General features: G+C 41.0%; 1 protein-coding gene across 1 annotated transcript; it reads right to left on the reverse strand.

Moving 5' to 3' along the window:
* Positions 1-586: 586 nt before the first annotated feature.
* LOC134539625 (paired box protein Pax-5-like) lies at positions 587-124,091 on the reverse strand. The gene is made up of 10 exons (XM_063381808.1): positions 124,037-124,091; positions 89,011-89,176; positions 72,856-73,053; positions 41,302-41,561; positions 13,892-13,902; positions 10,819-10,899; positions 10,097-10,304; positions 4,298-4,552; positions 2,205-2,324; positions 587-777 (listed from the first exon to the last, which is right to left on the reverse strand). Exons 1-10 carry the CDS (start codon positions 124,089-124,091, stop codon positions 587-589), a joined length of 1,545 nt encoding a protein of 514 aa, XP_063237878.1.
* Positions 124,092-288,358: the final 164,267 nt, after the last annotated feature.

Below are 288,358 nucleotides of genomic sequence, written 5' to 3' on the forward strand. Positions count from 1 at the left end.
GCGAGGGGAGACCGTGTCTCAGAGGTGGTCGCTCTTCATGCACGCGCTGCCTGTGGGCGAGGCCGCTGGAGGCGAGTGGAGACCGTGTCTCAGAGGTGGTCGCTCTTCATGCACGCGCTGCCTGTGGGCGAGGCCGCTGGAGGCGAGGGGAGACCGTGTCTCAGAGGTGGTCGCTCTTCATGCACGCGCTGCCTGTGGGCGAGGCCGCTGGAGGCGAGTGGAGACCGTGTCTCAGAGGTGGTCGCTCTTCATGCACGCGCTGCCTGTGGGCGAGGCCGCTGGAGGCGAGGGGAGACCGTGTCTCAGAGGTGGTCGCTCTTCATGCACGCGCTGCCTGTGGGCGAGGCCGCTGGAGGCGAGTGGAGACCGTGTCTCAGAGGTGGTCGCTCTTCATGCACGCGCTGCCTGTGGGCGAGGCCGCTGGAGGCGAGGGGAGACCGTGTCTCAGAGGTGGTCGCTCTTCATGCACGCGCTGCCTGTGGGCGAGGCCGCTGGAGGCGAGTGGAGACCGTGTCTCAGAGGTGGTCGCTCTTCATGCACGCGCTGCCTGTGGGCGAGGCCGCTGGAGGCGAGGGGAGACCGTGTCTCAGAGGTGGTCGCTCTTCATGCACGCGCTGCCTGTGGGCGAGGCCGCACTAGTGCCAGAGTTGGCCCTGGTGGCGGCGAGTGGAGACCTCGCCTCTGCCGACGGCTCTGCAGCTTGCAGGGCGCAACTGCTGCGCTGGAACACACTTTGATTGAGCGACGGGGCTCCGCTGTAGTAGTAGGACGAACCATCTGTAACAAGTGCACATGTCTGGCTTATAAACCTTTCCATTTCATTAATTCCTACCCTCTAAACTTGGAAAATTCCCCATTATCCATTCTCAGTCTACTAGGCAATCAGCAAGCAACCTCTTAAATTTGTTAGCTGATTATGAGAACATTTTTAATATAATTAAGAGTTTATAGATAAATCAAAAAAATTTTTATTCATATTTTATATGTTTTGTAACTATACATGAATATTTCTGTGACATTAATGATGTACTGGAACTTTAAAAATGGTCAAATTTTATTTTTACTGCTTATTTATGAGGAAATGTTTTAAAAATGCTTCAACACTGAATGGAAAGTAACTGAATCTAAACTATGTGTATTATCAGGTTAAGGAAAAAATAACAAAAAAATGTGTTATGAATAAATTATTTTGTATAATAATGTTTTCTCCTTTTTATTGGAATTTACAATAAATCATTTTAAGTATTACTTATTTTAAGAGAAACCTGTGTTACATGTCATAGACATCACTCTGTAAGATATTTTAGTAACAAAAATGGCAATGTACATATATATCCTTTTGTTAGTCTCCGTAGATTTAGTGTTCAAGTCCTAGTGAAGTGGGGTTTTGGCAAGTGATTGTCTGTCCTTTTACTTCAAGTTTCCTTCCTTTTATTCCTTTCTGCTCAATTACCACTTGAAAATTCACTGGTCAATTCAGGAGTATGATATTTTAAGGTGGAAGCTATTAAGCTAACTTGGCTGGATGTCATTTGAAGATGCACCATGCTTATAAAAGCCTATTGGCTAGAAAGTAACTACTAGTTGTGCATCTATCTTGGCTCTTCACGACACACTTAAATGGCTATGGGCACACTGTAAATCAATGCCATCCAAGCAGGGAAACATATTAAGTATTGTGAGTCTCAAGCAGGGAACGTGTTCTGTGCTTCACGCTACCTCGCCCAGCGATTAAAGGCATGTGCTACACATCCAGCAGGAAAAAAAAAAAAAATAAACGTTTGACCGTAAGCGATTAAGAACCTGAGCTGTGGGTAGTAGGGAATTTTCAACACTCAGTTGACTCCATGGTCATCTAAGGGTCGATGACAGCCACAAAAAAAAAAAAAAAAGTGTCCCATTTTATCCCTGCGTGTGCCATTTCAAGAAAGTGATTTTTCAATAGGCAATAAAATGTGTGCTTGTGATGCCCTTGATCGCGGTCTCGGTAAATCAGACTACCGAGGGTAGATTGAAACGGAAATAAACGAAGAGGGATTGAAAGGAGGAGGGAAGAGAAGCATAGAACCACGACCTGGAAGACGACAGCTCGGGGCGTGTGGGTGCTAGCACTGGGAGGTCCGTGGCTGCCAGAAAGGGGGGGGGGGGTGAGGGTGCGGGAGTTAACCAGAACAACTCTTGCGGTATACTCACTGTTTACTTACTGAGCAACCCGCCAGCGCCGTAGCCGTATGTGCCGTACGACGTGGCGTACTGCGTGTAGGGCGAGCTGTACGAGTAGTCGCTGACGGGAACCACTCCTCCGCCGACCGCACTGCCGCCAACTGCGCAACAGAGAAAAAAAAAATTTCCACCTCTCATCTCTGACCCCACAGCGCAATCCGAATCCAAAACCAGAAAGTCAAAAAATGCTGGCCTTTTAAAAGTTTACCCAATCGCAGGGACATGACGAACACCAGAGGATATGCCCACCCAACAACATTTTGAATTTACAATAAATATTTGCAAACCAATTTTTGGTAAAGACATGGAAATGTGTACGCACATCCTCAGGACGCCAACATAGAATATTAGGAACGATGTTTTGTTTTTAATATCAGTTGCTTTCCGACTGAAAGTCCAACTTGTTGATGGGTTTACATTTTGTTCTTGTTGTCGATGTCATGAAACCACCCATAGTTGTTGGTAAGAACAGAAAATAAACACTTGCAAAATAGCTTTAAAATATACATTTGTCTCATTGTGCCTCTTGCTACCTTGTGGGTGAGGCTGTCAGTTCTTGCAGTGTCTTTAATTTTGCTACGGTGGACTTTAATAAGCCCTACAGTAATTTAAACCAATAAAAATCAGCAACTGATTTGTCGAATCACATTCGGACCGCTTAAAAAAAAAGACACAGCACAGCACAAGTGATTGAAACCGTGATACTTTTGGGTCTAACAATGACACTGAAGGTTTATTTAGATTATTACTTAATTTTTGTGCGAATGGATGCAACTATTATCAACTTATCCATAGCAACTGCAAAACAGTTTGTAAGTAAGGTCTGTGCGCATTTTACCTCCATAGGTAGGGTCACTATGAACAAGATTAGTGAAAAAAAACAAGCTCATAATTCAGTAGTTCAGTCGACTGTTCAAGTTTTTTTTATGTACTATGAAAACTAAATATGAGACTTCAACATGGCCTAAAAAGCTGTAACTTAACACATACCGACTGAATACACACATAAATCTGCATTGACCTTTGCTGCAAAGTATCCACAAATAAAATTGCAGGGTCACTGATTAATGACAGTTGTACGACACAATAGGAGAGCAGCGGAGAAAATTCGAGGACTACCGGATCCTCATTTTTGATGATGAAATCATTGCTTTGTTACACAATGAAACGTTGTGTATCTAGTCATGGTTAACTCATATCTACCCACATTCTTTCAAATTTCATCAATGTTGTTTTCCGGCAGATGCTATTTTACGTGACATTTCAACTTGTGAGTAAAATTTTTACTCTTTCCATCACACTATCATATTATGGTGGCTTAAGGTAAATCGTGCTTATTCATGATGTCCCAGAGTTCACATTAGGCAAACATTTTGCTTAACAACATCTCATCCGAAAGTAATCTACATACTTTTTGTTTAAAACTTAAAAGTTGTATTAATATAAAAATTACACTAACCATATATGAGCAAAACAAGTTTGTAATCTATTAAAAAATTAAAGTTTTTGCACATTAATTCATTTTACACTATCTCTAGGCAGAACTATCTAAACACACAATTATTTTATCTACCAAGAAACTAAAAAATACTAAATCTACACACCTCATCAAAAACTATAAATTTAATCATGCACATCCCATGCCGTGCACTCATGCCTAAAGCAATGCTTAAGCAACAACAAAAAAAAAACATGACAAGAACTGATCGAAAATACCAAGACAGCAGCAGTATTTTAGAATTTCGCCCCGAGTATAATATAGATAAGTACATGGGAATCACCGTGGGGGAAGGGAGAGGTGGTTGTTTACCCTGACAGTTTTTATTTTTTGTTTCTGGCGGCGAAACCACTAAACCACAATATGGGCGGCAGTGTTAAATTGATTTTTTTTTGATAAACTGCCACGTAATATTACCCCATTTTTTTCCAATCTCACAACGTGGCGCCGCAGTGAGTTAACATCTGCACGAGAGGCCAGAGGAGGCATGTTTGAGGGGACGCGGATGTTTGTCCGGGCTGACGGTGAGAAGCAGGCCTGGTGGGCAGGAGCGGCCATCTTGCGGGCCGCACGTACCTGCCGAGTAGTGCGCGAAGCCCGGCAGCATGGCGGAGTAGGGCGAGCCCACCACGCTGATGCTGTTGTTGTTGTTGTTGTTGTTGTTGTTGTTGTTGTTGCTGGCGGGCTGCAGCACGGTGAGCGAGCCGGGGTCCGAGGGGGCGCCGCTGGGCGCGGGGTCTGCGGGGAGGGAGAGGGGCAGCCCCGGGGAGGAGCCGGCGTCGCCCACGGTGCTGGCGGTGCTCGTGCTAACACCGGTGTACGCGCTGCTCTCTGGCGGGGGTGCCCGTGCAACACACACACGGCGCCGTCATGCGCGCGTAGCGGCCGAGCTACGAGCTACGAGCTACGAGTCGCAGTCACCATCGCCACACCGCGACTAGTCACTAACTACTGCTATGAAGGGGGTTGTCTGTAAAGTCGCTTTACGGACGATGATTTCACGTGATAACGTCATAAGAAAACATTGAAGAAAACTTGCATACTTTTTTTAATTTTCAGTTTTTGCAAATTTAATTTAAATATAATCACGAACAATTTAATTATAGAAATATACTGAATTCAAATCAATGTCAATAAATAGCTAATTTGAAATTACGAAATTGGACAAATGAATCAATTTTTTTTTTAAATTGCTGCTTTAAAAAAGCCCGCCTTGACCTGTTTGATATTTATAGAAGATTTTTCTCGCACGGTGTTTTGGCCGGTTCTTGCACCGCTCGGCTTCAGGCGGAACGTGACATGCTTTTTCGTGCGCGCAGCCGGCGTTCATCGATTTATTAAGACGTTATCACGTCAAAAATGATTTCCAAATAAATTATATTTTATCATTGTATGGCACCCTACATCTTCCTCCCCCCCGTGAATGAGTTTAAATGAAAACAACTGACTCTCTCCATCCATTTTTGAGCCGAGTACACCCTTGTCATTTGGGTGTATTTTCAAACATTCCCGGATATTTAAATATCCCCAAAACATTCCCTAAACGTTCTGCCACTAGTGATTTTATTTTAATGGCAATGAAACAGCAGTGTGCCTCGAATCAAAATTGTTATTTTTGATATTATATCTAAAATAAATGGGGGCACACTTGACTCGTCGTAACACACAAGGAATGGTGACTGCAACTCAAGGTAACATGCTTGGACATACATCTCAGGTAAGCTATCAAATAAAGCTATCTTCTCATGCAGCACAACTATGTATACTACTGTAAGTAATAAGTTTTAGGAAACACGAAACAGTTACAAACATGCTATAAATCATGACTGCTACCGGTAAACAAACAAACTTCTAAAACTAACACAACATTAAAGATATAGCCTAAATAAATCACATGCACCTATATGCACAAAATAATTGAACATGACTATGGAATGTTTCCCTCCTGAAATCCCTGCCTGTCTTCAAAAAATTTCGTATCATTGTAGCCTAGAGTCAAATGCAAATAATCACAAAATATAGTTATATTTTATATACTTGTTGTAGGTGTCCAAAATGCATTTTCTACACCAAAGAGTTTCCGGCGGCAACAAAAATTTTTGTTATCGAAAACAACATTATTCCCAGCCAGCGGATAGTGAATATTTTTTCATTCATTAGTCTTGATTTATTGTACCTTGTGGACCAATCTAAAGGTAAAATACTCGTAGAATCCATGACATGAGTTCCTATGTTTTCAATAAGTAATTTTTTTTTAAAAGCATATGAACCTGAAGTGCTTAGGGAAACATTTCAGGAACTGTAATTGAAACGCCATGTCATTGTTTTTAAGAGTAATAGTTTCACCCAGTTCCACACATCTGAATTTATACATTATGAACAACATTTATTTCTGATTGTACAATGTTGTGGCACATAGCACTATTTATTTCATTGTAGTTGAGTTTATTATTACAGCTACCATTTCAAGGGACCAATTACTTCAGGAAGTAGGCTATGTGAAACGAGAGTAAACGGGATAAAACTGCCGACAGAAGGTGTTAAGGCGTCGCGACTTGCAGTCCTAGTTCCGGGTTCCCCCGAGAGAGAGCAGCACAGCGCAGCGCCGCGGCGGGAGATGGTTCCTTGTTCCTCCGCCGAGCGGCGCTGCGAGCGCTGGCTCTGGGACCTCTCCCGCTGTTGTGGTTTATGACAGTCATGTTTCATACCCACTCCCCGCAATATGGTTACAGGAATTCTTTGAGCGGCCTTGCCTACGCTAGAGGGGGGGGGGGGTGAGGGGTAAAAGGGCGGGAGTTTTGAGTCACGAGGGGAGGGGATATTGTGGCCCGCTACCAAGTGACATTTCATGCAAATTGCCAGCGCGGTGGGGAAGGAGGATGGGGGGAAAGGGAAAATTTGCATCAGTCAGCCAATGGAGGGACATCCTTTCCGTCGCCCGCCCTACGCACGGCAGAGGGGGGAGGGGAAGATGGGAGGAGGGGAAAGTGCCGGGCTGGGCGAGGCAGTCGGAGGACTCTAAACTCGTTTCGGAGCGCGCCCAGACCGCAATATCGGACCGCGCTCCGCCTCAATTACTGAATTACAAGCGCGCCAAGGAGAGAGGAAATGGAAATCACCGGCTTTGAGGCGAGCGGGCGGCCATTTATGATTAAATGGGCTCTGCGCCTCCTCCAGTCCGACTGTGTGTACACAGCCACCCCTTGCCATGCCAAACAAGTGAGTGTGTGTGTGCGTCGTTTCCCGAACATCTGTTTGAAACCCGAATTATTATCTTTCCCTTTCCCGCATACAATACAACCACTCTCTCTCTATTTCTGTTGCGGTAACTCGTAACCACGTAAAATAGTTTTTTTTAAAGAATAACTTTAATTATGACGTGTAACATCTTAGCTTTCGGTTTGCGGCATTTGGTAGGAGTAGCATGAATCGGAAATGAGTACCACGGTGCTGCCATCTTTGACGGATGGCGTGAACCAAAGTTCACAAAGCCAAAGGGAAACTCTGTATTATTAATAAAAAAAGTATAATATTAATATCTAAGTACTTTTTAGTGAATTTTAACAAGATGGGCAGTATTTCAATTAAATCCCTCGTCGTAAATCAGGTCCAAAGCCGGGGTTTAGTTTTTTTAAAATTATTTTCGCTCTTACAGGAGCCGTTTCATTATATAGTTTAAAATTTAGCTCTACGTAGCTGTTGACGTAGCTGCTTCGGCAACTAATTCCAGCGGCGGGTGCGGAAACTACGTATGATTTGCTGCAAAAAATGTAGTTGAAAACAATTAGCGTATATATTGATCACGCTCGGCATTATTTTAAAGAAACCTACGTTAAATTTCGTTCCCGAGTTTCGTATTGTTATTGTATTCGCAACACGAGAACACATGAATTTGCTCATAACTGAAGTTAGATGTTACACATCATTGGAGAGTAGTGAACGACTCGCTCACATGTTTTTTATTTTCTTCTTTGTTCAATTTATATTTTGTTGGTAGCAAAATAACATAAAAAAAGATAGAAAGTCCCGCCCTATTAGGCATATTTCAGTCAACTCTTTAGCGAACGTGTTCAGTTTGAGGTTAAATTTATTTATTGAAGTCTTACCCATATATGTCAATAATTCCGCATATAAATTTTATTTTTATTATATCTTCAGTTTATTTTGGCCACTCCGTTTGTTACTATAAAAGTTATTAAAATCTGACATAGTTTTAAATAATAATTGCATGGCCACTAATTTATGTAAACTTTCGCACATGTTCTTAACTAAGCTACCGATAAAATTTAAAACAAAAAATTGCTTAAGTACCTAATTAGCTACATTGCAAATTAAGGCCGTATCCACGCAAATAATTTATATAATAGTGTAACATTGTTCATATCAGCTAATTTTGTTCAAACTATACAACGAGCTGTATTTTTATTCATGATACCAGGATTCCTTTGCCCTTCACCCATGTCTCGCAAGTTGCGAACATTTGAAACCCTACACGTAAGAGATGAGCAAAGAAATGATTTTCATAAAACTTACATTTAATTTTACAAAATTAATTTCTCTTTCATTAATTTAAATTAATGGTCTGTGCGCCATAAATAATTAAAGAAAAATGAACGAATTTTTTATACGCCACCATAACTAGAAACCTCCACATCTCTAAAACCAAAGGCAACACTGCAACCAGGATTCCCTCGTTTCATTTCCAACGATGCCTCTTTCCCGTTCAAAGTATAAATTGTACAGGAGCATAAATTAATTTTATACGAATCAAATAAATAGTTTGTGATTCAGCCAAAACAACGTTATTGAACTAATAGGACTGGAATTAAAAATATTTAGTTAAAAAAATTACTTGATTTTAAAGCTTAAAATAGATCTCATAAACGCCATACAGATTTTCACTAACTCACAATAGAAATTTTATCGTTGATATAAATTCACAGGCGTAGCTTTCTGATGTAACAACAATCCAGTGAATAGTGACGATATACATTTCTACTTTGTATATTCTAAACGAGTTTGTTACTGCACTTTATAAATAAATTTTTAAAATAAAAAATTTCGAGGGGTTAAAATTTAGTTTCGGGTTACTTGAAGCAGTACTAAAATAGTTTGTCCAGTTTTCTTTTCGCGTGTGTTTGCTAGACGAATTTATGGTTTTATTTATTCTTTAATATTAAATTTTTTTTGGACGGAAGTGAATATGTATACCTTGATATGGTTTTTCTTTGAGAACACGCATTCAAGATGGGCGGAAGTGGACTTTATTTTGCAAACTTGAAGTGAGCAATAATGGCTGAGTACAAAAACGAGATCCTGATTAGTGTCTGGCTTGGGTCAATTAGATCCCATAAATGGAATATCAGCTGTTGTTTCGAGAAATTAAAAATTAAATAACTTTGAACATCCAGGACGTTACTTTGTGACGATTAAATAAAATTGGTTCGAAGAGATCGCTAATTTTTTTTTGCAGTTTATTGACTAATAAATCAGTTTCTGGTAACAAACATCAACCGTAGAACGACATGATATCACCTTCAACATAAACACAGTTTCACAACCTTTTAGAATGTGCAGATATCATAGACAACAACACACATCGTACAAAGCCTCTCGCTGTGCAACTATAGTTCCAGAACGAGCCGCTTAAAGCATGCTATCGCAACGCCATGCATCAAGCTAAACTAATCAAAGCTACAATACAGTGAAACGGAAACGTTTGCTTCGCTTGCAATCGAGCACTTTTGAGATCTCAGCATCTTGTCACGTATAAAAACAATCTTATGGACGCTGCCACGGGAGTAATAATTGCACATCGAACGGGAGACGCAAACAGCCTTAGGGCATACGAAAAACACAGCAGAGTGAAGCGGTCAGGTTGTGAGGTGAAGGCAGTAGGTAAAAAAAAAATAATATGTATAAAGGTGAGTGAGTCAATGAGGGAACCATGCGTAGAAGAAACCTTTATTATAGTTGCTTCATTGTTTGGACTCCGCTGTCTGGAAAAAAAAGTAGTTCGTTTTGTGCTCGTGCAAACGACGTGAAGTGCAGCTAAGTCGAACTTTGTAAACAGAAGTTCATGAGTCCAGTTCCCAACCACTGATCTGTGTGTGTGCTGCGAGATTTTGTAAAAAAAAAAAAAAAAAAAATCGGGTGTAAAATAATTATAAATAAATATGATTTTCAAACGTATTCGTACTATAACACTACAAAAATAAAGTTATTAACACATAAAATACAATAGGGTGAATAAAAAAAATATATTTGGTAAAACAAATGACGTTGAAATTATTTTACGAAGTATGCTGTGTATTCCAGCAGTCGAGGAGCTCGGGAGAAACCTGGGTGTTCAGTGTAGCTGTGTGTATGTCTCACCCAGCGACGTGCCGATGGGCGGCGTGTAGGCGGGCGCGCTCTGAGCCTGCGCCAGCGAGCCGATGCTGTCGTACAGGTCGGCGGCCGTGGTGCTGGCGGGGAAGCCCGCCTGCGCGTCGTAGTACGGCGAGCCGCCGTTAGCGGCGCTGCTGCCCAGCTCCGACAGCAGCTTGTGCTCGTCCTTGATGCTCCACTTGCCCGACCACAGCTGCAAGCCAACCCCCGCCACGTCAGCAACTTCTCCAGGCGCGTCGAGCGCACTCAGTCAAAACACTCATTACTCCAATTCGTGGAAACAAAACGCAAAATCTGTTTCATGTTTCAATAAATAAATTATATTTTTTTTGTCTATCCTTTAAAAAATGTTTAATTATAAAACGTATTACTAGGGACACCTGTATTTCGCGATTTCATTTCGTGTCAAGGTATTTCACAAAACACTGTAGCTTTTTCTAAGGGTCATGGCAAATTGCGAGGGTGCAGCAGTACGGTGACCACATTCTCATTGGCCCCGTCAAGAGCGGGACGACACCTCTCACCGACCTCAGCCAATAACCACAGGAGAAAAGCTACATTATTTTGTGAAATACCTTGACACGAAATGTATTCGCGAAATACAGGTGTCCTTACGTATTACATATAAATATTTGGTTTTTGATGCGTATCTGAAAACAGAAAGTACTGCGAAAACATGGGAATAAGTTAAGCTCATAGAAACTTACGCTAGAGTAAAGTTGGTCGCCGTTGTATTGTGATCGCTGTCTCTTGATTTCGTCTTCGGGATGACCGTTGATGTCTCGGTTCTCGTCTGCAAGCATAAAAACAACGGCTATTTAGGCAAGTAAAGATACAAGAGTAAACAATGTTTAAATTCCCTTTAAAAAAATAATTTGGACACTTTCAGCGAGGTCTCAGGACAAACAGTTAAAATACATATTTTAACAGTGCATTACAAATTCACTTTGAATCATGAAGAAAACGAACTAAATTAGTTAGGCGTAGTGATTTAATCTACTATCAAGTTAGTTGTAGAACCTGAGCAATTTTTAGTAGAAAATTGTTTTCTAAACCTAACCTAACGTTTTTCACACACTCTAAGCCACTATACGACGTAATTTTGACTGACCGAAAATCGAAAGTCATTTGCAAAATACGGCACAGAGAAAAGCGATGAGCATGATCTATCAACGCAGACAAAAACGATATGCTGTTCTTAAAACAAATTGTGTGTAAATAAAAGTTTTTTTTTTTAACATACATGTGATGGTAAATACTGAGCCCAAGTTGGAGAATTCCCGTATTTCCCAGGTTAGTAAACCTTGTTTTTAATTATGTAAAGTTTTCGTAGATATCTTCCCTGGAAATTAGTTGAGAAAATGAGATGAAATAATGCGTTTCAAAGCAGTTTCAATGTACTTTTTGAGTTTTATCGCTATGCTAATGTTTACACTAAAATAAAATAAAAACACATATGTTTCAGGCCATTTTCTTTTCAGGCACACAGCTTTTGTAATTACTGGTCAAACTAACATGTCACGTGTTTGTAGTCACGGTAGACATTGACATCTGCACTCTATGCTCACTCAAGCGACTGCAGGGGCAAACGTACATTCCGCAATACACGCTCGCTCACCACGTTGCCTAACCACACAGGGCATCACTCGCCTGTGAACCTGCTGTAGACTTCGCACGGTTTGAGTTTTGTGACCACCAGAGGGAGATTAGCGTGGAAGCCAGTCATGCAGCCAAGAGGGTGGTTTGGGTTATAAACCCGCCTCCCCTCAAAACCCATAAAAAAAGTTATTTTGATGAAATAAAAATTTATGTATGTGTCATAATGATTATTAGCATTGGCAACCTAATTTAGTGTGTGTTTTACTTATTTTTATTCATCTTTAAAAAATAAATAGAAAGCAATGATAAAATACAGCAATTATTGTTGAATATATGGATGAAAAATACCCCCTCCTCCCCCTTCTAAATAAAAACTCATTTGCTGAATGTATCACATGATTTTTACCAAAATCACAGAAGAAAAAAAATGATATGTACTTTTACAAAATATTCCTATGGAAATCAGTTGCCAAGAAACAGTTTGTAATACTACAAGAAAGATACCGTAGCTTTGTACAGAACATGGCTATGGTTATTTTCGCATATTTATGAAATAAGTTTTCGATATAATACAGATTACTTCTTACGAAAAGTTTTGCGCATAATAATTTAACTATGGAAAAGTTAGTAGAAATTTCAAAAATTAAATTTATTTGGTTTTACCATGTTTATTTATATGCGCAGTCGATACTGGAATGATGTTCAGGGAACGGTTTACAAATAACTTTAACTATTGCAGGTACTGGGGCAACACAAAGCATAAATACCCGTGTAAGAATTCGAACCCAGTATTACTGCCTACAATATTTTATAGTTATACAGTTTTTCATGTAACTTTACAAATTTTCAAATGTATGTAATTTTACATCAATATTTCTGTTATATTTACAAAAAAAAAATATTTACAGTGTGAGTTAATAAAGTGGGTCATTTTTTTACACGTAAAGCTAACACAATGCCGAAATATCGTGAAAACTGAAGAAAAACTCTACGAATATGTTCAATATTTCGTCGAATAAATCTTGAGCGCTATTGAAGATATATTTTTCTTACGTTGTTTTAACGTTTTGAATTTTTTTTAGTTTTACTACTGAAATAAAAAAAACATTTAAGACAAATATATATAAGTCAGTAATAATAATCTTAATTGAATGTCTAGCTTAAGAGGGAAGATAATTAGTATTCTCCGCGTAATCGAGACGCCTAGTCTGCCGCTGTTGTGAAGTGTCTTTGGACGACCTCCTCGCTCCCAGCCTGCCATTTTAAAACTGAAGAGCCGCTCCCCGCTCGAGGCAGCCGGGAGTGGTTTGGCGGCAATCAGGTGTAGGAGGAGGGGAGGAGGCGGGGGGAGGGAACTGAAATGGCCGCTGTAAAAGACGCAGAGCCGAGGGCAATGGAGGGATGAGAACTGCCTCCGAGAGGGAGGTTATGCCGCGCTGTTCTTACACGCCCTCCCCGCACCCCCCGGAACCGCCAACCACAGCCGAGCTCCTGGCGGCGGGTCTGCGAAACACTCCGCCACCCCTCTCCCCCGAGCAAACAAAGAAGTATCGACTCTCAGACGCGTGCCAAGTTTGCGTTAAGCGAGGGAAGTTCCTTCGCGACGCCAGCGCCTCTGCGGTCAAGTAACGGAACCACGCGGCGATAAAAAGGGAACGGCGAGGAGGAAAGAGGAGGGGGAGAAGACGGCGAGGAAAAAGAGAGAGGAAGAGGAAGCGAAGGGAAATATTTCCTCTTCTCGCCGTCTTTTATCGGGCCGGCGGAGGCGGCGAGCACCAGTGCTGCCAACCAAACCCTCTAGGAGAAGAAATGTTCTTGGTGGGAAAGCCGAGGGATTAAATCAGAAAAAAAGAGAACATGGGGAAGAAAGAAGGAGCTGGAGTGGGAGGGGGGATGTTCCGCCGCTCTTCACCCCTCGGAGACCCAAACAAGAGGCATTGTCGCCGAAGGACATTAGCTGGAGAGCCAGTTCCGAGACTGGAGACGTCTGGTCGCCGGAGAAATATGACGGAACCTCGGACACGCTGCTAACATCTTCCTGGTGTCGGTGACGCCAGGGGGAAAAAAAATACGTATCCTTCCGCCATGCCGGACCTAGCTTTGGAGACGTCCACAACCACCCCTCTTCATCCCCCCATCCTTTAACCACGAGTCCAGTCACTTGTGGAGTTCGAGGATTACATCCTTGTCATCTCGGATCTACACGTTTTTTTTACGTACTTCGTATTTCCAATCATCCATCCGGATTTTGTAGCACCGTAAATAAATTACCTGGCTCTATTTTACTGTCGACTACAGTGCGTTACAGCTAAACAGAACACTTTTCAGTTCTTTCTCAATGTTTCCTTTAAGCCAAAAAAAAAAAAAGCTTTAAATACGTGCACTAACACGCTGCCAGACTATAAAAAGGTAGAATAGTCGGCAGTTGTTGAAGTAAATGGCAATCAACAGACGATTACAAAATGTTCAGTCTAGCTGCAATGCAATATATGTCTTCCTGACTGTCTGTCCGACTTCAATAGGGATTTTATCTTGAAATTAGAATGAGCTAGACAACTGAGATATCTACAGAATATTTTTTGCTTTGAACTCACGTTAAAAGCCGTGTTTAAATTTTCTAGAGTGCATGTAAACCGGGAAACAAAAAAAAATATTACGTGTGCACGTGGGTTTTAAATACTTATCCCGTTAAGTAGAACCTAACTACATTAATGGGGTATTATTTCAGATCAGATATTTGAATACAGCTTTTCTTATGGCTATAAAAGGAAACAGGGATTTTTATTATTTGCAGAACAAAGAAATACTTAAGGCGTCGTGGAGTACTTGCAGCCACGCAATATGATTGACATCGAGGTTTTTCGTTTCGGTTCCCAGAAGATAGAGAATTCTTTAAGGTGAGTATGATTTTAGAGATTTACCGGCAGTCCCTGTCGGTAGATTTCTTGTAAGTTAATTATCTGCTTAGTGAGTTAATAGATTGTTATTGGGTCTTGTGGTCACAACGGCAATTATTTCAATAAACTTTATTTTTGTGGCTGAGTGATTGTCGTATACTCAGTTTAAATGCAATGTCGTGAAATGTTAACGACAAATTTTTAACAGGGTTATTTTATACGAAACTCGGATACGAAATTTGACGTAGAATTCTTTAAAATATTGCCGAGCGTGATAAATATACGAAATGGTGTTTTTAACTGCATTTCTTGACGAGTATCACAAGTTTCCGCACCCGCCAAGTCGATTATCGAATAATACGATTTGCAGGATGAAATTTTAAACTATATAATAAAACGGCTCCATAAAAGCGAAAAATGACCTGAAAAAAATTTCTAAACATCGGCATTAGACCTGATTTTCGACAAGGAATTTTTTTTTAATATTTCCCAGCTTTTTAAAATTCATGAAACAGTTAATATTATAAAGTTACCTTTGTCTTCGTGAACATTGGTTCGCACCATCAGCTAAATATGGCAGTACCGTAGTCGTTACACATTTCCGTTCTTTGACTTCCGTCGCATTCACGAAACTCACGCATAACGAGTGCTATGATCTTACACATTAAAAATGTAAACTTTAAAATAAATATTTTTGTTTTGCGATTTTTTTAAATCTCTGTTTACATGTCATTGTGGCAGTAAATATTTTTATGTATACGGCTTTGAAAAAAAAAAGATTTTGCGTAGCTTTCCCACCGATCATTGCCAAATTAGTTACTCAGGCCACTCATAAAGGCTTATCATAAGGGCTACTGACAAGTTGGAGGGCTGCATCAGGGGTGTGCCGCCCCCTTCATCCAGCTCAGGCCCTATAAATAAAGTCATTAAGGCAGCTAAGTGCAGCATTAAGGGTCCTCACACACCACAGCGCATTAAAACACGCGCAAGATGCACTTTTATACGACCCCCCTCCCCCACCTCCAGTTCCGTCCAGCACTTGCCATTCTGCCGCCGATCAGATAGTTTATTCTCGTCCGACCGCAGGGGAAAAACCGCCCAAGAACGTGTAAAGTGCGTTGCTCAATGTAAAAAAACACACTAGGGTTGTAGTTATAGATTTATAAATAACATTTGGCATGATTTAACTTCAATGAGCTGTTGAATTAATTTGAGTTAACAGTTTAAATTACAACGTAAATCGAAACGAACGATTCAGAATAATAATTTAAAAGATGCGTTTAAATAATTCAGTGCCTGAAATTATTAGCTATTCATAGTTTTTAGATTACATATATGTGCGAAATCAAGAGATCATAAATAAGTAATTTTTTGGGGAATAGTTTTTTTAAGTTCAGTTTTTAAATGACTCAACGGATAATATATCTTCTCAAAACTGTTTCTGACTCGCGTAAAGACCTACCGCAAAAACACCAAAACATCGTCAATATTTCGAATCACTGTACCAGTTAAAAAAATTGTTTTAACAGGATATTATATCTTTTGTCCATGAAGCTAATTGAGAGGTAAGATATTGGACCTCCTTAATAAACAAATCCAAATATAATGTGGAATTTCGGATTTCTGGAGGATTTTATTCAATCGCGTTTTTTATTATTTAACCAATTTGGATAAATGTTGTAAAAAGGTGTCACATACATCCGATTAAATTATGTGTTAAATTTTATTCTTTAAAAAACAAAGTTCTTTAGTGAAAAATTACTGAATTTAATTTATAAAATTAACGTACGAGACGGGCCGCAATATCGATAACAATAACAAGTAAAATACTGAATATGTTTGAAGTTTCAATAAACATTTCGTTGGAATTATTATTTAGTTTAGTTATATAATAAAATTTAATTTCTTCTTACCACTATAAGTTGACGATATTCATAGGTATTTAGATAAGTGCATTTAGACGCATTACGGCAAAACAGAATTCAAACCATCCAGCTAAATATATCTGAAGCTTTTATTATTCAAACATTTTAAAAATTTTATATTTATTTTTAGGTGAAATGGGAAGGTTTGATATTATCTAGGCTGCAAAATACAGCCTAATTTAATGAAACGTGTAAAGTAAAAGTTGGAATATTCGACATTAAAAAGAAAGAAAAAAGTATTTGTTTTACTGTTTAACAAAAATTGAACTAAAATAAAAGGTAAAATAAGTTTTTTTATCAACGTTACAATAATATTTGGGTACACTGAGAATAAATTGGCACATATCATCTTTAATAAAAAATTATCAGCAATATTACCACTTTCATAATTACAACTTTGAATGTTGCTGTTATAGAACTGAAATTTGAACTGACATTTTATTTCAACTATGGTGTTAATTAAGAATGTTCGGAATTGATCGCGTAATTGTTTTTTATAATTTAAAAATTTTATCCCTACCCTAAATTTTCGCAAGCCAAGCCAAAGCCGCAAGTGTGTGTGTGTGTGTGTGTGTGTTGGCGTGCTTGTAGCTTTGTAGCTTCGGTCACTCGTGACTTAAATGCTTCCTTTCCGGAACTTTTGTTTTACATTGTGGGTGAAGAGTAAGTTGGTGAGGGGAAGTGAAGAAAGAGACGGAGAAAAAAAATATGTAGCCCGTGTGGATAAAGGGGGACCCAGTCGGAAGAAAGAGAGACAGAGACAAAAAGCCATTCCCCTTCATGCACACCCTCCCCTTTTCCACACCGTTGAAAAAAAAGGGGGGGGGAGTGGTAGGTTGCTGGCATTTTCAAAAATAGCCTCCCCCTTTCCCCCCACAGCATCCCTCTGGTGTGACTAGCCATATATCCGCCCCACCCCCCCCACCGCTCGGGCGCACTCGATCATCATCATATAATACGCTCAACACGGGTAATCCTATTTCCCCCGCCCCCTTGGCGAGGCGACCCCCCCCTCCCCTACCCACTCGCCTTGTTCCCCCTAGCATACTCGGGACCAGCAACAATCTAATCACAATTTTGCAGCCGGGCGAGGGGCATCAAAATGTCACTGGTCAATTGAAACGCGCTTCCCTCGTGCTCCCCTCTTCACCCACTCAAACCTCCCCCCCACCCCCTCGCCGCTGAAACACACCCGCCGCCAATCCGGCGCTACCGCCTGTTCCGAAAACCTCTCCCCGCGCGCGCAACCGTGCGGGGGTCGTGGGTTTGAGTGTCCGCTCACCTCCACAGACCGGCGTGCGACCACGTGACACGGTTCATGTATTTAAAAATAAAACTGTTCTACTTGCCTGGAACAAAACGGTAAACCGCTCTCAAATCTGTAATTCATAAATTATATATCACATTAATGTAGTTTTTACGGTTTCATTAATAGTAATTTCGTAAAGGAACATATGAATGAAGGTATTTTTGTTTCAAATACACAATGCCTATTTTAAAACAGATATTATTTTTTGCGTTTTAATTACTTATAATTAGAGACTGGAAAAATTCGCGGTTTCAATGGCCTTCAGGATAGACTGCAAATTTCCCTGTACACTCGCCAAATAACGCCAGTTCATTGGCTGCTGACTTGCAAGTCGTCTCAGCTGGTTTGTCTGTGATTCGATCCTTCTTTGGTTGGAGGTTTATAATTGGTTGAGATTCGTCCAGATCAACAGTAAGCCAATAGCAAAATCATCTAATAGGTATATGTATTTGACTTCTAGCTTGTCGCGGAATGAATACGCGAATTTTTCCGGCCTCTACTTATAACTTATAAACTGCCCCTTTTCGTTACAGCACGTTCCGCAAGTCTGCAGTCTCCACGCATCGGCCGGTGATGCTCCCCGGTCATTGGCCCGCACCAGGCGTCTGCAGCGTATCACGGCCCACCTGCACGTCCAGGGGCAGGGGCGGGGGGGGGGGGGGTGGTCAGGAACGAACACCCCCCCTCCCCCGCGCCGGGAATTTCCATATGAATCGCGCCCGCGCGCAACGGGCCGCACCAACAGGCATATGACGCGCCAACAGTTCGACGCAGTTACTGTTTATTAAAAAAAAAAACGATAATAACAGAGCGTGATATACTGCGTGCGCACGTTTCCTGCAATACACCATCGGCCAATACGCACTTCACGCCGATTGTAACTCACGCCGTTTGTTTTCGCGTTGCGGAACGTCACACGCCGATGAAGCGTGCGACAGGAGTTGGTTTATGGACCGCGTCGCGTGACTCGTCTCGGCTTCGACGGAAACTCACGAAGGCACGCTGTGTATGCTTACGGACACCGACGAGAACAACAAGTTGTTCACTAACACTGTCCACAGAACAACAGTTGCAGAAGTTATACAGAGAACAATTGGACGTAGTACTTCTGAGAACTGTCAAAACATTAGAGACAAGTTACACCTGCATTGTTGGATACACCTGCATTTCACGTAAACGTTTCGTGTCAAGATGTTCCTCGCTGTTTTATTACTGTTACGATTAGTGTAATGACGTTTAAAATTACGTAATTTTCCTGTGAACAGTAGATAGAGACCTGAAAAATTTTCATTGTTTTTTTGTCGCCAATCTAAAATCCTCTCGATTGGACGTAAACAAGTCAGCGTGTTATCGCTCATTGGCTGCTTGTCATGTTTTACCTTCTGCCCAGATTGAATACACTGTAAAAATTTTTTGCACTTTTAGAAGGACAGTCCTTGGAAACTCAGTTGCCAACGATATCACTTGTAAAACTGCAAGACGGAGATTTGTAAAATTACAAACGGTACAAGCTCTGCCTTGCAGTTTTACAAGTGATATCGTTGGCAACTGAGTTTCTAAGGATTTTCCTTGTATAAAGTAAACAAGTTTATTTTCCAGAGTATCATTTGTTTTAGATAGTTTTGTTAATATATTATTATTAGAGACCGGAAAAATTCGTGGATTCACTATGTGATGGACTGTAATCCAAATACGTTATACCTTTATGCTGCATAATTGATTGGTTATCTGAAGGAATCTGAGCCAATGAAATCTCTCAACAAAATAAGTATATAATCAAAAGCAGTCCAGTTAACAGGTGTCACGAGTCAGTAGCCAATGAGCAGGTGGAATTGTCCGAGTACATAAGTATAGTGGAGTCTATCCTAAAGGTAATTGAAAACGCAGAAATTTCCAATCCCTATTCAGTATTGTTTTTCTCGATGTTTCAATGACATCTAGGATAGACTCCACGATTCCTTAAGTGCTGTGGTAAATTAAGCCTGCTCATTGGCTACTGACTCGTGACACCTGTTAACTGGAACGCTTTCGATTCAACACTGGCTCAGAGTCCTTCAGATAAACTGTGGCCCAATCACTGAAGCAGCAAAAAAGGTAAAGCATTTGGTTTCTAGTCCATCGCGAAATGAACCAGCTAATTTTCCCTGTCTCAAGTACAGTCTTTCATGGCATGCAAAACTATTCATGAATAAATAAAAATATGTCAAGATTTTTTTTTAATTTTAGTCTTTATCCAGATAATAATGCTAATTTTACAGGTCTATAATGTTCGGGTCAGTCAAAAGCGGAAAAGTACCTCTCACCTACCAAATACAAGATTATAAGAAATCGTGTAGAATACGAACACAAGTCATCGAAGTCTAACAAAGTTAAATTTTCCTCATTTTTCAATATCTCCTTCATCCAGCAACCAATCCAATTATATCCATGCAAACTAAAAATTTCGATTTTTTTTGTTGTTGTTTATTTTGCATTTTTCAAAAGCATTTCCTTTACCACCCTCTTCTTACACGTTCCATTTTACTAGAGGTTTACGTTTAAAAAATCGTTACTTCATTTTCGATCTTATGTTCAGGGCAGCAGCGTTTAAACTCAGTCCTTCTAAAGTACCTGACCTGCTCCGTGCGAATAATATCTGTAAAGCCTTTATCTGCTACCCATACCATATTATAAGCTCGTTTGAATTACAAGTTTCCTCAAACGAGCGGAAATGCTAAATGATAAGTGCCAGCTCTTGTATTGTATCACAGGACATTAAATATTAGGACGAAATGAAATTAATTAAAAAAAATTTGCAGTTTTTAGGACGTTGATTTAACATCAAAACACAGGTTTTTCAAAGAAAGTCACACAAAATTATCTAGTAAACATTTTTTTAAAGAAGGGCGATCAAATTGCGAAAAAGACTTAAAACTATAATTTTTTTCTAAATATTTCATCGACTCTGAGAAAACAATAGATTAGAAATCGAAAGTGCTCGTTACTGAGATCATGTTAGCAGCCACCCTGTCGCAAGGGGTCGCGTATTAGGGATGGAAGGAAAAAACCGGGGCATCCCCAGCGGGGATATTGCGGAAGGAGGAGCGAGGAGCAAGGGGTGGGGGTGGTGGCGTAGAGTAGACCATTGGAAAGGAAGGAAGGGGGGGGGGACGAGGTGGCTGCATCCTGCCAGAGCCCATCACACCATCAGCAGCACCCCACACCCCATGCACACACCCATGGACGCGCCAGCTCTCTCTCTCTCGCGACAGCGCGACACTTGTTGTCGCATTATTTTAATTGGATCTCCCACCCCTCGGGGCGGCACCCCCGCGACACCTACACCCTCGCCCGGCCGGCCACCAGGGGCGCATTGCAATCTATTGAGGCCAGAACATCCCCCCTCCCTGCCCAAGCACACACACTCGCCCTGATTCGGCCGGGATCACGGCTTTGTCCGGACTTAATTATCTGCGCCCCTCCCTGGCTCCCGTCCTTCGGACTGATTGTTCCGACTGTAGCCTTGTACTTATCCTTCATCCCTACACCTGGTCCTCTGGACACCACTGCTGTCGGCCGCTTCCTCCTGCTCGCTCCGCCTTCACTTCATGTCGAACAAGTGAAAACACGTGGGGTTGTTTTATGTCGAAGAAGGGAACACATATTGGGTTGTTTATGTTGAAGAAGGGAACAATGTCTAGTTGTTTTATGTTAAAGAAGGGAACAATTTTTGGTTGTTTAATGTCAAAGAAAGGAACACATGTGAGGTTGTTTTATGTGAAAGAAGGGAACACATATTGGGTTGTTTATGTTGAAGAAGGGAAAAATGTCGAGTTGTTTTATGTCAAAGAAGGGAAAATTTTTGGTTGTTTAATGTCAAAGAAAGGAACACATGTGAGGTTGTTTTATGTGAAAGAAGGGAACACATATTGGGTTGTTTATGTTGAAGAAGGGAAAAATGTCGAGTTGTTTTATGTCAAAGAAGGGAAAATTTTTGGTTGTTTAGTGTCAAAGAAAGGAACACATGTGAGGTTGTTTTATGTGAAAGAAGGGAACACATATTGGGTTGTTTATGTTGAAGAAGGGGAAGCATGTCATGTTGTTTTATGTTGAAGAAGGGAACAATTTTTGGTTGTTTAATGTCAAAGAAAGGAACACATGTGAGGTGGTTTTAATGAAAGAAGGGAACACATATTGGGTTGTTTATGTTGAAGAAGGGAACAATGTCGAGTTGTTTTATGTCAAAGAAGGGAACACATATTGGGTTGTTTATGTGAAAGAAGGGAACACATGTATTGTGGTTTTCTCGGAAGGTTATACTATGGTCCGCCTTCCTAAGGTTATAATTACGTGTTATTGTTATTTGGACAGACGCTAAGGGCGACGCAGGCAGGCGCTCCAAATGTCCCGTAGACAACATAAGCAACATGAACTATGAACTAGATTTTTATCGGTGACAGTGTTATAAGTCACTTATCAATTATCGTGTTGTCACCATAAAACATTTAACTCGAATAGTACACTTTAAAACATGTCTGGTGAAATTCCAAAAAAAAACTGCCTTTGATGGTATGATAAATTAACTACAAAAACAGCGCAGTTATATTTCGAATGCATTTGGATTCAACCTAAAAAATTTAGGAGAGAAACTACATTTGTATGATGAATTTCCCATACCCACAGCATACACAGAACATATTTTTTGTACTTTTACAAAAGATTCCTTTGGAAATCAGATGCCAAGAAATAATTTTTAATACAAGAAATATATTGCAACTTGTACAGTATATTGCTATGGTTATTTTTTTTAAACACACACACACACATACATATATATAAATAAGTTTTTGGAGATAACACCGAGTATTTCTGAATAAAATTGGCTCTTAAGTTTATATTTTAAATGATTTTTCATTCAAGCATAATTATTTAAACCATGGAAAAGATAATCTAATATTAAATAATATGACTTTATTTTGTTTTATAAAGCTTATTAATGTGCGCAGTTAAAACAGGAACAACACAAGGCATAAATGCCCGGGTAAGAATCCGAACCCAGTATTACTGCGAACACTATTTCGTAGTGATACAATTTTTTTCATATAAATGTACAAATGTACAAATATCTGAAATTTTACATCAATATTTTTAATAAATTTACAAAATTATTTACGGAGTAGTTTTACGACTCCCAAAACATGCTTAGGAACTTTATAGAAACATATTTATTAAACGTAGAGAAGTTCATAGTACATATCGACTTTAGCTCAGTTAGAATCCAGTCGTGGTAGTCCTGCCAGAATGCGCGATCAAGCAATACGACAGCAGCCACAGCATCGATCGATGCGGTTAACCGCATACCCGTTTACAGTCTAACCTGGTCTCGCGGTGGACTAATGTACAAGCCGTTTATAACCCAACGCAGCCACGATTGATCACCGTATTCTATCAATCATCACGCGAGTTTTGATGAGATTAATAGTTTGATGCTGAAAAAAAATTCGCGGTTTCAATCACCTCTAGGATAGACTCCACGATCCTGCATGTACTCGGGAAATTACACCTTCTTATTGGCTACTGACTCGTGACACCTGTTAAAAGGGGTCTTTTTGATTCGATACTTGTTGAGGATTTTTTTCATTGGCTCAGAGTCCTTCACATAAACAGTGAAAGATTTTAAGAAACAAAAATGTCGAAGTGCTGATTTTGTACATGTTAGACGACTAGGAATAATGTTTGCAAATTGTCTTTAAAGTCAGTCTCCTGCTAAATTATAAGATTTTTCCTATGCAAGAAACGTACTCTAAGCACGTAAAAGTAGTTTCGTATGACAATTTTTTTTAAAGCCTGACAGCTCAATTTTGCACCAGGTAAACCGACAAAAAGAGCTAGGGTAGTGACAAGCTGGTAAAAAAATATTTATGTAGTTTAAAAATACGCTTGTTACATCAACATTAATATTCTCAGAAGTATGAAAGCGTATTATTTTTTAAAATAACTTACTTCCACTTATTCGAATACTTTTTAAACTGCATGGTATTTAGCTCGAATTATTTTACGAACACTGAAAATCAAATACGGTTCTTATTCGCAAACATGAAATGGCAGTTACTACCCTACACACTGATACGTTGATACGTGGTAAATATCCTATAGATAGAGACCGGAAAAATTCGCAGATTCATTTCGCGATAGTCTGAAATTCATCCACGTATACCTTTAAACTGCTTTTGCTATTGGCTCACTGTTCGCCTGGGCGACTCTGAGCCAATGAGAAACCCTGAACTAAAGAAGTAACCAATCACGGGCAATACCAGATGAGACCACTCACAAGTCAGCAGCCAACGAACTGGCGTTATTTGCCCAAGTATACAGAGGACTGTGTAGACTATCTTGAAGGTCATCGAAACCACGAATTTTTCAGGTCCCTACCTATAGATTTAACAAATGAAGGAAAAATGGATTCACGTTCGAGTGTTAGAGCAATCAATTTCTTTTCCGACAGTTGTTGTTTGACAAGAAAGCACGAGTGTGATGTGCGATAGTACCGGAACTGTGGCGGGCGCGGCGCGATAAGTACCGTGTCTGCGACCACAATCAATGGCTCCGCCCCTTCGCGCGACGCCAGCGCCGATGGGCCGAGACGGCCGCGCGCGGTACTCGCCCGCCTGGCTGGTCGATGCTGCCGGCGCCTCCGTGCGGCCTCCGCGCGATCCGAGTTCGTTGTGGACACTCGCCATTGCTGGAGACCCGTGAAATTTCGCGGATTCATTTCGTGTTATGCTAAAATTCAAACAATTATGCCTTAGTGCTGCTTCTGCCATTGGTTCACTGTTAATCTGGAGGACTGAGGGCCAATTAGACACCCTCGCTCATAGAAGTGTCGAATCACAGGTTACCCAGTCGAGACGACTCACAAGTCAGCAGCCAATGAACAGTTGTGGCATTTGCCCGAGTGTGTAGAGGATATTGGAGTCTATCCTGCAGGTCATTGAATCCGCGAAATTCGCGGGTCTCTAGCCATTGCTAGAGATACGGAAATTTCGCGCATTCATTTAGTCGCAAGTCAGAATGCAAACCTTTACACTCCCGTAATGTGTTCATGATTTGGACACGCAGTTGTTCGGACACGCCTCTCTGCGACCGTGAGCCAACGATGCCCAGCTAGGAGAGGAGTAAAGCGAATCAGGTTGAACCAACTAACAAGGATAAGAATGAGCTCGCTAAGAAACCAGCCAATGGGAAAGCAAGCGTGGGTTGAGCACACCCATGACTTTGAATTCTACCCTGAGGCCGCGAAACTTCCGGGCGTCTAGCCATTGCTGATGTACACTGGTTCTCATAGAATACAATACTGATGTATACCTACCTCCCAAAAGTATGAAAATGTTTTTTGAAAAACATTAGTGAACACAGTATGTCACTGTGTGAGAAGTCGCGTCGCCATATGCCGGGGTGATAGTATCAATAGTAATTTAAGTTATTTTTTAGTACACGTGTTCAAATTCTTTTTTTTCTAAACCCCCCCCCCCCCCAAAAAAAAAAGAAAATTCCTGTGTTTGCCACTGAACACCAGATATATACATAAACGCACATCTAAAAACAAATGTTACCCATGTTATAAAAAAATATTTAAACGTTTTCGGCCTGCACAAAAAGAACCATTCAGTCACGCAACAAACTGTTCGTTAGGAACTATGGAGATATTGTTAAAACTATAATTTTTTTTTTTGGCAATCTTATATATATAAGAAAAATTAATTAAAGCCTGCAAAATTTTCCTATTTTCCTTAGGTCCGCTTGTCAGTCGCAATATGACGGTTGTTCAGAGCCCCGAAAAGACCACGTGACCAAGTAGGGCCCAAAATATTTCCGCGATTTAATTTATTAATTTAAAGGGCTTGTGTACGAGCTAAGAGACAGGCAACGCTCCGAGTGCGAATAAACGAACCAACACTTACAACTCGAGACTTCAGGCGCGGGCGCGTTGCATACGTCTCTATAAATTGTTTTGCACCTTGATCCGGATAGTCTACAATCAAAACTATCGATTGTGAGTAGACGAAGCGTGGCTGCAAAGGAGAGGCGGTAGGGGTGATAGCACGAATTTAATCAATTGATTTAATTTGGATGTATAGTTGATGATAAAACTTACTAGTTAAATTTTTCCATCAAAAGTTGTATGAAAGTACTGAAAGTTCAGTGTTTTGTAAATAAGTATTACAGGTCCATCCTTCGTTGTACGATACCTCCTCTTATCCTGGGCCGCCTCTGGTGTAGACTGTCGCGCGACACGGCTTGCCAGAGTGCACGTGGCTTGACGTTCCAAACTATGCTTGTGGGTATTATCTTTGAAAGATTTGTGCAATGGGAGTGCATGACTTGATGTAAGCTTTTGGACATACCCCATTGCTAAGCACATGTATGTCTGTAGAAGAAAACTAAAAAAATCCCCAAAAGACAAAAGACAACAGCAATTTTTTGCTTAATTTGTGTTTTTGTATTTTGGGTATTTTTTTAGTTTTTTTCTACAGACATACATGTGCTAAGCAATGTCGTATGTCCAAAAGCTTACATCAAGTTATGCTTCAAATGCGCGAGTCGTCCAGAAAGTAGGCACGAACTGGAAACTGCGAGGCAGGAGCGGACCAGTGAGTTCAGTCGAGTAGGCGAGCGTGTTCACAGTTGCTGAGCCGCGATAAGCCAACAATATGCCATCCACGTCCTGCTCTCTCTATCTCCCTCTCTCTCTCTCTCTCTCTATCACCCCCTTCCTCCCCCTTTCTTTCCCATTCGCGCGCAGACAACGCCGTTCGCAAACTTTGGTTTAAAACAGCCGCGACGCAGCTGAGCGGAAAGACGATATTGTGTTCCCGCCGAGCGTCAAAGAGAGTTGGGGGGGAGGTAGGGTGGACGGGGGAAAGGGAAAATAGACATTAAGGGCGAGCGCGACGAGGCCAGCGACGCCGCCCGACGCCCTTATCGACCGCGCCGACTCCCGGGGAGGAATATTAAACAATCGCGCGCGCCGAATGTGCGCAAGGGGCGTGACAAAGAGATTCGCTCAACGGCCTTCAGATGGCAGCACGGGTCGCGACCCCCTTCCCACCCCTCCTCAGCCCTTCTCCCGGGAGAGAACTTTAAAACGTGGCCCCACCTCATTGGTCGCTCCGGGAACTCCCCGCATGACGTCACGGCGCGCGGCGAAATTCGCCGTGTGAGTTCGTGAGTATCAGTGCACTTAGGTTGGCCCACTCACCGGTGCTGTGCAAGGAAAGACACGGAATTGTAATTGTAAATGAGAAAATCATTGATTTGTTATAATGCCATTATATTAATTTTTATAGTTAAACATTTTTCACCTTTAATTACGAAGGACGCTGGTTACAAATCATACAGGGATCTTTGTAAATTTAAGGTTTATCCTAGAAAATTTACGGTATTAAGTTGAACATGAATCAAAAATAATAATCAGCAAAAAGAAACATACTTTTTTCCTCCCGCACACATGTTCACACTGTTGACAACGAAACACTCAACTCGAAGTCGGAATCAGGTGTAGTTTCTACGAAGAGACGGTTATCTGAGATTACAAAGATCACTTCAACTACAGCACTGTACAATTATTACAAACTTGAGTATGATGGAGTTACAACCAATAACAATATGTAATACACGCCACCTAAAAAGTTCATTCTATCAAAGTTAAGCTAGGCAATTATAATATTAGCTGTATTCCAATAAAATAAAATATTGTTAATTTTTATAGTAAATGTATGTTGATATTATAATTTTATTTATTAAATTATTTCCTCTATAAAAATATTACCTAAAATTTTTTTAAATTTTTTTTACATAAAATAGTAACCCGTATAAGAAAAATATAAGAAAAACATTTAAATCTTTTTTAATCAATATATCAACAAATTGAAATAAATATTATAATTTTTTTGTTAGGTCATTAAAGAAAAAAATATAGTGCCAATTAATTTTTACTTTATCATTAATTGTTTACATTAAAGTTTTGTGATCATACTGAGATTTTATGTTATAACTTTTGATTAATTATGCACGTTTTGTGTTCCTAGCGACCTGAAAATGTTGCATTATTTTTCATCAATAGGCTAGACTGCAAATTGCTATGTATTTTAATAACCTTTATAATTGAAAATTGTATTTTTGTTGAACTTGAACATAACTGTGGATTCGACCCTGGTGGCGGACATTGCAGGCATTAAGTATTACAGGCAGTATAGTTATATAAGACGTGCATTTCAGTGATATATAGTGGCTTTTTCTAACCCAGGCTGAGATTTTAGATGCAGTCTGCCTAAATATCACACAAAAGCAATAATTTTTTATTTAACTGGGAACTCAAAATATATCATTTAACTTCTCAATACAGTAAGTGCGAAAATTACATTGTCACATTTGGTAAGATTTTTCCTATTTTTTTTCCCTCGTAACTATGTGGGTACAATGTTTGAATGAATTATGAATGAAGTTGGGTTTGGCGGGGTAGTACTCTTCTCATAAGCGAAGAATCCTTAGAGGACTCTGAAATTCAATATCAGTATCCAGGAAAATTATAACTTAGCAAACAATTGCCGTTACTGTTAGAGCAATACTATCACAGCATTTAAACAAGTTTGTTTAAAACGAAATTCGTGACGACATTCAGATATTTGTTGGAAAAAAAAAATCCTTTTGAAAATGTTTCAATGATGCAAACACTAGTCAAAGTTTTGGGTGTCTAACCTATACGTAACTGAACTGTAAAAATAACGGCTTCACCCGGTTACCTTGTAAGCATACAGACGTTATCTAACTCAACACTGTGCTCAGCACGCAGACATAAGTTTGTAAAAGCGGAATATCCCGCGACCCAAAATGCCGTCGACGAATCTCGACAGAGCCAGGGAACTTGCAGGAAGCATGACGTGGCGAGAATAGTAGTCTGCAGATACTCGTGTACAGGGGTTGAAAAGCTATTCTTCCTCCACTAGCGTCCACCCCCCCCCCCTCTCCCTCCCGGCCGGCGAGGGGTGACATGCGCCGTGCCTTCATAGAGTTGAAAACTTCCCCCCTTTATGCCACCGCTGTTTCCCGCCACACACAACTCCATACAGAGAGGGAGGGAGACACGGGATGACGGAGAAAGAGGGACTCAACCCCCCCAACCCCTCCTTCAACCCACGAAGCGACATGTTGGAAACTGTTCCATAACCTACAGCATGCTCCCCCTCGCCGCGTACATTAACTCCAGGGGCAGACATTGCCTCTCCTACCCTTCTGCAATTTTCTCCCCACCCTTGGAGCTGCCATCATCCCCCTGCCGACCATTCTACCCTACCGCCGACGTCAAACTCGCAGTCATAAAGCCGACTTTACCGGCCCCAAATTCGGGAACAGTTAGTACGCCCCTCCCCTTTTTCGCAGGCGCTGGCATTGTGCCGGGGAGGGGAGGGGGTATAGACAAGGAGAGGGGGTTGGGTTTATCGTCACACAAGCGCATGCGCTCTGGCCGCCCCGCCAACCCCCTGACCCTCCCTCCGCACTCCCCTCCTCATCCCCGTATGGGCCTTTTTTTTTTTTTTTTTTTGAAAACCACTACCTCCCCTCCTGCGCGAAGACCGGGTGAGAAGCGCATCGACCACAGAACACCTGGGACTACAGAAGCCAACACCGCGCGCAGTAGAACACACACCTCTGGATTTGTACATGGACACTCAGTTATTAGAGATATTGTTTACTTTACGGAATAAAATTTTATTTCTTTTAAAATCTAACAACTCGTAGCAGAAAAAATCATATATATATATATATATATATATATATATGTTTAACTGGTAAATGAACCCAAAAAAAGTAAGACCGTTATGGAATATTTTAAATAAATTATCAACTACAGTTACAAAAACTAATTTTAATTCGTTTTTTTAGTATTAAAATGTTCTTTGCAAAACAACGGTTTGTATTTTGTAAAAAAAAAAAAACATTTTTAAAAATTTTTTCCCCCAATGTTTAGTGTCTACGAATGGCTTATTAGAGACAGGAAACACATGTCATAACTAATACATGGTTTATAGGGACATTCAAAATTAATTTGTTATCAATACAAAAACTTGGTGTAGTCTATATGGACATGATATTTTATAGCAGCCACAAAGGATTACAGTTAACCGATATAATATATATTTTTTAATTTTAGCGATGAAAAATTTAATCAGCTTCAAGAACCAAATACTTTGAAACAAAGATAAAAATTTAATTCTTACTATAAAATACTTCGTCAACATAACTAAATACAACAACTAAGTTTATATAGGTCAGTAAATATAGCCCGTGTTTAAAGAAACTAAAACTATTTGTTTTGGCAGAAAATTCTGTCGTATGAACAATAAATGTTTTAATCCATTCAAATTCTTTTGTTTAATCTGTAAAAATGAACATTTTTTGAGACATTCGATTTTTTTTCTCGGTAAAACCTACAAACCTACTTGAGACAAAATATGTTAAATTTATGACGGGTAACTAAGACGAATACATTAGAATAAAAGTGGATGAAATTTGGATATCAACGCAGCAACTCTTAAAAAGCAGACTGTGTTTCATATTCAGTGAGGCGTGAATACCAAATTACGCAAACTCTGTTTTTACAGACTGCCTTATTTTTCAGCGTGAGTGGCGCCATCTCGAGGCCATGAAATATTAAATTGGTAATTTTATGCTCGAAAAAAGAAACAGCGTATCTCGGCAGTCTTTTTGCGCTGCGTGCCAAGGAGGTAGTATTCCAAACAGTTGGTGAGTGATGCCAGTGGTTAAGCCACTCTGGTTAGCAACTTGCTAGAAAAACAATCCGTCGCTGCATAAAAAAAAAAGGCCAATGACAAAATATTTTTTATAATAGTTTGAAAGTAACCCTTTAAGAAGAATCGTAAAAATTAACAACGAGTAGTGAGTATTGCTAAGCAAACACAATTACAAAAAATGAACCAAAAATCATCATTAAACTCAATTTTTTGTACAATATTAATATTGTAAACATTACACTGCTCTCTCGTACAACAGAGAAAACGTGATTAATCAACTGATTTAAAGCAACGGCGATAAAAAAAAAGGGCCACGTACTTTTCGGCAAGAGATTTTTATACCATACGTGTGTGCATTATCAGTTTTTCGTTGTTGGCTGGGTTTGTTTCAAGTACACGTCTATTGTCGGCACACCAATCATTCACTTCAGTCCGGAAACAAACGCCTCCTGAATGGCCCGGCCAAATAGGACAATGGCATCTCTTGCAGACGGCCGCCAATCACAAGTACGGCTATGTCTTATAGAAGTTTTTATGAGTGGTCAACATTTTTTCCTGCGAGTACACGCCCCGGGCGCGGCGGGTGCGTGAGGGGCAGATGCAACCCGCCGCACAGCCGTGCCGGGATGGGTGGCCCGCACGTAGCTCTCAGGGGCAGCAGCATAAGGGCTCGGAGGAACTCCCCATTTGCCGCGCGGGTTTTCCCTGCTCGGAGGCCGATTGTTCTGGCTGCTCCGGCAGCGTGACTCAACAAGTTTCCGGGTAGGTGTCGCAACGCCTTTTGTTTTTCCCACGATCAGGCGCACCCCTTTCCACCGCGACCAACCCCCGGTACCTCGCGCGGGGCCCAACAGATCCATCCACACCCCCCTTCCCCCGCAGCCGACATCCGCACCCGCCACCGCTTTTGTTACGTAAATTAGGAGCCGAGGTGTTGTTTTCGCCCGATTACACAAACCTCCCGTCTCTGTCTCCCTCTTTCTCTTTTGGTCGTCCGCTCTCCCTCCTTTCCATCTTCTTCTGCGGTTTCGGAAATTCGGCACAGGAGAGGGAAACTCGGTGCCCCATGCGTCCGAGATTCAACGCGACCTCCGTGACGCAGTCGCGTGTGAAGGGCGCTGGGTCGAGCCCGGGGCGAGGCAGTCAAGAAAAAAATTTTAAAAATTTTTCCGAAGGCCCTAGTTGGCAACGTGCCCAAGCTTAAAATTTGATGCAAAGGTGGAAGAGTTTTTTTTTTCCTTTGCATGCTGTCCACTCAGACTTATCTGAACACTATTTAACTCAACGTTTTGAAAAAAATAAGTCCCTGGATTTACTGAATATAATTCAGATTAAACATAACCAGGTTTGCAACCTGTCAAGTTGGCATTAAATCAAGAAAAGTAGAAACGCAACTTGAGAGGCAGACACAGGAACCAAAGGACACCTTATTGTTTTTTTTTACGAAAATTATTTTTTTATCGGTTAGTTTTAATATTTGCCCTCGTTAAGGCAAAGATAGTACGTATATATTTATCAGTTATCTTAACATGTGTGTATTGCTATTATTATTACAAATATTAGATCATGCCCATTATTCAATAACAAAGTTTCGCTTGTAATTCGAACTGTCCCAGGGAAATAACAGGGGGGCAAAGCGAACTTCCCCTCCTTTTCCAGTTTTCATTCGAAGGTGTCTGTAGGGCTAGATTGTATTAAAGCTCTGTGGAAGCCCCCTACAATCGGACATACAATAATTTTCGTGTCCCGTATGGATTGTGGATTGTGCTTAGTTGGGATGTGTGGATTCTATGGCATATAAAACATAGTACACCCCTGCAAACTGTGTACCGCGTGTCCTTAGCCTGGTTAGATACCAAACAACAATAACTTCATAGGAGAAACTATTTGTAGTAGCTAATTACTACTAACTTTAGGCATTCCACTACGTTGTATATTGCTAGTCGTTGAAGAGTTATATATTTATTTTAGTTGCAAAATGCTCTGACCCCGTCAGCTACTATTATGTCTACATCACTTTGAAAACAACTGATACACGCAGTGTAATCAAAATATACCTACATAGTAATAAGCAAAAATAATTTATTTTATTAATACAAGATTTAAAACCTAATACTATATCCCCACACTCTCACTATCGCGGTCCATGTCACAGCAAGTTGGCTCTATAAATTGATTTTAACGGCCATTTCTTTCTTGCGGAATTAAAATCATTGTATGCTTTAATCCAGTAATAATTTCAGCCATTCCATGAATTTATAAAAATCTTTTTAACAGTAAAAACATAAATACGTAACAAACAACCAAATATCCAAACGTTTACACTATAGTTAGCTGTACCAAACCATTACATCCAATAACTAACTTACTGCTCTATAATATTTAATAAAGGATGTTATTTATTGAAAGTCTTAACTCACAACCATTTTTACACTTAGTGTTAAAATTTTAAAAAAATGTATAGGACACACTACGTAACTCTTTGTACGTGTAATTCATGTTCAGTTAATTACCGTCAAACGTAGTAGATTTTTGATACGGATGGTGAATCAAAGTAACTAGATTTTGTGTGTTCATTCTTCATACTATATATTTTAACATTAGCTTTAACTTCGGAAAGTGGTAAAAAAAAAATGTTGGTGGTGGTTGTGTGCATTTTTTTCATGTCAATTTTAACGCCCGAGTTATTATCTTCAAAGTTATAAATTGCTGCTATAAAATCAAACTTACACCCTTTTGACTTACTCTTCGGTTGAATTTCGATAAAATTGATAATACATATGAAGTACCTAACACTTTATGAGTTTATTAACTTCCAATTAAGTAGATTCAATGATATTACATTTTCTTTAATGAATAAAACTTGCCCCATTTTCACCCTTTCATGGGTGGAACTTTGTAATCCCGTATATAGGCTACGCCTTTTTTTAAAAATTTTATCCAAATCGATTTGGTAGCAAAGTCGGATTTAGTAAGAAACATTCAAACTCTCAAACTTGTACCTTATAAGAGGTTTCTTATGACATACAGTGTAACCAGCACTGCCGTAGGCTATGTCCAAAAAATTCTTTCTCATTTCAGTAACAATTTAAAGATCTTTTCACATTTATGTTAATCAGGGAGTTGGATAAGAGTGCTTATAATTCTTTAAAAAAATGTGTAAAAAATTAAAGTAATACAAAATATCGGTGGACTTATATTGTTAATTTTCGCTAGGACTTAACGCAAGCATACAACTGTTTTTGAGCATAGATATTATCCATGTATTAATACTAATACAAAAGGCGAAAGTTTGTATGACTGGATGTTTTTTTACACGGTTACTTAGTTACTACCGATTTTGATGAATTTTGGAAAAGAGGCAGCCGATTTTTTAAAATATAAACACATGGTACATTTTATCTCGTTAAAAATACATAGTTTCTTATGAAAAAAGTCATTAAATTTTTATTTACAATGATAGGGCTTGGTGACACATGCCGCAATAGTGGGTGCATATGTTTAAGTAAACATTTGGTTTGCATTATTACATTATTTATTTTGTAACACAAGCGATATTTCAATATAAGTTTATTTCTTAATGCCCTATGTGGTACCCGCTATTGTTTGTTATTCGTAAAAATATTTATTGCAAATTTTTTGTGTCGTATGACAACAGGAATTCAAAAGATTTCGAGGGGTGGCCTTTTTCAACAGTCTAAAACATGCATTTCATTCTGTAATCTATACTAACAATAAAACATTTCAGGGAAAATTTAAAAAAAATATTGTAGAAAACTACCATATATTAGGTATGTACTACCAATATGTATTATGGCTTAAAAATTTTGTCTCTCGCCCTGTTTATTCTAACATCACTTAAAAAGTACTGTTTGGATTTCAATGAAATTTATTTTTTATTTAGACTTTTCACTAACTTAAAAACTTCACTTTATGTCATTTAGAATTTCTGCCTATAATGAGGTGAAAAGTTGGTAATGTGTAACAACAATCAATAATAGCTCCGAAGTTAAATGAAGTTAATGTACATACGAATATTTAACATACAAAAATTACAAACGAGTTTTTAAGCAACAAAACAGACAAAGTTTTATAAGAACAACCGTAGAGTAGTATACGACACAGGAATAATAACATAGACTGACTTAGAAATAGAGAGAGTCCTGTTTTTATGTATGGCCCCGACGTTGACTTATGATTTGCCGATGCGAAAATGTTGAAATCTGTTGAAGTAAATATTGCAAAGTGAGTTTTTTTTTATTCTTTTGAAAGTGACACTACAACAGACATGGGATTTTGTTGACAACAACATTGACGAGAAACATCAAACACTTAAGGTGGTATTCCAAGACGTTCGGGTAAGGTAAGTGAATAAGCACTGCCTTATTGGAATACATCCGTTACCTAGCTCGCAGGCTTTATTTCTATTCCAGAACGTGTCTGAACCGTATTCCAGTAACGTAACAAATCAACAAAGGTTTCAATAAGCTGCGTGAGGCTAGAAACTGGTCCCAACTCATTCCAGCGGACGTTTCGCATCCATCGGTAGAATTATTAATGTAAAAATCCCAGAGATAGATTTTAGATTGTTATTATTTCTTGTTTTGACCATTAAGGTGTACAAAGATGTATTCCAGGATAGCTTCGCTACCATAAAGTTTCAAAACTTTTCGTACGTTCCCGGATATTCACGAAATCTAATATACACGAGTTGATGGCGCCAGACGCGGGTCAGCCATCTGGACGAATTCAACTAAAACGTGAGCTCTGCGCATGCGCGGAATTTCGGCAACAGATATGTAAGTCACGTATAAGACAAAAAAAATAATTTCCCTAGAAATATAGGGGCGGGCCGTGTCCTATCGTGCACTAGGAATACGGTTAGGGTACGGGTGTAGCGTATCCAACACCTGAACCCTTAGCTGCTGGGTTACTACGGGAGTAGGTAGGTAACTGCTCCCCTGATGATGGCGACCGAAACGTCGGTGGCATCTTCGCCTTCGACTACAACCCAGAAGCCAAGCCAACTCCAGACAATGGCCGCGAAAACGTACGATCTTTACTAACCTAGAACATTATTCTTTTTTTTTTGTCTTGGGCTGCCAGGCCCGGTGCATCGAGACACGCCGCACTCGTCATGACGCGCGTGTCTGAGGCCGCGCGGCAACAGCGACGCAGCGCACTCGGAGCAGCTAGAGGAGGGAGGAGGGGGGAGCCGGGGGAGGCACAGAAGGGGTGAGGTCACCCTCCGCTTCCGGCCGACCAGGGGTCACGGTCCACGAACCCGGGCACAATGACACTGCTCGCCAGAAAGGAGTGGTGGGGGGAGGCGCAGTTCTCCGAGAATGTACGACGGTACGAGGCCCCATTTTACCCGGCCCACCCCCCGGGTCGGGACTAAGAGAGGGTGGAAGGCACGTCATCCCCCCCTCCCTGTGCTCCAGGGGCCTTGTCCTCCGACATCGTCATCACAGAAGTGCGCCGACAAGAACAACTCAGCGACGATCTAACGTCACGCATTTGAAAACTGCTCAAGATGTCCGAGTGGTGTCTGTTTACGAAAAGCTTTCGAGTATTAGAAGTTTGATTAAAATAAAATTAATTTAACAAACCTGAATTAACAAAATTATTTTTCACTATATCAATAATAATTAATTAATCAATAATTAATTGGGCAATGAAGAAACAATATATATTACTTAATGTTGAAATACATAATACATAAATAAAAACTGCGCGTATCACTCTTTATTTAAACAATTCTGCCATTTGGAACATGCCAAACCTCTGTGCGACATATGAAATTCATAACAGGTAGCGCTGTCTATGCGGGAAGTGCATGGACTGTCTCAACATCGCTCTCTACCTGCTAGTTGCACAAGGACGTACGCGAGCGCGTAAATTTAAGGCATTCGCAGCTGATTATATGAGATACCTATATATATTTTCTGAAACATTTTCATTCGTTCACTTTCTATCTTATTATTTCGTTTATCCATCTCTCTCTCTTTTTTTTGGCGGGGGACAAATAACCTCACCAATAGTAGAACGAAAACGAGCCTAGCAACATATATAGCATAGTGCTATCTTTATATATATATAATTTGCTAAGTACCTATTCTCTGTCCTTTTCACGTCAGAAAAGTTTCACAAAAATGTTTCACGTTAACCAAATTCGGCCTTGAAAATTTACTCTTATCGCGCCCAAAGGGTTTTCCGAAATCTCTCTTGATAAACGCTGGGACGATTCATTACTATAGGGCTGGGCAAATTAATTTTATTCTAATTCGGTGAGTGGGGAAGGGGGATATTAATCGAACTCTACTTTCCAGACAACAGTACAAAAAGAAGCCAGCGAGTCTTTCAGCACTTGCCAGAGACGCACTTACAATGCGACAACTCTGACACGAAATTTAACGTAGAATTCTTTAAATAACGCCGAGCATGATAAATCTACGCGAAAATTCGTTCTTAGTTTCAGCAACCGCCGCTAGAATTCGTTGCCGGAGCAGCTACGTCGACTACTGAATCATTTGATCAGCGGAGCGAAATTTATTCTGTACAATGAAACGGCTACGATAAAAGCGAAAAAAGACTTGAAGGAAGAAAAAAAAAATACTTTACTTGATTTTCGACAAGGATTTTTTTTTAAAATTACATCCCATTTTGTTCAGATTCATTAAACGGTTAATACTATTAAATGTTTCTCTTGGATTTGTGAAGATTAGTTCGCGCCATGCGCCGCAGATGGCAGCACCGTCCCAGCCTAAGATGTCCATCCAGTTCTGTCCCTGCCCGAACACGCCCGAATATTCACCTTCCGCCATCCTCGGGAGTTGTTTTATTTTTGCGCAGGAAAAATGAATTCAAATATTAAAAGTGTTCGGTTAGGTTAGCTACATTAAAACACTTTAAAACACCATTGACAGTTAGTTAGGTAAGTATAGCTACATTAGAATAAACATATATATATATATATATATATATATATAAATAAATAAATAAACCCGAGGTTGGCCGAAGGTGAATATTCGGGCGTGTTCGGGCAGGGAATTAGAGAATTATTTCATACTTTGCGAACGGTATCAAATCACCATTGACTATTCTACGTGTGTCAGGAAAGATGGTATGTAACTATGCAGTTTGTTTGAGGAACGAAACCAGCAACTTGAGAGCAGTAGGAAAAAAAGATAGTGAACATCTCAGGTGACGAGTGTGTACTAGACATTAAGTTAATTCAGGATTGTCTTGTGTTTAAACTGAAATGATCCGGAACAGCTGATTTTGTTTCCCCCCCCCCCCCCCCCCCCCTTCATCTTAGTGTTGCATGGATATTGGATTAGTGGGAGTTGTCTAAATCGATTTAATTACAGTATGTCTATAAAATGTCGCAATTTCAATGATGTACATATTAGTAGGGACCGGAAAAATTCGCAGATTCAATGACCTCTAGGATAGCCTCCATTATACTCTGCGCTTCTCAAGTAAACACGCGTGTTCAGTGGGTACTAAATTATGAGGGTCGTCTCCACTGGGTAGCTTGTGATTCGACGCTTCTTTGGTCGATAGTCTCTCATTGGTCCAGAGAGCTCCAGTTAAACCGCGAGCCAATAGCAGAACCAGCAGAATTATACACATGTTTGAATTTCAGCCTATCACGAAATGAATCCGCGAATTTTTCTGGTCTCTACATCTTATGCTTCCCCACCGAGAGGCAAGATGTCGCGCGGCGGAGGCAGAGCTACCTCCTTGTGCCAGGGCCGAGGTGGGCCGCGCTGATTGGGGCGCCGGCACAACGGCCGCCTTGTGCCTTTGAGGCCGCTCCGCCGCCGCCGCCGCCGCTCCGCCGCGAGGGGCAGCTGGCACGCACCGCCCCCCGAGACAACCCGGACTCCCCGCCGAGAGCTGCCGCGCGGAGCGAGACCGTGTTCCCGCTACGTACCACGACTAGAGACCGGGAAAATTCGCGGGTTCATTTCGTGTTATGCTGAAATTCAAATAATTATACCTTAGTGCTGCTTCTGTCATTGGTTCACTGTTAATCTGGAGGACTGAGGGGCCAATTAGAGACCCTCGCTCATAGAAGTGTCGAATCACAGGCCACCCAGTCGAGACGACTCACAAGTCAGCAGCCAATGTATAGTTGGCATTTGCCCGAGTGTGTAGAGGATATTGGAGTCTATCCTGAAGTTCATCGAACCCGCGAATTTTTCCGGGTCTCTAACCATGACTACTGTATATATGGGCGGTCAACTTAATAATGATTATTATAGTCTAATATTACTACTAGACGGAATATTTTTAAATATCATATTAGAATGTTTTAATGAATAAATATTATTCTAATACAGTAATATATAGATGATTTTAATAATATTACATTTTTATATATATTTTGGTTTCAAGCCCTTTATTTTATGAAAAACAGTTTGAAATATATATATATATATTTTAAACTATACACTGTACTGGCTATTTATGAACATTCAGGTGTCCGTAATGAAAATATCTAGCCGAAAAAAAAATTCCATAGAGTTCTGTCAAGTCGTCCAAATACTGTTATTGTTTCTATGCTCTCGTCATTCATGGACGATGCGACCTCCCCTCAGTTCACGACCGTGTGACATCAGAAGCTATCAGTTCAAACTACCAAACACACGCGTGAAGATATAGACCGCGAGAGGCCCTACGAATTCAGAGAATAACACTGATGATGACTTTACTTAAGGCACAGGAGATTCTAACTCGTCTAAGTTTATCTGCACACAGCACATGCATATCCTAAAGTCATTATAATGGTACCATGTTAAGTTCTTGGATAATTACTCGGTAATATTTAATGTACCTCGGTTATAATTACCAGCATTTTGTAATTTTTGAGAATGTTCCGTGTTACAAATTAAACCAAATATAAACCTCGAATATACTTAATCTTTAGGAACATCTAGGACATAATTAGTGGATATTATGCCTCACCCTAGGACATCCTATTATTGTGATCATATGAAAGGCCATGTAATGTTCGAAAAAAAATCTGAACGCTCATTAGACTGCAACACAGTATGCCTGCAACAGCTGTTTCTTCTTTGTGATTGGAAGCCGTCTGCAGGAGAAGCCATTGCCTCATTTGCAGGGACCACTTATGACGCTTCTGCACTAAATTATTGTGATTGGTGTGCTGACAGTAGACCTGTACCTGATAAAAACTGGACCAATCAAGAAACACTTACAATATCACAGTCTCGAAATCATTTTTACTTAAACGCTGAATCAATGAAGTGTGGATTTTAAACTGATTTGAAGTAATAAAGAAAATTTTGCAGGTCCCAAAATATAGGTAGAGCCACGATTATTTCCCGTATTCATTGGGTGGAAAAGGAGACTTTAAGCACGTATATATCTGCTTAACGTAGATGATAGGACTACAAATGCTTTTAACGAATCTGAGCTAGTTATAAACAAGAATAACTGCACAATCGTTACTTAATGAAATGTGATATTTAAAGACCGGAAAACTTCGCGCACAAAATAAATGTACCTTTGAGCTGATTTTGCAATTGGCTTACAGTCCTTCCGGACGACACTGGGGCAATGAGAACACCTCAGTCACAGAAGTATCGAATCATGTGCTGACCAGTTCATATGTCTTTGCAAGTCAGCAGCCAATGAACGGGCGGGATTTGCTAGAACACGCAGGTAACTGCGGAGTCTGTACAGGAGGTACTATTTAAACCCGCGACCAATGAGTAAGGACTGGAAAAAATTCGTGTTTTTCGAAGACCTTCAGAATAGTATATATAAACCTCTTTATATTTGGGCCAAATGACGCCGGTTCATTGGTTGCTAACTTGTGAGACGTCTCACGCTGATTTGCATGTGGTTTGATACTACTTTAGTTGAGTATTTCTAGAGACCGGAAAAATTCGCGCTTTCGATGACCTCTAGGATAGACTCCACTAATCCCCAACACACTCAGGCAAATGCCACCTGCTCATTGGCTACTGACTCGTGACACGTGTCAACTGGGACGCTTGCGGTTCGATACTTTTTTGGTTGAAGGTTTTCCATTGGCTCAAAATCCTTCAGATAAACTGTAAGCCAATCGCAGAAGCAATATAAAGGTACAGTTGTTTGGATTCTAGCATATCGTGAAATGAATACGCGAATTTTTCCGGTCTCTAAGTATTTCTCATTGGCCCAGAGTCGGTGAGCCAAAATAAGCAAAAAAGCCGTTTGAAGGCATATGCATTTGAATTTCAGCCTATAGCGGAATGAGTCCGCGAATTTTTCCGGTCTCAACCAATGAGTAGGGACCTGTAAAATTCGCGATTTCAAATCCCTAAAGGATAGACTCCATGATCCTCTATGCACTCGTGCAAATTACGTACCTGCTGATTGGTTACCGACTCGTAACACCTGTTGACTGGAATGATCGTGATTCGCTAATTCTTCTGTTAAAAGATTTTTTCATTGACCCGGAGTCCTTCAGATAAACTGCGGCCCAATCACTGAAGCAAAATAATATCAAAAGTATTTGGACTCTATCCTATCGCGAAATGAATCCGCGAATTTTACAGGTCTCAGCCAGTGAGCCAGGAGGGAGATGATCGTGGCCTTCTGTGCTCGCACGTGAGGGGGCGGGGGGAGGGGAAGGGGCGTCGACGGCTACCTGCGTGGTGCGCGTCTCGCTTCCGCTTGCCGCTGGGGTCGGGCGGCGGCGGGATGCCGAGGATGCCGTTGATGCTGTAGCCGGCGGAGGCCGCTGCGGCGGCGGCGGGCGCGTGCGCGATCACCGACACGGGGCCCGGCGCCGCCCCCGCGCCCGCGCCCGCCCCCGCCTGCTGCTGCTGCTGCTGCTGCTGCTGCTGCTGCTGCTGCTGCTGGTGGTGCACGTGCTTCGCCTTCTCCGCCGCCTTGTTGCGCACGATCCTGCAACACGCGCCGGGGGGTCAGGCCGACCTCCGCAGTCGCCATCTTCAGCAGGCGACCTGCCGCCGCGAACACGTCGGCGGACCCAGAAGCCAAGCAACTTCTCCGGACGTTCATCGGTCTATCTGGCAATACAACAAAATACAATACAACGCTGATAATATAACAAAAAAAAAATACTTTCATGATATATGTTTGGTTACTCTTTGAAACTTAACATTATCGATTGTTAACAATGTCCGTAGGCTTTCACGGCCATTGTCTGAAGTAGCTTGGCTTCTGGGTTGTATAGCCGCGTACTTGGAAAAATAATTCACCGACGTTTCGGTCCACATTACAGTCGCAATCATCAGGGAGCAGTTACCTACTGTTATTGATTGTTGTCATGCGGAAGACTATAGACTGACTTGATGTAAGTTTTTGGACGTCATACGCCATTGCTAAAAACTTTTTCTGTTGAAGAAAAACTAAAAAATAAAAATAAAGAAATATATAAATAAAACCCAAAAAAAAGACAAAAACACAAAATTAAGCAAAAAATTGCTGTTGTCAACAAGGATATAAACACCACAAAATATTCCGTGACAGGAATATGGTCAACAAAACAAAGAAAAACAAAGAAAAAAATGTACTAAGAGAACGAATTTTTTTTATTTATATAATTTAATTTATTTATATATTTCTTTATTTTTATTTTTTAGTTTTTCTTCAACAGAAAAAGTTTTTAGCAATGGCGTATGTCCAAAAACTTACATCAAGTCATGCACTCCCATTGCACAAATATTTCAAAGATAATAGACTATAGACTTTTAAACGTGCTTCAAACTAATACACACATAGATGTATACGTTTCGTCCAATTAATGTGAGTAAAAGTCAGGCATGGATTACTAACGGCACACAAATTTATGGTGAAAATTCTCTACGCAGGTACCTACTAGTTACCGGTAATAAAGTTATTACTCATGTATAGATACCGGAAAAAATTCGCGGAATCATTTCCCGATACACTAGAATCCAAATACGTTTTACATTTTGCTGCTTCAGTGATTGGGCCACAGTTTTTTCGAAAGACACTGAGCCAGTTAAAAAACCCTCGATGGGCAGGGGAGAATCGGTGTTTCCGCGATGATTTTTTTTTATTCGCAACGCTTCCCCCTTCCCCCTGTTTCATTCACGAATAATCATTTTAAATCATGGAAAATACAATCAAAAATTCAACATTTTGACTTTATTTTATTGCAGTATTTTAAGCAGGAAAGCTATTCAGGGAGGTACTGGGGTGACACAAAGCATACATTCCCGGGTAAGAATCCGAACCCAGTATTACTGCGAACACTATTTTAACGTGACAACGTCTAATACATCGATGAACGCCGGCTGCACGCACGAAAAAGTGTCCCGTTACGCACATTGTTCCGTTACGCTGTGTCCCGTTACGCTCATTGTACGCTTGCGTCGCATCTATCTCTCTTCCACTCGATTGTTTATAAAGTTAAGTGAAAGTTAATGTGTTTTCCATTGCTTATTACAACAACAATTTCGGCAATAAAGGTTAATTTATTATTCTTGCATTCTAAAAATCTGATTACTAGTATGATTTTAAGTACCTATTTATTCTTTTATTGTTAAAGTAAAAATTATTCAATTTTAAGTCATAAAATTATGCAATCATTTCATCAACGTTTTGTCATGACGTTGTCACGTTAAACCATCGTCCGTAAACCGACTTTACAGACAACAAATTTTTATTTTATAGTGATAAAATTGGTTTTCACGTAAATGTGCAAATGCACAGATATCTGCGGAACGCGTGAATGCTGGGAAGGGGGGGGGGGAGGTGAACTGCAGTCGGGTGACGTCACCGGGCGCACAGGAAATGGAGGGTCGGCGGCCGGTAGCGGCGACTGCTCTCAGCGCTGCCAAGCGGACCCGCGGCGAAACAAAAGCCGCAGCCCACACCACAATGGGATTGCCGACGGAAAGAGGTTCGCGGCCAGGGCGAAGGGCGGAGGAATTCCGGGCGTCACTGTTGTTTCCCACCGGCGGCAGCTATCACTTCCGGAATTATGACGGCCTGGCAGTGGGAGAGGAGGGGGGGGGGGGATTTTTTTTTTTCAAAAGGTAAAGCGATCAACATGAAGCATTTCACAGAGGAGACTTCTGACAAAACTGCTGTAGCCGCAAATATCAGCGCGGCGTGTCCTCTGGACTGGCGCGCGGTCTTCTCGTGTCGCACAGGACAACTACTGTGAGATTCGAATGGTAAATTAAAAATGTTATGGCTTATTAATAGAGACAGAAAAAATTCGCGGGTTCAATGAACTTCAGGATGGACTCCAATATCCTCTACACACTCGTGCAAATGCCAACTATACTACTATACATTTGCTGCTGACTTGTGAGTCGTCTCGACTGGGTAACCTGTGATTCGACACTTCTATGAGTGAGGGGTCTCTAATTGGCCCTCAGTCCTCCAGATTAACAGTGAACCAATGGCAGAAGCCGCACTAAGGAATAATTATTTGAATTTTAGCATAACACGAAATGAAATCGCGAATTTTTCAGGTCTTTACTTATTAATGAATATAACGGTGTAATGCAAGTCCCTTGACTGTTTCCAAGAATCTTCACCGGATGAAATTTTCTGAAAACAACCGTGTTAGCCATATCCACTCTTCTAAAAAATACAGTTTAAAAAACGGAGCTTTGGGGGACTGAAAACTGTTCTGGTTTCATGGTCGAATTCTTAAGTTTCCCTTTACACGACGAATGTTCAAAAACTATGGAGCGGGTTGAGATAGAGTCACTCAACAGGCAGTAGAGCCGTGCTGAGGAAAGCTGCTACCAGCGGAAAGAAGGGTGGCTTTTTTTAATTTCCCTGATATCCCCGTGAGTGATTTCTGCCCGTGAAAAAAAACCGGGAGGGGGTTGAAGGGGGGGGGGGGGTCAGTGCGCACGTGCGCATCGACACGTGACCGGAAGTTAACAGGTTCTCACCGTGGTGGGAGGGGAGCGGCCTCCCTGAGGTGCGCGGCGGAGGGGCGGAGAGCGAGGGATGTATATCTCGTGGTCACGTGATCAACGGTGTACGGGAGTCGGGAGCCCGCGGGAGACGGGACTCGGAGAACAACGGGACGACCTCTGCAGATCTGGGACTCCGTGACGACGGGCGACGAAGGGAGGACAAGAGGTGGTCCCAGTGCCGGCTCCCCTGAAACTATGGTCTTTTACATTTTAATTAATGTTTCATTCCAGCATAATTATTTTTAACCATTGAAAATATTATTTACTATTCAACAACTTGACTTTATGTGTTGACGTGACAACGTCTAATAAATCGATGAACGCCGGCTGCACGCACGAAAAAGTGTCCCGTAACGCACATGGTCCCGTTACGCTGTGTCACGTTACGCTCATTGTACGCTTGCGCCGCATATATCTCTCTTCCACTCGATTGGCCCATGAATATACTATTATATTAAATATGTTAAGGCGGGCTTTTCAAAACTAGCTTTTAAATTTAGTACTTTAACTAAACTATCATTTCATCAATGTTTTGTTATGACGTTGTCACGTTAAACTATCGTCCGTAAACCGACTTTACAGCCATTTTTTATTATGCTTACGAATGTGCGCAGTTACACTGGAAAGCTCTTAGGGAATGGTTTAATAATAACTTGGAACTATTGGAGGTACTGGGACAACACGAACCATAAATGCCCTGGTCAGACTCCAATCCCAGTATTACAGTGAACAATATTTTGTAGTGATACAGACGTTTTCATGTAAATGTACAAATTTACAGATATCTGTAATTTTATATAAATATATCTGTTCTATTTACGAAAAAAAAAACATTTACAGTGTATAGTATTCACTATACATATTCTTCGCATCAAAGCCACGGAGAGAAATGACTACCTAGAGACACGACAATCTGGGTTATTGTCTGGTGCGGGTTGACTTCACAAACGTGTGTGTCTTCAAGCAATTTGCACGTGTTCATTGGCTCCTGCCACACTTCACCTCATCAACGAGTGTTTCTAATTGGCTTATAGTTCTTCGGGGCGTGCCAAAATCCCGTCAGCCAATCACAAGGGTCATCCAAGTGTATGAAAATTTTCAAACTAGACTATCGTTAAATGATAAAGCGAATGTCTCACATTTCTATCAGACGGTATTTTAAACATTTACAGGAAAATATTAAAATGACATTTCTCCACGTGAGGTACAAGTCAAACAGATTGGATTGTAAGTTACTTTAGTTTAAAGTAACATTGTCTCTAAGGAAACCTTACATAGTCTAACGTCATAAGAAGAGACTCGGAAATTTAGCGAATTAGTTTGGCCTCACAGTAGATCCAAAGTCTTAGGCGTGCTCAACCCAAATTTGCTTTCCAATTGGTTGATTTATTAATGAGAAAATTTTTATCCTTGTTAATTGGCATAACCTGATTCGCTTACTTTTCTCCTAGCTGGGCATCGTTGGCTCTTGGTCGTACAGGGTTGTGTCTAAATAACTGCGCTCAAATCATAAACACATTCTATTATGCGAACTAAATGAATCCGTGAAAATTCCGTTTCTATAGTCATAAGGATATTAACACACACTTAAGTCAACTTGACTTCCAAGATTATAGCTAGTTACGAATCACAATGTCTAGGCGTTGCACCATTGATGCACTATTTCTCATTAACTGGTTTTCATCATAGTTATAACATCTCAAGTTCGCTTCGAAACTACTTTTTTACAGTCACAGCATAAGTTATAACTTTTTATAATATTAGTAAACAAAATACAGTCTCTTGTTTATTAGGCGTGTAACAAATTATAATGCTTACTGTAACAAACTAGAGACTTTCACCGGAAATAAAAATCAAACCCAAAATATGTTAAAACTATTTAGTTTGAGTCTAAATTTAAAATATATTTTATTACAGTAATAATATTGATAAAACTCAAAGAGATAAAAAACTTGGTTGTTGTTATTATGACTTTTGTAAATGTGAATTTATCTGTTTGTTATTGCCACCGTAATGCGTCCTCAGATTCGTATGATTGTGTTAAATAGAGTGTGTGATTGTTTGTCTTTAATGTACAATTTTTATGTTTGATGTGTTTTGTTTGTACGTGTCATTCTGTGGACGGCTTTCAGCCGTCGGACGTCACAGCAAACAAATGCTTGAATAGGAGTGATGCAAAGTGGTTCACGAACCTGGGGGTGTCAAGCGACGGAGGAAGGAAGGGTGGGGGAGGGTGCGGGGGAGGGTTGAAGGGTAGTTTTTTCCCCCGGTCACGCCAGAGGAGACGCACGCGTCGTCTCGCGTTTCGCGGCGCGCGCGCGCGGAAAGTCGCGGCTGGCCATCTCGTTATTTCCCTATTACATTAGCGACGCATCACCCCCCACCCCCTCACGGGCCACGTGACCAGGCCACGTGTCCACCCTCCCCCCCTCTACCCTCGCCCGGTGATTAATAACAATCCTCGCAGCCGCCCCCTTTTTCCAGCTCCGGAGCTCGCGGGGCGCGCGAATTATCCACGCCGACACTTTCCAAATTAATATGGAGATCGGCGGCTCCAATCTTCCTCCTCGTTTCATTTCATCTGGGCTCAAGTCTCTGTCTCGCCCGCCCGGGTTGGCTGTGGTCTGTGTGTGACTTGCAAACAGCTCGCTTGCATTTTTACGTTTCGTCTAAAATTTTCTTCTTCACAACAATTATTTTCTTTTTAATGAAACAATAATATTAATGTAAAATTCTTACCCGAGCATTCAATCTGTGTGATGTCCCAATGCTTCTAATGGTTAGTTATTTGTAAACCTTTCCTTGAATAGTTTTCCAGTATTATATGTGCACATTATTTTTGCATAATAAATTAAAATAAAGCATTAAAATTAGATTATCTTCCTTTTTTGGTTTGAAAAAAATTATTTATGCTTGAATGAAAAATTAATTAAAATTTAAAATTATGCGCAATATTCCGTAAGAAATACTCTGTATTATCTGGAATAATGAACTTCGTGTATGCAAAATAACCATAGTCATGTGATGTGCAAAGTGACAAAGTATTCTTGTAGTGTTACAAACACTTGTTAATGGTTTCCAAAGGAATGTTCTGCACGCTGGTGCCGGGTTGCGGGATGCCGGATTAAACCCCTCCCACGGTATCAGGCTGTGAGCTAGAAAATGCTGAACACCTCCTTCCCTCCCAACAACACCCCCCCCCCCCCCCCAGGAACGGGTACACTGCTCGACATATCCCAGTGGCGTCTGTTTACGAAAACCACTTAATAATGGGCTGAGGGGCGGATGAAGAGATCTGTTTCTGTTATTCGTTTTAAAACTGCGTTTGTGTTAAGGATGGAAATGGCTAAAACACGCGTTTGCTTGATAGATGTTTAGGCATGAAACACACGTTACGAATTCATGAAAGCACTCAAGGGACTTGCATTACTACACCTTCACCTTCATTTTTCCTTTATGTAATGTTATTAGCTGCATCCGTGAATTACTTACTAGCCTGATGGATCCCTCAGCTGAGTGATCCAGTACAAGTGCATCGTAGTGGACGCGGCCAACTTTTATTCGCTTCCGAATCCACACAAGGGATGCATTACCATCCCTACATGCATCCTCTACAATAGTGGTTTCTAGGGATGCGACACTCGCATCCACTGATGCGTCCATCAGCTTCGAAATCGAGTTTTATTTTGCTTGTGTACAATATTACTTTAGTTTCTTTTTGGAATAAGATTTGTTTGAAACGTCATAAGCATAAAAAATATACACAAATAAAAATAATAAAGTTAATAAAAATTACTGAAAAGCGAACCTAACTCTAATTATATGGTGTTCTTAATATTTTGAGATTCAAAACAAAAATTCCTACTTTGATCGCTGAAATGTATAACATTCAAGCTACATTAATTTTTTTTTTTAATTGGTGGTTGTTATTTACGTTTTTTTCTGAACGTTCGTAAATATCACGACGCTAAATGGCTTCGTGCATATTAGTATGGACAACTGCCAACAGGTGGTGCTGGCTGTAAAAGTATTCGTACACTGTGGCTGCATTGTTCTAAGGCATGTAGGGATCAAGCGCGGCTCCAGAGGAAGGGCGCAGGGGGCGATAGCCCCTTTCCGAGCCCAAATTTTACTTCTTATTTTTTTTTGTAGGGGATATTAACGTTAACTTAAATACATTCGTTAATGTGCTGAACTCTTCTTTCAATCATAATTTGTACGAAAATACTAAATGTCAGTATTTGAGACCATGTATTTTGTGAATATCCCAAGGGCAATGTCATCCTCCTGTGTGTGAGAGCCCAGCCCGAGAGGTCTTCCTGGAGCCACCACTGGTAGGTGATGTGTAGAGACATGCAAAATTCGCGGATTCATTTCGCGATAGGCTAGCATCAAAACAACTATACCTTCGTACCGCTTCTGCGATTGGCCTACTATTTATCCGGGGAACCGTGAGCCAATGGGAAACACTAAACCCAAGAAAGTGCCGAATTACGGACAGCGTAGTTGAGACGTCTCACGCGTCAGTAGCCAATGAACAGGTGTCATTTCCGCTAGTATTTAAAGGACTGTGGAGTCTATCCTAGAGGTCAATGAATCCGCGAATTTTGCAGGTCTCTAGTGATGTGTATTCAGATCCCGAGGTTGCGCCGTGCACGACACCAACACAGATACGCCCCCTGGCCGGGCGGGCCCCTTAAGGTGCTGCGGATGCAATTTATAAAGTCCGCAGAGAAAGTTGTGCTCCTGGAAGAATCGCGAGGGGGTCGCGCGGGCGGAACAGCCCCTGGGGGACGCATTACGCCGAGAAGTTCCACAACTGCCTCGGCTGTTCGCTGCGAGGGTGTGTGTTACGGCAAGGGCGCGGGGAATTAGCGTCGAGGGGCGGCTGCAATGGAGGAGGAGGGGGGATAAAATACCTACGCGAGCCACTCCTTGCTCTTGAAGGAGATGTTTCTACCTTGTTTCTATTATCGCCGGGCGTTTGTCGCGTCCCCGGGAGAACGGATGTCCGTGGGCGAGCTGTTTGTCGGCGGTGAGATACGACGCAATTACACCGAAGCAAGAGGACAAAAAAAAAAAAACAGAACGAAGTGACGCGCCGAGATTCGCATGGCACGGTCGACACACTCGCTAATGCGAGAGTATTTCGTCGCAACCTCAGTGGTCACGGAAACGCGAAACAAAGCGTGAAATTAACGCTTTCCTCAGGAAAGTGCGATCCAAAACCAAATAAATTATTACCATGAAACATGAGCGTAAATCTTAGGCCTTCTGTAGTTGAATAGCCTCCACGGGTTAGGGCATCATAAAATATTTTCAAGCATATTACTTATTGTTAGAAACAGAATTTTTTTTTTTACTTAAAATAAAACGTTATTTATGTCAAAAAAATAGTTAAAATTAAATTCAGAGGAGAAATTGTGCATGGAAATTTTTTATGCTCTTGTATTTATAATCAGTGATTAATAACTGGGGAAACATTTGTTTCCTTGCTCTCTTGGCCTTAAAAAAAGAAGAGATTTATGCAACTTACAGACACTCAATGCATAACTTGTGTCGGTTAAGCCCACATGAAAAACCCATGGGGCCGCATATCCCACGTTTTTGCCCACCCCCTACTAATTTCCTTGTGTATCCTTCAAAATAACTCCCCTGATATGAAAAAAAAAATTGTGTTTGGCTGCAACTATTCAAATAGACTATTAAACATTGTTTTGAACCATTCTGTATACTACATGCTTGATAAGTAGACCACTTCGTTGACAGCACGTAGAGTAGGCTTCAAGCTCGTTGAAGTGCAAGGGATGAAGTGACATGCTTCAGTGGCCAATACAGGACTTTTTTTCCAGGGGGTGGGGAAGAAGAGATTTAAAAAAATAAAAAAATAAGTAAAATTTTATTTGTGTGTTCGAAAAACCTTACGTTGAAAACAAGAGTGTTTAGACTGTGAAATATTCAATCTCAACGTGTCACTTTTTGGTTAGCTTGTATTCCAGGCGTTATGGCAACTCACCCTGCATCACTAAAAATAACACACATCCTTAACCGATATATCGATAATTTCTTTACTTCTTTTTTGGGGTGGTGTATATCTCTAAAAATCCCCTCCCCCTTATTTTGCGAACGACCACTGACACTACTAACAGTTTGCGTCAGGACATTTTTATTTGGACGATTTACAGGGGGATACAGTTTCCAGATTTCTGGCTGTGTTTCTATTGATTATTGTTGAATAAAATATTATACTGTAAATATACTGTGAATAATTCTATTACGAACAAACTAATAAGTAGTGACTGGAAAAATTCGCGAGTTCAATGACCTCCAGGATAGACTCCATAATCCTCTGCCTACTTGGACAAACGGCGCCTGTTCAAGTGGGTGCTGAATTTTGAGGCGTCTTAAGTGGGTAACTTGTGACTGGATACTTTTTTTATTGATTGTCTCTAATTGGCCAAGAGTCCTACATATTAACAGTGAACCAATAGCAGAAGCAGCAAAACGGTATAAATGTTTGAATTTTAGCATATCACGAAATGAACCCGCGAATTTTTCCGGTCTCTATTAATAAGGTTACATCAGATTTGAACTAATCTCTTTCGAAATGCTTTCCTTGGCTAGCGACGCGCACACATCCCGATGCTGTACCATGATTGGAAGCCCTTCTGGGAGGCCTTCAGCTGCTCCGGCGTAAACGGGAACGGTGGCAAACCATTTTCCTTTCGGCACGACCCATTTTTCTGGTCTCCGTTTGACAAACAAAACTAAATGTTAAACGCGTCGTTCGAAATCCATGATTAGCTAGATATACGGAAATTTCGCGCTTTCATTTATTCGCAACTTGATGTAAGTTTTTGGACATACGCCATTGCTAAGCTCATGTATGTCTGTAGAAGAAAACTACAAAAAACCCAAAAGACAAAAACACAAATTAAGCAAAAAATCGCTGTTGTCAATAGGATATAAACACCACATAATATTCCATAACAGGAATATGGTCAACAAACAAAAAAAAACGGACTAACAGAACGGAAAAAAAAACCACAAATGATGTCAGCACAAAAATATTGAACCCAAAATAATTCAGCACAACAGTTGAAACGAGACAAAAAAACACGACAAAACGAAACAAACACAATAGTTTTCCTAAACAGAAGAGAACGAAAAAACCCCCACAAATGATGACAGCACAAATATATTGAACCCAAAAAAATTCAGCACAACAGTTGACACGAGAAAAAAACACGACAAAACGAAAAGACGAAACAAACACAATAATTTTCCAAAACTTTCTTTGTTTGTTGACCATATTCCTGTTATGGAATATTATGTGGTGTTTATATCCTATTGACAACATCAATTTTTTTGCTTAATTTGTGTTTTTGTTTTTGTCTTTTGTTTTTTTTTTATAGTTTTTTTCTACAGACATAGGCTACATCAGCTTAGCAATGGCGTATGTCCAAAAAATTACATCAAGTCATGCACTCCCATTGCACAAATCTTTCAAAGATAATATTTATTCGCAAGTTATAATGAAAACCTTCACACTCCCGCACTGTTGTGTTTATGATTGGACCGCAGTTATTTGGACACGCCCCTCTACGACCGTGAAACATAACTTTAAATTATTTGTGCTTTGGGGAAGCGATTCTCGTAACGCTGCTTGTTTCTCTACTCAGTTTTCGTAAAGTATCTGCAATTTATTTATTCGCGTGGAAAATACTTCATTTATGCAATAAACTTTATAAGTATCATTCATGTTTATGTTAGTATGATTGATGAGAGTTAAGTGAATCAGGCAGTGCCTTTTAATGAGATGATAAGAGGTTTACTTTTCTTTTTTAGAAATCAGCCAATAGAAAAACGTGTGGTTACAAGGCCAAACATAAGTCTTTGAATTTAAGCTTGACGTCAAGCGAATTCGAGATATATGAGATACACAACATATATAAGTTAGATTATATCTGGCTACAAAATGTGTTATTGGCAGAGGCAGGTCTTTTTCGCGAAAAGATTTCAAAATTAGCTGAGAGTTGAAACTATGTACGAAGGCAAATAAATAAAACGACTGGAGTGATATTATAAATACGGTTGGTAAATAACTAAATTTAATTAAAATAAAAAAACAAAAAACTCAGCATTCAATATTATTATAAAACGGTATAAAATTAATTATTTCATTCAGTAATAAATATGCTGTTTTATTCTAATTTATTAATTGTGATTATTTACTAAATAACGTATTAATGTATAATTTATAACGCAAATAAATTATATGAAAACATAACCTAACTTATACAATTGAAAATACACTCGAAAATGTTTATAAACACCATTTATATCACTAATATTCGCAATAAATAAATTTGTTTAATGATATAGATCAATATTCAATATCATTCACTAAATTAAAGAGATTAAAAATCACATTTATAATTTTTATTTGTATGCAACTTTTTTTTTTTTTTCATCCCGTGAAAATTTCGTTGCGTGGTGCGCGCGCATCGCTAAAAAAAATTCACTCTCATCTTTTTTTTTTGTTCGATAGCGCGTCTGAAGAAGTATGAGTTCAGTAAGCGGTCGTGGATGAACGATAGCAGTGGGAGGGTCGAGCCGAGCTTCGGAGTCTCGAGCGCCTCCGCCAATAGCGACGGAGCTTCGCCCCGCCGTGAGGGAAGGGAAGAGGGGGAGCGTGAGAGAGGCGCCCGCCCAAGACGCCGCCGACAATGGGCGCGCGGGCTCGAGACAGACGCCTCGCGTCGCTTTGTTCCGCGAGGCGGGCGTCGCTTTCACGACCGGCGCGTCTCTCCCCCCCCCCCCTCCCCCCTTCTCCAGCTACCAGCACACACGCTCACCCGACCAGAAGAAATCTGTTTTGGTTAAGCACGAACTCGCAAAAAAAAATCAGAACATATTTACTAACAATCAACATGTTCTATACTTCCTTTTTTCCCCATCATAATATTTACAAAAGAACCGCCATACGGTTTTCTATTTGTGTACAAAACATGATTTCGTTATTCTAGCATCAGCGAGAAATAAATAGGTTATGTGTTTGCCTGAGCTTATATGTACATATATAAGCACATTTCAAAAAAAAGTTGACTTTACTCACCGTGTGCACAAATTATAATTGAAAAATTAGTCCACTTCGGCTATAATATATTTTATGGAAATTTAATCTTAAAAACACCTGCAACAGTAAACTAAAAAAAGACGTTTTGCTCAAATTTTCCATTACTTGAAGTGATATTCTTAACTTCTTATGTAAAACTTAATAAAATACCAGTTTTATATAATGAAATTCCAAATTATTTTCTGGAACGAGCGGCAATTTGAATGTGGCCGTGCACACAGAGATCATGGCAGACCTTTGGTGGGGGGAAGAGGTGTGGCGTGCGTCAGAATTGCGTCCTCTTACAAAATGTAGGACATTCCCACCCTTCCTAGAAAGGGTGGGAGATTGCACCCCGTGATAGTGTAATTTTCAGGCAGTTTGACTCACTCCGCGGACCTTCATCATGCAATATACTTTTGAATATTGATTACTTGAACCAGGAGTTGTGACGAGTAGCGGTAGGTGTAGCCCTGGAGTAGTGAAGTGTAGCGGTAGGTGTAGCCCAGGAGTAGTGACGAGTAGCGGTAGGTGTGGCCCTGGAGTAGTGACGAGTAGCGGTAGATGTGGCCCAGGAGTTGTGACGAGTAGCGGTAGGTGTAGCCCTGGAGTAGTGACGAGTAGCGGTAGGTGTGGCCCTGGATTAGTGACGAGTAGCGGTAGATGTGGCCCTGGAGTTGTGACGAGTAGCAGTAGGTGTAGCCCTGGAGTAGTGACGAGTAGCGGTAGGTGTGGCCCTGGATTAGTGACGAGTAGCGGTAGATGTGGCCCTGGAGTTGTGACGAGTAGCGGTAGGTATAGCCCTGGAGTAGTGACGAGTAGCGGTAGGTGTGGCCCTGGAGTTGTGACGAGTAGCGGTAGGTGTAGCCCTGGAGTAGTGACGAGTAGCGGTAGGTGTGGCCCTGGAGTAGTGACGAGTAGCGGTAGGTGTAGCCCTGGAGTAGTGACGAGTAGCGGTAAGTGTAGCCCTGGAGTAGTGACAAGTAGTGGTAGGTGTAGCCCAGGAGTTGTGACGAGTAGCGGTAGGTGTGGCCATAGAGTAGTGACGAGTAGCGGTAGGTGTAGCCCTGGAGTAGTGACGAGTAGCGGTAGGTGTAGCCCTGGAGTAGTGACAAGTAGTGGTAGGTGTAGCCCAGGAGTTGTGACGAGTTGCGGTAGGTGTGGCCCTGGAGTAGTGACGAGTAGCGGTAGGTGTAGCTCTGGAGTAGTGACGAGTAGCGGTAGGTGTGGCCCTGGAGTAGTGACGAGTAGCGGTAGGTGTGGCCCTGGAGTAGTGACGAGTAGCGATAGGTGTAGCCCAGGAGTTGTGACGAGTAACGGTAGATGTGGCCCAGGAGTTGTGACGAGTAGCGGTAGGTGTAGCCCTGGAGTAGTGACGAGTAGCGGTAGGTGTGGCCCTGGATTAGTGACGAGTAGCGGTAGATGTGGCCCTGGAGTTGTGACGAGTAGCAGTAGGTGTAGCCCTGGAGTAGTGACGAGTAGCGGTAGGTGTGGCCCTGGATTAGTGCCGAGTAGCGGTAGATGTGGCCCTGGAGTTGTGACGAGTAGCGGTAGGTGTAGCCCTGGAGTAGTGACGAGTAGCGGTAGGTGTGGCCCTGGAGTAGTGACGAGTAGCGGTAGGTGTAGCCCAGGAGTTGTGACGTGTAGCGGTAGGTGTAGCCCAGGAGTTGTGACGAGTAGCGGTAGGTGTGGCCCTGGAGTAGTGACGAGTAGCGGTAGGTGTAGCCCAGGAGTTGTGACGAGTAGCGGTAGGTGTAGCCCAGGAGTAGTGACGAGTAGCGGTAGGTGTAGCCCTGGAGTAGTGACAAGTAGTTGTAGGTGTAGCCCAGGAGTTGTGACGAGTAGCGGTAGGTGTGGCCCTGGAGTAGTGACGAGTAGCGGTAGGTGTAGCCCTGGAGTAGTGACAAGTAGTGGTAGGTGTAGCCCAGGAGTTGTGACGAGTAGCGGTAGGTGTGGCCCTGGAGTAGTGACGAGTAGCGGAAGTTGTAGCCCTGGAGTTGTGACGAGTAGCGGTAGGTGTGGCCCTGGAGTAGTGATGAGTAGCGGTAGGTGTAGCCCTGGAGTAGTGACAAGTAGTGGTAGGTGTAGCCCAGGAGTTGTGACGAGTAGCGGTAGGTGTAGCCCTGGAGTAGTGACGAGTAGCGGTAGGTGTAGCCCAGGAGTTGTGACGAGTAGGGGTAGGTGTAGCCCAGGAGTAGTGACGAGTAGCGGTAGGTGTAGCCCTGGAGTAGTGACAAGTAGTGGTAGGTGTAGCCCAGGAGTTGTGACGAGTAGCGGTAGGTGTGGCCCTGGAGTAGTGACGAGTAGCGGTAGGTGTAGCCCTGGAGTAGTGACAAGTAGTGGTAGGTGTAGCCCAGGAGTTGTGACGAGTAGCGGTAGGTGTGGCCCTGGAGTAGTGACGAGTAGCGGAAGATGTAGCCCTGGAGTTGTGACGAGTAGCGGTAGGTGTGGCCCTGGAGTAGTGACGAGTAGCGGTAGGTGTAGCCCTGGAGTAGTGACGAGTAGCGGAAGGTGTAGCCCAGAAGTTGTGACGAGTAGCGGTAGGTGTGGCCCTGGAGTAGTGACAAGTAGCGGTAGGTGTGGCCCTGGAGTTGTGACGAGTAGCGGTAGGTGTAGCCCTGGAGTAGTGACAAGTAGTGGTAGGTGTAGCCCAGGAGTTGTGACGAGTAGCGGTAGGTGTGGCCCTGGAGTAGTGACAAGTAGCGGTAGGTGTAGCCCTGGAGTTGTGACGAGTAGCGGTAGGTGTGGCCCTGGAGTAGTGACGAGTAGCGGTAGGTGTAGCCCTGGAGTAGTGACGAGTAGCGGAAGGTGTAGCCCAGGAGTTGTGACGAGTAGCGGTAGGTGTGGCCCTGGAGTTGTGACGAGTAGCGGTAGGTGTGGCCCTGGAGTCGCGGCAGAGTCGCAGCAGCTGCCCAGCTGAGCCATCACCTCGCCATTCAGTCGGCCGCTGGGATCCAACCCAGAGCGCTCAAAGACTCCGCGGGGAGTCGGCCCCCGGCCCCACAAAGCCCCCGTCCTTCTCCCCCCCCCCCCCCCATCCTCTCGTGGTACACTCGCGTGCGGTCACTGCGAAACCAATTCCTTAAAGCTTCTGCCACGCGGAGCGCTAGGCTCGCCTCTAGAGCCAGCTGCATTCCAGGCTGTGTTCTCTGTGTTCGCTTCTCGGATATTTCATAAACGTCACTGACTTTGCGCATGCGCAGATAAGAATAAAATATAATCTGTATGAAAGAAACAGGCCTGTACTTTCGCGTTTGATTTCTAATGAAGGTTTGTTACACTCAGTATATTGCTTTAAATAAGTCATATCAACTAAAACGTTCATAGAAGATGTACGTTGTTCATAATTTTGTTTTCGTTCTCATTTGCAACTGCTTCAACAAATGATGAAATTCTTCAAATTCTTTCCTTTTAATTAACTCCAAAGACTCGTCTTTTTTTATGTTTACATACCGTGAGAGCCAGAAGGATATCATAATCGTCAAAATCACCACTTGAAACCAACGGTAATGCGTCTCTCCGACATCGCGAACCGGGCTGATCCGAATGATTTTAACCGCAGGTAAATTCAATTAATTATTTTTTCTAAACATAAAAAATTTATACTAGTGATTAAATTGAAATACAAACTAAATTAAGAAAAAAAAGTTACATTAAAGTTTCACAAATAAAAATGTATCCGTAATTTAAAAAAATGCTACTATTGGTTTATAAATGTTGATTTAATTTCTTACCAAATAAAAACTTTTAAAAAATTCTGCACGAACAGAAAACTATGATTTACACTAAGTGAAATCTATATTAACTATAGTGCATTACACATACTGTGAGAGTATATTGGTCGCTACTACCTAGCTTAACGTATGGTAGTTTTGTCGTTCACTTTAGGTGCGTGCTCCATTTTGCAGCGCGCCGCGAGCGTACACCGGTGAAGTGGCCTTATAAAGGGACAACATCCATCAAATGAGCAATTGATGAAGTGAGCAGGCTCTCCATGCGACCAGGAGGGTTGTTTGGGCGGTACACGGGGCAGAAGGGGGGTGGGGTGAGTTGGGGGTTCGCAGGCAACTGTCGTTGGAGAGGGGAGGGCGTCCCGTCTTTCCAGGTCCACGTCGCGAATGAAAAAAAAAACTGTTTCCGGGAGCGCGCACAGTTTTAGGGATGCATACCCCCTCCCCTGCTCCTACGCAGACAAAACACACGTTCCTCCGCAAATAATGTTTTTTTTTCTCCTAGAATACTTAACTAAAACTTGCAGATTTTTTGATACATTATGTGACTCTAACGAGTCTGTGGCACGATCTTTATTCACTTTTCTTAAAGCATATTAATACAGAGTGCCCATAAAAATATCCCAGTATCAATGGTATATTATAAAAGTTTAATTAGACGATTTACAACACATCATAAATCAAATCGAAGGTAAAATAACCGAGTTGTTCTTACAATGGTTCAATACGTGCAACTTTAGCTATACGGCACACATCCAACCTTAAAGTTCAATTCTTCCCACACTTTGGTTAACAACAAGTCCGGAGTTATGGAAGCAATAGCCTCTTCAGTTCCGTGTATCAACTCTGGCAAACCATTAGGTAGCAGCGGAACGTAGACACGATCTTTTATAAAGCCCCAAAGGAAAAAAAAATCGCTTGGCGTTATGTCAGGTGAACGTGGAGGCCAGCGAAAAAGAGCTCTGTCATCTTGACCATTACGACCAATCCAACTGTACGAGACTTAGACGTTCAACCAGGGGTTCCATCCTGTTGCCAAATAAAGTTTACAGACTAATTCTTAGCGAATTGCAGAACACAAGACGCTTTACGCTGAGGAATCACCATTATGCGTAGGTGGCGCTGCAGGCGAGAAAACAACAAAGCAGCACCCGCGCGTGCTATTATGTAAATTTTTTTGAGTTAGGCTTTAATTGTGACCTTGAACCAAAACTCTACAACGATTACAGTTGATACTGTCAACATTTATAGCTGGGAAATTATTTAATGGACATACTGGACTAGTGTAATTATTGTAACAGTTCTAACCACATAAACATAGCAATCAATTTTTATTTTCTGTGGGAAGGTGAGAAAATTAGTTTTTTTTGTACTAAACAATAACTTACTAAATAAGTTTGTTAAACTAAAGAAATCTGAACTTTCATTAGACTACAGTTTCTTCCTTGCAATTGGCGGCTATAAGCAAGATAAGCAATTGCCTTATTTGGCTTGGCCATTCAGTACGCGTTTGCTTCCGCACACAATAAGGGCTGTGATTTTTTTTATCCGTTTTTGTAACAATCACCGTTTTACTGGCTCCTGTTGGCGAAATAAGATCGTTCCTCATTTAACTCGGCCAATGAGTGAACACATAGTCCTACTGCAACGAGAACGTTCACGGTAAGTAAAATTTTCTTCCAACCAGTAGGTTACAGACAATTTTTGAATATAATATCTTCATGATAAACAAACATCTACAATTTCTCGCAACATGAGTGCCAGGAAGCTGATACATAAAAAAAAAAAATGTCGAGTGTACAACTGTGAAAAAAAAAAACAGCAGGGCCAAAAAGGAAAACAGAAAAAAGAGTAAAGAAAACACAAGGATTGTGAATCTGGGAAAGATCACGGAAGGGTTGGGCGGGCAATGAGCGGTGAAGGAGGGGCTAGAGGGGCTGAGTTTGACACAAATACCCGGCCAGTATCTGTGTAATGGGTTAATCCCATTACGGGAGCATCCCACCCGATCGGCGGGTGAGGGGGAACTCGAAGAAAGGTTTGGGACATGACAGGGATGGGGAAAGTTGCAGCTCTCGAGTTACCACCACATGGACATTATAAGGCCCGCCGTAATCCGATTAACCCCCCTCGCCCCCTCCACTTCCACCCTCTTCACTCCATCGGCAACCCGCTGGTTCTCTGGCCGCTGAGTGCCCGCCTCTACCCCCCCCCCCCCCCTCCTTCTTCAAACCAGCAACCAAACAGACACGGTGCGCCGGTAATTGGCGTGGATGTGTGGCGGGGAGGTTTTGCTTCTATTAAGTTGGCAGTAACAAGGTGAGACGCTGTGGGGAGCCTCTAGGAGCGACTGGTCTCGGGGGAGGGGGAAGGGGGGAGGGGGAAGACAGCGGATAATGAGGAGGAGGGGAGGTCTATGCCGACAAAGATATGCTTCTGGTTGGTTAGCAGGGCAAAATGGCTTATATGTAAGTAGACACATGAAACTTCCGCACCTTTATTGACCTCCAGGATAGACTCCACAGTGCTCTCCAAACTCGCTAAAATGTCATCCGTTCATTGGCTGCTGACTTGTGGGACGACTGACTCGACTGGGTTGTCCGTAATTCGGTACTTTCTTGTTTGATTGTTTCTCATTGGTTCACAGTCCTCGGGATGAAATGTGGGCCAATGGCAGAAGTGTTTCAAAGGTAAACTTGTTTTTTTTTTTTTTAAATTTTATTTTAGCTTATTGCGAAATAAATCCGTGAATTTTTCAGGGCACTACTTATTAGCAAAGACTTGCGAAATATAGTGTTTTTTTTTCTTCCTTGCACCAAGCTAAACGTAACTTCTTTCTACATAATGTATGTAATTTTTTGATGTTTTCTTATTTTCAGAGACCCAGAAATTTTCCGCGGATTCATTTAGTCACCAGTTATGCTGCAAACGTTGCATTGCTTTGAATCACTACAATTTACGTCTAGGGGCCAGTCAGCTACCAGCTAGCAGTCGATAGACCGAACCAAATCACGTATCTCAAAATAAGGACAGGTTCTGCAAAAGGAATTAGCCAATGTTTTAAATTGTACTCTTGAATAGATGACGACGGATGCGTTGAAGTTCAAGCGTGGAGAAGCAAGAGGGACGAATATAACCAAATCTGGATAAAGGTTTGCAGAGATAACTCGTTCTGATATCTATTGAATACAACAATATCACTTAACAACCAGTCATAAGTTTAAGTGAGGTGCATGTCAATTAATAATTAGTAGGCACGTGTGTTGCGTACTTGTGTAATTTATGGATAAAGTAGTCATTATTTCTTTGTTATGATCATTGGAAATCTAACTGATTTGTATTTATGACTTCAGTAGTGTGAGAAAAATCCGGTAGCTTGTACACAGCTTGTACACAGTATTTGTTTTGCAAATGAAATATAAATATTCACGTAAACGTGCATGTAGGTATATAAAAAACACTCTATCACTACAAAAATAGTGTTCGCAATAATTCTGGATTCTGAATTATTACCCTGGGCATTTATGCTTTGTGTTCACCCAGTACCTCCAATAGTAAAGTTCATTTGTTGAACAAAGTTACAATATCTTTTCTTGTAGTATTTCAAACTATTTCTTGGAAAATTTTTTGTAACATAAATTTTGTTTTTCTGTGCACCACCCCTATACACCCAGTTACTATAATACCCCTCTCTTGGTCCCCACAGGAATATAAATATCGTTGGCTTACTATCAAAAGCTCTTAAGTCTAACACAAAAAATTTTACAGGAGAGGAAAAAAAACTTTTTGTTGGGATATAATGGAAAATACAGATAAGCTGTAATAAATAAAAATGACAAAATAAAATCCTACCTAATTATAAAGAATGAAAATACATTTTTTAAACGATTTATTCATTTTTTAAAGACATATAAAGTATTAAACAATAAAATGAAGGAAAGGTAAGACACGGGAGTTTCAATTTGGTCCGATATAGATGTCCTTGGATTCATAATTCGACTTCGGAGGTTTTACAGGTCTGTGTGGCAGTAATTTATGAACCAAAAGTCATCTAAAACACCAAAGTCTCAACATTCTGTTGTCTTAAGGAGGTTGTGATGGTAAGCCGACGATATAGGTATATCTCTGCTTGGTGTCCGGGAGTGGCGGGGCCAGACGAGTGGTCCGTCGGGGGCCGCAGACATCGGCGATGAAGTCATCGACACTGATCGTAGGTTCGATTCTCAATCCCGGGAACGAGTATAACACACCGCACTAAGCTCTCCAGTAAAAAAAAAAAAATAATAATAATTGGTTGTCTGTAAAGTCGGTTTACGGACGATAGTTTAACGTGACAACGTCATAACAAAACATTGATGAAATGATTGCATACTTTTATGAAGAAAATTGAATAATTTTTATTGAATCACCACTATTTTGTATGGATACAAAGAAGGAGTGAAATGAAATCTACAATTTAATTGATAAATTTACTTCTTTTATCAAGTTTAATGTGCCTCGAAAAAAAGCCAAAATCGATGGTTTTTCCAATAGAGTGGAAGAGAGATAGATGCAGCGCAAGAGTACAAAGAGCGTAACGGGACACAGCGTAACGGGACAATGTGCGTAACGGGACACTTTTTTCCGTGCGTGCAGCCGGCGTTCATCGATTTATTAGACGTTGTCACGTCAAAAAAAAAAATCAAGAAGCAGAAAATATATTCTAGAAAAAATTAACTTAAGTTAAAAAAAAAAGTTTTTGATAGTAAGCCGACGATGGGAGTGCGGGACAGCCGACATCGGCGATGAAGTCGTCGAGCGCGCCCAGTCCAGGCGACATGTGGCCGGGGCCCGGCAGGGGGGTGCAGTGGGGGTGGCAGGGGGTGGCAGCAGGGTGCGCGGAGGGCACGGGTTAATGCGCTGGAAGAGGCCGGTGCACCGGGCACCCGCTCCGCCGACGACTCCGCGGCGGGCGACAACCGACCAACGCAACGCCTGCTTCATCAACACCGCGCAAGAACGCGCGAGCGCAAGATGCAAAAAAAAATTTTTTGTTTTCCAGCAACCACACTTCAGAAAACCGGCTATCAACACCATACGTACGTGCACGTATGTACTTTTCGCGAAAAAGACCTCGAGACTAAGCTGAGCTTTGAAACACTATAGCATCGTCTGTGTTCCGTTCATGCACATGTCCACTGTCAGTAGAGACCGGAAAAATTCGCGGATTCATTCCGTGATATGCTAAAATTCAAAGGTTTATACCGTTGTGCTGCTTCTGCTATTGGTTCGCTGTTAATATGTACGACTCTTGGCCAATTAGAGACAATCGATTAAAAAAAAAGTATCCAATCACAAGTTACCCACTTGAGACGCCTCAAAATTCAGCACCCAATGAACAGGCGCCGTTTGTCCAAGTAGGCAGAGGATCATGGAGTCTATCCTGGAGGTCATTGAACTCGCGAATTTTTCCAGTCTCTAACTGTCAGCACACCAGTCACAGCAAACGCGTCCTGAATGGACCGGACAAATAAGGCAAAAGCTCCTCTTGCAGACGGCTGCATAGACATGAAACACCCGGTAAAGATTCTTCAAAGCACCCAAGGGCCATTGCATTACAACTTTATCTTCACTCCTCCGCCATGTAATTTTAAGGTTGCTGCTCAGATCTCATTCAAAGCTGGCCTGTGCACGGCGAGAAGACTGCGCGCCAATCCAGAGCCTTGCGCTTTGAGGCGACACCAAGCTAGAAGCACAAGCGAGACTCGCACTTATCATCTTCCTTAAGCAAGTATGTATAGCCCGTTATAAGCTATGTCATTATTTTATTTTTACGTTTAACATGGTTACACTCGTAGAATTTCTTTGTGGCCGAACTTCAACAAAATGAAAAACAAAATATGCAGTGCATACGTTTTGCATAATTAGCTCGCGAATTTGAATTTTTTACACATTTTTTTAGTATGGAAAAAGAGAACCAGAATTTAATAAATAACAAAAGTTTTGAGTGGTATAGTAAAAATTTCCAGAAAAAAATATTAATTTAATTTAACCTTTTTAATATCAACATTCTGATGATTTTAAAAGGCTGGCTTAAATTAAATATTTTTTTTTCTTTTGGAAAAAAAAAATCCATGTCTCATAATAGCTAGTAAAATTGAATTTAAAACCAAAAAGTTCCAGTTTTACGTTCCATTTCTTTTTCCTTATCCATACTGCACAAAAAAAATTTAAAATTTAATTTACGCAACAGGTATGCTGTAAATATATATAAATATATATATTTTTTGTTCAATTTGTGAAAATAAGCCACTCAAAAAGCCGGGAAGTTTGACCGCGTGGAACGTATGTAAGTATGAAATAGTGACCTGGAACAGGGAAACACACAGCACTTGCGCCGCTGTTGCGCGCGCGAGGCAACAACAGTTGCTCCGGCAGTCCGAGGGAGAGAAAGAAGCTGGCGGCCTGGCCCGAGTTATTTCAACTCATTTCATTTTCCCTTCCCGCGGGTGAATTGCGCCCTTGGGGGTGAAGGGGGGAGCAGGGGTGTCGCCAACCCCCAGAGGGTAGCGTCCAAACCTGGCGGCCCCCCACCCCCCTCTGGCAGCTATGATTCGCCACTCAGCTTCGAGCGCTCGTCCCACCAGCCTCCCCCCCCCCTCACTCCGCGACCGTGCAGGCGGTTCAGTTCGCGCTCCAGCAATCTCCCGCGTAATCAAAACAAATGACGTCCACCCCCCCCCCCCCCCGGGCTGATGCCCTCTCCTCATGTGCTTCCCCGCGGGGGGCCGTGATTCTCTTTATTCACTCTCAGGAAATCTCCACTTGTTCACAGTTCATTATGCCGCAGAAAGGGCGCCGAGGTTAAAATGCTACGACAGCGGCAACAACGGAAAAGAGAGGGGCTATCTATAAATCTAAGTTCTTTTTTTTTTTTTTTAGCCTTCACCGACAGATGAACAGGTGGATTTCGCACAAATTTGATTTAGTATATAGTAGTATAAAAATCACCTCGGAACAAATCACGAAAATCGTCGATGCGTTTTCCCAATCAGCAAATGACCGAGAAAAAGGCCTCAGACATTTTTGACAATTACGTCCATTCTTAAAACGCCAATGCACCAATAATCTAGTCTATGAGATAAAAAAAAGTGATCTTAAAGTAAGGAACGGAACCTTTGCAGCTCCAGTCAGAATTCAACATATCCGGTCCATTTGTGTCTCCTTCGTGCTTGATTATTTTTTTTAGAGTCCCGATTATTTTGCGGAATAATTTGGTAGTATAATTAACTTGAAGCACTTACACATATGCTCAACGTTGATGATTGATTGGCCCACAGAGCTGTTGACACGCCCTAGACGACCCTGAGCCAGTGATAAACAAGGAGAAGAAGTGGTTAACCCAATCACGTGTGACCCGCAAAAAAAGACGTGATTTTGTTATCGACCAATGACTATCATAAAGCTTAGAATTTCATTTCAGTTAATAAGTAGATATGATGAATCATATTGATGATTAATAGGGGCATGCATATTTCGCGAAACGATTCCGAGACTAGCTGAAAGTTAAAACACTGTAGCATCGTCTGTGTTTCGTGATTGGGTGAGTTTATTTCAGGTACATATCGATTGTTACAACACCAATCACTGCTATTCAGCTTGGAAGCAAACACGTCCTGGTGGCTCGGTTAAATAAGGCAAAGACTTATCTCGCAGAAGGTCGCCAATAACAAGGAAGAAACCACTAGCGCGGGTGTACCTTGTTGCAGTCTAATAGGCGCTGAGACTTTTTCGCGAAAAATACCTGCCCCTAATGATTAATTAGAGACCTAAAAATATTCGCTGATTCGTTTCACCTTAGGATAAAGTTCAAACAAGTATAGCTTTGCACCGCTTCTGCGATTGGCCCAAAATGTTATCTGTAGAACCCTCAACCAAGAACAACGAAGTTGAGACGTCTCACAACTCAGCAGCCAATGAACGGGTGACGTTTGCCCGAGCATGCAGAGGAATGTGAAGTCTGCTGTTAAGTATTAGTGCCTTTAGTTCGCTAGCAGCTGTGAGCTTCACTAAGCGGATGGGATTCGCCAAGCAGAAGGCTAGGAAGTTGCCAGACTTTACTGTATGACCGTGTGGCGGATATAGAGAACATACACAAACTCACTGTTTATGTTTTCCATGGCTTAACTCCTATTATTTCCTATTATAAAACTAAGTTTCTTTTTTTTCCACTCCCTTAGGGATGGAATGTCATAATTATATGTAGTCTATGTCTCTCTCCGGCCCATAAACTGTCTATATACAAAATTTCATGTCCAGCCGTTGCTACGTTGCTGCGTGAAATAAGGACAGACAAACACACTTTAGCATTAAAAATATTAGTAAGGATTTTGCATTCTTTATTATTTTTTTCCCCATGACGAACATTGCAAAACTGGAATGGCTTATGTCCGAAAAAATATTGTATTAGTACAACATTTCCCATTGCAAGAATCACTTAGAGAATCTGCCCCTTGGTTGAGTGGCCCACTCACGCACTAAGGCTCTCTCTTTAAGACTTCTGGGACCGGCCCTGGTTGGGTTTCACGGAGGGGCGGTGCTTGGCCAGCGCTCTCGGAGGACGAAAGGAAAAGGTACGGCGCGAAGCGAGAAGGGAAGGGAGACCGGGGGATCGATAAGAAAGAAAGCGAGTTGAAACGCCCTCCCTTACACGACCCTTGCGCTCCGCCACACGCCACTGGTGCGCGCAGACGCCCGGAGAAACCGTCTCTCAGCCTGAAACCGTCCAGCGTCAGAGCTTCTCCGCCTACTCTCAGCCTCACCACAGCAGCTTTAAGTCACTTGGAAAAATAATTACTTCAGCTCAAAACGTATTCAACTTCACCATTCAAAAATCATTCAGCATAATTAAAGGACTTAATACTCTTGGTATAATTAATCTTTACATACCTGGAACTGTCCCCTGTTTATTTTTAGGTAAAAGGACTGATACGACTGTAGGCTGTATTTCTAAATCTTCAGATTTACTTTATTTCTCTAAAATCTCTGAGCCAATGAGAAACCCTCAACCAAGGAAGTGCCAAATCATGGACAACTCAGACGTGACGTTTCACAAGTAAGAAGCCAATGAAAAGATGACATTTACCCGAGCATACACGGGTCAGAGGAGTATATCATAGAGGTCAATGAAAACACAAACTTTTCCCGTCCCTAACAATGATCATTGTAAGAAGACTTGATTATATACAAGCAAATCGAGTCTAGCCTGGAGTGAAATGAATTCTTGGCCAGAGTTGCCAACTACTTCTTGGCTTTTGTGTTGAAGCCACGTCCTTGTAATTTATCAATGGCAATTAACAACTGATACTAGGTGTTTTGGTGCAGTATTTATATTAGAAACGCTCGCAGCTGAGCTGTGATTGAACACCGAGGTCGTCCCTGATTGGAGGATGGTGTAGCCAATCTGGAAGCATCTGCTTGTAGGCGCAACAAGGAATAATTATCCACAGTCAAGCTAGCTGCAACTACAAGACGATGCATCCTGATTGACCGAACCACCCTCCAATTAGAGCCGACCTCAGGAATCAACCAGATGCGATCGGGCATGATATAAATACTGCACCAGGACACGAGGCTTCGGTTGTTAATAGCAGTTTCACCCTTAGGACAGACTCCGCGAGAAACTATCAAATCACATATTCTCATTGGCTGCTGACTCGTGACACCTGCTAACCGGGATGCTTTTTAATAGGTACTTCAATTTTTTTTTTAAGGGTATTTCATCGGCTCAGAGTTCTTCAGCTAAACTGTGGCCCAATCACTAAAGCAGGGAAAAAACAAAAAAGGTAAGCGTATTTGGAATCCAGTCTATCGCGTGAATGAATCCGCGAGTATTTTTTTTATCCGGTCTCAATTGATCGCCCTTGAAGATGGCTGCACACAAGGCACGCCGAAACGTCGGGCACATCACCGGACACGAGGACTTGCACACAACCCGGTAGCAGCGCAGAAGCAGTTACAGACGTCAACGACACGGTGTGAGTAGAGACCGGGAAAAATTCGCGGGTTCAATGAACTTCAGGATGGACTCCAACATCCTCTACACGCTCGGGCAAATGCCAACTATACATTGGCTGCTGACTTTTGAGTCGTCTCGACTGGGTAACCTGTGATTCGACACTTCTATGAGTGAGGGGTCTCTAATTGGCCCCTCAGTCCTCCAGATTAACAGTGAACCAATGGCAGAAGCAGCACTGAGGTGTGATGATTTGAATTTTAGCATAACACGAAATGAACCCGGGAATTTTCCAGGTCTCTAGGTGTGAGGATCCCGTGCGGTCAGCGGCGGCCGAGCCCGGTGATCGGTCAACCAGAGGGGAGGGGACAGGGGACAGGCAGGACTCTCCACAGCTCCGACCTCGTGCCCTTCGCTGCACGGATTACCGCCGCATTCCGCGCCTTCTTTCCCTCCCGCGCTTTTTCCAGGCGGCGTGACGTCAGCGGCTGCGGGGAAGGACTTGGCTCGCCGCCATTTTGTGGTCGCCCCGAGGCGGCGCTCGTGCGGGCGAGGGGTGTTCCGGGGGGGGGGGAAGCCGGCGTCCACCCCGCTTTCCCCCTCCCTTTGTCAGACCGGCGTCTTCTTGTAGCAAAGAGCGAAGAGGGGGAGAGAAGGAAAGGGAGGGAGAGGACGCTACTGGCTGCCACTTCCCGTATACTAAGCGAGGGTGCTGGGCAGACGAAGAACTGAAGAGACAGAGAGAAAGAAAGAAGGGGCAATCCTCAAAGGCGCTCGACTTAGGAATACAGGGTTATTCCCGAGGATCACAAATCTTATGACTTAACAAGCGAGCCTGATTGCAAGCTGCAGCACGTATATACCTACGTACCGCAACTTCCATACCTGCTTGATCCAACTATACAATTTCGCGAGTTTTTCTTCCCTTTTTTCTCCCTCCTAGCCTTGTTTCGTTGAACGACTTGCAAGATTAAATTTAGGCATATGTTACAGCTAGTGATGTCCCGTGCTTCGCTACGGAAAACTGCCGAAAAGAACTTTCTCGCACTGATCATTAAAATTTTCATTAAAATTAATCGAGTTTAGAACATACACTAAACTCACCCCGGTTAAGACTCTTGGGAGTTGATTATCGTAGAATCAGTTCTTAGTGGGTGATAATTTAGCACAAGGAATATACCTGCCAAATTTACAATTTATATGTCTTATATGTAGTTCCAAAAATAATTTCAACCACTGAACTCCCTTACCCACTTTCATTCACCGCACTTTGGGAGACGATTTCATCGAACTCCATTCTTTGTGGATTTCAATGTAACAATAGGAACATACCTGCCAAATTTCCAGTCAGACGTTCTTATAGTTCCAGAGAACTGGCGATGAGTTAGTGAATGGTATTTCGCTTTTATATAATTAGATAAACGTACTAATCAAAACATCTAAAAACAAGCATGTCTAAACATATTAGAGAATATGCAGGGACTTGGAAAATTTTCGGTCTCAGTGACCTCCAGGATAGACTCCACGCTCCTCTGCATACTCGGGCCAAGCTCAACTGTTCATTGGCCGCTGACTTGTGAGCGTCTTTAATTAGCCAAGAGCCCTCCAGATTAGCAATTAACCCATATAAGTTGCAGCAAAACGGTATAATTAGTTGAATTTAAGCATATTGCGAAATGAATCCGCGAAATGTTTTCGGTCTCTAAGAATACATTATAAACAGAGACCGAACAAATACGCTGATTTAATTCACGATTGACTAGAATCCAAATATGTTTACCCTTTTTGCTGATTCAGTGATTGGTCCACAGTCTGGAGGATTATGAGTAAATTGAAAAATCCCAAGAAAAGAAGTATCGAATCAAAATAATCCCAGTTAAAAGGTGTCACAAGCCAGTAGCCAATGACCAGGTGTATTTTAACCAAGTTCATAGAGAACTGTGATGTCTATCGTAGAGATCACCGAAACCACGTCCCTAATTATAACACATGCTGAGAACAAGCCAAATTCGAGCCTTCTGCTAGCTTTCATAAAGCAATTCTCTGCCTCAATCGTCAAATCAAAGTTGGAGCTTGACTCAAGCTTGCCCACGGCAAGCTTAATTAAAGCCAATGACAATTATTATGCTTCAAGCTTGCATGCTAGGTGGAAAATATTTAACTTAGTTTTTGTTATGTCCGAATGTGTTGGCATTTCAAGAACGAGTAGCTGGGAGGGAGGTTTGAAAAGCGCGGTTTCACCCGTCGATACTGAATCGCCGGCTTCCTTGATCGCTATCTGGCTGTGTGTGTGTGTTTGTACAGCGGGCTGCCCTGGTTCGAGACGTTTTGCGGCACGAACTGCAGGTATAACTTTCAACTTTCCTGGCGCCGCTTTCCCGAACCTGCCCGCGAGAGAGAAACGCCCAAGCGAACGCTGCGCCCACACAGAGAACCACGACTCATTCGTAGGAATTGGAACCATTTGCATTATCTTTGACCTCTAGGATAGACTCCGCAGCCCCGTGTATGCTCGGGAAAATGCCATCTGTTCGTCTGAATTTATATAGGCAGGTTGAGTCCATCATGCAGTGAAAAATAATCCGCAAAGTAAACGTGGCTCTATCAAGTAATTGTTAGAGACCTGAAAAATTCGCGGGTTCATTTCGTGTTATGCTAAAATTCAAATAATTATACCTTAGTGCGGCTTCTGCCATTGGTTAACTGTTAATCTGGAGGACTGAGGGCCAATTAGAGACCCTCACTCATAGAAGTGTCGAATCACAGGTTACCCAGTCGAGACGACTCACAAGTCAGCAGCCAATGTATAGTTGGCATTTGCCCGAGAGTGTAGAGGATATTGGAGTCAATCCTGAAGTTCACTGAACCCGCGAATTTTTCTGGTCTCTAGTAATTGTTTAGGGTCACACAAATTAATCGTAACCTACTTTGGACGAATCATCAAACGAAAAAAAAAAACAGCAGATATGTGCGTTCTTCAAGTCTGCTTTGCCACCCAGTGAATCCGCAAATTTATCTTGCCTTCTAGTGATTGCACTTCCAGGACAAAAAAAAATTATAACAGGAAGAAAATGGATTAATTTAAAGGGCCACCGAATATCCCCGTTTCTCATGCGACGAACAATCAGGGATGACAGTCCGAGGGTTATATCCCTCTGCCATCGCCCCTTTCCCCAGAGGACCGCTCCATTAAGTGCGAGTGTCCCCCAGCGGTGCTCTAGTGCCTGCTGACAAGTGATTACGATTATTAAAACGAGGGGCGGGCGGTGTACCCCCTCAGGGAGCCTTACTCACGCACTAATTCCTCCCACCCTCCCCCCCGACGCAATGTCCTCAATGGCCAGCTAACCTGCTCCCTTGCGCCCTTTCCCGCTCGCACACATGTTGAGCTGATGTGCGATATCGTCATCAAGCTAAAGGAAGTGTCTCTTCAAAAGTCAACAAGGAGTGCTACAGTGTTAGGACATACCTTTCAACTACACGCATCTTTTCCTTTGCGACTGGCTAGTGCAAACCATTCGTTCTAACGTAATAGCTAGAAACTTGCAAAATTCGCGGATTCATTCGGTGATAGGCTAGAATTAAAACACATATACCTCTTAGATAATTTTGCTATTGGCTTACTGTTCATCTGGACGAATCTCAGCCAGTTATAAACCATCAACCAAAGAAGGATCGAATCACAGACAAACCAGCTGAGACGACTTACAAGTCGGCAGCCAATGAACTTGCGTTATTTGTCCGAGTGTACAGGGGTATGTGCAGTCTATCCTGAAGGCCATCGAAACCACGAATTTTGCACGTCTTTAGTAATATCTAGTGAAAACAAAGTTTAACATCTATGAAATATAAAAATACATAACATATTTAAAACAATATTTAGAGCTTGTTGTTCCTAAAACGACTCTAACAAAATTTTGGAACTACATGCGGTTAAAAAAAAAAGTGTGTTCAATGGTTTAAAAAAATCAATACTCCAAACTCAGGATGACTCAGCTAATGATGAGGACAAGCTTCAAAGGAACGTATCCAGAAAAACTTAGGAATAGCCTGCTGCGGGTAAATTCGTAAACTTGTTTGGATTCTAAAGAAGTCTTCCCCTCAAAAATTTAGAAACGTGTCTTCAATTTAAAAAGCTTATTTATTGAGACCGGAAAAATTCGCGAATTCATTTGGCGATAGGCTAAAATACAAATAGTTATGCCTCAGTGCTGCCTCTGCTATTGGCTGACAACTCACCTGGATGACTCTGGGCCAATGAGAAACACCCAAACCAACGCTTTATCGAATCACAGGCTGCCACGTTGGGGCGTCTCACCAGACAGCAACCAATGGGTGGGTGACATTTGACCGAGAGTACGTATAACTAGAGACCTGTAAAATTCGCGATTTCAAATCCCTAAAGGATAGACTCCATGATCTTCTATGCACTCGTACAAATTACATCTGCTGATTGGTTACCGACTCGTAATACCTGTTGACTGGAATGATCGTGGTTCACTAATTCTTCTGTTAAAAGATTTTTCATTGGCCCAGAGTCCTTCAGATAAACTGTGGCCCGATCACTGAAGCAAAATAATGTCAAAAGTATTTGGATTCTATCCTATTGCGAAATGAATCCTCGAATTTTACAGGTCTCTACGTATAACTATGGAGTTCATCCTGCAGGTCATTGAACCCGCGAATTTTTCCGATCCCTAGTTAGAGGGGATGCAGGGGGAGGGGGCGGCACCGAAAAATTCGCGGATTCAATGACCTCTAGGATAGCCTCCATTATCCTCTGCACTTCTCAAGTAAACACGCGTGTTCATTGGGTACTAAATTGTGAGGCGTCTCCACTGGGTAGCTTGTGATTCGACGCTTCTTTGGTCGATAGTCTCTCATTGGCCCAGAGAGCTCCAGTTAAACAGCGAGCCAATATCAGAACCAGCAGAACTGTACACATGTTTGAATTTCAGCCTATCACGAAATGAATCCGCGAATTTTGGAGGTCTCTGTTTATATTGCATCCTGTCCGGGTTTTGGTTTAATAGTTTCCACGCTTTTCAGACGTCATAGGTAGGGGCATGCAGATCTCGCGAAAAGATCTGAACACTTATTAGACTGCAACAAGGTATACCCGCAAATGTGGTTTCTTCCTTGTGATTGGCGGCCGTCTGTGAGAGAAGTCGTTGCCTTATTTGACCGAGCCACTCAGGACGCGTTTACTTCCGCACTGAATCACTCTGATTGGTGTTGTTACAATCGATATGTACCTGGGAGAAACTCACCCAATCACGAAACACAGACGTTGCTACAGTGTTTTGACTTTCATCTAGTCCCGAAATCTTTTCGCGAAATCAGCATGCCCCTAGTCACAGGCGACCGCGTACACCCTGACTCGTGGTCGGAGCACCTCGAGGGCAGGGGAGGGGAGGGGACCGACCTGTTGATGGAGGAGACGCTGGGCACGTTGTCCTGCGAGCAGATGCCCTCGGCTAGCAGCCGGTCGCGGATCTCCCACGCGAACATGGTGGGGTTCTCGCGCTTGTAGTTGGCGATGGCGTCCACCACCAGCGGCGTGGCCACCTTGGGCTTGCTGCCGCCGATCACGCCCGCCTTGAAGCTGCCCGTCTCGTAGTACCTGCCGGCAGCGCGCGCAATCCGTCATCCCTCCACACTGCACAGCTCCCCATCAAGTACTTACAATATATACCATTAGTATTACTAACTCTATTCAGAATAAATACATTTAGTAGGGACACCTGTATTTCGCGAATACATTTCGTGTCGAGGTATTTCACAAAATACTGTAGCTTTTCTCCTGTGGTTATTGGCTGAGGTCGGGGAGAGGTGTCGTCCCGCTCTTGACGGGGCCAATGAGAATGTGATCACCGTACTGCTGCACCCTCGCAATTTGCCATGACTCTTAGAAAAAAGCTACAGTGTTTTGTGAAATACCTTGACACGAAATGTATTCGCGAAATACAGGTGTCCCTAAATATATGCAATTAGTATAGACCTGCAAAATTCGCGGTTTAGATGGCCTTCAGGATGGACTGCACATACCCCTGTACACTCGGGGCAAATAGCGCAAGTCGATTGGCTGCCGACTTGTAAGTCGTCTCATCTGGTTTGTCTGTGATTCAATCCTTCTTTGGTTGAGGGTTTATATAACTGGTTGAGATTCTTCCAGATGAACAGTAAGCCAATAGCAAAATTATCTAAGAGGTATATGTGTTTTAATTCTAGCCTATCACCGAATGAATCCGCGAATTTTGGAGGTCTCTAACAATTAGTATTCCTAACTTTATTTAGAATAAATAAAGTTTGTTTGGAACAAATTATTACACTAAATTAGACGTAGGCTTCTTGGGTTTGTGAAGTGTCAAGATGCTTATTTATGAATAGGCCTTTACAAGACAAATTCTGAATATTTTCCAACTTCTGTGAGTAAATTGCTCTTTTAAGTATCGCAAATATATTTTAAAAAAATATTCTATAATACGATAAGATTATTTTGTGCTTATTTCTTTTATTTGCCTTCACTCCACAAGCGTGTTTATATTTTACCTAATGTCTTTCGTTCAGTGTATTAATGTAATTAAAGTAATTAACTAATTATGTAACTGGTCATTTTACATGGTCCAAGAAAAAATTGTTCGGACTTGATATAATGTTATGAATTATCTGTATAGTAAGTAAGTTATTTTAAAAAAATGTTAAAAAAAACTATATATTTATCGCAAACGTAATAATATTTAATATAGAGACGTAATCAATTTTCAGTTCCCCTCAACTAATGCAATTTCCCCTCCACCTAAAGATTGTTTCAAATGTTTAGCAATTTAGAAAACCAAGCTCTGGACGTAAATTGATTTAATATAATTTCTTGGAAATACGCCATTGCAATTTTGCACTGTTTTTTCATGGAGAAAAAAAATGCATGCACGCAACATAAGAACTATACACATAATATAAAATGAAAACATAAACCCAAAGTAAACACATTAATCAGTTTTATTAATTTGGGCAATTTCGAGTTTTGAAATGCGGGGGACGGGATGCTGGGGCTAGGACCACCTCGGACGGTCGAGGCCGCGGGCTGCCTTGGCGCGGGGGGGGGGGGGGGGGCGGTGGTTCGGCGCCCCTCCTTTGTGGAGGGGCCCGCGAGCGGGAATGCTGTCTAATTGCGTCGTGACGAGCCTTGGCCACGCTCAAACAAAACCGTTGCCTCCCCCCCCCCACTTTCCTTCTTCCTTCCCCCCTTATTCTCTCTCTCTCTCTCTCTCGCACACACACTCGCGGGCCGAGCTAATTGGTGGACCGCCTGCCCTCTCCGCCGGTAGCCCACAGGGCTCGGGGCACAGAAAAACCCTAGAACACAGAAGTCGAAATGGATCGGCGAGAATGTTGGATTTTCTGTGTGTACATTGAACGACCTCGGTTCATTTTTTGACAACAGCTGAATTCACACCGAGATTCAACCAAATCAACCAGCTTGATTATCCGACCAAGTATCACGCAACAGCAAGATCTTCAACTGACAGACAGTCCGAAAACTCAACTGGAGATAACCCACGCCATATTTAAGATATTTCTTACGACCACAAGAATTAGAATAAGAAGAAGCTCCATTTGTTTTTTGTAGATTATGTGGAATCTATATTATTCGATACCCTGTGTACATTCGGTTTTATGTCACCTATTCGTGTATAAGTTCAAAATTTGTGAGTCTCCAGTGGGTTATCGTGACCCACGGCACTTCTCTAGAAGCAGGTTTTTGTTATTTGTACCGATTATTACACAGGTGATTGGACTTCAGATGTCGCGAAAAACGAATCCTCAAATTTATAAGGTCTCTCTCGATTAAAAAATTTGAGTGAGTCTTTCAGGACTCGGTTAACGAGCAAATTCAATTTCCTCCTGTTGCAAGAACTCTTAAAATACAAAATTCGGACAAGATATTTAACGTATAATTCTTTAATATAGTGCTGGGCGTGATTTATATACGCAAACTGTGTTTTCAACTAAATTTCTGGAAGCGAATCACACGTAGTTTCCGCACCCGCCGCTAGAATTCGCTACCGGAGCAGCTACGTCGACCTATCGATCATTCCATCTGTAGACCTAAATTTTAAACTATAAAATGAAACAGCTCCTGAAGTTCATTGAACCCGCGAATTTTTCCGGTCTCTGGTTAGTACTATAAAGTTTCACCTTTGGCTTTGCGAACTTTAGTTGGTGCAATTCGCCGCAGACGGCAGCACCGTGCCCCGCCGAAGCTGAGATGTCACACATGAAGCACGGCCAGTTGGCACGGAGGGCTGTGTAGTCTAGTGAAAGGGTCGTTGACTCGAGGAATCACCAGATCGCTACCGCCGCGTGTCGCGGTACCCGCTGGGTACATCTCCTCCGACCAGAGATACCCATCTCGGGCGGTCTCTTTTCATCTCCGCGGACGGTTACACGTTTGCGCCAGCAAACCTCCTCGGCGGTCTCCAGGAGTACCTGGCGGATTCGTATCGAGACCTCGCGGGCTGTTGACCGGCGGTTGCTTGGTCGCTTTGTTCTTCCGCAGATCCGCACAGTAGTGCATTGCATTCACTGCACTTACAACATAGGCAATTAAATATTTTAAAATATAGGTACGCGTTTTTTTTTTTGGATGATACGTGTTCGGAAATAACCCTCACTATTTCCATTTTTTTTGCGGGGGAAAAATAAAAGGGAAATATATATTTCTTTGAAAACAGGCGGACTGGGCTGGTCGATGGCGAAAAAGAAGCAGAAGAAGAAGAAAGAAAAAATTAAATCGCGTTGTTGCTGATAACCATAGTCCATTGTGTGTAGCGCGGGGGCCAGAAGGTTTCTGGCGGTCTAATGCGGCTGTTTGAACTCGTGGGCCCTAGGGAGCAGCACTGTGCAACAGCCACCACCTTCCCCCCCTCCACACAGTTCCACCCCATAGCAGGGTCTTTGTTATGAAAATACACCCCCCCCTTTTCCATCCTCCTCCGCAACTACACAACCCGCGCGCGCGCCATTTGACGATCTACGGCGCGACGCGCACTCCCCCCGGTTGTAATAGCATTTGCGAAGTTGTGACGTCGAAGCGCGCCGGGCAGGGGGGCGGAGGGGGCGGGGGAGGGTCCTCCAGGGAGACGTGGAGGGTCGTGCCGGCGGATAGGGTTATGTACCGCCGGGTGAAGGAGTGGCGGGAGCAGGGGGGGGGGAAGGTTTTATTGGTCGCATCGGCGTAACTCGAGCCCAGCGCGCGAGCCGCGGGACACCACGATGGGCGCGGGGGGTCGGAAGGTGTGTGCTTGCTGCACGTATATTTTTAAACCCCGGCCCTCTGACCCCCATCCCCCCCCAAATCCCCCGTGACGTCACCATTGTTTCCGCGCGTCCCCCGATGGATGGGCAATGGCAGGTCGCTTCCCGACAACCTCGACCCGTTTGGTGGGAGGGGGAGAGGGGGGGGAGGGAATCGTATTACCATCCCCGCGCTTTGATCTGTCGCTGTCCGGCGGCGTGATGTTGGCGTGGATGATGGCATGTGTGTGTGTGTGTGGGGGGGGGGGGGGGGGAACCCGGTGTGGCCTTTGTGTCCCTGCGTGCGATTGGCCGGTTGCATTATTAAAAGAGCCCTGGAGGGGGGGGGTGGGTTATGATCGCCAGGGACAGACACCTCTCTCGGGTGACGGACGCCTGTCCCGAACACAGACGAACGGGCAAACGCGAAACTGATAAAAGCAGTAGGTACCAAAATTTATACGTGTCGTCCTGCCACTGTTTTTTTTTCTTCTGTCAACATCAGGCGAACTTGACATATCGCGTGACGCGTTGAAAGTGACAGTTGGGAAATGGGCACAATATAGCTGATCAAGTTTTTTTTTTCCAGCTACGATGCAAATTTAAAATTACCAGTGATTGCAACTGCGATGATAGTCATAACCATTGACCTTCCAAGGAAGTCTACTTCAATGAGATATTCTCTAATCCATGGCTCGCCGCATAAGCTGACGAAATATCTTCTTCTCGGTCTATACATAAATCATACAAAAATTTTACCTTGTACTTTTAATAAAGTTTTCTTTGAAAAACAGTTGCCAAGAAATACTTTGTAATATTACAAGAAATATATTTTATGACTATGTATGGCTATTTATGCACACATGAAATACGTTTTTCGAGATAATACTGAGTGTTTACTACGAAAATGGGCACATAATTATATATTTTAATTAGTTTCAATCAAACATATATTAAATCAATGAAAAAAAATTAAATATTAAAAAGTTTGACTTTATTTTGTTTTATTGTGATTATTAATGTGCGCAGTTAATAGAGGAAAGATATTCAGGAAACGGTTTACAAATAACATTGACTATTGGAGGTACTGGAATGCCCGGGTAAGAATATCACTGCGAACACTACTTAGTAGTGACATATTTACAAATTTAAGTAATTTTATATGAATAATTTTATTTATTTACAAAAAACGTTAATTATTGCATATACCAGAAAATCCTAGGCAAGGACCCAACTCTGTTTAACATCACATCACACCGCTGCATCTCCGGAGAAGCTACGTCAGGTTCCGACTGCCGAGTCCTGTGTTACGCTGCAAACAAGGTAAAACATATGCGGGGGGAAAAAAATAGATGGTTTTGCTGTAGACTCAAATAATTTTTTTCAATGTTTTGTTAATATAATAAGATTATTATTGTTGAATAAACTTTCTGAGTGGACTCAACACCCGTAAATTTACGAAGACGACCCTAAATTTATGAATATCCCTGGGTAATTCATAAATAGCGTTCTTCGTAAAATTTAGGTGAAATTTTCTAACAGTGTGATTGCGCAGAGACCTGCAAAATTCGCGGATTAATTGACCTCTAGGATAGACTCCACAGCCCTTTAAATACTTGCGGAAATGACACCTGTTCATTGGCTACTGGCGCGTGAGACGTCTCAACCAGGCTGTCCGTAATTCGGCACTTTCTTGGTTTAGTGTTTCCCATCGGCTCACAGTTCCCCGGATAAAATGCGGGCAGAATCGCAGAAGCGGTACGAAGGTATAGTTGTTTTGGTGCTAGCCTATCGCGAAATGAATCCGCGAATTTTGCATGTCTCTAGCTGATCGGTTAGTCGCTAGTTGAGGGTCAGTGTCGAGAGCACATCCACGTGCTTCAAGTCTGCTCCGCCGCCCAGTGTAGGTGGTCGTCATGGCAAGGGGGGGGGGAGAAGAGCAGGCAGGCCCTACCAGCAGAACGAGACCCCCTGCACTCGTGCGCAGTAACGATTATGATAATGCCGGCGGGGGAGAAAAGTCACTCCCGGGCCGAACCAGGAGAGGGGGGGGAGTCAGGGGGAGGGGGGAATGGGAGAGTTATGATTTAGCTGTCACAGGGGGCGCTCCCATGCGGCCGGGCGCTCTCGTTTCCGGTTCCGGGCGCCGCATAAAAACTGGGAAGCGCTGCATTACCGGTGGCCCTCCGCGGGTAGGGGGAGGATCGGTGTTCCCGCGCTGATTTTTTATTTGTTTCGCGACGCATCGCCCCCACGGGTGGGTGGAGAGGGGGGATGCTGCTAGGACCTGCACACTCACATCCTGATCTCAGTGCACTCCCTACGTCTCGTCCTTCCCAGTCCGGTAAGGACCTCGCTGCAGGATCACAACGCACGACACAAACAATCAAATGATTGATATGTTCGCACGAGGGACGTCCCGAACATAAGTTCCCGAATATTATTATTTTTCCATGGAAGATGAACTAAAAAAAAAAAACGCTAATATTTAGAGGTCCGGAAATTTCGAAGATTAATTTGGTTGTCAGTCTAATATTCACAGTCCTGTGCATACTCTAAACCACATATACTTTTTTCTATACTGGCTGGTTTCTTTGTGTAGAACCTCCCCTTCTTTCGAGTGGGTCGTTATGATTCGGGCTCTCAGCTGCTTGCTGGCAGCTGATTGGCCCACAGTCGTGGAAGGGAGTGGAGGAACGAGAGTGAACGTGTCATCAGAGAAATAAGGCTAAGATATAGAGGTTTGCAATCTGACTGGTCACCAAAAGAGTACGTAAAATTTCCATCTCCAATAGGTAGAGACCTGCAAAAGCCGCGGATTCAATGACCTCCAGGATATACTCTACTACACTCTACACACTCGGGCAAATGCCACCTGTTCATTGGCTGCTGACTTGTGAGTCGTCTCGACTGGGTAACCTGTGATTCGACACTTCTATGAGTGAGGGTCTCTAATTGGCCCTCAGTCCTCCAGATTAACAGTGAACCAATTGCAGAAGCAGCGCTAAGGTATAATTATTTGAATTGTAGCATATCACGAAATGAATCCGCGAATTTTGCAGGTCTCTACCAATAGGTCAGACTTCTTTTTAATATATATATATATAATGAACGCATGCCCTACCCTATATATTTTCTGAATTACTGTTACTTCCAGTATTTTCTTTGCAAAGATCCAAAATATCTAACAGATCGCGACAATCTGCCAAATATTCTATCGAACATTCAAAGTAATTTTATTCACTTATTAAACCACTGGGTGTGGCTTCTTAGGAAGGAAATTTAGAAACGTGGACCGTAATGTAAGAGCTTGAGAATTTGACAACTGCAGAATAATTAGTACAACAACTCGTAATTAATCTCACTACTAATAAATTCATAAAGAAACTAAAAAAATTCTTATCCTGGGTAGATTATTTTCAGGTGACGTGAAGACCCGTGTAGAAAATTAAAATATGTCATAAATAAAGCTGTCCATATTTTCTAACACTAATAACGTCTAGTTTTTGTGCAAATGAAGTTTTGGAATAAATGCGCCTCAACTAGTGAAGTATTTCGGCTCAAATGTAAATTTAGGTGAGTTTAATTTCAGAGTGTTCTTTGGCTTTGACTTTCTGGCGTAATTAGGTTGGCAACAACATTTTTGTTTTTATTTATAGAAAAATGGAACAAAAAAAAAAGCTTTAAGCTAAATGGTACAATTTGGGTGTGGCAAGAATATTTCGTTGGTTTAAATTAAATTTCAGTTTACAAATTTTGTTTTACGTAGATTTGTAGATATATGTGTCCGATTTCACAAGAATTTAGTTGTAAATAAGACTTTCTAACTAGAAAAATGTGGTGTACAGACATGTATTAATAAAAACCCTGCGTAACTTGAAACGCATTAAAAATGAGTGTCATAAAAATATTATGTTATGCTTGCGAAAAAATACTCACGTATCTGTAGCTATGATAAAGATCAAGTAATATATATTTTTTTCCAACAGCAAAACCAGCGGCGGGAATACATAAAACCGTTGAAAGCCGGGGCAGTGAAACGCTCGCCTTAGGAGGGATGTTAATTCCAGAGCTTTTATCTGGAACCGCTGTTGTGACGACCGGATCTGCACTCCCTGGAAGTACATGTCCGAGAGACTCAGGGAGCTCCGGAAATGTGGGTCTGAAGAAGTGGGCGGGGGGAGGGGGTGGGGCGAGAGAGTTATTTTTCCCGGCATGCATATTTATATACACGGCAGCGGCAAGCCTACCCCCTCCCCCCGCCCCAGCAAGCAGAGAATCAACGGTCCGCCCACATTATACCCCGTTACAAGACCAGGCCATATACCGGCACGTGTGTGCGGGGGTGGTAAGGGGGTGGACTACCACTAAAGAGACGTGCCCAGGGGTTGATATGAGTAAGGATTCGTGGTTGCTGCAGAGGGGGGTGTGTGGAAAGCTTTTTAACTCCACCGCAGCCCTACAAGACCTCCGCAGATATTTTTTTTCCCCTCTCTCAACCCCCCCCCCCCCCTTGTCGAGGGGTCTCGGCGGAGCGGACGACGTTCATGATTCGTGCCGCAGTTGGACGTTGGTCTGTGGGGGGAGGGGGGGAGGGGGGGGGGTGCCCGTCGTGCACTGCGAGTAGAGACAAAAGATTACACCCTCGCGAACTTGGGACTCCCATCCCTCCCACACACACTCTCACACATGAAAAATTGTCTCCAGTTAATGTCCCCTTATTTGTAACTGTCGAGCCCCTGCGGTTCACTCCCCCCCACCCCTCCTCCAACCCCTCCCCCCACCTACCCTCGACCGCTCTGGCTCCCAAGGATTCAGGTTTTTTTTGGAGGAAAAGAAAGTTAATGTGTAGTGTGACGCAGCTATCTTTAGGTCAAATTACCCGTCTGGGCTATTGCACACAGATGGTTTTTGAAGTGAAACTTCTTTGCTGAAGGGGGCTACAATTTTCGAGCGTTACGAAAATTTCGATCGCATGAGGGGAATAGTTAGGTACGTGGTGGTTAAACCGGTAGAGGAGGAGAGTGCGTCATCGGCGACGCCACTCCAACGCATTCGTGGGAAGACGGAAAAAAGAAGGAAGATGGTGGGACATACGTACGTAGCGTAGCATGCTATATGCTAGTTGTAACGGCCGGAAGGGGATACGGCACGGGAGAGGGAGAAATGACGCAGCAGAGACGCTACGGTAATCTCGTAACGCTGCTTGCGTTTGTCTGCTCCTCAGTTTTCGTAACGGCTAACGATTGACGCTATTTTTGCCTATCTCTTTTGGGCAGTTGTTCGAATCTTCATTTTCGGAGCAATGGCTCCTGTGTCCTGGTCCCACTTAAGACATGTGTATGTGGCATTTTCAAATGCAAGGCAAGATTGTAAGCGGCCCCGTGATTACTAAAGGCACACAAGCGAATAGAGAAGAGGTTACGGGGCCTGCCTAGTTTGTGTGGCAGGTTAATAAGGGCAACGCTCGCTGGTGCTTGAAGCTCAATATCACCTCTAAGCGCAGGGAAACTATGAGATATAAGTGTTAACCGTAACATTATATGGCGGAGAACTGTTAATAAAGGCGTAATGCAAGTCCCTTGAGTGCTTTCAATAATATGTACCAAATTTTTTAATGCCAAATTTTCTAAAAACTTGAGTTTAGCGAAATTCGCTCTTATAAAAAATGTGTTTTTTTTTTTAATTTAACTCTTAAACAGAATTGCTAATTCAACCTCAGCGTGTTCTTAAAATACTTTTCGTAAACAGACACCAACGCGGATATCTTTAAGCTGTTTTCAAATCGTGACGCTTTGCCTAGGTAGGCGGGTGTCTTAATAAGCCTAATTGAATTGAAAACTGGAAATATATATATATATAATTAGGGACACCTGTATTTCGCGATTTCATTTCAGGTCAAAGTATTTCACAAAACACTGTAGCTTTTTCTAAGAGTCATGGCAAATTGTGAGGGTGCAGCAGTACGATAACCACATTCTCATTGGCCCCGTCAAGAGCGGGACGACACCTCTCACCGACCTCAGCCAATAACCACACGAGAAAAGCTACAGTATTTTGTGAAATACCTTGACACGAAATGTATTCGCGAAATACAGGTGTCCCTATATATAATGACCGTATTTTTGAAGGTGTGATGGTCCGAGTCCTAGCGGATCTGACGAGCATGTGACGTCATCCGACGGCTCTCGGGCCAGGTGTGTGGTGGTGGGAAGGAGGGGGGGGGGGTTGGCGTGACCCCTGACCCCCTCACGTGGGGCGGTGGTCGCTTGGGCGGCTGTTGCGCCGACCGCGTTGCTGGGTGGAGAGGAGGGTGGGGAGGGGGGCGTGTCGATGTGGGTTTAAAACTGCGGGGCGCATCATTAGCCCGGTCGTGGTCCATTCGTCATGGCGTGTGGAGGGAAGAGATGCTGCGCCGGAGATACTCGCCGAGTCTTACTTCTGCCCCTCCCTCCCTCCTTCCCAACCCTCCCGGACTTTCCTCGCATCCCGCTCCACCCGCCGCCTCGCCCGCCTTATACTCCTTACGTCCTCGCTTTGCTCGTGCACAGACATGTTTTTTTTTGTAAATGTAACAGCAATATTCACGAAAAATTACAGATATATTTGTAAATTTGTACATTGACATAAAAACTAATGTATCACTGCTGGTTTCGAATTCTTACCCGCACTACCTCCAATAGTTAAATATTTTCAAACCGTTCCTTGAATAGTTTTCCAGTATTAACTGCGCAAAATAATACGCATAACAAAACAAAGTGAATTTATTAAATATTTATTTTTTACGTGGTTTAAAAAAACACGAGAATGAAACATCAATTAAAAAATAAAACTATGCCAATACTGATTATGTAATAGTCAGTATTATCTCGAAAATCGTATTTCATATACGCAGAAATAACCATAGGCATGTGTTGTACAAAGTTACAATATCTTTCTTGTAGTATTTCAAACTATTTCTTGGCGACTGGTTTTCAAAGGAATCTTTTGTAAAATCACAGAACATATTTTTGTGCTTGACCGCTTTGACGGATTTTTATTTATTTTAATTTGTCATCTTTATGAAGAAATATTTTGTTACTGTGACTATAAAACTACAGTTGAATGCAGTGGAGGACGCAACCTTGATGAAAAGGGGAAGGGAGAGAATTGGGTGTATGTATCTCTCCCTCCCACCCCCAAGTTATGATTTGTTCTCCATATTTCGGTGAAAGCGGGATGTGTTATTTTTTGTTGATTCTGGTTAAGTGTCATTACGCCTGGAACAATCTATCAGGAAGTGACTCATGTTGAGATCACTTAACACTTAAAACCCCTTGTTGTGGCCAGAAGTTTATTGAATACAGATATATTAAATTGATTTTTTTTAAACACACTTCTGCCCCATGAAATTAAACCAGTAACATCCAAAGGTCTGTATGTGCTACCCAACTGTGAAAACACACACAGTTTAACTTCTAGTCAGTGGCACGACGCAATTCGTCAAGCGATGAGTATAGGCCTGAAGTTTGACAACACTAACAAACTTATGAATGCAGCAGACATGAAATTGCACAAATAAAGTTATACGTAATGTCTATATAGTAAAACTTATATGAAAGATTTAGCTGAAGTTCAGCAGTTTTTTTTCTGTGTGCGTTTGGCATACACCGCGCTTCTGTAAAGTAGTTGGCCAATTTACTGTTATAATATTGGTGGAGTGATCAGTAGCGTATTCCACTGGAGGGCGCTCGAAAGATGATGTGAGAATGCATTGAATATGTTACTACACAGATCATTCTAAAAATAACGAATTTTGGCAGACAGCAAAAGACATATATTTTTCTGATAAATATTGGTCACTGTTTTATTGTAATTTTTGGGAATACCATTTAGAGGAAAAAAAGTAAAAAAAAAAACTGTGACCTACATCCTGCACTATATATAATAAAATAATAAAATCACAGCTAACCTAGATAATAAATACACGTAAGTGCAGGGCAAGCATTTACAATTATTGACCCCATATACAAGAATTACTCGTTCCATTGTATAAGATAGGCTAGCTGTCCATCTTTTCTTTGTAAATTACCTGTGCAAATTACATTTTCCACGCGAAGCAAAGGTAGTCAGTTATAAGGGCTTTCTTAACTTTCCTTACAAATAAACCACCGAATTTAAGTTTGACTGAGAATCACCTACTGTACGTGTAAATGTCCACTTTTGGAGAAGTGGCAAAGTGATAAGACACTTGACTCGTATCCTTGGGGATCGATGTTCGTATTCCGACCCAGTCATCCTGATATCTGAGTTCTTTTTTAAGGCTTCTCCAAAATATTTCTGACCAAAGCGCGTAGTTTATTTAATATTGTCCCTATACATCTTCAATAGGGACTAACTATATTTTATATCCGACTGTCCAGTCATAATTCCAAATATAGACCTATGGGATGGAAATTTCAAATTAACCAGACCGTGTATTGCTCTCGCTGAATCCTTAAAACTGTTTTTGATATGTGTTACAGTTCCTATTGGAATATGTATAAAGATGTAATGAGGTAATCCAAAAAAAAATTCTACTAATTTATTCTACCTAGACATGTAATGTGTCGTTGTTAGGAACTGCACTAATTTTTATTTATTTTTCTTATGAATCATATAGAAGTGAGAAGACGTCAAAGAGGTAATTTTTGAAAGGTTTTAGATTTGGATGTAACCCTGAAAGAAGGGACATGCAAGGATACAAAAAATCGTGACCAAGCAGCCCATGTACACTGTAGTTTTTTTTGTAAATATTCATGTAAAACACAATATTTGTAAATTTGTTCATTTACATGAAAACAACTATGTCATCACAAAATAGTAGGTATTCGGAGTAATAGTGAGTTCGTATTCTTACCCTTACATTTATACTTTGTGCTGTTCCAGTACCACTAATAGTTTAAGTTATGTGTAACCTTTTCCTGTAAATCTTTCCAGTATTAACTGCGCAAATTAATAATACTAATATAAAAAACATATATTAAAGTTATGAAATATTTTATTATTATTTCTATGGTTTAAATAATTATGCTGGAATGAAACATCAATTAAAATATCAAATCATGTGCTTAAATGTTCGTAAAAAAAATATACTAGGTAGGTAATAGGTATAAGAAGTATTTCACGTATGAAAAAATAACCATAGCCATGTGTAGTTCAAAGTTACAATTTTTTTTCCTGTGTGTTAAAAAAAATATATAGTATGAAATATTCTGCGCACCCAGCCTACCGTTCATCGAAACACGAAATTCAATTATTTTTTTCCACCTTGAAGGAAATCACTGCACCTATGCGCGCGATGCGAGGAAACGGAATGGCCCTGCGCGCCTCGCGGTGCTTGAAGCGGGAGAAGAACGGCACACCTGAGGACCTAGGTAGGGGGGGGAGGGAGGGCGAAGAGAGAGAGAGTGAGAAGATGGATGGAGTGCGAGGGAGAGAGAGAGAGAGAGAGAGAGAGAGAGAGACGGAGAAACACCGAAACAAACGATGCGGCGGCAGCGATAAGCGGGTGCTTTACCCCGCCCACCGCTATCTCCCTGGGCGCGGGCTGCGAACGCAGGTCCTTGTATCTCGGCAATCAACACGTGTCCGAGCCAGCGACTGCCCCCCCTCCCCACTACTCCACCACTCCTTATCACCGCCAAAGTCCGAGCCATTTTTTTTCCCTCTCTTCAAAACAAGAGTAACAGGGCGGATAACCAAACACGCTAGCTAATAACAGAGTGGCGTTAAAATGGGATACGCTGCGAGATAGAATTTACAAAAGCAAACATTTTTAACAGGTGAGAATCTCTAGCAGGAAAAAAAAAGTAGAGTTATAATATAAACAACAGGGGGAAGCAAACGCAGAATTTACCGTACGAAACTTTAAAAAAAATATTCATCAAAATCTAACACGCGAATTTAAATAAAAAAATGCCGAAAATACGTCATGTAATGTAACAAAAAATTTGACTGTTCTCAAAACTATTACCATTTACTTACGCATCCTTACTGCCACAGTGTTCGCAAACTATTTCATGTTATTTTAAGTGTTCGTAAACAAACTTCTTTGTTGCTCTGCAGGTGAGTTTTAGGAAATGGATGGCACTGGTACTAATTTTGATAACAACTGTAAAATCAGAGAGAAGTTAAATTATGGACTATAGTTGTGAATAGTCGCGAACTTTCAATCTCGTGCTTTAAAACACCTGTAATGTGCACTGCAACACCACACCATCTCGAAAATTGTAACGTATCAGTAGTGCAGCAGAAACTAAACTCGTAAATATGTCGTAAATATCACACTCGAAGGTTGTAAACATGAAACGACGTGGAACACGGGACTGGGACCTCTGTTTTATATTGCCTGTGTACAGTTAAAAACCAAAGGTGTGTTTTTAAGCCACGTGGTCATGCACAGAACATCTTAAAGCGACAAAGAACACAAGATCGTTCAGTGCTAGCGAGCTTCGGGACTTCATTAGTGGCCACTGTTAGACTCATTCAGAGGACAGGCATCTATCATGGGCATGACACTTCCAGCAATCAAGGCCCACGAAGACTCTATTTAAAAACTGATTGGACACCAGCCAACAATTAAATCGAGGAAAAAACAAGGACAGTAGCAATCACGTAGTTCTAAATATTTTACTTGCACGGAAAATAGTGACTTTGAGAACCCATATAGGTACATATAAGATGTCTCTAAATTGGCAAATGTGAACTCACTCAAATCTAAAATTCTGTAAAATGTTTCAAATAGGGGATTCTTCATTTGATTACAAAATTGTTAAGACTGCTCCATTTGAGTATCCTAATTTTTCACTCGGATTAGTTTCACTTTCAGTGATACTTTTATACTGAATTTAAGGTAGAGTCCATTACCTAAAGCAAGAATTAAAAGTGGAATCTAATTATTTATCTGTCAAAAACCACTAGCTAGCAGAATTTTCACTTGCCAAAATTTTACTTAAATAAATCGGTGATATGGGATGAGTTGTAGCAGTATCAAAACACTGGACTCGTAATGCTCAAGACACCGATTCCAAACCCGGTCCGACATACTAGATAAAAATTATGCGCCAATTTTCGTAATGAATGCTAAGTATTCTCTCGAAAAACGTATACTTGTGCAAAAATAACCAAAGTCCATGTGTTGTACAAGTTACAATACATTTCTTGTAGCATTAAAAATTATTTCTTGGCAACTGATTTCCAAAGGAATCTTTGGTAAAAATAGAGAATTTTTGATGTGTAACATTATAGGTATTCAGAATTTGGAAGGAATAACTTCTATAATGGAACGGAAGTCGCATGGAAAGGAAATGTGTAACCACGGTGCTGCCAAAGGAAAATATTTAATGTAATAACAGTTTAATAAATTTTAACAAGATAAGCACTATTTTTAATAAAATTCCATGTCAAAAAAGGAGGTTTAAAAACTAGGGTTCAGTATTTTTTTTCAAGTATTTTTTTTTTTTGTTTTTATCGGAGGCGTTTCATTATATAGTTTAAAATTTTGGTCTGCTATTAAAAAGATTTTTGATAGTCAACATAGCTGTTAATTTAATAATGTATTTCATTCACGCTCGGAATGATTTTAAAGACTTCTTCGTTAAATTTCGCGCCCGAGTTTCGTACTAATAGGTGGGGGCAGGTATTTTTCGCGAAAAGATCTGAACACTTATTAGACTGCAACAAGGTGTACCCGCACCTGTGGTTTCTTCCTTGTGATTGGCGGCCGTCTGCGAGAGAAGTCGTTGCCTTATTTGACCGGGCCACTCAGAATACTTTCACTTCCTCACTGAATCACTGTGATTGGAGTTGTAACAATCGATATGTACCTGGGAGGAAACACAGACGATGCTATAGTTTTTTTTAAAGTTTCATCTAGTCTCAAAATATTTTCGCGAAATCTGCATGCCCCTGCGTAATAGGTAGAGACTGGAAAAATTCGCGAGTTCAATGACCTCCAGGATAGACTCCATGATCCTCAGCCTACTTGGACAAACGGCACCTGTTCATTGGGTGCTGAATTTTGAGGCGTCTCAAGTGGGTAACTTGTGATTGGATACTTTTTTTTATTGATTGTCTCTAATTGGCCAAGAGTCCTACACATTAACAGGGAACCAATAGCAGAAGCAGCACAACGGTATAAATATTTGAATTTTAGCATATCACGAAATGAACCAGCGAATTTTTCCGGTCTCTAGTAATAGGCAAGTGCACTCACAACGTGAGGACACAAGAACACGAGGCGGTGGTGGGTCGGAGGACGTACCTGGACAGTATCTTGGAGACGCAGCCGTGGGAGACCCGGAGCTGGCGGGAGATGTCGCACGGCCGGACGCCGTTGTGCGCCAGCTCCACGATCCTCTGGCGCACCACGTCGGGCAGCGGCCGCCCGTTCACGAACACTCCCCCCAGCTGGTTCACCCCGCCGTGACCTGCGGACATACCGCGCGCGTCCAGTCGCATTTTCATACTGATTCCATCACTATAGCCACGGAAATTTCGCGGATTCATTTAGTCGCAAGCTAGAATGCAAACCTCAACACTGTCGCAATGTGTTCATGATTGGACACGCAGTTATCTGGACACGCCCCTCTACGACCGTGAGCCAACGATGTCCAGCTGGGAGAGAAGTAAGCGAATCAGGTAGTGCCAAATAACAAGGATAAAAATGTTCTCGCTAAGAAATCAACCAATGGGAAAGTAAACATGGGTCGAGCACACCTACAACTTTGAATTTTATCCTGAGGCTAGAGGAATCCGCGAAATTTCCGGGACTCTATCCATCACCTAAAGCAAGGATTAAAAGTGGAATCCAATTATTCATCTGTCAAAAAACCACTTAGCTAGCAGAATTTTCACTTGCCAAAATTTTGCTTAAATAAATCGGTGATACCTATGGAATGAGTAGAGAGATCTGTAAAATTCGCCATTTCTAATCCCTAAAGGATAGACTCCATGATCCTCTACGCACTCGTGCAAATTACATCTGCTGATTGGTTACCGACTCGTAACACCTGTTGACTGGAATGATCGTGATTCGCTAATTTAATTATGTTAAAAATATTTTCCATTGGCCTGGTGTCCTTCAGATAAACTGTGGCCCAACAATCACTGAAGCAAAATGATGTCAAAAGAATTTTTGATTCTATCCTATCGCGAAATGAATCCGCGAATTTTACAGGTCTCTAGGAATGAGTTGTAGCAGTATCAAAACACCGGACTCGTAATGCTCAGTACACTGATTCCAAACCCGCACACGCCGCACTCGTTGTAGAGGGGGGGGGGGGCTGAATTGTATCCCCTTGGAAAGGGTACCTTTCAGACTTATGGTGGCTGTAGTGTAGCTGGGTAGGAACTGGAAAGATACCCTTTCCGATTTCTTATAAATGTTTTAGTTTTAATGCAAATATGTACTGGAAATGTATCCCCTCGGAAAGGGTACCTTTCAGGATTTTCTGTACAATGACACAGCAGTTTCTTACTTGTCGAGGAGCTGTCGGGTTTCAAGACAAGTCACACATGACGCGGAATTCACTAACTCCCCGTTCTGCCCACAGAGGGCACGCAGGTCCATCTCGGAGGAGGGGGGGGCAAGGGGGCACCCTGCCCGCGCACAATGGCTCGCAGTCCCAGGGGCGACGAATATGCCTCGCCGCACAAATCACGCTCCAGGGCTGGACGGGGGGGAGGCTGGAGGTCCCCTTCGTTAAGTGCTGCGCATTACCATACGTTAGTTGCTGCCGGAGTGATGAGGGGGGGGGGAACCTTTTTAGGACAACCCCCTCCCTACACCTCCCACCCCCCCTCTTACGCCCTTTAGTGCCCGCCGCGGTCTTCGTGTCCTGAGGCTGATTCAGGAGAGAGCGAATGCGAGACCCGTGGAAGCAGCGCCACTTGGACGCTTTTGGCGAAACTGAACAACTTGCTCCCCCCTCCCCTCCTTCCATCGTGAGGAACGATTAAATTCTGGTCGTGGATAAAAAAATTTATCTAGACAGCTTGCAGTGCAAATGTTTCGTTTAGTTTTGTAGCTTATTTTGAATATTTTTTTTGAAAGTGAATCTTCGCTGTCTAGTGTAGTTATCGCGTCGAATGAAGCCACTCAACAGGAGACCCACTGCCGCAAGCTTTTGGAAAAGATGGCACATTTAAGCAAATAACTTGCTTAGCTAGAATAGTCAACTTTTTTTTTTACTCTTTGAATAGTCAAAGTGACATGATAAAAAATTGTTTTGCTACATAAGGCGCGAAATTAAAATCCCCTCCCCCCTACGGAAGTAGCATGTTTGATTTTATCTTGGATCTTCATCTATAGTAGGGTTATTCACGATTCCGTAACAAAAATCTGTAGTCATGGTATCTAATGATGTTGGTCCAGAGTAGGTAGTTTTAAAACTACTTTAAATTTGCCAATAGTTCTAAAACTACTACACATTTTTTTTTTAATTTTTGTGCATATATATATATATATATATGTATATATATATATGTATATATATATATATGTGTGTGTGTGTGTGTGTGTGTGTGTTCAGAACCACCTCATTTTTAATTGACCCACCATCTATTCCAGCACAACCTGTATAACGCAGCCAACCAGAGCTCGGTGCTTGGTAGGAACACCTGGACGTCAAATGTACAGGTAGCGCTGCGGTCTGGAGACCCGGAAGGGGGGGGGGGGGGAAGAGAGAGACCGCTACGTGTCGCGGTCAACAGCTGGGCCGAAGAGGGGATGCCAAGATGACACTTTCTCCTTGGAATATAACATGACAACCGGCATGGAAGGCTCTACGAATGGCTCCACCGTTTGTGCCTCGTAGCTAGGGGACTCAAAAAAAAATAAAGCGGGTTCATTGACCTCCGGTACAGACTCGTCAAATTCTAATAGTGAGAATCGAAAGATTAGGATTCCGCCCACTACGTCCCTGACCTGTTGCCAGCCTCGCCCCAGAGTTACTCCCGTGGTGTCGGATACAAGAGTCAAGACCTCACCCCAGCAAGACTCGTTAGAATATGATACCATTACATATTGGCAGGGGCATGCATATTTCGCGAAAAAATCTGAACACTTATTAGACTGCAACAAGGTATACCCGCAAATGTGGTTTCTTCCTTGTGATTGGCGGCCGTCTGTGAGAGAAGTCGTTGCCTAATTTGACCGAGCCACTCAGGACGCGTTTACTTCCGCACTGAATCGCTGTGATTGGTGTTGTTACAATCGATATGTACCTGGAAGAAACTCACCCAATCACGAAACACAGACGATGCTACAGTGTTTTGACTTTCATCTAGTCCCGAAATCTTTTCGCGAAATCAGCATGCCCCTACATATTGGTGTCGTTACAAATACAAATATTATAATTTGGCGACAGCGACGAAATTTCTCATTTGGTTTAAGAACTTCATACAATTAAACATTTTACTTTCTCTATAATTTTCTAAAAAAAAGTTTTGCAGTTTCATATGAAAAAAGTATACCAGCCTTGGGAACCTTACGAAGCACTTTGAACAATAAGTAGTGTATGAGTTTACAACATATTTCGTCGTGATTAACCTTCAGACGAAGTTGGTCGGACGAATTCAGACTCGCTCTGTATATTTTTGAAGTTATACTTGTTTGGCGCGTTGCGAAAAAAAAAAATGATAAGATGCATTTTTACGATGCGCGCGCACCATGCAACGAAACTTTTACAGGATGAAAATAAAAAGGCTACATATAAAATAAAAATTATGTATGTACTGTTAAATCATATACTTTGGTGATTGATATTGAATACTGGTACGTATGATTAAACATTTTATTGGTTGTGAATATTAGTGATAGCATTTGTGTTTATAAAATTTTTCAAGAGTTTTTAAGAATTAAAGTTATGTTCCCGTATGCACAATTTATTGGCATAGTAAATTAACACATTATTATTTTTAAAAATTACTTTTCATTAATAAATTAAAATAAACCTTCAGCAGATTTATTGATTTCCGTTATGAATTAAATTTTATGTTGATTATTTTACTAAACTAAATAATTTTATACGTGTTTTTACATTAACATTGAATAATGAGAATGTATTGTTAATTTTTTTTTAACTTTATTTGATTTATTATTTACCAGCCATATTTAAAACATCACCCCACTCTTCCTATTATTTTATTTCTATTACTTATTTACATGCAAAATTAATTTTTTTGACGTGACAACGTCTAATAAATCGATGAACGCCGGATGCACGCACGAAAAAGTGTCCCATAACGCACATTGTCCCGTTACGCTCATATTACGCTTGCGCCGCATTTATCTCTCTTCCACTCGATTGGAAGAACTATCGATTTGACTTTTTCGAGGCACATTAAACTTGAAACACTCCCATTAGTTTCATACTTTTCCTATCATCGTCCTATCCTCAACATAGAATAACACAGACTGGAAGAAGTTAGATAGCAAAAATGTATAAAAGTTATAGTTAAAATAATCTCTTCGTTAGAGTAATAAACATATTTGAATTAATGAGTGCAAATAAAAATAAATTAATTAAATTGTAGATTTCATTTCACTCCTTCTTTGTATCCCTACAAAATAGTGATAATTCAATAAAAATGATTCAATTTTATTCATAGAAGTATGCAATCATTTCATCAATGTTTTTTTATGACGTTGTCACGTTAAACTATCGTCCGTAAACTGTCTTTACAGACAACCAATTTTTTTGTACGCAAAGTAAGAGTAACTCCTAACGCACACCCACCGTCGCAACCCGCACCAGTATTCCCGCCGGTCGGAACAGACCCTAGTGCCGGCCTAGCTCGAGGGTAGGGGGGAGACAGGGGTCGAGGTTGTCTCCTGGCGGACGACAGCAGGCGCGACGAACTGAGAGACGCGGTTGTGTTTGAAGATCCAGAAGGCGGCCTCAATTGTTCGTCCTGGTGCAAAGATAGTCCTGCTCATTAGAGCGGACCGTCGCGGCGCAACAACGGGCCAACAGCCGCGGAATGCGGACCGGACACGTGTTTCCCCGCTGCTACACTCGGTCCCCTGTCACACGAGGTTGTGTTGTTTAGTATTCTGAGTATAGAGGCAAAGGTAAGCTCAAATTATGGGCAATGAAATTTTTTTTCCAGCTGTCATCAAAATGTAAGGTTTTTTAAAACTCTATTTTATATATTAATTACACTTGATGTGAAATTTTATTAGAAAGAAAGTATGAAAATGGAATTAAAAATAAAGGTTAAGGTAAAAAAAGTAAATTGTAGAAAGAATTTAGGACCAACATTTTGTCTATTATTTATTTAATTTTTTAAAAAAATTATTATTTATTTTTTGTGTTTTCATTATAATGAGGATTGCCTGTACGACATTGGAGCCACAACCCGTTCAAGGTCAATTTTTATTTTAAATACAATTAAATGTACAGACTTTTTGAGTGACTTCAGTTTCAATAACAGATTTATGTGCTTTTTGCTTAATTAGCTGCAACAGCTACATTTTGAAAGTTTATTTTTGCCGTATCGATAACGATGATTAAATGGGTTTCAGAACAGAAACTTTCTGGGTTTGAAGGAAATGCCACTCGCTACTTCATTTTATGTTTTTATTTTATTTATTTTAGAAAAAAAAATCTTGTTTTTTTCAAAGGTTTCATAGTCCCTGACGAAATATGTAAAACAATTATTAACAAAAATCATAATATTGTTTACTTAATTTTACATTTATTAAAGTTGAACAACATTTATGTTATGATTAGAGACCCGGAAATTTTGCGGATTCTTCTGGCCCTCAGGATAGAATTCAAAGTTATAGGTGTGCTCGACCCATGTTTACTTTCCCATTGGTTGATTTCTTAGCGAGAACATTTTTATCCTTGTTATTTGGCACTACCTGATTCGCTTACTTCTCTCCTAGCTGGGCATCATTAGCTCACGGTCGCAGAGGGGCGTGTCCAAACAACTGCGTGCCAATCATGAACACAGTGCGAGAGTGTGAAGGTTTGCATTCCAGCTTGCGAATAAATGAACCCGCGAAATTTCCGGGTCTCTAGTTATGATATTTATTAGCCAGGGAGAAAAATATTTTTTTACAGTGTACACGTAGGTAAACACAGGGGCGACTGTTATTAGGCGTACACTGTGGAGTGTGGAGATAGGCGGCGCTTGTCCGCCGAGGCGTGGCCGCGGAGAGCAATGGGCCGTGGGCCAGATCGCGGCGGCTTCGCACACGGCCCCTTCACGGTCGAGGGGGGAGGCCAGACCTGCGCGCTGAGCACGCCGCCCCTCCCCGCTCGCGAAGTCGGCGAGCTGGCAGGGCACGCGTACACGATCAAAAAAAATTGGTTGTCTGTAAAGTCGGTTTACGGACGATAGTTTAACGTGACAACGTCATAACAAAACATCGATGAAATGATTGCATACTTTTATGAATAAAATTGAATCATTCTTATTGAATTACCACTATTTTGTATGGATACAAAGAAGGAGTGAAATGTAATCTACAATTTAATTGATGAATTTACTTTTATTTGCACTCATTAATTCAAATATGTTTATTACTTTAACGAAGAGATTATTTTAACTATAACTTTTATACATGTTTGCTATTTAACTTCTTCCAATCTGTGTTATTCTGTTAAGGATAGGACGATGATAGGTAAAGTAGGAAACGAATGGGAGTGTTTCAAGTTTAATGTGCCTCGAAAAAGTCAAATCGATGGTTGTTCCAATCGAGTGGAAGAGAGATAGATGCGGCGCAAGCGTACAATGAGCGTAACGGGACACAACGTAACTGGACAATGTGCGTAACGAGACACATTTTCGTGCGTGCAGCCGGCGTTCATAGATTTATTAGACGTCACGTCAAAAATATCTGTACTTGCGACGCTACACTGTAGGACAGAAATATTTACGTAAAATTACAGATTTTTGTAAAATTATTATTCATTTACGTGGAAACAACTGTATCACTACAAAATAGTGTTTGAATTAATACTGGTTTCGGATTCTTACCCGGCCGCTTATGCTTTGTGTTGTCCCAGTACCTCCAATAATTAAAGATATTTGTAAACCATTCCCTGAATAGCTTCCCAGTATTAACTGAACACATTAAAAAGCATAATAAAAGAAAGTTATGATCGAATGAAAAATAAATTAAAATATAAAAATATGCACCACTTTTCGTAAGAAATACTCAGTATAATCTCGAAAAATGAAATTAATATATGCGAAAATGACCAAAGCCATGTTCTGTACAAAGTTACATTATCTTTCTTGCAGTGTTACAAACTATTGCTTGGCAATTGATTTCCAAAGAATCTTTTGTATAAGTACTTTTTTTTTAAATTCTGAGTGATGAAACTCTGAAGCATAGTTTGAAAAGTCTGTGTGAAGTGCGTTAGCTTATTTAATATTTGACGGTCCTCACAAGCAGTACCGGTTGATCGGTTGATATTGTTTCCCAAAAGGCACTTGTATAGCATCTCATAGTATTTGTTTAAAAAAACTATTTACAGAACGTCAACGACATAAGGATGCGTAGGCCATTAGTAAAACTTTAAAAAATTGCCTAATTTGAGAAATATTACATGTTGCAGAAAATATTTCGTAATCGGTTAGTATTCTCTCGTCACACGAACGAGTCACAGTGAAAGCAAACGCATTCTTAATGGTCCCGAAAACGTTATTCAATATTTTGTAAGTTGCATTCAGGAAGAAATGGGCTTTAAGAAGCTCATGTTATAGTGATAGATAAGATTTTTCGTTGGCAGTTTCTTATTTGTAATTTTCGGAACTGTTTTTGTTAAATTTTTTAACGAATTATGTTTTATAATTTAACCACCCCCCCCCCCCCACACACACACACAAATAACCATCTGCTTGTTCTTAGAATAAGGATTAGTTGGTCTGACTGCAATTATTATCTTTGAAAACTATTAGCTTGGTGGGGTGGCTGCAGTCATTTAGACAAAATTCTTTTAACAGTGACCTTTAACTTTACTCAAAGCGGTGCTGTAGTCTGAATGATAATCACTTTTGAATGTTCTCAGGATGTCAAAACTTCACTTCACTAAAGGCATCCGATTTCTCGGTAACTATAGAACTTGGAACGACAGGTGAAAAAAAGTCTTTTAATTAAATCACGCTCTTGTAATTAATTTGTGAAAGCATTATAAAATTACCTTATATTTAATTCTTAGGTTATTTTCTTAATTGTTTTTAGTGGGATTTATATTATAGAGAAACTTCGGAAATATAAAAAAAAACACGCAAATTAAAAACATCAGATATATTCTCGAAGGAAAATTACTAAAACAATATAAATGCGTTATATATAATTTTTCCTCTCGAAAAGCCATCAGGAGTAGGGATATGTTTTCAGAGGAGAAGGGTGGTGATGGTTGTGTGTTTCCCGATAGTTTGTAACACTATTGTAACTTTGTACAACACCTGACTATGGTTATTTTTGAATATGTAAAATACTTTTTTTTTTTAAGATAATACTGAGTATTTCTTACAAAAATTGGTTCATAATTTCATATTTTAATTGATGTTTCATTCTAGCATATATATTTTTTAAACCTGGTGAAGTAATTGAATATTCAATAATTGGAAAGCTATTCAGGGAACGGTTTACAAATAACTATTAACTATTGGAGGTATTAGGACAGCAAAGCATAAATGCCTGGGTAATAACTTTGAAACTAGTATTACTGCAAAAACTGTTTTGTGGTGATACATTCGTAGGGCCATGAAAATTTCGCTAAAAGATCCCGAGAGTAGCTGGAAGTTAAAACACTGTAGCATCGTCCGTGTTTCGTGATTGGCTGAGTTACTTTGGGGTGCACGTCGATTGTCACAACAACCAATCACACTAATTCAGTGTGGAAGCAAACTCGTCCTTAGTGGCTCGTGCAAACAAGGCAACGACTTCTCTCGCTGACGGCCGCCAATCACAAGGAAGATAACAGCTGGTGTGGGTATACCTTGTTGCAGTCTAGTAGGCGTTCAGATTTTTTACGCGAAAATTTCCTGCCCCTATACGTTTGTTCTCACGTAAATGTTTAAACTTATAAAAGTAATTTTACATGAATATTTCTGTCGAAACGACAGTGTAGCGAGTGGCGAGAGAGGACACAGGGCCCGCTCTGTTCCCGGCGAGACGGCCGGGGCAATTAGCCCTCCCCGGGCAACACGTGACGCCGCGCGCCACTGCCGCAGATGCGCGCTTGTCGGCGGGAGCATCTCACGCGGCGACGGCATGTGTCGACAGCCGCAGGCGTGACTGAGCGCTACGCTGCGACATTCTACCCCCCGTCTGCCCGGGCACACACACGGTGCGCAGAGCTGCAGGAGAAACAACGCGATTTCATAACCAGGGCCGGTGCACGGTAAATCGGCGCCCTAGGCGAAAAACCTTAATGCCCCCCCCCCCCCCCCCCGTTACGGCCCGACACCACCCCAAAATTTTTTTTTTCCTTGCCTCAAAATACATCACGTAAGCCTAAGATTTTGTCAACAATCAAATCTAAGCAGGCTTGTGTTTTTTTTTTTTTTACTCTTTTACTTAATACAAATCAAAAACAGGTCACCGTGGACTTTAAATAATTACTTATATCAATATAAACATTCCATACTGTTACAAAAATCCATTTACATCTAGTTTCAATAATCGTTAAACATATTTATATCAGCTGTTATGTGTCGTGCTGCGCCGCCCCCAGCCACTTGGCGCCCTGGGCGGTCGCCTGGTTCGCCTGTGTGGACGCGCCGGCCATGTTCATAACTACTCGAGATACCCGAGTTTAAGAAAAGCATCAAGAGTTCGCTGAGGGCCGACAAGTAGGTACTTTTGATTTTGGATAAAGTTTTTAAACTGTATTTATAGTAGAAGAGTTAAAATGGCTAAAAGGCGTGTTTTCTATAAATGATTTTTAGGCCAATCGCGGCAATGGTACAAAAATATAGTGGATTTGATTTAAACATATACCGCAAAATAAACCCGCTAATATTTTCGGGTTCTACCTATTGACAGAGACCGGAAAAATTCGCAGGTTCAATGACCTCCAGGATGGACTCCAAACTTATCTGCGTGTTCTAGCGAATGCCGCCTGTTCATTGGCTGCTGACTTGTGAGACGTAATAACTGGGTAACCTATGATTTGATTTTTCTTTGATTGAGGTTTCCTCATTGGCCTAGATTCGTCCGGATAGACTGTGAGCCAATTGCAGAAGCAGCTCAAAGGTATATGTGTTTTAATTCTAGCCTATAGCGAAATGAATCCACCCATTTTTACGGTCACTACCTATTGATAGCTGCAGGTATTTTTCGCGGCAATATCTTAACGTCTATTGGACTGCAGTAAGGTGTACCCGCACCAGCGGTTTCTCCCTTGTGATTGGCGGCCGTCTGCGAGAGAAGTGGTTGCCTTACTTGACCGGGCCTTACATGACGCGTTTGCTTCCGCGCTGAATCACTGTGATTGGTGTTTGTAACAAATGAAATGAACAGGAGAGAAACCTGACCAATCAAGTAATTTTCTTGTTGTATGGCAGTAGGTAAAATTTTGAAATAATTTGAGCACACTTCAAAATAATTAGCCATATGAAATAGTGAATAGCTTAACAATTGATAGAGACCTGCAAAATTTGCGGATTCATTCGGTGATAGGCTAGAATTCAAACACATATATCTCTTAGATAATTTTGCTATTGGCTTACTGTTCATCTGGACGAATCTCAACCAGTTATAACCCCTCAACCAAAGAAGGATCGAATCACAGACAAACCAGCTGAGACGACTTACAAGTCGGCAGCCAATGAACTTGCATTATTTGCCCGAGTGTACAGGGGTATGTGCAGTCTATCCTGAAGGCCATCGAAACCGCGAATTTTGCAGGTCTCTACCCATACCTATTGATTATTTGTTGAAATATAGAAGCTCGTTAAATTATGAATCCTACTTAGGTACACCTCGTAAGAAGTTTTTTTCGTCACGCAACTTTGTCTGCTACGAGGACGACTGCCAAGGTTTGGCAGAGAGCTTGCGTCCCGAGAGCGAAGCGAGGAAACGACGATAAAAAAAAAGAAAGATGGCGGGGATGAACTTTAACTTTCTCGTGTAACTCCCCTTCGCAAATCCTTTCCCCCCCCCCCCTCTTTCCCCGCGGGTTTATTGCCCTCTAAAGTGTCTGGAAGCAGAGCCAGCTTCTGGGCTCAAGATGGCGGTACCCCTCGCAGGGTGAGCGACTTCCTCGAGATCGCGACAATAAAAGATATACCTTTTTTTTATCTGTTGTCTTGAAGATTCTTTCACTGAGGGTAACTTTTATCACATGACTTCGTTATTACAGCAATGTCGTGTACTGCAGCGAAACTTCGCTATTTTTTTTATGTCTATCAGTTCTCTTGGACATCCTAGCTGAAAAACAAAGGCTGGGCTAACAATTAAAAAAAAACACACACACACACAAGCGAGTGTACAGCAGGTACAGCGCACGTCTGTAAACACGACTTGTGAGTAGTCGGTTCACAATTGAAATCTTAACTGTTAATTTAAGCCAGTGAAAATTCGCGATGTATCCGCCATCTTTTGGCAGTGTTAGTAAGTAACTATATTAATTAGGTACCAAATGATTATCTCGCGGCATTTGACCAGCAACTTGCGAGCACTTTTTTTTTCTTCAAAATATAAATAAATGAGGGTTACGTAAAAAAATGATTGCTAACCATTCTAATTATAACACATATTTTTATTTACAATTTTCGCTACAACTGAAATGTGGAACAACTACGGTGCTGCCATCTGTGGCTGATGGCGAGAACCAGCGTTCAAAAAGCCAACTGTTTGATGAATTCCAACAAGATATGCAGTATTTTAATAGTATTCCTTGCCGTAAATCAAGTCCAAAGCCTGGGGTTTAGTAATTTTTTTTAAAAATTCTATTTCGCTTTTTATTGGAGCCGTTTAATTATGTATAGTTCAAAATTTCGATCTGCTAATTAACGGAAAATACGTGTGATTCCCCGTCCAGAAATGTAGTTGGAAACGACTTGCGTATGTTTATCACGCTTGGCATAGTTTTAAAGAATTCTGCGTTATATTTCGTGTCCGAGTTTCGTATTATAGGTGTATTTGCAACTTTAGTACACAAGAATTTGCTCGTTACCGAGGTTAGATGTTACACATCTCTGGCGGGTACTGAAAGACTAGCTTACATTTTTTTTTTCATCTCACGCGAGTAATAACAAAGTTCACTTAGTCTCTAACAGTGACAGAAAATCAAATAGACGAATTTATATGCCGTAAAGAGCTTTGATTTTTAAAATTTCATAAGAAGAAAGGGTTTCCAAAGGAAACCGTCATCATCAAAAATGGCTCGAACTCACCAACCATGTTTGATTATTCTATCTACAGTCAGATATTTACTAAACGGGACTAGTCTGAATTCGACCGATATACCTCGGCTGTAGGTCATCACGGCAAAATAGGTGAAGACCTTTACACAGCTTGTGGTCTCACGTGCTTCCCAAAGATGGTATACGTCTCTGAAGCTGGAGATGAACAACACTTTTATTGTAAATAACACGTAAAGTATTTAAGACGGATTACTGAACGCCTTAAATATGTTTAATTGAAGGAAGGTCTACAAACACTGCGAATTTTACCGCTACCGCAAAATTATTTAATTGAAATAATTGCGGGTGGTAACACGCTGAAAAAAAAAATAATGTGGAAAATAAAGGTGTTACTTTTTTATTCGGCTAATTGCGACTAGGTGACTCAGTGGAATTGAAATTCCTTTGTTTCCACACCTCGGTAATGAGTACCAATATACTTCGGAGACTTAAAAAAAAAATCCATCATGGCGTGAGAAGTCGCAGCTACGGACGGTTCCTGGTAGACTACAGTTGCTTCTGATTCGGATTAGAAAATGTGCGGAAAGAAAAGGGGGGGGGGGGAGGTCGTGTTTCCCCACTTTTTTTGCCTCTACGCCTTCTCAGAGGACTTTAGCCGGGAGTCAAACCTACGCCATCACGATAGAGCGGCTAATTACACACTCATTACACGGTCCCGCCCACTAATTACCACCGTCTCTCTCTCTCTCTCTCTCTCTGTTTTACAGACTATCTCACTCTTTCCTCCCTGCAGATCGTTACACCTCGTGTCTGTCTGAGAGAGAGAGAGAGAGAGAGAGAGAGAGAGAGAGTGCACGAACGTGTAACCCGGGAACAATTTTTTCCACCCGAGCGACTTTGCGGTAGACCCAGCTCCGCAGCCGAGTGCTGAGGCGTCCTTGAGGCATCTGCTACCTTCCCCTCCTCCTCCGCAACTGCTCGCGGGAGGGGCAGTGTCTTTGTGCACGGGGGCTCGAACCCGGGTCCCCTCGGCGACTGCCTCGCAGTCCGAGCTTTAGACATTGTCCGAGTTAAGGGTGAAACACCTTATGGTCTAAAGTGCTCTCCGAGGCGGATTGCTATACGACTCTAAAGTTGGAGCCGAACCACATTTTTATTGTGAAAAAAATAATGGGTGTGTGTACTTATGTGCGCCCGTTAGCAGTTATATTTACTTGGCGTGGTAAAACAACAAATTTTATATTTTCATGAAAATAATTAATTGAAATAAAATAATAAAACTATTGGAGTGATTCTTTTAGATACGGTTTGTAAAGAATTGAATTAAAAAATTATTAAAAAAAATAAATTGTCAATATTAAATCCTACTATTAAAAACACGTATATAAAATTAATTATTTTATTTAGTAAAATATATTCGAGATACATTTTAATAAATAATAAAAGTCAATAAATATGCTGAATATTTATTCTATGTTATTAATTTTAAATATTTGTCAAAATAATAATGTTATAATTTTAAATGAAAATAAATTATAAATACGGTAACATAACCTCATTTATATAAACATTTGAAAAAGTTTATAAACATTATTTATATCACTACTATACAAATTAAATTAATGTTTTAATTAGTATGAAATATCAATTACTAAAGTATATGATTTAATTTAAACACACACATACATATTTTGTATGTAGTCTTTTTTTTTCATCTGTCAATTTTTGTTGCATGCTGCGCTCGCGTCGTAAGTAGGTACATACTTTCAGTCTCCATATATAACACCAGCTGGCAATCTCGGCTCTGCCAGGATATTATTTAGTGTGAAAAAGCATCATCTTTAAAGGAATAAGATTATTTTTTTTAAATAAGATGTATACTTTAGTTTCCTTCTTATTTTTAACATCAAGTGTGCAAACATTGCATAAATTAGTAACAAATTCCTGCTTTAAGAGATTTGTAAATAGTTGACGAGAGGGATTTTTTTTCCTCCCAATCTCACTCTTCTTTTTAATGCATGTACATAGCCCACACAGAGCGCATACATAGACCCATGTTATTCGTGAAAAGATTTACAGGCCAACTGTGTGTTAAAAACTTTGCAGCGTAACTGTGTTTCGTGGTTGGCTGGGTGCATTTCAGGCACGTGTATGCTGCCGGCGCACCAATCACAGCCATCCAGTGCGGAGCAAACGCGTCCTGAATGGCCCGGCCAATGTCTTCTCTTGTAATCTCTAGTACGGGCATACCTTACTGAAGCCTAATGAGTGGTCACAAAAAAAATTTTTTTTCGCGAAAAATACATGCCTTGGACATACAATTCTTTTTTTTTTTTTTTTTTGTAATTTCCACGTGATTGTTTTGGAAACTGCGTGCGCACAATAATTTCCACTCAAATAAACGCTAATGTTTCGGCTGGCGTCTCGAGGGATTCTTTCACAAAGCGACAGAAATGATTCCGACACGGCAGAGCTGTCTCCCCTCGAAAGAGAGAGAGAGAGAGAGTGGGCGAGGGGTGGAAGCTAGTAATTAGCCGGGCGGGCAAGGGGTCCCGCGGATATCTTATCACGTGGTCGCAAACACCCCCCACACCCCCGGCCGGGCCGGAGGGGGAGAGAGCGGCTGTGCTGTAATTGATAGCGGCCTCGGAGTTGCGGCGGGACCCGTTTGACCGCCAGGCGTGGCCGGCCATATGCGCGCTCTCGCCCACGCCGCGGCGATAAGGCCCAGGTGCCCGTATGCGGGAGGCGACATGGAGGCGAGCCACAACATGTCACGTATATGCGTTTTTTTTTTTTTTAAATGTGTGTAACATCTTATCTCTCGGTGCACGGAATTTGGTGGGAGTAATTTCGTTAAATCGAATGGAAGTCGCATATAGAGACCGGAAAAATTCGCGGGTTCATTTCGTGATGTGCTAAAATTAAAATATTTTTACCGTTGTGCTGCTTCTGCTATTGGCCAATTAGAGACAATCAATAAAAAAAAGTATCCAATCACAAGTTACCCACTTGAGACGCCTCCAAATTCAGCACCTAATGAACAGGCGCCGTTTGTCCAAGTAGGCAGAGGATCATGGAGTCTATCCTGAAGGTCATTATACTCGCTAATTTTTCCAGTCTCTACGCATGGAACGGAAGTGCGTTAACCGTGGTGCTGCCATCTGTGGCGGATGGCGAGGACCAAAGTTCACAAAGCCAAAGGGTAACTTTATATTATAAACTGTTTAATAAATTTTAATAAGATGGTCAGTATTTTTTTCAAGTAATTTTATTTTTTTATTTTTTGGGAGTCTTTTAATTATATATAATTTAACATTTCGTCTTGCAAATGCAATTATTAGTTAGTCGACGTAGCTACTCCAGTAGCGAATTCTAGCGTCGGGTGCGGAAACTACGTGTGATTTGCGTCAAGAAATGTAGTTCCAAACGCAATATTCGTATACCTATCACTCTGGGCATAATTTTAAAGAATTGTACGTTAAATTTCGTGTCCAAGTTTCGTAAGTGTATTTGCGACAGGAGAACACATGAATTTTCTCGTAACATAAGTTAGATGTTTATACACATATCTGGCAACACTTTTTTTTCAGGAGTGCATCAATTTGTTTCAACTTAATTTTCCTGTTATTTCGCTGGTAAATTGAAGGTTTTTTAATCAGGCATGTTCTCAACAAACAACTATGTTGGATTTGAGATTCCGAATTTAATAACGACAACATGGTCTATATTTTTAACCGGTATAACAAAGAAAAAATAATATAAAAATATTAATAAGCTGCCCTATAGAAAAAAAATACACAACATGGTATGTCTTTTCCAAAAAATTAATACGGAGATGTGACAAAGGTATGAAATAGCAAAAACTTTTCTTTATTGAAAACCGACTGTTACGGTAAACTCCGAGCGAATTAAGAACACCGGCAGCTCAATTACGCCAAGGTTAAAAGCCGTTATCTAAACTGCCTTTTTTTTTTTTTTGGAAAATTGTACACGAATATTTATTTAAAATTTCAGGTAGTTGTAAATTTGTTCCTTTACATAAAAAATAAACTGTATCACTACAAAACTGTGTTAGAAGTAATACTGGGTTTGGATTCTTACCCAGGCATTTATGGTACCTCCAATAGTTACTGTTCCCTTAAAAGCTTTCCAGTATCGACTGCGCACATTAATATGCATAATAAAACAAAATAAAGTCCAATGATTGAATATTCTATTATTATTATTCCCATGGTTTCGTAAGCATTACTCAGTATTATCTCGAAAAAAAAAACGTATTTCATATACGAAAAAAAAAAATCAAAGCTATATGTGGTACAAGAGTTACAATATCTTACTTGCAGAGTTACAAAACTTATTTATTGGAAGTTGGTTTCCGGAGGAACGGGGTGGTGGCGTGACTGGTGCCGGATTGCAGGATGCCGTGTTAAGGACCTTTGATTGAATTTGCTTTTATTGAAACTTTAAACATGCTTGATTTCGAGTCGCGTACTTCTCGTTGCGCAACGCCCGGGTAGTTGGTTCCCAGAGGGACATCAGGCAGGTGTCTCGGAGAGAGGGGTGGGGGGTAGGGGGGGCATGTGGGGTCCAGCAGAGGAAGGTGTTCCCACGAAGGAAGGTCCCGGGAAGTGTCGCCGACCACACCCGAGTATCGACTTGCAGCGGCGGCTATACGCTTACATTCCCACCACCCGGCTCCACACGGGCGTGACTAGCTAGCACCCGGGGCTCGCCCGCCGATTGCGAGGCCCAGAGCTGCGGGCACTCGGACCGCAGTGGCTTGTGACCGGCGGCCGTCTGCGAGAGAAGCCGTCGCCTTATTTGGCCGAGCCACTCAGGACGCGTTTTCTCCCGCACCGGATTTTTATTGTTAGAGACCGGAAAAATTCGCGAATTCATTTCGCGATAGGCTAGAATACAAATAGTTAATACCCCAGTGCTGCCTCAGCTATTGGCTCACAACTCACCTGGATGACTCTGGGCCAACGAGAAACGCCCAACCAAAGCTTTATCGAATCACAGGCTGCTACGTTGGGGCGTCTCACAAGACAGCAGCCAATGGGTGGGTGACATTTGACCGAGAGTACGTATAACTATGGAGTTAATCCTACAGGTCATTGAACCAGCGAATTTTTCCGGTCACTAGTTATTGTTAGAGAGCGGAAAAAATCGCGGGTTCAATGTACTTCAGGATGGATTCCAATATCCTCTACACACTGGGGAAAATGCCAACTATACATTGGCTGCTGACTTGTGAGTCGTCTCGACTGGGTAGCCTGTGATTCGATACTTCTATGAGTGAGGGTCTCTAATTGGCTCTCAGTCCTCAGATTAACAGTGAACCAATGGCTGAAGCCGCACTAAGGTATAATTATTAGAATTTTAGCATAACACGAAATGAACCCGCGAATTTTTCAGGTTTCTAGTTATTGTTATTAATTAGAGATAAGGAAATTTCACGGATTCATTTGGTCGCAAGCTGGAATGAAAATCTTCATACTTTTGCTCAGTGTTCATGATTGGACCGTGAGCCAATGATGCCCAGCCATTTGAGAAGCAAGCGAATCAGGTACCACTAAGAAAACAGCCAGTGGAAAGGCAAACATGGGTTGAGCACACCTAGGACTTTTAATTCTACCCTGCCGCCAGACGACTACGCGAAATTTCCGGGTTTCTAGTTATTATTATTGGTGTGGTGACGGTAGACAAGTGACTATAAAGTAAACCAGCCAAACAAGGAACACAGACAATGCTAGTCAGTTGTGACACGTGGCTTGTCTGAAAAAATCTTTTCGCAAAAACTGATAACGTTTTCCACATAATGGAGACTCTTATGGCTAATACACGATAGCCAACATGATAATATTTATTTATTTAGGATATATTTTTCTAAGCGGACCAGGCGAAACGATGATCGCAAGAAAACCGTCACATCATTGGCTTAGCCGGGATGTGAAGTAGCTTGGCTTCTGGGTTGTAGCCGTGTCCTTGGCGAATAATTCACCGACGTTTCGGTCGACACTGCAGTCGCCATCATCAGGGAGCAGTTACCAGTCAGTAGGTAACTACTCCCTGATGATGGCGACTGCAATTTTGACCGAAACGTCGACAACCCAGAAGCCAAGCTACTTCAGACGATGGCCGTGAAAGCCTACGAACATAAGTAGCCGAGATGTGTTAAGAGTAGGCGGGTGGGACGAAGCGAATAAGAATATACTTTGGATAGACCCGTTTATTTCTTAAAAATCCGCAAGCTCCAACTGCCATTGCAATTTTTTTTGTTCTGATCAAATATATGATACTGATTAGGATATCGTTATGCAACTGATGTAAAGTGGAAATAGAACTCAGGGATGATTTCCAAACAGGATCTTCAAACACGTAAAACTTTTTTTTTAAAATAAGTGTATAATCGACACGACAAGCCGTGAAGAACACACAACTAATACCAACCCCGCGATAAAATTAGAGTACTAATCATGTGCAACCCATTAAAGCAATTCTTACAAAATAAACAACCAATGAATGGATGGTATTATCAGTTCATGCATGCATTGCGCAAAAACGTCTCCTTCAATCAATAATGGTTTAAGTAGATTCAATTGCTTAGTACATATATACATTCGATGAAAAAATAAAAGTAAAAAAAACTTTGAGATTACATAAACACTATTTTGTGTAAAGTAATTAATTCTTAATAAACAAATAATTTTACGTACTGATAAAAATGAGTAAGTACAAAATGAAAATTACGTATTTTTATTAGACGATTTATTGAGGTTTATGTAGATGCGTGCGTGGACGCAGATGCTTGAGTAGATTATATTAAATATTACATTTAAATGTAAACTTGCGTAGCTATATGTAGTCAGGGATGTGAACGCATGTATAAATGTTGTGAGGATACGCTATGTTATATTTTAGTGCTTTTCGTGAGAGATTTAATGTGAGCCAAATTACGAAAACGTTTCCTTTGTTCGTATCTAATCCATACAATGTTCTTGTGGGTTTAGACTATTAAGTGTCGACAAGTTTGAAGAAAACAAAAAAAATTTCATTAAAAATATTTTGGTGACAGTTTTATACTTTTATAATAAATCTGTCATATTTGAAGTCATAAATACGTTTCCAATGATGCCTAAAAAATTTAACTGTTATAATACGTTTGTAAGTATAGAAAGAGAGAGAGAGAGAGAGAGTTTTTATCTTCACCAGAGTGTTAACAAAAGCGTTATCTAGTGCTGCATGTTATCTAAAGGAGCAAATGTTTGAACTTTGTCCACACGACATCAATTATCTACTTTTTATCGATATTTGAAGTAGCGAGTTAACGCCAGAAAAAGTAAAATTCTGGAGATTTTTTTCATGAATCACGTTGGTTTTTATATTTATTGAAAAATAATTTCCAACTGTGTAAACATACACACAAAGGCATTTTTTTCAAGTTAAATCATTTAGATAGGCCTATACATATATCTATTTTTTTATAATAAAACGTGAAAAATACTATTTTATCCAAGCCGGTTTCACCCGTAAAGATTTTTTTTTATTTTTTTTTATATTTTCGCCATTAAATTATTTAAATGCTATTCATAACATTGTAAATCAATACCTCTCTTATATTTGTTATTCTGCCACAACTATTTTCAATAGATATTCACTATTATCGCAGGTGTGAAAGAGCGCGCAAGCCTTTTTAATAATCATAATTTACGCAACGTTTGACACCCATGATAATACACTAAGTGAATATCTGGTGATAATATTTGTAGCAGAACAACAAATGAAAATGAAGGTATCGAGACAAAATTTTATCGAGACGAAATTTCGTAATAACAAAAAAAAACATCAACATGGCTAGTGACTGTGATATTTTACGGATGAATTTTTACGGTTTAATATTATAAAGTAAGAATCAAACACATTATCCACCTGTGGAAACAAAGAAAAAAACTTTCAGTGATTGGATTAGACGCAATTGATATACAACCTCGTACTGCGAACGTGAACTCAAAATAAACACATTGCCTAAACTTTTTAAATCTTCTTCTTCCGTACGTTCCGTACGTGTGCGCATTCATCATGTTCGCAACATTTCAGCCGTAATCTGACGATAGTTTGTACGAGGGTTCCAGTTATCTGTGAGCTACGAAGACCCCGTTCTCTAATCTCCGCGTGTTATACAGGATGAGTGTAGATTCGACCTACAAACTTACCCTGCAGTTTTATCACGACCGAAAAAAAAAAAAGTCGAAAACATATAATGATAGACTGATTATTTAATATGAAACACTCAGTGTTGGATCGAATAAAGTTCTACAACCACAGCAAATTTGTGGGACGTAACACGTCACAAACATATGTGGGAAATGAAGGTTTTACCATCAATTATTTCAATTAAATCAATTGCACGACACAAACACGCTTTGTGTTGGTTGTAGAACTATGTTCAATACACTATCCAGACGCTTAGTGTTCAATATTAAATACTTTCTCTCTTTCTGTCTTATTTACAATTAAATAACTGTTCAGCAACAACTTGCTACTCAAAATGCCTACAAGTCGAACCGCGCCAAACGCGAACACAACGGGACGTGAGGAAGTTCCGGGCTCAGCCTGTGCGCGGCTCAAGGGGGGGGGGGGGGGGGGGAGCACTCACCGAGCTTCAGCACGGCGACCAGGCAGCTCAAGGATCCGTCCATGCGACCAGACGCCCGCCGGCGTCTGAGGGGGCGTCGCGACGCGCGAGGCGTGCGCTCCTCCCCCTCCCCACCCCTCCCGCCACACTCCCACCCGCCGTCATCCTCCTAACCCCCTCTGCCTCAACCCTGCCCGCGCAAACGTGACAAGGTCTCTCGTCGTCACACATTTAGAGTACTGTACATGCAGGAAACAAAAAAAAAAAAAAATTGGTTGTCTGTAAAGTCGGTTTACGGACGATAGTTTAACGTGACAACGTCATAATAAAACATTGATGAAATGATTGCATACTTTTATGAATAAAATTGAATCATTTTTTTATTTTAATAATAAAATAATAAATACTTGAAATTATACTAGTAATCAGATTTTTAAAATGCAGGAATAATTAACCTTTAGTGCCGAAATTGTTGTTGTAATAAGCAATGAAAACCACATTAACTTTTCACTTCACTTTATAAACAGTCGACGAAACAGTTCACGTGTAGATGTAAGTTGTGTGCTGCCGCTGTCTTTCTTCTCCACGGACGCATAGGCCAATCGAGTGGAAGAGAGATAGATGCGGCGCAAGCGTACAATGAGCGTAACGGGACACAGCGTAATGGAACAATGTGAGTAACGGGATAACGGGACACTTTTTCGTGCGTGCAGCCGGCGTTCATCGATTTATTAGACGTTGTCACGTCAAAAAAAATGTGTGTGTGTGTGTGTGTCTTGACGCAGACACAGATTTTAAGTTGAAAGCAGTACATACCTATAATTTTAATTTACAAATACTTAAAATAAAATAAAAATGTTTAGCAAAAACTCTACGTAGCCTATGTTCAGCAATCCCTCTCGAAAGGATAACGTATACAAGTATTTAATTAAAAATATACGGACACACAACCATAAAGAAATATTTTTTATATGCACGAGGAAATCAATTTATGTTTGAATGTTAAGGGGGGGGGGATAGTTGTAGTCACATTTCCTGCTGTATGCTTTCAAATTATTTCCTAATAATTTATTTTTTGTAGATTTATTTTTAGAATTACCCCTCCTTCTCACACTTCTTGAGTTCGCCACTGACGATGCAACCACGCCGTTATAAATTACTCTAAATTAACTATCGTTTCGAAAGTAGAACGCTTTTATATAACTGGAACATAGTTTAAACTTTGTCGTATCCTGAATTCCGAGTTCGTTCTTCCACGTAAACAGTTTGAACATACACGAAGAAAGAAGATTGTGAAATTATTTTTTTTGGCGTGTAAACATCTTAGCTCTCGGTATATGGTGTTTGGTGGGAGTAATTTCGCGAATTCGGAACGGAAATGCTTAACAACGGCGCTGCGTCTCGAAAATCTCAAAAATATGGCGGACCCACGTGATTCATTCGAATGTGCATATAAATATATATGTGTGTGTGTGTGTTTTCCAGTTTTATAAAAATCGTGGTCATCACATCTAAGTACCAATCACACTCATAGACGCTAAATATTGATATAGGTACCGTTAAAAAACAAGAAACCCACAAATTTTTAAACACAATTTTAAGTTGTTTTCGGGTAGAGCAATTCGTTGAATGACAATATTGTAACTTTTTCCGGCAAATTGCAGTTTTTGTGTTGGGCCTTGGCTCAAGAGTCCTTAAGATAAACTCCGGCCAAATCACTTCAGCAGCAAAACACGGTTCACGTTTTTGGATTCTAGTCCGTCGCGGGATGAATCCGGGAATATTTTTTTTCCCCCGGTCTCTGCAAATCAGCGATGTTCCGCACAGAAACTTGGCAAACAGACGCGAACAAAAGCGCATCGACGCCTCGCAAGGAGAGAGCGCAGACTCGCGGTTAGGGTAGGGGGAGGGGGTTGAGGGGGAGAGAGGACGAGAGAAGGGTGGAGGAAGAAGAGGGGGGAGGGGAGGGGTAGAGCGTCCCGACGCGCGGTTTGATCGGGGCATGTGCGCCGCGACGGAAAATGGCGTCACAGCCAATTTGTCCCGCAGCCGGCTTCTGCCGCGCAGGCGCGCGCGCGCACACACACACACACACACACACACACGCGCAAGCTTTTCTCCCCCCTCCATCTGTCCGGGGACCGTGCGACAACGAGCCAAGCGCCTGTCTGTCTCACTCCTGAAGACACAGTTCCGGTTCGATTACCTTGTTGCACACACTCGATTATTTTTTTAAATATTTTTTCAAAATTTCTGAAACTAAAAGGCAATTTACCTCACCCAAAAATCATCCAACACATCAATAAATGTATTTATGTCATGGCTAGAGGCGTGTTTTTTTTTTTTTTGCGAAACCAATTGCAAAAAAAGTTATGCCGGCGCTAGCGAGTGTTCCCTTGTGATTTGCAAGAGAAGCCATTGCCCTGTTTTGACTGGCCATTAAGGAAGCGTTTGCTCTAGCACTGGATGATTAAAACAGTAGACATGTACATGAAAGGAACTCAGCCAACATGAAACACAGAATATGGTACAATGTTTTAACATACACATTTTTAAAAATTTCACCTTGCATTTGCGAATAATGCTGGTTACAAACTATCCAGGGCTTACGGCTTTTTTCCGTAAATTAACGGACTCTGAGTTCACTTAATTTTAACATAAATCCACAAGATTATTCTTGATGTATTAACAAATTATGAAAATAAAAAACTTTTTTTTAGTTTATTCTAAGAAACATATTCTTATTTTGTCAATACGTGTGTTTATCTTTGTTTAGAGCGAAACGTACAACTCGGAAATCAAAATACGGCGTAGTTCCCACAAAGATTCAGGTGTTTAAAATAACGAATAACTCTTCGTTTATTTTAGTTAAATTCTGCGTTGGAAGGTCCGTAAACATACTGCAATTTCTAACAGTGCAGCTTTTTTGGACATTTTTGCGCGAAAAATACACGTCCTTAAGTCATAGATTATTATTTGATTGCTAAACTTAATAATTCTTTAAATATCGGTAAGATTGTAAAAAAACCTTCTTAAAGAAAAAAAAATATAATTTACCTAAATATATTAGTTTCATATAACATTTTGTTTTAGCAATAATTTTTCATGTCACGTTACGATATTTTTATAAGTGTGAAAATTTTAAATACGTTACTATATAAGCTACGCCTATATTATATATTTTTTTTCCTAATCACATATAGCATACGCATAGTCAATTTTTTAACCACATACAATACAGAAAGGTATGACTCAGATTTATAAGCAATGATTTGGTATCCCAGATGGTTCGGAATAGAATGTACTCTTCAAGGACTCGTCACGGTAAACGTCTGGGCACATATAAACGACATAAAACTTTACATTTAAGTTATCCCTAGATACGTAGCATAGGAAAATAAGTTGGCCTGCAGCATACATTACTTTTTTATACATACTTATTTTATAATTCGTATACAGGAGAAATTTCTGTTTTTTTTTTCTATCGCCACTTAATTTATTTCAACTTTTTTTTTACATTATATTGTAAGTTTTTACTATAAACAGAAAAAAGAAGATAGAAAAAAATTTGTGGAATTTTATGCAGTTAGTTTGTAGCAAGATGATAATTTGCGCATCATACTCTCACTTGCTCATTAAATTTTAAGAACTGTTATTAAGTGAGTTACTAAAGCTGAAACATCTGCATGCTTCTATGTGATTACCAAAACTTATAGCTCATTTCGCAAAACCGATTTCTATTGCACGTGCGAGTTTTCATTTCGTTTTCAAGTTTTGGAATTGACTAGTGGCAAGCTTTTTAAATTTCCTCGGACCAATTCCGGAGGGAAACAAAGGTTCAAGTCAATGGATCAACTCAACTAGGTCAAGTTATTTTGATTCTTTCATTTTGTGCCAATGGCCAAGAAGAAACCAGTTGCTAGAAAATAATTTGTAATACTACAAGAAAGATATTGTAACACTGTACATCACATGACTATTGTTATTTTGGCATATATAAAATACGTTTTCAAGATAATACTGATAGTTTCTGACGAAAATTGGTGCATTATTATATATTATAATTGATGTTTCAATCAAGCTTAAATTTTTAAACCATTGAAAACATAATGGAATATTAAACAATTCAACATTATTTTGTTGCACTATACTTATGTTCGCAGTTAATACTGGAAAGATATTCAGGGAATTGTTTACAAATAACGTTAACTATTGGAGGTACTGGTAAAACACAAATCGTAAATGCCCGGATAAGAATACGAATCCAGTATAACTGCGAACACTATTTTGTAGTGACACAGTTGTTTTCACGTAAATGCCCATATTTATACACATCTGTGATTTTACACGAATATTTCTGCTGAATTTACAAAAAAAAAAAAAAATACATTGTAATCTTCTGCGTGTTGTGTTGGCTTTTTAACTCTAAATGCACGCGGAATATGCGGCAAGCAATCGAGGGACAGATTCACCAAGAAAGCCTCAAGAGAACTTCACGTTAACAGCACCACGAAGTGATCTGCTAATCGATTTAGAGGTTTGATTTGAGACAAACCTGAGCCCGCCTACACAAATTTACAGCTTTCATTGAATCTGTTTTTACCACAACGTAGAGTTCGCCTGTGCGTCTCTGTGTTGTCGTTGTTTTGCCCACGCCATTTGTTAAGTATAATCGTTGTGTTCGTCTGTTTGTCGTTGTGCTGTCCAAGGTAATTTTTTGTATTTTATTTACAATTTTTGGTTCAATTGTCTTATAAGTGTTAGCCCACTGTGTCCTTCTGTGCTGTAAAAACTTTCTAATTCATTCCACAGAATATTCAGTGTAGTCTATATATATTTTTTTATATATTCATTTTTTTTTCGTTATTGAAGTTTCTTATGACAAACAGTGTAACGAGAAATGACGTATGTAAAAAAAAGTTAAATCAAGAGAACTGTAGTCCTATCATCGCGTGAAGCATATGCACGCGTGTTTCAAGCCTTCTCTGAATCCACGAAATAACCGTGGGTCTATTAGTAAGTTGGCAAGCCACGCCCCTCATATCCTCCTGGGTTGAGACGGAGACGTTTATGCTACACAAGTACAGACCGGGAAAATTCGCGGATTCATTTTTCGATGGACTAAAATTCAAATGCATCAAACACTTTTGCTGGGGGTCTCAGATTTTATCTGATGGACCCTGAGCCAACGGAAAGGCTCAACGAAAGAAGTGGCGTATCGAAATCATCCTAGTTAACAGGTGTCAAACGAGTCAGCGGGCAATGAGCAGGTGTGGTTTGCCCGAGTACTAGAGACCTGAAAAATTCGCGGGTTCATTTCGTGTTATGCTAAAATCCAAATAATTATACCTTAGTGCGGCTTCTGCCATTGGTTCACTGTTAATCTCGAGGACTGAGGGCCAATTAGAGACCCTCACTCATAGAAGTGTCGAATCACAGGTTATAACCAGTCGAGACGACTCACAAGTCAGCAGCCAATGTACAGTTGGCATTTGCCCGAGGGTGTAGAGTATATTGGAGTCCATCCTGAAGTTCATTGAACCCGCGAATTTTTTCCGGTCTCTACCGAGTACACAGAGGGTCGTGTAGTATATCGTCCTAGAGGTGGTTGAAAGCGCAGGATTTTCCCGTTTCCCCGCACACACGAGGTAAGAGACAAGTGTCGAAGGTATCGAACCCAAGGACGCTTGGATCGCTCTCGTCCTCCTTATCGCCGTGTTGGTTTCCACCCCCTCTCTCTCGGAACGACGAGGGCTTTGTATGTATACGTCTACTCGCCTGTGATTCCATTACTCCGGAGGCCTGTCGAGAACACCGACCCCCCCCCCCTCCCTCCCCCTCCTCACCCAGCCGCGAGGAATACCAATACGAGACCGAGCTGCGAGACCGCCGCCTGCCCCCTGAAGACTCCTTCGCGCCACTCCACTTTCTGTTCCACTAAATTAGATCTGCAGCGTCTGGATTTCCTCTCTCCTCCCCCCCCCCTTCCTCCCGGCTGACGATCCCCCCCCCCAGAAGCCAGTCACTTTTCTCCAGGGTCTTCTCCTCTCTGCGTCTTGCTACACTGTCTCGTGGACGTCTTCCGCTGGAGGCACGGTGGAAAGTGCTGGCAACAAAAACCTATCCAGCAAGAGATGTGTTAACATCTGACCTCGGTAACGATAGCCAAAATTTCACGTGTTCTCGTGTTTCAAACACACTTATAATGCTAGACTCGGACACGAAATTTAACGCAGATTTCTTAAAAATAATGCCGAGCATGTTTTCAAATAAAGTTCTGGACGCGAACCACACGTAGTTCCCGCAACCTCCGCTAGAATGCGCTTCTGGAGTAGCTAAATCAACTATTAAATCACTTAATTTGCAGACCGGATTTTAAAGCTATAAGTATAATGTAACAGATACGATAAAATTCTAAAAAGGCTTGAGAAAATACGGCTTTGGACCTGATTTTCGACAACCAATTTTATTAAAATGCTGCCCTTCTTATTCAAATACATTAAACAGTTAATACTATAAGGTTTCTTTTTGGTTATATGAACATTGGTTAGCACCATCCACAACAGATGACAGCACCGTGGTTGTTACACGTTTCCGTTCCATGTGACTTTCGTTCCATTCACGAAATATATCTTGCCAAAGGCCGTATACCAAGAGCTAAAATTATATTGCTAAAAGGTCCATAGATTAAAATTCTGAATAAAATTATACATTTTTATCATCAGACATATACACTGTAAATAAACGGCCGGAGTAATATTTTTAAAATAATTTTATTTTAATAGAAAAAAAAATGGTTAGCTTGTTGCTCTAACCCCTACATTTGGACATATTTTTATTCAATGGTTCGATTCGTTGGTAATTTTTTTGTCACCAACGAGCCAACCAGTTGTTTGATTCGACGTTTTTATTGACTTCGAAATATCTTGTGACGTATTTAGACGATAAAAAAGTTACACCCAGGCCTTACACGACACTCTCAATACACACAGAAAAAAAACTTTCTGCACATTTACAAACAATTTCTTTGGAAACCAGTTGCCAAGAAATATTTTATAATAGTAAAATAAATATATTGTAATTTTTTTCTACATAAAGCAATGGTTATTATTGCATATATGAATTATTTTTTGAGATAACACTACTTACAAAAATTGGCGCAAATATTTTATATTTTAATTGATGTTTCATTCAAGCAAACTGTTTTCAAATATAACAGAATACTCAATTATTGGACTTTATTTTATTATGCTTATTAATACGCGCAGTTAATACTGGAAAGCTATTCAGGGAACGGTTCACAAATAACTATTGTAGGTACTGGGACAACACAAATCACAAATGCCCGGGTAAGAATCCGAAACCAGTATTAACACCAACACTATTTTGTCGTGATACAGATGTTTTCATGTAATAGTATAAATGTACAAATATCTGTAATTTTAACATGAATATTTATGTCCCGTTTACAAAAAAAAATTCAACGAGAGGCATCAATTGCGGTGATAAACGTTTCGCCCCCCGAGTTAATAAGTGTGTGTGTGTGTATGTGTGTAAACACATATGTGTAGACTGTACTGACGTTTCACTCTGCTCTGCAGCAGGTACCTTCCGGGTTGAGAAATCTAATGTCAAGATAGTTTATCAAAAAATGGTCGCGAAAGCCTGCAATTCACTATCTACATAAATTTATACACATATATAAGATTTTACGTCTCATGGACATGCAATTTTCTGCGTAGTTATTTGGCGATAGCCTATTTTATAACTGTTTATACAAGTGAATGACCGTTGTAATTGGATCACGGGCTACTAACCAACTAAAGACGCCTAAAAATATCCACCGACGGAATACGTGCGACCCAGAGAGAAGGCGAAAAGTGGCATCAGCAAATGAAAGCACGACATCGGCTTGGTTATGCACAACGATTTGGAATCTAAGCTGTCACCAAAATATAAAGCTAATTTTACATGGATCTAGTCGTTAGACAGATGTGTATGCCATGCATATAAGGGAAATTAGAAAAGAAATGACCATGCATTTTCCTGGAGTAAGTTAAGGATAACACTGAAAAACAGAAATTAGAATGGATGGAATAGTATTCGAAACCCAAGTAATTTTAAGAATAAAGCTTCTGGTTTGCTTGTAATGTTTTAAATTTTCGCCTTGAACTTCATATTTTCACCTTTTAACTCTCTGCCATATAGCTACTCAATATACATATTGCATGCTTGTGATGACGACAAATTATTTTGTGGTGGGTCAAAATTTTGTTTGCAGAAGTAAAATATAACTAATAGTTTTTATAAATGCGTATAGCCAAGGCAGAAACATTTTGGACTGAGAAATCAAACAACGTATGAATTATTTTTAATTGGGGAATTTATTAATCCACGAGTAGAGCCCAGATTATTGCGTGTTCTATTTCCACTTCAGCTAAATAAGGCAGCCTGATGTATCCTAAAACAATTTCTGTCAGCCAGATACAATGTGGGCAGAGTACCGTCGGTGGAGTAATCTTTTGATACTATATTGCAATATTCCTGGACACTGTAGACATTGCGCTATCTGTAGTAGTGTTATGGATTATTATATTTTCAAACTACCGTGAAAATCCACGTAATAACGTTTTATTACACACTAACATTTGGTGTTCACCGTCTTTTGATAATAGTTCTGAATAAAACTTCTTTCCAAAAGCAAATTGTGTGGGAGTATTGCAAATATGTTCAACCTGGCATCATTTGTACAAATAACGACTTGACATCGTAACATTTCTATGGAATTTAGCATTCCGGTAACATATAATTTGAGTTGAATACTACACACTGTTAAAATATGTTGAAAATAGTCTTAATTCAGTGGCACGGCGTAAAAATTAATAGATAACACTGCAATAATACATCGAAAGCAGTTTAAGCCCTGTCATAAAATTTTCACTGTTATATTTGTGATTAAACGAAAAGTTTTTTGTCAGAGAGTACATAAACAGTTTATGTGTTGACTATAAAATTATTGTGCTGAAGAGACAGTAATTTTACTATGAATTTTCACAACAAATATTTTCAAGCAGTTGCAGAAGTTTATTTCAAGATATTACAATAACTGGCAAGCACAATACTTTAAAACAAGCACTAATGTAGTTTAGCTAATTAGCTAGTAGATAATTAATAATTACTTATAATTCAGGCGTTTAGAAGGTTATTGTTTTTTTTTTGATATTGTAAATTTATACTTGAACACTCTAGGTAGTAATTTAATAGCGAAATTGGTTAAAATACTAATCATCACAACATCTATTCACAAATTAATACGTTTATCTTTAGCTTTCAACTTTCTGAGTTTATTTATAAGAACGCTCTCAGCCAAACGTTAAACAACATTTTTAATTAATTTGTTTGTGATATATAAATACAAAGTTGTATTCTAATATTCAAGAATATTCAAAAATATTTAAATGTCCATTAAAAATATTGAATAAAAGCGAGAAGAGAGCAAAAAGAAACCTATTATTTCCCAAAGAATATTTCTGTATTTTTGGCATTTCTACGTCATCAGGAACCATTCAAGGCCCAGGGATGAGAATAGGAAAATCTAATACATACAGTTTTTATTATTATGTTTTTAACTGCGGGATAAATATATTTCATTAAATTATACAGTCATTGCTTAAAATAATGATTACAGGATTAGTAAATTAGTTTCTGAATGATTTACGTTCATACGTATTCAATATAAGAAAAATAAACACTCAGAATCAACGTAAAAAAACACTAACTGTAATGTAAATTAACCCAAAATATGTTAATGTTAGCATTTGGTATGGAATTATTTTCATGAAGCATGAATGATTTATTTTTAATTTGCATTATTTTCAATTCTGTAATTATATTAATTGATATACTATGATTCGATCCAACACTTTATAATTATTCAGTTACGTCAATATCAAAATATTAAAAAAGACAAACTACTAAAATATTTATAATTATTTTTAATTGATAAAGTAAATGTGGTTTGTGTTAAGTGAGTGATATACTGACCAAATATCAGCAATGATATTTTTTAATGTAGCGGTTACAAAATATTTGAGAAAATTTGTGCAATATTGTTTAAAAATTGTAGACTATGAAAATGACTATATTTTCACCAAATATATTACGGAAGTGTTTGGCTAAAGTTACTTTAATTTTACGTTGCATTAAATATTTATAAGTAACATAAATAATGCAGTAAAAACGTTTTAGGAAATTGGTGTTCAAAGAACAAGGGAATCTATTGTTTCGAAAACTGTACGTTTGTTAATTATAACCCTTTCTAGTTCGAAACCAGGAAAAAATTAATTAAATTTCCTGCTGTATACATAAAATGTTTTTTAAAATTTTTTGTGAATTTTTATAATGCTAAAATTACTAGCCTTTATTTCTCCTCCCAAAGCATGAAGGTTATCGTTTGGAGATCGTCCAGTAACGTTTCGCGTAAAAATTGTAAAGCAATACAATGTAGATACCTCCATTGTATGTACTTACTTTAAAATTATTTTCTTTTTTTAGTTGATCATAAAATTTTTGTTTGTGACCCGGTGATTTAACGGTTTAATTTAACTAAGTAGTTAAATGTATGTTGATCAATGGATGCATCAGTTTGCTTGCACGATTTTCTTATAATTTGAACCTGATCTGTAACATGTTATTAAAAGAAATAAGTTTCATAGTAGATAAAAATGGCTGTAGAAAATACTTAATGTCCATTAATAACGAGGATGTAGTTTACCATATGCATTATTTTTAATGAGCTTAAAAGTTTTGGCAACAAAGTAGATAAAATTTTAAAGCAATATTTTTGTAGTTTTTTTATAGAATTATATTCTTTAAGTTTAAAAAACTGAAATTTTCTACAAATGTTACATAAAAGATATTAATCGTAAGCACAGATTTCGAAAATGCCAATGATCCTAATTTTGGAAATGCAAATAGTTTTTTCACTTTCCGATTATATATTTTAAGAGAAAGTCGATACTTGAAATAAAACCGAAAACGTAGAGAACTTTTATGAATTTGCAGCTTATTTAATACTTCAGCAAGAATAATTCTTTATTTTTCAAAGTGTTAAAATTATAACATTTTATTTTCTTGTGAGCACTAATTAAATAGAATGAGAAAATGAAGTCAAGAAAACACTTCTGTGTTTCAATGTTAAACATGAATAAACTTATGATTATGCATAAAAGAAATTATTGTCATAGACAGCATTCCTCTAAGATATTAGCAAGATACTAATCACAATTGTTGAATGGCTTAGTGATAGGACATGTATTTTCACCGTCAGCTTATACACAAGCATTTTAAACACACGCATTATTTATAAAAATAGTTATTTTCCTCCTCTAGTAGTAGGCTTTAAACTAAACTAAGTATATCATCCTGCTCACAAAATATTATTATTAAAATTCAATAATATATGTATATAACAATTAAAGTTCTGATACAGTAACAACAGATTTTCGTTGAAACCAACATAAATAACTACACTAAAACATTTTCTCCAGCAGGTAATCCATTTTGATTGTGACGAAATCAGGTATAAGTGGAGTGAATAAAATAATTAAAAAAAACATCCACAGAAGCCAAATTCAATAAAAAATGAGTAAGTATTACATTTAAATAAATGTTCCTAGTTCTATTTGCACTATAACGAGTATCCAAATTAACACATTTGTAGGTAGGTATAATGCAGTAGAATTTGTAATTATTTCGTAAGCATTGGGTGTGTGAACGCAACTTACATACCTATTTTGAAAATACAATATTCAATTAAATTTTCTTTTGAAGCAGATTAATTTTAATTTATATGTTAAATAAACCGAAGAACTTATAGGTTTAAAAAGTGCGTAAAGTTATTTCTTATTTTACGGTATCAATCCTTCATGAGAGCAATAATCATTCTAAGAACCTACAGCTATTACCTATATTGGTGTGTAATTCAACTTTTTAGGTATTCAAACAGTGAGGATACTGTGTTAATACTACTGAAAGGAAAATAAGTATCAGAATAAAAATTTTAGGCTATATAAAAATTCTGTTTCGAAATCATGCGATATCCTTACAATCATTCCGTTTCGTCAAATCAAACAAACACTGTACCTTATGAATAAATAGTATATGTATTTTATCTAACCACCTTTTTACAATCACAAACATATTTGAAAATGTTACTAATTAATTTACGAATCAATTAATTCTCGTAGATTCAACCACGCAAACAATTATTTGACTCGATCATTTCTTTCCTTTAGAGTAAGGTATAAATTACCCTTATCTAATATTGGTCGTCAACAGCTAGGATCACTAGGTCGAGTTTTACGACTGAAGCTTGTTGAATAGCACTTTGTCATTTACATTTCCAATGCGGAAAAATTGATCCAACTACGAAGCCTGTGAGACTTGTTACGACGCTAGCTAGCTATTACCATAAGTCATGTTAATTTATTGATACATCACTAGCTGTATTAAGCGGAAGACAGAGATAAACAGTCCAGAGTTATTAACTTAAAGCATCAAATTTTTAGGTAGGTTATATTGTTTACCATCATATTTGTAGATTTAGAAAGGCTACTTTAAGAATAAGCTTTATTATTGGCTAGCAAAATGTTTAAATGTTTGTGTTCATTTTTTATGATAGAATATTTAGACTTTTCTATGGATTTATTGATGTTAACTAGTAACATTTTTTTTTAGTAATAAGACACATAACTTTTCTTATAATGTTGTTATCCGAATTCAGTTTGAAGTAGGCTATAGCCTAACTGTGGAATATGATATTTATTATGGACTCTGAACTGAACAAATATTTACAATGATTTTTTTTTAATAAACGCGATCCTGACAGTAACAGATAAGTACAAAGCTTTTAAAAAAACCTACTCAAAATTAAAAAAAAAGTTTAATGTGGTCATAAAGTGACACAAGAAAACAGAAACGTCGGCCTGATAACGTCACGTCTTTACTAACTTTGAAACAAATATACATATTGAAAACAAATAAAAAATAAGTCCTTGAAAATATTTTGCTAACCTGTAACTATTTGTTGTAGTTTTAGAATAGCGTAAGCAGCATCACTTCCATAAGAACTGTATGTAGATGTGCTGTAGATGATTGGTTCAAGCGAAATTAGCGCTGATGGTAGGTAAATAAACAATACTGAAAAATACACCCGTTCGTTGCATCATTAGGGAACTAAAACTTACGGATAATTTCACCACGGTGTCGACTGAAAACATTATGTATTTTATGCGAGTTTCAGAGTTACATATATACATACATATTGAAAATTTTAAATTAATTGTCTTTTTTTATAGTTTATTATTTTATTGTGTCACTTTAAAAGGGACCGAATTAGTTGCTAACAAATTAAACAACACATACCATATAATCAGACTTTGAAGCGTAATACTAACCATCCTTATTTATCAGCTGTGAGCGAGATTGTCAGTGATTCCGTTGATAATATATATCTTCAACTAAAATAATTTACATTTTTAAGTTATTTAGTAGGCTTTCAGTTCATATAGGACGCATTGCAACCATTTAGAATGAGGCTATCCGGCACAATACTTGTACTGGTATTATATGGTACAGAGATCCCGCAGTTAAAGAGACCGATAGGCCCACCTGAATCAATTTTGTTTATTCTATTTTACTAGGTAAAAAAAAACGACACTTCAAACATCGGCGATAGAATCATAATCCACCCAACAAACCCTGTAACTGTTACATATCGTAAAAGTAGGCGATTCATTAAAGTTAAAAGTATAACTAAAGTATTAATAAAGTCGGCTTAATTAGGAATTTCCTAACACTCGCAGTAATGTATTATCACATTACTACCCAGCATAGCTAAGAGCACGACAAAAAAAAAATAGGACACTTATACACAAATAATATTTACGATTAACGCAACCCCCGTCAAACGCAAACAAAAGTTCATAAGTTTGGAGCCAGTTTCGTAGCCTCGGAAATAGCGATGTAAATATGTTTTTTTTTTTTTAATGTAGAGAGAGAAAAAAAATCTGCTTAATATAAAGGCAAATTAAATGTTCACAATAATCAGAATTTGACTAATGTGGTAACCAACAATAAAAATAAAAAAAACAGGTGAGTGGCCACTACAATATATTTAAATCGATAAAGATCCTAACAATATTTTTGTACTCTCAACGAAAACAGTTGTTAGTGACAGTGACAGATTATAAACTATTGAAGAGGCCACTAGCCAAAGTAGCTCCTACTGTGGGCCACACAGGGCTCTTACAGGTATAGTATTCCATCATGTTCTGGTTGTAGCGGTAGGCGGTGGTGAGATCCATGGCTGGGGGCCTGAACGAGAACAGGCTGAAGTTGGCCGCCGGCGGCTCCAGGATGCACGGGTGTCCTAGTCTCCGCACAACACACTCTCGCGCGCGCGCGGCACAGTCGCTCGTCGTCGCCCCTTGTCACCGGGTGTGGGCGCGGGTACGCGGGCCGCACATGCCCGCCGCGGCTAGTCCGGGGGGCGCCGGTCGCCCGCGCGGGTCGCGACGCCGGCCCGAGGCATGGCGGCGAGTGGACGCCGAGAGACGCCCGCGGGCCGAGAGAGAGAGAGGGGGGGACACACGAGGGGGAGGTTGTGCTGCCACACGCACTCGCACGCCTGCGACGTCTCGCCGCCTCGGCGGTTGACACTTGCTTTGTCGCGGCCGCGACGGTCGCGCGACCCCTTCGAACGAAGGAGGGAGGGAGGTTTTTGGCCGAGTCAAAGGAACCAGATAATAATAAAAGCCCCCTGGCCGGTCGGGGAGAAGAGGGGATGGATTCGCCCCGAGGGGTGGAAGGGTGGGGGGTTAACCCCCCACGAGCGCCGCGCCGCGATTGGCTGCCGAGGGGGTCAGAGATCGCGTCACGTGGGCCGGGTGGTGGGCGTGGCCGACGCTTGACTTCCTACTCCCCACCCCTTGCTCTCCCCCCTGCTATACCCCCCTGCGGGGCGCCCCTGGGAGCATTTTGCCACGGTAGCTATGACGACTCGGCGGCTCCAGATGCCGTACCGGCCCGCGCGCAACAGCGGTGCATGTCGCTCTCCACACGCGGGTAAACAGATAAAAAAGTGGGCAAGTGGGGAAGGGTCAAGGTCGCGACTGCCAAACACCATTAACGTCGCGCTCCGCAGCTCCGGGAAGAATCAGACGTCCCACTCACTGGGCGAGCTACCTCGGTTTACAGGTAGTAGCTATATCATGTGAAATTCAATTTTTTTAATTTGAAAATTATTATTTTTTAGTCATTTCATTTTACACACTGCATGTGTGAAACGTCCAAAAAAACTTTTCTCAGGCATACCAAAAGGTGACCTCGCAGAAAATTGAGAATACATTATAATTAAATACGTAAAAATAAATATATATTTAATAAACTAACACGAAATTTAAATTGTACTAGGACTACCGAACCGTACACTGTTTAACCGAAATTAACAGGCTTTAAAACATCTTGCAATAATATTAAATACCGTTCACCCCAAAAATAATTTAATTAAAACAAGCCTGCATCTGTAGTAACGGGAAGTAATTTGAACATGCGACGTACCGACCGCCAACTTAAGCTCGTTGCAGACAATTAATTAGTTTTAATAATTTTACAATTTAAAAATTCGGGAGCTTGGCCCCACGCGCGTATTAGCAGTAAAACTTCATAGAAAGAGGGATAGCATATTTTTGAGGTGCACAAATATTTTTAACACGTGTAATTATGCGTTAATTTTAATTTTGTCCAACTTAATTCGATAAAATAAAAATTTGTGTTCCGAAATGTACACAACATACTAAAAAATCACACTAACGCTTTGGTAAAAGTTAATATACAAACAGTTGCTTTTCTAAATGAGTCTGTCGTTTCAGGCATGGCGGTAAATGCAGCACTGAGACGTGCATAGCTTCACTAACGCTTGCCCGAGAGTCAGGAGTGATCTCAATATTCTCTTAGCTCCTCCTCTCCTAGATTTTGTCGTCCGCAATCCACAACGCAGAGAGCGGTGCCGCGACATCGTTATTGTTCCAACCTGGACCAATCATATACCACATAAATATTGTGAAAGCGTTTTTGGAGCTTAAATGTAATTAAACACACAGACATATGCACTTTTACTAAAGATTACTTTGAAACCAGTTTGCCAATAAATAGTTTGCAATACTACAAGAATGATATCGTAACTTTGTACAACACGGTGCTATGGTTATTGTTTCATATATGTAAAACGTTCTTCGGGAAAATACTTAGTATTTATACCAAAAATTAGCGTATGATTTTTTTAAATTGATGTTTTTAATCAGGCATATATATATTTTTAAAACCATGTAAAATATAACAGAATATTCAATTATTTGAGTTTATTGTTTGTTCACAGTTAATACTGGAAAGCTTTTCAGGGAACTGCTTACAAATAACTTTCAACTACTGGAGGTACTGGCCAGGCACAAAGTACAAATGCCCGGGTTAGGAATCCGAACACAGCATTACTGCGAACACTGCGAACCACGAAAGTGTATTAATCTGTTTACTGTAGAAGAGAGCCACAGTAATATTCCCTCATGTGTATTATGCCGAATAATGTGTGACATGCTAACGTGTCTCTATACTTTGTAAGGTAAATTGATAAAATGTGTGTGGACATGTACACATAGGATTGTTTGAATATGTACACATTCAAATGTAATTACAGTGCATTCGTAAAAAAATTAAATCTTAAATGTGGTAACTTATTATAAGTACTACAGACTCATTACAGGTTCACAGACGCGTGGAAGTAAACATGAAAGTGTGTGTTGTGTCGGAGCAGAGGCCTCGCCGCAGGGCGGACGGGTGTGGCGGCCTTGCAGGCTCGAGGCGTCGCGCCGTCTGGGAACACGGGGAAGGGGAGAGAGAGAGAGAGAGAGAGAGAGAGAGAGAGAGAGAGAGAGAGAGAGAGAGAGGCAGTAACCCACACCTGTGGGGAGAGACAGGCCCGCGCGGGAACTGGTCACGTGACACTCGTCCACTCGTCCAGCGCTATAGGCCCGGGCACACACATTGGTCCGCGCAGCTTCACGACGTATGTATCAGAGCGTTTTGCGAGAAGCAAGCAGTCAACACTACGTATTCGTATTTCGTTTTTGACGTGACAACGTCTAATAAATAGATGAACGCCGGCTGCACGCACGTCCCGTTACGCACATTGTTCCGTTACGCTGTGTCCCGTTATGCACATTGTACCGTTACGCTGTGTCCTGTAACGCTCATTGTACGCTTGCGCCGCATATATCTCTCTTCCACTCGAGTGTTTATAAAGTGAAGTTGAAAAGTTAATGTGGTTTTCATTGCTTATTACAACAACAACAATTTCGGCAATAAAGGTTAATTATTCTTGCATTTTAATAATCTGATTACTAGTATAATTTCAAGTAATTATTCTTTTATTATTAAAATAAAAATGATTCAATTTTATTCATAAAGTATGCAATCATTTCATCAATGTTTTGTTATGACGTCACGTTAAACTATCGTTCGTAAACCGACTTTACAGACAACCAATTTTATGCAGCCTTTTATTTGTATGTAGCCTTTTTACATCAGATGAACATATTGTTAAAAAGTATTTTCAGATGAATGAGAAAAGCTAGAACGCGTATTTTCAGTATATATATATATATATATATATATATATATATATATATATATATATATATGTATGTGGCTTGAAATTCCCGCTACCGATTCTTAAAAGCACTCTCGAAACCTTAGAATGCCGGATTATATAGATAAATTAACTTTGCCAATTGTTTACACATCCTTCTGCTACCGTTGTGGTGGTGAGTGATCGTAAAGATAGATCACGTGTTGCTCTTTGCAAGTGACTACTTCATTTGAGAACTACTGTCGAATTCGAGTCAAGTTACGAGGAACAGCCTATACGCTATAAAAAAAATAAAAGCTCGATATGTAGCATTCACGTTATTATTAATCGATAGACTTGAATGCTAACTGTGGTATATTTTGATAATCTCAATCACTGGTTCGCGTGTCGCTGGCCACGCCCTAAAGGAACAGAAGCTAACACCAAACTTGCGAAAAGCATGTGGCGCTGGTCACTTGTAAACAAGACAGAGATAGCAATGCAATTTTTCGAATATTTCACTGTTTAACATAACTAATTGTAATCATAGTGCATGAAATCGTGTTACCTATAATGTGGTTGCTTACGAAAAAAAAAGTAAAATTCAATGACAATTTAAAACAGTTGTGTCTAATCCATAGAGACATGCAAAATTAGCGGATTCATTTCGCGATACGCTAGCATCAAAACAATTATACCTTCGTACCGCTTCTGCGATTGGCCCACATTTTATCCGGGGAACTGTGAGCCAATGGGAAACACTAAACCAAGAAAGTGCCGAATTACGGACAGCCTAGTTCAGACGTCTCACGCGTCAGTAGCCAATGAACAGGTGTCATTTGAGCGAGTATTTAAAGGACTGTGGAGTCTATCCTAGAGGTCAATGAATCCGCGAATTTTGCAGGTCTCTACGTAATCCATTACTTATTTTGAAATAGTTATATGAAAATACATGTCGTGGCGTAGTGGTTAAGACATCGTACTCACTTTCTGGATATAGTTTACTAAAGGAAGGGAGAGAGGTCAATTTTTTTATGATGTACGTATAGTTGCAAGGTTATTTCACGGATTCTTTGGTCGAAAAATGTAGTCTTGAAGCATATACATGTGCTTCACGTTGATGATTGGACTACAGTGCTACTGACAAGCCTATAGCGATCCTGAGGCTAGTTATAAACAAGGATAAAAATGGTTGCCCAATCACGTGCACAGAAATTATTTTTTCTGTACTTATAAAAAAAATTTCCTTTAAGAACCAGTTCCCGAGAAATAGTTTGTATTACTACAAGAAATATATTGAACGTTGTGCAAAACATGGCTCTGGTTAGTTTCGCACATATGAAATTCGATTTTTTGAGATAAACTTAGTATTTCTTTAGAATATTGGCGCATAACTTTATTTATTAATTGATGATTCATTCAAGCATATTTTATTCAAACCATGGAAAAGATAATCGAATATTCAAATATTTGACTTTATTTTGTTGTAGCATGATTGTTATTTGCGCATTAAAAATTGTAAACCTATTCAGAAAACTGTTTACAAATAACTTTCACTATTGGAAGTACTGGGGCAACACAAAGTATAAAAGTGCGACCAATATTTAATAGTTATACAGTTATTTTCATGTAAACGAAAAATAAAAAAAAATAGGTATATGTAATTTTACATGAATACTTCTATTCCATCGAGTCTGTTAAATATTTAATATGATTTCCTGTGAATATATATATGTATAGGCTATATAACTGTGTGTACGTTTTCGAATGGATTCGTTTAACTGGTTAGAGGTTCGAGGTCTGCAACGGACGTATGACCAAGTGTGAAAAGTCAAAATAGCTGAGGTAAGAGTACAGGCGTGGAACGGTAGAAGTCGACCCCAGGTAAAACTAAAACGGGTGTCGTGCTGACTCTCGGGGGCTCTGTGCGAACCAGAACAGACTGTACCTCCTCCCCCCCTCCTCAACAGGATCCATGAACTGCAAGGGGCGGCGCGCGGGCCTTTGTGCAGCTATTAAAAGGTGTTTCTCGGCAGTTCACATATATTTCGGCCGGACCGGCTCAATGGGGAATAGCGAGGATGGAGTGTCCACGGCACAGCTGAAGAACCGCACAAGTCACTGTACGGCCAGGATGACCTCTTACCGTGGGCCCTGGCCGAAACTATACGCGGTTTTCTTTCGTCATGCTTGATCTGTATTTTTGGCAGTGCAATTTTTTAAAAATTTTAATGCATTTTTTTTTTACTTTTAAAAGGGTAATGAACCTCGAAAATAAAAAAAACTAAGCGTTGTTCTTAAATCTTTCTGGAATATTTATGTCGGAATAAACAACTAAAGAATTTTTCCACGGGTACTGTTTGAACTCCAAAACGATTCTTGGTAGTTTTCAAATTTAAATTAAAGTAAACTCGTTGCCCGAAAATATTTACGGAGATCCGCGTGAAACCTGTAACCCTAGTTCTTCTTAAAAGATATGGTGAAAATTTTTCCAACAGTTGAAATTGCCTCGCTGTCGAAGAGCAAACAAAAATTTAAAAAAAAAAAAAAAAATGGCTAGGGCCAGATACCTGTTATTCTTCCATCGTCTGACAGGAGGTGTTGGGATGTCATAATTAGTTACCAGGGAGTCATCTACCGGCGGCTGTGCGACAAGGGTGCTGCTACCTGGCTTGCTGAATGCTTATACTCATCAGTCACCCCCTCTACCCCCGCACTCATCCAAACAGAAAAAAAATTTTTTTTTTCTGAACTCTTACAAAAGATTCCTTTGGAAACCAGTTACCAAGAAATAGTTTGTAATACTGAAAGAAAGAAAACGTTATTAGTACGACGCATGACTATATTTTATATTAGCACATATAAAATACGTTTTTCGAGTTAATAATAAGTATTTCTCACGAAAATTGGCGGATGATTTTATGTTTTAACCCACGTTTCTTTCGCGTATAATATTTTTAAACCATGTAAAAGATGATCGTAAATTCAATAATTGGACTTAATTTTGTTTTATTATGCTTATTGATGTGTGCAGTTAGTAGGCTATACTTGAAAGCTATTCAGGGAACGGTTTACAAATAACATGAACTATTGGTAGGGGCATGCATATTTCGCTAAAATATTACGAGACTAGCTGACATTTAAAACACTGTGTTTCTTGATTGGTCGAGTTTCTCTCAGGTACATGTTGATTTGCTACAACAACAAACACAGTAATTCAGCGCGTAAGCAAACGTGTTCTGATTGGCCCGGTCAAATTAGGTAACCACTTCTCTCGCAGACGGTCACCAATCACAAGGAGGACACCGCTGGTGCGGATATACCTTATTGCAGTCTAATAGGCGTTCACTAATTTTATTCAGAGTAAGGATATTAAAACTAAAAAAAAAAATTACCAATAGCTCGAAAACGATGATATTTATTGTATGTTTTTTGATTCAGAACCGTCATTAGTTGATCTTTCAACTGTTCTTGGTTTGACGTTGAGTTCTGGAACGCGGTTTCTATAGAGCAGGCTGCCTGCAGATTTCGTGGTAATTTTCCTCTACCAAGATGAAATTAAAAAACTTATTCACAAGTGAGTCGGTGATACTAGCCAAGGATACATTTCGGGGCATGCTAAAATTCAAATGTTTACACCTATTGGTTCACTGTTAATCTGGAGGACTCTTGGCCAATTATAATCCATCGTTCAAAGAATTATCCAATCATAAGTCCAGCAGTAAGTTAACAGGCACTAATTGCCCAAGTATGTAGACGATCGTGGAGTATATGCCGGAGTTCATTAAAATCCAGATTTTATTCCAGTCAATTTATTCCAGTCTATCGGCGAGTGTCCATCATCCATCACTAGAGACCTGCAAAATTCGCGGATTCATTCGGTGATAGGCTAGAATTCAAACACATATACCTCTTAGATAATTTTGCTATTGGCTTACTGTTCATCTGGACGAATCTCAACCAGTTATAAACCCTCAACCAAAGAAGGATCGAATCACAGACAAACCAGCTGAGACGACTTACAAGTCGGCAGCCAATGAACTCGCGTTATTTGCCCGAGTGTACACGAATATGTGCAGTCAATCCTGAAGGCCATCGAAGCCGCGAATTTTGCAGGTCTCTATCCATCACCTACCAGCCAGATTGCACACGATTGGACCCTTTTAATTTTGTAATGTTGCCAACGGTATTCTGGTCCCTTGGGAGCGTGACGGAATTACACCTACGGTCCACACGAGAACGCAGCGTGCATCCCGACTTCTCTCCGGACGATGACGCAAGTTTTGAACGTCTCTGTCAAGTTTGCAAAGTTTAGGAAACCAACTTTTGAAATTTTTGTGGCGTGTGTTACCTTCGTTTCCTCCCTGCCCGTGTTGACCAGGGGCAAGATGTCAAGGTTCCAAGAGAGAGAGAGAGAGAGAGAGAGAGAGAGAGAGAGAAGGAGAGAGGTCTTTACCTCGTGGGGCGGGTCCCTCCCGAAGATCACCTCTTCTCCCGTCGGTCTTTTGTCCAGAGTCGCGAGTTCCAGTCCGCTAACTCCGTGGACGGGACACTCGCCTCGCTACCCTCGTCGCCACGGCGACAGCATCCCGACAGCATCCTCCCACATCGCCACCTGCGCCCTGGGAGGTGATAGTTGTACGTGTCGCACTCGTGTGGCGATGTCGTGAGTTCAATGCACACCACACACTCCCGGCAGGTCTCCAATCTACGAGCTCGGTGTCAGTGGCCAAGTGGTTCGGATCCTACTCTACTGTTGTCGGCTGTAAGCTGTCGCACGCGAGCTGGAGTCGACGGGACACTGAGATCTGGTGTGAGGGGCGAGGTCTGGCTGGAATCACAGCTGAGATGTTCTCAGCTAGGTCAGGTTAGCTTCGTTAAAAAAATATATCGCAAACAATGTGTGAACGGTTCCTTATGTACGTTTCATATTTTATTTACCATGAAGTTATAATATCAACATTAGTGTAGATACAGAGGAAATTAATTCTAAAAAAAATTAACTTTTATTTTGGCTATAGTATTTTCATTTTGATCCTTCGAATACTATCCTTAACCAATATTAATATTATAAGTTGTTTAGGTAAATGTCTTTTCTTTCTCTCTCTCTCTCGCTCTCTGCTGTTTTACCTTTACGATGTACTTACGAGTCAAGGTTTGAATTGCCAAAGAAATTTCACCTATATCACGTGTACTGTTTTTTTTAAAGCGAAAAATGCACGGCCTGAGATGGCTGGCCCGGACGTCTCCCCCGGTGGCGACCAGGATAGCGGGTGTGCGCGAAGCCGGACCCCGCGCGCAGTCAATATTCTCCGGCAGGTGGCAGGAGTCAATAAGGCCCCGCGCCGCGCCACTCTTACCTGTCCGCCGGCCACAATGCCGGCCTGCGCGCGGCTCGCGGGCAACAGCCGCCCAAGCGCCACGCTCTACAAATACACATATATGTAGAGACCGGAGAAATTCGCGGATTCATTTCGCGGCAGGCTGGACTCCAAACTCGTTCACCTTCAATCTGGGTCAGTGATTGGACCACCGTTTACCTGAAGGACTCTAAGCCAGTGAAAAACCTTCAACAAAAGAAGTATCAAATTACAAGCATCAAAGGTAACACGTGTCACGAGTCATTATCCAATGAGCAGGTGCAATTTGTCCTAGTACATACAGGATCTTGGAGTCTATCCTAGAGGTCATTGAAATCGCGAATTTTTCCAGTCTCTGTATATATGTCTGTGTGTGTGTGTGTCTTAATAAATATAATAAATGGAAAAGAAATATTCGTGTGAAACTACACATATTGGTAAGTTTGTAATTTTACATGAAAACTACTGTATCACTACAATATAGTGTTCGCAGTGAAACTGGGTTTGAATTCTTACCCGGGAATTTATGCTTTGTTAAATTAATTTTTGAACCGTCCCTGAATAGCTTTTCAGTATTAACTGCGCACTTTAAGTAGCAGAACAAAAAAGTTAAATTATTGAATATTCAATATTACAGTCCATAGTAAAAGTTATCCTTGATTGAAATATCGATTAAAATATAAAAATATGCGCCATTTTTTTTGATAAGTATTATCTCGAAAAACGATTTGATACACGCAAAAAATTCCTTAGCCATATGTTGCACCAAGTTACCAAATATTCCTTATAGTAGTAAAAACTACTTCTTGGCAACTGGTTTCCAAAGGAATCTATTGTAAAAGTACTGGAAGATCGTGGAGTCCATGCTGGAGGTCCCTCGCGGTAAGGTTGGTCTCCTCAGCCGACTGCGCCGCGGATATCGCATGGCCGCCGTAATGAATTAAGCGGGGGAACTGACGGATCGGTGCTTTGCTGCCCCCCCCCCCCCTGGCCCGTGCGGGGGCATGCCGATGACGCAGGCGATGTCGACGGCGGAGGCTTGACGGCGGGCAGGGGAGGGGGGAGTGGAAGTGGTCACGGATCACTAGACTGGGACCACGGCATGTCATCTCACTAATACGACACCCGATACCCCGGCGATATCCTCCGCCTCCAAGTCGCTCCGGGCGACGAGGCAAGAATAACCCTGGCCTGCAGGGAAACGTACGACGCACGCAGTTCTTGTGCGACGACTCCTCATCTACGAACCAGCTAGTACCTGCACTGTTGCAAATCTTCACCTGAAATTTAGAAGAACGCTGATGCTCACAAATGGGTCGTTACCACAACGCCGAAATACCACAACGCCGAATGTCCAAATTTACCACAAAGCCGACAGCTAGAAAACTGCTGTGTACCACAACGCCGAAATAACAACTGAATGAATTTGTGTGTGTTTCTTAAATGTACCTTAACGCCGAAATACCACAATCAAACCTAACCTAGCGTAATATAACCTAACCTAGCGTAATATAACCTAACCTAACTTAACCTAGCCTATTCTAGCCTAACCTAACCTAGCCTAACCTAACCTAGTTCAACCTAACCTAGTCTAACCTAAACTAACCTTTGTGGCAGTCCTGCAATGACATTTTGCGGCGTTAGTGTATTTCGGCGTTGTGGTACACAGCAGTTTTCTAGCTGTCAGCGTTGTGGTGCGTCCCCCTCACAAATTATCCAAGGATCTTCGTAAATCTACGAACATCTTTGTAAGTTAATCAATGTTGAGTTCACTTATTTTGAACGTGAATCAACAATAATAATCATATTATAGTATAAAGAAAACATTCATAAACGTTTTTCACTTTTTAGAACTTATCATTATTTAGAATCGTTATGAAAAATAATGAGAGTGAAATTTCACGATGCACGCGCACCATGCAACGAAATATTCATAGGAAAATGTGTATGAACATAAGTCATGAATATTCACTTTCGTAAAGATTTGGGTGCATACCAATGGTATTTGAGTGCCAAATGAAACTGTAAGACAGTTAAATTACACTGGAAGATATTGGTTGGACTAAAGACGTAAGAGTAAAAAGTAATTTAAAGTTTTTAAAAAACCTATACCCCTGAAACACTTCTATCAAATCACGTGAGACCCTAACTGAAGTATTTTTAATTTGTAAATGGAACAGATATATTTGGTGTAAAATTACACATATTTTTTACACTTACATGAAAACAATTGTATCACTACGAAATAGTGATCGCAATAATATAGGTTTCGGATTTTTACCCGGGCATTTATGCTACGTGTTGTCCCAGTACCTCCAATAGTTAAACTTATTTCTAAACCGTTCCCTGAATAGCTTTCCAGTATAAAATGCACACAATTAAAAACACAATAAAACAAATAAAGTAAAATTATTGATCATAAAATTATCTTTTCCGTGGTTTCAAAAAATTATTAAAATATGACTATATACTAAGAATTATCTCGTAAACGTGTTTCATTTATGCAAAAATAACCATAACCATGAGTTGTAAAAAGTGGTTTCCAAAGGAATATATATTTTTAAAGTACAGAAAAAGGTTTTCTGTGCGTGACGTTATTGAAGTCACTTTCTTTATCTCGCCCTAACACCGCTTGAACGGAGCTCGGTCATGCCTGATGGTGGATATCCAAGTATAAAATAGAATTTCTGACATTATGAACGCAAGTCACTTCCATAAAATAAAGTCCTCCGAAGCTGCTCCGGCAGTTCAGTGCTTTGGCGTTGATCATCGCTTCACGCAATATCCAAGAAGTAACGCGTGCACAGCCGACCCCTGGTGGATGCCGTACTTTCTTACAAGTGTGTGTACCAGCAGGGGGGACGGTCTCCACTGGAGGAGTAGGGGAGACAGGGAGACATTTAGGGCGAGAGCCTCCCTCCTTCCCTGGAGCTGTAAGGAGTCCGAGGGGGAAGGGGCGGTGAAATGTCAGGGTACAGGCTGCTCGAAAGGCTACCGTCAACGGATGTACAGCCATCGCAGAACGGGCAATTACCGTTCAGCTGGTCCGCGACAATGGCGAACGTACGTTACGTGGAGAGGAACTTCGCGCGTCCACCATGAACTTTACTGACCACGTCCTCGGCTCGCCAATTACAGTTCCTGCAGCATAGACCACTCCTAACAACACGAATGTTGCGCGGGTCTGTATAACTCAACTCTATAACGTTGCGCAGTACACAATTATTAGGGGCATGCAGATTTCGCGAAAATATTTCGAGACAAGCTGAAAGTTAAAACACTGTAGCGTCGTCTGTGTTTAGTGATTGGGTGAGTTTCTCCCAGATAGTAACAACACCAATCATAGTAAGTCAGTGCGAAAGCAAACGCGTCCTGAATGGCTCGGTCAAATAAGGCAACGACTTCTCTCGCATACGGTCGCCATTCACAAGGAATGAAACACGGATTTGGTTATACCTTGTTTCAGTATATTAAGCGTTCAGATCTTTTCGCGAAAAATGCCTGCCCCTAAAAATTATTCAAAAACTGCGTGGAATCAGAATGTTTACAAAACAGAGAATACAATGAATAACACGTTAAAACAGACGACTCGTTATTTTAGAAGTAAATCCATAAAGTCGTTAGGTTAGCTGAGGCGATCACTCATCAGAAAAAAAAAATAAAACGAAACGTGCAAAACTTAGTAGTGGCGTTCTAGATGATGGTGAGAAATAGGTTGAGGGGGAAAACGAATGAAGTAGAGACTCAGACAATTGTTAAACTCTTTGAAGATGTTTTGGTCACCATTTTATTACAATTATGAACTTCTGGTATGTCTCCTCGATTATGTACTGTATTGGCTGTTAGAGGAGCTTCTGTGACATGGACATAATTTTATTCATAAATCTGTTATTTATTATTACGTGGTGGAGAGATTTAAAGTTAATATCATTTTCTGTTACCCAGTTGGACTCCCCAACTTTGTACATAAGCAAGTCAATGTATTTATTTCATTGGCTGCTGCCCAATTTTACGTTCGGTCCGGATCGAATCATATGAAATTTATAACTTTCGTATTGTTTTATTTGTCCTAAGTGACAGGTGAAACCACCCACGATTCAGTGAAAATATAATTCGTGAGTGTTGTTATGATCTCTCCCCCCACCACTATTGTTTGTATCTTGACTGCTCGGTGGTTCTGTGCTGAGAGAAGTATGAAGCGCTTAGTTTTAAGCGTGACCCCTGGAAGTTGAGTTTCTACGACCCTGCACTTTAACATACTTACGTCCCATGAAGATTGAACAAAGTTTACGTTTGTGTTTACAATAATTTACGCAAGCCACGTAGTGGACTTTGAAGTTTTCAGCTCAACTATAAATTGTATTATTTTTCTCGTCACTGCCGGCCAAGAATCAACTTGAACTTTCTCGTTGAACCACTCTTGTTAAATGTTTAGACTCTTTGTATTTTTGTACATAGTAATATTTTGTGACACAATTGATATTGAATCTTGAAGTAAAATGTTCTTAAATTATTAATATTTGAGGTTAATATTTCAGCTGCAACATTTTCACTCCATCTTTGTATCCATACAAAATTGTGATAATTCAATAAAAAATGATTCATTTTATTCATAAAAGTATGCAATATTTTCATCAAATGTTTTGTTATGACTGTTGCCACGTTAAACTATCGTCGGTAAACCGACTTTACAGACAACCAATTTTTTTTTTCTCTCTGTGTAGTCCAGCTACAACCGGAGGTGCACCACATTCACATGGCGGCCGCTAGCCGTCGCTATGCTCCTTGAGACACCTGACAAATGAGCTTCGGTCGTCTCCGGAGACACACCGAGCCCGTCCATTGAAATCTCCAACCCGCCTATATACATACATACATATCCCCCCTTCCTTCACCGTTCCTAATGTGTCCACCTCGCCGTGACGCGCACTTCGGCCACGGACCGACTCTTTGTTCGCTCCCGTCATGGCCGCGCGTTGTTTGCTTCTTGTGCCTTTCCGTCACTTCCTCCCTTCGTCGCCGTTAGCCTCTGCCCTGCGGCGACGCCTTTCGGCGGGAGGACGGAGGAGTGAAGACGTCGCGCGCATTTTCCACGACCGCCCTCCGGAGGGCAACAAGGGCCCGAGCGACGCGCCAGGAGCGCTCACACCCCGTCTGCAAGGACTGGGGAAGAAAAATTTCGCGGTTTTCAAATGAGCCCCAGGATAGACTCCACTGTACCGCGTATGCTCGGAGCAAAAAGGTTTGTTTGAATCAAACAAATATCTGTTTGTGTATGGCGAAACAAATATTTACTTGGCGGAACAAAATATTTTGTTAGTTTAACAAAACTCGGTAAGTAACAAACAAATATAGGCTACTTTTTAGTTGACAAAATCATTTTTTTGGGTCTACAGAATCTTTCCTACTACAAAATATTTGTTTGAATTAACAAAAAAATATTTATTTCGCCATATGTAAACAAATATTTTGTCGAGGCAAACAAACCTTCCTCTCAGTGATATACTCGGAGCAAAAGTCACCCTTTTCCCGTTGGCTGCTGACTTGCGAGACGTCTCAACTGGGCTGTCGGTACTTTCTCGGCTGATGGTGTCTCACTGGCTCACATATGTACCTCCGGATTGAATGTGGGACAATCTCAGAAGCGGAACATAGGTATACTTGTTTCAACTTTAGCCTGTCGTGAAATGAATATTGCGAAAAATTTCACGTCTGTACCTATCTCCTCGTTCCGCGTTGCGATTGGGGAGACAGTTTATTATTGCGAGACACCAGAAAAAAATTGCGAGAATTGTGAGTCAATGAGAAACTCCAAACGGATCACGGTCAACCCAGATGAGGCGTCTCACAAGTCAACAGCCAACGTGTACATAAGGGACAGTGCAGACTATCCTAGCGGTAAATGAAACTTCTAATTTTTCCAGTCCCTAGTTATTACACTAATGAATGGCATTTTCATTGGATCATTTATAAAAATGTATGTTACAGTCAACACCTAAAAAATATGTAACATAGTCTACACTTATTCACGAAAAAGTCATGTACACAGGCATAGTTACATCTTCGCTTAGTAAATTTCTCATACAATTGTGTAGGCTAACTTGTCTCGAAATGTTACCAAAACTACTTATAGTATAGTTTGATTTGCTCTGATTGAAAAATAAAAAATTTCAAGTATCCTACGACCCCAACCATACGCAGTTCGAACAGAAAGTAAAACACTTGGGAGTATGTTAATAAAAAAATGTTGCTTTATAATCAACAAGCCTGTGGAGTTTGGCCTGATGTCAGAACACACGAAATTGGCAGGTCTCTACACAAATTTTTTTTTCAATTGAACAAGAAAGAATTAGTAATAAGATATTGTAGCTTTGTACAACAAATGGCTATGGTTATTTTTTCACATATGAAATAATTTTTAGAGATAATACTGAGTATTTCCTACGAAAATTAGAGCATAATTTTAGATTTTAATTGATGTTTCATTCAAGTATAACGTTTTTAAACCATGGAAAAAAAATCGAATATTCAATAATTTGACGATGGTTTGTTTTATTATGCTTATTGTGTGCACATTAATACTGGAAAGTTATTCAGGGAACGGCTTACAAATAACTTTAACAATTGGAGGTACTGGGACAACACAAGACATAGAAATTTTCGGGTAAGAATCTGAACCCCGTAAAACTGCGAACACTATATTGTAGTGATACAGCTGTTTTCATGTAAATGTAAAATTTTTACAATTATCTGTACTTTTACATGAATATTTCTGTTCCATTTACAAAAAAGGAAAAAAAGTGCAAATGAGCTATCGCGTTTTTTCCCCCCCTGTCACTGTTAGACACAGACACTGTGAATTCTACTTTCTCTTGCAGTTGGGAGAGACACTTTGTACACGACGTGCTTATTGTCGGAAAATAATTTAGTGGCTGAGCTCTGATTGGCCGGTTCAAGTGCGGCGCGGACTACTTTCGCCGGCGAAGGAAGGAATGTTGCAGACGTGAACAAATGGCACTGAGGCCTCACTGCGATAACTCTCCACAAGTCATTATTATTTAAAATACACTTGAAAGATTGTTTCCATTTCAAAATTTATTAAATATAATCATTATCCTCGAATTAAAAAATATTTTTTTGCGTAACTTGTTAAAATAAAAAAATTCAACATTTTAACAAACTAGCTAAAATTAAATAATATTTTTCAGAACTAAAACATTTCAAGTTAAATGTGAATTATACCGGCTGGTACATAAAGTGCTTAATGTTTCTTTTAGGTAACAATTTGTTTCACTATTATAAAGTGCCAAAAATCTTTAAAAACTTTGAGAACTTGAACAATGTATGTGGTTAGAAGCCCAAAAACTTCGTGGTTTTATTGGGCTTAAGTCCTATATAAGCTCTCTTTTTGGTTGAATTTTAACCGCACGACCTCCCCTTATTTTTAGTGGGCCGATGTGGTTCGGTAACTGCACTGCTAGCTGGTAGTTGATTGGCTCACAGCCGTAGAGGGGGGAGTCGGAACAATTGCGATCCAGTCGTCAAAGCAATGCAACAAAGTGTGAAAATTTGCAGTCCAACTTGGCAACCAATAGGAACCACGAAATATATATCTGGGTCTCTTAAATGTTTTAATCCCAGTATTACTGCGAACACTATTTTATAGTGATATATGAGTAACATTTACAAACATCTGTAATTTGACATGAATATTTCAGTTTCATTTACAAAAAATATATATATTAGTGTAGGATGTGTGTGTTGGGTGAGGGGTGGGGGCGGGATAGGCACTTGGGCCACTGTTGCCTCCGGGGGAACGCATGGACACAGCCGTGTTTGCAGATATGTCAGGCGATCGGCAACCGTGACTATGCGAAGGCTCTGCGTCGAGTAATTAATTTAATAGCTGGAGAAATGGCCGGCGAAAAATCTGAAGGCGGACAAATGCCGGGTGAAACACGGTAAAAAAAAAAAAAGGAAAAAGGAGAAGACCGAAAGAGGGCGGAGCGTGGTAATGGAAGAGGGGGGGAAAGGGTCGCCGTGAAGCAACTGGAGCGCGACTCGTCCGGAGTCCAGCGACGGGCTGATAGCGCTAGTCGTTAGTCGCGGGCTGGCGTGTCGGCCGCGTCAACACCGTATCAACGTTTCAACTGAGCAGTGTAGCAATTCCCTTCAAAAGTAATGTTCAGCTCAAGTTAATAATTCATCACTAGAGACCTGTAAAATTCGCGGATTCATTTCGCGATGGGATAGAGTCCAAATACTTTTTGACATTATTTTGCTTCGGTGATTGTTGGGCCACAGTTTATCTGAAGGACTCTGGGCCAACGAAAAATTATTTAACAGAAGAATTAGCGAATCACGATCATTCCAGTCAACAGGTATGTTACGAGTCGGTGACCAATCAGCAGATGTGATTTGCACGAGTGCGTAGAGGATCATGGAGTCTATCCTTTATGGATTTTAAATCGCGAATTTTACAGGTCTCTATTTATCACTCGTCATTTTGAAGTACTTGCCCTTCTTTCAGCTATACAATAGATATATTTTTTTTTCTCAAACAGACATGCGGGCACGACAAAAGTACAATTTCGACTCGGGAGGAATGCCCCAGCGGAAATCGATCAAATTGGCGGGCAAACACGTCAGCCGTCTGCATTGTCGCCGGGCTGACAGGCAACAAAGGGCGTGGACACGCAGATCAATGGTCGCAAACACTGGCACATTCCCCTCGCCCGAGGTACAGAACACGGCGCATCAACGCGATGTCGTCGAAGTATCTGATGCAAGACGGACAGCGGAGGAAACGCCTTCGACCGACCTTCCCGACGTTTTATTAAAAAAGAAAAAAAGAAAAAAAAAGCCTCTCGGGGTGACCTCGAGGATCGATCCAAAAGAAATCGAGAAATCGATTTCCGAAGGTTTCGTCCTCCTGCGGAACAACCCGACGCCGGCAATGTGGCGGGGGGAACGATCCACCAATAGGTGCTCACAGCCGCACTCGCAATGTGGCAAGACTCAGCCAATGCGAGATCTAGTTAACTCGATGTCGTTTCCGGAAGGCTGCTCGCACAGCCAATGAACGTCGAGTTACTCGGACGTACATAAATAACAGCCGCCGCTATCTAATTCACCTGTCTGAATCACCCAATCAAGCGCGGGTGTATCTTTTCCAAGTGGTTATAACAATATACAGTTTTAAGATCAGCCTTCATTGCACTACTTAACGATTATTTTCCCCCCGAGAACAACCAAACCCATTCAATACGTATTTTGATGTGTAAACAACTTACCTCTCGGTATATGTAGAGACCGGAAAAATTCGCGAGTTCATTTCATGATATGCTAAAATTCAAATAATTATACCTTAGTGCGGCTTCTGCCATTGGTTCACTGTTAATCTGGAGGACTGAGGGCCAATTAGAGACCCTCACTCATAGAAGTGTCGAATCACAGGTTACCCAGTCGAGATGACTCACAAGTCAGCAGCCAATGAACAGTTGGCATTTGCCCGAGTGTGTAGAGGATATTGGAGTCTATCCTGAAGTTCATTGAACCCGCGAATTTAATCCGGTCTCTAGTTGTAACAATATACAGTTTTAAGATCAGTCTTCATTGGACTACTTAACGATTATTTTTTTTCCCTGAGAAAAAATCAAACCCGTTCAATACATATTTTGATTTGTAAACAACTTAGGTCTCGGTATATGGCATTTGGTGGGCGCGTAATTTCGTAACAATGGAACGGTATTCGATGAAGGAAGATGTGACTCGAAGATGGTGGACCCGTATATAACTGCGACGTCCCGGACCACGAGGCGGAGCCCACCCACGGGGAGCTTCACGGCTGGCTGTGTCGGGGCAGGAAGACGGCGCGTCGCCCGATATTTACCGCTAGTCGCCACGCACATGTGGGCAGGCACACGGCCGAGACCCTGCTCCCGGCGCGCACACACGGCATAAGTACCCGTTATTGATGTCTGCACCCCTCCCCTCCCACCACGCACACCGCCGCGGCGACATCAAACACATCCCGGCGACTGCCTCTTGTCTGTCCGAGATTAACGACGTGTGACACCTCGGCACTCCCCTGCAGACGGCGTTTGGCGGGATCAATCTCGTGAAGGGAACGGAAATGTGTGACCACGGTGCTGCCATCTGTGGCGGACTGCGCGAACCGAAGAGTTCACGAAGCCAAAAAGGAAACATTATTGTAAAAAAAAAAAATTGGTTGTTTGTAAAGTTGGTTTACGGACGATAGTTTAACGTCACAACGTCGTAACAAAACATTGATGAAATGATTGCATACTTTTATGAATAAAATTGAATCTTTTTTATTGAATTATCACTATTTTGTAGGGATACAAAGAAGGAGTGAAATGAAATCTACAATTTAATTAATTTATTTTTATTTGCACTCATTAATTCAAATATGTTTATTACTTTAACGAAGAGATTATTTTAACTATAACTTTTATACATGTTTGCTATTTAAATTCTTCCAATCTGTGTTATTCTGTTAAGGATAGGACGATGATAGGAAAAGTAGGAAACGAATGGGAGTGTTTCAAGTTTAATGTGCCTCGAAAAAGTAAAATCGATGGTTGTTCCAATCGAGTGGAAGAGAGATTGATGCGGCGCAAGCGTACAATGATCGTAACGGGACACAGCGTAACGAGACAATGCGCGCAACGGGACACTTTTTCGTGCGTACAGCCGGCGTTCATCGATTTATTAGACGTCACGTCAAAAATCCTTGTCGCTCTGCGAGTGGAATGATCCGGTAGTTGACAAAGCTACTCCGGCAACTAATTTTAGCGGCGGGATAGGAAACTACATGTGATTCGCAACCAGAAATTAAGTTGAAAAACACAATTGTTATGTATTCATCACTTTGGGCATTATTATGAAGAATTATACATTAATTTCGTGCACCAGGTTTAGCGCATTATGAGTGTATACATTATGAGTGTATACAATATGAGTGTGTACTGAAAGACTCCCTCACATTATTTTTTATAGGCCTACAACATTTATCAAAATTATCATAACATGATTTCTGGAGGCACTGATTCATTCAGCTACAACATATTAGACTTCAAGTACATACGTATGTGACTCTTTGAAGTGCAACTTCTTTAGAGGCGATGAGAGTAAAAATTCAAGGCCGAATTTTAATGCAATGTTTTCGTTAAAAATCTGTTGTGGAACGTTTTGGACGCGAAAAGGACAGAGAATGGGTACTTGGCCAAAGAGATATAAAAAGAACACTATGCTATATACGTTGTTGGGCTCGTTTTCGTTCTCCTCTTTGTGCGATAATGCGTCTGCCACCCTCCAAAAAATAGAACCGATAGAGATAGCTGAACGAAATGTTAAGACATAGTGTGCGCGCATGAACTTGTTTCATAAAAGCGACATTGGTATGCTAAACAGTCAGCTGTGAATGCCTTGAATTTTATATCTCCTACCAGCGCGCTCGCGGTTCAGCCAGTTGTTCAACCAGCAGCGTAGAGAGCTCTGTTGAGACAGTCCTGCATTTCCCGCATAGATAGCGTTACTTGTTATTAATCTCATATTTCGTTTACAGATTTGGCGTGTTACAAATGACAGAATTGTTTGAAGAAACATAAACACGTACAGTTTTACCTTATGGTGTATTTCAACAGTGAGGAATATTTATTTAGAAAATTCTCTTTTCTCTCTCTCTATCTCTTTCTCTCTCTCTCTCTCTGCCGTTTTTCCCCGCACTATATACTTACGAATCTAGGTTTGAATTGCCAAAGAAGTTTCACTTCTCTCATGTGTACTGAGTTAAACAACGCGCTCTTTTTTTTTTTTTTTTCCTTCTGGGTCGAGGCCACGTCTGTATAGTTGATTGACAGACACCTCTGATGCCTTGAAGATGGCTGCAAGAAAGCAGGCCGACTCTTCGTTTGGCCCAGGTAGACCTGAGCCACGCAGGGCGCAGTAGAACACGCACGAGCTCTGAAACCACGAGGGCGCTAAGGGCGACAGTGGCTCGCGCATCACACGCATCTTCGCCTCTACGCGCCAGCCAACGAAACAGGCGCGCGGTCTTCCTCGTCGATAACGCGCCTCCGTCTGACTTCAAACGGTGAACATACAGTTTCACCTTTCAATTCTCTATACCACTTATAATACTGTGTTTAGAATTCTTCAACTGTCCAACTGTTACACTTTTTAAACGTTTTTGTTTAAATACAGAACTTCTGTAGGTGCTCATATCTTGGTTAATGGTATTGTTATTGTTATTAGTTGTGCTGGTCGCCACGCAAACCCTGTATGTAAAGACATGTTTGCTCTCCAGACTTACAAGGCGTAGTTACAAATGATATATGTATAATATATAATTTGTAAAAAAATAATTGTTAAAGACAAAACCACAAAACAATACTTGTGTAGATGAATGTAATATGTAGGTCTTTAATTATGTTCCCAAAACTGTAAAATTCGCAGATTTCAGTGAACCTTGGGATAGGGCGAACTACACTTGCTAATTGTAGCGGCGAGCCACCCTCCGCGTGTTGCGAAACACCGCGCTTTCACGTCTCCATTAGGGCGCGCGCTGCCGCAACCCTGCCCGCCGCTGCGAGCTGGCGTATTTACGACGGCAGATCTCGCGCGCAGATAGCGTCCCGACCTGTCCGCGTGGCTCCCCGCCCCCCATCGCCCCGGGCGGCCACGGGTTTAAGGCCCCCGCCCACCCGGGCACACACACGGTGTGCAGAGCTTCAGGTAAAACAACGCCATTTCAAAACCACTCAAGATATCCGAGTGGTATCTGCTTACGAAAAGCATTTAAGAGTGCGCTGAGGCCCGAAAAGTACTTTTAATTTTGGATCATGTTTTTAAACTGTATTTCTAGAAGAGTTAAAATGGCTGAAACCGCATGTTTTCAGAGTAATTTTTAGGTGTAAAACAAGTGGTGCATATTCTTGAAAGCACTTAAGGGACTTGCATTACACCTTTATCTTCATTTCCCCGTAATATAAAAATACGGTCACCCCTCAAATTTCACAGTTATCCATTGACGACGAGAAGGCTGCGCGCCAGTTCAGAGCCTTGTGCTTAGAGGCGATACCGCGCTAGAAATACCATCGAGCGTCGTGCTTGTCATACCGCCTCACTAACACACATACACCCCTGACGAGGCGGGCCCCTTAAGGCCCTGCCGCACACATACTGTACTCACATACAAGATTCCTGTGGAAACCAGTTGCCAAAAAATAGTTTTTACAACACACGGCTATGGTTATTTTTGCATAAATGAAATACTTTTTTTTTTTCAAAATAAAAAATTGAGCATGGATTCATATAGGCTATATATTTTTTTTTTATGTTTCATTCAAAGCATAATTTTTAAAACCACGGAAAATCTAATCGAATATTCGACCATTTGACTTTCTTTTGTTTTACCGTACTAATTAATGTGCGCATTTAATACTGGAAAGTTAATCCGGGATCAGTTTAAAAATAACTTCAACTATTTGGAAGCGCTGGGGAACACAAAGCAAAAGCATAAATTCCCGGGCAAGTATCCGAAACCAGTATCACAGCGAACACTATTTTGTAGTGATAGAGATGTTTTCATGTAAAAAAATTACAGTGCACACGCCATGTTCGCTTGAAATTAAACTTCTTTACTTCCGGTAGGGTAGGTGAAGCGATGACGCAAATTATTATCAATATATAACTCACTGAATATTTTTTTAAAGTGTATACAAAACCGTTCATTTGCGTGAAAAAACTATCGTATAACAATATCACTCTTCGCTTACATCCACAAAATTTACAAACTCACTGGCTTTATCCGATGAAAAAAGCTTATATGGCTCTTGAATAGTCCAACGAGAAAGCAGATTAAAATTTAAAAAGGAATTTTAAGTTATATTTATTTAAACTATAAATAATTAAAAACATAAAAAATTTAAAATATATATATAAATAATAATTTTGGTAATAGCTTTACAAACTAGGTATATGATGCTCCCAGTAATTCTTTTGAGTCATTTTTAAAAATACTTCTTGTAGTGTGATTCACGTGAAAATTTGGTTTTTAATTATACTTTAAATCTGAAAGTTTAAATATCCTGCTGTAACACTAATTACAAGCAAGACATGCGTCACACTTCGTTGAAACTTTCTCATTGCATTTATATGAATACTTCATGAATAAATATAGTTAAGAAACCCATTTGGATATGATTATTAAATGAAGTCTTAAAAACATGCTAAAATAGGTTAAAATAATATAACTTTTTTCGTTGATTAGAATTTTTATAAGAATACCGTTTAATGTAAATTTATTTAAAATAAAAAAAAATCAATTTCAAACACTAACATAACTAGGCGCGTATTTGTATCAGCTATTTAAATGTTTTTTTTCTCTAAAAAAATATGAAGCAGTAATCATGCTTTTCTTGTTTATTAAAAACATTGTTTTCAGTCCAAACTAGGCTTCTTCTGATGCTAAATAGCCTGCAACGAAGATACGTTACGTATATAATGCTTATTTTTGACGTTTTCGTTATTTAATAAACACTGTTGAAACATGTATTTCAGTTGTGGCATTCAGAAATGTATATATATAAATGATGGTCCCTAAGCGCTACAAATATTAAGGTCTCGGTCGTAAAAGATGATAAATCCTAGAGAAAGCTTTGCACGTGCGTTAGCGGGATGCCCTTAAGGGCCACCAACACGAGGCCCGTCAGACGCGCGGTGGATCTTAAAGACAGGGCAATAAAACTAATTTTAAACATTCTGCGGGGCGGCCTCTCTAGCTGTCGTGACAAACGGCCGTTGAACGCTTACGACGTGTTTATTAACGTGTGGTCGCCTTCTGACGTCGAGGGGCAACAACGGCCCAAGCGCCACAGTTGCAAGGAAGAGGCAGCAGCTTTAAATTGTTCACTAAATAGTGTAGGTAAAATAGTACCGAGAATCCTCGTTGTAAAAAAAATTGGTCCATTGATGAAACTTGGCAAAACTGTTTCTGAATTTGGTATCATTTGCAAGCAAAATGCAGCTGCAAGCATGCACACGATTGTAAAGGTATGTAAACAACACTTTTTTCTTTTCTTTTCATAACACTCTTAAACGGGGGGAAAAAAAAAATTATCGTCATTTAAAGAATACGGGCGCAACAACCACAGGCACACAAAGCAGTCCGAACACCGTCCGCCTCGCGAGGAGAGAGTAAGCAATTGAAAGTAACCTTAGCGCGCAATAAAATTACAATTTTATGCTTTAGATGTCCCGAAAGTACCAAAAGAACCGGGAATCGAATTTTAAATTCCCGGTTCTTTTACCATATCAAAAGTACCTGAAATTCCCGGTACCGGGAATCGAATTTAAATTCCTGGTTCTTTTACTATGTCAAAAGTACCTGGAATTTCTGGTACCGGGAATCGAATTTAAACTCCCGGTTCTTTTACTATGTCAAAAGCACCTGGAATTCCCGGTACCGGGAATCGAATTTAAATTCCCGGTTCTTTTACTGTATCAAAAGTACCTGGAATTTCTGGTACCGGGAATCGAATTTTAAATTCCCTGTTCTTTTACTACATCAAAAGTACCTGAAATTCCCGGGACCGGGAATCGAATTTAATTTCCCTGTTCTTTTACTACATCAAAAGTACCTGGAATTCCCGGTATCGGGAATCGAATTTAAATTCCCGGTTCTTTTACGATATCAAAAGTACCTGAAATTCCCGGTTCTTTCGGGACCCGTGATCCCCCGGTTGTGGACCCTGATCCCGCGCCGGGTCTCGAGTCGCGCCGCCAGACCGAGCTGTAAATCACGCTGTTACTTGCCGGCCAGTGGCGTGTTCAGCCCTGTCTCGAGAGAGAGAGAGAGAGAGAGAGTGAGGGGGGTGCGGGGAACGACGACCAGCGGGACCGCGAGACGGTAATTAATAACTCGGATACTCAGTTGGCCCGAGGGGGACGCTCGCTAACCGCGCGGCCGGGACCACCGGCGCGCCAGGTTAGCGGAGAAGTTATTGCCCTATCCACGTATTAATAACTGCTCGGTCCCCCCCCCCCCTTAACGAGAGCCGCTTATCAGTGGCGTAACGTGAGCTTCAGCTGCTTCGCCAGTTTCAACAACGCAATATTCAGGTGCTTTCTGTTCCGCTGAGCGATTTTGTTTTGTTGCGACGAGCGCAACACGAATGAGTAGGGACCGGAAAAAATTCGCGGATTCAATGACCTCTAGGATAGCCTCACATTATCCTCTGCACTTCTCAAGTAAGCACGCGTGTTCGTTGGTTACTAAATTGTGAGTCGTGTCCACCGGGTAGCTTGCGATTCGACGCTTCTTTGGTCGATAGTCTCTCATTGGCCCAGAGAGCTCCCGTTAAACCGCGAGGAAATAGCAGGACCAGCGGAATTATACAAATGTTTGAATTTCAGCCTATCACGAAATGAATCCGCGAATTTTTCTGGTCTCTCTACGAATTAGGCATATGAGAAATGTTTGCAACCCAAAAATTAAGATTAACATTGATATAAACTAGAAATACCTGATAATATTTACTAATATAAAATATAAACGTACATATTATAAATACATTTTTCAACCACGTAAACTAATAGGTTCACAACTGGTTCAGGGTCATCAAGGCCGTATCAAGAGCACTACGGTCCAATCATCTGCGTAAATCAGCATTATATGTGCTTCAAGTCTACGCTGCCGCCCAATCAATCCATGAAATAATCGTGGTTACAGCTATGGGTATGCGTATTACTGGAAGATTATGCGTTGGGATAACTTATACGGCCAAGACTACGAAGAGTCAGGTCATTACTTATCCAGTCGCGTCGCACGCCCACGAGGGCAGAGGAGATCCTCCATATTTATTTGCATAGGAAAATAAGGTCATTTATAAACATGCAGCGCGGATGATGTGTTTTCTTCCCTCTTCGCAAAGGACGACCTGACGCGGAGGAAATATGTTTTTCATTACGAATTTTCGTCAGGATTTGCGTATACGTTGGAGGCTTCCCTAATTCGCTTGAGGAGGGAGGAAAGGGGAGGTAGGGAAGGAGAGTTTCAGACAGGGGAGGGAGGAGGAGGAGGAGGGAGGCTCATAATCCCCAAGTCTATCGCGATGATGATGTCGTCGTCGAGGTTTTCGGAAGATGTGTGATGGAGCAGGATCGGCGAGAGGAGAGGGAAAGGGAAGAGTCACCCACTCGAGAGAGAGAGAGAGAGGAAAAAAAAGCCCAGTCTGGCGTGAAATATGAGTCGCTCGCTAGGGTGGTGGCGCTACAACGCTGCTAACCCAGGGGGTTGCTTGGTGGGAACTGATGGGTAGGGTGTAAGTTGGCTGTTCTTTTTTTTTTTTTTTTAATTTCGCGGCCCGTGGTTCCGAGACAGACGGGGGTGTGTGGTGTCTGGGGGAGGAGGAGGAGGGGGTAAGGTCATCCGTCAAGCCCGGAGGGTGGCTTTTGGGCTCGAGGGAGGCCCTGCGGGGGCTGTCACCGCCGGGATGATGATGACCTGCTGCTCCTCTGCCACCACCCTCCTCCCCCTCCCCTCTTCGCCAACTCGCTCAGCCAACCCTTGTTTCATTACGTACTCCGGGAGAAGTTTCGCGATGGATGGCCGGCCTCGCGCCAACAGACAGCAACTTCTAGCCCCGCCCCCTCGCCGCGTCATCATCCGGAGTCGCACAGCGTCCCTGCAGCTCCCGGAGCACTCCCGAGGACACCCCTAACCAGGCTAGACTCCAAACAAGTATATCTTTGTACGTCTTTTGTGGTTGGCCCATCATAATGGAATGGAAAATTTCGCGATTTCAATGACCTACAGGTCATAATTAAGGACAGGCATTTTTCGCGAAAAAAAATCTTAACGCTCGTTAGACTGCAACAAGGTGTACCCGTACCAATGGTTTCTTCCTTGTGATTGGCGGCCGTCTGCGAGAGAAGTCATTGCCTTGTTTGAACGAGCCACTCAGGACGCGTTTACTCCTTCACTGAATCACTGGGATCGGTAAAGACCGGAAAAATTCGCGGATTCATTTTGCGATAGGCTGAAATTCAAACATGTGTACAATTCTGCTGGTTCTGCTATTGGCTCGCAGTTTAACTGGAGCTCTCTGGGCCAATGAGAGACTATCGACCAAAGAAGCGTCGAATCACAAGCTACCCAGTGAAGACGCCTCACAATTTAGTACCCAATGAACACGCGTGTTTACTTGAGAAATGGAGAGGATAATGGAGGCTATCCTAGAGGTCACTGAATCTGCGAATTTATCCAGTCCCTAGTGATCGGTGTTCTGACAGCAGACATGTACATGAAAGAAACTCATCCAATCACGGAACACAGGCGATGCTACAGTGCTTTAATTTTCAGCTCGTCTCGGAATATTTTTGCGAAATATGCGTGCCACTATTAATAATCCATGATCCTCTACGTCCGCGGGAAAATTACACCTGCTCACTGGCTCGTGACACCTGTCAACTCGGTAGCTTTTATTTAGATAGTCCTTTTGTTGACAATCTTTGATTGGCCCAGAGTCCTTCGCATGAACTGTGACCCCAATCACTGAAGCAGCAAAAAAAAAAAAAAGACAAACGTATTTGGATTCTAGCCTATCGTGAAATGCACCCGAGATATTTTCATGGTATCTCTACATGTAAGACCCGGGAAGGTTCTTGTTATTACTCTTGGCCATGTTTTTTTTTCTTCTTCGCGATAAGTTTTTATGCCTAGAAATAACTCTGATAAGACGCCTTATAACCATTTGTAACTCTTCTAAAAATACAGTTTATAAACTTAATCAGGCAAACCGAACAACTTATCGGCCCTCAGTTAATTCTTAAAAGGTTTTTCGTAGACAGACCCCAATCGGATGTCTTGAGTAGTTTTGAGATCGCGTTGTTCTTCCCTGAAGCTCTGCGCACCGTGTGTGTGTGCGCGGGTGGGGCCTCGAGGCGAAATGCACGTGACTCCGAGTGTACCTGAGTGGCACTCTCTCTGCCTGGCCGCCACTCAGTCCTGATGCACGACGCAGCTCCGGCCAGTAGGGTCGACAGTGCCGTGCGCGCCCGCCATGCGACTCTGGCCCTTAGCGGCCCCCCGCACGCGGCCCGGGGCCCCATTTTCCGCCGGCCGAGCGGCGCCTGCGGGCAGTTAGGTTTTATCTCCGGGGTCCAGTGGCTATTTCCTCCCTCCCCAACCACCCCTTTCTTTTTCAACCATTTCCCCCCCCCCCCCCCCCCACCACCTTTCTCGGTGAAACAGCGGCCGCTATGGCCGAAGGACGTCATTCAGCACTTTAGTGGCCGTGACGGGATTCATTCGCGTACTAAAAAAAAAAAAAAAAAGATTGGATACATTCGCCTTGTCTATGGAGAACGCTAACATTTCGCGTTACTATTATGTAGAGACCGGAAAAAAAAAAAAATCACAATTTCAATTACAAGCATTTTTTTCGCGAAAAAAAAAATTCCGAACGCCCCATTAAACTGCAATAAGATATGCCCGTGCTAGCGGTTGATTGCAAGCGAAGCCATTATAATTGCCTTGTTTGACCGAGCCAATAAGGACGCGCTTGCTTCCGCGCAGAATTGTTGTGATTGGCGTACTGACGGTACACCTGACAGGAACTCGAACAATCGCGAAACATAGACGATGCTTCTGTGCTTTGACTCTCAGCTAGTCTCTAAATCTTTCCGCGATATGTACGTGGCTCCACCTATAGGATACACTCCACAGTCACCTGCATACTTAAGCAAATGTAACCTTCCACAAGGAAGAAACCGATGGTGCGGGTATACCTTATTGTAATCTAAAAGGCGTTGAGATTTTTTTTTTTTTTTTTTCACGAAAAATGCATGCCCCCACATACAGGCAAGTTTAATTGAGTCTGGAGGGGGGAAAAAAAAAATATGTGTGGCTCCGTGTATCGCGTTTCTAATGTTTCCGCTGTTGACGAGACTGAAAAGCCCAATTAAAAAAATTAATAAATGTGGTTGCTCTATGGAAGAAGATCGCACTTGTCGCTAACAGAGATCCAGCGGGTCGTTTCGACGGTATGGCCGGCGGTTACTGCACAGCTAGCGAGCGCAACTGCACAGCCAGCGAGCGCAACTGCACAGCCAGCGAGCGCAACTGCACAGCTAGCGAGCGCAACTGCACAGCCAGCGAGCGCAACTGCACAGCCAGCGAGCGCAACTGCACAGCCAGCGAGGGCAACTGCACAGCCAGCGAGCGCAACTGCACAGCCAGCGAGGGCAACTGCACAGCTAGCGAGCGCAACTGCACAGCCAGCGAGGGCAACTGCACAGCCAGCGAGGGATCCACCGCGTGGACCAGTTCCCACGCGCCCGGCACGGACCCCGGGGTTTCCTCCGTCGTGGTCGAGCGGGGCCTTCGATGCCCTCGTCCACCGCAGCGACTGTCCCTCCGAGTGGAGTCGGCACTCCGCTAGTCCCTGCCACGTAGGGCAACTTGCACTACCCACAGTCAAAGGACGTTCACAAATTATCAATCGGATTTATTTTCAAGTTATACTTAGAGACTGGAAAATTTTGCGGGTTCAATGAACTTCAGGATTGACTCCAATATCCTCTACACACTCAATGCCAACTATACATTGGCTGCTGACTTGTGAGTCGTCTCGACTGGGTAACCTGTGATTCGACACTTCTATGAGTGAGGGTCTCTAATTGGCCATCAGTCCTCCAAATTAACAGTGAACCAATGGCAGAAGCCGCACTAAGGTATAATTATTTGAATTTTAGTATAAAACGAAATGAACACGCGAATTTTTCCGGTCTCTAGTTATACTTCTTTAAATGCGTTATGAAAAAAATGATGACAGCGAATTATTTTTACGATGCGCGCGTAACATGCGACAAAATTTTCACAGGATGAAAAAAAAACACATACAAAAAGTATACATACAAATAAAAATTATATATGTGCTTTTAAAAATCTTATACTTCAATGATTCATATTGATTACATTTATTTGTTGCTAACGTAAGTGAACGAAATTATGTTTATTTAATTTTTTAAGTATATTTAAATAAGTGAGGTTATGTTTCCGTATGTATAGTTTATTTGTAATCTGAATTGTAAATTATTACATTATTATTTAACAAATAATTTATATTAATAAATTAGAACAACATTCAATATATTTATTGATTTTCATTATTAATCAAAGTTCATCTCTATTATTTTACTAAATTAATTAATTTTAAACACTTGTTGGTATTAATATTGAATACTGAGATTTTATTTAAATTTTTTACTTTGATTGAATTTATACTTTACCAGTCGTATTTATAACATCACTCTAGTCCTTTTATTGTTTTTTCTATTGATTATTTACATGCAAAATTAAAGTTAGTTTTTTTTCTACACCAAGCAAGTATAATTTCTAACGCGCGTACAAAACTCACGCATCCATTTTTTTTAAATCCTACATAGCCTATATACATAATACAATTAGCCTATTATAGCCACGATTGTTTTGCGCATTCGCTGGGTAGCAAAGTGGACTTGAAGTACTTATCCATCTGCACTACGTTGATGATTGGACTACAGTGCTCTTAAGTAAAAACAAGTTTCTTGGGAAAAAAAATATTGCACTTGCTTCCTGCTGGAGTTTCTGCAAAACATGAGTTAAATTTAAGTTTAAAACTTCAAAAAAGCATTACATTAAAAAAAAATTTTTGTGAGAGGAACTTATAACGAAATGAAAGCATTATCTGAGCACTTGTAATTTATGTTGATCAATACCCCTTAACGACCCTTAATTAGGGACAAAAATTTTTGTGGATTCGATGGCCTTCACGTTAGACTACTCAGTCATCTGTAGATTCGGGAAAATAACGCCAGTTCATGGGCTGCTACATTGTGAGTCGTCTCAACTGGTTCGAATGGAATTTGATACTTCTTTGATGGAGGGTTTTTAATTGTTTCAAAGCCATCGAGATGAACAGTGAGCCAATGTAGTTGAATTTTAGCCTCTCGCCGAATGAATCGACGCTTTTTTTCCGGTCTCTAGTCTGAGCCAGTTATAAACAAGGAGAAGTGGGTACCCAATCACGTGATAAAAGGTTGTGACCTGGTTATCGCACAATGCGTACGGCCATGTATTTTTCGCGTAAAATATATGCAATAAGATATAAGGCGCCAGCGCTTCCATTTTTGTAATTGGCGAACGTCTGCAAGAGAAGCCATTGCCTTATATGACTAGGCCATTCAGGACGCGTTTACTTCCTCACGGAATGGGCTAAAATTCGTGTGCTGTAATGTTTTATTTAATAGCTAGCGTATAGTACACGCTTCTTCCAATGCGCATTATAAAAAGGCTTGATAATAGGAAATTTCGCGGATACATCTACCGAGAAGTTTAACTCATTACATTCGAATTAAAAAAAATAAACTGAATGATCAATTTATTTTTTCGAGGATAGCAGAAGGCTCGGTCAAACACAGCACAGCTGTGTTTATAAACTTAGCAAAAAAAAAAAGCGCTAGAACGCAACAAGCAATTACCTCACGTCACAAATAAATATTCGTTAAGGAGACGGAAACGCAAGACGAAACGCAGAAGTTGAAAGTTGGCCGATTCTTGCCTTAAGTTTTTGCGTCATGCGTAATTTCTAATTTATAAACGTCGTTTTGAGTTTCTTGCGTTTTTTTTTTTCAGTAGCTACTTTATGAACCCAGTGTAAGTTTTGTTTTCCTTATCTCTAGTTATCAGAAAACATGATATTGTAACAAAATAAAATATTTTCATGTGTAAACATGTTTACTAAATGGAACACTTGTCATAGGATTGGAGGAGGGTTGTTTATCTGCGGGAGCGCGAAGCGGTAGCAGTGGCTACGCAGTTCGCTGAACCGCCGCTAGGTAGCAGAGCACAGCGCTCCGGCCCGCCTACTAGTAGCGAGCTACCGAACTAATCAGTTTAGCTTCTTGCAGTTGGCACCGTTGAGAGAGTACGAGGTAGAGCGCGCACGGTAGCTGTAAAAACAGAATAATATGTCGTTTCAGGGGGGGGGGGGGGGGGGGGGAATAAAACCACTTATGACACATAATATGCATTTGGCTAGTTTTTTTTTTTTTTTTTTTAAATGTTTTAGGTAATAAAATGCGATAGTACATCATTTATGGCTAAGATGTAGGGTGTAACGTGACTTAAAACCTTAAAAACTTAAAACACGTTCAAGAGTGCATGCTTTGTGATGATTTCGGTTCTTTTAAACAGGCCGAGGGGGGAAATAGAATCACTTTGCCCGCTGTTTGCTTTCAATTTTTTTTGTGGGTGGAATTAGTATTATTATTTTTTTAATAATTCCGGGGGGGGGGGGGGAGAGTGAGTTATATATGCGTACGCCCCTGTACACGTTTTCGAAATAAGATAATTAGGTACCTTTAAGTATTTTAACAAAAGCGTGGTACTAAAGGCCTTGACACAATCAACATAAACATTTCACTAACACACCACAGTATTATACATTAACAATAGAACTCCATTAAATTTAATACGACTAGCTACAATCGTACATTATATTAAGCCTTTAGTCAAGTCCACTATTAGTATTAAATAGAGTTCGTAAATATGTTTTCGGCCAATTAGAAGCTCTGATCGTTTTAGTACGTAATCATTTGAGAACTTATTTTAATGAATGAGAAAATGCGTGCGTTGGCTATATCGTGCTGAATAATATTTCATTTTTGTTTATTATTCACACGATATAGTTAAGCTCTAAACATCAGAGTATGGTTTCCGAAGGGGGAAAAAAAAATCTGCAAATAATTTTGCCGTTCCTGTGATATTATGGATTTTATTCTGTTAATACTATATTTTTCCTTAAAGTTACACAATACCAACAACAACAGCATTAACTTTTCGAAGGCTTAAAACAACCATAATAAACAAAGGAACGGGGTTATGTTTATACCACTGTTGTAGCCAGGCCGCTGTGTTAGTACCTTTGAATATAGGTACCTATCACTATAACTACCCATGTATTTATACATTGTTGATTGTGTCCGGGCCATAACAACACAACCAAAAGTAATCAAACGCATAAGTATTTTCATTACGTATGTTTGGCTGTACGACTGGCAAGTCATAAGCTGGTAGAGAGCACACGAATGGAGAAAAAAAATAGTCTATCTCATTAATATTCTGTTGTTGTTTGTGCACTCAGTTTAAAAGCACTGTTTCTTAACAAACTCTGTAAATGGGTGTGGAACTATTTACTCTCTCTGGTGTCAGCCAGTGGCGATGTAAAAAAAAAAAAAAAACTACCCATTTGTGCACATTACAAAGGCAGACAAAGCAAACGGTCAATTGAAATGAGGTTTTTTTTTTCATACAAGACGGAAAGCGCGCATAGCAAAGTAAATTATCTGCACAGAACTGAGACAACAACAGTATCTCAGCCTGTAGTACAAAGACAAATAAAGCGGAATTTAGTTAGACCCTGACTAGTTACAGCTAGAGATTGGAAACATTCCTGGGTTAGGCTCTTATAGTCCTATACCTACTACATACTTGGACAAAATTCACCTGCTCATTGGCTGCTGAATTGTGAGACGTCTCATTTGAGTCGTCCGTTAGTCGGCGTTTTCTTGGTTGAAGGTTTCTCATTGGCTCACTGTTCTCCAGATAACATGTAGGCCAATCGCGTTAGTAGTACAAAGGTTTGAATTTAGGCTATCGCGAAATGAATCCGTGAATTTGTCCGTTATTTAGTTTACTTTACCTTGACGGGTAAAATTACCGATAGGGGCATGCATATTTCGCGAAAAGATTCCGAGACTAGCTGAAAGTTAAATCATTGTATAATCGTCTGTGTTTCTTGATTGGTCAGGTTTCTATCAGGTACATGTCGATTGATACAACACCAATCACAGTAATTCAGCGCGGAAGCAAACGCGTCATTTATGGCCCAGCGTCAAGTAAGACAACCACTTCTTTCGCAGACGGCCGCCAATCACAAGGGAGAAATCTCTGGTGCAGGTACACACCTTACTGCAGTCTAATAGGCGTTCAGATAGGTATTTTCGCCGAAAAATACCTGCCCCTAATTATGGACAGTCTGTTTACGGATAGCTGTCGCCAGGCTATATTCGCGAGATCCCCCAGTCCGACAGCAACAGCACTGTTGTCTCGAAGAAGGTCGCTTCGTACAGGAAGCTGGCGATGGATAGGGACCGGAAAAATTCGCGGGTTCAATGACCTGCAGGATGAACTCCATAGTTATACGTACTCTCGGTCAAATGTCACCCACCCATTGGCTGCTGTCTTGTGAGACGCCCCAACGTAGCAGCCTGTGATTCGATAAAGCTATGGTTGGGTGTTTCCTCATTGGCCCAGAGTCATCCGGGTGAGTTGTGAGCCAATAGCAGAGGCAGCACTGAGGTATAACGATTTGGAATTTAGCCTATCGCGAAGTTAAATTCGCGAATTTTTCCGGTCTCTAGCGACGGAGGTCCTCGCGGTCGGAGGACGAAGCAGCGCGAGAAGAAGGCCTCCGACGAGGTTCGAACCGGGCGGATGAATTGACGGCAGCTCGGCGCTTGCCCCGTCGTTAAGGTCGAGTGTGCGGGCGGCGCGCGGCGTGCCGTCGACCTTACCGGCGCCACGGGACAAGGAGGGGTGGATGACAGGGGAGTTCTCCTGTCGTTCCGTCGTGCACTTTGCGCCGCGGCTGTGCGTCACCCGTGGACACGACGGTTAGAGGATAAATCTGACCGCTCATTAGATTGTTTCCTTGCAATTTGCGGCCGTCTGCAAGAGAAGCCATCGCCCTATTTTGCCTGGCCAATTAGGACGCGTTTGTTTCTGCACTGTATAGCTATGATTCGTGTGCCGACAGTGTTAAGGAGGAGTAAGGAGTCAGAGGGTAAAAAAAAACTAATTTTAAGCTATGGGTAGAGACCGGAAAAATTCGCGGATTAATTTCGTGATAGGCTGAAATTCAAACATGTGTACAATTCTGCTGGTTCTGCTATTGGTTCGCAGTTTAACTGGAACTCTCTGGGGCCAATGAGAGACTATCGACCAAAGAAGCGTAGAATCACAAGGTACCCAGTGGAGACGCCTCACAATTTAGTACCCAATGAACACGCGTGTTTACTTGAGTGATGCAGAGGATAATGGAGGCTATCCTAGAGGTAATTGAATCCGCGAATTTTTTCGGTCCCTAGCTATGGGTAATAACCAGGCTTTTTTTTGTATCCACGAGGTCGGGGCATGGTGGAAATTTGTTGGGGGTCGACTGTTACCCTAGGGTGGGGATGGGGTGGTTTAAAGACCCAAACTTTTGAAAATTTAAAAAAAAAAAAAACTCAATGCTTTTTAGATTTGGAGTGTTTCCGATCCAAAAGGTCGGGTTATGGTGGAAAATGTGCCCGGGTAAAAAAAAGTGGCCGGGGGGGGGGGGGGGTGAAAACAATGCCCGTGAATTACTAAAATTTCAAATATACCTATATTCTTTTAGATTTAGAGTGTTTCCGAGGTGGGGTTATGGTGGAAAATGTGTCCGGGGTTCGTTAAGGGCAAGGAATCTTTTGTAAAATTGCAGTTTTTTTCCTTGTGGGCGGGCGAGAGTTTGTTGCCCGTCAATACAGCAGTTGAACAGCCGAGGGACGAAGACCCGCAACCGGGAAGGAATGGAGAATAAAAAAGAGGGGGGGGGGGGAAGAAGACTATAAGAGGACCGCAGAGCACCTAAACGCACGCACCCACACACATTGTCTTCGACTGAACCAATAAATTATTACCCGCCATGCACCGCCCCCCTGCGGGACAAGAACGACTCAACTCCCGTCTCCCTCGGAGCTGTGTCGGACAATGTCGACAGTCCAACTGCGATCAGATGTATCACTTATAGATGAAATTAATTATTTGAAAAAAAAATATTAATCACACGCTAAATATTTAATAAATTATAGTTTTAAAATACGCGCTTTTGTTAGTAACGAACTAAAAATTAAAGGGTTTACTAGTAGCTATTGAAGAGTTTCACTATCCACCTCCTGTATCCATCATCAAATCAGGACGATACCTCTGAAGACCACAGTGGTATCTGCACATACTGTAGAAAAATAAATAGTAATTTACTGTAGAAAAATAAATAGCAATTTTACTAAAAAAAAATTGGAAATTTTGTCGTTAAATACAGTACAATACAAGGAGAACAGTGTATATTTGACACTCTTCATATCAAAACTAATGGTAAATCGTTAGCAAGAAAGTATTTTAATCCAAAAATTATGATAAGCATGGAATTTACCCTACACCATTTTTGTTCGTTCCACACGAATGTGCTGAATAGATGCACTATGCTTTCCTTGCAGCATTTAAAATAAATTTACTGTAAAAGGCGTATAACTCTGTGCACTGCTTGAGTGCAGACGCAGGGCTTGTGATTGGACACGCGGGCCAGCAAGAACGCCTTGTGGCAACGGACAAGCTACACTTCCGTAAACGTTCAAAATTTAGTTTTTCTGTATTTTTGTATAACGTTCTCGTCGACGTGGAGAGCGTTAGAGACGACGGAAAGTGATTAGATGCCCAATGGAGCACAGACGGAATGGATGGATGAGGTGAAAGGAGCTACTTACTCCCTAAGGAAAAAAACTCCACGTGATATTGGAAACTTCCACTAAGTTTGCCATTCGCAAAAATAATACCGGGTTGGAGAGTTTGGACTGCCTTGGTGGACAGACTACTTTCTTTATTTGACACTAGTACCCCGCCCTTGCTTTGCGCGTATGCGATCTACAAACATCATTTTTTTTTTAATTATATGGTGGATGGTTCAGTTTTGATCTAAATTAAATGCCTAAGAGAACTAACATATTAAATTGTATAACGTTTAATACTAGGTCGGTCAAAATAGTTTCTCAAATGACTTATTATTTTTTAATACATTTTGAAAGATAAAAATGATTATTGTGGTTCACAGGCTTTTCTGCAGGCCTTTTAAAGACTTACAATTCTACAGTACACTAATTTGGTATATAAGTCATGTATAAGTCAGTGTAAGGAAAGTTAGCGCAAAAAAAGGGGGCGTCTTTTTACAACTTGATTACAATACATGGAGATTTCCTATACTATCTTTAAATTTCATATGTATGTATCATACACATAAATCATCCATTAGAAATTCTCTAAATGACGGCGAAAACCTCATCGAAACCCATTTTTTTTTAGTTTGTAAGAAGTAAGAAAACAGGCAGACAGACGCGTAGAGAGACTTTGTTTTATACTAGTTAAAGATTCAGTGTTTTTATCTGACAATTTTTACTGTTATTTGCGTTTTTTTTGTGAATAATTTGGGCGTTTAAATTTTTTTTTTCCTGTCGCCTCACCTGGGACTCGAACCCAGAACCTGGCGCACCGTAAGCAGTTGTGACTGCGCCACCCGGATATTTTTTTTTTTTAATTAAAAGATGGGTGGCACACAGGCAAGTCTTGACAGTCACCAGTGTGCCAATCATCTCCCCCCCCCCCCCCCCATAACGTTGTATTGTTATGTCACCCCGAGTCATTGTGAAATTGTAGTTGTGATTGTTGGCGTATTAAGACAACACAAATTACATCCATGTCTTACCCGGGATTCGAACCCAGAGCCCCCGCACCGTAGCCCGGTGTGTTATCGACTGCGCCACGCGGAGGCCGACAGGATAGGCCCTTGTCGAGGATGCCCGGAATGCGAGTGACACGTGTTGACCACTACGCCGCCCGGGACTGCCGGTGAAGCTGCGCGAGAGGGGAGTGGAGTGGGGGAAGCCAAGCCGGCGACAAAAAGCATGAAGGTGTTTGTGAATGGCGGAGGGCCCTCCGTCGTGAGTGGATTGGCCACGGATCGGCGCAGTCACTGTGCGAGGGGGGGGGGGGGGCGTAGCGGACCCGCGTCCTGGGTTCGAGAAGGCGTCGCTGAAAAAAAAAAATAAATCAGTGGCGACGCCTTCCCTGGAATTCCTCCCTCCCCCTCTCCCCAACAAACCCATTCCTTCCTTTCTCTCCGGTGACCCACTGTTGGATGGACTCCTTCCGGTAGACAAGTTGAAGTCACAGAACAAAGATGAGGTAGACCGTCTCATGAGTTCAAGTGCCAGATATGATTCCTTGAGCCACCATTATTTCACGGATTCACTGATAGCAAAGGAAACTATAAGCATTTGTACAGGCATACGTTCGCTTCGCGTTGATGGTTTGGCCATAGTGTTCTTGACATGCCATGGACGTCTCTGGAGCAGTTATTAGTAGGGACGTCTCTGGGGCAGTTATAAGTAGGGACGTCTCTGGAGCAGTTATAAGTAGGGACGTCTCTGGGGCAGTTATAAGTAGGGACGTCTCTGCGGCAGTTATAAGTAGGGACGTCTCTGGAGCAGTTATAAGTAGGGACGTCTCTGGGGCAGTTATAAGTAGGTACGTCCTCCGGCATATTACAGTGTACTCAGGAAAATTACACCTGCTTATTGGCTGCTGACTCGTGACACCTGTTAATTGAGATGCTTTTGATTAGATACTTCCTTTTTTTATTTTAATGTTTTCTCATATAAATCACTGAAGCAGCAAAATGTGAACGTATTTGGATTCTAGAGTATCGCGAAATCAGACAGCATTTTTTTGTCTCTAGAGTTATAAATAGAGACCTGTAAATTTCGCAGATTCATTTCGCGATAGGATAGAGTCCAAATACTTTTGACATTGACATTATTTTGCTTCAGTGATTGGGCCACAGTTTATCTGATGGACTCTGGGCCAATGAAAAATCTTTAACAGAAGAATTAGCGAATCACGATCATTCCAGTCAACAGGTGTTACGAGTCGGTAACCAATCAGCAGATGTAATTTGCACGAGTGCATAGAGGATCATGAAGTCTATCCTTTAGGGCTTTGAAATCGCGAATTTTACAGGCCTCTAGTTATAAAGCAAGAAGAGTCAGCTAACCAATAATGTGTAAGTTGCCAATGGACGTGACCTTGTGATCGGCTGAAAAGCATTCTGGAAAGGTATGAATGTATGAATGCAGTTTGAGTTTAGGCTGAAGTGAAATGGACCCGCGAGGTAACCATGTCTCTGGTGACATTGTACTTAGCTAACTTATTCGAAGCTCGCGGTGGTGAACATTCTTTCGAACGTCGGTTGCTAACGCGGCTGCGTTGTTTACTTACTTGGAGCCGTCCTTAGAAACAGGGAAGAACATCAGCTCAAGGTTAACTCCGCGACGAGATACCGACAAAAAAAAAACCTCCTGAACGTCAAACAACTCCGCGCACGGAGTCAGAAATTATAGTATTCATTCCCTCCGGCACGAACTAGAGGCGGGACAAAATCCCTTGTTTTTCACAGTTTACAAGTCCGCGACCTTCCGATTACGTAAGCTGCGCAAGACCGCGGCAATTTGGAACCTCGCTTTTTTTTTAAGGTCCGGATTCGAACCTCAGATGACAATGAAGACCTGGAGGAACATACCATCCCTGACGAGAAGAATGGCCGCAGCAAGTACCTCCACGGGAAAAAAAATTTCTACTTTTAAAAAAGAGTTCTTTTGAAACCAGTTGCAAGAAATAGTTTTTTATACTACAAGATAAATACTGTTAATATGTACAACACATTTATATGGCTATTTTCGCATTAATGGAATACGTCTTTGAACCAATAATGAATATTTGTTGTCGCGCTTAAGAAAATTGGCGCATAATTTAAAATTTTGATTGATATTTTATCCTACATGTTAACTATTTTAAAACATGCAAAAGATAATCGATTCGGATTTTATTTTTTTTATGCCTATTCATGTGCGCAGTTATTACTAGAAAGCTATTCAGGGAACGGTAAACAAATAACTTTAACTATTGGAGGTACTGGGGACAACGAAAAGCATAAATACCCGGATAAGAATCCGAACCCAGCATTAGGCTTCTGAAAACACAATTTTGTTGTGATACAGTTATTTGAATGTAAATGTACAAAAATTACAAATATCTGTAATTTTACATGAATATTTGTGCTCCATTTACAAAAAAAAAAAATTACCGTGAAGGTACGTAGGCCATAGAGTACTACTATTGAAAACTATCAAATTTTAGCCAAGTCAATTGAGGCAACAGACTACAATTTCGTACCTCCCCTAGCATTAAGACTCTGTGCATAACCGTCAGTGACTAAAAACTCCCATTTCACTATACACTGGTCGGATGTTCTCCGGATTTGTGTAGAACGTCACTGACAAGTGCCTGCCTGCGCAGTGCAGTGCAGTGCTGCTCATCTAAGGCCACTGAGTCAACACTTGTGACCAGTTTCCTCAGCTCGTTGCCAAACTGAACTAGCCCGGACCCGCTAACACCCTCGTATACCCGGGTACACACACGGTGCGCAGAGCTACAGGAGAAAACCGCACGTGATTCGAAAACTGCTAAGGATATCCGGGTGGGGAGGGGGGGGGTCTGTTTAGTTTACGAAAAAGCATTTAATAACACACTGAGGGTAGATGAATATACTTGTATCCGAATTCCATTTTTTTAAAAACTGTATTTTTATAATAATTGTGAAGATAGCTAAAACAGGCTTCTTTTTTTAGAATAATTTTTAGGTATGAAACATCTGATAGAAATTCTTGAAAGCACTCAAGGGACTTGCATTACACCTTTATATTCATTTCTCCGTCATGTATTGTTATGGTCACAGCTCAAATCTCATTGTTTCCGTGTGCACGCCGAGAAGACTGCGCGTGAGTTTACAGCCATGCGCTTAGAGACGATGCCGCGCTAGAAGCACCAGCGAGCGTCGCACTTATTATCCCGCCTCACTGACGTCGTGCGCCTTAAGGGGGTGTGTCTATTACAGGTAATTATTTCATTTTTACGTTTAACATGGTTATACCTGCAGACGTTTTTATTGGCCGAACTTCAACAAAATGAAAAAAAAATTGTCGTGCATACTTTTTGCACGATTAGCTCGAAAATTTGAATTTTTTAACATTTTTGTGCAGTTTTGATGAGGATAACGAAATGTAAAATTAAACTGGAACGTTTTAGGTTTAAAGGAAATTCTGGTGAATACCGTTTTGTATGTTTCAAATTACGTTCATAAAAATTAATTTTATTTTATTCGACCTTAACAAATCATAAAATTTCTGAGGATTTTCAAAACGCTAGCTAAAATTAAATAGTGGATTTCTGAAAGAAATTAAACCATATCACATAGCAGCCAGTAAAATTCCTTTTCATTCTCCTTATGCATATTGCACAAAACGTTAAAAAAGGAACTTTGTCAGGTTATCGTGCAAAAAGTATTATATATTATTATATAGTATTATTAGAGACCTACAAAATTCACGGGTTCAATGACCTCCAGGATAGACTCTACTACACTCTACACACTCGGGCAAATGCCACCTGTTCATTGGCTGCTGACTTGTGAGTCGTCTCGACTGGGTGGCCTGTGATTCGACACTTCTATGGGCGAGGGTCTCTAATTGGCCCTCATTACTCCAGATTAACAGTGAACCAGTGGTAGAAGCAGCGCTAAGGTATAATTATTTGAATTGTAGCATATCACGAAATGAATCCGCGAATTTTGCAGGTCTCTAAGTATTATACATGAAGTTTAGCCACTGTAAAAAAAAGTCGGCAGGTTGAACCGCGTGGAACGTAAATATAAAATAATGCCCTGGAAACGGCACACGTTCATTCAGCCGGAGTTTACGAGGAGTGATCATTAAAAAAGAAAAGTGTTAAATTAGCTCGAGTGTCCCGCAGATCTCTGTGTGTGGGCAAATCGCGCACGCCGGATCTGGTCCACTCCTGTAAAAGGAAGGTTGTCGTCTCGAACGAGAAGCAGATTGTTTACAACTCGTTAATGAAGGAGGGCGTACGGGGCGACACGTGCCTCACATAGTCCAGATTAAAGGAACCAGGTCTTACCAGGTCTTACCAGGTCTCCGATAATTGGGGACGTTAATTAATTGGTCTGATTGATCGCGCAGTTTAATTTTCTGCGAAAGGAGTTCGCCAAACCAGCTGCTGATTATGTCATGTTTGCAGAGTGAACGTTGCTACAGTAAACTTCCAGACAATTTACATGACATTAATTTTCATGAAATAAAAAGAAAAAACACGAACTGCATAATTTTTGCATATTAACTTAGACAGTCAAGTCGCAATTTTAACATATGCCTTAATTTCCCCCCCCCCCCTCTCCCAGCAAAAAAAAAAGATAATTTGTGAGGGAATCATACTTGTAAATTTTTTTTGTAATTTTTCTGGGTTGTATAAGTGTGTGTGTGTGTGTGTGTGTGTGTATCCATACATATCTTCCTTACTAATATTACAAAAAGCGAAAATGTTTGATTGGTTTGTCCTCCTTTCACACACCAACGGAGCAATGGATTGACATGATTATTTGCATAGAGATAGTTTATGTCCCGGAGTTAATACTGGGAAGCTATTCAGGGAAAGGTTCACAAATAACTTGAACTATTGCAGCTGCTGGGACAACACAGATCATAAATGCCCTAGTAAAAGAATACGAACCCGGTATTACTGCGGACACTATTTTTTTTTTTTAGTGATAAATTCGTTTTCATGTAAATTTAATAAATATGTGTAATTTTACACGGATATTTATGTCCCACTTAGAATAAATAAATAAGTAACTTACAGTGTGAAATCCAACAGGCGTCGCCTCGCTCAGCGAAGAAGTGAGAAGTGAGCCGTTGTGGTCGAGGCGGGAGGTACGACAGTCCGGACGAAGAAGAGCCCGCCTCGACAGCTGGACGTTTGGGCAGTTGAGAAGGGGTGGGGAGGGGGGGGATATCTCGCGCCCTCGTGTCCGCGGGATTTGCCAAGTGAGCCGCGTCCTGCCCCCCCTCCCCCCCTCCTTCACTCCTCTCCAACGAGGACGACGACGGCGGCGGCTGAAAGGACGTTCCCCGCTCCTTTGAGGATCGCTGTCGTACCTCGTGGGTACAGTCTGCTCGTGGTCACACGGCGCGCGCACCGAGAGAGAAAGTTTCGTTCGCCTCGACAATAAGTATCTATTAGTGAAGGGGTTGAAATCCCGATCTTTCTCGAATCACAATCTCAAATTCTAATCCCAAAATAATACGAATCTAGGTGTCAAGTGGTCACAAAGTAAAATTGTTAACTGGGCGATGAAACAATTCAACTACTTTATTTTGTCTGGATTTGTTTGGATGCTGGGTTGTAGCCGCATCGAAGGCGAAGATACTACCAACGTTTCGGTCGACGGTTGTCTTCGCCTTCTGGTGCAACCCAGTTAAGCATGCAACTCCAAACTTTTTTTTCCCACTTAATAAATTCAAAAAAATCAATAGTTATTTTCATCTTATTTATATAATTACATATCAAATGTACAATACCTTGGCAAACAATAATATATAATATACGTAGTTTACTTCAGAATTGTAAGTGTTGAACATAAAAAAACTAATCACTGAAATTAAGTAATTTAAAAAGTAGCTGCAAAAGCAGTTGAAGTATTTTTTAGAAGGGGTGGTTTCGAAAGATTTTTTAGGATGGGGGTTGTTTATCACGATATCCTTCCCACTATCTAAACCACTAGTGCTCGTGGCAAGACACACGCCGCTGTTTACCCTATATAGAAGATAGCGAGAGATAAAGAGATATAGAGATAAACAGAGTTAGAGAGGCATAGATAATGAGATAGAGAGATGGATACAGATATATATACAGATACATATATGGAGAGATATAGATATAGGTAGAGACCTGAAAAATTCGCGGATTCATTTCGTGAAACGCTACAATTCAAATAATTATACCATAGTGCTGCTTCCGACATTGGTTCACTGTTAATCTGGAGGACTGAGGGCCAATTAGAGACCCTCACTCATAGAAGTGTCGAATCACAGGCTACCCAGTCGAGACGACTCACAGGTCAACAGCCAATGAACATTTGGCATTATCCCGAGTGTGTAGAGAATAATGGAGTCTCTTCTGGAGGTCATTGAACTTGCGAATTTTTCCTGTCTCTAGATATAGGGTATATAGAGGAAAGAGAAATATAGATATACAATGAGAAATAGAGAGATACTTTGTATTTGTGCACCTACTTCAAACAAATTACAAAAAAAAATAAAAAAAATAAAAAATTGGCATTGCAACGCATGCCGGGCATTAGCTAGTAAGAAATGAAAATGAAAATCTTGAACCCACAGAGAAAAAAGCCTAAAATCAGCTGGTATTGAACAGATGGACCCAACGACGAAGCCAAAACAGGTACACATATTATGGACAACAAACACAACGACGACAGCACAGACGAACCATGTTCAAACTTAAAAAAAAAAAAAAAAAAAAATCTCACGACAGCACAAGAATATTCTGTGGAAGGAATTCTTTTGCTGGTCTGATATTTAAAAAAAAAAAAATTTGAACGCGTGTTGGTGGAAGGAATCGATCGACTTCTCCACTACCCCTGCCCCCCCCCCCCCCCAAAAAAAAAAAACTAACCATTCGAGATGAGGTCCTCTACTCTCACGACGGGCTGTCGCAGAGCAGCATCTCGCAGTCTCCGTCGTCTGGACCGAGCAGCGGTGACGAGGGGGGAGGGGGGAAACGGGGAGGAATTCTATTGTGTGGTCTCCCGGCGTCGAGTGGCACTCTCAAAAGCTTTCAGCGCGCGGACCGAGCATGTCTCTGCTTCGACGTGCACCGGGACCTTCTTCGCGGGCGAAACTGGGACAAACACTCCCGCGGAGGATTACACGTTGCCCTTTTTTTTTATTCATTTTCATTTGGGGTTTCGTGTAGCGAGTACAGTCAGGTGACCGATGCGAGGTGTCGTCGGTCTACATCGTCACACCGGTCGAAAACGCTAGCCGCTTTTTCCACAAGGGGCGTTCCTGGTTCGATCCTCGACACTATAACCACTTTTTTTTCTTGGTCATTAGACGCGATGAAAAAAGTACCGGAATAATCCGATGGATGGGCGTAGAGCCCGGGCCCACCCTGGAATCAATACGCCCCTCACTAATTTCGTGAAAATTGAACGGACAACATAAACCCGTATATAGTCACTTTTGTAAACATCAGGGGACATTGGTCTGCCAAACTAAACTTTATAATAATACAGCTATCCTATAATACTTTTAAGTGATAATTTACAGTCGCGAAGAGGAATATAGACAAATAAAAATATAAGCAATACAAGTTTGACATTCATTAGCTAACATTGAAATCTAGAGATACAGTAACTTTCGTCATACGACAGAAAGACAAGAAATTTTAAAGGTGTGCTAAAAACCGTTACCGTTTCCCCTGCACTTTCGTTTGAAAACCTGACTGCGGCTCAGTGGACCCAAGTGTGATGACGCGCTTGAGCTTGCTAAACCATAACTGTGAAATGGGAATGACAAACGTTGTATCGTGAATTCCCACCCCCCAAGGGAATCTTACAGATTTTCGCCCGTGCTTTCACAGCCCCTCTGAATACTCAGGCAAAAGTCCCCCTTCCCGTTGGATGTTGACTTGTAAAACGTCTCAGCTCGGTAGCCTGTGATTCGACACTCCTTTTCATTGACAGTCTCTCATTGGCCCCGAGTCATCCAGACGAACCGTGAGCAGCGCTAAAGGTATGGATGGGTGTTTTAATTCCAGCCTGTCGCGATGCGAATCCGCGAATTTTTTTCCCGGGTCACCGTGGGACTGGGCGCAAGGAAAAAAGAAGTGTCGAGCGTCGAGAAAATTCCACTGGCCCAAGCGGCGACCCGCGGGAAACTGGTTCGCGCGCCATGTTGTGGAAGTGCAATGTATGTATGTTCTCGGTGCCAGCGACCGCCGAGGCAACAGGTAAGGCAGTTGTGGTGTGTGCACTCTTCACCGACTCAAACGGAGAACAATCCCCCACGGAAATGTGTAACCAAGATTCGCCCATCTGTGGCGGATGGCGTTAATCAAAGTTTACAAAGCCAAATGGAAACTTTATAGTATTAACTGTCCAATACATTTTTTTAATGATAAATATTTTAGAAATTCGGGTCCAAAGCCGGGATTTAGTATTTTTTTTCAAGACTCTTTTTTTTAAAGGAGCCGTTTCATTATAGGCAGGGGTGCCCACAAGGGGGGGTAACGACGCAGACTGCGTCATTAAAATTTCAGGGGGGGGGGGGGTTGTCAAAAGACGAGAAAATATATATCATTTACATACTTATAGCTTCTAATGTGAAAATACGTTTCTGGTGCTTTGATAATTGAAAGGTATCTTGTATATCAAATTGGCAACCCCGCACTTTCCTCAACAAAAGCAGTTTGGCATCTGTCGGTTTAGGATGGTCCCTATTCCCGCTTCGACAATAAGCGCACACACGCATATGACCAAAATTATTATTATTAGAAAATTAGTTTTAATTAATGCAAAATGTGACAAAATATAATACTAAAAAAGTATATTATAAAATCATTGAGAAAATTGCACCAAAAATTTCGGGGGAGGGGGGGGGGCATCATTAGGTTAGGGGGGGGGGGGGTGAGTCATAGTGTTTGCGGGGGTGGGCACCTCTGTTATAGGTATAGTTAAAAAAAAACTCTCAGCAAATCTAATGATTAGATAGTTGACGTAGCTGATCCAGCAACGAATTCTAGCGGTGGTTACGGAAACTACGTGTGATTCGCTTCCATAAATGTATTTTAAAACACCACGCTCTACATTATTTAAAACAAATTCTACGTTAAATTTTGTGTCCGAGTTTCGTTTTATAAGTGTGTTTGCCCCATGAGAACACATGAATATGCTCGTTACCAACTCGCTCAGATATCCTTTTTTTCAATCTTGATACCAAAAAATTATTAGTGATAATGAAGTAAAACGATAATTCCTAGCAGATGTGTGGTTATCATGATTATTCATAGCAAGTTACTTCTAAGCTGTTAAACCAACTAATAGCATATAAGGCTTATTACAGGTACGATGTGTTTTGTTGTTAAATTGCTAACCAGTTATCTTTAACTTCACCCCCGCTCCATAAACCCTCCGTAGAAGACGAAACTTTGTAATCGGGGACGGGTGTGTGTAGTGGCTTATTACGTGCTGGGACTCTGTAGATGTGTAAAATTTTTTTTTCTTAATTTGCAGTGTTATTGTAAATGGGAATTATAGCAACTTATCAGTTGTTCACTTTTAGAGTTTAAAATATACTGATACAGTTCTTGATTTTCCTTTGAAAGTTATTTTTTGCCAAACTCCTAAGAAATTTTTCAGTCAAATTAGACAAATTATCAAATCGGATTATATATTGTATTGTTACACTGAAACATTCCTTTTGAAAATACGAAGCAACATTAGTTTTAATTTTACAAATTGACGATGTTTGTAGTCATCGCTGTAGGAACGTCTTGCCGCCGTATTTATAGTGAACGATAGGGCACTGCCAAACCCTTATTTTTAGGGAACGAATTTCGGTGCCCTATCCGTTGCCGATTCGTTGCCCGAATCCCGCGCTTGCGCAGAGCTCACTTTCTAGTTGATTTCGTTCAGATGATGGATCCACGTCTGGCGCCATTAACGCTAGTATAGTCATTTTTGTGATAATCGGGGGGACGTACCAAGCGCAATGGTGTGCAAAATGAAACTTTATGACGACGAAACAATCCTGGAAACATTCTGTACGCTTTTAATGGCCATAACAATAAATAATCACAACTTAAAAATTATTTAAGATAATTTTAAACGCAGTTCTATTTTTTTTAAGATGGTACTGCTATCTATAGTATTTTTGCCGTAACAATTGTATCGATGATAGCTAGAGACCGGAAAAATTCGCGGGTTCAATGACCTCCAGGATAGACTCCAATATCCTCTGCAAACTCTGGCAAATGCCAACTGTTCATTGGCTGCTGACTTGTGAGTCGTCTCGACTGGGTGGCCTGTGATTCGACACTTCAATGAGTGAGGGTCTCTAATTGTCCCTCAGTCCTCCAGATTAACAGTGGACCAATGGCAGAAGCAGCACTAAGGTATAATTATTTGAATTTTGGCATAATAGGAAATGAATCCGCGAATTTTTCAGGTCTCTAATGATAGCGAATCGTTCACTAGAATGATTTGAAACCAGTTTCTAGGCTCGCGCAGGGGCACTGTTTGTTAAAACGGTTGCCGAAATTTATTCCTTTGCTGGGATTCGGTTTGGACACGTTCTGGAATACGGCCCGCGAGTTAGGTTACGGTCGTGACCCAGCAAGGCAGTGCTTGTTCGTAGAGAACTGTAAAATTCGCGGATTCATTTCGCGATAGGATAGAGTCCAAATACTTTTGACTTTATTTTGCTTCAGTGATTGGGCCACAGTTTATCTGAAGGACTCTGGGCCAATGAAAAATCTTTAACAGAAGAATTAGCGAATCACGATCATTCCGGTCAACAGGTGTTACGAGTCGGTAACCAATCAGCAGATGTAATTTGCACGAGTGCGTAGAGGATCATGGAGTCTATCCTTTAGGGATTTTAAATCTACTTAAATCTACTTATTCGCTACCTTACCCGAACGTTTTGGAATACCGCCATTTTTTTCTTCCCATTTTTTTTTTCTCTTAGCGACAGCTCATAACATCATTACGTTCTTTGACTGAGCATCCACCAGATGTAACCGTAACTTGTTTCGTAACCAGGGTGTCCTTTTCTCCTGTTGGCCAACACTTCGGGCGGCCACCTTACCCCCCCCCCCCTCCTCCACCATCGTCCGCGTGTCGCCGAGGGAACTTTCGAATGCGCCGGGCAAGTTCTAAATTAAGAAATCTTTTCCGGCCGAAATTCACCACGGCGGTTAGGAGTTTTCACGCGGCGACGGCTAGAAAATTGGTCCAAGGTTTCCTTCGTCATCGTTCGTTGAAGTCACTGAACTCGCCCACAAGTGCTACCACCACCATCAGCAACGCCCCATCCAATAATAATAAAAAAAAATGTTCTCCTTTGCCGTACGCACGACCACACGCTTATCACACGTTAAAAAAAAATATTTCAATTGTAATTAATCAAGCAAACACATGATGTTAAGAGCGCTAGCCTAAAAGAAGGCGAAATAAATTATACATATACTATGTATATATTTATACTTGTATTTGTTTAGAAGCCAACCTTTTTCAGGTTTTTAAGCACATTATTATCAATATCAGACGTATGTTTGAAAACCATGGTTTCACAAAAAATGATAATAAACCTCCAGCTACTATGCAATTCTAAAACTTTATTTTACAGTTGGGTGTTACATTTTACCGTTAACAATTAAACCTACTAGCCCGTACCTGCTCGACAATTTGGTAACTTCTTATTGGCTACCAGATCTACTCAAATCCATTTTTATGGTTGTCTACACACGGAATCTGGAGCAATCGATTGGTAGACGTGGCCTCTAGATCTAGATTTTAGAGAGCGTGACAGACAAACCAACGTTTAAACTTCACGTGTACAGCCTAAACTAGACGTCTTAAAAAAAATAGTTGCAGTCACAATGTTACCAACAACTAATCACATTCCCTTTACAAAAAAAAAAGCATATTAACAATAAATGCACATACTTCGTAAACAAAAGCTGTGAAATGAGTAGAAAAGCGCCCTTTTTGTTTTCTTTAAACATTTTATGTCCACAAGATCCAAATTACAAACGGGTTTGACTACCTTAGATGGCGTGCGTTCGATAAGTCTGCTGTCTTGCTACGCCGAGTTGGTTATTTCATTGCTTGCCATTACAATTAATTTGAAGGGTTTTACAGAATGTTTATCATGATATCTCTTTCGTAGATAGCCTACCCGTTAAAAAAATTTGAGGCGAAACATAAAATACAAGTGAGACATTGGGATAAAGTTACAGGGAAATCCCTCGAACGATAGTAGTGACAAGGAAATAAAATAGCCTACAATATGGTGAGTGAGACTGAGCTTTAGGGTGAATGTCCCGTTCCAGGTCATTTTTTTTTTTTTAATTTTTACGTTTAACATGGTAAAACTTGTAGACTTTTTGTTCGGCTGAACTTCAACAATACATATATGCATATATATAGTGCCCACATTTTTTCATTATCAACTGGCAAAGTTGAATTTTTAATATTTATGTGCAATGTGGATAAAAAAAAAGATTAAAAATTTTCTCAGAAAATTTTTTATTTTAATAATTTAGGAATTCAAAATCATAAATATTCTGATGATTTTAAAAGGCCATGTAAAATTATTTTTTTGTGAGAAATTATTCCTTATTACAATGCAGCCAGAAAAATTAACTTTAAACATAAAAATTTACAGTTTTTTATTCTATTTCATTCTCCTTATCCATACTGCATAAAAACCGTTTAAAATGCAATTACCAGCCAAATATTAAAAAGAATTATATATTCACATATATATGCTAACATACACACGTTTTGTGATAATCAAGCCACTCAAAAAGTCAGCAGGTTTAACCATATGGAACGTAAATATAAAATATGGACCTGAAACGGTTCATACGCCCTCAAGGTCATTCAGTAATGTTCCCCGGTTGGGAAGGATGTCATGAACCTGGTGCATGCTTACTCCTTTTTGACTTTCCATTATTTTATGTCCTCTATAAAACTCTATCAGCAGAGATGCCTCGAAAACTCGTGGAAAGGTAATAAATCTTGTTCTTCGTTTTCACAAAACCCGCAAAGCCACCGCAGTGCGCGGGGAAAGTTGCGATATTCGCAAGGGGAGACTTTCGAAGTCGCTGCGCTTTACCGCAGCCGGTCAGGGATGTGGAAAATGCCCCCCCGAGGCGCATCCACTGCCTTCAAAAAGGATCTAGTTTCCAGCCACACTGAAAAGCACACAAATCACAACACGGTTCGCGCACGGCACCGTTCATTAAAACGGTTTTGCCGAATTTTTATTTCTTCGCCGGGATTCGGATTCGGACAGCACGTTCTGGAATACGGCCGACGAGTCAGGTCACGGTTGTGTCCCGAAAAGGCAGCGCTTATTCGCTACTTTACCCCGTAACGTCTTGGAATACCTACAGCGTACCACCATTTTGCGCATAGTGCGCACGGACACCGTAACGGAACACTCGGCGCTGGTGAAGCTGGCAGCAAGAGAGAGAGATGGAGAGAGAGAGAGAGAGAGAGAGAGAGAGAGGCGAAGAGGATGGCGAATTCGAACCACTTCCCGCATTCCTGGGTGTTTCTCGCGGCTTTGATGGATACAGTTAACACCTTTTCTAACTGTAGCCGCTGCGAGACAACATACGCCGGCCGCACAATGGCTTTCCTCTCCCTCCCCTCCTTTTTTTTCTCCTTCTTCTGAAACTTCGCCCTCCTGCGCTCCTCGCGCGATAAAAAGAAGTGAGAAGGGACCGCGGCGGGCAGGACGTCGGGGTATAAATAGTCGGGCCCGATGAATCACCGCCGCCCGACGCCTCCGGGCAAGCACGCTTGCGCCGGCAACCACGAGGTCTCTAAGGGCGACTCTGGCTCGCGCATCACGCGCCCACTCGCCTCTACGCGCCAGGCACAGAACTACGGGACTTGTGGCGGTGGCCCTATCACTAGAGACCGGAAAATATTCGCGGGTTCATTTCGTGATATGCTGAAATTCAAATATTTATACCGTTGTGCTGCTTCTGCTATTGGACTCTTGGCCAATTAGAGACAATCAATAAAAAAAAAGTATCCAATCACAAGTTACCCACTTGAGACGCCTCAAAATTCAGCACCCAATGAACAGGCGCCGTTTGTCCAAGTAGGCAGAGGATCATGGAGTCTATCCTGGAAGTCATTGAACTCGCGAATTTTTCCATTCTCTACCTATCAATTCATATTGGAATATTAAAGATAAAGACTCCCTGCGCGTTCATATACCACTTACAACACCGTGTGTTGAATTTCTCACACCTAAAAATTTTCCGTAAAACACCCGTTTAAGATTTTTTTTCACTGTCCCCCCCCCCCCCACCCACCCCCCAAAAAAAAACACACGTTATAGACGAAACCATGAACCAAAACCTGTATCTATAGAAACATACAATGGCTCTTAAATGCCATTCGTAACCAGAATTTTTTTGATGAATCTCGAGCAGTTTGTAAATGGCGCGTTGACATCTGGACCCAGCCAGGCGGCCACCTTAATCCGGCATCCTGTGTCTCGGTACATTCTGTCATCCGGCACCAATTGAGACGCTTGCGTGCAGATATATTTATATTTTTTTTTTCGGGGTTCCAACAAGGCGCTGCCGGATTATTTTAATTCGCTTAGAGTTTTATTGCTATACTGCCTGTTTTCATTTCGGCACACTGCGTGACATGGGTGATTTTCCGTCCCCCCAAAAAAAACCGCATATTATGGCTATTCACTTTTACATTCATGCAGAACGTGGCCCTCGTCACTGAAAATTAACCTCCTGGGTGGTTTGTCGTCGTTGTCGATCCTCGCTGGCAACCTCGGAGCAGAATGCGTAGCGGGCATAGTAATCGTTTATAGAGCGCCTGGACCAACTGGAGTCTGCACGGGTTTCATATGCGCAAGATATTTTAGATGCCGTTGCTGTTCCGGGCATCTGCCAGTTCACGACTTGTGCTCGCCTGGTTGATCACTGTGGGCAGACAAAAAAGAAATGTCTGGTCGTGTGGCGTCGTGCCTCAGTCTGGGGGAGGGGGGGGGGGTCCTTTGCCACAACGCCGAATGTCAAAATTGACCACAACGCCGACAGCTAGAAAACTGCTGTGTACCACAACACCGAAATAACAACTGAATGAATTTGTGCGTGTGTTTCTTAAATGTATCTTAACGCCGAAATACCACAATCAAACCGAACCTTACCTAACCTAACCTTACCTAGCGAAATATAACCTAACCTAACTTAACCTAGCCTATCCTAGCCTAACCTTGTCTAACCTAACCTAGTCTAACCTAACCTAACCTTTGTGGTAGTCCTGCAATGACATTTTTCGGCGTTTTGGTATTTCAGCGTTTTGGTATTTCAGCGTTGTGGTATTTCGGCGTTGTGGTATTTCGGCGTTGTGGTATTTCGGCGTTGTGGTGCGTCCCCGTCTGGGGGTATCCGGCCTCGGAACACTTGACAGAACACCCCCCCCCCCCCCCCACGCACCTTGCGGGGACCATCGAGAGTTGATCGGGTGCATTCTCTTCTCGGCGCGCACCGCGCGGGTATCGGAACGCGCGGAGGTGACAGGACCGCCGCGACGACCCGGGTCCGTCCGGAAGCACGGCAAGGGGTGTTGTGGGAGGGGGAGCGGGGAGCCCGACCGAGCGGAACGACTCAACGACCGGTGACGTCAGCGCGGACTTCCGCGGGGGCTCCTGGACGAGGGGGCGGGGGAGGTAATGACTGTGGTTAGCACGTGGTAGCGGCGAGTATCGCTTCCGAGGCCTCCGTGCCGGGTCAGCTGTGTCCCCCCTCCCCACGTTCACAAACCCATCACTAGAGACCCGTGAATTTCGCAGATTCATTTCGTGTCATGCTAAAATTCAAATAATTATACCTTAGTGCTGCTTCTGCCATTGGTTCTCTGTCAATCTGGAGGACTGAGGGGCCAATTAGACACCCTCGCTCATAGAAATGTCGAATCACAGGCCACCCAGTCGAGACGACTCACAAGTCAGCAGCCAATGAACAGTTGTCATTTGTGCCCGAGTGTGTAGAGGATATTGGAGTCTATCCTGGAGGTCATTGAATCCGCGAAATTCACGGGTCTCTACGGCTGTCACTAGAGATACGGAAATTTCGCGCGTTCATTTAGTCGCAAGTTAGAATGCAAACCTTCACACTCCCACGCTGTGTTCATGATTGGACACGCAGTTATTTGGACACGCCCCTCTGCGACCGTGAGCCAACGATGCCCAGCTGGGAGAGGAGTAAAGCGAATCAGGTTGTGCCAATTAACAAGGATAAGAATGAGCTCGCTAAGAAACCAGCCAATGGGAAAGCAAGCGCGGGTTGAGCACACCCGTGACTTTGAATTCTACCCTGAGGCCGCGTAACTTACGGGCCTCTACCTATCACTTCCACCTAGACGCTCAACCTACGGCACGACAAACTACCGCCCCGAACCCCTCCGTCCCAGAACAATACGAGGTGTGAATGGATTTTTTGTGGCAGTAACTGCTGGTGCTACATCTATTTGAAGTTACAAGCCGGCTGCACGCACGAAAAAGTGTCCCGTTACGCACATTGTCCCGTTACGCTGTGTCTCGTTACGCTCATTGTACGCTTGCACCGCATCTATCTCTCTTCCACTCGATTGGAACAACCATCGATTTGACTTTTTCGAGGCACATTAAACTTGCTTGAAACACTCCCATTCGTTTCCTACTTTTCCTATCATTGTCCTATCCTTAACAGAATAACACAGATCGGAAGAAGTTAAAGAGCAAACATGTATAAAAGTTATAGTTAAAATAATCTCTTCGTTAAAGTAATAAAAATATTTGAATTAATGAGTGCAAATAAAAGTAAATTTATCAATTAAATTGTAGATTTCATTTCACTCATTCTTTGTATCCATACAAAATAGTGATAATTCAATAAAAATGATTCAATTTCATTCATAAAAGTATGCAATCATTTCATCAATGTTTTGTCATGACGTTGTCACGTTAAACTATCTTCCGTAAACCGACTTTACAGACAACCAATTTTTTAGTTTGATTCTTCGATGTAATTTCTAACAGTGCAGCTTTCTTCGTAAACTGAAGGTGGAAAAATTTTAACAGCGTATACTTTGTTCGTGGTAGAATTATTTGACAGTGAATCGTTTAATGGTGAAACATCCGACGGCGAATGCAGTTGAAACAGAGATGGCGACGCGGGATCGCGATAACCCGACGAGAGAGGACGTGTGCTTTGTTGGCGGACTGACTCCTGCCAACAGCAGTCCGCTCACGTCCTGAACGACGCAGGTCCGTGTACCAGATAGCAGCCGCGTCTTCGGCTAACACGAGGCCCGCATTAGCACCCGCTTCCGGCGCGGGGCGCGGGTGACGTCATGTCCCTGGAACAATAGCCGACTGACTCGGAACAGCGCCCTACCTACTGCGCGGGATGACTAGGGACTGGGGAAAAAAAAAAAATATCGCGTTTAGAATGACCTCTGGGATGGACTCCACCATCAGCTACACACTCGGTTAAATGCCACATGCTAATCGGTTACTGACCAAGCGCGGATCCCGAGACCAATTTCATTGATTAATGTATATTTATGTGTACTTAAATAATTAATTTCATATGTTAAACTGTTATCTCATCAAACGTTGCATGGAGCTAGTAAGGTTCTGTATTTGAAACCTGTAATTTTTAAATAATATTCCAAGGCCAATATCTGACCACTTTCATTTTTTGCAACTACGACCTTTCTTTGTGCGATAGCCCCTCCAGAAAAGTCATCCTGAAGCCGCCATTGTTACTGACTCGTGAGACCTGTCACCTGGGATGCTTCCGAGTTGATACTTCATTGGTCGGAGGTATTTCATTGGCTCAAAGTCCTTCAGATAAACTGTGAGCTGATCACTGAAGCGTGTTTTGGATTCTAGCACAGCACGAAATTAATCCACAAGTATTTCGGGCCTCTAGTGATGACCAAAGACCGGAAAAATTCGTGGATTCATTTCACGATATGCTAGAATCCAAACAACTGTACCTTTATATTGCTTCTGTGATTGGCTTACAGTTTATCCTGAAGGACGTTGAGCCAATGGAAAACCTTGAACCAAAAATGTATCGAATCTCAAGCGTCCCAGTTGACAGGTGCCACGAGTCAATAGCCGATGAGTAGGGATAGGAAAAATTCGCGGGTTCAATGACCTGCAGGATGAACTCAATAGTTCTACGTACACTCGGTCAAATGCCACCCACCCATTGGCTGCCGTCTTGTGAGACGTCCCAACGTAGCAGCCTGTGATTCGATAAAGCTTTGGTCGGGAGTTTCTAACTGGCCCAGAGTCATCCAGGCGAGTTGTGAGCCAATAGCAGAGGCAGCACTGAGGTGTAACTATTTGTATTTTAGCCTGTCGCGAAATGAACCCGCGAATTTTTCCTATCCCTACCGATGAGCAAGTGGCATTTGCCTGAGTTGTGGAGTCTATCCTAGAGGTCATCGAAAGCGCGAATTTTTCCAGTCTCTAGTGATGGATTACTAGAGAATTGCAAAAATCGCGGTTTCGATGGCCTTCAGGTTAGACTGCACATACCCCTGTACACTCGGGCAAATAACGCAAGTTCATTGGCTGCCGACTTGTAAGTCGTCTCAGCTGGTTTGTCTGTGATTCGATCCTTCTTTGGTTGAGGGTATATAACTGGTTGAGACTCGTCCAGATGAACAGTAAGCCAATAGCAAAATTATCTAAGAGGTATATGTGTTTGAATTCTAGCCTATCACCGAATGAATCCGCGAATTTTGCATGCCCCTATGGATGACGCGTTACGCGGGATTTATGGGCCAGCCAAGTGGACTCGAGGCTGCCGTGTTGATGTGTGACGCGCGACATCTTAGCCCTCGGTGTACGGCATTCGATGGGAGCAATCTCGCGAACGGAACGGAAGTCGCGTGGAACGGAAATGTGTAACCACAGTGCTGCCATCTGTGGCGGACAGCACGATCCAAAGTTCACAAAGCCAAAGGGAAACTCGGATTATTAACGGTCTTAATGAATTTTAACAAAGCTGGGCAGTATTTTAATAAAATTAATTGTCGAAAATCAGGTCAAAAGCCGGGGTTAAGTAATTTTTTATAAGAGACGTTTATTTACGTTGTTTAAAATTCCGCTCTGCTAATCGAATGATTAGATAGTCAACGTAGCTGCTCCGACAGCGAATTCTAGCGACAGGTACGAACACTACGTGTGATTCGCTTTCAGAAATTTAGTTGAAAATATAATTTGCTTATATAATATACATACATTTATATAAGAATAATTTAAAAGAATAAATCCTACGTTAAATTTCGTGTTAAAGTTACGTATTAAAAGTGTAATTGCAACAAGGGAACACATGAATTTGCTCGGTAGCGAGGTTAGATTTCTCGTCATTACTATTATCATTTTCAACAGATACCCACTAATTGTAATATGATTGGTGCAAGAAGTGGTGCAAGTGACAATATTTTCGAAAATACTTGCGCGTATTTTTTTACACCAACGGTATTAGAGAATGTATGTTTAAAATATTTGTGAAAGAACAAAAAAAGCACGGGAGGTACAGTGTTAGTATAATCACATGGTGTGTGAGCCCGAGGGGCGGGGTCGGGGGAGGAGATTGTGAGCAGGAAAGGGAATGCACGCACGCTCGTTGATGCAAGTGTGCCAAGGACACGCCTCCCCCCCCCCTCCTCGTGGGAACTGAGGGGTTTCGTCTGATAACGCGCCCGCCCGGAGGCGCGCACCCCCCTCCCGCCTGCGGGCCTGCTGTGACGTAACGCGAGACTCCGCACATCGCGAATTAGCCCTAATGCGCCGCGCGATTGTTTCAGAGCCGCTCGCACGGGGCGCAACATCGTGGGAGAGTGCACGCGACTGTACCCAGTCCCCTGTACTGTCTGTGGCCGCTAAACACCTAGCTTAAAGGGACGTGTTTCAATTGCACTTGCACACGTTTTCAAATGCTGAACGAACAGTGTGTGATACACCAGCGGTTAAAATTATTTATCAAACTTAAACACGATGTTCGCAAATTGGGGGGCATTAAATTAATGGTTGGCAATCGGATTCCTAAAACATTTGCAGTAGCAAAAATAATAGTAGTAGAAGTAGCAGTAGAAGCAGTAATGATAGTAACAGAAGTAGACTTATAATTTTTGACACATATTTACAACGAGTTATATAAATAGTATTAAAAACTCGCGCAATTGTCATCACTTACGGTATCTCTTCACAGAAATTATATTACACTTATTAAACACGTGTCAGTGAACAAAGAATTAAATTTACAGAAATAGTTTTTAAATAATTGTAATGATGAGAAAATGAAGGGCAAATGAAGGCGTGAGTCCACACCTGAAGAAGCGCCTCAGCGGGCAGACCTAGTGGCAGTCTGCAGACGGGAGATGTTCTCGGCGGCTCAAATTAACTGCACCTCCGACCAAGATTAGTCTTTATTCTTCTTGTTACAAACCTCTCCCTCCCCATTGACTCGGTCCAGTGGCGACGCGGGATTCGTGCCTGCGTGCGTGCGTGCGTGGCCAGACGACAGAGCAGAGCAGAGCAGAGAGAGAGAGAGAGAGAGAGAGAGAGAGAGAGAGAGAGAGAGGAACCTGATTTATGCCAGGCTCGCCGCGGCTAATAAAGACGTCGCTACCTTAGAAGGCAACCTGACTCTTCAGGAGAGTCACTTGACCGTGGTTGGGACGAGGAACACAGGAACTACTTGCTGGAGAGGGAGGGGGGAGGGGGTTGTTGTCGGCCAGGGATACAGGATAAGGGGGGGGGGGAGGTATCTCGTTCATTCATAACTGCGGCTCCGGGTCGGGACAGGCCGATGAATGAACTGTTTGTTGTTCAACGCCCCGTCGACATCCAGCTCATTACACTGTTAATAATTTCCCACCTTTCATCTACGAAGAAGTGGTTACAAATCATCCAAGGATATTTCCTTCATTTACGTACATATTCGTTAATGCACCTGGAGGTAGGTACTGAGTTTAACTGCTGAATTGACAACAATTATCTAGGGGTGTAACAAGTCCTCAAGAACGTGTTAGGTCTACGACAAAAACAAACCAAAACAAATGAGAGCGAGTCTCTCAGTACTGGTCAGTGATGAGTTAACATCTAACCTGGGAAACGAACAAATTCATGTGTTCTCATGTTGCAAATTATACCTAGAGTACAAAACACGAAGACGAAATTTAACGTAGAATTCTTGAAAATAATGACTATATATACCTATAATTTACTAGCCAGGAAAAATTGTATTGCAACAAACATAGCGTCAGAGATATTTTACGTGTTATAGTTTCTCTAAAGCATTACGAACGTGACGCTATCTTTTAAGTATTCTTCAAACTAAAAGTTGTAGTCCAATTAGTACGTTAAAAAAAATTAACGTGAAACAATTTAAAACACAAAATACTAAGTAAATATAATATTTGTTTTTTTTTTTCTTAAACGACAAAATTAGTCTATAAATACTTCATACAAACAAACCTTAACCTGATTGAGCTGATTCAACATTTTAGATTTAACAGTAAAAAAATTTCATTACGAAATTCTGTTCTTCAACATGGCGTCGACTATGTTGCGCTTGCAACATCGTGACTGTGAACCAGGATTGATAAACGTAAACATCAAAACCACCACGTGTTATGGGAATTTTTCTGTATATTTTTAAGTTTTCTGTTTATTGCATGCATATAGGCAGAAATATGGACAGTATACAACATGCAAGCACCCTGTCGAGCGATGACTTTTGTCAATTAATCCCAAGCGCAAAAATCTCGTCCCCCCCTCCCTCCCCCCAACACCTTTTTTTTCCATGCGAATTTCAGCGAGCCCTCCTTGAGAATCTTACAGATTGCGCCCTTGGCACTAGCTGTCTAGGTCATCAAAACAAAAAATTAAAATTGACGCGTGTATGTCTGTGAGTCTTCGAAATGTTAGATATTACTTGTTTTTATTATGTTAGAAAATTAAATACGTACATCAAAACTAATATCAAAAATACTGTCTGTCAGCACGAAATGATTTAACTGAAAAAATACTGATGATTCCGAAAAAAAAAGTTGATAATTATACACCAAAATCTATTGACATGTGTCATTACTTCTATTTTAATGTTAAAGGGGAAAAAATATGTTTAGGTTAATAAATCAAACGCATGCAAAATCTAAAAAAAAAAGTTTACCTGATTTTTGTTCTTTTTACAAGCTAACATTAAGTTACACGCTTGGTTTAGCTGGCTACGAGCACAAAAAATTGCAATAGAATTGCCATATATCGGCATTAGGCACAGTTTCCCGATCCCATTGACTATGGTATGCTCGCTTACGGAATTATAAATTTAATTGAATTTATACTTTACCAACTGTATTTATAATATCACTCTACATTTACTTGGCTTCTGGGTGTAGGCCGTGCCAGCCATCATCAGGTAGACTAAGTCAGACTTAGTCTACCTGATGATGGCAGCTGCAATGACTGCCGAAACGTCGCAAGACAAATTACCTGACACTGCCTACACCCAGATCACTCTAGTTATTTCATTATTTTATTTCTATTAATTATTTGCAAGCTAAATTAAGGTAGTTGTTCATTACGCCAAGCAAGTATAATTTATAACGCGCGTACATACGAACAATCGACCATTTTTTTTAAATTAAAGTACAATTTTACACAACGTAGAGTCTAATTCTTATCCAGACTAACGGCATTGTCAGGGAAGGCGTAGAAGTAAAATTTTGCAAGCTGCGTCGTAAACATTTTCCATTATTCATCGAATACGAAATAATTTCCTCAGCTTATGGCATCGGCGTTCAAGGTCACCAATTATCTCCCCTTACCCCATATTTTTATTCTCTGCCTGACTGATTTTCTTACTAACTAAAACGACTGTAACACAAGTTTATTTTTTTTCCTTCTGATAATTAAACAATATCGTAGCGTCTTTTATGCGTAGCCATAAATAAAAGAAGTCCCCAACATAAAATAAGGCCAGGCAATTCAAAGCTAAAGAGCAAGGATTCGAAGTTTATAATATTCAAGGAAAATATTGGCTTCAAAACCGGTTTTTACGAGCCGGTATAAATACACCTGTACGTCCAAGGCCATTGTTCTTGTTAAACCAATTCCCATTGGGTTTTATACTATTTTAACGTGAGGGGATATCCCGAACAAAGTATAAACGAAATGCGGGAACATAAAAGTCATTTGGTAATGTTAAATGATTGAAGGAACTATCTATCTTGCAATAGCAAACAAAATAAACACGCGAGTATTTGAAAATTATTTTTGGAAATGTTGAGCGTTATGAAGAAAAGAATGAGATGTGTATTGCTTTGCATATTTCATTTAATACTCACAATCATTAAAAAAAAGACATGTGAGCTAGTATTTTAGTACTCGACAGAAATGTGTATCACCCAACCTGGGTAACGAGCAAATTCATGATTTTAAACTATATAATGAAACGGCTCCGATAAAAGCGAAATAAACTACAAGCTAGTTACCCGTGTTTTCACTGTATTGCCACAAACCTCAAGTAAAACGTTGTAAATATCTTTACACATTTCTGATAGAGTGGCTATGCAAAAAAAAAAGTAAGTTGTAACAATAACAACTATATTCTAATTTGTAACCATTTAATCATATATTATCTTCAGACAAACGTTTAGTATATATGACGATTTATCGATTAAATATTGTGGAAGAAGATAGTTAGCTTACGATTGGGAAATTATTTTACACGGTGTTGTTATATAATTTTTTTATATATAGATATATGTGTTTCTTCATTGACCGTAGTTTAGTGCAGAGCGAGATTCTTTGGCCAAATGTTGCACCAGATATGATTGAAAGCCTATGATAACAATAAAACTTTCTAGTAGTGAATTATATATAAAAACTGGTATAATATATTTCTCAGGAAAGTCTAGTGAATTTACGCTTGGCCATTGTAAAATTAAAAAATATATATATTTAATTTGGCAATTCGTTTCCAAACCGGAAATTTACAAAATTAGTTTTTTACGGCGCGGTATCTCGGGACGGCGACGACGTGGGAATGAAGGAAACGTCCGCCACGTCGCCCACAAGGGCAGCCAGCGACGGGGGAGGGGGGGGGTTCCTGGGCAAGAAGCTCTCACGTCCTGTCACCCTTCCCAGTCGCTCCTTAGTCACTCTCGTTTTAATGCTCCATTGTTCCCCCACCCCTTCCCCCCCACCACAAGGTAACAAACTGGTTCCCACACGTCTGGCGACGCCGCGCGCAACAGTGGCCCAAAGCGCCAGTCACCGACCTCCTCCGCAGCGCAGGTCGAGGCGACGATCAGGTAGCGATAACTGCAACGCTCGGGCCAGCACGGCGCTCTGTGGGGGGGGGGGGGGGGGGGGTTTGAAGCGAGACACTGCCCCACCCTTCACTCTCGGGCAAGCGGCACACAGGGGAAGGAAAAAATATATATATATATATATATTTTGAAGCTTCCAAAAGATCAATAGTTTTTTGGCGTGACAACTTCTAATAAATCAATGAACGCCGGCTGCACGCACGAAAAAGTGTCCCGTTACGCACGTTGTCCCGTTACGCTGTGTGCCGTTACGCTCATTGTACGCTTGCGCCGCATGATATATCTCTCTTCCACTCGATTGGAACAACCATCGATTCGACTTTTTCGAGACACATTAAACTTGAAACACTCCCATTCGTTTCCTAATATTCCTATCATCGTCCTATCCTTAACAGACTAACACAGATTGGAAGAGGTTAAATAGCAAACATGTATAAAAGTTATAGTTAAAATAATCTGTTCGTTAAAGTAATAAACATATTTGAATTAATGAGTGCAAATAAAAGTAAATTTATCAATTAAATTGTAGATTTCATTTCACTCCTTCTTTGCATCCATACAAAATAGTGTTAATTCAATAAAAATGATTCAATTTTATTCATAAAAGTATGCAATCATTTCATCAATGTTTTGTAATGACGTCACGTTAAACTATCATCCGTAAATCGACTTTACAGACAAACAATTTTTTTTTTTAATTTTGCTTATAATCTATGAAGTTAATACTGGAAAAATATTCAGGGAACGGTTTGAAAAATAACTTTAAAATATTGTAGTTATTGGGACAATGCCCCGGTATAAATCCGAACACAGTATAATTGTGAACCCTGTTTTGTAGTAATACAGTTGCTCACAAATATTTGTTATTTTATATAATTATTTCAGTTCTATTTACAAAAATGTTTTACAGTGCTTCATTTTTCGTTATGCTGGAAATGGCAAACAGTTTTTTTTCTTTTTTAAAAAAAAAGTTGTTTGAATTCAATTAGAAATGCAATAATTTGTACAGGCTTATAGCTATCTCTATTTGTGCTAGGCGTGATGATAAGTGCGACGCTCGCTGGTGCTTCTAGCGCGGTGTCGCCTCTAAGCGCAAGGCTCTGAATTGGCGCGCAGTTCTTCTCGTCTAGCACAGGGAAACTATGAGATTTGAGAGGCAATCGTACAATTTTACGGCGGAGAAATGAAGATAAAGTTGTAATCAAAGTCCCTTGGTGCTTTCAAGAATACTTACAGGATGTGTTCAGGCCTAAACATTATTCTGAAAACATGTCTTTTAACCATTTTCATTATTCTGAAAATACAGTTTAAAAAAAACACGAAAGCAGAACTACTTATCTGCTCTCAAGAGTATTCTTAATGCTCTCGTAAACATATGCCCCTCGGATATCTGGAGCAGTATACAATTCACGTGTTTTTTTTTTTCTGAAGCTCTGCACACCGTATGTGTGAGCCTTAATGATGTCTGAGTTCCGCGCTGGATGCTCACTTGTTTTTATGGCTGCGTGTGCAATTATTTAAGGACACATTCTTCCAATCGAGCACTAATATGTCCTTCGGCAAGGACACAGCATATGCTGACAACTTTTTTAAAGTTATTTTTTTGGTTGAAATCTAGTTTTTATGTGGATGAGAGTTAACGACTCAAGAATTAATACTCCATTGAAAACCTGTTTAGCAGGAATCTTAAAAATCTTTACTCTGTATTTATACTGACAGCTGTAAAAAATAAGGAACGTCGTCAAAAAATCGTGACAACATTATTTTATTTTACTTATTTTTTTATTTTACTTATTTTTATTAATTTTTTTTTAGTTCACCCGGATGTCGTGTCGTCCCAGTGTTTCCCATGAGCTGAGAGTTAAGAAAAATCCAAAACTTCTGTTAAGTTAGGTAACTTTCCACCATCCAGTTGGTCTGTAAGTAACTGGTTTCAAGGCAAGTTGTACAACGGAAAATTACACCATTTGAAAGATATAGTTGGTCTGCGTTTTAAAGAACCTTAATTAAGTTCTCCTTTCGATTCTCTGCCGTTCTTTCACCGCTGCATATTAAAATGTACGCTGGCGTGTGTATAATTACGGGAAACCTTCGAAATTATTGTTATTTTCTAGCACATACGAGTTTTAAAAAAAGTCGATATCTGTGGATTATTAGCTACTGTAAAATTTTAATTTGTGCCCAATTTTAATGCGATTGGATTGTCAACATTTTGTAATTATCTTCATAGTTTTTTTTAGGTCTTGTAAAACTACCCATAAACCAATGATGTTACGCCAAATGTGTAATTTTAGACATTCCAGCCTGTTTACAACAAATGCCGCAAATTCCGTAAGTCCCTACTAATTAAATAGAGCCCGGAAAAATTCACTGATTCGTAGAAACCCGAGAATACACCGATTCATCTGACCTCAGGGTAGAATTCAGAGTCATAGGTGTTCTCAACACGTGTTTGCTTTAATATTGGTTGAGATTTTAGTGAGACAATTTTTAACTTGTTAAATGGCCCTACATGATTAGCTTTCATCTCTCCTAGCTGGCCATCGTTGGCTCACGGTCGTAGAGGGGCGTGTCCAAATGACTGTGGTCCAATCACGAACACAGTGCGAGAGTGTGAAGGTTTGCATTCTACCTTGTGACTAAATGAATGCGCTAAATTTACGTATCTACTGATTCGCATCGGGATATGCTAAGATTCAAATACTCAGCCCTTTGCGCTGCTTCTGCTATAGGCTCACGGGTTATCTAGAGGTCTCTGAGCCAATGAGAGACTGTCAAGCAAAGCAGTATAAGTCAAAAGCTACCTAGTTGAGAAGTTTCACTAGACAACAGCCAATGAGAAGGGTACATTTGCCCAAGTATGTTGAGTACTGTGGAGTCTATCCTAAATGTCGGTGATAAACAACATCGTTCAGGAACATTATCAGGTTAACTGTCATGTACTGGCCATTTTTTTTGCATAAGTACATGTAGAATACGTTATCAGTAGGGCCATCTACTTTTCACGAAAATATTCACATCTCAGCCGTGTATTCAAACTTTGTAGCATTTTCTGTGTTTCTTGGTTGGCTGGGTTTATTTAAGATACGTGTATACTGTCAGCGCACCAATAATAATCATACAGTGCGGAAGCAAACGCGTCGTGAATGGCCCGGCCTAATAAGGCCACGGCTTCGCTTGCAGACGGCCGCCAATCACAAGAAAACAATTGCTAGCGTGGTCATATCGTATCACTAAGGCACTGAAATTTTTTTTATCGCGGTTTCCAAGACTTCCACAATAGACTCCACGATGCTCTATGCACTTGGGCAAAATTTAACACCTGCTCATTAACCATTGACTTGGCGACAACTGATAACGGGGATGCTTTTGTTTCGATACTTCTTTCGTTGAGGGTTTTCCATTGGCTCAAGGGTTCTAAGGACTAGAGACCGGAAAAACTCGCGGATTCATTTCACGATATGCCAGAATCCAAACAACTGTACCTTTATATTGCTTCTATGATTGGCTTACAGTTTATCCTGAAGGACATTGAGCCAATGGAAAACCTTCAACCAAAAATGTATCGAATCGCAAGCGTCCCAGTTGACAGGTGTCACGAGTCAGTAGCCGTTGAGTAGAGACCTACAATATTCGCGGATTCATTGACCTCTAGGATAGACTCCACAGTCCTTTAAATATTCGCGGAAATGACACCTGTGCTTTGGCTACTGACGCGTGAGACGTCTCAACTAGGCTGTCCGTAATTCGGCACTTTCTTGGTTTAGTTTTTCCCATTGGCTCACAGTTCCCCGGATAAAATGTAGGCCAATCGCAGAAGCGGTACGAAGGTATAGTTGTTTAGATGCTAGCTTATCGCGAAATGAATCCGCGAATTTTGCATGTCTCTACCGTTGAGCAAGTGGCATTTGCCTGAGTATGTAGGTGGGTTGTGGAGTCTATCCTGGAGGTCATCGAAAGCGCGAATTTTTCCAGTCTCTACTAAGGACGAGCTTTGGACAAACCACTGAAGCAGCAAACAGGTAAACGTTTTTTTTTTTTTTTTTTTTTTTTTGGATTCTGATGGTCTGTCTCGAAATGGATCCACGCATTTTTCCCGGTCTCTGCTGGCTCGGAGGAGTTCCCAAGTGCGCCGTCGTTTGGGCGCAGCGCTTCCAGTCAACTGCGGGACACCGCGAAGATAAGGCGGGAGGAAAACGCCGCGTGCTCTCTCCCTGGCGGAGGTAAACACGCCCGCGCGGAATGCTTAATGCCGGGGGCATAATTTGTAGTTGCGTCGTCCCTCCCGGGGCCGGAGGGCTCATTGTTTCCGCGGAGGCATGCTGTTCTCACCATTACGCCCTCGGAGCAGGTCCCCCGGCTGGGCGCGGGACGGCCGCGCGCGGTGCAAGAATGGGTTACGGAGACGATACACTTCAGAGCATTTCCTGGCCATTAGGGTATCCGGAGCCGTAATCGATTATCAGAACCGAGTATTTCGGTTCTAGTCCTCATCGGAACCGAGAGTCCCTGGTACTTTTGGAACTAGATTTTATTTTTTTATTAATGAATAGAGACCGGAAAAATTCGCGGATTCATTTCGTGATATGTTAAATTTCAAATAATCATACCATTGTGCTGCTTCTGCTATTGGTTCACTATTAATATGTAGGACTCTTGGCCAATTAGAGACCGTCAGTCAAAGAAGTATTCAATCACAAGTTACCCACTTGAGGCACCTCAAAATTCAGCACCCAATGAACAGGCGCCGTTTGTCCAAGTAGGCAGAGGATCATGGAGTCTATCCTGGAGGTCACTGAACTCGCGAATTTTTCCAGTCTCTATCAATGAATTAACAGTAGGTGATTGAAGTAGTAATAGGTTTGAACTATTAATATATTTTTTTAGTTGCCAGAAATTAAAAGATTAACAATTGTGTTGCATTTTTTTTCCATTGCAAAAAAAAGATCTACTGATGTCGACAAATCACGTTATTCTCTGTCTTACTATCAAACTTTATATTTAAAAAAAAATAATTAAAATAATTTCTTCTTTTCATAACAAACTTAAACTAAAAAAAAAAGAGCGCCTGTAACTCAGTACATGGGATAGAAGTGAAACTTCTATGGCAATTCAAATATCGGTTCGTAAGTATGTCGTAACGGTCGATATAGAGAGAAAGAGAGAAAGAAGACCGTTTTCTAAATAAACATGAATTAACAAAATAATTACACTCACTCCAAAATAACAACTGAGGATATCAATATTTATTGATTTGTCAATAATGATTAACAATAATCACATCATAAAATGTTATATAAATATTTTCAGGACCCCCAACTATAGCAAGAAAACAATTCTAACTACAATTTATACACGTTTTAAAAAGTAAATTAACTTCGATAAATTTTATTCTCAATCACATTTAATTTATTACTTAGTATTTCTCAGCAAAAACCATTTATACAATTACATAACCAGATAACGCAGCGCGGTTTTTTTTTTTTTTGGCTTTTTTTCAAAAACACGCGCGAATTTGAATGCAAACGGACATTTAAGATTTTGAAAGAACGAACATTTATTAGTATTTTTATTTATAGAGATGGTGGAATTAATATGTGGGGGGCGATATGAGGTGATTCCGAGAAAGGTTTTGATTTGGTGTTAGTTTGAAAACAAAAGGGGGGCGCCCCGGGTGGAAACTAGTCTAGTTACGCCCTGAGAGGTGTCGCATGCCATACGAGACCCTCCAGCTGTACTTCCCCGCTCCGAAGCTAGCCCTGGGCGGGTCTGTATGCAGATGCGGCGATTACGAAATCGCTCCAGGCCGGCGCGAAACTCCAACTTAACCACGTCGTGGGAGAGTTCCCAGCGGCACTTGGGCCGCTCTTGCGCGCCGCGTTCGCGGCCGGCACCAATGAACAGGAGAGAAAAACCGTGTTTTCCAGTCTTTTTATCTGCATCCTGCGTGGGACTGGGGGCCCCCTCCGACCTTGAACCGCGGAGGGTCATAAGGCCGCGCGGTCGCTAGTGTGAGAGCTGTCGGGGTGAAGTCTTGGCAGGCAGGCACCCCTTCCCCTCCTACCATCCTTCCTGCCACCCCTCCCCCCCTTCAACCATCTTCACTATCGCTCATCAGCGAAGAGCGTCCTGGCAATTAGCGCGGCAACCCCGTTGACAACGAAACTCACCCGAGCCACGAACTGAATTAATGAAATACACATAAAAACCGGAAAAAATTCCCCGCATTCATTCAGCGACACGCTAAACTCCAAACTCGTTCAACTTCGTGGCTTCTTCCGCGATTTCAACACAGTTGATTAGAAGGACTATGAGTAGAAATCCGGAAATTTCGCGTATTCGTCTGGCGGCAGGGTATAATTCAAAGTCCTAGGTGTGCTCAACCCATGTTTGCCTTTCCACTGGCAGATTTCTTAGTGGTAACCTATCTGTCCTTGTTAATCGGCACTGCCTGATTCGCTTGCTTCTCAATTGGCTGGGCATCATTGGCTCACGGTCCAATCATGAACACTGAGCAAAAAGTATGAAGATTTTCATTCCAGCTTGCGACCAAATGAATGCGTGAAATTTCCGTATCTCTATTTATGAGCCAAAAGAAAAAAATCTTCAACGAAAGAAGCATCGAACCACAGGCAAACCCAGTTAACAGGTCTCACGAGTACTAGAGGACTGTGGAGTCCATCCTAGAGGCGGTTGAAGCTGCGAATTTTTCCAGTCCGTAAATGTACATAAATGGAGAAACACATTTATAAACGGAATATTTCACTAACTGTTATGCGTCAACTCACTTTGTTCACACCTGCATATCCTCCCCTATTTTCCTTAAGACCAGTTGAAAAAGCTAGTTCCTCAGTAGAATTAGTGACCAGTGAGAATAATTGTATTATAAGTAGAGACCGGAAAAATTCGCGGGTTCAATGAACTTCAGGATGGACTCCAATATCCTCTACACACTCGGGCAAATGCCCACTGTACATTGGCTGCTGACTTGTGAGTCATCTCGACTGGGTAACCTGTGATTCGACACTTCTATGAGTGAGGGTCTCTAATTGGCCCTCAGTCCTCCAGATTGTCAGTGGACCAATGACAGAAGCCGCACTAAGGTATAATTATTTGAATTTTAGCATAACACGAAATGAACCCGCGAATTTTTCAGGTCTCTAATTATAAGAGATTCCGGGAGACTAGGTCAACTGCAAACAAGTGTACCTTTGCACTGCCATGATGATCAGGTCACAGTACTGTTTTGACACTGCCCTCTAGGACTAAGTACTACCACCAGCTAGGTAAGTGGGTACACACACCGCAAATGAGTCTGCGAAATTAACGTGTTTGTATTATTGTTTATACATAGGGACTGGAAATAATTCGCGGTTTCAATTACTTCTAACGCTCTTCTGTGTACCGAGGCAAATTGCACCTGCTCATTAGCTACTGACTAGTGACAACTGTTAACTGGAATGCTTTTGACTCAAAACTTCTTTTGTTAATGGTTATTAATTGGCTCAGAATCCTCATGATAAGCTGTGGCCCAATCACTGAAGCTGCTAAAAGGTAAACGTATTTGGATTCTAGAATATTTCGAAATGAATCCAAGAATATTTTCGGTCTCTAATTATTAGAGACCTGTAAAATTCGCGGATTCATTTCGCGATAGGATAGAGTCCGAATACTTTTGACATTATTTTGCTTTAGTGATTGGGCCACAGTTTATCTGAAGGACTCTAGGCCAATGAAAAATCTTTAACAGAAGAATTAGCGAATCACGATCATTCCAGTCATCAGGTGTTACGAGTCGCCGGTAACCAATCAGCAGATGTAATTTGCAAGAGTGCATAGAGGATCATGGAGTCTATCCTTTAGGGATTTTAAATTGTGAATTTTACAGGTCTCTACGTAATTATACACTGATAAAAATACCTAGAATTTAAGAAGAACATTGGCTACAAATTATCCAGGGATCTTAGTAAACTTATGGACACTCAGTTATTTTCTTTGAACTTTAATCCAACATAATATACATATTTTTAGTATTTAAACAAACATTTAAAAAAGTGGTTAAGAACGCTTTTCTTTTGTCCACTTGTGTGTTATTCTTTCTTTAGAATGAAACACACAGCTTGGAAATCAACATATGGCGCAGTTTCAATAAAGATCCAGTTATTTGAAATTACAAACAATCCTTAGTTTATTTAAGGTTGATTCTTCGTTGAAAATTCTGTAATTTTACTGTATTTTCGAACAAGGTAGGTTGAATTGATGACTACTCCAGCAGTTTTTAAAATTAATCGCTTAATAATAGTTCATGCTGGTGATGTATTCCTGGTAGTGGTCATGTAAAGAAATCTGCGCAAAACCCGACGTTAAAAATAATAAAGAAATAACTGTGTTTAAGTTTTTTTTCTCTCTATACGCCTATTATTTCCTTGTCTAGTTTCTAGCTGAAGCAAGAATGTAAACTTGGCTGTGGATAAAAAGTAAAAGCAGTTACGTATATTTACATTTTTTTTCCAAACCAACGCGTGCGTAGTGAAAGCATCGAGCTCTCGGACTTGCGGACAATGGACGGAATGAAAATTGGTCGTAATTGGAGGGGGAGAAAGCAGCGGAGTCGTTACATTTATCGGTCTCTTAAAAAAAAAATAAAGACTTTGAGTTGCACTTTCGACGTAATTCGTTCGCATTTTGTCCGAGGAGACACGACCATCGGGGCGGGCGAATCAGGTCTCCTCGAAGAAGTTGCAATTGATGCGACGGACGAACACGTCCGCCATTAATAGTTTCAGGCCGTGTCCAAATTAGTCTTAAGTATGATACCTAGAGACCGAAACAATTCGCAGATTCCTTTCGAGACAGGCTGGAATCCAAACTCGTTTAGCTTAATGCTGCGTCAGTGATTGGACCGCAATTTATTCCTGAAGGACTCTGAGCCGATGGCAAACACTCAACAAAAGAAGTATCGAATCATAAGGAATCGCAGTAAAACAGGTGTCCCGAGCCGGTAGCCAATGAACAGGTGAATGTTGCCCCGAGTACACAGAGAATCGTGGAGTCTATCCTAGTGGTCATTGAAACCGCGAATTTTTCCTGTCCCTAATGATACCTGTGCCCACTTGTCCTCTGAAGCGACTTCACGAGGACTGTCCGAACTGGAGGAAGTGGAGCATGCCGCTGTGCACTTCTCGCGTACTACCTGGGAAACGACCACCATTTTGAAAAAATTTTCCGTAGGTATGTAATATACCACATAATACGTTGGATTGAAATTTTATTTAAAAAACAAAAAAATCACTTTTTTGTTGTACTTACTAAAAATTTAAAAAATAGGAAAAAATACCTCCTCCTCCCCTCCCCCCCACCCCCTACCGAGGCCCCACCCGAGCTGATCCGATGGTGCCCGAAGACCTCTGGAGCACGTAAAAAACCAACGTACTTTCGAAAAAATCGGAGACAAATGACCTTCCCTCGAGCATATTTTTCCACCATGCCCTAGCCTCATGGATACACAAAAAGCATGGTTATTGCACCATATCTCGAAAGTAGTGTTTTTTTTTTTTTTTTTTTTTTAAGCCCCCCCATGACTCTCCCCCTCTATCTTCGGTTCATACGTAGCCATGAAATTATTGTATTGTAATCCGAATTTCGTATACTTGCGAAGTTTCAAATCGATACGATGATTTTACGCAGGTTAAAAATCGACTTCCAAAGGTGGAATCACACAGTTACAAGCGAAGCTAATAAAATCTAGTAAAAACATTTCAACTTAAAGGTGCGCGCTTTATCCCGCGTGCCTCGTCCTTGGTGGGTCGGGAGCTTTTCCGTTAGCGAGTCGGGAACCGCGCTAGGCTTGCTGCGATGCGGCCTCTTATGTATATTTTTATATAAAAACGGCCTTCCTGCGGTAGTAATTAAAAACGCGCTGTTTTTCTCCTTTCCCCCGCAGCACGTGATGGATGCGAACGCAACCTGCAGCGACGTCTAGCCGAGGACACCTGGCATATCACGAATTATCTTCCCCCCTCCCCCCTCATCCTTTTACCCACCTCCGGACTTACTCAGCACCTTCCTCATCCTTCATGCTTCTGCAGCCGGCACCGGCCTCTGGTCAGACAGTTTACAACCACGGTCAACAACATTTCACTCAACTCGGGGCTGGGAGAGGCAACTGCTGCACAGCTCTGTAACCTTTTTAATTTTTATCTGCGAAGCTCAGCTCAACGCTTTCAGCAGTTGAGCTGACGTTTTTTTTTAAAGGTTGTTTTAAATTGTGGTAATTTATTTTCCATCGCCATCACACCACAGAAGTGCGCTCTAACCGAACTCGAGCACTGAAGTGTTGCCAAGAGTCAAACGTCAGTCAAGGTAAAAATGTGTGAAACTTCTTCTACTTAGACATCAGTTATAAGACGTTTAAGATCTTGTTTTTTGTACCGATTAGCCTTTAATGTGCGAAAATTAAATAGTTTGTGATTTGCTGTGGTAAAAAAATATTTTAATTACTTCATTAAAACGAAATCACAGTTCCAGAAGCATCTTGCGTTTTGCACACCACGCTGGCCCAATAATTGGTTCAATGCTTAAATATTAAAAACGGGTACTCATTTCTTCTTCAAAACGATAGTGCACGATAATATTTCATTCATTTTGTAGATTTTATAGTAATGTTCGTTTAAGCTAGAAATTAGCATGCCTGTATACGTATATAACTGGATAAAGTGGCAATTTGCCACTAGTTACGTAAAAAAAAAATTATCAGTATTTAGTCAAATAAACTGTGCTGGAAATTTTTGCTGAACTAAATATAAATAGTGATATTTGTAAGTAGAGTTCCGCAGATTGCTATTTCTGAAGAAAGAAAAACGGGGTGGTGGGGGGGGGGGGGGGGGGGGGGGGGGCGCGGTATTGCTATTTGTCCACACATTATTATTTTCAGTTGAAAAAAAAAGAAAGAAATATTACATTTTGTTTAATTGAGAAAATTAAGATTGTTGAGGCTGAATCTCAGGAAGTAATCTAATAAAAAATATGTTTGGTTTTATATTTTGATAAATCTCCGAATCTTAACATTATAATAAACCCTAGGCTTTTGTCAGGTTGGTGGTGTGTGTAAAACAGTGATGCATACAAGTTAAGCTCAGTGGTCTCAGATTCTAAACATGTGCGGGCGGGCTTCTGGCGTGCTCCGCCCGGCTTTTAATAAGTCCCCCTCCCCCTTTCCCCGCACCACTGGCCGGACACGATGATGACGGCGAGAACTACGAGGAGAAACAATGAGGCCCGCGCGCCTGTTCTCACGACGAGCGACCTTGGCCGCCTCCGACGATGTCTCCCGAAACTCGTTCCCTCAGCCATCCCCCACCCCACTCTCTCTCCCCCCCCTCCACGCTCCTAGACCACTGCATTTCAGCTCATCCGGCCCACTTTTGGATCTTGCTAAGTGTTTTATTACGTCCGAGAGGGTCTTGCCCTGACGTTTCGTCACTTGGTACTACTTTAAAAAAAAAAAAAAAAAAAAGAGGATAATTCGTCGCTTAGCAAATAATACAGCAAAATTTAACTTTTTTTTAAAATGAAATTTAATTTTTTTTTTCCAAAGCATTCTAGCGGACGTTTCGCATCCACATATACAATTTTTTTACGGCAAAAATCATAGAATAAAAATCGAACCACCTGAATAGGCCTACATAAAAGCAGACATACTAATTGCAGTATTCTCCTGGCTGAATAGGAGTGTAATTGGTTGCCCTTGCTTTATAGCAAAAAAAAAATCAAAATATTGTTTAAAAAAAATACTTCATTCGTCGCCCATCAGCACGTATGCTTAAAACTATGGAAAGTAAGACGGTGTTGAGCTCATATTAATAAATAGTTATTTTAAGTTACATTACGTTAATTAACCGCGAGCTGTCACGTCGGATTTCACTCCAGAAGGGACACAGCGGGCAGTTCACTTGTCGCCTGTAAAAAGATCTGTCGGCACTTGGCGAAATTATGAAATCTGTAATGGCAAATCCGTAGCTCCATTCAGGAGCTACGAGTTAATTAATTAATTAATTTAAAAAAAAAGCTCCACCGCGAGTTGTTGGCTCTGGGTCACACACACCCAGGAAGGGGATATAGCTGCAGGCTGACCTGTCCCTAGCAGGCAGTTGGTCGCTTAGAGAAATTACCCAGTCCTCCATCGTGCTCCAAGGACCGCGAGTAGCTCCCCCCCTCTCCTTCCACTCCTACCTCCCCCCCCCCCCCCCTTCCTCCAGGACAACAACAGAGCGGCAACTAACCGAAGAGGACACAGCGGGAGCTATGGAGAGCTCATGTGTCTCCCAACAAGCTTTTCCCCCCTCCCTGCCTGTTCCTGTGTCTGGGGCTTTCATACGCCACGTTAATTTTCTTCTAATAGTAATTACTGATAGTTAAGGGATATTTATGTATTTCGCATTTGCATGTGTTGTTCTGCCATAAATATTTTTCAAGAGATAGCCACCAAGTGTAATACATTCACTGGCGGCATTCCCCCCCCCCCCCCTTAACCCAAACCTTGAGTATATTATTTATTTCACATAATTCTTTGTCATAGTCCACAAAACTTTCTTACGTATTATTTTACTACAGTGCTATGGATAACATGACGTTTTTTAACCACAAATAAAATGTACTAAATATTTTAATTCTAAATGTACTAAACTCGTATTAGAAAATTTAATTTTGCCCTCCCCTGACCTTCAATCTGGACCCGTCCTGGAATACTATGGGTGTAAAACGTCGCGCAAACGGTAATAATTACGAACATCCATCGTTCTTCACACACTTTTAACCTTTAAACGTGACACCTACTTTAAGTTCAAAAATTACGACAATAGTGCAAATAAAAGGACAAAGCGTAAGATAACTAAACATATTTTTTCATCCTGTTACGTATACTTTTATTATATGTGCTTGTCAACCAAGAACATGACGTTTTTTTTAAAACACAAGTACCTTAACTTACTGGTATTATTGCTTGAATACACATCGAATAAGAAACCATCTTTAAGGACAGTATATTCAAACGTCAGAACTTTTAACAAAATACAACACGCGTGACAACTTTCTTTCCACTTAATAATTACTTATCTAAATAGATGCCAGACTGTGTATGCGTATATTTGCTTTTAGGGAAAATAGTGAAGAATATTAAAAAGTATATTAATTGTTTTTTGCAGATTATCAATATTTTTTGTACTTCTCGAAGACAGTAAGGGGAGATTGAAGATAAGGGAGGGGATAGGGGCAGAAATCCTAATAAAAATAAATCCACGTTCTCACCAATAAAAATAAATAATTTTAAAGCAATCAGCGGACAATAATGCTCCCCCCCCCCCCCTTAAATGAAATTCTGCGTACGCTCCTGGGCGAAGGTAATGTGCACGCAGCTCACCATAAGTACCGCAGTGTCTTCCTCGTCCCAGCCAACCCCTGTGTATGGTCCTCCCCCGCCATTGTTCTAACCGGAGCAATACGCGGTACAGTCAGGTAACATGCGGGAGCACACTCGCCTCTGTTGGGCCACACAAGAGGTGCTGACGATGAACTCACGTACGAAGACGAGTCCGTGTTGCTATTCGACCGTGACTGGCATATCAACTTCCCTCAATTCGGCAGGTCACCTAAAGCAAGCAAGTTTTCGGTTTCAAAGTACATATTATTGATTTAAAATGTGTTTTTATTTTCCTCGGACATACACCATCCATATCACATAAGAAACCCCAATTACGGACAAAAAAGAAGAATAAGCAAAAAAATACAAGGGGGGAGGGAACCAAAATCAGCCGCTGTAAAGTTTAATGCATAGACACCACAGAATTAAGTCGAAGGAATTAATCAGAAAAATAAATCACAGCACAGACGAAAACAAGTAGGCTGACAATTACGAGACAGTTCCAACAAAGTAAATAAATAAAAATAAAAACCTACCTAGAACACGAAGACAAACATACGAACCCAACTATGGTACTAAACAAATAATATGAAAAACACAACGACAACACAGACACGCATAGGTGAACCCAGTGACATGACTAAACTGTTTTGTCTTAAATAGCCTGTGTTCGTCTGTGCTGTCCAGAATATCTGTTTAGTGTCATCATTGGGTTCGTCTGTTCGTCGCTGTGCTGTCTAAGGCTGGTTTGTGTCTTTAGTTACTGTTTTTGTTGCAACTGTCTTGTCGTTGTCAATCAACTGTGTTTGTCTGTGCTGTGATACATGTTTCTGACTAATTCCTTCTACGGAATTCTCTGTTCAATATACGCATCTAAATTTTGAATTCGACTGATTTTGGCTTGTTTTCTGTGTGTTGTGTTTGCGTACTCATCCTTTTTTTGTCCGATGTTGAGGTTTATGTATAAATACAGTATGAAAAACATTATATATCAAACTTACTCATTACAATTATCATTCAAAGAACGTATCAAAGCATTATTGTCTGTGCGTGCAACGTAACAAACCAGAATTCCGTCGGATATGGACGAAGATGTCTCACGTGTCCTTCACGCTGTTTCAAGTACGCTCAACTAGAATTTTTAATAAATACAAATACTCGTTTTAGTATAGTCCACTGTAGAAGAAAAAAATAGAATTAAAAAAGAAACAAAGAAAATTAAAAATTAGCGTGGATATGCGAACACCTAATTTGTTCATTTACGCATGCGACAAATTGTGACACTCTCGTTTAACTACTTCTACTAAAATTAATTTATTTCCCGCTTAATTGTGGTGGATGCATTGATATCTAGCCACAACTAGTAGCACACATGTCTCAGCATTACTTTTTTTTTCTGGTTCGACAAGGCATAGAACATAGCTTTAGCTTTAGACGCTTCTTGAAGATGACATTCATGGACTTGTGGAACAAGAATTCTGCTTTTCACAGTTTCCTACATAGTTATTCTCGGCGATTAATAATCAAATTTAAAAAAATTAAAAAATTAAAACAATGTTGAAATTCTATTTCCTGGTATATTTTCGTAATTAACTCTGATTTTTGAGTAGCTTCTGATTGTGTTTAGCATTTATAAAAAATATCTAGGTTAAAATATTATTAATAGTATTCTGCTCTTTTGGTAAAATTTATTTATTTATTTGGAAAACAGATTTGGCTAAAGCGAATGTTTCCGCGATTGCATGTTAAAATAAAAGAACGCCATAATAGGTTGCCACTGAACTGTGAAATATAAGTGACCGTAGCATTTATCATAGAACTGAAGATAAAGATGTTAATGCACACACGTATAGAGATTAAAATAACTGTATCTGACGTTTTATACCTAAACAATTATTTTGAACGTTACACTTTTTTTTTAACAAATTACAATCTCTGAAAACAATACAATTCAAAAACCAAATACGAAAATACCATTCCAACTTCAACATAATCTTAAATGCTTTTCGTAAAACCCAAACACCGTGAAGTGTACCCAGGTTGGATTATCGAATTATCTAAGCGTTATTTTTTTTTTTTAGATGAGAAAAAAAATTGTTTTTACCATATAGGTACTGAATTTTATAGCCAATTTGTTCACCTGTTGTACATGCTATCCGCTGTTTTTAAAATGTCGGGTCAGTACTCATAATTAAAAAAATAAAATAAAATTGTATCGCGGTCGTTCACAAGTACACATTTTCTGAGATTCCACAGATGAGTGACGCATTTAAAATTTCATCTATAGTTTAGTTGTTTTTTTTGTAATGTTTCTTCAGGAAACTGCGGCGCGACCCGTCCACTTGAAGGCGAAGTGCTCCACAGCGGCGCAGACCTGACTGTACGTGCGCCTGGCGGCATTTCAATACGCCATTAAGTATAACAACGCCGATAATTAAGTTGTGATTCTCACTAACCACAGCGTTGTCGGGTCCCCGGGTCGCGTAATGACGCCGGCGGAGCCCCCCCGCGCCGGTGACCTCATTCTATTAAGAGGGCGAGTCATCGAGGTATCGTCCATCGAGATATCGAGAGCGGTCGATCCCGGCACCGCATCGCGATCTCGCTTCGGGCGAAGCCGGCTCTGTTCTTGTGCACAGCAGGGTTATGACTCCCAGACCACCTGGTTGAACACTATGAAATTCAATGTCCTAGGTAAATATCTGGTTGGGGGGGGGGGGGGGGGGAAGGAGGAGAGAGATTTTTGGTTTAGAAGAAAAGGGGGGGGGGGGGTGGGGGTGCTTTATGCGCCACTGGTGTGCAGTCACTATAACTGCGCACAGTTTATGCCTTGAGAAACAGGATTTGCGCGACATTTCAGCACTTGTGTTAGGTATATATACTAGTAAATAAGAATCATGTAGCTGAATATATATATATATATATATATATATATATATATATATATATATTGGCAAGCTTTTGACACCTAACAGAGACTTTCAAAGTGATGTTTCTGATTTACAAATGTACGCAAGACTAGTTTTCTGGAGTAGACAATATTCTATATTGTGTATTTACATTTCTTATGTGTAAACATCTTAGCTCTCGGTATACGGCACTCGGTAGGAGGAGTAATGCAACGGAGGTCGATGAACGGACATGTGACACAAAGATGGTGGACTTCGTGTAGCACATAAACTCGTATATAGTGACGACGCACCAAAACGCCGAAATATCACAACGCCGAACGTACAATAACGCCGAAAACCATAACGCCGAATGCCAAATTGACTACAACGCCGGCAGCTAGAAAACTGCTGTGTACCACAACGCTGAATTACCACAACGCCGAAATACATTAACACCGAAAAATGTCATTGCAGGGCTGCCACAAAGGTTATGTTAGGTAAGGTTATGTTAGGTTAGGCTAGGTTAGGCTAGCCTAGGTTAAGTTAGGTACACAAATTCATTCAGTTGTTATTAATTTTGCTCCTGTGGCCCCCCCCCCCTTCCCCGTAGCAACATTCTTCGGCGTTACTATATTTCGGCGTTGTGGTACACAGCAGTTTTCTAGTGTCGGTGTTATGGTATTCGGCGAAATTGTACGTTCGGCGTTGTGGTAACGACCAGTATATAATCACTTTTGTAAATTAGGGAACTTTTTTTTTGAAAACTAGAAACGTTCCTGTATTATCTTTGAAAACAGTGTCTTTATATTCCAGTTGGTTTCTGAGAAATCACTTTTATAGCTTACATTTGCTTGCATTGGTCATCGCAATTTTTTTTAACGTTCTTACACATGGAGAATCACAGAATTGGCAAACCTAATATTCACACCAGTCAATTCCGAGGCCGCGTTTGTGCATGTGCGAGAAGAATACTACATATTTGTTAAATCGTGAGAATGGTAATTTAGATAAGGTTCACTCCATTAAAAATACTATAATATATTGCGGACTATTAGCGTAGTACATTCTGAGGCCCGAATAGTTTCAAAGTTCACCACCTGCACGTGCAACACAGTAGCACATGTTACAGGATAAATACGTGCATTAAAGATGTCAATGTCGTCTTTCATAGACATATGTAAAGAAGAAATTAGAGAATAGTCGAGCGACATTAAAAATACCATAAAAAAGAGTGGACGGTTGATTAGGTTAGTATAGCTGCTTAAAAAATACTGTGAAATCGTTTGAACGGTTGGTTAGGTCAAGATAGTTAAATCGCAAATTCTTAATTCCTAAACAAACATTAAAAAATATTTGACAGTATTTTTTAATGTAGCTATACTAACCGTCCACGAATTTTCAAAGTATTTTTAATGTTAGCTAACTTATCCCGCTCAACCATTCTCAATATTGGACTTGGTTCTCCGAAACATAAACACACGGACCCACACGGTGGCCGCGTCAATGCACAGGAATTGTAATGTAACGTACAAACGGTGAAATCAGTAGGAATTTAGAAACGCTGTTTCAGGTTAAATAGAGGAAATAGTGTTAAAACATTTTATTTAAAGAAAAGCCCCCACGCAAGAATTTTACATGTAGAACGCGTGCTTGTAAACCTCAAGGACTGTGGTTCAAATCTCGCCACTGGAAGATATATTTTAAAATTAATAATGTTGAAACAGCTCAGTAAGGTTAAGGTTTTTTTATTTGAAGTATTTACAGACGGATTTAATTCGTTTAGGCAAAACTAAAATAACGAAACGAAGGAAACTTTGCACGGAACCGATTCAAATGAATCGATTCTGCCAAGTGAATCGATCTGCCCATCGCTCACGGGCCGGATGATGCGCTGCGAGAGATTCGGGGCAGCAGACCACGTGACCTTGCGACGCGCGGCGAGTGGAGGGGAGAAGGAGGGGAGGAGGAGGGGAGGAGGAGGAGAAGAGATTGATGTCCTCCGCGCACTGACGCGGCCTTCGACGGATGCCGGCAAGAGGTGATTGAGGAGACGGGAGGGAGATACCGCTCCCGGAAGCGAGCCCCGCCAGGCGTTAAGGGGCCTCCCTATTAGCGTCAAAAGTTAGTGAACAATATACATTCTTGGAACATGGTAGCACATTATTTATAGGCACTACGAATCTGAAAATTTTTCTACCAAAAAGAAAATGCAACAATTGTGCGTATAGTTATATATTTTTAATTTTATGTATCAAAATATAAAATTTAAAAAACAATCATCAAATGTGGCAGCGCCTCGCTACACTCCTTCCCCCGCTTCACATTTCCACGGCAATATTTCATTGAAGTCGTCGTCCCCGTGGACGATATTGCGGGTTCCCAGAGCCCACCGCATGGCGTGGCGTAACTAGGACGTCTTTTTTCTGGGAGCCTCGGGTGTCAAGTCGACCCTGATGAAGCGACACTTCAAAGGGTGTCCAGACGGGGGCTGAGGGGTATATAACACGGTTACGCCAGCCGACGGGGCAGCGAGTTGAAGAGGGCAAGTGACCACTCGGTGGGCGAACACAGACGACAAGCGACTGCGCCGTGTGCGACGGATGAGTGTAGGGACAGGGGTGCGCGGCAAGAGACGAGGCAGCAGGGATAGCAACTGTCGAGCCGAGCTCCAGTGGGGACAGTGAACTGGGGACTAGACGCAAGATTGATTAATTAGGTAACGGATATTTTAAGTGTTGAACCTAATTTAATTTAATTATTAGTGTAAATATATGATAAAAAAAAACGTATTCAATAAACTGGGCTACCTTTTCTGAACCTGTTTTCGCACTCGTAACAGTATTGGCGAATGATTTTCGCAGGCTTTCACGGCCATTGTCTGAAGTAGCTTGGCTTCTGGGTTGTAGATGCGTCCTTGGTGCAGTTGTAACTGCTCCCTGATGATGGCGACTGCAATGTCGACCGAAACGTCGATGAATTATTCGCCGAGGACGCGGCCTACAACCCAGAAGCCAAGCCACTTCAGTTTTTGGTGAATGGCGAGTGAAACAAAGACTCAAGAGAGATGACGGGACACGATGGAGGTTCGAGGACCGCTCTGGGTGGAGGAAGAGAGGGCGAGAAGTGGTGGGGGTAGTGAACAAGTGATGCCGGGGGAGGGGGGGAGTGGAGTTGGCGGCTCGCGCCAGCGCTCATGCGTACACGCGCCCAACCAGGAGGTGGGGAGGGGAGGGTGTGGAAGGTAGGAAGAGATTGTAAAAGCACCCGGAGCGCATCGCGACACACTTCCACGCGGTAATAATTACCCCGAGCAGCGATAGAGGCGCTGATGTGCGCGTAGCGTGCAACGCACGAACTCTGCGAAAAATATAATTTTAGAATGTACCACAGAAGCAGGATTACAGTTAGTTTCCTTAATTTTTGTGGAAAACAGAGCATCACGATCTCAAACGTACCCGCTGATCCGCTGTTACACACCCGCTAGGCTCGTAGGTTAAATTGTGTGCTATGAATAGAGACCTGTAAAATTCGCGATTTCAAATCCCTAAAGCATAGACTCCATGATCCTCTACGCACTCGTGCAAATTACATCTGCTGATTGTTTACCGACTCGTAACACCTGTTGACTGGAATGATCGTGATTCGCTAATTCTTCTGTTAAAGATTTTTCATTGGCCCAGAGTCCTTCAGATAAACTGTGGCACAATCACTGAAGAAAAATAATGTCAAAAGTATTTGGACTCTATCCTATCGCGAAATGAATCCGCGAATTTTATAAGTCTTTAGTATGAATCATGGCTGGGCTTCCATTAAATTGTTAGCGCCAAGTTCGAAAATCTGAAAATCTAACGACACGAATTGTATTTTTTGTTCTATTTTAACCAAGGGCGACACACATCCACTTCGCTTGTGTTATGATTATTTTTTTACATTTTACATTTTAGTTTGTGACAGAGAAAAACCTGTAAAATTTTCCTTTTTTTTTTTTTTTTTTTTGCCCAGTCTAGGCAGCACACACTTGTAACTAAACAGGTCAGTGTCAATCGTTCATTGGCTGGTGCCAGATTTTTACCTTCTACCAGATCGCATATGGTTGGATCATATGAATTGCTTTAGTTTATTAGTTGGTTTCTTTTCCTTCATAGCTAGAGCCATGATTATTTCGCTGATGAAGTTAATTTAAGGCTAAACTCAACTTGCATAAAAATAATCAAGCCTTTATGTGTGCCTTGGGTAGATAGCAAGGTCACAGCCTGTGGCGGGTTACACGTATTTGGTTAACCACTTCTCTTCCTTGTGGTCCAATCATTAACGTTAAGTAAATGTATATGTGTTTCAAGTCTACTTTTCCACTGAATGAATCCGCTAATTAATCATGGCTAGGGACCGGAAAAATTCGCGGGTTCAATGACCTGTAGGATGAACTCCATAGTTATACGTACAGTCGGTCAAATGTCACCCACCCATTGGCTGCTGTCTTGTGAGATGCCCCAACGTAGCAGCCTGTGATTCGATAAAGCGTTGGTTGGGTGTTTCTCATTGGCCCAGAGTCTTCCAGGTGAGTTGCGAGCCAATAGCAGAGGCAGCACTGAGGTATAACTATTTGTATTTTAGCCTATCGCGAAATGAATTCGCGAATTTTTCCGGTCTCTAATCATGGCGTGACAAACTAACCACGATCCAATGAAAATGCTAGTCAAATGTAAAATGGCGTACATTTTATCATGACTCCATAAAAAAAAACGCAAGCGTGCTGGTAGCAAAACTAAATTCAATGCATCCACATATGTATAACTGAATAGGATACCTATATCTATTTACTGAAACAAGCGCATGCACATACTCTGTCTTATTCTTATATTCATCTATCTCTCTTGGTTTTTTTTTTTCGGCCCAGAAACGTAGGTATATAGCACAGTAATCTCTTTATATCTCTGTGGCGAAGTACATATTCTCTGTCCTCTTCGCGTTTAGAAACGTTTCACAACAATGTTTCACGAAAAAATTGTATTAAAATACGGCCTTGAAATTTTACTCTAATCGCGCCTAAAGAAGTTTCACTTCAACAAAAGACTGTTACATGTCTCTCTTGATTTATCACTAGGGGCATGCATATTTCGCGAAAAAGATTCCAACACTAGTTGAAAGTTAAAGCATTGTATAATCGTCAGTGTTTCTTGATTGGTCAAGTTTCTCTCGGGTACATGCCGAGTGTTACAAACACCAATCACAGTGACTTCAGCGCGGAAGCAAACGCGTACTGTATGGCCCAGCGTCAAGTAAGACAACCACTTCTTCTCTCGCAGACGTCCGCCAATCACAAGGAAGAGAAACCGCTGGCGCATGTAAACCTTACTGCAGTCTAATAGGCGTTCAGATATTTTCGCGAAAAATACCTGCCCCTATTTATCATGTTTATTCATCTCGAAATAATCTGATCGCCCGTTAGACTGCAACAAGGTATGCCCGCGCTAGCGGTTGTTCCCTTGTGATTGGCGGCCGTCTGCAAGAGAAGCCAATGACCTGTTTGGCCGGGCCATTCAGGGCGCGTTTGCTTCCGCACTGGACGGCTGTGATTGGAGCGCTGGTAGTAAGACACGTACCTGAAACTCCCGACAATGATACAAAGTTTTAACACCTAGATATTTTTGAAATCTTTTCGCGAAAAGTGCAATTCCCCCAATGGCAGAACGCAGGAACAAACAATCGAATGATACAGCAGTTACTGGTGTTCGGTTTCAATTAATTTAGCCGTCCCAACTGACTCGCGGCAACATCCGCCACATTTCCCTTCTTGCGGGAAAAAAAAACAGTACTTAATCTATCACAGTGGCCGCTAACATGAAAATAAACTCGACGATATCAACAGTGACAGACTTGTCGCAGCACAGGATGTCACTTTTCTAGCGGTGAATGTGGCTCGGGCAATAATAGCCTACCTCTGCACAAGAATAAAAAAAAAATTGTTTGTGATGGCGGAGGAGGTAAGAAAAGAGAAAGAAGAGTAAGGTATGTCCTCACATCTGGTCGCTAGACAATGATTCATTGTCCGGCTCGTGGCTCGTGGCACTAATTAGGGTAGCTGGAAACCTGCGCTTTCTCCGGGGCCCGCCAATGGCCGTTCTCTCCCACTCGGCCACTCGCAGGCCAGGATCCGCCCAGGCCACGCCCACCTTTGAGTCGTCCACATCTCCGTCTTGCATCACAGTTTTATTTTAATTGGTCGATAGCTAGGGTTTGTTCCAGGATAGTTCCGCTATATTATAGCTTCATTTGGCACAACATCCTAGAATACATTTTGTACACTTTAATAGTTATCAAAACAAACAATCGCAATTTTAACAGTACCCGAGAAAATTAAAATTAACAAAATTTAATACGCGCGATAGTGCTGCTATCTGTAGGGATATTTGGCGTTGCAAATGTATCGATGGAAAGTCCGCTATAATTAAAGACAGAAAATTTTCGTGGGTTCAATGAACTTCAGGATAGACTCCAATATCCTCTACACACTCGGGCAAATGCCAACTATAGATTGGCTGCTGACTTGTGAGTCGTCTCGACTGGGTAACCTGCGATTCGACACTTCTATGAGTGAGGGTCTCTAATTGGCCTTCAGTCCTCCAGATTAACAGTGAACCAAAGACAGAAGCCGCACTAAGGTATAATTATTTGAATCTTAGCATAACACGAACTGAACCCGCGAATTTTTCAGGTCTGTAGCTATAATGCACTGAAATCAGTTTCAAATCCTCGTGCAGGGCGCAGTTTATTAAAACGGTTGCTTTTTTCCGTTACCTGACAGGGATTGGGTTAGGTCAAGTTCTGTGGAAAACGGCCCGCGAGTTAGGTTACGGTCGTATCCCAACAAGGCAGTGCTTAATAATGTTCGCAGGCTTTCACGGCCTATGTCTGAAGTAGCTTTGGCTTCTGGGTTGTATTCGTGTCCTTGGCAAATAATTTACCGACGTTTCGGTCGACATTGCAGTCGCCATCATCAGGGAGCAGTTGGCTACTGTAGGTGACTGCTCCCTGATGATGGCGACTGCAATGTCGACCGAAACGTCGGTAAATTATTTTCCAATGACACGGCTACAACCCAGAAGACAATTTACTTCGAAGGCAGTGCTTGTTCGCTACACCTTCCTTACCCCGGACGTCTTCTCTTGGGAATGCCCGCCGTAAGTATCGTGAAATTATACTTCGCAACTGGTTTCCTTTGGAATCTTTTGTAAATGTAAAAAAAAAGCAGATCAGTGCAACTACAGGGGCGGGAGCTGGGGGTCTTTCCCGTCCCAGTCGGTAGCCCCGCGGGGATCAGCTATTCACGTCAGGACGGGCGTCTGGACGCAGCGGGGTCGCCGACGACTGCACGCCTCGCGTCTGCATGGCAATGCCCTCCCCTCCCTCCCCTCTCCCTCCCCCTCTCCCTCCCCTCCCCACAGGTCCGCGCCCGCGTTAAGGGTGTGCGCTCCGTTCCGAAAACACTATTTTAGGCCGGCTTGCACAGTCGTGACTTGAGACGAAGTGGAGTATTCTTCCATTTGATTAACCTGCCAAGTTTTTTCTCCGACTGGACTCACCTGAATCTGCAAGCGGCCCTAAAACTTACGTCAAATGCAACTGATCTCGTGCGATTCGCGAGTGGATTTAATTTCCACAAAATGAAAAAAATAAATAAAATAGAAGTTGTTTACATTTTTTTAAATTATTAGCTTCCAAGGTTACATGTTCGACATTCATGGAACGTGCAAAATAAGAACAATTAAATGGATTACTGAAATTACTTAAACTTTTTAATTAAACATATTGGCTACTTCGTATTTTTTTGCTGTCCAGGATGGCCTTTTTCTTAAATGTAGGAACTGTTGTGGTATTCCGTCTCTAAACACCTCGCTGTCGACGTAACTTGATGCTCAAATAAAATTTATATTTCGTTGCCAGATCAAAATGTAACGTACTAATTTATTTAACCAAACCTGCACCCCAGCAGGTTAAACATGAAAATAATGTTATGCTCCCTCGTGGAATAGAACCAATGGCGCTAGTATGCGCCTGTGGAGTGTCTTAACCTGCTCAGCTACCGGGGAACGGACTAAGTTAAGCAAATCCAGAAAAATAAACCAGGAAGTGAGACGAGTGTTAGCGGTGCTCACCTGCCAACGGTTCACAAATAAAAGCGAATAAGTAAGAAGGAAAAGACATGGCAATTTGCATGGTGATTTTTCGCAGCTTTTGTGTTCGGGATATATATTTTTTTTGTCGACCTACGGAGAGTCTACGTGAGTCTGTGCGGTGCCGTCAGCGAACTTAATTGTGTTATAACCCTGGCGGGAACAGTTATCCGCGAACACTCATGCAAGGAAACAAAAAAAATTCCTTCGAGTTCCCGCCAGGCACGTTTTGTGTGTGCTTCTCGTCCATTGAGGCGATATCGGGTTCTCCGGCGGAAAATAAAAAGAGAGCTGCTTCCATTCTCCGTTCGCCAGCACGCCAATAGAGAGGGCTAAAGATATTTTTTTTTTTCTCTATCCAACCCGTCCAGGAAAGTCCTTTTTGCGTTCTTTGAATGGACATTAGCCATTGCTAGAGACCTGCCAAATTTGCGGATTAATTCGGTGATAGGCTAGAATTAAAACACATATACCTCTTAGATAATTTTGCTATTGGCTTACTGTTCATCTGGACGAATCTCAACCAGTTATAAACCCTCAACCAAAGAAGGATCGAATCACAGACAAACCAGCTGAGACGACTTACAAGTCGGCAGCCAATGAACTTGCGATATTTGCCCGAGTGTACAGGGGAATGTGCAGTCTATATCCTGAAGGCCATCGAAACCGCGAATTTTGCAGGTCTCTAGCCATTGCTAGTTTTAACTGTATGTCTCAGAGATAATGCGTCACATAGATATACACGAACACACAGAAAAACCAGCCAAAATTAGCCGACGTCAAACGTTGAATGTAGAAACCACTCATATAGAATTTCGCGGAAGGAATTAGAACAATATACCGACGAACATAGTTGGGTGCCAACGACGAAAACAGTAAATAAGACAAACAACAACTCTGAAACAAATAGCGACGGGCAGAAGAACCCAACGATGATAATAAACACATAATCACTGTTGAGGGTTGCTGTGTACTTTTTTTAATTGTGCGACTTGGTGCCTTCTTGCACCATCCGTTGGACCTTGGGACAGTGCTGCGATCTTCGGACTAAACGGACAGTTACGCATCATCATGGCGTTGGTTCGAATGTTGATATATGTTCTCGAACATTTTTTGGTCCTCCGGGCCGGATTATAACGCAAATCAAGATTAGCGGCTGGTGAAAATTTTATAATAGCATCTAGGGAACGATTTACAAAATATTTTGGACGGTAAACGGCATAAGGACCTATCGGTGACGCGTGGTTGTAATAATCTCAACAACACACCGACAATACAGCGACGCACATGCGAACCTACGCAGAAAAAAAAAGTACTTTCACAAAAGATTCCTTAGGGGAAAAAAAAGAAGAAAAAAGACACGAAAAAAACAGCTAACCACGGCTTTGGACCTGATTTTTTGACAAGGAATTTTATTAAAATAATGCCCATAATATTAAAATTCACCATAAAGTTTCCCTTTGGTTTTGTGAACTTTAGTTCGCTCCATCCACCCCAGATGGCAGCATCGTGGCCATACTTTAACGTTCCACGCGTCCTCCGTTAAATTCACAAAAATACTCAATATGAAAATTTGAGGACTTGAATTAAAAAAAATTAAACTTGCATTACCATTAACACTAACACACACTGACATATGGGCCTACATAAGTCACCGCAGGGGACGGACGTGGCTTCTAAAACAGTCTAATACTGTATTCACTGATATTTTACAAATTTGTTCATAACATCGGTGTCGGAGCGGATAAATCCCCTCTACCCCCCTTTCCCTATTTCCTGTGTTCGTCACTGTGAAGTGACACTTACGTGGACACGCCCTGATTATCAACAAGTAGGGACCGGAAAAATTCGCGGATTCTATGACCTCTTCCTCTGCATTTCTCAAGTAAACACGCGTGTTCATTGGGTACTAAATTGTGAGGCGTCTCCACTGGGTAGCTTGTGATTCGACGCTTCTTTGGTCGATAGTCTCTCATTGGCCCAGAGAGCTCCAGTTAAACTGCGAGCCAATAGCAGAACCAGCAGAACTGTACACATGTTTGAATTTTAGCCTATCACGAAATGAATCCGCGAATTTTTCCGGTCTCTATCGAGTACTTAAAAAACGTCAATAGATGCTTAAAGGTTTGATTGGGGCAGGCGCTACACTTGTAATGGGCGCTGGTCAGGATGGAAAAGGGGGGCAGGGGGGAGAAGAGGCAGCGGGTTCGAATACAAATCGCCGTGGTGGTTTTCCAGGGCGCGGGCGGCGGCGCAATGCATTATGGATAGCGACGCGCGGGGCCCCCTTGCCCGTCCACCGTTTGAGGGATGGCGGCCGGACCGAGTCCGCCATGTTTAATGCATCTCCTTGGCGAGGGGGGCGGGGAGGGAGGGAAGCTATACGAGTGCGAAACTGGCTTTGCGCAAGGCAAGACCTCCGCTCCCAGACCCAGTGAGACAGTTAAGGCCCCCGCCTACCCGCGCACACAAGGTGCGCACACTGAGAGACAGGTTTGTTTGCCTCAACGAAATATATTTTTATATATGGCGAAATAAATACCTATATTTTGTTAATTCAAACAAATATTTTTTAGTAGGAAAGATTCTGTTGACCCAACAAAATGATTTTGTCAACTCAAATGTATATTTGGTTAGGTGTAACAAATTATTTTTGTTACTTACTGAGTTTGGTTAAACTAACAAAATATTTTGTTTCACCAAGTAAATATTTGTTTCGCCACATATAAACAAATATTTGTTTGATTCAAACTAACCTTTTTCTCTGTGCAGAGCTTTAGGAAAAACAACGCGATTTCAAAACCACTCAAGATATTACAGTGGGGTCTGTTTACGAAATGCATCTAAGAGTTTGCTGACCGTCCGGAAAGATTTTTTTTTGATTTAGGATAAAGTGCGTAAATTGTATTTTTAGAAGAGTTAAAATGGCTATGAAAGGCGTGTTTTCGGAGTAATGTTCAGACGTGAAACAACCGGTACAGATTCTTTAAATCACTTAAAGAGACTTGCACTACAACCTTTACCTTCATTTATATGCCATGTAATGTTACGGTCACCGCTCAAATGCACGACGAGAAGACCGCGCGCCAGTCCAGAGGAGACACCGCGCCAGAAGCATCAGAGAGCGTCGTCCCTATCATCCCACTTGAGCGCATTAATTAAATTTATGGTGTAGACATTAGTAGAGACTGGAAAAATTCGCGAGTTCAATGACCTCCGGGTTAGACTCAATGATCCTCTGCCTACTTGGGCAAACGGCGCCTGTTCATTGGGTGCTGAATTTTGAGGCGTCTCAAGTGGGTAACTTGTGATTGGCTACTTTTTTTCTATCGATTGTCTTTAATTGGCCAAGAGTCCTACACATTAACAGTGAACCAATAGCAGAAGCAGCACAACGGTATAAATATTTGAATTTTAGCATATCACGAAATGAACCCGCGAATTTTTCCGGTCTCTAGACATTAGTAATAAATCAAACTGAACCAATTAATTTGGCTACACCTTACGAATCCAGTTTTCTCCCCACATTATACTCGTAACAATAATATAGTTTGTTACGATGAATTATCACCTGAATATAGTTAACACTGCTAAACATCATGCTCTGTCTGTCGAACCATCGGTTAATGTTACAAGAAATAAAATTGTTTTTATGTGGACTTTATTCTATCTGATGGATCATGAAAGTGTTTTCTTGACGGTTTCTTATGAAGACTATAAACTATAATAAACTAAAACTATTGAGTTACCTTCTGACTTGTCCTTTTGAAGGCAGTAAAAAGAAAGAAATACAGTATTAAAAATATATCCTTAACAGTAAGATGTATAAAACTAGCATGCAAACGTTTGGCAGATTACCCACTTGGATAAAGTTCAGATAGTATGTACTATTTGTATCTTAAGATACGAAGAGAAAAATAATACACTTAAATCTAGAACCACGAGATAAAAACCTTTGCAATATTATTGAGCATACAGATTGACAAACATGGCGCAAATCATGAAACAGGGTCCTCGTTTGTCGTGTTTGCTAAGGCGCCAATCACACGTTGCGAGGGTCGCGGGTTTGATACCAAGTTCATGAGCACCGAGTCTGTACCTGAGTGCTTCAGGGCTGGCTGTATTCTAGGTCACAACGAACTATGCACATGTGCATAACAGAGCGATTTAAAAATCGCATCAACAAGATATGGAACAGACTATTATCTTATATAAAATACGATTAAATAACAGAAAATTATCAATGCACTACTGGCTGCATGCTAGAGCCATGATTATTTCGACGATTTAATTCGCTCCTGGCTATACAGGATGAGTCCGAGTTCAACCGACAAACTTTGGCTGCATTTTCATTACGATAAAATAAGTTGAAAACGCCTATAAGACTTATGGACTTCTTCTGCTTGTTTGTGAGTAGCTTCAGAGAAGCACGAACACTGAGAGAAAGGTTTGTTCGCCTCAACAAAATATTTGTTTACATATGGCGAAATTAATCTATTTTGTTAATTAAAACAAATATTTTGTAGTAGGAAAGATTCTGTTGACCCAACAAAATTATTTTGTCAACTCAAATGTATATTCGGTTAGGTGTAAAAATAATAATTTTGTTACTTACCGAGTTTGGTTAAGCTAACAAAATATTTTGTTCCACCAAGTAAACATTTATTTCGCCATATATAAACAAACATTTTGGTTGATTGAAACAAACCTTTTTTCCCTGTGAAGCAGATGTGCATTTGCTAGCGAATCGTGGCTCTAGCTACACGGCTGAGTAGGAGCGCCAAGATGCTCAGCGGTCGGGGAGGAGGTCGTGGGAGGAACGTCGTCACTTAGCTGCGAGCGACAAGGACAAGGCAACGTCTCCCCTGGGCCAGCGAGGCTCTACTCACCTGCGAACACAAGAGAGCACACACAAGGGCGGTTAGCGCGGCAGCGAGGGGGGTTGTGATTGGCGGGAGCTTGGGTGTTGGGGAAGGAGGGGGGGGGGGTACATCAGCGGGAGGTTCATCTGTTCACAACTTGTACAAGACTCTCTCCTCCACCCTGCACCGAACACAACTCCTCTCTTCCACTGCCGACAACCACAAAATAACACAAAACAGTTAATTCAAAACTATATTATGTTTGTAGGGCACAATTGTTTTTTGTTATGTTTGATAAAATTAAAAAAAAAATGCGTTTCCTAAAACTTGCTAAATTTTTATATTTAAACCTATTTTGCGTCTCCCCCACCCCCAACGACCCACTAGTGTCTTGTTAGTGTTTTCAGTATTACATCATTAATTTCCTGCATTACTGTAAATAATTTATATGTATACGTCATCCACTATTCTCGAGAACGTATAACCATATACCATTTGGCGTCCTAGTACAAATAACAATTTCATAATTGCGGCAAATTGTTATTCAGCTATCCTGAATATAGGTTATTTCTTTTTGGAGTTATGTTAGAAGATAATATAAAAGTATAGGATTAAAGTGAGTGGATGAGTTTCCCCCCTCCCCTACTTTCCACATTCTCTCCATTAACCGTCTTGTTGTCGATCTTTCACAGCTCAGTCAGTCTCTAAATGTCTCGATGCAGGTAAGATTTACATAGTTGTGAAATCAAACAAGAGAAACTGTGGAGGGAAATGCATTAACAACAATAAAATATTAAACTGAAGATGATTAAAATCACTCTAATATTTAAACTGTGGCGATTTAAAAAAAAACGTAATTATTTCCGGGTTTTATACTTCATAAACAAAACAATTTTTCTTTTACTTCAAGGCCCTTTACTACAGACGAGTTTCTCAGCATCCGGCAGCAGTAAAAATTATCATTGTGCGAGAATTAATATTTTTGACTATTTTACTGTATTTAAATGTCACTAAACGTATCTATCAAAACTTTAACCTTAGTAACGACGTCATATTGGTTTCATTTTTGTACCATAACAATTTTTCGTTATTTAACATTGAAAATTTGCATTCGTTAAGGAAATATCACACATAAACAGATTCGCAAAGGCCATAACATAGTGCTTGCAGTTGAAATTTTTATATTTGTAGTAATTCTCAAAAAATAATTGTTGTAGTAAATGCCTATCTCTTTACAGGAAAAACTATTTAAATATACACTATGCTTTAACGAAGCCCAAATTATGAACATCAAACGGCAAGAAATTTCCATGTCTAAAATATAATAAAACCATTTTGAAACAAAGATAGTGTCTTTCAGTTCCAAAACGGTAATTTGTTTTGGTATATGGAACAGAAATATTGACGCATAATTACCAATATTCGTAAATTTGTACATTTACATGAAAACAACAGTACCACTACAAAATGATGCTCGCAGTAATTCTGGGATCAGATTATTAACCCGGTTATTTTATGCTTTGCGTGTGTTGCTCCAGTACCTCCAATAGTTAAAGAGTTTAGAGTTATGTATTTGCAAATCGTTCCCTGGATGGCTTTCTGGTATTAACTGCGCACATTATTAAGCATGGTACTGGGTACTGGGACAACAAAAAACATAACTGCCCGAGTAAGAATCCGCGCCCAATGTTACTGCAACACGATTTCGTAGTGATACAGTTGTTTTCATGTAAATGAAAAACAAAATTACAAATATATGTAATTTTACATGCTTATTTATGTTCCATTTAGCTATATATATTCAGTGTAGAATCCAAATTCATACGTTTACAATATTTGTTTGCTTTAATGATTGGTAGGGACCGGAAAAATTCGCGGGTTCAATGACCTGTAGGATGAACTCCATAGTTATACGTACTCTCGGTCAAATGTGTCACCCACCCATTGGCTGCTGTCTTGTGAGACGCTCCAATGTAGCAGCCTGTGATTCGGTAAAGCGTTGGTTGAGTGTTTCTCATTGGCCCAGAGTCATCCAGGTGAGTTGTGAGCCAATAGCAGAGGCAGCACTGAGGTATAACTATTTGTATTTTAGCCTATCGCGAAATGAATACGTAATTTATATAGCATTACACAACCTACCAGCGCACACACAGGCCCGTGTGCCAAACCTATCCAACAAGACACGCGCCCCGCCCGTTGATCCAAGTGATTTTACAAAAGTGTGGGGTGCACCTGATTTACAATGAACTAAGCGAGTTATAGAAACTTCGGTTTCTGGTCTCGCACACACTAACTGCCCCGGATGGCAATATGATGGATCGGCGGCGGCGGCGAAATGAATTCGCGAATTTTTCCGGTCTCTAATGACTGGTGAGTCAGCAGCCACTGAGTACGTAGAGGACCGTGGAATTATGCCAAGAGGAGGTCGGAAACTCGAGTGTTGGCATTCGCTACTCATGACCGCCGCTACCCCAGGCGTGGCTTCAATCCACCCTTACACCCGGAAACGAAGTTTGTGGAGTGGTTTAGGGACAGGGGGGGATGGGGGATGGGAGATAAGCAAACTCACTGCTGGGGGAGGGGCGGAGGTATAAATGCAGGTTAATACGTCCAAACGGTCGAGCGATTTCCGAGAAGGAAATGGGAGGGGGTGGTTGAGGAGGGGGAGAAGAGGAAAGGCGTTGTTGTCGGCGGCGACTCGACCGTTACGGACTACCCCCGGTGTATAACGAACCCGCGCGGCCGGCATATGGCAGGGCGACGAGTTCCAATCAAGGACAAGGGCCGGCCAATTACCGCTCCCCTCCCAGGGGGGTCGCAAACTCCCCTCCCGCGCGCCCTCACCCCCCACCCTTCCGCGTCACCCGGCGGTAGAAAAATCGGGGACGCACCACAACGCCGAAATACCACAACGCCGAACGTACAATAACGCCGAAAACCATAACGCCGAATGCCAAATTGACTACAACGCCGACAGCTTTTTTTTTTTGAATGTTTTGCTATTATACCGAGAATATTATTCTGGATTCGTGTTCAAAGTAAGTGAATTCAGTGTCCGTAAAATTACGAAGATAAGCCGTTAATTCACGAAGATACCTCGATAAATTTTAACAAGCGTTCTTCGTAAATGGACGGTAAATTTTTTTTAACAATGTTGTATAACACTTACGACTTCAAACTAACACACATATTTTAAAGGTAATATGTGTAAGGTAAATTCATTATTTTAAAGATAAACGACTTATAAGTACTGGCATGTAATTTTAGGCAAAAAAAAAAAAACGTAAAACAAACACTGAAATATCAGACTCTAATTCACATTAAAATATATTGAACTTTAATTTATTGCATAATAGGTACTAACACCAAATTTCAACTTGGATACCAATTAGATTGTTATACTTTCTGTTGAAAAATTATAGAAATTCTATATAATTTGAATAAGCAGAAAAACTGTTTTTTTTTTTTTTAAATTTTAATTTTGCTCTTTTGTAGATTCGCAACAATTTTAACATGATAGCATGTTTGCATTGAACTAAAATAAGTTTTGGGGAAGAATTTATTTTCCCAAATAATTAAGCTAAATTACTTACAAGCTGCTCTTGTTTAAGACCTGCTCTGTGGCGGAATGACCCACCTCCACCCCTACATTTTTTTTGTTTCATCTTTTCAACCCTCTTCCTCCTTTCGCGTCCCCAACTCACTGTTCCCCCCTCCACAAGCCGTGGCGAAATGAATTTTAAAAAAACAAAGGTTTCGGCGTGGTCGCGTGACGAGAACGCGTGGGGAGAGAGGGAGAGAGAGAGAGAGAGAGAGAGAGAGAGAGAGAGAGAGAAAGAGAAGGGAGTTCGAACAGGAACACCTCTCCCTCGCTGAGGCCACGCGGGTCACGTGACTGCCGACCGGCGAAGACCGCGTCTCGGGGCGAGACGACGCGGCGATACGTCGACCAAGCTGCGTGCATAGGGGCGACTGAAATGCTGCCCCTTGGAAGGGCAGCCCTTCAGAATTTTTCTGGCAATGGTTTGTTTGTACAGCGACTGGAAGGACAGCCCATCCAATTTCTGAAAACATGTTTCTTTAAGTGTTTAAATAATCCTGAAAACTTGCGCCTTGGAAGGGAAGCCCATCAGGATTGTTCTGACAGTGGTTAGTTTGTAAAGTGACCTAACCTAACCTAACCTAACCTAAACTAACCACTGTCAGAAAAAAATCCTCAATGGCTGCCCATCCAAGGGGCAACAATTCAGACAACCTTTCAAAATCACTATTGTCAGAAAAATCCTGAAGGGCTGCCCTTCCAAGGGGCAACAATTCAGCTCCCCCTGTGCCTACATGGCGAGGCTCATGTCCCCCAACAACAGCGGAGAGTAATGAGGCAGGTACACATGGCCGGATCCTTTTCATACAGGACACAAGACAAAAAGGTGGCCGCATAACAGCCCGGAGGCAGAAAATAACGAGAAGTTACGGGTCTCATGTCTATAGATAAACACTGTTACAAATTTTTCATCTTAAATTTCCGAAGAATGCTGGTTGCCAATTACCCAGGGATCTTCACAAATTTGCCAATAAATTTCGTAAAATTTACAGGCACTATGTTTACTTACGTTATACATGCATCTACAAGAATAATCCTGGTATACCATCAAAACAATTCAAAAACTTGTTACGACTCCTGCAAAATACACTCGTATTTCTCTACACGTGTGTTTACCTTAAAAAAAAGACAACTCTGAAATCGAAATTCGGCGTACTTTTTACGAAGAACTCTTCGTATATTTAAGGTAAATTGTTTGTTGAAAGGTCCGTAAATTTACTGCTATTTCTGAGAGTGCATGAGTATGGAAAGAAAAATTCGCATGATTATTCGGCGAAAAAAATATTTTTTGAAAATGCTCAAACACAAGTAATTTCAAAAGTCCCAAAGAACTTGTAACAAAAAAAAAATGCTGTTTAAATTCATCCGACCGAATCACAGCAGCAGACACAATGAACTCGCGACAAAAATTTGATTATGCATACGTTTATGGAGTAAAATCAGGCACTCGAAAATAACCCGATTGATTCCCGTCCGATTACATCGGGGGTTATTTACGCTCCGGGATTCTGTTCCATACATAACCAAGTCCGTGTTTGTTACCGTAGAAAAACTGTGAGGTCATTCACTCATTGAAGTACAACGAAGCGGTTCTTGAAGTCTACATACCTCGCTGCCGGAAAGAATCCGAGAAATCTTCGTGCCTGGAGGCACATTATGCTTTAAAAAGCATTAAAAAGGCCGTTGTAATAGAATATATTATGCGAATCGAAACTGCATGGAAATTTGTCTTGAGACCATAAAAAAAAAATTTTCTCACGTGATAACATCTCCGGAGCACGCCAGCAGCAGTCGCTCCCAGCCCCGGAGGAGCTCCGGAGATCCCCCGAGATACGCCCCTCCGATGGGAGATCTCGCGGCTGGCCGGACCACGAGGTCCTGGAACCCCCCCCCCCCCCCCCAGGCGCCGATAGCGATCCGCGAGAAGAGGGGAGATGGCACCCGCAGATACTGCTGCTTCCATCGACGAGTAAAAAAAATTAACATACCACGTTTAAAACGTACTAAAAAGTGTTAAAATACATATTTATAACCCCATACATGATTTTCAACAATGAATTTTATTAAAATAAAGTTAAATTCTATGAAGTTTTCCTTTGGCTTTGCGAACTTTAAACCCGCGCTGTCCACCGCAGATAGCAGCACCGTGGTTGTTACGCAATTCCGTTCCTTGACCTCCGTCGCATCCGTGAAATTGCTCCTGCAGAACGCCGTACAGTATACCGAGAGATAAGATGTCACACGCCAGAAATAAATATACACGTCTTCATAAATATCTGCGAGCCGCTTGAAAAAACCAAAATTCCCACAAGCCGAGTCTGGAGCGCGCGCGAGACAGTACAGATTGTCGTGAAAATTTGTGATTGTGAATTTTTTTAATACTTATGAAAATACTTGTAAGGGGCACATCACATGCAATAGTTCACCTAAGTCATTAACAGTTTTATTGCACTGCCAACGATACTAATTGTTGTATATGTTTTTTAAAACGACAGATACTGCCTACACACCTTACTATTATCTATTGTATGCACTCCACGTTTTCCGTTTCAAATCTTTCAAGTATTTTCATAGTTATTAAAAATTTACAATTACGAATTTTCAGGACAATCAGTATGGGGGCTAGGAGAGATTATTTTATACTAATTAGTCAGTTTTTAGTAACGTGGAAGCCTATACACAAATTTTTTAGTTTGAATAATTATTTTATGTTTTTTTATTCTTGTGTGTGTTTTATATATATTTTATGTTATTAGCTGTTATTTATGTATTATACTACACATATTGTCTGTTTGTTTGTCATCCAATTCTGAGATATGCTTTGAGCTATTTCTAGCCCATCGAGAAGTTATTTTAAAATCGATTGCAAAATTTGTACCGAACAGTCAGACAAGAAAGCGACTTAATATAAACAGATGGTACATAACACAAGGGTTGGTGGCCACCTCTTCCGTTATATATAGGAACATATAAAAATCTAGAAGTAGAGAGACTGAAAAAATTCGCACATTAATTTCACGATAGACTAGAATCCAAATACGTTTACCTTGTTTTATGCGTCAGTGATCGGCCACTGTTTATCTAAAGGCCTCCAAGCCAGTAAATAAAACCTCAATGAAAAAAAAAAATCTAATCAGGTGTAACGAGTCAGTAGCCAATGAGCAGGTGTAGTTTACCCCGAGTACATCGTGGAGTTCGTCCTAGAGGTCATTGAAACCACCAATTTTTTCGGTCTCTTTGTGTATTAATGTGTGCAAGTATGCGAGTGTGTTAAATTTCAAACACCAAATCGAGCGTCCCACTCATGATCGCTGCCCTGTGAAAGCTACACTTTCTTGATGCTCTAATAACATATTCTCGACGTATCCTACCAGCTGTAATGAAGTTTCGCTTTAAAAAATGTGTGAATTCAAGATGATTTTAACGAGATTAAACGCTTTATCTTGATAAAATAGAGCGTGTTTCACCCCGGTTAGAGAGAGATAGATAGAGAGAAATTAGCTGATTCATTTCGTGATAGGCTAATTTGCATTAAACATCTGCGATTTTTTCACTTGCTTAATGTCGTGGTCGAGTAAAAGCACCCTTAATATTAACTGTTGGCTCCGTCGGTCGCCCACGCTACAAGATCTGTTGCGTGGTTTTACCACCAGACGTGAGTTTTATCATAGCTGCAGAAGAACAGCGATGTGTTGAAACCTCTAGAACACCACGAATTGCTTCGTTGGTGAAAAAAAAAAATCATTCATCATAAATCTCATTGAAAGCCTATGCCTGTTATGTCTTCAGACCTAAAGTTCCCCTGGCCTTCAATATTTAGATATATATCTTTAACACTAAGTCACTCTGCCTAGAAATCACGTGACATAAAATTTGCTTGATAAATACATTTCGGAAGACCTGGGTTCAGATCTCAGGTCACCCATGCTGATTTCGGTATTCCATGCTAGAGACACTACTTATTTCGCGGATTCATTTCACCACGAACTAGACTTCGATTGTTATATATCATCAATCTTTTCTAAATGCTCACTGGTGGATTAAAATGGAACTTATTTTGGCGGGTTGCGAGTTACTGAGTAACCACTTCTCCTCCTTGTTTACAACTGACCCAGGGTCGTCAAAAGCAAGTCAAGACGTAAAGCAGCTGAATATGCGTATCATGTTTACTTTTCTACCTGATGAATCTGCGAAATTATCGTGATTCTATCCATGGTTACCCTAAATTACTCCAAATTATTGGTAGTATTTATCCCAGGCGATTTCTGCCATATTTATTTATTCTTTTGATTCTTGTTGGTGTACTTATTTCTGTAACGAACAAAAGAAATACTGTGATTGTGTAAATACTGCGATCCCATTTGCGATCTGGGCCTAATTCCTGATCTATATCCAAAAGTAATTCGTCTTGAAAGAAATTGACCTGATGGCCGCTTGGTATGAAAATCGCCTGGTGTACTGTGCTGTACAGAAACACTTGTACAGTGTACAGAAACTTTAATTATGTTTTTCAGTGATTAATTACCGTTACGTTTTTGTATAAACTAAAGATTTTTTGTTTTCAGCGATAACATACCCTATTATTTTATTTATTTAATATCAATAAATTTCAAGTATAATAATTTCTTTCGTAATTTCATTGAAAATCTAAATATATCATATTACCTGACACTATTGAATGAGTTTAATTTGTCTGTATACCCGTTCGATTGCAAGTAATAGTAAAGTAAAATGTCAGCACTCAAGAACAGTAAAATTTTAAATATAGGAATTGTGGCTCTCACGTGTAAACGACAAAAAAATATTAAAAAATTGTGGTTCACGGTGCTTGAAATAGTGCAGCATGGCAATAGAGTAATAATTTACTATAAACGAGCAAATTTGCACGCCCACAGTGCAAAGAAGGCAGACACAACGAACGCCTTCCCTTCGCTGATCACCCGGTATCCGACCAGCCACGTGTTTTTTTTTTAAATTCGCGTGGGTCGGGTCCCGAAAACGCCCTACAAGGCATTCCACTTAAGCACGCCGCCGCGCTAGCAGCCAGGACGCCGGCGCGCTAAAGCGACCCAAGTGCCGCGGGGTCGGGGAACAAAGAGCATTACCCACTATATATATATATATATACACATACATACATACATACATACATACATACATACATATATATATGTGTGTGTGTATGTGTGTATGTATGTATGTGTGTGTGAGAGAGAGATTCCGAAACCTCGGGATGACAAACGAAACTATTTTTGACGTATATACACAGAGGAAAAAAAACCATTTCCTGTACTTTTACAAAATATTCCTTTGTAAACCGGTTGACAATTAATAGTTTATACTACTACGAGAAATATATTGTAACTTGGGTACAACACATTGTCCGTGGTTATTTTTTTTTTTTTTTTCGTATTTGAAATACGTTTTCGAGGTAATACTGAGCACTTCTTACGAAATATGGCACATAATTTTATATTCTGATTGATGTCTCATTGAAGCATAATTTTTTTTAAACCACGAAGAAAGATAATCGAATATTTATTAGACTTATTTTGTTTAATTATGTCTATTAATGCACAGAGTGAATACTGGGATAACACAATGCAGAAACGCTCGGGTAAGAATCCGAACCCAGTATTACTGCGAACACTATTTTGTAGTGATACAGTTGTTCTCATGTAAATGTACAAATATTAGTAATTTTACATTAATATTTCTGTTCCGTTTACAAAAAATAAAATATATTTACATTTTTCGTCTATAGTCGGGATGCCAGTTTGAAAAGAGGAGAGTAACGAAAAAAAATAATATATAAAAACCGGGCTTAATATATTCGATTTGAGCATGTATGTATATAGGCAGAACAAGGGTCTGTGCATGAGCTACAATAAACATGTTTTGTATTATTACGGTCACTACGAGTAATAGGCAAGTTTTTTCCGTTTGATTCTGGGCAACTCATCTCACATCGGACCAATTTGAATCAAATAATATACATCTTAAATGCAAAAAAATATATATTGTGAACTATTTAAGCAACTTTTGAAAATTTGTAACAAAGTTCACGATGTAACAACTGTGAGACGAACGAAGAATAGTGTGAACCAATTACTATGTAAAGGCAAATGACGAATTTATACTGTCTAAATTTCAAGAAATAACAGCTAATGACTTCCAAAAAAAAAAAAAAGCAGGTGCTGTTCATCGGAGTCAAATGGACCAGCCTCTGCAGGAAGAGGAAGAAAGCTAAGATGGCGCACGTCGCCTGGTCTAGAACGAGTGCAGGCATTGCCTATGGTAATGAGCCGCGGTCTAGTCCGAAGTATTCAAGTTAGAAACTTGCGGTCGTGTCCCGACACAGCCAAACCACAATTATTTTCTTGTAAATGTAGGGCACGCCACTCGAATCTATTTCTCTTTTACAGCTTCACAATTTAAAGTTTAAGAAACTGTCTTTATTATGAAACAAAAAAATAATCCAACTGTAATTTTGAAATTGGTAAATTTACGTCATGTTTATTTTGTTACATCAGTAACTATAAAAAATCCACCCTGGTCATTAATATATTATTTTAATGTCACAAGAAATAAATATTGTCACTCAAAATTACAGGGAACCTAACAAAGTTATATATATATATATATATTCCTTGATTAGCTATAATTTTTAATAAATTAAATTTAAAGACATTTACAAAATTATAAAAAAATGTATTATGAAGGTATTTCTCAATCTTTAGGGTCCAGCCTCACATTACGAATCAGTTATTTAATTTTTTCTTCATCACGATTAATTGAGAGATTTCCCTGTTCAGGTATTTATTCCGATAGCTCTCATTAAATTATTTATTTGGTCACAAATTTTCTCACAAGTTATTTACTAAATGTTATTTTAGACCTGGTGAATTTCATGCAAGTGATTATAATTATGAACACTTGCAGCTTTTTACAGCTATGGGTAATAATTAGTTGGCATTTGTTGAAACAATTGAGGTACAAAGAGGTACAGCTGTTTGAAGTATAGCATGAAGGGTACCTATAACACGAAAATGTGCTGGCCCAATGCATGCAGAAAATACACAGCAAACTCCGTGAGTGACGCAAACGTGTTTTTTTTTGCAGGGCACGCACGCTGCTAGTCCCGTACATACGTCACTTTTGCGCGTTTGTCCGCTCTACTCTCAGAAGTTGTCGTACACTGATAGGCTCCAGTGCTGTAGCGATGGCAGCGGAGAGTCAACAAACTACCGACTGAGATCTTACTTTGAAGCGAGGCCAACGCAGAATATTAGGAGTCTGATTCAACGACTCATTAATCCACAAGGAAATCAAACAACAAAACTTAGATACCTTCAAACACAGGCTGGAAAATAAACTTTCGAACACATACTCAGTATTATCACTCCGCGGTTTACATGCTACATGAATCTGGGTGTGAATGTGTTTGTGAGTGGACCAATGCAATTCAATTTCTTTTTTTTTCTTATATTGCCAACATGTGATGTCTCACAATTTGATTGAAACAGATGTCTGCAAATTGTCAAATTTTAGTGATATATACGTAAATTAGTTTTTGGTTGGAGTTTGAACACTTGAACATTTTGCTTTCCACTAAGTTTGTTTTATTGTATATTACCTATTTTATAATCGCTCTTCGTTATGTTAAGTTATATTTTTAAAATAATTAATGCAATTAATTGTATTTTATTAAAAATGTGGTTAAGTGTAATAGAGACATTGCGACCTACAAATACATTAAATAAATAAACAAATAAATATGTATTAAGAACCGTAGGTAAAATAGTAAATTATAAAAAAAAAATACAATCAAACATACATTTTAATTACCAAGAATAAATCCATTTTTGAAAGAAAAAAAATTAATGTATTCTTCAGCTCTTTTCGTTCTCAAAAAATATCTTCAGAAAAGTCTAGTAAAAACTCATAAAAATATGATACTTGTTTAAATGTCTCCATTCAACACAAACAAAAACATGATCCACATAATGCAATATTAAAGCCCTAATATCTAATACGTTCTCACGGAATTTTTGAATAGTCCTGAACCGAAATTTAATACGGCCATTTAACCAATGAAAATTATCAGGCCACATTTACAGCCCAATAGTTGCTCGCAGCAGGAACACAAAAGCTCTGTTCAACCCCTTGCGCGTAGAGGCGATGTGACACTTGTCCCATGTGCTGATGTCGCCCTTATCGAAACACGCCGTGAGATAGGTGAATACCTAAACATCCCTTAGCCGTTTCTCGTGTCAAGGTGAACCTAATTTTTTTTTTGGTTATTTTTCGTAGTTGTTAAATTAAAATTCACCCTTACACACTCTTAATTAGTCTGTTTCCGCGCGGGCTCAAGTAATTCAACTTAGCCACCTTCACCAATAGAAATTTTTTTTTAGAAGCAATGAGTATGGACTAAATAGATGCGAGACTGCTGCAACCTTGTGTACGGAGGTGTGGGAGGCTGATAATAGAGTTCGTAACAGTGCCAGTCCCCGTAGTCAAGGCCCCGAAATAAAGCAAAAAAAAAAAAACAATAGGGGGAGTCAATGAAGCACCACGAGAAAACCCCGGCTTCTTTTCTATGGTTCAGAAAACCCGGGTACAATAATTCAGCCAGGAAGGCGAATCTTGCCGTGGGAGGCGAACTGATATGACCACTTTACTTACTGCCCATTCTTAGCCCGAGAAACACGTCCGAAAACACGTCCGTTCATAAGAAACAGTTACTCTTGGATACGAACCGCTGGAGACTTCGACGCACTATTGGACGAGTAACTGGCTCGGCGGCCCGGACGCAAGCTTGAGGAGCACACGCGCATGAGGTCAACCGTGCAGATTGGCCGCGGAGCAAGCGGACTGTTTGTTCCCTTCCACGAGTCATTACGATGCTGCAGGTCCCCGCCGCCCCTCCCCCGCCTCTTCGACCCGGGACGGACCAATCCCGCGAGCAAATGACGTCCGCGTTTTCCTAGGAGCATTCAGGCATGCGGACGAGGAGGAGGAGGAGGGTTGCCTTACGCCCGCACGATCTGCCCGAGGGGCGCAAGCTTCGCGTCCACTATCGGGGGGACCGACGGGGACCCCGGGGTTGCCGTTCGTCGACCTCGTAGGACCACATCCCCTCCCTCCCCCGCTCTTCACCATACAGCCATCTCCGACCGAGCTTTCGGGCGACCTCAGGTATCCCGTACTTGGTCCCCGCCCCGGAACTGCGACTACAGAACAGTTACTCGTAAAATCGTAATGTAACTAGCTTCGTAGAATTTACATTTCTTCACACTGGAATAATCGAAGCAATTATAGATCATTATCTAATAAGTGCAAGTCCAACGCAAACATTTAAAAGGGTTTTATTATGTAATGTTTTCATTATTAGGCTGATATAACACAATATCCATATTAAAATATTTAAAGTCTACAAAATATATTATAAAGATGCTGAAATTCGAGGGAAATATTTTTGTGTAGTGTAGTTTGTTACCACAGGTCAAGCAGCACAGGCGCTCTAGGGGAGACATAGGCTCGTGCATCAAATGTTTGTGGGCTTTGCACAAGTTTACAGTCTTTCAAAAATAAACTCTGCTAAAATTTAAGTAATATTTATATTACAAAATAAAAATATATTACTATGCGTAGCATATTATTCTGCTTTTTTTAAAACTGTCAGATAAAATTGAGATTCGTTTATTTGTACCTTACGACACTTATAAACTAAATATGACACATACATTAAAAATGGTACGATATAATCACATTGAATAACAACAAAAACACATTACTTCTGATACATATCAATAACTTTACGATAAAACACGAAACAACACAACACACAGATAGATAAAGATTGATAAAGTTCATATTAACTAATTGGTTACTTTGATTTTCAAAAAAATCTTAAACAGAAACTTAAATGGTGTAAGTATACAAAATAATTATGTAGATTATAAAAGTTTTAAATAAATTTTTGCTTAAGTTTTTTACCAATGAATGTTTCTAGATTATTCAAATAGAGTTGTAATTTTTTAAAAAATTTATAGTTACTAATGGTTTTAAAAGTATCACTAATTCTATAATTACAATTTGAAATTTTTATTCCAAACCGAGATATTACGTCCAAAGCATCAAAAAGGATAATAAAACGTATATAATAAAATGTGCATCACTGATTAAACGTCTAATAAATAGAAAATGCAAATTAAATTTATATATGAATGTAGCATATTTAAAAGGAATTTAAAAGCCTGAAATTTTAAAATATTATTTTAAGAATTTTTTCTGCATACCTACATTCAATTCTATTACAATCAAAATTAGTTATTTAATTCCAAATTACGACACAATATTGTACTTTATAGCTAATCAATTGAAATAACAATGTATACAATCAGATATCTATGCAGAGAAAGTTATAAATTCAATAAGATCAAGTGCAACTAATATCTACATGTTCTTAAAAAAAAGCTTGGCATCCAATATAACTCGAAGGTATTAAAAGTGGACACCACTTTTAATGTTATTTCTTACTATGTGATAATTATAATAAATTGCATTAGTTTTTTTACTGAAGGTTTTACAATAAATGCTTTCGTAATTCAAAGACGTTGATTAACATGAAAACCAGATCTGGACAGCTGAAATATCTTGCTGAATAGTTTCACAACCATAGTTCGCAATTATATATTTTTTCATGAGCATCTTTTCTTGATAAATTACAGTTGGAATATCATTTATTAAATATTAAGGAGTAGTGGAGATAAACTACTACTTTGCGGAACACCGAATACCATGAAAGTGCATGTGCAAATTTGACTTAAAAGCATCTATTTGTAAGATAATTAAAAAAATTATATATAATTATATATCACGTATTGCTTGACGAAGCCTAAAATAGATAATTTTTTATTCGTAAGATTGTGTTGGAAAGTATCAAAAGCTTTGCTCATGTTGAAATAAAAAGAATATTTTAATTATATTTGGTACACAAATCATATATATATATATATATATATATATATATATATATATATATCAATAATACGTGTATGTGTTAAAGATGATGTTAAAGATCTTCCTGATTGAAAACGATGGGGTTTTTCAGAAATGTTTTTAGGAAGAAACTTCATGTGCTTATAAATATGTTTTTTCTCGATAAATTCTTAAATACTACATAACAAAGACATTGGTCAATAGTTTGAGACTAAATATTAACTGCAAATAAGAATTCAAGAAAATATATACCAATAAATGGATGAACACTCAACATTGGTATACAACCATTAATTAAATGAAGTTGTAACTGAAAATCGTAGAAAATTATGGCACAGCTTATTACTGCCTGAATCCAAGTCCAAAATAATAGAATCTTAAATAAATACATATAAATTAAAAATATTAATGAAAACAAGACACATCTTAAATTAAAGCGAAAAATTAACTAATGTAATCAGCTGCTGCCAATCAGTGACTAACCGCGGGAGGGGGGGGGGGGCAGTAGGATATTTTATCGAACACTATAAAATATACATATTGTACATACATCTTTCCATTCTTCCATATTTTCAAGTAAATTCGGTGCTGCCATCTGTGACGGATGGTGCGAACCAAAGTTCACAAAGGTCAAGGGCAACTTGACAGTAATAACTGTTCAATGTATTTGGAAACACAATTTGCTTATATTTATCACGCTTAGCATTATTTTAAAGAATGATGTCGTGTCCGAGTTTCGTATTATAAGTGTACTTGCAACATGAGAACACGCGAATTTGCTCTTTACCGAGGTCAGATGTTACACATCTCTGGCGAGTATTGAAAGACTCGCTCACGTGTTGTTGGTTTTTTTTTTTTAAATTTAATTGTAACTTAAGTTGGAATACATTATTTTAAATATTTTGGTTGTGTAATATTTCTACTGCAACAGTATAAAACATGTATTATTTTTTATCTGTTACAGTATCATAAGTTCATTTAATGGTTGTGTATGTTTATTTATGTCCAAAAAATATGTTGTACAAAGTAAAATATCCTTCACCAACAGATTTCACTTTCCTTAAAATTTTGTTGTTTTAAATTATTGTGTTCGAACCTCAGTTTAACAACTTAAGTAGATACAATAATTTCGCTATGAATTTAATACTCCATACATACTACACTTACTCGGGGAACACGGGGCTCATTCACGGCCTAACGGCATCTGCTGGGTTGGACCGGAACATCGGAAAAGTTTTTTTTTTTTTTTTTTTTTTTTTTTTTTTTTTTTTTTTTTTACCGATCGAGCAACAGGAAGGCAAAGAAACTGTTATAAAACTCATCTGGCTGAAAAAGGAGAGGGGGAAGAGGATTATGAAAAGAAAATTTAAAAAAAAAATGTACGGTGTCACGGGGTGGGTGGTTTGCGGCAGTTGCGGGACGATCGCAAATTCTTCATGGTCGCGGCTGGCGTAATGGGCACTCGAGTCTCAGTTAATTACCCGCGGGCGTCTGCTGTCGCGGGTGTCAGATGTGCGACTGACAGCGGACGCAAGGTCGACCCCCCCTCCCCCTCCACCCCCCCTCTTCCACACTCCTCGGCCCAAAAACCCCACGATCTCGGTCCCCATTAGTTTTGGAGCAGATGGGAACTGCACGCCGACAGACAGCCGACAAACAACACCTGACGGTCAGGGCGAGGAGAGGGGTCGGGGGTGGTGGAAGTGAGTGGGCGAGATGGCGTTTCTTCGCCGGCCAATAACGGCACATCTACCTGCATAGGCTACGTACACGTCGCACGTTACTGAAAATTGTGTCAATATCAGAAGGCATGAATTTCTCCAGAAAAAAAAATCATCCAGCCGAATATTTTCAGTCGCCAAAATAACAAAAAAAGAAAAATTAATGTAAAACACTTTTATTTTGAAGAATATTTAATAGCACCGTCAACACGAAAGGAGTATTTTCGGTTTTACGCCATCCACGACCTCAAAAAATCGAGCGTTTCATCGAAAAGTAAATCTTTAATAGACGTAAAAATACTTAAAAAAAAAAAAAAAAAAATACTCAGATCTCTCTGGCTCTGTTTGAAGGCAGGCACATTATTATGAATAATTCCCGAGGTAAGTAACTAACTCCACCACATGCGTGCAACGTAGTTCATACGTGGCGTTGCTAGTGCAGTTCGATTGGCTCTTCACCTCCACGCAGCGAACGGCAACTTATCCAACCTTGTTGGCTTTCAAATAAAATTATCTTCTTTCTTCTAGATGTAATCCCTGAGTAGAGTATACTTGATTATATCATATCTTAATTACAGGTATATATCATACGTACATTTAAATATGAACATATTGAAACACTTCCTTAAAATCGGCATCCGGGGTCATAGCAGTGTTCGTTATAATTTGTTATAATTTGTAGTAGATTCACGATATTCTTCGTATGGTGCCATTTAACTCAATGGTCATCAGTCTTTTCTATGCCAAGGTTCAATTATTAGCTTATGGTTTCCTGCCTCGATCTCTACCTTCCTATTTATATTTATAGAATTACTCCTTAAGTATTTTATTACAGGCTAGCAGAAGGTTCGGTTACGTCAACGTGTGAAGAACCGTGAGGAAACTCACGTGAGGGACATTTCATTGCGGCGGGAGTTCTTCCATTGTCTCGAAGCTTGATTCGTTGAAGAGTTTGTCTTATTATCTTCTGCAGTTCACATAGAGAAAGGCAACGTGAAACCATAGCAGTATCTCTCACTCAAGTCCGTCCTCTCTTAGAAAAACTTAGAAACACCCCAAGATAGAATTTTACGAGCTATGCCTGTTGTAAGTTGTGCGTTTATAAGTTATAACGATTCTAAGTTGTGTGTTTCTAAGTTATGAGTTATAAGTTACGTGTTTCTAAGTTGTGATAGTTTTAAGTTATGATTTTATAAGTTACGAAGTTTCTAAGTCGTGTGTTTCAAAGTTATGATCGTTCTAACTTTTGACAGTTCTAAGTTATGTGGTTTTTTTCTCGAGAATTCTGAGTTATGACTGTTCTAAGTTGTGTGTTTCTAAGTTGTGATAGTTATGTTATGATTTTCTAAGTTACGAAGTTTCTAAGTTGTGTGTTTCCTAGTTATGATCGTTCTAACTTTTGACATTTCTAAGTTATGTGGGTTTTTTTCTCGATAATTCTGAGTTATGACTGTTCTAAGTTGTGTATGGATCCTTCTCTGGCTCCACGGGCGGGCCGCCTGCTTCTGGAGATACGCCGTTGTTCCCCTGGACAGGATCTGCCCGAGCGCCAGGACCAAGACTGAGTGTCCTCCGGCCCTGACCTGCCCCAAGCTCGCCAGCTGCCGTCGCAGCCAGGGGGACGTCTTCCGACCGTTTGCTAGTGTCACGATTGAAACAAAAAAAAATTCCCGCAAATGAACACTAATTACTGAAGCTTTAGTCGCGTTATGAAAAAAAAAAAAAAAAGATTAGAGTGAAATTTTACGATGCAACTGAATTTTCACAGGTAAAAAAAAGGGGGCTACACACAAATAATAATTATATGTGCTTTTAAAAATTAAACTTTAAAGATTGATATTGAATATTCATCCATATCATTAAAAAACATTTTATTTTTATTTTTGAATATCAGTGACAGAAATGGTGTTTTTAAACATTTTCAAGTATATTTTTAAGTATTATCATATTATTATTCAATAAATACTTAAAATTAGAATACAAATTCAGCATATTTATTGAAATTCATTATTATTTAAAAAAAATTTCGATTATTTAATTAATTTAAATAATTAATTTTATAAATGTGTTTATATTAATATTGATGACTGAGTATTTATTTAATTTTTTTAAATTTGATTGAATTTATACTTTACCAACCGTATTTATAACATCACTCGCGTCCTTTTATTTTCTATCTATTAATTATTTGCATGCTGAATTAAAGTTACTTTTTTATTACATCAAGTATAACTTCTAACGCACGAATATAGGTACACTCACCTTTTTTTTCCACGAAAAATTGTTTTGTAATGAAAAAAAAAAAGAACATTCAGTATATATTTAACTAGCTGTACCCTGCCACGCTTCGCTGTGGCTTCTTAGCTGAATGTAAAAGAACATAATCCGTTTAGTAAACTCCGTTGAAATCCATGAAAACAAAAGAATCAAGAGAAAACGCTTGTCTTTTGTTTTTATTAGCGGGATAAATGTTCATAAAAGTAAAACAGCAATAAAAAAATGAATAGCCATAAACCATCTAGGAAAAATTTCACATCGAATGGTGGTAGTTTCATGTCGATACGATCAGTGGTTTAGGCGTGATTGAGCCTCAAACGAAGACCATTTTCATTATATATATATATATATATATATATATATATATATATATATATATATATAGAAGATTATGCCATAACAACCGAAACATAACATATAAATAATTTAACGTCACTGTGTGCATCTGTAGTCCATAAGAAGCTAGGCCTAAAACTTTAATTAACTACTGCCAATTAGCAAATAAAAATATTGTAATTTGCAAGTGATCGCAAAATTTATTTTTCAATAACATTAATTTTTCAAATATTTCATTTTAGAATACTTTCATTTATGACCAAGTGTTTAATTATTATCTAACAGATTTACGAATACAATAAAGTTATTTTTTTCAACATAATTCTCTAAAATATAGAGAACTGAAAATTTATTTTAAAAAAGCAAGTATTGCGGTGTTCCAAATTAATATAATTATTTTAATTTAAAGAAACGTCTAATGTCAGAATGTTAGAAAAAGCACTCCATTTTATTAAAGCATTATAATAAAATATTTTAGCAATTAGTTAAAAAAAAAACGTATGTAGGTAAATAGTACCAATACATAAGTTTAGTAGCTAAAATCTAAGAAGTACATTTGATTTTCCTGGGTGACATGCCCAAAATTAAAAAATTAAAAAACTGCCGGATTACAGAATGTGGTTTCGCTGTGGTAGCAGTTCCTAGTCTGGACGTGGCACGCGCTTTGACAGACAGGAGAGAATGTCTGCGCGACCAGGCGCGCGCTTTCACTTCGCCGCCAAGTACCTACGCTCTTCGTGATCTCGAATGATCTGCCTACAGTCCTCGCCGTTTGGAGCGGACTTTCCCCCGGGCAAGGCAGTCCGGCTGTGTTGCAGTGGTTTAGGGAAGGCAGTGGCGGATCCAGAGGTTCACCTCGGAGGGGGCACTCTAGGATTTCAGAGTAGCCAGAGAAAAAAAGTCTTAAAATTATTAAATTTGTATTTAATATACTCACACTACACATAACATCCAACCACCAGATTTTATGATTCTACAAGAAATTCATTAATTATATTAAAAATATTTTATTGGTTTCAGAAACAATCATTTTTGTCGGCAATATTAATGTAGCAGACAACTGGGTTTTTTTTGGGGGGGGGGGGGCACTTGCCCCTGGTGGCCCCCCCCCCCCCCTTGGATCCGCCACTGTGGGAAGGGGAAATAAGATCCAGTAGTCTATGAGTGTCTGGTTCCTGAAACACTACGCTCAGCTGAACGCGTGGGGCGTATCCAAAAATAAATAAATCGATTTGGGGTGAAAAGGGGGGGGGGGGGGCAGCTGCAACATGCCCGTTTAGAAATGGAAAATATAAATTTAAAAAAAAACAGCAAGGCCCTGTAGTTGGAGACAATTTGTAGACTAACATCCTCAAAAATCTATTATTTAAGATTTTTTCTTTTTAAATTAAATACCGTTTTTAGCCTTTTGTTGTCGTTTATTATTACTGCATTGCCACTGGGACCCCGTTCCCTAAAGAAAGAGGTTGAATTTCAGGGAATACTCCCACTTGTGTCTGTTTTGAGTTGGGTAGAATATTGGTTTGATAATCACTAGCAGTGGTATCCATCGTTGAAGTGTTTCATTGTGACACAAAAAAAAACATGGTTCGTTATATTTGTAACGGTTATTAACATAAACTAACAATGTTGCCAATTTATTTTTATTTTAAGGTTTTATTCACAAACAAAATATACCTTACGGAAACATTTTGTTATTAATATAAAATAGCTTACGTCCATATAGAATAGGTGCAGCAGTTTTTTCGAGTTTATTTCTCATACTGTTTTGAGAACATTCATAATTGTCCTTTTCTTTTTAATTGTCGTGCCCACGTAACATGTCGTGCTCACCTAAAAAGTTGTCGCGCCCAACTAAAAAGTGTCGTCCTATCTAAAAAGTGTCGTGCCTACCTAAAAAAGTGTCGTGATTGACTAAAAAGGGTCGTGCCTACCTAAAAAGTGTCGTGCCTACCTAAAAAGTGTCGTGCATGCCTGAAAAAGTGTCGTGCCTGACTGAAAAAAAGTGTCGTGCTTGCCTGAAAAGTTGTTGTGCCCCCCTTAAAAAAGTTGTCTTGCCCACCCTAAAAAGTTCTCAAACTGTTGGTGGGCATGTTGCTAATTTAAAAATAAAATAACCAGCTCTATCACAAATCGTTTGTAGGATTGATGATGCGGTGGGGGGAAAAAAACCGTTATCCTCGGCCGACGAGTGGCAGACGGCAGTGCGGTAGGTTAGGGACCGCCGGGCACTGCTCAGGAGGTCTGCAGGAAGCGCCCTAATTACAAAGGGCAGGCTCCACTTGGAGGAGGATGAGGCTAATGTCCCGTGTGACTGCGGCCTGCCTCGCTCGATCTGCCCGTTTCCCCAACTGCCTGTGATCCATAGCGCACCCCCTCCCAACGACCAGCGCCGGCGCCCCTCCCATTTCCACCCTCCTCTCCCCCTCCGCCCCTTCAGCCTTTCCGACGGAAGGAGAAAAACCGCAGAAGTTAATCGCTCCAGACGCCAAATAACGGGTTCTGCTATTTTTGAGAAACCTCGCTTCGCGTCGAACGGGAAGCCAGGATGTCTGCTCGTCATTTCGACCGTGCTGTCATACACAGAAAAAAATATATAAATTCTGTACTTTTCAAAAGTTTATTTTGGAAACCGTTCGTCAAGAAATAGTTTGTAACAAGAAACACACGGCTATGGTTAATTTTTGAATATATGTATTACGTTTTTCGAGGTAAAACTGAGTATTTATTATGAAAATTAGCGCATAATTTTATATTTTAATTGACTTTGTTTTTTTTATTATGCTTACTAATGTGCGAAGTAAATACTGGAACGGTTTACAAATAACTTTAACCTTTGGAGGTATTAGGACAGCTCAAAGCATAAATGCTCGTGTAAATTTCCTAACTCAGTATTACTGCGAACCCTATTTTGCAGTGATTAAGAGGTTTTCGTGTGTAAGTACAATTTTACATGACTCATTCCATTAACAAAAAATAAATTACTGCTTACACTGGAGAGGAAGCAAAAAAAAAATTTATACAATTCCATTGGCTCAAAACCATCCAGTGCAAATAAAAACTTAGACTGAGTGGACGCAGTGAAAGCAGGTGAAACTATTAGGACATGTTAGTGTTTTGCGAGGTTACCTATCATTTAAAATAATTTAATGCAAAGACACCATCGCTGGTGTACACTGGTTATCACAGGAAGACGTATGCGTTAAGGGGTGTGCCCCGTTACATGACATGATTTTATTTTTACGTTCCACGTGTTTAATCTTGAAGACTTTTGAGTGGCCGAACTTCAACAAAATGAATAAATAAATATATATATATATATATATCTTACTTTTTGCATAACTAGATGGAAAAGTTGATTTATTTTTACATTTTACAGTTTGGATAAGGATAATCAAATGGAATAAATAACTGAAAATGTTTCGGTTTAAAGGCTTTGCTGGTGCCTATTGCGTGGTATGGTTTATAATTATTTCAGAAAACTCATGTAACTATACAAAGTGACACACAGAAAAACGGGGATATGGTTTCAGCAGGATGGTGTGACATCGGTTAATTTCGGAACTTTTCGGGTGGCGGGTTGCTGTCTTTCATCCCTGTGAACCGCAGGCTAGCCAACGCCCTGTGTCATCAACACTTGTCGCCAACACTGTTGCTCTGGTTTAAACGCGACTTAAAGGTCATGGTTAGAGACCGGAAAAATTCGCGAATTCATTTCGCGATAGGCTAAAATACAAATAGTTATACCTCAGTGCTGCCTCTGCTATTGGCTCTCAACTCACCTGTATGACTCTGGGCCAATGAGAAACACCCAACCAACACTTTATCGAATCACAGGCTGCTACGTTGGGGCGTCTCACAAGACAGCAGCCAATGGGTGGGTGACATTTGACCGAGAGTACGTATAACTATGGAGTTTATCCTACAGGTCATTGAACCCGCGAATCTTTCCGGTCCCTAGTCATGGTGCATCGTTAGGGGCATGCATATTTCGCGAAAAAGATTCCAAGACTAGTTTGAAAGTTAAAACATTGTATAATCGTCAGTGTTTCTTGATTGGTCAAGTTTCTCTCGGGTACATGCCGAGTGTTACAAACACCAATCACAGTGACTTCAGCGCGGAAGCAAACGCGTACTGTATGGGCCAGCGTCAAGTAAGACAACCACTTCTTCTCCCGCAGACGGCCGCCAATCACAAGGAAGAGAAACCGCTGGCGCATGTACACCTCACTGCAGTCTAATCGGCGTTGAGATATTTTCGCGAAAAATACCTGCCCCCTAGCATCGTCGACAGGAAACGTTGGGAAGCGCGATCTCCGAGGGAACCATGAATATATCGAGCTCGCGAGCGCGTGCGACGCGTGTAAATATAGGGAGCCGAGAGCAACGCAGCGGTCAAGGAAAAGCGCGGTAATTAGGTCGTGCGTGGCCGCTAATTGCAAGCGCGGGAGCTCCGTCGTCGCGCCCTCGTTGGCCCGAGCAGCAGTTACGCCGCTCCGGCGGGCAGGCGAGCAGCAATCGCGCGTTCCGCGAGGCATCAGGCCTTTGAATACATATACTGTTTATAAGTCGCGAGTGGATAGGATTTACTCTACGTTTTTCAGAAGCGTATGATGAGCAGCTTGGGAACTTCGCCGCTGCAGTGCGCTGCCGTAACGCCCTGTATCGTCTTAGTTGTTATTTACACGTTAGAGCGCAGCACTGTCCCCCGCTGTCATTCCCCGCACCCTCCATCCATCATTCACTGCAGCTCAAGGTCGTTTAACGTGAGGGGCAAGGGATGTTTGAGAACTTCGACACTTGTCCGCTAGGGACCACCACAAGTAGATGCCCTAGAGATGGTGGCGATTGCGGCGGTGAATTAACCAACTACCTCAAAACCGTATTAGAAATTTTAACCTGGGCTGGCGACTTCTATACAGTATATATATTCAAAGATCAGTCTTACACTGGTCGAGTGGCGAATGTCCACGCAAGCCGAGAAGCTAGTTCAATGTACCTATATTCGGGTATTCGAGCTGCAGATACATTTATCATGATTAGAGTCCCGGAAATTTTCGCGGATTCCTCTGGTCTCAGGATGGAATTCAAAGTTATAGGTGTGCTCGCGACCCATGTTTACTTTCCCATTGGTTGATTTCTTAGCGAGAACATTTTTATCCTTGTTATTTCGCACTACCTGATTCCGCTTACTTCTCTCCTAGCTGGACATCGTTGGCTCACGGTCGTAGAGGGGCGTGTCCAGATAACTGCGGTCAAATCATGAACACAGTGCGACAGTGTGGAGGTTTGTATTCTAGCTTGCGACTAAATGAATGCGCGAAAATTCCGTGGCTCTAATCATGATCCGTAGAAAGGTTGACTGGGCAGACCTTCAGAAGAAACCATATGTGATTTCCAAATCTTCTCAACGCATCCGAGTGCGGGGTAATAAAACGCGTGTTTTCAGAGTAGGTAATTTTTTAGACACGAAAAGTCCGGTGCACGTTCCAGAAAGCTTTCAAGGCACTTGCACCACACCTTCATCTTTATTTCCCCCGCCGTCCAACGCCACGGTCAACCCACAATTGTCCCGTGCACGAAGAGAAGACTGCGCGCCAGTGTGCTTAGGGGCGATGCCACGCTGCAGACACCAGCGAACGTCGCACTCATCGTCCCACCTCTCACCAACACGAGTACAGCTCTGACGAGGCGGGCTCTTCAATGCCACAGTAGAGCTCGTCTTGTAAGAGGTGGAACGAGAAGCTGAGAGAAGAAATAATGATAAACCCCGGTATTCCCATGGTCTATTCAATTCCTGCAATTGCAGCTACCCTTGCTGATTTTTTTTTAAACAAAGAGGTGGTTTCGCATGCCATAAGCTCTCTTTTTCAATGCAAAGGGTGACAAGTGTTAGCGTAATTGCCTCATACCTAGAGACCGGAAAAATCCGCGGGTTCAATAACCTCCAGGATAGACTCCACAATCCTATGCACACTCGGGCAAATGCCACCTGTACATTGGCTGTTGACTTGTGAGTCGTCTCGAATGGGTGGCCTCTGATTCGACACTTCTCATGCCTCTAGATTAACAGTGAACCAATGGCAGAAGCAGCACTAAGGTATAATTATTTGAATTTTAGCGTAACATGAAATGTTTTCGCCAATTTTTCAGGTCTCTACTCATACCAACGAGTCATGATGCCGAAGAGAGTTGTTTCAAAGAATGGCGTAACCCACTAATAAATTCTACCAACACGTCGTAGTTCATACCTGTATAGTAAAAGGGCGAGTGACAAGCTGGTTGGGGTGGCAGGGAAGATACTGGACCGTCAACTATTAATTTTATTGGATTTCACAGCTCTGTGTTCACACAAGGCGAGTTCACTGAATGACTACTTGCCGCTCGACTATATTTTGGTTTAGTTTAAGCCAGCCAACAGAGTCCAGACATCTGGAAAGTAACGCTACGCAGCTTCGTATAGCGGAAGGTCTGCAGTCCGGCATGTCCGGAGACCAAGGATCATCGAAAGTCGATAAATTCTTAACAGGAATACCACATAAGAAAATGTAAAATGTGAACTGTAACCAGCTATAAAAACCCGGAAACACAGCACTGTTTGTTGACCATATTCCTGTTATGGAATATTATGTGGTGTTTATATCATATTGAAAACAGCAATTTTTTTGCTTCATTTGTGTTTTGTTTTTGTCTTTTGGTTTTTTTTTGTAGTTTTCTTCTACACACATACATGTGCTTAGCAATGGCGTATGTCCAAAAGCTTACATCAAGTCATGCACTCCCATTGCACATATCTTTCAAAGATGACTGCACTAAAATGACAGCCGACAGTAACGATAAACTCCTAGTGAACTATAGGCCACCGGTAGCGCAGAAACGCGATCACGAGGCTAAGGCCAAAGGCGGGAATACGACCCAAAAAAGAAATATCCTGGGCAGGCTGTATTTTTGGCTACATCCGCCAGGGGTTTGTTTAGTGAATTCCCATAGCGTTGAACGGCATTCTTTTGTATGAAATAAATAAATAAATAAATATAGCAAAATTGATGTTGCTTTATTTTTTGAAGTGAAACTTCTAATGCGACTTCCAACAAGGTTACGTTAAACGTTTAACGCTCCTGGGGAGGGGGAATAGAAAGAGACAGAGCGAGAGTGAATGCGTGTTTTATAGACACATAAATAGTGAGTGTGTGTCATTTCTCTATGTCCACGAGGTCTCGCCGCGTCAATTTTCTCCTTGGGGCGAACCCGTCCGCTTAATTAAATAAACAGCTTTTATCGTTGAATGATATCATTATTTATTTTAGTTTGATTTGATACAATATGATTTCACTAAAAATCAATTTCTACCCCTTCCTATTTTCATTTCCACAATACGAAGTTTCACTTCTTCCGCGCGGAGGGACTCCACGCACTATTTTTTGACGTGAATTCGATGAACGTCTTACTTGAAGGTCTGACGACCATGCCAGAAAAATTGCGTCACCAAACTGCGACAAACTCGGCCGGTCGTTCACAGCCACTGGCTTGACTGTCTCCATGTCAATGCGAGAATCATCAGAGAGCATATCCACGCCCTTTGCCAAACAATGTTCTATCATTCCCCGTCGCTTCTCGCGAGGTAGACGGCTGAGGCTCGCTCGAGCGCAAATTTCCCGCTCGGGCGCTACTTTTTGCCTCGTTCGATACCTACTACACTTCCCTGCATTTTAAATTGCTCCTGCTCGAGCGATTTCGCTTGTTTTCTTTCTTTTCTCCAACATAACATGTTTTCGCTTAGACATTTTGCGATTAATGGCTCCAAAACCAAAGTCAGTAACTTATAGTCATTCCACTCAAATAGCACCCACTTAGTGCTCACTCACGAGCAACTTAAAGTTTAAAACACGCAGATCGGTCTGTTACTCTCGGAGTTACAGCTCTCGCTGACTGCAATTCGACGCTCCACACCAACACCCATTACGTCATCACTGCAAATGTTGACCACGAGTGAAGTCTGCTCTACTAAGATATGTTTACTTCAACCCAGTAGCTTACATAGTTTACGAGTTTTAAGCGGCGTCGAATCCTCAGCCGAAGTGACACCCAACCCGAAATTTAAAGGCATTCATGTCGGAAATTCATGTAAAAAAATTTTAATCGATGTTACATTCAAGCATAATATTATTTTAAACTATAGAAAATATAATATTCATTAAAAAAAATTTAATATTATTTTGTTTTATTATGCTCATTAATGAGCGCAGTTAATACTGGAAAGCTATTCAGGGAACGGTTTAACAAATAACTTTAACTACTGGAAGTACTGGGACAGCACAAAAGCATAAATGCCGGGGTAATAATCCGAGCAAGTAGGTATATTTGGTAGGTCCTGGGACACCGGAGGCAGGAGGGGGGATCCGGCGATCCACGGCGTCCAAAAATGAGGTCCTTTGAGGGGTTTTTGCCGCCGGAAGTGAAATAATCCAAGATGGCCACCGGAAATGACGTCATCCACGATGGATGACCCAGGACCTACCAAATATACCTACTCGAGCAAGCACCATTTAGTAGTGATAACAGTTGTTCTCGTGTTAAATGCACAAATGGACAAATATCAAGTTACGGTATAATCACGTTGAGATGAATACGAAGGAGATGAATGCAAGGCCAGCGGGCAGGGATGTCTTCTTGGCATCTCACGAGCCCGCGGTCGTCACGAGCAGACTGTCTGTCGTCTGGAATCCGAAGACTCTTAACGACTCGGGCGGCCTCCGGAGCGACCGGCCACGACGGGGAGAAACGAAACCCGACCTTTTTTTAATTCCCTCCTCCTTTTATATCCCATTGCAATTGCTGACTTGACAAGTCCATCTCCCGACACACACACTCTCTCTCTCTCTCTCCTCCAGGCACGACCAGATCCGTGGAGCGCCTGAGATTTCTCCGTTCACCTGGGAGAGGATATCCCTCTGGAGATTTACCCACGAGAGAACAAAACTAAGGAGATTTAAAATGTATATATATCTTAACTTGAACATTATTTTATTATTTTTTTAAGCAACTTCAGGTACGAGTTTGTGTGGGTGTGTATGTATGTATGGTTGGCCTATACATTTTATGTGATAAGTTAAATAGCTTAATATGTACGTTTAACTAATGAATAGTTTTAAAAAGGGGGGGAGCTGAATTGTTGCCCCTTGGAAGGGCAGCCCTTCAGGATTTTTCTGGCAATGGTTTGTTTGTACAGCGACTGTAAGGGCAGCCCATCCAATTTCTGAAAATATGTTTCTTTAGGTGTTTAAATAATCCTGAACACTTGCCCCTTGGAAGAACAGCCCTTCAGGATTTTTCTGACAGTAGTGTTTTTGAAATGTTGTCTGAATTGTTGCCCCTTGGATGAGCAGCCCTTCAGGATTTTTCTGACACATGTGAGAGGTAAGAAGATATATAAAAATATAGATAGGTTAAAACATAAATTTTAATTATTTGCATTGCTATAAAGTGACATATACTTATAGAGGTAGAGAGAGATATTAAGATAGGTATATAGAGATAAAGAGGGAATAATAGGTATACAGAATATAGTGCGATATATATATAGAGATAGAAATGAGGGATAGAGAGAGAGGTAATTATATATGTAGATATAGAAAGACAGAGAGATACTTACTTCAAACGAATGACAAAAAAAATATATTTGAAGCATTGCAACGCATGCCGGTTATTAGCTAGTATTAAAAGAATATTCACGATAACTTTAGCATGAGGACGTTACGGAAAACGTGGTTGTAAAAATTTGTTTAAACATCCAGACGGCTCCTTTTTTTTTTCTTCCAATACTTTAATAATTTCAATAAAAAATTATTTCAGCTCAAACTTGCGAAGCACTTTAAACGGTGAGTCGTGTGTTTCCCCCTTTTTTCCCCCCGTGATGAACCTGTAGTCAAATTCCGACATATCTATACAAATCGCCGCCTGAGAATTGGAGTGCTTTAAGTCCACTTTTTAGGTTTTTTATGCTATGGACACGAAATTAATATTAGTATTCATTTGTACTATATCCACACACGTCTACGCACATAAAAATGTTTGTTCTTAGTTTAAGACCAATATTATTTTGTTCTATGTCATGATATTCATAGTTATTTGAATTTCAAATGCTTATATCTCAGTTCCGACTTCAATGGACATAGAACACTCCAAATCTCAGGCGAGGAAATAAAGAAAATACGTGTTAATGTTTGGTCACACACAGACACTCGTCTACAGTAACGGGCGGGAATCGTTGTAATAGGAGAAGAGGAAAGGTGCTCTGTGTGAGTGTGAGTGTGTGTGTGTAGCAAGGAAGGGGAAGGGGGAGGGTTAGTTCCTGGTCCCGCAGAGCACACGTCAGTCTGTTGTTTATCTGCGGGGCCCAAGGGGGCTGCCGCACCCCGGCGTGCGGTCAGTCACGAACACGGCTGCCCCCCTCCCCCACCCCTCAGGCAGGCACGACGATGCACCCGTTACGAGCATAGCGCGTACCCAGCTGATCCCAACTCTGAGGAGTTCGACTCCGAACTCCCGTACCTGCCTGCCGACCATCGGGCCGTTACCACAACGCCGAACGTACAATAGCGCCGAATGCCAAATTGACCGCAACGCCGACAGCTAGAAAACTGATGTGTACCGCAACGCCGAAAAACGACTGAATGAATTTGTGTGCTAACCTTACCTAACCTAACCTTTGTGGCAGTCCTGCAATGACATTTTTTCGGGGTTAATGTATTTCGGCGTTGTGGTACACAGAAGTTTTCTAACTGTCGGCGTTGTAGTCAATTTGGCATTCGGCGTTGTGGTATTTCGGCGTTGTGGTGCGTGCCCCCGACCATCACAGGAACTTGAACCAGGGGTAAAAAAAGCGTGGGCGAGTCCATCAGTACCCTCCAGAAAGAGTAACATCTAATCTCGGTAACGAGCAAGTTATTATGTGTTCTCATGTTGCAAATACATTTACAATACGAAACTCGGACACGAGATTTAAAGTATAAAAAGGGAGTGTGTACTTAAGTGCACACGTTAGAAATTATACTTCTATGGCATTACTAAAATATTAACCAGAAACCTTTAAACACACACACGTATTATAACACTAAGTACATGTATATATATATATATTTTGCTTAAACAACTGTAATCATCAGTAAATACTTCCTACCAACTAACCTTAACCTCACTGAGCTGATTCAACATTTGAAAATTAACAGAAAAAATTTTCTTCAGAAAATTATTTTACTTTTAATGGCGTAGAATAGTAGGCTAACAATTTGTTGTGTCTCTACAGTATGATGAACGCTAAGCTATCTCTACATTTCAATGTTAACTAAGGGTTGTCAAAATTGTAATACCGCCGAAAAGAATGTCAGTACTGGGGGGGCAAGCATTTTAGGTGGAAAAAAAAAAATCTGAACTCGTATTAGACTAAAACGTGTCACCAGCGGTTTCTTCCTTGTGATTGGCGGCCGTCTGTGAGAGAAGCTTTTGCCTTAATTGCCCGAGCCACTCAGGGACGCGTTCGCTTCCGCTTCAATTACTGCGATTGGTGTTGTAACAATCGACACGTACCTGAGAGAAACTCGACCAATCAAGAAACACAGACGATTATAAAGTGTTATTACTTTAAACTTTCAGTTAGTCTCGGAATATTGTCGCGAAATATGCATGCCGATCGGTATAACGGTTTAGAAGTTGGATGCGCTGTCGATTTAAAATTTTATAAATAGCCCTTAAAAGTAATAACCAAAAAAATGCATGTTATACCGAACGTTAATTTTACGTTTTTTACAACTACCTGAAGCTTGTGAATATATGGTATGCATTTGTTATATTTATAATTTTTTTTTAACAATTTATCTTCATTTTTGGCATGTCAAGGATATAATCATACCTCCCAGACCTTCTATACCTTGTTGCAATCGCATATTTACTAACAGGCTCTAGTCTGAAAGCACGCGAGAAGATAACTGGTTATTTCTCGCGGGCGACTACAACTGCCATGATAATCACACCAGTTCACAAGTGTTTACTACAAGTAGCCAAAGCATACGAAATGTCAACAAAAAAAAAAGCACGAAAACTTTATTGGAAGCGTTATCAATTTGAAGTTGCAACACGGTGAGGCCTAATCTCCATAGATACAATGGGGATTAGCCTCGCTGTTCAGTGGCCTGTTAAGAGTTGAGCTAGCTGTTTGTTAAACCGTCAGTTCTTCATGTTCTGCTAGATGTTGCTCCAAACACTGCGCTTTGCCTTCCAACTGGATGCTGGTTTCATCGATCTTATTCTTCATTTCTTCTTGGTTCTTCTTGATGTCCTCTATCTCTGTCTTCATAGCATTCTTCATATCCTCTTAGTAGTTCTTCATTTCATTCATCTCTTCTTGGTAGTTGTTCATTTCATTCATCTCTTCTTGGCAGTTGTTCATTTCATTCATCTCTTCTTGGCAGTTCTTCGTTTCATTCATCTCTTCTTGGCAGTTGTTCATTTCATTCATCTCTTCTTGGCAGTTCTTCATTTCGATCTTCATTTCATTCTTAATCTAATTTTGGCCAATCTTCATTTCATCTAGTTTCGTTAGGTTCAGTACCGTAAATTTACGGACGTATCTGTTTTTTCTTTACGAAGATCCCTTGGTGGTTGGCAACCGGCGTTCTTCGTCAGTCATCGAGGTGGGGGGTGGAACTCACCGCCGGGGCTCCTGGGAGCGACCAAGGGGGGGTCGGGGGCGCAGGGCACGCGGGACGCGGATAAGACAAGTCCTCCGGGGGCCACGGCCCCGGTGAAAACAAGTGAAAGCGCGCGGGTGGCAAACGTCCGTGTGTGCCGCGGCTGGCTTCGGCCACGCCGGGCATGTCCGGACTCGCCCGCAGATGACCGAAGGGCGATATCGCTGGGCGGGAATAAAGGGGGCGTGGTAACGAACCCAACCCCCCCTCCTCCATAATCTCTCTCTCTCCCTCTCCCACTGAAGTCGTGTTTCGATTTGCCGAAATAGGCGCTCCTGTTCGCCCACTCTAGTTTACACTGTAATTTTATTTTTATTTCCCTAAACATGAAACGGAAGTTATTATCGCACATGCTATACGCAAAATACACGATACAAACATGGAAAATTTTCTATTAATTTTAAATGAATCACACACCCGCACATCTTTTTTTTTATTTACTTTTTTTTTTCCACCCAGTCTTTCAGTAAACATTCCCTTTGCAAGCAATGCCCTACCCTGTTCTTTATTTCAGCCTGTTCTTTATCCAACTCTTCACAAACATAAAATCTTCAGTTCTTAACCTGTTTGCCCCGAAGCGTTTCCTCGGGATGCTCCTTTATTCCACGCCGAATGCAATCCGTCGTCGCTCCGCCCCGTCATCCTCTGATCATCCCAGACGTCTAGAGTTTGAACTCCAGTTCATTCGTTCCTCTTTGAATCAAGACACGGCCTAAGGAAGGAGGTGGAAAAGTACGACTTTCCTTTTTTTTTTTAGGGGAGGGGGGGGGGGTAGGTGTTAGGGGGATTACCGACACCCGCTTGCCGCCAGTTTTCCACTCTGTTCCCACCCACGGCTGTTGCTCAAAACATTTTTCGACCCCCCCCCTTCCAAGCCCCCCGCGCCCACACCCCTCTCGATTAACAACCAATCAAATCTCCCGGCGATAATTACTGGCTCCTCACGCCCGCGGCCTCTGTGCCCGCCGCGCGGGAGGTCACGATTTTACCCTGACGCGGGTTCGGGCGGTGACGTCGATGTATGGACTCGCAGCGGAGCCTTTCCCAGCCGCCAGCCGCTCCGGGTGCGGGCGTCCGCCGTCGCGTGACGTCGTGTGACGTCGTGTGACGTCGTGTGAGATGACCTGGCGGGGGCGAGGGTCTTCGGGAAGACGAAACACGTCGCACCCTGAATACAAGACTATCGTAACTCAAAAATCAGTACAATACTATCACAATTCAGATGCCATAGTCGTGCACATATTCTTATATAATGTTTTCCAGAGTGCAACACTACATTATTTGGTATAACTCCCGTAAAAGTAAATACAATATTGCGATAGTCTTGCAGTGCCTAGATAATGATATTTTCCTGCTTATGGTAAAAATCTCTCATAAACTCAATTTTTTGAGTTACTATAGTCTTGTACTCAGGGTACGACGTGACAAACACATCAGAGCTACACTGTAGCTTTGACATGGCCAACCCTACAACTTGAAACTAGGGACCGGAAAAAATATCGCGGGTTCAATGACCTGTAGGATGAACTCCATATAGTTATACGTGCTCTCGGTCAAAACGTCACCAACCCATTGGCTGCTGATGTCTTGTGAGACGTCCTAACGTAGCAGCCTGTGATTCGATAAAGCGTTTGGTTGGGTGTTTCTCATTCGCCCAGAGTCATCCAGGTGAGTTGTGAGCCAATCGCCGAGGCAGCACTGAGGTATAACTATTTGTGTTTCAGCATAGCGCGAAATGAATTCGCGAATTTTTCCGGTCTCCACTTGAAACAGTCAAACTGCGGGGAAAAAATATCCTTGTGTTTCATTCCATATAAGGGCTTTTTTAAACGAAAAAATAGACATTCTTATTAATTTTTAACTAAAGACATCGTTTGAGTTTACTGTATGATCGTTTGATAAGGGAAAACTGGATGGATGCGATATGGAAAAGAAATCCTAGCCTCATAAAAACATCACGACTGCATCTTAAAAAATGGTTTACTTAACACTTCACTTCGAATAAAGAATGCGGAAGAAGTTGAAAAGTTGATTGGTGCTTACGTCGCATGTTTGCGTGTTGAGTTATTTATAAATGTGTATTTGTAAACGTCCTTTTTTGAATTTATTTTTTTTTTCTTGCGTTTCTTACATGATTTTAAAACCCGGTCTAGAAGAGGTAGTGGCAAGTATTGAAGATGTGTCTGTCGTTAAGGTAGAGAGCACACACTAAAAAAAATTATCTTAGAGAGGCTTTAAATAATGTGGTTAGAGTTGCAGTCAAACTTAAAAATAAATTTAATACAGAAACCCAGTGGTCACACGGAGAGAAAATATTTGTCGCTGTCAGTTCAACTATTTTGAAAGCTTTAATGAAGTTATCTTTAAAAGATTTGTGCAATGGGAGTGCATGACTTGAGGTAAGTTTTTGGACATACGCCATTGCTAAGAACTTTTTCTGTTGAAGAAAAACTAATAAATAAAATAAATAAATAAAAATAAAAATAAAAATACTCAAAAAAAGATACAAAAAACACACAAAATTAAGCAAACAATTGCTGTTGTCAACAAGGATATGAACACCACAAAATATTCCGAAACAGGAATATGGTCAGCAAACAAAGAAAAAACAAAGAAAAATGTACTAAGAGAACGAAAAAATCCCCACAAATGATGACAACACAAAAATATTGAAACCCAAAATAATTCAGCACAACAGTTGAAGCGAGACAAAAAAAAAAAAAAAAAAATGACAAAACGAAAAAACGAAAAAACAAACAAATACAATAGTTTTACCTAAACAGAAACAAGCGACGTTTCGGGAACTGTTATCTGCTCCCGTCCTCAGGCAGAGACGCACATGGCACGGAAACACAGGTGCAAATAACTTGACTTTTCTCTGTAAATGTCGCAGTAAGGGAGTCATTCCTAGAGGACTCACAATCAAATCCCCGGTCAACAGCAAACAGGCTCAACAAATAACCCGGAAAGCCAGCCAAAAGCTTCTGAGTGAAAGAATTGCCGCATATCACTGCAAGAGTCGCACCTGTGTTTCCGTGCCATGTGCGTCTCTGCCTGAGGACGGGAGCAGATAACAGTTCCCGAAACGTCGCTTGTTTCTGTTTAGGTAAAACTATTGTATTTGTTTGTTTTTTCGTTTTGTCATTTTTTTTTTTTGTCTCGCTTCAACTGTTGTGCTGAATTATTTTGGGTTTCAATATTTTTGTGTTGTCATCATTTGTGGGGATTTTTTCGTTCTCTTAGTACATTTTTCTTTGTTTTTTCTTTGTTTGCTGACCATATTCCTGTTTCGGAATATTTTGTGGTGTTCATATCCTTGTTGACAACAGCAATTGTTTGCTTAATTTTGTGTGTTTTTTGTATCTTTTTTTGAGTATTTTTATTTTTATTTTTATTTATTTATTTTATTTATTAGTTTTTCTTCAACAGAAAAAGTTCTTAGCAATGGCGTATGTCCAAAAACTTACATCAAATCAGCTTTAATGAAGGAGAAATATTTGACTAAAATATATTATAATTATAATAATAACAAATAAAGTCTTGATTTTGATGATGTCACGGAAACTAGATTTTTAAAAAAAAAAGTCCGTGGGCGACTTACGTGGCTCTTCCCCTGCGGTGATCCCTCTTGTATTTGCTCGCGCCGTCCTTATCAAGATATTATTATGTAAATGGCGGCCCGCCCCCTCACCCCTCCCGACACACAAGCGCGCGTGTAGGAGGGGAGGGGGGTGAGAGGTGAAGCCTTTAATCCAGCCACCCCCCTCCTCCTCGCCTGGACCAAACACGTACCCCTCGAAGTGTCTTGACGGAGGGGGGGGGGGTTAAGAGGCAACGTATTGTCTTGTCGCGGGCATTTAGCCTTCCATCTTCCTGAGCCCGCGCGGCGGGGAACGGGACGACCCCGAAGAAACACATCTTCTACTCATGGAAACGTCCGCCACGTTATACCAGCTTGCGATGAATCTGGGGTTCGAATCCACCAATTCGCATGGCCCGATTGCTTCCCTGGTAATAAAATGTTACTGAAAAAACAGTAAAAAAATTTTTTTTTCCTCTATAATACCCCAAGTTTAGAGTCATTTTAATCATAGGAAAATTTTAGCCTGTATGATAAATTTATAAGTAATCTGTATTTTAAACTGTTCAATAGCTGTTTTAATGAAGGTTTCTTCCCGAAATATGTTTGCTACCACGATTTATTGATAGAGACCGGAAAAATTCGCGGATTCATTTCGCGATATGCTGGAATCCAAACATCTGTACATTTGTATTGCTTCTGTGATTGGCTTACAGTTTATCTGAAGGACTTTTAGTCAATGGGAAACATTCAACCAAAAAAGTATGGAATCGCAAGCGTCCCAGTTGACAAGTGTCACGAGTCAATAGCCAATGAGCAATTGGCATTTGCCTGAGTGTGTAGAGAGTTGTGGAGTCTATCCTAGAGGTCATCGAAAGCGCGAATTTTTCCAGTCTATATTTATTGAGTATGGTGACGAATTCCTTTCAATTTCAGTGTTAAATTTTCAGTTAATGTATTTTTTAGTGTTGCGTAAAATCTCAATTTTCTCTCATCCGAATACCAAAGAGTACTTTGAATAAACCCCTTGAACCCGAATTTAAGTCTCAAGTGTCCAAAATAAGAAAATTAAAAAAAAGTACAAGAAATTAAAAATATTAACTTCGGTGTTTAAAAATTTAACCTTTAAAGGTTTTATTCATGAACTAAGTTTCCAGGATCAATAATATTTTCAATTAATTTATATAATTATATGATAACAGTACAATATCTTTGTGAATGGTAACAGGATAGGTGTGAAGGGAAAAAAAATTGACGTAGTAAACTTCAGAGGTTATCAGTGTTGAATTTTTTAATTTACTGTATTTCTTCTAATATTTTTCTTCACAATTTTTTCCACGAATTTCGAATCCTTCGTATACCAAAGATTTTATGGTATTTGTGGATCTGAGGATTTGATTGGCTCATCCTTAGTATTTTCGCATTTAAGTGTTATCCGAATCCAAAAATTAAAATTCAACTCACTGAATAAAATAAATTACTTTATCGCGACAGCGGGATTTAAGACTTACTAACAAGAACACAAACCTCTTAGGCTTGTTCTACAATCGCGCAGAAACTGAGACCGGATCTCACGGAACATTTCACTATCGCGTCTGCTGCTTCCACAATGCACGGAAACGTAACAAATGGCGACCATCGAGATTGCATTTCAAAGTTACGAAACGTTAATTTAATTAGAAATTATATTTAGCTTCGAGATCGTAGCACGGACAGAATTAACATGTATAAATAAAATTCAACTACAAAGTAAATGATAGAACAATAGATATTATAATACTTGAAACAATTAATTTGTAACGTAGTAGCTTGGCTTCTGGGTTGTAGCCGCGTCCTTGGCGAATATTGAACTATTCGCCAAGGACGCGGCTACAACCCAGAAGCCAAGCTACTTCAGACGATGGCCGTGAAAGCCTGCGAACAGTATTAATTTGTAACGTATTTAGAACATACAACAAACATGGTTACCACCGCAACCAAAGTACTCTGCTTCCATTGGTCGCACGGAGCCACGTAAACGGAAGAGCTCAGCATTGCTGAGTTAATCCGTTACGGATCCGGGATCCGTCTCCGTCTGCGAGCTCTGTTCCGTGAGATACGTCTCCGTTGCCGTGTCATTGTAGAACGGGCCCTCGGCCTTGCGTGAAGGAACTGCTTGGTCCGTGACGTTGCGCAAGGAAGGAGGACTGCGGCTCGGTAACTCCCCCGCGCCGACAAACAACCCCGACGATGCCCACGGAGCCTAATACGAGCCGAAACGTCAAGTGCGTCGTCATTACCAGCCGGTGGGAAATTTGCCAGGGCCGAAATCACTTGAATGCACCCAATTTGCAAGTCAAGAGGGAAAACGTTCGGCTGCGAACAGTTTCGAATTACCGTCGATAACTCAACACTATCGCCGTGCGCGTATCCGAGTGTAATGGACAGTTTCCCCGCTATTCGTAAGGCACGCCATTTTTACAGCCGTCGGCGACTGTTGATTCATGGCGCTTGCATTGATTACTGACTTACCTCCGGTGAATTACCGACATCTCTCGATCAGCTGTGCTGACTGCGGCACTTAGCAAGCATGATCCATGGAATTTCATATTTGGTGAGTCTGTATTTTTGCTTAGCAAAGATTTTTACTGCAGTTGCCTTACCAGGTTGCTTTACAAAATTCTCACTTGTAGCTACTGAGTGCAAAACAAAACTTTTCTTTTTTTGTTTCAGGGCATTATTCGTTCAAAATGTTTCATAATTTGATATTAAAATTTTAATATTTCTTTCAGAATTTTTTTTAAAAAAAACTCTTGTTGCAGTTTGGATGTATTTATTAACGCAATATAGTTTGTGAGACGACACCATGAATTAATTTTGTGGCATCTACAATGATTTTCGAGGAGCCTAAGGTCAATAACATAGTCTAAAAAGTGATGATAGCTAATTAACGAGCAAATAACTTGTTTGACGCTACAAATAACTTTAAAAAAAAAATTAATTTGTGTACACAAGAAATATGTGTGATGAATTAATTTTTTATAACTGTTCTATTGCCGTGATTTACGACAATTTTTTATCATTATTACATGTTTACTTACATTCAGATGATTTTAAACTCATTATCGACTGACGACACTCCAAGGATGACGAAAGGACTTAGAGTCATCCCCCCCCCCCCGGGGTCCGGTAGTGGGGGGGTGGAGGAGGCACGGCCGCGAGCAAAGACTGCCGGAGACTTGAACGAACGCGTGGAACACTAGCCGCTCGCCAACTCGCTACGTCCGCGGCGGTGATCGTGGGGGCCCGTCCCTCCCCCCTCCCCATGTCCACCCTCTGCCCCGGGGGTCCTCACGCTCTTGACATACGAGGAGGGAGGGAGGGAGGGAGGTACTGATTGCGGGTCAGCGCAAACTGCACGGCGCTCGCCTCACAATTACGCCGAATAACAACACACTGGTGCCCCGCGCGCCTGCTTCACCTCCGCCCCTTGCCCCCCCCCTTCCACCCCCTCCAGGACCCCGGCAAGGATTCGATACCAACAGCACGGTGGTCTCCGGTCGTCTCGACAATTCCTTCCTCTCTCCCCTCCCCCTAACCATCCCCCTCCCCCTCCCCGGGCGTACGACTGGGACCCCTCGCGACCCCCACAGACTCATATTTCATTATCGGCGCGGGAGAAGGACAGACGATGTCCGCGAGTTTCTTGATCCGCGGTACGCGTGCCCGAACACCGGTGAAAGTTAAAATTATGGTCGGGTAAGGAAGGGGGGGGGGAAGGGGGAGAGAATTACGTCATACTTTTGCGCCTTGTTCTAAATTTAAAGTCGGGCCGCCCGAATCAATCGAATACCTTGTGCTCACGTGTGCTATGTTGTTCCTGAGTCAGATGAGATAAATTTAAAATGTGCCCGTATTTTGTTGTTGTCCCCTTTAGGTTTGAACCTGAGGAAGGCTTCTAGTAACTTTTTTTTTGAGGCAACGGCATTAAAAAATAAAGTGAAATAAACATTGCAGTTTTTTTAAAAAAAATAAGAACGAATGAAACATAATATAAATATTACTGGCAATGAATGAAAAAAAGACTAACAAAATTGTTTTATTATATATTTTTTATTTTTTTTATTAAGGAAGTGATTTAAAGTAATCATGTAAAATAAGAAATCATGACACTGGACTAGGATTTAAAACTAATTATTAAAAGCTTTTTAAGAACAAATGGGACATTTGTGATTTGTAAAACCAATCTGAATCCATCCTCACTATATATATATATATATATATATATATATATATATATATATATATATATATATTTACATATATATTAGAAGTGGTGACGACTTTTCGTTCCATTGTTCCTGATTTATAAATCAGGTGTTTTTGTTCGTATTAAAATTAATTATCTGAGTTGACGTGTTATCTTAATACCTTTAATGCAACATTGCCAAAATCAGAAGCAGTATACGATAGTAATCAGTGCTTGGGTATTTAGTTATTGAAATTCGGCATTGTTAAGATAATTGACACAATCACAACGGTAAGAATTTTCAGGAGTATCGAAAAACCACTTAACAATATTTTAATGGCACGCCTCTTACATAAAGAAGTGAGTAGAACAATTATTTCCAAATGTAATTTTTAGAAAGTTATAAAGATAAAAAATTAACACTTGTTTTGAAAAGCAATGTTGAAATCACCAATGTGTTAGCTCTTCCAGAGCAAAGGTTTCACGGCGGTAAGCGAGTAGCTATCATTCACTTCCCCACTAAATTGATCCGAGTTCCCGACTTCTGATTAAGTCCATCGTGAATTTTTCGCAGGTGAGAAGCGTGGCGGACGTTGACTTTCATCAGGTATTTTTCTTCTCGGAGTATTAACATCCACCCCCAATTCATTTCGTCACCGCCCCATTGTCGTTTCATTAGCGTTTATCGTCTATAATGACCCTTATATCTATAAGTAGAGACCGGAAAAATTCGCGGGTTCATTTCGCGGTAGGCTAGACTCCAAACTCGTTCACCTTCATTCTGAGTCAGTGATTGGACCACCGTTTACCTGAAGGACTCTAAGCCAGTGAAAAACCTTCAACAAAATAAGTATCAAATTACAAGCATCCCAGGTAACACGTGTCACGAGTCATTATCCAATGAGCAGGTGCAATTTGTCCTAGTACGTAGAGGATCTTGGAGTCTATCCTGGAGGTCATTGAAATCGCGAATTTTTCCTGTTTCTATCTATAAGACATTCAGCTCAATGCAAAACAATGACCAAATAGGTACATGCGGCGTGCACTGAATCAAGGCAGACAGCACAGAGCCAAGAGACTGCCAGCAGTGTTGTCTTAAGCCTGGTACACACGGACGTCTTCATTGGGAAACGGAGGCGAACTGGACACCACAACGTTTGAGATGTCACGCACGGTAAAGCAAGAGAGAAAAACGCCCTCAATGTACACAGATACATATTTTCGTGCTATTTTACATGTTATGAAAGTACGCTAAAGTACAAAAGTTTGTGTACTATTTGTAATGTTAAGTAACATACCACTATCACACGGAAGGAACATAAAGGCTTTCGAAAAAAAATTGAGAAATATTACATTATTTTTAGCTTCACTAAAACAGTTAAATTCAAAATGTCTCTCTCGTTTAGTGTTTTCATTCGGTATCATTTTATTAACTTCTATAATGGACTTCGTCTATAACTCCATAACAATGTTGCTTATAAATAGAGATACGGAAATTTCACGCATTCATTTGGTCGCAAGCTGGAATGAAAATCTTCATACTTTCGCTCAGTGTTCATGATTGGACCGTGAGCCAATGATGCCCAGCCAATTGAGAAGCAAGCGAATCAGGTAGTGCCGATTAACAAGGACAGATAGGTTACCACTAATAAATCAGCCAGTGGAAAGGCAAACGTGGGTTGAGCACACCTAGGACTTTGAATTCTACCCTGCCGCCAGACGAATACGTGAAATTTCCGGGTTTATACCTTTAAAGTTCAGAATATATATATATATATATATATATATATATATAATTCAAAAAAATAACTTCAATTTTTGCACAAGAATGAAACAAAATAATCATTGTTTATCAAAATTTCGAAATTTTAGAAAATAAATATGTGCAGTGGAAATTATTTGACCATTACTAGAGACTGGAAAAATTCACGAGTTCAATGACCTCCAGGATAGACTCCATGATCCTCTGCCTACTTGGACAAACGGCGCCTGTTCATTGGGTGCTGAATTTTGAGGCTTCTCAAGTGGGTAACTTGTGATTGGATACTTTTTTTTATTGATTGTCTCTAACTGGCCAAGAGTCCTACATATTAACAGTGAACCAATAGCAGAAGCAGTACAACGCTATAAATATTTGAATTTTAGCATATCACGAAATGAACCCGCGAATTTTTCCGGTCTCTAACCATTACTAACATGAAACATGCGGATAAGGCTGTATTCACTCGCGCGCGCACACGACAGAATTGTCCGTGTGAACCTGACTTCGCGAGTCGTCCGGGCTATGTTGGCAACAACTGCGGGCGAACGTGTCGCAAGAACCAGGCAGCTTGCCACGCCATTTTCTTTTTTTTCTGTCCTCTGCTTTTCTGCCGCTCGGAGAAAACAATGCTCGCGGTGAGGTAATTCTGTACACCTAACATTCATCTAGGATTACAAACGTCACATTTTCGACGCTCTTCACGCTAATAATTTTCAAGGTTTCCAAACGATAATCTTTAAACATGAATTAAAGTTAAATAAATGCAGGGCCGTAAGAGAAACTTAAGGGCCTCCCCTCCTCATTAGTAAATGTACAATTTTTCAAAACTTTATATATATATATATATATATATAAAATTACTGTTGCTGTATCTGTAAATGTGATCTTGAAAAATTGCATAACATGTAAGGTTTCCAATAAATTTTGTTACCAATAGAAAAGTAATTTTTAATATTCCGGAAAACAGACACTCCTTTGGTGCTCAGGCGGCGGGGATTTAACCCCCCCCCCCACCACCCCAATCCTTCCGCACCTCTAGACGGTCCTGTATCCCGTATGCACCAAACCAACAAGAATTAATCATGTAAAATGTTTCCATGGTTTTTTCGGGAAGCAGTTAATGTAATTTGATCGAAATTTCGTTGAATGACTTTAGTCGTAAAACGACCATAGGTCGCGTCACAGGGACACGTGCAGAAGTACACTGAAGGACAGAAGGCGTGGCTTGTATTCGCCACTGATTTCGTTCAAGTCGCGGCGAGAAGCTGGATTCGAACCCACAACATCCGCCGCGCGCCGCGAACACGAAGGGGCTCCCGAGAGAGAGAGAGAGAGAGAGAGAGAGAGAGAGAGAGAGAGAGAGACAGACAGACCTCTGGTACTCACGAAGGGAGACTTCTTTACAGCCGCGCAGAGTTAAGTCGAGGCGACGAATCAACCAGAGCGTAACGAAAAGTGCAACGCGCGGCTTAATTTTTTCACTGGATAGGGGACTAATGAATAAAGTACACAGTCAGACAGGGTTTTCGCAGGGGTTTCTTATCCACGTCTATTATTTGATTGTGAACATCCAATGAGAACCATTGTTGTGTAAGGCCATTTTGTTTTTGTTTTTAATGAGATCTACACCTCGTGGACAACTAGGTGATCAGAAATGGTTGCGTGAGGAGACGATGGAGCAATGACGGAAGTTGAATTAATGATTTAAATCATATTCATTAAAATTATGGGCATTAAAAAATATATATATGCTAGGGAAACTATTTTGTCGACTGGAATAGAAGTTAAATGCACTACAGATGTTTAGTTATGGTAGTGGAAAACAATAACAAAACTTAAAATAAAATGTATCAGGTGATTCAGAGATTAGAGATAGCAGTTCCCGAAACGTCGCTTGTTTATGTTTTAGAAAACTGTTGTGTTTGTTTCGTCTTTTCGTTTTGTCGTGTTTTTTTGTCTCGTTTTGACTGTTGTGCTACAATTTATTTGGGTTCGATATTTTTGTGCTGTCATCATTTGTGGGTTTTTTTTCGTTCTCTTCTGTTTTTGGAAAATTATTGTTTGTTTCGTCTTTTCGTTCTGCTGTGTTTTTGTCTCGTTTCAACTGTTGTTCTGAATTTTTTGGGTTCGGTATTTTTGTGCTGTCATCATTTGTGAGGTTTTTTTTTTCGTTCTGTTAGTTCATTTTTCTTTGTTTCTCTTTGTTTGTTGACCATATTCCTGCTGTGGAGTATTGTGTGGTGTTTATATCCTGACAACAGCCATTTTTTTTGGCTTAATTGTGTTTTTGTCATTTGTGTTTTTTTTTTTGTAGTTTTCTTCTACAGACATACATGTGCTTAGGAATGGCGTATGTCCAAAAGCTTACATCAAGTCATTAAGAGTAACGCAGTTTTTAGTAGACGTGATAGAAAACGCTGCCAGGGGTATCATCAGGACGCGAGACACCTGGGTGTAGGAGACCTGACACACCTGACCCACCTCCCCCCCCCCCCCCCCCACGGTCCTCCGCCTGCCAGGACGCCCTTCCTTCCCGGGACGACGGCTCGCGACTGCCCCCCTCCCCAACCCCCTCCACAAGCCCCGCACGTGTGGTGAAAGGAACCGTCCGGCCAAACGTCCACAGCAAATATATTTCCCCCCCAACAAGAACTCGTGCCAAAATCTGCAATAGGTCACGTCCATCGTCGTTCCTGTCAGACCTCTTGCGTCACGTAATGATTTTCAAATCCCTCTAAACCCCTCCCCCCTTACCCTTCTTCCTTTTCAGAAAAAAATTAACTGTGTGGCTAGCGCACGCACAAATCGCCGATGACATTTTTTTATTCGCTGTGAACCAGGGTTCGTACAGCCGTAATCAATCACCGGACTAAATGCAGCACAGATCACCGTGGATTTCCGGAAACAACGCTGTGTAACCTTAACTGTTTCAAATACCGAGGATTTTATTAGTGACACAGCTACACAGGGAAAAAAAAATTCTGTACTTTCACAAAATATTCCTTTGGGAACCGATTGCAAATAAATAGTTTGTAGGCTATGTTTATCTTTCGTGTATGAGATACGTTATTCGAGGTAGAATACAGAGTATTTCTTACGAAAATTGGCGCATAATTTCAGTTTTTAATTGATGTTTTAGCCAAGCATAATATTTTTTTAAACCATCGAAAAGATACTAGAATATTTGAAAATTTAACTTCTTTTTTTTATGTTTTGATTTACCGTGCTTATTAATATGAGCAGTTAATACTGTTACTGAGACAACACAAAGCGTAAACGCCCGTGTAAGAATCCGAACCCAGAATTACTGCGAACACTTTTTTTTTGTAGTGATACGGTTGTTTTCGTGTAAATGTACAGATTTACAATTATCTGTAATTTGACGTAAATATTTACAAAAAAAAATTTTTCACTGTACCAGCATAATATTTGTGGCCAAATTCGCAAGCGCTACTACTGTTCCGTTTTGACGTCATCAAACGTAACTGTCATCGGTAGAGACCTGCAAAATTCGCGGATTCAATGACCTCCAGGATAGACTCTACTACACTCTACACACTCGGGCAAATGCCACCTGTTGATTGGCTGCTGACTTGTGAGTCGTCTCGACCGTGTGTCTGTGATTCGACACTTCTTTGAGCGAGGATCTCTAATTGGCCCTCATTACTCCAGATTAACAGTGAACCAATTGCAGAAGCAGCGCCGAGGTATAATTATTTGAATTGTAGCATATCACGAAATGAATGCGCGAATTTTGCAGGTCTCTATCTAGTCATCGGGATCTTAACGAAACGCTTATCGCATGGTAGTTTGTACTCAGCGATATTCTTCTGGTGTTGTACGGGCATAGTCGTGTTCTGCAGGGATGACGATCGGACCGCGGACAGAAGGAGAGATCAGTGAACAGGTGCCCCGATTTCTTCCGGTAGCCGTCTTGCGTCACGCTCTGGCTTCCCCCCCCCCTACCCTACCCCCAGCAACACCCTTTCCGAACCGAGTCTCCTCGCTTTGGCAAGGAAAGCGACAACTTCGTGTCGCAACCTCCGGCCGTGTCAGGTGCTGTATCTCTCTTTCCCGACACTTCGTTTCGCTCCCTGATTTTTCTGACACCCTCGTTGCTTTGGTTTACGTTTGAACAGAGAAACGGCATTCGCTTAATGCATACGCCAGATTATATCCTATTTTAAATAATTTAGATAAACAAAGTGTGATTAAAAAAATTTGAAAATTTAACCCATTACCTATTCAACTCACCTTACCCTAGTTATAATTCAAATTTTCTCCTGGTTGTTCGTTTACTTATTCTAAAATGCACATTGGATTTTGATGCGGTTTCCACCATCATTTAGAGAGTATCTTCAGAAAGGTTTATGTGTATAATAAATTCATATTAAATTTGAAGATAGAAGAGAAATTCCAAGGTTTTGTGATCAATTCGTAAAGAGACGCTTTTACGGCGATTACATGGCTAAGTAGACTAATACAAAACATGACAAAAAAACCAAAATATTTTGTATGAATAAATTATTGATACAACCAACCATCACTTCAAGGAGTTGAAAAAACAAGGGTTGGAGGACAAAAAAAAATCTCATAACTCCCTTCGTAGGCAAAACATCGAATTCGTACAATTTTTTTATTAATATTACAATTTTTATATAAATCTTTTGTCTGAAACAATTTTTGATCGGACGAACCATTGCTGCAAGGTGTTGAAAAAAAGAGGGGTAAAATTTATAAAAAATCACAACTCCCTTAGAAGGAACGCTATCAAATCCATTCAAATTGTTTGTAAACTTATAAGTTTTATCTAAATCTTTTGTCAGAAACTATTTTTAATATGACAAGCCATTGTTTCAAGGGGTTGAAAAAACCTGGGGTTAAAATAAGAAAATAAATATAACTTCCTACCATGTATAATACATCGAATTAATTTTATTTTTGTTTAAATTTTTTAAATATTGTTGAAAACTTTTGAATAAAGAAAATTTTATGTGGGCGTACCACGTGCTCAAAAATGACGCAACACCTAACATCACCCCGGGTAGACATCGGTTTACACGGGTACAACGCCGAATTCAAAATTTATGTTGGTGATTTATTCGGACTTTACACAACAATACTTGGATTGTGCTAGGTTAACCCGGGTAAACCTAAGATTACTTCTTCTTCTTCTTCTTCTTCTTCTTCTTCTTCTAGCATTGCCCGAAAACATTTAAATACAACAGAGTGATAACAGCTCTTTATAAAAAAATGGGTTTGTGTACTTAGGTACGCGCGTGAGAAGTTATACTTCTTTGGCATCATTAAAAAATAGTTTTTAATTGCATGCAAATAATTCTCCTTGGTAGCGTTATTCTCCATGGTAGCGTTGAACGTTTAACGCAACCTTGTTGAAAGTCACATTAGAAGTATAACTTCAAAAAAAAACTGGGTGCGTGTACTTAGGCACGCACGTGAGAAGTTATACTTCTTTGGCATCATTAAAAAATAGTTTTTAATTGCATGCAAATAATTCTCCTTGGTAGCGTTATTCTACATGGTAGCGTTGAACGTTTAACGCAACCTTGCTGAAAGTCACATTAGAAGTATAACTTCAAAAAAAAAACCAGCATAGAGTTTCCCGCGAGCAATCCTGCCAACGTGCAACGCCCTCCGAACTAAAAATAAAGCGCATTCCTCGGAGGCGACCGCGCGCAGGTCGTGAATCCAGCGCCCGCGGCCGAAGACTTATTGCGCGACGGGGGAAGGTTTGGCGATGGAGGGTTGGGGGTGGGGGGGAGAGAAGTGGAGGGGGGGGGGGAAGTGTGAGGGAGGGGGGGGAGGAGGTACGCGTGTGCTCGATCGGGCGCGATGCTCGCGCGGAGATAGCGGACCCGCGAAGCTGCTGAAGAAGTGAGCAAGCAGATGCAAGGAGTCGGGTTCTCCGAGGATGGGATGGAGGTGGGGGCTGCAGACGTTATCTCCCCCAGGTGGTCACGACCGCCCTCGGCCTCGTTATCACAACTACCCCCCTCCCTCCCTCTTCCCCGCCACTCGCACGCACGCGTCACGACGCCTATTAATTACGGCCGCTCTTTCGGCCCGTCGCACGCCCCTCTTTACGCTGACGTCGGCGTCGTCCAGCTCCGCGCGGGTTCCGTGCACTGTTCAACTACACGCGCCCTCCACTGTCGAGAAGATTCCCACCTTTAAGGGTCCCGCCTCGTCAGGGGTGTGTGTGTGTGTTGGTGAGGCCTGATGATAAGCGCGACGCTCGCTGGTGCTTCTAGTGCGGTGTCTCCTCTGGACTGGCGCGCAGTCTTCTCGTCGTCACAGGATAACTGTGGAATTTGAGCGGTGACAGTAACAATATTTTGCGGAGAAATGAAGATAAAGGTGTAATGCAAGTCCCTTAAGTAGTTTCAAGAATCTGTAATGGTTGTTTTACGCCTAAAAATTACTCTGAAAACATGCGTTTTAGCCATTTTAACTCCTCTAAAAATACAATTTAAAAACTTCATCAAAAAACAAAAGTACTTTTCGGCCCTCAGCGAACTCTTAAATGCTTTTCGTAAGCAGACCCCACTCGGATATCTTGAGTAGTTTTGAAATCGCGTTGTTTTTCCCTGAAGTTCTGCACACCGTATGTGTGCCCCGGTAGGCGGGGCCCTTAAGGGCCCCGCCTGCCCGGGCACACACACGGTGCGCACAGCTCCAGGGAAAAGAAACGCGATTTCAAAACCACTCGAGATGTCCAAGTGGGGTCTGTTTACGAAAAGCACTTTTGATTTCGGATTAAGTTTTTAAAGTGAGTTTTTAAAAGAGTGAAAATGGCTAAAAAGTGTGTTTTCGGAGTGATTTTTAAGGCGTAAAAACAACCGGTACAGATTCTTGAAAGCACTTGAGGGACTTGCACTACACCTTTATCTTCATTTACCCGCCATATAATGTTACGGTCACCGCTCAAATTCCACAGTTGTATGGACGACGAGAAGACTGCGCGCCAGTTCAGAGCCACGCATCCAGCCAAAGGGATTTCATCGTGATTTCATCCGTCCGTCAGATTATTTTCCCAAATAAGTGCTGCCAATAATCCCTGTTTATATCTCAGAGATTTAAGTCGATGTTGTTTGCAATGTAAGTATGTTGGGTTTCTGTACGTATTTCATCAGCGTATCCTCGGTAAAAACTCAGAGCAGTGACCGAATTGTTTCGGACGTGAGTTCTTACAACAGCTATGTTATAATGAAAATAAAAAAACAACATCCAGACGGATAAATACAAACTTCCAGGCGTGTATTCTCGGGGACAAAAGACTGGCGCAACCAAACCATACATGTAATCAATCCATCCGTCAACAGCATGAGCTTGCTTAACTTCTGACAGACGGGAATATCAAAAAATTTTCGAACCTTTGGTTGCCTGCAGGTCACGTGATCGACGGACCCCTCACCCCCCCCCCCCCCCCCCCCTGGGCTGTTGTAATTCCGGCTCGTGGCGCGCGGATATCTGGTGAGCCGTGCGCGTAAAAAAATTATCGTATTTACGGACAAAAATGGGAAAGGGGGAAGGGAGGTGTACTGCGCGCGGGCTGATTTCAGTAGTGTCCAGATACGTAACCGCGATTGGCCTGCTGCGGTCGTGACCGCCTCACACGACCCTCCACACTTGCCGCGCTGCGCCGCCTGGAAACGAGAACCCGCCCAGCCGAGAGCGGAAAGTTCTCCTGATCGGTATCCGAGGCCTCGCCAAAACCAGAACAAACCTTTTCCCGACTGTTACCCGACACGGGTTCAAAATCCGGACCCCCCCCCCCCCCGGGACAATTCTCCCTTTGTTTTAACAGCTCACAATGTTGTTTATTTCATCTTCTTGTCATCAATGTTATACACTGTAAATTTTTTTTTGTAAATGAAGCAGAAGTATTAATGTGAAATTACAGATATGTATACAGTTGTATTCGGATGCTTTCTGTTGTCCCAGTAGCTCCAATAGTTAAATTTATGTGCAAGTCGTCCGCTGAATAGCTTTCCAGGATTAACTGCGCACGTTTTTAAGTACAATAAAAAAAATTAGCTTGAATGAAACATCAAAAAATTAAAAATCAAGCATTGATTTTTCGTAAGGAATAGTCAGTATTGTGTCGAAAAATGTATTTAATGTATGCCGCAAAATAATAATGGGTAGAAACCTGAAAAATTCGCGGGTTCATTTCGCGATAAGCTAAAATTCAAATAATGATACCTTAGTGCGGCTTCTGCCATTGGTTCACTGTTAATTTTGGAGGACTGAGGGCCAATTAGAGACCCTCGCTCATAGAAGTGTCGAATCACAGGTTACCCAGTCGAGACGACTCACAAGTCAGCAGCCAATGTATAGTTGGCATTTGCCCGAGTGTGTAAAGGATATTGGAGTCCATCCTGAAGGTCACTGAACCCGCGAATTTTTTCGGTCTCTAATAAAGGGCATGCAATGTATAGAGCCACGGAATTTTCGCGCATTCATCTAGTCGCAAGCTAGAATGCAAACCTTTACACTGTCGCACTGTGTTCATGATTGGACCGCAATTATCTCGTCACGCCCCTCTACGACCGTGAGCCAACGATGTCCAGCTAGGAGAGAAGTAAGCGAATCAGGTAGTGCCAAATAACAACGATAAAAATGTTCTCGCTAAGAAATCAACCAATGGGAAAGTAAACATAGGTCGAGTACACCTATAATTTTGAATTCTATCCCGAGGCCAGAGGAATCCGCGAAATTTCCGGGACTCTAGTAATGTACAAAGTTACAATATCTTTCTTGTAGTATTACAGACTAGTTCTTGGCAAACAGGTTACCGAAGCAATCTTTAGTAAAAGCACAGACGGCCGGCCAGCTCCGAGGACCACTCTGGCGCTGTAGTCCTCCCGTCGATCCCCGGCCGGAGCATGAGGCGAGAGTTCCCGGCAGTCGGCGAAGAACTAATTTGATAGCATTAGGATAAAGTGGTTGTAATTCGATTAATCTAGAGGCGCAGGATGATTTGTAATTAAAAAAAATAATTCCGTAATTTAGATCGGGCGGGAAGTTTACACATTACCTTTATTTTTACCATCCCCTCCCCTCCCCCCCCACACACACCCAAAAATTGTTTTTCTTCTTCACCGACGGCACGAAGAAGAATACCTCTAACCGTAATCGGAGGTGGGGAGGGGGGGTGGTGGGGGAAACGGGAAAACACGTGGACGAATGGGGAGAGGTGTTGCTCGTGTATGAACACTCGTAAACTCCGTGCGGGAGTTATCGCCCTTGAACTGCTGGTAGGAGGGGGATGGGGGGGGGGGGGGGGCATGCAGAGCACACGCGAACGTCGGCGGGAGGGACCGTATCTCCTCATCGGGCGATTCTCGTCGGCGCTCGTTGGTTATTGCGTCGTGCGCACGCCCATAGAGCCATCAACCACGGGGGCGCGGTGGAGGGGAGCGCAGAATCTCCAGGCCCTCCGCGCTCAGTCGGATCCCTGGAAGGTGGTTGGCCCGGATAATCTGCCAGACGGCCACATTTTTCGGGGGGGCTGAATTGCATCCCCTCGGAAAGGGTACCTTTCCAGTTTATTTTCTGCAGTGTCATTGTACAGAAAATCCTGAAAGGTACCCTTTCCGAGGGGATACCTTTCCAGTGCATATTTGCATTACAAATAAAACATTTTAAGAAGTCGGAAAGGATAACTTTCCAGTTCCTACCCAGCTACACTATCATCACCAAAAGTATGAAAGGTACCCTTTCCAAGGAGATACAATTCTGTCGCCCCGATTTTTCAAGTGAAACATCTATACAATTTTCGAGCGTTACGAAAATTAATTTACCATGAGAGGAATAGTTAGGTACTACGTGGTGGGGGGAACTGTTAGAGGAGTATAGACTGCAGGGGAGAGGTAGAAACGACACAATATGCTTGCACACTTTCGTAAGTACGCACTTGCATAATTGCATACTTTCACACTAGCATACTTGCACACTTTGCATACATTTACACTTGCACATTGCACACTCCATACTTGCATAACAGAATTATTTAGCACTTGCATACGCTAGCCGGCGGGTGTAACATTTCACAGTTAGACGCATCTGAAAGTGAGTGACGCGTTTCATCGACGCAGTCTGCTTCTTCAGTGTGACAATCGAGCAGAGCGGGGCTTAGCGAAAATGAAGACTGCCTTGACACAGTCGGTGAAAGATCGAGATAGTATGCACTGTAGGTAAATATATGTACCCATGTCACAGCGTAAAGCACAGCAAGGGATAAATGACACCAGGACCGTTGGTTTTAAAAGTGCTCCGAAACACATGGGACGTCGACTCGACATTCCCAAGTGAATGTGAGCAACGCAGAAGGCCGAGATACAACCACGAAGACGAACTCTGTAAACGCTGACTTGATGTAAGCTTTTGGACATACGCAATATTGCTGTATATCCAAAAGCTTACATCAAGTCATGCACTCCCATTGCACAAATCATTCAAAGATAATATCTGTAAACGCTACTACACACATGTGTTAGTTGGCCTTGTTTGCGCCTAAGTTTTATATTGACGACTCAACGCGTCATTTTTCTTTGTGCGAGTGACAAAAACCGGGGAGTTTAATGCTTGATCAAGACGGGAAACTTTATGGAACGCGAACCGGATCGTTTCTGAACCTCTTGGTTAACTTCCGTCTACCCGATGGTTGTTCTGTATGCCCTCCCCAACAGCTCGCGGACAGAAGGGAGGGGACCCCTCGTAATTGCTGCACGTATAGCCCGAGCAGACCTAGGGAGGACGATCTGCAGCGAGGCATTACACGGGCAATCGGCCGAGTAACTACATGATGGGCACATACGAGTGTGCTCGGAGTCTTGCGCCCGCACATGGGTGATGACGTCATGCTGCTGGGGGAGGGGATGGGGGTTGCTTGACCCCGGGGGCGACCCGGTGGAATGAGGCACGCATGGCCGAAATGGATTAGCTGGAGATCATATCGATCCCGAGGCGAGAGTGGGGGTCTTCTGCTATCTTCTCTCGGCGCCTGACCTTCATATCCCACCCCCCCCCCCCTTCCCTCTCCTCCCAATCCACACTTTCCACATCGCCAGAATTGATTATCGGGTCACGGAGAAGAAAATATCGGCGATTCTTAACGTCTTCGCTCGTAAGAGATACAGGAAAGTCACGACACACTATTACGAACTATACATAGTTAATACTTCAACGCACGGGATAAAAATTACCACACACTATTAGTGCCAACAGAAATTAAAGTTATAAAACTCCCTCCGTTTCAGTAGATATGCTGTAACCATACATTTTTTTCCTGTTAATTTTAAAAATCATGGGCGTTTCTTAAGAGACTCCGATTTTTTTTATATTGACAAATATTTTTTCCTCGAAAATTTATTTTCAATAAATTTTTTTTAATAAGTTATATTTTAAAAAAATTTAATATTTAATCTTATTTTATATTGTTTGTACCCATGAAATAATAGTATCTGCAGCAAACAGACTAGTTAACAAACATCAAATAGGTCACTCATTCACTGTCCTGTTTTATCGGCAGTAATAACTCGTATCCGGAAATACATCGACAAAAATGGCAAAATAATCTAAACGCATTTGAATTAATTAATTAATTAAACGTATTTCCCCCATCGCAAGAAACAGTGTAAAATTGTTAGAAAATTGGGTTAAATTAAAGTAAAACATGTTTCCCCACTAAAACTGTGAATCTAGACTACGTTCTGTCTTAAAGACTAGTCTAAACTAGTCTTAAATAAAAATAACTAAGCAGATTATATGTATATATTTTTTTAATAAATCCAACGCAATCAAGCACAAATTAACGTATTTCCTGTACACTAAAAATACGCATTTTGAAAAAAAATCTCACGTTTGTTTAGTGGTAGCGGGTTCGAGCCAAATCTCACGACATCTAACCAAGGGCGGAGGAAGGGGGGAGGGTGGGGTAGGAAAATGCCGAAATCGCCTCACGTAATTAATGAACGTCCCGCAGCCTCCGAGGAAGACCGACGCGAGCTGAAGCGGCGGAGACGACTATGCCGAGAAGAAGCGGGCAGGAGTAGAGGGTAAGATTACACAGCTAAACGGCCGGGGCCCTCGCGACGATTGAATAAGGCTCTCCGGCCCGGCGCCGACGCCGCTTAATGCCCGTGTTTTACACGAAAATTGCCCGAAAATTGCCCGAAAATGCGCACCCCTGGCGTCTTGTTTACACTGACCCCCTCCTCCCGGACCGGCGGGAGATAAGGCGCCGCCGAAGAAGATGCTGCAGCCCGAATAGTCCCCCCCCCCCCCCCCTAATTCTTGAGCTCCGATCATCAACATCAAGCACCCTCCCTCCTCCCTCCCCCCTTTCCCGGCCCGCTACGTCCACGGCTGGCTCGACGGAAAAGAAAAAAGTAAAAAAGAGGGAGAGGACATCTTGCAGAGGCAACAAGGTACGCTCCCGACACATTCTCTCACCATCCTGTATAACTTCCCTAAAGCAGTCGTTTCGTCTGCACACTCACTTACTTCCCTACTGTTTCTCATCCTTGCTCCAACTACATGATAAACAGTTTTTTTTTAATTTTTTAAAAATTTAATTTATATTTCTCTTTTTTTTTATTTTACACTTTGACATAATTCACTAAATTAAACAGGAAATTTATCTCCCACAAAAGCAAGCTTGAGTGTGAGCGCATCTAGTCACTTTAATCTACATGCGGTATTTTGACTAAGGTAAAAAATTAAAAAAATGGTAAAAATTTGCAAATAAATAAATAAAAAAATAACTTAAGAAATTTTACATTAGTTTTTATAAAGTTGAAAGTTAAAAAAAGAGCTATTAATTTAAATATAACATAATCTCTAATATTGTTTCAGAAAAAAATTTATTCGTGAAAAAGTAAATTTAAGACCTTAGTTAAATGTTAAAGAAATATATCCATCAGTTAAATTATCCAGCCAAAAATTAACATTTTTTTTTAATAATTTTTTTTTCAGTAAGAACAACTACAATTTTGGAAGCAATAATTCTAAAGATCTCTGTGAAATTATTTTACGAAATAGTGGAACAGGAAAATTTATGTTCTGTCTGTGCAATGTTTCTCCGCTCGCGACTACTGCATTGGTTTTTCCCCCAGGGTTATCTCCGCGTATACGTTGGTTTCCCTGCGCCCTTCAACCTGACTCTTCTGCTTTCGAAGTGTGCCCATGGCCACAATTCACAATTGCAGCCATGACACCACACAACCCTGTTGACAGCCGCGATGCAAGCAACATTTTTGATAGTTTAGGACACGCCGTTATTTGAATACATACTCCACCCGCACCTAGCTACCAAATGCAAGACCAAAGGAAACTGTGTGCGTAGCGAGATGTAGGTACTCACCATAAGAAAATAAAACGAGAGGCAAAGACGCATCAGAACTAAGTTCATCGTGCACTGTCACCAAAAAGCTATTTAGGTCTTAAACCGTTGGCTCTTTTTTTTCGAGTACAAACACACGTTTCCTTGTTGGCCACAAACGCTTGAGTGTAAAACACCACCATCAATCCTATCCGACCACATGAATCGATCTATGAGTATGGCCACAATAATTTGTGGGGTAGAAAAAATAGTATTAAAGTACATATGCACCTGCTTCACGTTTATTATTGGACTAAAGTTCTCTTGACGCGCCTTTGACGACCCTGAGGGATAAAGTGGTTGCACAGGGTGTTACCTTATTATGGAAAAATGAGCACACAAAGGCTTGATCACGTATAGGACACATTGAGTCTTGCCTGAAATAAAATGCATCCTGCTATGTAATGGAAGCTCTATTAATGAGTCGATGGAAAATTAATCCGGTGCCCCCTACAATCTTGGAGATCCCACAGAATTCAGTCTCTGTTTCACTCATCATGCTAGTTTCTTTGCTATCTTGTCGTTACTATTGGTCCAGTGTTGTTCTTGCAAAATTTTCCACGACAGATCTGTTGCGTTTTCAGTTTCGTCACAAACTTTGGTCGCCAGACATCCACTGAGTTTTATCAATAGCTATAGATTACGATATCACTTGCGTGATATTTTACAGTTAGCAAAAACGTTTAGCGGAAAAAAAATTTAAGACGAAATTTGTTACTAAAAAACAAGTGCAAGGTGCCCAATAGAGCAATGAAAAGGAGATACAATAGCCAAAAGTGCGGGTGAGACCGAGTCATAAGCCTTTTATCACACAACCTTAACACCCTAACCTTCCTCTTCCTTGATTCCCTCACTGGATAGCTTTTGTTTTAATCAGAATATATAACAAGTTTTTCTGCAACATGAATGTATTTATGGGAACTAGCTGCCAAGGGTAGCTCGCTTCCACAAAACCGGGAATGTGCGACTTTACTTTATCGACATCCAGGGGGCGAGTTACGTAAAATTGAGGGAGGGATGGTTTTGGACTTAATAGGTTTTAATTTTCATTTCAACCCATTTATTAATCGACACATTTACGCCCTTTGACTTAATTACTTTGGCGCGTGTTTTTACGGTGCACGGTTCCTACACATAAAAATGAAGTCCCACACAATCGGAATGGAATTTTAAACAGTAACGTTAGTTCGTCTTTGAGTCGTTAAAGTTTAGCTTGGTTCGCAAAACCTAACCTCTTTTCTCAAAGAAAAGCGTGGGCGTTTAAATAAGACAAAAATAAAATAAAAAATACTATTTTTTTTAAATGTTGCATTGATCCAGTCGACTGATTATCAGATTCAAGGCCCCAGGGAGCGCGAGAAAATAAGTTTCCCAACTAGGAACGGCGCAGAAGTGGGCTAGGAACACGAGAAAAGGTGGGGGGTGGGGCCCCCATTGGTTGCACCGACCAATGAGACGCAGCCAACGTGACGAGACCGCAACCACAATTAAAAAAAAAATTATATAAATATATACCACCTCCTACAAGCTTTAACCCCGAGTTTCATTTCATTAACCTTCCACACGCCTATCTGTGCTAGTGAAGTCACGTCACGGGTCAATGGAGGGCGAGGGGTGGGGAAGGAGTAGTATTGGCTAATGTCATTTACTTCTTTTAATAATTAATATTTTATTGGTTTAGCCACGAATATTTCGCGGGTTCATCTCATTACAGGATAAACTCGAAATCGATTACCTATTAATAAAAATTGATGATGGTATATATGGGATTGATAAACTCCAACACCGTTTGAATAAATATTATGAAAGTTGACACATCGAAGTGATTTTTCATGGAAAAGGTTTTTACGCTATCTATTATTTTTTTGTAACTTTCCACTAGATTGCCTGTAGCGCATTAACTTCTAAACCGTTCAACATATCTTCATGGCTAAATTCATTTTTATAACAGAAAATCATAGACATAAAAACAGTAATTTTTTATCATTTCTCTAAGTCCACCACATTGTCATATAGCGCTGTCCATTTTGCTTTAACTCGAGGACAATATATGACCCTGTGTCCAGTACGGGCCACGCCCGGTACTGCAGCTTGTTATGTATAATCATGAATTTTTTTAAGGCTCATTGGTAGAGACCTGCAAAATTCGCGGTTTCGGTGGCCTTAAGGATAGACTGCACATACCCCTTTACACCCGGGCAAATAACGCAAGTTCATTGGCTGCCGACTTGTAAGTCGTCTCAGCTGGTTTGTCTGTCATTCGATCCTCCTTTGGTTGAGGGTTTATAACTGTTTGAGATTCGTCCAGATGAACAGTAAGCCAATAGCAAAATTATCTAAGAGGTAAATGTGTTTGAATTATAGCCTATCACCGAATGAATCCACGAATTTTGCAGGTCTCTACTCATTGGATACATAAGGGTACATATTTTGGTGTGTTGTATGTAGGGACCGAAAAGAAAATACGCTGTTTCAATTACTTTTACGATGGACTCCACAGTCACCTGCATTCTTAGGCAAATTTCCACCTCCCATTTGCTGGGTGGCCTGTGATTCGACACTCCTTTGGTTGACAGTCTCTCATTGGCCCAGAGTTCTCCAGACCACTCATGAGCCAATAGCTGAAGAAAGTGGAAAGGTACGACTATTTGAATCTTAGGCTATGCGAATTCGCGAATTCCTTTGAGCCCTAGTCATACGTAGAGACCCGGTAATTTCGCAATCTTCTGGTAGCAAGGTATACTGCAACACTATACGTATAACTTCGCATTGCTTTTGACGATTGGATGACAATCGTTTCTACACACCCCTTCAAGACCGTGGGCTAGTCAACTAACAGCTAGCCGTGGAGTGAACCAATCACATTAATGCACTCGAAAGAATGGGGGTTTTTAAAGAACGAAATCAGCCAACATGTTAGCAGCATATGAGTATAATATGCATAGGACTGTGAATTTTAGCCTGGCACCAAATGAATCCGTGAATACGTGTTTGGGTGACGACTTATTCTCCTTGTTCAGGGTCAAAGTCAGGAGCACTGGACTAAGTACAATCATCAACGTGACGCAGATATTTGCATGCATATATGTTCTTCGAGTCTATTTTGCTATCCATGAATTTATAAAATATCGTTGCTCTATTTGTTGGTTTTATTAGCGCTACGGCTTTTATACCTAGAACGAGTTCAAAATATAATCTTATATTTTAAAACGCCACTAACTTTCATGCATCATCCAAGATTAAAACCTAAAATTCTTCGCATCTAAATGGCCTTTTAACCTACAGCGCTACAGGGGTCAGCTGACTCGTCGATTATTAGAGGCATGATCTAAGCCGCGTAATAATTCACAATTTTGGTCTTTGAATCGTCACGACACCACTATTTGTCCATAAATATCTCCGGATACCTACTGGACGAGCAATTATTAAGTCTCCCTAACAAAGTTCTGCAAATTCGTCGGCTACTATTTACCAGCCTTCATCGATTCATACGATCCATTTTGAAATAAATAAACTGTTGGGGCTGGCATAATTTATCGCAGGCTTTTGAGAGCTCAGATTGTTTCGCGAAAAAATGTCCATAGTAACGATCAGGGGCGCAAATCTGTAGGATTCGCAGGGGGGTAATTTTCCAGGGGGGCCCGGGCCCCCTGCCCCACGGGATGTGAGCCCCTGGTAATGGTTATCATTCAGAAATGGCTCCAAAACAATAGCGTGAATTTTACAGGTGTCTTCTATCAAAGAAAAAAAGAAAAAAATACAGAATGTTTTTCCTCGCAGGCGGGCCCTGTTTGAAATAAAAAAAAAAATGCCGTGGAGTGGTACGACGGTCGGTAATGATGGTTCTACGTCGGTTAGCTTTTTTAATTGCGCGCGGGGTTAACGAAGCAGGGGCGGCGACTCTTTTTTCGGACGCGGCCCGGGCGCTCATCCAGACGGTATTTTACTCCTGATTTGACGTCATTACAAGATGGCCGCCCCCGGGAACAAAACCTCCGCAAAGGAGCTCTTTTTTTATCGATTCGGCGTCCTCCCCCTCCTCACCCTTTTCGCGGCGACTCTTCTAGCGTCTCGCGCGCGCGGAGTCATGACAAGCGCAGAGAGATAAAACATTAAAAAAAAAAAAAAAAATGTTCATGAGGTAGAGGAGGAGGATGAGGAGGTAAAGAGCGCGGAACACACCAGCCGGTGATGTATGAGGTGAACCCGTGGGGGGGAATAATTTCCAGACTTGAGGGGGTATTAGAAAGTCGAGATTCTGCAGATAGTGTGGTGTATTTTTTTTCCTCTCTCTCTTTCTCTCTCTCTCTCTCTCTCTCTCTCTTCGCAGACGCGCCTGTGCCCGGTGGGAGCGCACGCGCGCGCATGCGCAACACCTGGGCGAGGGGGGCGGGGCGAGCGCCCGGGCACGACTGCGGTCACGTGACGCGAGGGCGGGCGCCGACGTCTCCCGAGTCCCGTCATTGGCCAAGCCGCGACTACTGCGCGGGTTCAAGCACGCGCGCGTCTGCTTCACGATGATCGCAATGGAAATGGCTATACAGTTTCTTACAGGATATGATGAAGGATATTGTGTTTGAAACATATATATAGAGACCGGAAAAATTCGCGAATTCATTTCGCGACAGGCTAAAATACAAATATTTATACCTCAGTGATGGCTCTGCTATTGGCTCACAACTCACCTGGATGACTCTGGGCCAATGAGAAACACCCAACCAACGCTTTATCGAATCACAGGCTGCTACGTTGCTGGGACGTCTCACAAGACAGCAGTCAATGAGTGGGTGGCATTTGACCGAGTGTACGTAGAACTATGGAGTTCATCCTGCAGGTCATTGAACCCGCGAATTTTTCCGATCCCTACATAGAATATATTAACCTAAAGATAAGGAAGAAACTGATAAGGACATTGTGTGAGATATAGTTGACACATAAATAAATATAAATAAATTAAAAGATATGGTTGGCTCATATTTTATGTAGTTATATATAGGGACGGTAATAATTCGCGGGTTTCAACGACCTCTAGGAAAGAATCTACGATCCTCCATGTACTCGGGAAAATTAAACCAGCTCATTGGCTGCTTGCTCGTGACACCTGTTAGCTGTGCTGCTTTTGATTCGATTATTCATGTGTTGAGGGTTTCCCTTTGGCCCATAGTCCTTCAGATATACTGTGGCCCAATCACTGAAGAAGATAAAAATATTTAAACGTATTTGGATTTAAGTCCATCGCAAAATGAATCCGCAAAATTTTCTGGTCTCTTTTTTATAGAATTTACAATATAGGACGATTATAGAACACCTCTTAGCTTCAATAGCCCTAGCAGATTACCAGCATCATTATTAGAGACCCGGAAAATTCGCGGGTTCAATGACCTCCAGGATAGACTCCAATATCCTCTACACACTCGGGCAAATGCCAACTGTTCTTTGGCTGCTGACTTGTGAGTCGTCTCGACTGGGTGGCCTGTGATTCGACACTTCTATAAGTGTGGGTCTCTAATTGGCCCTCAGTCCTCCAGATTAATAGTGAACCAATGACAGAAGCAGCACTAAGGTATAATTATTTTAATTTTAGCATAACACGAAATGAACCCGCGAATTTTCCGGGTCTCTAATCATTATAAAGAAGGATTTAATGGCAGCATGGTAAAGAAGCACGAGAATCTCCGAGCTGTCGGGCTAGAGGCCGCCTCGGAAGCGGAGATGTGCCGCTGTTGTCCCGGGCGGCGGCGACGACTGCGGCAGATACCACGGCGAGGCGCGGACGTGCGCTCCCCGGGGCTCCGGGCCGGGGTATCGGCGACGCCATCCGGGCCCGTTCCTCGGGCCTCCCCGGACTTCCAGCGAGGTGTACCTACCCCTCCGCCACCCGTCATGATTATCCGGAAGAGATTCGTTTCGCTTATTTAGTCGTTCTTCAATTCTAGGCTGACAGGAGAAAAGAGTACATGTCAAGTTTTGGCTTGTAGTCCTTTTGCCTAGAGACAGGAAACATTCGCGGGTTCAATGACCTCCAGGATGGACTCCAATATCCTCTACACACTCGGGCAAATGCCAACTGTTCATTGGCTGCTGACTTGTGAGTCGTCTCGACTGGGTGGCCTGTGATTCGACACTTCTATGAGTGAGGGTCTCTAATTGGTCCTCAGTCTTCCAGATTAACAGTGAACCAATGACAGAAGCAGCACTAAGGTATAATTATTTGAATTTTAGCATAACACGAAATGAACCCGTGAATTTTTCAGGTCTCTAGGTATAACTCATATTAAAACCTGCTGTGATATCTAAACACTGTTTTCTACTGACGGACACTACTAACAACACACCATTGTAGCAATTTTTCCCTAGCAGCCTCATTTTTTTTATAGTTTCTGTTGAATTCCTTACACTATACGTGAAATAGCAAAATGATACAAGTATCAAGACATCACCAACCACACAACTTGAAACTGTGAAACTTAATACGAAAAATTTCTTTGCGGGACTTTTTCTCAAAAAATAATTATTTTTTTTCAAGAAAACGTGTAAACTTTTTTTAATAAGTTACTTGAAACGAGGGCCGAAACGAAAGTCGTTGTATGTAGCCGATGACTGTTTAAAGTTTTTGCGTTTTGCATTTCTTGCGTTCCTGGATTCTGGCTATTCTACCTAGTCAGTCTCCTTACGGTCCGAAGCAGTTTTAGTCAGTACGCGGCAATATTACTGTAATGTTTGTTTGTTTGATATAGTTTTACGTGACACGGTTATGCGCAGGGGTTTAAAGACGACGGCACTTCCAAGACTATTATGAACTCACAACAACTTGGGAAAAGTGCTCAAATGGCTAGGATTCACAGCCGGGTGGAGGTGGGGGGGGGGGGGGGAGAGGGAGAGGGTTCCGGAATTGGTGGTATGAAGGTTTTTTTTTTTGCCCCAGGTTAAACGACATATGTCATAACTATAGGTTGTCTAGATCTATATACTATAAAACCTTATAAACTTTAGAACATAGTTTTTATCGATACTAGTAAGTCTATCACCCATCTCTCAGTTGCGATCGCTTCCAAAGAAGGGGTTTTTCCCCCGCCTTCTCCTAGGGGCCCATGCCCCTGCAATCGTAAAATACGAACTCTGTGCCCATGGATTATAGTCATGCCATGTTGTGTAGGGATCGAACTCCAGACCATCCCCACACATGAGCACCTTCTGCCTTCGCTACCACAGCCACCTAGAAACCGTGCTTCCTGCAATACTACGTGTGATTAAAAAATACGGTTGGTAAATTAATTTTTATAGCAGTAACTGCTGGTGCTACATATATTTTGAAGTAATAAGCCCGATATAGCCTGGTCCCTCGAGATAGACAGTGCCAAGTCAGAACAAGTTGCGACCTGTCAGTCGGCTTCCGGAGCCGGAGGAGCGAGGTCGTGTTTACCGTGTCTGTCGCGCATCGTGGATGGACACCTGGAGATTTTGCGGATTTATCTGGCCTCAGGGTAAACTTCAAAGTCACAGGTGTGCTCAACCCATGTTTGCTTTCCCGTTGATTGATTTCTTAGAGAAAACTTTTTTTATCGTTGTTAATAGGAACTACCAGACTCGCTTACTCCTCTCCTAGCCGGGCATCGTTGGCTCACGGTCGTAGAGGGGCGTGTCCAAATAACTGCGGTCCAATCACGAACACAGGGCGAGAGTGTGAAGGTTTGCATTCTAACTTGCGACTAAATGAATGCGCGAAATTCCAGTACCGCTAGCCAAAACATTTGCGAATGTATCATCAAAAAGCGACAAAAAAAAATCTGTGATATTTCCCTTGTCTTTACGCAGTGTCCAAGTCCAACAAACATTTTAAGTTACCAGTAAAATACAGGTTAATTGTGTGAGTGCAGGGAGGTCATATGCTAGCCTGCGTCATGTGACATTCTCCCGCTGATCACACGGTGACACACAGCAGGTTTTCGAAACTCGTCGGAAAACATTTGTTGCACAAACCCGCTATAGAAATTCCGTTGCCTGCTACACTCTCAAGTGTGTGTATGTGTGTATTTTTTTTGTGTACAATTTTTTTTTTACGCTCGCAGGCAACGTTGCTCGGTCACAGGCCGCCGAAAACGACAATAAAACGGACCCCGGTGTGTACGCGCCGCTGCCGGTGTTTTTTCCCGCGGTTCCCACGCCGCCAGACAAGTGAAAGTGCCGGACTGCCAGCGCCGCGGTGGCCGCTACCAGAACCAATCTGCTTGCCTACAGTTTTTGGTGCTTACAAAATAGCTGTTCTTTTAGTTATTTCTGACACATTTCTCACGACTGCTATGTTCAGTGACCTCACAGCCGATTTAAGCGGGTGGGTGGTTGGTTGTCCTTTTTTTTTATCTGTAACATCTTGCGGAAATCGCATGGAACGGAAATGTGTAACCACGGTGCTTCCATCTGTGGCTTTATTGTATTAACTTTTCAATGAATTTTAATAAGATGGATAGCATTTTAATAAAATTACTTGTCGAAAATAGGCCCAAAGCCGGGGTTAAGTATATTTTTTTATCGGAGTCGTTTCATTATGTAGTTAATACATATTTTGGCTTGCAAATGGAATAATTCGATAGGTGACTTAGTTGCTCCGTCAGCGAATTCTACCTGCGTGTGCGTAAACCACTGATTCGCGTCAAGAAATGTAGTTGAAAATACAGTTTTCGTATATTTATCACACGTAATTTTACGTTAAATTTCGTGTCTGAGTTTCGTATTATAAATTTATTTGCAATATGAGAACACATGAATTTGCTCATTACCGAAGTTAGAAAGGTACACGTAGGTCTTTGGCGAGTTCTGGAAGTTTCACTCACATTTATTTTTTTTCAATGGAAACTTCTTTACAGGTGGTTCAGTAAGTCAAGGCTATGACGTCATCAAAGCGTAGCAAAAGTTTCACGCTCAGAGAGCAACGAAATGTGCAACTATCAGGATTGTGGCGATCCATGGCGTGTTTACTTTATACCACACGTGCGTATTTACGAACTTGCACAATTGCTCAAATTCAGATACATTCGTATGTTTTTCTCTGTGAAGTTTCGCCTCTATCGCGCGTGGCATCCGTGCTCCATTCTGTTATTTTACGCAATTTAAAACCTTTTTGTAAGTGGAACTGAAATAATCACGTTAAATGATAAATATCTGTAAATTTGTATATCTTCATGAAAGTAATTGTATTGCTACAAAAATATTTTTGTAGTAATAATGGGTTCGGATACTTTCCCGGAATTCGGCGGACAAACTTCGACGGCAGATTCATCGCTACAAAATAAGTTGAAAACATCTATACGACTAATGGTCTAGAGTGCTTCCCAATGCTGGTATTCATTTGTTGAGTTCATTTGAACGGATTCTACGACCACAGGGAATTTTATGTCTGCGACAAAATAATTTAATTGCAATAATTGTATAAAATAGTGAACTTTTATCCGTAACTTGCGTGATATTTTATGTCCCTCAAATAACGTTTTGTAAATATCTGATCATAAGGTTCGTTACGAAACATAAAATTCAGTTAGACCTAGCTTAATAAAGATACAGAAAAATTAAATAAATAGTAGTTGTGTTTAAAATTAAACAGATCATGAAAGTTGTATCAACGAAACTTCAGTTCCTGAGTGTCACTTGGAAATCATCGCACGATGTTAGTTTTTTTTACAATGACAACTTCATGTTTTTTTTCTTTCTTTTTTTTAAAAAAAATTTCGAGACACTGTTTAGAAAGCAGCAGTGGGAGTAGGATACTACCAGTGGAGGTCGTAAAGTCATGTGGAACGGGTAGGATATTTGTAGAATAAATACCATCCCCCAATATTAAGTTATTAAAATAACTGTGATATTTCGATATGAGAGTGTTAATGTAAAAATACAAGTACTTTGTTGTTGACGTAATAAATTTTTAACACTACACAGATTATAATTTTATTTGTATTTTGTTAGAATTTCACCCTTCCACCTGAAAAAAAAAATAGTTCCCGTATCCGCCACTAGATGCCACAAGTTCCTAGTAGCCGATGGAGTTGTGCGGCTCATGTCCGCAGGCGGGCGGGAGGCGAAGGAAGGAGAGAGCCGGAGAGGTCACAAACAAACCAAACGAACACACGGGTCGTGTATAGAGACGTCCCAGAAGAAAGCCCCTCGTGGTTGCACAAGGCGGGCGTGCTGCGCATGTCATTAGCCACGCCCCCTCCCCCCCCACTCCCTGGGCGACACGAGGGGCGGCGGCCGCTAATTGGTGGCTCGCTCCTGGCTGCGCCTGCGGCCGCGACCCGCCGCAACCCGCAGCACGGTTCCTCTCGGCAGGCGCTGGGTTCGAGTGCCCGAGTTTGTTGCAGGTGCCTTCCGGAGTTTAAACCCAAAAGAAAATTTAATATTATAATATTTGATTAATATAAATTCATAATATAATAACATAAATTGTATCTTATAATATAATAACATAAATTAATATAATAATATAATATTTATAGAATAATTAATATATTTATATATTATAAAAATTAATAAAGGCCTATTAATATAATAACCTAAATTAATATAATAATATAATAACATAAATTGTATATTAACAATGCGGAAATTATTTAATTTTCGTATTTCTATTAGAATTCTAGCAACTAAATATTATGTGATTCCACCAATGCGGAAATTTATGTTATGTAAGAACATAGAAAACAAAAATTTTTCGTTCAGGCTTATCGAATAACTTTTTTTTTGAGCTGATTTAAGCTCCCTATTTGAATGCAGTACGCGTTTACAAAAACCACCAAAAACACGCGTTGCTCAGATTTAAACACAGAAACTTAGTGTTCGGAAGCAACGCTTAACATCCTTTACGTATTGCGAAGGTTGCCTTTAGATAATCGTTTTTTTAACCCAGTGCAGGCTTGTCAAGATACTTATTTAAGCATTTACCAACTAATGTGAAAGGCAATTTCATAAAACCTGTTTTTTTCCAGTGTAAATAATGTGAGGATTGTGAAGAGTAAGCGTGTCAAGCTGTTTGCATGTTCGAACACGGGAAGTACGACACATAGAGTTGCAGTGGGCCGATTGCTAACAAAGACTCTGAACTACGTTGTCATCAGATAATTGAAACACCACTACGACTGCCGCAGTCATTCGTAGCGCACCAATTTATAGCACGGAAAGAGCATTGTGTCATAATTGATGTATGAATATGACGACAGTGACCCTGATGTTAAACTCTCAAGTTCGTTAGATGGACTACCACTCCACTGTCATTAAAATTATGGCTTAAAATTCGGTCACTTAGAACCATTAAAAAAGTGAGAATTTTAAACATAAAGAAATTCACAATTCGGTTTATCTGATAGATAATAAAAAATATTCTGCTATTTTTAGTTGTGCATTATTAAATGTATGCAATAATTACATTACTCAAAAATATATTCTATATTTGTGAGACTTGGAATTTCTGAATTCTGAAATTTTAAGTAGTGGAAAGTACTCCAAATCACACGAAAGTGAAAACCAGTTGAACAATGTTCATCCTGATCCAGTAAAATCCCACTGATTACATTTGGTGAAAAAATGTGATATGACTATATTGTGATTATCCAAGATATTTTTCAGCGGTCCTCACAAGTTTTATAAAGAATTTTTGATCATAACGATCTATATTCAGTGAAGTTTACTAGTCATAAAAATATTGTAAAATTACTTTTTACTGAAATCGCATGTTCATATTTAGAGTTTATGATTAGCCCCTCTCAAAAATGGATTTATACATATAGAGAAAAAGTTTCTATCCTGCTAATGTTTATTAGTGGTAATCCACCCAAGCATGTGTCAGAAAAATTCACCATACAAAAATTGTGCATTTATAATGATATTTTTCCCTAACCAAATTTAGAAGAGATACCATAATTATATGAGAAGTATTTTTACAGTTCTTAATTATTTTACGAGAGTTTTTTTAAGTAAGTATTGTTTTGAAATTCGGCCGCTGCGGCGCTGCGGTCGGCATGTGTACCCCACATCTGTTCGCGAGCCACAAACGCATTTAGGGTAACATTACACTGTGTTTACGTTTGTTTGTGATTGTTTAAAATGCCTCCGCCGATTGATAATCCCGCCGACTGTGGAATACGCGATGTGACTAGTTTTCTCAGTGCTAAATGGCTCGAAAGCGGCTGAAATTCATCGTCATATCAGCGAAGTGTACGGAGAAAACATCATGATCGATTTAATGGAACGGAAATTGACAAGATCTTTTAAAGATGGACACACGAATGTTTCATGATGAAGAACGAAGTGGTTGACCTTTAGTCGTTGCCAAAGATTTGGTGCTGAAAGTATTAAAAGTAAAAGAGAAAATACGTTTTACGATTTCGCCGCTATCTGATGAGTTTAAAGAAGGCGGCAGACTTCTATGGAGATGGAATTCAAGAGCTGGTTGTAAGATACGATAAGTGGCTTAATATTGTTGGAAATTATGTAGAAAATTAGATCAAAGTACATGGTTTCATGTAAAAAAAGTTTTTGTAACGTCCTTCATATGATTTATGCAATGGGAATTTTGATTGAAAACATTTCTTTGGACATACGCCATTGCACTGTGTTCGTCTGTGCTTATTATTATTATTATTATTATTATTATTATTTGATGACTGAATTTTTTCCACGGGATTCTTGTGTGATCTGATATTATAAGTTTGAATGTGTTCGTCTGTTCTGTCGCCATTGTGTAGTCCATAATGCCAGTTTAGGTTTATCTGTTGTCACATTCGGTGAGGTTTTGTGTTTTATATTTATTTGTCATTTTTCATTTGTGAATTTTACCCATAAAAAAATTCCAAAACTGCAATGGCGTATGTTCAAGGTTTTTTTTTCATTTCAAAACGGCACTTACTTTAAAAAAAAACACGCCTCTTACTACGCCCGTACACACAGCCAAGTATTGTACATCTCCGAACAATTCCCGGCGGTGCAGTCTTGGAACGTGTTCTGATCCGCGTACAGTCACTATCGCGAGGCACAATCGCCTTGCCAGGCTCTCGCCGGAGAATATTGAAATCCGACCCGCCATGCTCGGCCGGTCCCGATCAGCCAAAGCCGCGTGTGCGGCGAGATCGTGGTCAATCACGTGCTGATTGATCTCCGGGTGATCCCTCCCCCCTCCCCCTTCCAACCCCGAGGGAGGGTTGATGCACCGCCATGCCTACCGACGGCGCGAAGGCTCGCGAATTATTAATGAGCCGCAAACGAGGCGTGAAAGCAGCGAGGTGCAGGCAGCAGTAGTCGTCGTCTCTCTCTCAGGCTACCAGCGCCGCGGCTCTGAAGCTGCGGGCAAGAGCGGCACACGGCGCTCGCGCCACGCCGGTCGCTTCATTTCCCAGTACTCACTATTACTTAACAGCTAGTCATGTACGTTTATCACCTTAGCTACCGTGTGTTTTATGTTTCAAATTTAAAATAAAAAATATTACGAAATAATGACTGTTAGAAATTACAGTAAATTTACAGACTATTGAACGAAGAATATAACTCGAATAAAACGAAGAGTTATCAGTAATTTCAGATAACCGATTCTTCGTAGAAACTACACCGTATTTTGACTTCAGAAACTTGTTTTTTTCGGTATTAATCGGATAAACACACACGCGTGGAATAAATATGTGTGTGTGTTGTTTTTGCATTAGCCTTAACCAGTATTTTTTTTTAAATAATTTGTAACAATGCATTTATAAAGATCCTGGATAATTTTTTTACCAGCCTTCTGCGTAATTTTAAGGAGAAAAATTTTAAAAGTGTAAAAAACTCAAGTGTTTTAGTTATGATAACCGAAGTGGCAATTAACGTCAAGCGAATATCTGGGTAAAAAATTTTATTTTTGAGACCAAACAGCAAATAATGCAAGAGTGATATCGTGAAAAATTAACAGTAAAAGACATTACTTAATTTAATGGCAGTAAAATGAAACAGCCAACATGGCGTGTAACATACAAAACTGTAAGACTAAAACTCACTCGCAGCACTAATTTTTTTTTGTAATTATTTGAGCAAACCATCACGTATCGTCTTCAATGTTTATGATAAATACAGTGATGCAATACAAACAAACGCTTTGTATGTTCTACAGGAATATGCTTTTTTTGTTTATACTTGAAAGTGTCGCAGAAAATATTCCCGGCACATTTTTTTTATTCCTAAATACTTATTATGTGAATGATATCCGTTTGTTTTGTCGAGTTACGTGTAAAGGTGCGTGGAGATAGCACCGGGAAGGAAGGTTGGGGGGGGGGGGGGTGGTAGGTACATATCCCGCTCTTGCGCGCGCGCACGAAGGAGCGGCGATCCTGATAGCGCGCGGCGAGCGCAACTTTGATGTCTTATCGACGAGCCACCCTCTGGTCCGCCTTTGTCCCGGCCACAGCCGGTGATACGAGATACGCTGATTGATAGATGACCCCCCCCCCTCGCACACTCGCCACTGACCTCCCGGTGCCTCTCCCTAGGACAGCTGGACATCGGCGATCAGATCGAGCATCGGCGAGGGGAGGCGCCTGTTGCGGAGGCGACCTGATTGCGCACGACCCCGCGACCCCCTCCGGCCCCCGCCAGCGCGAGGTGAAGGACGGCAGGTCACCAGGAGCCGCGACCCCGCTTGATTCACCATCCCCGCGCGAGGTCACCGGAGTGGACTCCGTCGTCCGGAGGAGGCAGGGTGGTCCCTGGGAGACCCAGGTGCTTGAAATAATCGCCACCAGTGCTTTTGCTACGTCAGTCTGCAGGCAGAACACTCCCGCGCGGCTCGTGACATACGCCCTTCATCGTGAGTGCGCCACGGATGTAAAAAAAATATATATATATATATATTAAACTATGCAAAGACCGTTGCCGTGGAGACGTAGAAAGGCATCCACAATGAAATAGAGAAATTTTCCTCAAAACATATAGGCTACCTACATTTCAGAGTTATGTTTTGTTACTATCCCACTGGAAGTAAACATTTTTGGAAAGTTAAAAATGTACCCTATGTCCTATTCCAGCAACTAAAGTAACTATATACCAATTTCCATGAAAATCCGTTCAGCCGCTACGGAGTTGAGTAGTAACACACACACAAACTTTCGCATTTTTAATATTAGTAGATTTTCGTTTAAGAATTTAATTTTTTTTTTACTGGTTATATAGCATCACTTGAATCCAGTGAAAAATTATGAAAAAGAAATTTTGTAATATTTCGGTGAAGGCGGTACGATAGTTTTTGGTGATGCAGGTTTTAATGTCTCAACGAATGTAACAACAAGCTACACAGGAAGTGACTCATGTTAAGACTGATTACGTAACACTCAAAACTCCTTCCTTGTTGACGGAAGTTTATTGAATACACAAATGCTAATTTTATTTATCTCTCTATTTATTTTATATCCATTCCTGATAGGTGCGATATCAGTCAACGCGTAAGTAATAGGTTTTTTTAATCTTTATTCCAGTGAAAGATTAATTATTGAAACTCAGAGAAAAATACCGGCAACATTTTAATGACAGTAACATACAGCTTATACTTAATATTTTTGTAAATAGAGCTGAAATAATCAAGTAAAATTACAGATATTTGTACATTTGTACATTTACACGAAAGCAACTGTATCGCTACAAAAAAAAGTGTTCGCGGTTAACACTGGGTTTTTTGATACTAGTTCGGGTATTCATGCTCTGTGTTGTCCCAGTACCTACAATATTTAAAGTCATTTGTAAACCGTTGCTTGAAGAGCTTTCCAGTATTAACTGCGCACAACAAGCATGAAAAGTATATTTTTTGGATATTCAATTATCTTTCAATTGTTTAATATATGCTTGTATGTCATAAATATAAACTTAAAATTATGCGAAAATTTTCATGGGCGGGAAATCAATATTCATAATTGTTTCCAAAAACGTATTTCATATATGAAATAGGCTATATAAATAGTATAAACTATTTCTTGACGACTGGTTAAAATATATATATTTTGTAAAAGTATAAGAAAATAATTATGAGCGGTATAAATCGTTTCTTGAAGAATACACGGCCCTAACGAAGAAGCATCGAGTGGTCTGGAAAGCTCACCGCAATGTTGGGAGTCGTGCAGCGGCGATACATCAGCGAGTGCGGTCGTTGCGCATTGAGCAGGCGTGTGCGATGAGGGATTATTCACCGGGCGGCGGCGAGCGGCACAGAGGCCTGCCGCCGGCTTGTCACTCCGCGCACGCGCGCACGTGCACGTGTGCATAATGCCGGAGTCTCCGCCACGGGGCGCGCCCGGTCCCGCAACGAGAGCCACGCGTCGCGCAGTCTGCGCGTGTTCTCTCCTCGCCGACAGCTCTCGGAGTGGTTCTGGGTCCAGCCGCCAGATGGCAGCTTTCATAATATGTTTTGATAAACTAAGACAAAAAGGGTTGGGATAGAACCCATGACCCATGGCACATTAGTGATACGTAGAGACCGGAAAAATTCGCGGGTTCATTTCGTGATATGCCAAAATTCAAATATTTATACCGTTGTGCTGCTTCTGCTGTTGGTTCACTGTTAATATGTAGGACTCTTGGCCAATTAGAGACAATCAATAAAAAATAGTATCCAATCACAAGTTACCCACTTGAGACGCCTCGAAATTCAGCACCCAATGAACAGGCGCCGTTTGTCCAAGTAGGCAGAGGATCATGGAGGAGTCTATCCTGGAGGTCATTGAACTCGCAAATTTTTCCAGTCTCTAGTGATACGTAAGCGACACCATTCCCTTAGAATATAATTTTCATTACACGCTAATTTTGTATATGTGTTTATTTAAAAGATAATAATTACGTAAATCGTAATTCTCGGCGTTGTAGTTTTTAGATTTCCAATTTCACATATAGCTAATGTGTTCAAAACAACGGAACAAAAAATACATTATCAGTTATATGTACGTATATAAGTTTAGGAATGTACATTATAGAACATTTTATCATACAAATTTGTCTATTTTTAACTCGGGTAGGTCATATGGCAATCACTCGCTTTAGAAAGCCGAGTACTCATTGGCAAGAGCCATGTGTTCCTTAGAGGACAGAAGCTCTCTGGTTTGATGTCACCTGAGGCTAGCCCGTGGAGTTGACAAGCTACATTGCTTGTATTTCAGTCAGTAAAAGTAGTTTATTGACACCAAGTGGCACCTAGCATGTGAGGCTACCCTTAATACAATTTGAATCATACGTGATCCAGCCATGTCGGCTCTTTCATGTGACACACAAGAAAACGAAACGCTGTTTGAAAAAAAAACTCAATTATTCTGAAAATAATCAAGAAAATAATAAAAAAAAACTGATTTTCTAGACCCTAATTCTTATCCTATCTATGGGATGAGGAACCTGTGTGAACATCACGTCTGTGACAACTGAATACATAACAACTTTAGACGAATGTTTACATCTTAAACATAAACATTTGAAAAAAATTTATAAGAATTAATTATGTCCCTTAGAAAAATCTTATTTATGGAGGTTAATTTAAATTGCATTTATAGTGCAGGCATAAAAGAAACTACAAACTGTTCTGAAACATTGATAAAATATAAAGTCCTGTGGGGGATATATTTTCTTGCAGTCTAATATTGTCCGATGTTTTCGTGGTTTAAGACACTTATCTTAGAACAGGTCACAAATTAGAGGATTATTATGACTCGAAGCTTTCAAAAAAAAAAATTTCTGGCATGTTTAAAAATGGAGTATTGTGAGAAAATTTTTATTTATATAGATTTGTGGTTTTTTTTTTTTTTTGCTGTTGGAAAAAAAATATTATTTTTTTTTGTTTTTTTAGTTTATTAAACGATAAAATCCGGGTTTTTAGTTTTTTAAACTTAATGTTTAATTACATATAAAAACCATTATGTACTATGCTGCTGAAATCACATCCAAAATTTCTCAATAAATCATCTTGGCTTCTAACGTATATTTATTTATTTATTTTGAGAATTGAGACGTACTAGCAGTAGCTATTAGTAAAGAAAAACTTAAAAAAAGTGATTTGAAATGTTGAATCGATTATCAAATTATTCACGAATATAGATTTTTTAACTCTCGCAGACCCATATAACTTAGATCATGTGACTTACGGCAATATTACTTTAGTTCTCAATCCTGTCAGCCAAATGCCTATTGCTAGATATATTTTCATATTTTACGTCAGTTCAATATCTGGAAAAATACTGTCGGTTAAATTACATTTATGGTATGTACTTTCGGGAAACGACTTTAGGTCTACTGTAACTTCTTCCGAGTCTTCTTCAGTGCCACAGATACTTAACCATTCCTTCAGTACACCCGGGAAGAAAACATTTTTTTTTTTTTGGCGTTCAATTAACAGTTTTAATCCTCAATCACTGAAATCACGATGCTCCATTGTGTCTGTTTTAAATGCAACGTAAAACACATATTAAAATTCAGAATAGACTACTTTAGAATATAATTTGCGAAAATAGCTCACGTAAGCAGCTGCACGCTGGTAATTCAACAAGTATTTTGAACCAGTATCTATATCTGTGCCCTGGAG

Source organism: Bacillus rossius, chromosome 15 (genome assembly GCF_032445375.1).
Source record: "Bacillus rossius redtenbacheri isolate Brsri chromosome 15, Brsri_v3, whole genome shotgun sequence".
In the NCBI taxonomy this organism is placed as follows: Eukaryota; Metazoa; Arthropoda; class Insecta; order Phasmatodea; family Bacillidae; genus Bacillus; species Bacillus rossius.

Bases quoted from the DNA above. Each gene is read 5' to 3' on its own strand.
- LOC134539625 (XM_063381808.1), bottom strand. From the start codon at position 124,091: ATGGATCTCACCACCGCCTACCGCTACAACCAGAACATGATGGAATAC. The intron at 73,054-89,010 runs GTACGTCCTCCG...CGCTGCCGGCAG, and splicing joins GTCTCCAAGATACTGTCCAG to GTACTACGAGACGGGCAGCT. The intron at 10,305-10,818 runs GTAAGTTTCTAT...GTTGGCTTGCAG, and splicing joins GCGACCAACTTTACTCTAGC to CTGTGGTCGGGCAAGTGGAG.